A 228,922-nucleotide genomic window follows, 5' to 3' on the forward strand; every position below is an offset into this window, starting at 1 on the left:
AAGTCCAGCGACCGTAAACAGCAAAGCCCGCGCTGACTGACGCGTTCGTTACGAATTCAAATTTTGCCGCTTCAAGCGACAGGTTTTATGGCAGGGTAATCGAACGCTTATTGTATGGAAGCAGAATAATGACAATAGTTTTTGAAACATAAAGCATGCTGAATTCCACAAATCAAAAAAAAAAAAGATGCATTGCAATTAACAGTGCTTGCATTTTAATGCCTTGTATTTCCAGGGCTTGCATTTTTAGGTCCTGAAATTTAACACAGTTGTTTATTTAAGCTGTGAATATTTCAATTCAAAATATTTCACACACATTTTCATAATTAAAAATTCAATAATTCATATTCACCTTCCAGAATTCACTTCCAAAATATTCAATCTGTTTAAAAATACGATGTATAATATTCGACAGGCAAATTTCGGTCACTTTATTTTACTTTCCAGATTCGCTGCCACAAATTCAGTGGTTAAAATTTGGCAGAAAATTCAGCGTTGCACATCCGGGAACCGCAGGTTAGCAGTAGAGCACCGATGCATGATCTCCAGCTGCTGTCAGCCGCTCACCAGCAGGTGGCGCAAGCGGCTGTTGATGAAGCAGGCCATATGTGGATCAAGTCATTCATTTACAAAAACTGATTTGCAGCTAAGTAGAAGTTTAGATTATCGGGGCCAGTATAAACATGTGGAAACGCTGATTGTGTGTATGTTTAATTCAACATCTTCGCTGATTCCCGTAGCCTACATGCAAGCAGCTTTCTCTACCACAAAGGAGATAATAATGCTTTTTTACCCAACGCTGAAGTACAGAACTAACATTACATCACTGTATGGCCTGCTTCATCAACAGCCGAACACACCAGTGACCACATCTCACTCGATTTCTGTACTGATGTTGTAACAACCACAAATAACTCAAATGTACATTTGAGTTATTTGTGGTTGTTACAACATCAGTACAGAAATCGAGTGAGATGTGGTCACTGGTGTGTGTGTAGCTGCTGCTTTACAATAGCTTTGATAGTTCATCAATTCAGAATTTAGGCAGGCTGAGCTATTCTTTTCATTGTGTTATTTTGACTGTTTTATTTTTAACCCAATATAAGACTCATTATTCCTTTGTTATGAATAGTGAAATCTGAAACTCATACGTTTACAGCAGAATGCTGCCATACATTTTCAAAAAAAAACACTTGAAATGGACTGACCCATTTAACACACATGCTGGTACTGTGATTAATAATTCTCATAGTAAGATTTTGGCAGTACTGCCCACCTCTATTTCATATAATGTTTTATACAAATAGGAGTATGTACAGTGCTGGGTAGATTACTTACAATTTGTAGTCTGTTACTGATTACAGATTACATGATGAAAACTGTAATTAGTAACATAGTAATGTAATCTGGGTTACTCATTTTAGGTGATGTATTCTGACTACTTTTTAGATTACTTGCTTTAAATTTACCATTAAGCATACCATATAGATATAGTAAAAGCCAAGAGAAGAAAATGTATTACATTTTTCATATCAACATTACACTAGGGTTTCCCAAACTGGGCTTACTCCGATAGAAAATCAGGAAATTCTTTAATAAAGTCTGTATGGTGCCCTGGTGGCCTGTATACAGTAGCCAGTACAAACATCACAGGGGATTTATCATTAACACTTGTTTCTTTGGATAACGTTATATGAAGCACCATTATTTCGAACGAATTATACTTGAAACCCGACCTCTGAGAAATACTGAAAATATTGCTATAAATTGTAGCAACACCTCCTTCTTTACCTTTTGGACGCGGTTCATGTTTGTAACAGTAATCTTGGGGTGTAGACTCGTTTAAAGTAATGTAATCATCTGGTTTTAGCCAGGTTTCTGTCAGACAAAGCACATCTAGATTATGGTCAGTGAACATATCATTTACAAAAAGTGCTTTTGAAGAAAGGGATCTAATATTTAATAAGCCAAGCTTTATCATGTGTTTATCTGTATTATATCTGTTTTTTATATGTTTTATTAATTAAATTGTTACTATTACTTTGGTTTGGAGGTTTTTTGTATTTTCTAGTTCGGGGAACAGACACAGTCTCTATAGTGTGATATCTAGGTGAAAGAGTCTCTATGTCCTGAAAATGAACTGACTTCTGTGATGTGAGGTGGCTAGCAGACGGTCAGTTTAGCCAGTCTGTCTGCTTCCTGACCTGGGCTCCAGTTAGTCAAGTACGAACTCTAAGACTATGTGCCATATTTCTAGAGAGAAGAGCGGCACCACCCCAGGAGGGATGAACACCATCTCTTTTCAACAGGTCAGGTCTGCCCCAAAAACTCGTCCAATTGTCTATAAAGCCTATGTTAGGTATGTCGCCTCAGGCTTATATATTTGTGCACATTTATCGCAACTTACGAAGTTTAACTCTTTCGCATTTTTTTCAGTGACAATTGAGAATTGTTTCCAGATGTCTGACTTGCCTTGCCTTGCTTTCCTTTTGTCAAGTAAACAGCCGCTTTAATTTTCTTCTCATAATGTGTTGTATGTTCTTCACTTATACAGCAGCTTTGTAATTTGTATAAGGTGGAGAAGTCTCGAACCACACCGTACCATCCTGCAGTGCGAGAGGTTCAACAGAACCTTGCACAACCTTTTGCGCACTCTGCCTCCTTCAAGTAAGCGGGATTGGGCTTCATGTCTGCTGCAGGTACTGTTTAGCTACAATACCACTCCCCATCAATCAACTGGTGAGTCACCATACTATTTGATGTTTGGTCAAGAGCCCCGTTTACCAGTTCATTGTCTGTTAGGTAGAGTGGAGGAGATGGTTGCAGGAAATGTACATGAGTGGGTTATAGAGCATCAAACTCAATTGCAGGTGGCTTTTGAGGGGGCACGGGAGCACCTGAGGGTCGCTGCAGAACGGCGTAAGGCGCAACATGACTCACATGTGCGAGATCCACCACTGGGGGAGGGTCAGCTGGTTTATCTCCGCGATGTTGGCGTGAGAGGACAGTCTAGGTGAGCTACAGCTGGTCAACATTCCGATAGCCACCATCTCCCACGGTCTGCAGGGGTGGTGGGTAATGACGGGGTACTGTCTGAGGGGACATCTATGACAATTTCAACATGGTTTAGGCCCTGGACTTGAGTGGTGACTGTTTTGTTCATCGTCGGGGGAACGATGCAGAAGTGGGGGTAGATTGTGGCAAGACTAGTGAATTTACAATCCTACTTACAATTGATTGGCTGGTTTGCTCATCAATGGCCCTATCATTGGGCAGTAAGGGAATATATAAATTCGTGGGCGAGGTAGTATGGCGTCACGAGCCAAGTTAAGTCAAGTCACCTTTATTTATATAGCGCTTTTAAAAATACAGATTGTGTCAAAGCACTTAACAGTATCAAATTGGAGGATAGAGTGTCGGTAATGTATAATGATAAGATTAAACACTCAATTTTCAGTTAAAGGCATTTCATTATTGAATTCAGAGATGTCATGCCCCCTTGCTTCGTGCATTACATTTAGTCGCCATCCAGGTATGTTGGATAATGTTGGCTGGGTTGTTAGTTGCACACTGAAGCTCATGAAAGCGTACTTTCTTATAGAATGGCATGTTGAAGGAAACTCCGTGGCTGGCATTTGGGTGAGGTTGCCCCTCTGCAGGAAAGGGAGTCGGTCGCGATGTGTCCTTTATTTAATAATTTGCTCTATGTAGCGGTGTTTTTTTGTTGTACTCATTTATAGTTAGAGGTTTGAGTGAGACTGAATTCAGCACAACGGGTACGAGTGTTCACCTGACATTACAGATGCTTTCTGTCCCTCCGTCAAACCCATTGTTTCCCAGATAGACTGATGGAGCTCTCAGCTTCCCAGCACCTTGTTTGTCTGCCTGACTGATTGGATTTCAGAACTTACTTGTACGGTATGTATTTTTAAATTTATTATGCGTTGATATTCTGATTTTTATTACTATTTGGCATTCGCTGAGGGTTGTCTGGTTGGCTATGTGTGATTAGCTTCCCTGTTGTTGGGGCTACACTGTAAAGTTGACTTAAATTAAAAAAATTGAGGAAACCCGTTCCCTTAAAATTATTAAGTACATAATAATTTTAAAAAAAAAAAGTTAAGTGAACTTGACAATTCTTAACTTAAATTCAAAACTTATTTTTTTAATTATTATTTACTTAAAAATTTTAAGGCAACGGGTTTCCTAAATTTTTTTTTAAGTTAAGTCAACTCATCATTTTTTACAGTGTACGTGGGAACTATCATCTGGAGATGCTGTTGCTTTTTTTTTTGGTTAAATTTGTTTTGTAATTCCCGTTTTCATTGTGTTTATTGTAGCCTTGTTGTGTGTGTGTGTTCCTTGGTTTACAAACATCTCATCTCTTCTTCCTTTCTTGATTTATGTGTTTGCTTGGACGCCCTTATTGTGAAATGTGTGTTTGATAGTTGTGAGTGTGCTCAACTTGAGTTTGGTTTCATTGCACTCAATTAACTTTTGTTGTTGTACTGTGTTTGTTATAGTTTATTATGCAAGTAATAATTGTGCTTCTTGGATTCCTGGTGTTAGTGTTTCTTTGGAGTGGTCGTGTGTGTCTGTGTCTGTGTGTGTGTGTGTGTGTTTGTGTGTGTCTCAGGTATAAGTGAAGGGTGTTTTGCTGTGTAGGCCGATTGTGCCCTTATGCCCTGCTGTCAAGCCTCGGTTCCTGTACTTTGATCCTTGGATGTCTTGATGACCCAGGTCGCCCATTGTTGTGTTTTGTGAAGTGTGTAATTGAGTCTGTTATAAGTGAACTGTTGCGCTCAGTGATTGCTCTTCTACCTCCCTCTGTTTTTGTAATAAACCCCTTTTTAATTGTAATAAAAGTTATCTTTTATATATCTACGTCTCCTGCCAATTTATCGTAAGCTGACCTGTGTTGCCTAAAAAGGCCCTGGGCTAGACCCAGGTTGGCGTAGTCATGCTAAATCTCTAATCCTTTACTGCTCTGCCACATGAGTAAAAAAGCATTAAAATAAATCACACTACCAATGGTGATTAAATCTAACGATCGATTAGCTCATATCACATCAAACCGTGCCAATTATTATTATTGTTATACTTTGTTCTCAAATTGTTAATGTTAACAACATTAGCATTGCGTGACTATGTGTATGTAGTGTGTATTAGCGTATAGATTTCAAGTCTAATCTCTAATTGACATACTATTCTAATTTCATGTTAAGAAATTCTTTTAACCAAAAAAGCAAATTATTCTTCCTTCGAACTGGTTCTCTTTAAAAATAAAAATCCTGCGTAATTCCAGGCTATCTGTAATCAGATGCACATTTAAAACTGGAATAATTTAATTTCAGTCACGTGTTTCATAAACTCATAATCCTCATAATAACAGACAGATGCAGCCTTTAAGGGGTGGGTGTTGGGAATGTGGTTAAAACCAGCAACTCAGGAGAGACTGCCTTTATGTGCAGGGAAACGGGAGGAGGCAGCCTCTATAGGCCAAATGCCTGCCTCATAGCATTTCTACCATTTGGCCTTATAGTTACAAAGTAACCCAGGTATTTATTTTGGGGGTAAAAATAGGTGGGTATGATGTTAAACTTCTTGAAGATACAGGTGCTATATTAGCAAATTATGCCATATTAATTTGAAGGTTAAGCCATATAAATGTGCATTTTTTGCCACCCAGATTCATTATCTGGGACATGTTATATCAGCTGATGGAGTACGAGCAAACCAAGTGGATTCAGTGAGAGAATGGCCCCTACCAAGAAATCAAACTGAGGTGCACAGTTTTGTAGGTTAAGCATCTTATTACCAACGGTTTATTAAGGGGTTTGCTGAGATCACCCAACCATTACATCGTCTTTCAGATAAAGGTCAAAAATTTAAGTTGGATGGTGTGTGTCAGTGGGAATTTGTACAGCGTAACACAGCCCTTGTTACCACTCCGGTTCTTGTATACCCTGACCTGCACAAGCCATTCATTTTGGAAATTGATGCGAGTGACACAGGCATCAGCACAGTTTTGTCACAGGAGGTGGATGGTCTGGAGTGGGTTTAGGTGTATGCTAGCCAAGCTTCAACAAAATGAGCATTATGCCACCATGATAAAGGAGTTGCTTAGTTTGGTTGTGTTTGCTAAATACTTAAACAATTGCTTGGGAAGAAATTTATATTGCGGACATATCATAGTTCTCTTAGGTGGCTGCACAATTTTCAGGGAGTGGATGGGCAGTTGGCTAGATGGGTTGAACAGTTGGTCAGTTTCCAGTTTAAAATTATGCATTGTTTGGGGAAAAAGCATGTTAACACCAATGTGCATTCGTGATTGCCATTGTTTGGCATGAAGCAGCAAGAGCCTTCTGGTGCGACTGTTTTTGCTGTGCTTGGAGTGGCTCCAACTGCGGAGACAGAGATTGAGGATGAATTGGCAGAGGTGCAGAAGAGGGATGCTGTCTTACAATCAGTAGTGCAGATGAGGTTGCAGGGGAAGGAGGGGTGTCTGGGATCAGTTGAAGTTTAAAAGAGGTGGTTTAGTGCATAAACTAATATTCTTTGTGCACAAAAAGTATTCTCGTAGCTTCATAAAATTAAGGTTGAACCACTGATGTCACATGGACTATTTTAACGATGCTCTTACTACCTTTCTTGTACTTCTGTCCATTGAAGTCAGAGAGTTCTCAGATTTCATCAGAAATATCTTAATTTGTGTTCTGAAGACGAACAAAGATCTTACTGGTTTGGAACGACATAAGGGTGAGTAATTAACAGTGTTGGGCTAGTTACTCAAAGCATGTAATATTTTACTCATTACTAGTTACTCCTTTCAAAAGTAATATTGTTACTTTACTTATTTCTTTCTGGCAACAGTAATTAGTTACACTACTAAGTTACATTACTTTTTCTTCACGTCCCACAGAAGTTGTAACTGTGTATCTTCCAGATAAAATTCTTCTAGAATGTTACTAACAACATATTTCTGCCTCATCATTTGACCAAAATCCACATTGGATCACAGTCAGAAGTTATTACAAACACTCGATAGTGATTGATTGTGACATTCAAGTGTTGTATTCATCTCATTAATTGTCATGTGTAGCTTGAAGTAAGTTTTCCGTTACCCATATGCGATTAAATTTTGTTATGTATTTTATCAAATCACATGAGTTTGTAAAAAACTGTTTAATTGTCCAACAATATTTTTAATTATATTAATGTACCACATGCTGATCAGAGAGATGTAATGCCAGAGTAAAGTAAAGCCAAAACTTACACAACAGATCTTTTTTTCCTGACAAAATCAATATAATTCAGTATTTCTATCTGCTGAATGTTAGCTTTTCCATATTTCAAGCTTGCCTGCTGCACCGGGGACATCACATGCATGTGCGAGTTATGAAAATAAATCTAGGAATTATTTGATTGTTAGATTTTAAATCAGCGGGCTTGAGGTATCAAAAGTAACTAAGCTGTTTTATGGATGGTAACTGTAATATTATTACTGAAATCTTATTAGTAATTAGTTACACTACTAGTTACTGCAAAAAGTAATATTATTACAGTAACTAAATTACTAGTTAACTGCCCAACACTGGTAATTAATGATAGAATTTCCATTTTTTGGGTGAACTCTCCCTTTAATGCCTTCAAGGACAACACCAACTTCTGGTTTTAAGTGCGTTTAATGATTTCTGATCATCTGAAAATTTATTTAGAGTTATGACCTGACGTCCTGTAAAACTCCTCCTTGACTGGTTTTGCCCAGAAAACAACACAAAGATTCTCAGAAGGAGCATCAGAGCGAGGCACACTTTCCTTAACGCCTTAATGTGCTCTGCATCCTTGATGTTGGGGTTACAGCTTAAAGGTCCCATGGCATTAAAAGTTCACTTTATGAGGTTTTTTAACATTAATATGAGTTCCCCCAGCCTGCCTATGGCCCCCCAGTGGCTAGAAATGGCGATAGGTGTAAACCGAGCCCTGGGTATCCTGCTTTGCCTTTGAGAAAATGAAAGCTCAGATGGCCCAATCTGGAATCTTTCCTTTATGTCGTCATACGGGGAAAGGTTACCTCCCCTTTCTCTGCTTTGCCCGCCCATGAGAAAATGAGCTACTACCGTGCGATGCGAGCGCAATATTTTTTTTATATCGAGAGACATCATGGCTTGCAAACGAGCGAAGCATGGCAGTTGCTCAGTGTTTGGATGAACAAATGAACACCAAAGTATTTTTTTAGTTCCTTCATCCGAGCCTATGGCTAGCATTAGCTACATGATGATAACTGTAACAGCATACATAAACAAACCAACTAAAGTACCGTATCCAGACACAATATTTTAAACTAACCATTCGGAGACGTCCTGCTGCAGCCGCTGAGTTGCAACTTCTTCATCCAGTGCTTCTCCATCCGGATCAGATTCTGGGTCAAACTGAAAAGCTTGAATGACTGCGTGTCTATGAGCCATTGCGATAACACTGTCAACATTAGCGGATGGTAGCGCAAGCTGGTTAAGGCCACACACCCACCCTCCACCTTGCCCCGCCTCTCTCGTCCTTAAAGCTACAGACACAGAATGGCACGTCCTAAGGAAAGCTCATTGTGGGACTGGCTCATAGAGGCTGAAATTCTGCACCAAGGCTGAATTTCGGGAAACAGACCTCAGATACAGTACTAGGGACCACTTAGGCCTATATAAAAGCATCCAAAAAGCAGCATGTCATGGGACCTTTAAATAAATATGCATGTGGATATGGCCAAAAAAAAATTAACTCTAGGCTGCAGTGACTTGCCACCATCTACTGGCGGTTTTAGTTTCATTTTTAAAGTGTAATTTCAGTTATTTAATATTTCTACATTCAAAACTTTATATTTAAAACATTAATAGCCTAACACTGTCATTATGAATTTAAATGCATTCATGCCACCTCCGAGCCGCGTTAAACAGTCAGTAAATATACCTAAATGCCACTTTTGTGCTGTTCTGTGCAAAATTTTTTTGTAGTGCAAATATGAATTTTGTTGATACTGATTTTATTTGATTGGTAGCTCATTCTTCCTGATTGTCTTATTATTCTAATTTAATTTATTGTTTTAATTTAAATATAAAGTTATATTTAGAACTAAGTTATAATCAAATTAGAAAAAAATGCCATTACAAGTGTAAAAATGGAGTCCTAAACTGTGCTCCTTTTAAATTTTTAATTTAATTTAATTTTTTAATTACACTCTAAAAAGGCTGGGTTAAAAAATAACCCAACCTTAACCCAGCCGCTGGCTAACTATGGGACAGAACACGCGCTGGGTTGTTTTGACCCAAGTGCTGGGTTGAGCCATTTAACCCAACCAGTGGGTCAGGTTAACTGTGTTTCTGGGTTAAACATTACCCAAACATTGGGTTATTTGTTGTCTCATTGCCTTGCTACGTTTATATTTACCAATATTACTAATAATAATAATAATAATAAATAACAATCACAAAGAAATGTAAAATTATAATTTTTCTGTAATACAATTACACAACACAAAAAAATGCAACTGTAAATATAAATTTAATGAGTTTTCACATTTCTTTTTAAAAACTTTTTTGAATGGGTGCTATACTGTTACACATTACACCCAATCCCTACAGACACAAATAAAATGTTTTTTGTAGATCAGTTTCTTTAAAAAACAAAACTTTGTAAACTAGGTACTGTAGATTCCTATTCTTTGTCAACATTGCAGCATCATAACACTATGAAATTGATTATTGCCACATGAGAATCAGTCCAAACATTGTGCCATTAAACCTAAGCCAAACAAAGAGACCTACAACAGACAATACGTGACAATTAAAACGTTACAAGTGGCCAGAAAAAAACTGTTGACCTCAAATACTTCACACATGAAGACTCATGTCCATCGATATGAAATACTGCATGCTGGAGAAATTCCCAGGAAGGAAGATGTTAGTGTAGCTAACATCAAGGACAAAAAAAGGACTTGAAAAAGATAAACATCCTCAAGCAACAAGTCTGTTTCAATGGCATGGCCTGAAACAATGGTGAAGGTGTGGGAGGTCGTTGACTCAGCACCAAGGCACAAAATGTACAGGAATGCATCACCATGTTGGTCCCCGCCTGTTAATTACACGACACTTAGTCTTGCAACATAACTTACATTTTTACAAGTTGTAACATTTAAGTTGACTTAAATAACGTTTAAGTGTATTTTATGGAAATCAGCCAGTTTTCTGTGAACTGGGTCTGGTAAAGGTTGCTCAAAATAATATTTATTGTGTTACTGATTTAGGTTTCTTTCTGCTTACTGGCACTTCTTGGTTGTCTACCTAAATTTCATCCAACCAACATGGCATAAATTATGGGGTATTTAAAGCCCCAGTATATATATATATATATATATATATATATATATATGTGTGTGTGTGTGTGTGTGTGTGTGTGTATATTTATATATATATATATATATATATATATAGTACTGTGCAAAAGTTTTAGGCCACTAGTATTCCAGCTAAATAAAAAATGGTTTTAAGTCAGTTATTTCTATCTTTTGCTGTAATGTGTCTGTAGGACATATCAGTTTACGTTTCCAAACATTCATTTTGCAATTAATTGTAATAATCCAGTGACATTTTTGTTTGATCTGATCTGGTCATCATCCAGTCTGTCTGGAATGACATGAAGAAACAGAATAAACTGAGACAGACTAAATCCAGAACAACTGTGGCAACATCTCCAAAATGCTTCAAGAAACCTCCTGCAAAGCTCCTGAGAAACTCTGCTCAAGTGCACCGAGGGAAAAAGCTGCTTTAAATTTAAAGGATGATCACACCAAATGTTGATTTAATTTAGTTAATAGAAGTTAATTGATAAAGAAAATCTATTTATGACATTATTTTTGACAGCATCCTCATTTTACAGTATTTTTTCACAAGTGTCTAAAACTTTTAACAGTACTGTAGGTTTGCAGGTAGGTTTCTTGAAGCGTCTTGGAGATGTTGCCATAGTTCTTTTGGATTTAGTTTGTCTCAGTTTCTTCATGTCATTCCAGACAGACTCGATGATGATCAGATCCGATCTGTGTGGAGCACTGGCTGTTGTCAGACATCCACTGGATTATTACAATTAATGACAAAATGAATGTTTGGAAATGTAAACTGATATTTCCTACTGACACACTACAGCAAAAGATAGAAATAACTGACTTAAAACCATTTTTAACTGTTGAAAATACTAGTGGCCTAAAACTTTTGCACAATAGGGTACAACGGGGCTAAAGGCGCCCCGGGGTAAAAGGCACCTTTGATATTATTTTCATCTAAACCACTAGATGGCACAAAAACGTGGCGTAGCACTTTGCAAAACATTCAGTGAAAAGTTGATTCTGTGCTTACTTGATCTTATATTTTATGTTTTTTAAAATGTTGTAGATTTAAGTAGCAAATGAGAATCGCTAAAAATAATGCATATATTTTGAGACAAAGGCCTTCTTTATGATTTTCAGTTTTGCTTAAGATAATTAAAGCAACAGTTTTTAAATAAAGAAAGAATATGTAAAAGTATGTATTTGGGGTAAAAAGCGCCTCTGCTGTTGGGGCTAAAGGCGCAGTAATTAACATGATAATTAATAGATGGCTGACTTTTCCATTTGTTCACATGACTTGGTTAGATTCAGATGGTAAATATAATTTATTATGTTGTTATAAAAATCATATATATTATGTATGTGTCCATATTAAAGATAATCACAATGTTTAAAATTAAACCATCATATTTAAAAACATGATATTTATCATATAATAAAATATAATTTGTTGTTAGCCTACTACTGTAAATATATTTTAAATTATTATTGAATCTCCTTCAATACTTTCAGAATCTTTACTTATTAAAATGACTTTATTTCTGTATTTTAAAATATATTTTTATATTAACATTTTAATGACAGTAGGTACGACGGCGTTTTAGTGCCTCGTAAAAAAAAAAAATCTAAAATTACAAGATTAAAGTCGTAATATTTTGAGAATAAAGTCGAAACACTACGAGAATAACGTCGAAGTTACGAGAATAAAGTCGAAACACTACGGGAATAAAGTCGAAATATTACGAGAATAAAATCGAAATATTACGAGAATAAAGATTATAGTTATAATATTTTGAGATGGCTATTCTAGCCTTTTGCTCATGCAAATGGCCCGGATTTGGAGCACCGGGATATTCCAAATATCAGTTTTCAAAATCTGTCAGTTTTATAGTGAAATACAAACAATATGTAGGCTATATTGCAATAATGTGCTTGTTAAGCGGCATGTGAGTCAATCATCTTTCCGATTACAATAACGAACAACGAGACATTTTCATTATAAATTAGGCTAAACTTTTTTTTTTATGCCTTATGATGTTCCTTCAATTTATATCTTGCTATAAACTTGAAATAAAAAGCAAAACACATTTATAATTTGTGTTTTGTTATAAAACTGATTTTGAAAGCTGAGACTTTGTTTTATATTAAAAGCACTAAAAGCACAAAGCATGGGTGGCTGGCGCACTACAAATAATGAATGCAATGGAAGACATGAAATATTATTTCCAAGCATACTGTCCCCGCGAGCATGACACATGGTATGATTTCTGCTAATAATCCCACATATATTTGTTGTGTATTAAAAAAGGGTTAAATAAGAGAGCTACAGCGCCCCCCAAAGGAATGTCGATTGAGTGTGTGAGCTGATGTTAAGATAAACAGTTGTTCCTGTTCAGTCTGTTAATAAATATCATATTCTTGATATTAAGCTGTTTCTGCGAGTCCTTAAAATTAACATCCCAGTAAGATGATACGGCCGCTTGGAAGCAATAGTACTCAGATCAATTCCGGTGGCCCGGCAACTTCTCTCGGTGCTCTCAATGCGGGGCCGTTTGCATGTGCAATATAGGCTATACTCTCAAAATATTATAACTTTAATTTCTACGATTTAAATGATCGAAACATTTCGACTTTATTCATGTAATATTTCGACTTTATTCTCGTAATGTTTCGACTTTATTCTCGTAATGTTTCGACTTTATTCTCGAAATATTATGACTTTAATCTCGTAATCTTAGATTTTTTTAAATTTTTTAACGAGGCACTAAAACGCCGTCGTACAGTAGGCCTATATTTATTGAACACCTTTTTTTTTTCTTTTTGTTTTTAAAATTAAGCAGAAAACAGAACAAACTTTGCTAAAGTGATTGTTTTTAACAAGTATTAACTTAGACATAAAAAAAAAAAAAACATTATTTTAGCTGAAGTATTTGTATCAATACTGTGTGCCCCATGTGTGGGGTAAAAGGCCCCCTTTGTCACCTCATACATTTATAAGATTTTTAAACAAAATAAACAACTTGAATGATTTATTTTCACACAAAATCTGTTGCTCCATTAATGTTCAATACAACGTATATATTTTTTCGGCAATTATACATTTTAATTGCGCAGCGCAGTGAATACCACATTTTTTGTTAAGGTGGGCCTTTAGCCCTGTTGTACCCTACTGTGTATAGAGTAGAAAAAGTAAAAGAAACTTACAGGTTGTACGTCAAATGAATGACTTCCAGGATTCTGTGGTTGTGGGTCTGAAGACCTGTCCTCCGTTCTTGAATATTGATTGGGGAAGCAGAGCGGGCAGGACTTTGAAAGCACTCTCCCTTTCAGCATCTAAACCATAAGAATAATACAGTGCAAGCTGTGAAACTGATCTCACAATCAAAGATGTTAGTGATGTTAGTGACGTTCTGGCAGAGGTGCTGCTGCTGTGTACACTCACAGAAAACAATGTGCTCAAATTTTAAAGATGTGGGGCAGCTCCTGTAATATCGCTTTGACTGTCGACATCAGCTCTCAGCGATATCTCTGACTGTCGTCAGTACAAAGCCCTTTTGTCGGTCACGCCGTTTAGACTTTTTTAGGGCAAGTCGTTTTGAAGTTATTGGCGTTTATCGCTGAATGTGTCACGAATATCGAAAACAAAACCAACTTAACCCCGCTCGTCAGTACACTATATCGTCTATCTGCACAACCCCACTAACAATTTAACCATTTCAAATTTCTGTAAACGAAACCATAAAATAAAAATTATTTCTTACCATGCCAAGTTTTTCTAGAAGCCTGGGGAACTCCTTCAAGATTTCTGTGTAGACCCATTGCTGCGAATCCACCATCTCAAATTTTTTTGGGAGGCAAAACAAATTCTGTAAAATAAGGATGAAAAACTGGGTTAAAAGCTAGCAAAACCATACAGTATGCCAGCCTGGAAATCTGCCTATTATTCATCAATCTCAAATACAAATTGTTATTTCTAACAGTAACATATAAAGAACACATTACATGCCCTGCGTCCCAATGTGCATACTATCCACCCTATCTGCCCTAAATAGTATTGAAAATTACTACTATCACATTTAGGATGGATAGTATGCACATTGGGACGCAGGCATAGCCTCTCTAACTTACTGTTCACCTGGATAAACTTGTGTTCTGATTAAAGCAACAAAAGCATTCACTAAAACAGAGGAAGGACCTCAAACACCACGAGAGATTAAGTCTAACTTTAGACAACATTTTAAGTAAAATATTTAAGAATATTACATACCATTTAAGAATAATATTACATACCTACAATATTGTGGTTTAACGTTAAGGGCAGCTAATGCAGCTAACGTTACCTGAGGAAAAAAGAGCGCGAAAATAAGTTATTGTTGGATTCGGCACGTCGCAGACATTTACTTGGGGGAAAAAAAGACCTTAAAAGATCAATTTTAGTACGAAAAGATCTAATTATGACAAAACATTACAAAGCCACACAGAAACGTTACACAGACAGTAAGTTAACTGAACTTACCCCTGTATTTCTGACCTAACGGTTCAATACCTTTTCCATGAGGCGTTAAAATATAAAACTTTGCGCTAATATACTAATATATAGCCTATATTTATAACTTTTATATAACGATAAAGAGATTGCTGAGGCCTTTTTTGTCAAAAAATGTAGGCGGCTACTTCATTCACAGAATAACGCTAACTTGAACCTGCACAGCGACAGATACAATACCACATTAACCGTGAAATCAGTGTGCTCTCATCACAGCTTATAAAAATAGAGGTAAATAATCATCCCTGATAGCACACGTACATCTAGGAGACGTCTATTTGATGTCTGCATTTACATCTGCAAGACGTATTTTTTAGAGTGTTTGCTCATCTGCAATACGTCTATTGAACGTCTCCTTTTAGATGTCAGATAGACGTCTATTAGATGTCTTTAAGATGTTTATGATTCAGAATGTATGTAAAACTTACATCTGAAAGACATCTGTCAGACGTTTGTAGACAGCAGATGCTTTCCAGATCAAGAGATCTTTAACAGACATCTTGCAGACGTACGTGTGCTATCTGGGATATTAATTTACCTTATAATCCTGCTTGCTGCGAGTTGCTTGACCGTCTGACGAGACCAGTGAAGAACCCAGAAAATTCGATGAAGAGGAAAAATAAACAAACCGGATGGGTCAAAATAACCCAACCCAGGTGTTCAGTGGTGAAAGAACCCCTTACAGTCATTTGACCCAGCACTAACAACCCAACTATGTGTTTACAGTACCGCAAACAACCCAGAATTATGACCCAGCACAATTAACCCAACAATGTGTTTACAGAAATAACCCAGCACTTTTAAGAGTGTAGGAGCACAAGTGTCTGTATGTGTTTTTTTATTGTTGTTTAAATGGAGGGCTTAACTAATCAGGAAAATTATTACTAATCATTTTTCTTTTTTATTAAAAATTTTAATACGCCCCGCCCCCGAGTCCGGCTGTGGCGGAACACTTGGAATATTTGGCAATCCAACCCTGTCAGATCGGCTCCAGTAGAAGCGAGTGCGCTTGGAGACGAGAACACAGAGCCCGCTCAGGAAATGCTGTCTGGCTTTAGGAAAGAAAAAACAGATTTATGGCAATGTGGAGGGATCCTGTAGTCCAGTTTGGTGTGTTTTACGCCTTACTGTTCCCAGGTGTCTTTGGTTTTGGTGAGTATCGTTTTGCTGAAGCCTCTCGTGCTAAAGTTGGCACATCGTTGTATTATACGGTTGTATCTTTTTATTTGTCCTATTGTGAGCGTCCATGAAATATGAAGCATGCTTTCTCGTAATATTAAAATAAATAACAACTTAAACAGTATATTATTATAAAATCGCTGCTTTTGTCTTATTTAAATGCGTGAATGCTGATGATAGCATGGTTCCCTGGTACGAATAAAGTTTGCAAATATAAGCACGTTTTACAATTATGATTTCCCTGCCTGGAAATGACTCAAATCTTGAAGTTATCTCTATAGAGAATATGCTGTTACATGAATGGGCTATTTTATCATCTAGTTTGTTTTTTAATTTAAATCTACAATTACATAAATTTGAAATCCCTTGAAATTCAAACTAGTTCTCATTTAATTGTACAAAAAGACTTAAGTTGTTATAAAAAGAGAGAGAGAGAGAGAGAGAGAAAAAAAAGTGTGCAATAGGAGCGAGCATGTAAGTTTTTGACTGTGCGCTAATATTTAAACTTCCCCCTTCATTTTTGGTGTTGTTGACTTAATTTGTAACAGCATTTTTGTTGTTGTTAAATTAAATGTTAAAGAGGCTTTACTAGCAGGACAAACAAGGGTTTATTTACATCATCATGTTACAGTGATAATAGTAACCTACCAAAAATTACCATGGTACTACAGCGTTTTTGGGTGGTGTGTTCTTTGTTTTACTAAATACCATAATCAATAATGGTAATCATTCAATACCAGTGAATATAAAAATACTTTAATTAGCATACTTTAATTAATTTTACAAAGTCATTTGTAAAAGACATGCATTTCTGCTAAAAAGTCCAAATATAATGTGAACAAGAAAGTAAAATTGACTAAAACTGGTTCTCGAACCTGTCCTGGAGGACCCCGGCCCAGCCCTGCACATTTTGTATGTCTCCCTCATGATTAGTGGAGACTGCGACCTGCAGTGGGTGTGTCAGATACAGGGAGACAAGCAAAAATAAGTAAAGAAAAAAAGTAATAATACTGAAGTGAAGTTCGCTATATGATTAATGACTGAGGCACAAGATGGTGACAGAAATGAGAGCGAGTTTGTGGTAGTAGGGCCAGTACAGTTATCAGAATGAGCGGTCTGATATAAAGCATATTACAGAATATTAGGGCATATCTGTCAGCTGAATGCCATGACTGACCAGTCAAAATCAAGTATTCCAGATAGCTGTGTGATAAGCGAGGATATGTGCTGCTGTAGGAAAAAATGTATTTAATTGCCGAATTTGGTCCATCAGTCAAAAAGGTTGTTGTTACCATGGGAGCGAAAATTACGGCAGCAGAGGTCAGCGAAGGCCGTCTAGCCGGTGAGATCATCCCCACCCCCACTCCGTCTCTTCAGACAGGGTATTCCCGAAACAAGGTGTATGGTCAAGTGTTGCTGTCTTTATGCAGTCCATCAGCATCGATTTATGAGCGTCTGGAAGAGAGTTGTTTTTCATCTGTCGTTAGTGGAGTTAGTGTTGGTTATCGCATTGATTCTATGTACAGTAAAGCACGTTTTATTTATGTTTACACATTATACAAGGTTTTTTTGTTTGTTTTGGAATAAATAAAGAAAGGTCATTAACTTTATGCTTAACAGATCTATGACATATAGGCTACATTACAATATGTATATGATAAAAATCTTAGTATTTCTATTTATTTCTGTGTCTGAAGATAAAATGCTCTGTTAGATATTATATAACTTAATGACGTTTAACTCGCAGGATCTTCATTTTTCTCGCTCTAACGGCAGATCATCACATGGCTTCCAGCTAGATTCCCACTCACTTTAGGTTTGACTTTAGCAGGTGTCATATCTCTGTTGAAGTCATTAATGTCAGTTTGCAGTGTGTCTCTATAATGAATGAATGAATGTTTGGGTCTAGATTTCTGATTCTCGTTCATAGGGTTGTATGTTTTTATCTTCTTCTGTGTTGCGTTAAACCTCTTATCATTTCTCCTTTGCACTTTCACTTCCTTTCTGTTGTTCTTTTCATTCCTTCACGTCTTTCTTTTATGTTTTCTTTCTCTATTCTTGTGTTCAGCCAGCAATACATTGAAATATTCAGGCCCAGTTTTGAGTTGTTTATTTAAAGTACAGTATGGGTTCTAGAACGTGATGTGTAGCCTTTGGTTTTATTTTCACACTTGTATCACAGGAAAACCACAGTTAGGTCTGATCTGAGCGGGTGTGAATACATCACACGTGGTTACAGCTGCATATCCGCGTGGCCTTAAACCTTGTTTGACAGTGTACATGGAGGTGTTACTCTGTCACTCTCGAGTTGGAATCTTAATCAATAATCAAACAAAGCAACAGTGTGTGTATAAGCATAGGCAGTATTTTGTATTTCAAATACATATTTTCAATACATGTATCTGAAATACTGCCCATCCAGGGCTCGCAAAACTTCAAAATCCATGGTACCCCTTCGGGCAGGTACTCTTCAGATTTTGGTAGCCCGAAAATTAATTTAACTAGCCCGAATTAAAAAATTACTATTTTATTTTATTATTTATTTATTTTTTTTTAAATATAGAAAATCGGATAGGAGTTTAAATGTCAATCAAAAATATTTCCAATACACAAATATCAACAAATATGAAGGAAGGAATTTTATTTCACTATTTACAGGGTATCTGCAGAATTTTTAAAAATATATTTAAGGCAATTTATGACCCATTTTAAGAGCTGCACAAGTAAAATGAACACAGAATGAGTGGGGTTGGACAATGTCTATGGTAACATACAGTTTTGAGCCATAAAATTACATGATTTACAGTTCAGATACAGGTTTTCACAAAAACAAAAATCCTATACAACAGTGTTTCAGGCTATACACTGTTTTTATGAAAAGGGATCAATCAAGCATATAAATTATTATGTTAATTTAAAACGTATAAATATTACTGTCTTAATTGTTTAGATTTTTAGAAGGCACATCAACTTCTTTCTCATTTACAACTCTATGTGTTTGCTGCGTAAAAACATGAGTTGATATTTGCATTCATCTGACCATAAACAGCAAGAAAGTCTTATTGGAAATGCAAATTCATTCTCTGCCAGGAGGTGGCGCTTCAGGAGTGCTGAAATACTGCTGAAATACTGCTGAATACTATACTCATAAACGCTACTTTATCAGGAATTATGCCATGGTCTGTCTGAATACTGGATTCTGATTGGCTGGCAGGTGTTGATTAAATTCGTTGAACCGCACAGGTAGTTCCAGGTCAGTTTAATCACGTTCTATATTAATGCGCTTCCTATAAACATTGGTAACCATAGTAACATACAGTTACAGTTAAATAGTAATACAGACGAAAATAACTGTCATTTTTATCGTTCCGGTCAAATATTGCAGCGCAAATATTATTAACATCTTTAATATGTGAATGCTGGGAAATGACCATGGCATAAACGGGATAATCAACGGCTAGCTGTGCATTAAACGATTTGAATGCACTTCGCGGAGGCTCTGCTGCGCGTCGGGTGGTTCTTTGCCTCCACGTCGTGCATTCAAATCGTTTAATGCGCAGCTAGCCATTGATTATCCCTTACTTATAGGTAAAATGAAATTAAAATGCCAATGACACGTTTCTGAGGACAGTCGGTTACCTTCAGATACATTCACATAAAGACATCCGCGCCGTGTTTTGACTTGAAACTTGCAGCGCTCATTATTTATTCAATGACATCATTGCCTTTTGAAGTTTAATCCAGCTGTATCGCGACTCTTGTCTTTCCGTCCCCAACTGTAAAACCTCTTGAAATTATAATCAAGACATTTCTTATACCATTTAACGTATTTAAAACTTTTTATGGCCTTAATTTTGATAACTCACTTTCAGAGTTTTTAAGGACCCGCGGGAGACCTGTATTTAAGGAGCCCGTAGGGCAGGCAGTGATACATTTTGGTAGCCCGACTGGAAAACACAATAGCCCCAGGACGTCGGGCTAGCGATTTTGCGAGCCCTGCCATCCCTGGCTACGATGTGTGTGTAGACTGTACGATGATCACATCTATTGACTCGTAGGCTACGACGAACGTTTCTATAGAAGAATAAAACGTCATAAGCATGTGCTAACAATAAACAAAAAGAGCATGATAAATCACACTTTATCGGTTGTATTTTTATGTGTGCTGAAAAAATGTGGAAGCAGCAAAAGAGGAAGAGATAAGACCTTGATGTAAACAGTTTTATGTTTTAGTGCCATGTCATGTTGCATTTTATCGTACGCTATCTTTGGTCGCAAGACTGTGACAAGGGCCGTCTTTGAACCGTTCTCACTGTACGACACTAGACCACCGATTAGGAGCCACGATCACAGAAATCACCACGATTCTTTCACAAAGCCAATCTGGGACAGACAGAAATCATGCAGTGTGTCTCAGGCTGAAGGGCCATCTGAAATGTTCTTCTAAAACGAGCATTTTTATCAGGCGCCTATATTTATGTTCAGTTATTTCACTTTAATGGCAATGACCTATTCGTTGCCATAAAGTAAAATTACAGAACCCAAAACATTGGAGTCTGATGAAAATGCTCATTTTAGAAGACAATTTAGACGGCACATACAGGCTTTTGCAAGTCTTCATACATGCTGGACATATATTTCCTTCATACATCAAAACTGAACTGTTAGTAAGCACTCTGTTAGCAGCACTAAACTTCCTCTTACAGGCAGAAAGTGATTTCTGCTTTCTAAATTTCACTTCTCTACAACAAAATGTTCTCAAACATATTTGCAAGTCTTTGATTTTTTTTTTTTTCATTGCTAATTTCTCCTCAGAGTTCCTATGCAGAAACTGCATTATGGGCTTTATGTGTTAAACACTGTTTTTGTGTTTGTGTGGTGTAACATTTTACAATCTAACACCAATAACCAAAAATTCCCAGTAAGGGCCATTATAAAGCTGTAAAATCATTTGTGTCTGCTCTGATGGCTGAATTTAAAAGGTTAATTTTGTTTTGCTTATATCCCACAATTATAGTAATCATAATCATAACCAACATAGACACCCAGTACAGTAAAAACCTTCCCCTATTGTTTTTCCCCCTAATTTATTTTAATAATAATAATAATATATTGATATCAAAGCATTTTATATGTACCGAAGTAGCAATGCATACCAATATATGTCTATATTTTACAACATTAAATTCCATGAACATGGTTAAACAAATCCCTTAATCAGTGTTTTGAAATGTATTCTCTGTTATAAGTGATAATGTTGAATGTAGTGATTCAGAGTGCACACACACACACACACACACACAGACTTTCTAGATCCTCATCCACCACAAGTCTGAATGTTTTTCAAGTCTTTATATTGAGTAAGACCTGCATTTCCTGTGATGGCACATGCTATCAGCTACTTCCTCCGTTCAGAAGGACCTGAAATTACAGGCTGTTATGATGGCTGGTCATTCAAAAACACTTTAATTGTATTTATCTAAGATCTGTTTTTTTAAAAGTACTGTGACTCACAAATAGGTTAGTCTCAGATTATACATTACCAATCAAACAATCGAATAATACAAATGCAAGTATGAAAATTACCATTTTTTTCCTTGCTGAAATATATATAAAAAAAATGTTATATTTGTTTTCCACTCTCATTTTAAACATTTATATTTGGATAATACGATTCAGTTGTGTGTCCAAAATTCAGTGATCATGTCTGAGCAAAACTCAAAATCTAGTCCAAGATTGTGACATCTCTGAAGAAGATGACATCCGTCATGACAAGAATAACTCTGCATTTCAGTAGCTGTTGAGCAATACTGGAAGGATTCGTTGTTCTCATGAGCTTTGAGTTTGTATAATAGACTAATAAACTGAACCTGAATCAAACTTTTTTTTCTCTACAGTTCCTTCTCCAACAAACGTCAGCGTTGTTTGTCACAACTTTGTGAATGTCCTCTATTGGAACTACAGTAACCCAACTGAACAGCTGAAATTCAGTGTAATGGTCAAACCTTATGAAAGGTATGTGTGTGTCAGAAGCAGCTGATCAAGAAAAAAATTAAAATACAATTTCAGAAAATGTGACATTACTTAATCACAATCACATTCCCATTTATCTCTAGTGATCCCCAAACAGTTGACACCTCTCAGACGCACCTCGATATCAGCAGCTCCAGCAGAGATGTGGGGGATGATTACTTTGTGTTCGTGACGGCACATGATGGGCAAGACAAATCAGAAAGTGTCTTCATTAGATTCACCTACAGCAAAGACTATTTTGATGAGAACCGACATAAATATAAATGTAAGTTTTCTGTGTATAACTTAATCGTATGGATACAGTAATTTCTGTAACTGCTTACTTTATATGCACAGGTCACACATGTGCATTGACTTGGTTTTGCACTAATCAGTTGACCCAACAAGCTACTGTTTCACAGTAGAAAATGAAACTAATGGGACGGAAAAACAGCAGAGACTGCAACAACAGATGCTTGAGGGGGTTATGAGATGTAGTGCACAGGAATACAATAAGATATTTTTATTGCTCATAATTTCTGGAGAAAAATAGAGCAGATGCTGGACAAAGAAGATCAGCTGCCTGTGTCCGTGCACGCTATCAAATGGAGAATATTTTGAAAGGCTATGTGTTACACGCTAGCGTACACATACAAAAACCAAGTATACTCGGGGCATATACGGCAGCATTTCAATTACCCAGAACCAAAGCCTAAAAGAAAATGAACTTCACTAAAACTTTAACTCTCATTCTGCTGCCTTGCAAACACTGCTGCTGTTTCCTTCAGGAAATGCAAATCTATTTGGATATTTGAGTTTTAGTGTTGGAATTAATTTCCTTTAGTCTCTTCCCAGGTGACTTTTCTTGTTATTTTGACTTTCTTAATGTAATATTGGCTTTTGCTTTTTTCCAGGCTCTTTGGACTTTCCAGCTGTGAATACATCTGTCCACAAAAATATGATTGAAGTGTCCTTTCAGCACCCTTTCATGCTTCATAAGCAAGACATAATGAATGAAGAATTTGAGTACACAATCACACATGATGAGGTCGCACAGACTCCCCAATGTCCTTCTTCAAATGTTAGTCATGTTAGGATGTTAAATTGTTAAAATCACTCTGTTCTTTTCTCCTTCCACAGCAAAAGGTTTTATACTCATGTTTTGAGGATGAGGAACTGTGCACTGCAGAAATCCACTTTAACCAAAGCATTGCTGGACAGTGTGTTGAGCTGAAGCTTGAAGGGAAGATTGCTGGTATCCCTTCATATACCTACAGAAACATTTGTGTCCCTCAGCAGACGCCTGAGACCGGTAAAAGCATTATCAGTTGTCTTAAGTTTTCTTATCATGCTATTAACTGAAGGCAGTGTGTGAGAACTTGTATTTATTTCTCTGATGTATCCATCATGATGCTAAACAGTGAGCTCATGTGAGAGCCCTTGTTCGCACATGTTCCCCTGTGTTTGAAATCAGTACCATCCCCTCGCTGACTATTCCCTATACACTCAATGTCATATAGTCCACTACATGAGAAAAAATCGTGCACCAGAGAGGGCTGTGGAGCTGTCGCTTAAACAGTTTAATTCCACGAGACCCTAACAGTGAGGCATTTCTGTGCCACAAGCTGAACCAGACAGAACTGCAATCTCTTTATTATTGTTATTAATTTATTTTTATGCAATGTATACTACTGAAATATGATTAAAAGTATGCTGATTCCAAAAATACATTGTTTTGCCTAATTTGAGCATCTTCTGTATTGAGAAGAGAATGCAATCCCATAATACATTGTAACAAACTTGTTGCAACAAGCCAATCCAAGGCGGCTGCTAAAGCAAGAGAAATGTTGCTAAAAACATTTTTTATGAACTTTATCTCTACCTTAAATAGTCATTATTATTTGTGAGTACTAGAGTAGACGCTTCATTGAATTGTTCTTGCCTTTTCTGTAGACAAAACGGGAATAATCGCAGCTTTGCTTGGTGGAGGGACCATTGTGCTCTTCATTATCATTGGCTTTGTGTGGCTGCTCTGGAGGAAGTGGTCCAAAATGCCCAAAATGCCTCCAGCTTTGGTATGTGTCTTTCAGTTCTTCTTCATAATTCTAGAACTGTTCCTTAAGGAGTTTTTTGTTATTGAGCAGTGTTTTGTATTTGTGATGTGTCTGGTGATCTGCTGTTGAATCCTAGCAGTGCCAAGACTAAAGGTTTGCTTCTTTCCATATACAGTGGAACACTCTCTCTGGGCAATCTCATACAATCCTTGTTTCCCACCCTGAGCAGACAGACATTTCTCCAGTGACAACACTGGGACTCCTGACTGAGGAAGACTGCAAAACAATCTCAACACTTGATGACACCGTAGTGGATCTCCTTGAGGTTTATGAAGAGGACATGGATTGTGAAGAGTCTGAAGGCTTCGGATGGTCGTCTGACAACGACAGTCCCAAATTCCTGCAGGAGATGAGTCCGGGGGACAGTACTGAGGGATATGGCCCTCGACCACCAGTGCTTTAGGTCTGAACATGTGTAAGAACGACACTGGAAAGTGTTTGCATTTCTTGTGGAAAGATGGCCTGTTCACACCAAGTCATTGTAATCATTTTTTGGTCCATTAACAATTCCCCACACTGATCAGCAGGCTTGTGTTGTGTGCACTGTGACAAAACTACATTGCACCCATTAAAATCAAAGCTGTGTACAATGCAGGCAGTGACGTCTGGTTCTCACAGTGCCATGGTGAGCTTCCCACTAACCTGCATTAAATGTGTAAATAAAATCATTTTGCTAGCGAAACAAACAAGTAAAAACAACAAAAGAGCAGATAAAAATATTAAGGGCATCTACCCAGTAGTAAAAAAGTAATAGAAAAATGTAAAAAATATATATATAATAATACAGACAATTAACACACATTTCCCGTACATTGGGAACTTTAGAAAGTCATGTGAATCAATTGATGTGAAATGTGAAAACGATCATTTTTACTGAAACGCACTCTGATGTAGGCATCCGTTAACCAATGGAAATTTCAGCTACTGTAACTTTCACATTGGAGAACTTTGCCAAGCTGAATATATGACTTGATCATGTCACTATATGCACATATGGGCAGTGGTTTATTGTTACATTTGTGAAGCGTTTGCTGTGATAACACTATTCTCCTCTACTGTCTACTAAAAGCTACTGTTAATATCTGTCACTTTTCTGTAATTGTACATTTCTCTGGCAGAAAAGATGTTATACATTGTCGGTTATGGGTACATAAATACAAACCAGAACAGCATTACTCTGAATGCCTCATGAGCAAGCATGTCATAATATAGTCATGATGTTACTACTTAGTGTTTAGAAAAATGCCAAGATCTGAGTCCAAGGGGGAAAATATATGTGGCAAGACATTAATGTGGCTTTTTTTTTTTTTACTTAATGCACTTTTATTAAAATGCTTCTATTTTTGCTAAAATTCTTCTAATCTTAAAGATGTGTGCTCTTTGAAAAATCAAGCAAATTTGCACTTAATCAAATTTGATCAAGAATGAGGAACATAGGATAGTCTACACTGATTAGAAAAGGTGACTGTAAAGAAGGCTCCCTCAATTACAAAATTAGCTTGGGGCCCCAAAAGAACAATCCCATGATTTACTAATCGTATAAAGTATTCTCATTTACACTTGGCAGAAGCTTTTATCAAAAAAAAAAAAAACATTAAATATGTTCGATGCATACATTAGATCAGTATGGGTATTTCCAGGAAATTGCACTCATGGCCTCGCTGTTGCAGTTGCCATAGTTTACCAGTTGAGTTTGTTGAGTTTTATGTATGTCTGTCAAATCTCTGCACTTTGCACTATTTTTTCTTTTTTAATGGAGTTAAAAAAAAAAAATGTATATCTGTATATTATGTCTATTTGAAGTTGTAAGACATTTTAATCACAATAAATGTATTGACTGGCTGCTTCATTACGCTAGCTGTTGATTAAAACTAGTTTGGAGGAGAAGATATATAGACTATCTAGATAGACTTTAAGTTAACAAATCAAGCAGTGACTAGTTGAGTGGAGTAAGGAGACAGTTGTCCTCCAAACTATGCATTCATATATATATATATATATATTTGTCACTGCTTATGCTGCTCAAAAAAAAAAAAAAATCAAAGGAACACTTTTTAATCAGAGTATAGCATGAAGTCAATCAAACTCCTGGGATATTGATCCGGTCAGTTAAATAGCAGAGGGGGTTGTTAATCAGTTTCAGCTGCTTTGGTGTTAATGAAATTAACAACAGGTGCACTAAATGGGCAACAATGAGACGACCCCCAAAACAGGAATGGTTTTACAGGTGGAGGCCACTGACATTTTTTTTTTCCTACTCATCTTTTCTGACTGTTTTTCACTAGCTTTGCATTTGGCTAGGGTCAGTGTCACTACTTGTAGCCTCACTACTGGACCCTACAGAGGTTGCACAGGCAGTCCAACTCCTCCAGGATGGCACATCAATACGTGCCATTGCCAGAAGGTTTGCCGTGTCTCCCAGCTCAGTCTCAAGAACATGCAGGAGATTCCAGGAGACGGGCAGTTACACCAGGAGAGCTGGACAGGGCTGTAGAAGGTCCTTAACCCATCAGCAGGACCGGTATCTGCTCTTTTGTGCAAGAAGGAACAGGAGGAGCACTGCCAGAGCCCTACAAAATGACCTCCAGCAGGTCACTGGTGTGAATGTCTCTGACCAAACAATCAGAAACCGACTTCATGAGGGTGGCCTGAGGGACCGATGTCCTCTAGTGGGCCCTGTAGTCACTGCCCGGCACCGTGGAATTGATACTACTGAATGGCCCCCACGCCAACCTGACCTAAATCCAACAGAACACCTCTGGGACATTATATTTTGGTCCATCCGACGCTGCCAGGATGCACCTCAGACTGTCCAGGAGCTCTGTGATGCCCTGCTCCAGATCTGGGAGGAAATACCCCAGGACACCGTCCGTCATCTCATTAGGAGCATGCATGCATGCATACAAGTGTGTGGGGGCCATACAAACTACTGAGTACCATTTTGAGTTGCTGCAATGAAATTTCAGCAAAATGGACTAGCCTGCTGTATCAGTTTTTGGGGGTGTCTTTGAATTCAGCCTTCTGTAGGTTGATCATTTTAATTTACATCAAACGATGTGGCATCCTTTCGTTCCTAACACATTACCAGGTCCATATCAGTATAGATATCCAGCATGATATTTTCCCCCTTTGATATCTGATGTGCTTTTAAAGTGTTCCTTTAATTTTTTTTTTTTTTTTGAGCGGTGTATATATGTGACACCCTAAAAATGCAATTTTATCATTTTGATGATACTATTTTCTTAACATGGTAAAAATTATAAAAAGGGATAGCTGCGAAATATCCTAGTTGGATGAGGCATCACATGTTTGAAGCTGTTGATGAATCAAAGTGTGCTAGACATTTCTTACTGTTTTTCCATCATTGACACTGAACCTTCCATATATGCAATTTGAAATCTGTCATGTTTTCTTATGGAAACAGCTCTTCTTTGTGCTGACTGATTTCTCGTTTTGCATTGTTCCAGCTGTGCTGAAGTTCTGAGAAGTCAAGACAGGCTTTTATTTTGAAAGGGTGTTTGGTGGTCTCCTCGCTTCAGTGCCGCGGCCCCGGCGCTCCGCGCATCAGACGCACAGTCGCGAATCACCCAAAGCGCGTTGAGACGCTGCTGTATCTGCGTACATCGGCGTCCTCAGAGCCCGTTTGACTCTGGAGTATCCAAGCGGGGTTGCTAGTCTGTGAAAGAGACCCACAGAGAGCGAGGAAGAGCAGTAAAGGAGGAGGAGGAGGCCACTCCTTTGATAAACTGTGCAAACGCAAAAAAGCTCGCTCCGTACAGCTGCTACTGTCTTATATTTACATTCAGCAGATGTGTTTGGACCGATAAATCACTAGAGCTGTGTGTTTGGATCTTCTGGACAGTCCGCGTTCATGATTATTCCCGAGTCGGATCTTCAGAGGAAACAATGTAACCTGGTAACACGCGCATGCAGGTGAGACGCCGTCCGCGACGAGATTACAAACAACTCTTTGAGTACCATGGTATTATTCGAAGTATCCGCTAAATATCACGGTAATCACGTCTGTATAACAAGATATCATGCTCTTACTCTCGGATAAATAAGTAACATCACAGTATTGTTCTCAGTATTGTTACAGTGCGCTTGTTACACGTTACATCTACTTATTGTTGTAAAAACAACTGCGCATAATTACCACCAAATAACCCTAAACCAAACCCTAGCCTTATGAAAGTTACTACATGCTTTTAATACTGTATTTTTTATATAATTGAGTTATTTTTAAAAGAAATATGGTGGTTCCTTGGGATTATTTTTAGTAACTTGGAGTAGCATCTAAATTAATTTGGTAAACTGTACTTTTTGCAATAGCAATTACCCTTACAAAAAGTATGGTGATAGATATTGATGGTACCATGGTACTTTGATATCTGAAACTTACCCTCTGTTATTTTTGTGAACTTTTTTTATGGCGTCCCTGTTACAGGTTGCATGTACTTACTATTATAATAACAATAAATCATGCATAATTGCATACAAGTAACACTAAACCTAATCCTAACCATATAGTAAGCACATGTAGTTAATCAATGTATAGTCAATGTATAATTACACTGTAACAACTTTTTTTTTTTTTTTTTGATAGTGTAATAAGCAAAGTATTGAAGATCTCTTAAACAGACCGAGTGCAACGCATGAAATCCTGTGCGAGAGGTTGTGTGATGTGTGTAATTTGACCATGAACAGATGAACTTCTTTGAAGTTTTGGTGCTCAGAGAGAGTTTTGCACATTTGTCTTGTAGGGATCCGTGTGTGTTTTCTGTCCAGCCGCTGTATATAGCCCCACTGAGAGACCGCGCTCTGTATATCACAGACTTCCTTGGTTACGTGGATCTCCTTCAGACAGCCAGACCTCATAAACACCTGTCAAGAAACAACGCTGGGATCCGGCTTTTGTTCTAAAAGTGGAACCAAACAGAAGGAAGGAAATCTAATCTTGTCAGTGAAATGCTTTCTTAACACATTTTAAAATATCTGTTTGGTTTAAGTTGATCTGTAAATGTAGAAGTCAGATTAAATAAAATGTTAAATGATGAAAATATTTATGATTTAAAAAGTTATGCATTAAAACATTAATACTATAGAAGGAATTAAATAGCATCAAGAACATAATTGGAAAGATCTGATGTGGGATTGAATGTTAATTTTAGCCATATAAGGCCATAATTTTGCGAGTATATTTTATTAAGGCTGATCCTGTGGAGATTCTGCGTGTTATTGTCGTCTCCGGTTGGCTGCTGTATTTGGTTACCCAGCAGAAACGCGGGAGGCCTCGGTAATGTAACCTAATATGTAAGCGCTACTGTCTCGCTGGTATCTATCCAGCATTCTTGGATTGCATTTTTGCGTTCATGTTCAAGACTCCTGCTGCAGACAAAACTGTCATCTTCTGTATAGCTACTTGTTTCCAAACTGGATTGAATTGAACTGAATCAATCTCTGAACTGACTGGAGCTGAGTCACTGTCACCTGCTTTAGAGTTGAGCTGAGTTCACTTCAAAACTAATGACGTTTGCAACATTCGCTCTGTTGCTGAACTGAATTGAGCTGCATAATGGCACTATTATCTTCTGTAGAGCTGCTTTACAGCTAAAATTGAATTTTTTGTTTCATAAGTGAATTTGGCCAGATTAACACTGTTGTTTTCCTGTTTAGTACTGTGACTGCATTAACAGCAGTTGTTCTAGCAAATTTATCCAGTTTGCATTGTTATAATTGTTGAATGCAATGTTGATTTGCAACCAGGTTATTTTAAGGGTGAAATCTGGGCCTTTATGGGTGAATCTCATGAGATCTGTCAAAAACATGTCTGGTTATATTTTGCCCCAAAAGAAAGAGAGAACTTCCACTTCGCTTATGAAAAAAGGAATTTTTTTTTTTTGTTTCCTTGTGAATTTCTTTTCATGACGGTTAAACACACGTTCTCCCAAATTCTCATTGCTAAAAAATAAACAAATAACTTTTTAATATTTAATATATAATTATCGTTATGGTAGTATTTGTTGTACGTCCTTCAGCGTAAGCTGATTTAAATGATGCATCTTTGCATTATATAACTCGTGGTCACCATTCAGAACAATAGAAAATCAAAGACTTTTCAAATTTAAAGTCTGGATGCATTACAGTAAAAAGAATTAGGAGACAAATGGCCTTATTTGTTACAAAAATAAAGTTTCAATGCAATAAATAAATTGACCATGCAAGATGCATCATGAAGTGGGAAGTCACAACCCAGAGCCACCGCAGGCTCTTACTTAATGGAAACGGACCCAAAACACTCAGAGACTAATAGGTCAAAGGTCATGTCTACTCATGATGCAGGAATCGACAATGATGTCATTTTTTTGCAAAGGTGGTGAAAATGTGCTGATGTGTCATCGTGTGGGATTATATGACTCATCTGTCTACTGCTTTCCTAAAACAGGCTAGAGTTGAGAAGATCCTAGAGCAGTAAGTGAGGTGAAAGCGCAGGCTGCCCACACACACCGCAGCCATGCTGGAGGAGGACATGGAAGTGGCCATCAAGGTGGTGGTGGTGGGGAACGGAGCGGTCGGGAAGTCCAGTATGATCCAGCGATACTGCAAGGGCATCTTCACCAAGGACTACAAAAAGACCATCGGGGTTGACTTTCTGGAGAGGCAGATCATGTAAGCATGCTTTTACGCTTCAGTCAGGTCGCTTTGAAATGCTTTTATGGGTTTTCTTTTGTCTGCGCGCTTTGGTTTCTATGTTTGAGCCTTATTACTCGGCAGTCATTTGCAGATGGACCGCATTAAGGCTGGCTGCATTAAAATGCCATTTTTGCCTATGAAGAAAACCATTCCTTTAGAAACCGAATAATCCAAGATGATGTGTGGAATAGCATGTTGTCATTAATAATGCAAAGCATTTTTGCACACTTTCTATGTCAGATACTAGAATGATCTACTGCATTTGTGCAATGTGTAGTATAGAAGCAGAGAACATCACATGGGTTATGTTATGTTATGTATCCCACAATGCAATGCATTCACTTTGACCTTCCTTTTACAGATTTACAAATTAATTATTATTATTATTTTTAAATCTCTGACTGTCAATCGAGACATTTTATTTAAGCCGGTAGGCAATCTTGAATTAAATAATTAACAAATTTAAAGGGATTTAAAGAAATAAAGAAGAAGAGTACAAAATAATTTTATTTGAACTATTTGTAAATAATACTTTTTATTTTAAAATATGCACACATTCAGTGCTTATCTTAGCTTATGCATAATATACCAAATCGGCTCCATTAATGTTTTTTTGTTGTCACATTCAGTTATGAATTACATAAATCAAGTCAAGTCACCTTTATTTATATAGCGCTTTTAACAATACAGATTGTGTCAAAGCACTTAACAGTATCAAATTATGATTGTGTAAAGGGCTTATCTGATTCCCGTGGTCTAATTTAATGTTTTTATAATTTGTTTTATTCATTATTTGAAGTTTTTCATTATTTGATTTATTCATTTGCTATAATTGTAATGTATAGTTTAATGCATTTTTATAATATATATTTTTTTGTTTATGATCATTTAAATTCATAGTTTAATTAATATAATATATTTCTGTTGTACACATACATACACACACATATATATATATATATATATATATATTACACAAACATCACAGGGGATTTATCATTAACACTTGTTTCTTTGGATAACGTTATATGAAGCACCATTATTTCGAACGAATTATACTTGAAACCCGACCTCTGAGAAATACTGAAAATATTGCTATAAACTGTAGCAACACCTCCTTCTTTACCTTTTGGACGCGGTTCATGTTTGTAACAGTAATCTTGGGGTGTAGACTCGTTTAAAGTAATGTAATCATCTGGTTTTAGCCAGGTTTCTGTCAGACAAAGCACATCTAGATTATGGTCAGTGAACATATCATTTACAAAAAGTGCTTTTGAAGAAACTAAGGGATCTAATATTCAATAAGCCAAGCTTTATCATGTGTATTATATCCATTTTTTATGTTTTGAACATCAATTAAATTGTTACAATTACTTTGGTTTGGATGTTTTCTGTATTTTCTAGTAAATGATAGCCCTTTTTTTTTTTTTTTTTACAAAGAAATACTATGAGTCGTTTAACATTTCTATCCTAAAACAGTAGTCAAATATTAAATGTTTAGCTTCCTTACATATTACATTTCACCGTTAAAACTGAAGCATCATCTTGGAATTTTTATTCAGTCTCTGTTTACAGTAAACCCCACCTTCTTTGATTTGATTGGACCATTGGCAGACCAGACTAAAATGTGACTGTTAATCACCCTGTGACAGCAAATATAGCGCTGCGTAATGGAGTGCAGCAGAGCGGCGTCAAGAAGACAATCTAATAACATGGGAGCAGCTTGCTAAATCTGACGCAATGTCTGTGGTAGTAATGGATGGCCTGTAGAGATATGGCTATGCTGTTTATAGTGCAGTACATTTAGTGGACCGGACTGATTTACATTATTGACATGTGAGGGTGACAAAGAAACATAACTGTGAAAATGGAGAGCAGGACAAACAGGGCAAGATAAGGAAAAAGTGTCAGGCGAAGCACATTTGAGTTATTTGTGGTTGTTACAACATCAGTACAGAAATCGAGTGAGATGTGGTCACTGGTGTGTGTGTAGCTGCTGCTTTACAATAGCTTTGATAGTTCATCAATTCAGAATTTAGGCAGGCTGAGCTATTCTTTTCATTGTGTTATTTTGACTGTTTTATTTTTAACCCAATATAAGACTCATTATTCCTTTGTTATGAATAGTGAAATCTGAAACTCATACGTTTACAGCAGAATGCTGCCATACATTTTCAAAAAAAAACACTTGAAATGGACTGACCCATTTAACACACATGCTGGTACTGTGATTAATAATTCTCATAGTAAGATTTTGGCAGTACTGCCCACCTCTATTTCATATAATGTTTTATACAAATAGGAGTATGTACAGTGCTGGGTAGATTACTTACAATTTGTAGTCTGTTACTGATTACAGATTACATGATGAAAACTGTAATTAGTAACGTAGTAATGTAATCTGGGTTACTCATTTTAGGTGATGTATTCTGACTACTTTTTAGATTACTTGCTTTAAATTTACCATTAAGCATACCATATAGATATAGTAAAAGCCAAGAGAAGAAAATGTATTCCATTTTTCATATCAACATTACACTAGGGTTTCTGGGCTTAATGTAAGAACTGCAGCCAGTGAGTTGATATAAATCAGAATTATTGAAATATTAGCTAAACTATTTTATTTTAAGGAGTTTGGCCCACAAAAAAGGGAATGTTCACTGCATGAACAAACATTGATAAACAATGAAAACAACAATGACACACCCAAAGTCTCCCAGGTTTTTGTCCAGAACAATATGGAATCCTTATAAAAAGTAACTCTAATCCGATTATGAGCATTTTAAAATGTAATATTCTATAATTACAAGTACTTAATTTTTGGAATCTGATTACATAATCAGCTCTGACTACACAGTAGGTACAGTATTCCACTCATACATACAAACAAAGCCTGAATCACTCACAACTTTAAACAAAAAGAAATAAATGAATGCCAGTAAATCTGGCTCATGTTTGTCCAGGCATATATGACAAAAACCTTTAAAGCAAGCAAACTTCCTGTTTTCATTTAAGTATGGAGTATGACAAAAAGCATGTGGTGAAGATCAGGCAACCCCTTGGGAAAGAAGATCCTGTTGCTTTTTTAGCAGTAGTTCCTGGATCACAGTCTCTTTCAAATAAAACGCGAGACGTGTTATCGGCAGTGAATGCCTGAGAAAATCTGTGCGGTTTACTGTTTGTACACTTAAAACGAAAAGAGGAACAAATGAGCTGTCAGTGGCTTCATCTGTTTCAATGCTTAGTCAAACTGAGAATGAAAGCAGATGTGAATTGCAGCTCTAAGCCTGCGTGACCTGTCAGGTGGCCCCAGCAGCTGTTAAAAAATGGTTTTATTTGAGATTCGCCCAATTATTTCACGTAATTGTTGTGTTTTTAATAAATTTAAACGGTCTGTTAGATATTAGGCCAATGCATAGATCAGTTTTCCATTTGTTTGCATGTGTTTCAGAGTTAATGGCGAGGACGTCAGGCTGATGTTGTGGGACACAGCGGGACAGGAGGAGTTTGATGCCATCACCAAGGCCTACTACAGAGGTGAGACTGTTAGAAACGCCGTGGACGTGTGTTTGGCTGAGGTTGAGCGGGTGTGTGACGCATGTTTGGTCCTGCAGGCGCTCAGGCCTGTGTGCTGGTCTTCTCCACCACCGACAGAGACTCCTTTGAGGCCATCAGCAGCTGGAGGGAGAAAGTGGAGATGGAAGTCGGGGACATACCCACTGTCCTGGTGCAGAACAAAATCGATCTGCTGGATGACACGGTTATCAAAAAGTAAGACAAAAAGAATCGTTAATGCACAGTATCAGAGACTGTAGAGATTGATGTGACTCACCTTCTTCAGTCGCAAAGACTTGAGGAAAACATTCCAGGATTTTTCTCCATATAGTGGACTTCAATGGTGGCCAACGATTTCAAGGTCAAACATGCAGCTTCAAAGAGCTCTACACGATCCCAGCCGAGGAACAAGGGTCTTATCTAGTGAAACGATCGGTCACTTTCTGGAAAAAAAAATATTTATACACTTTTTAACCACAAATGCTCTGCTTGCTCTAGCTCTGCGATGCGCATGCACGATTAGTAATCCTTTTGGAAAGGTCACGCACTGTTAGTTCTTCATCTTTGTACTTCGTTTAAAAACTCCATCACTTTTTAAGAAAATGACCGATCGTTTCACTAGATAAGACCCTTGTTCCTCGGCTGGGATCGTGTAGAGCTCTTTGAAGCTGCATTGAAACTGCATGTTTGACCTTGAAATCATTGGCCACCACTGAAGTCCACTATATGGAGAAGAATCCTGGAATGTTTTCCTCAAAAAAACATCATTTCCTAGCGACTGAAAAAAGACATGAACATCTTGGATGACATGTTGGTGAGTAAATTATCAGGAAATGTTTATTCTGGAAGTGGATGTATCCTCTAATGAAAATCCCTCTGTGTCGCTGCTTCAGTGAAGAGGCTGAAGGTCTCGCTAAGAAGCTGAAGTTGAGATTCTATCGGACGTCAGTGAAAGAAGATCTCAACGTCAATGAAGGTGTGCGATAAAGCATTTGGGTTCATGAAACTGATTTGTGCTCAACTGTAAAATAACTCTTTTTTTTTTTTTATGTTGTAGTTTTTAAGTATCTAGCTGATAAATATCTGCAACGACTCAAGCAGCAGTCAGCAGAGGAGACCGAGGTTGTTCACACATCCAGCAATAAAATAGGTAAGGTTTTTTTTTTTTAAGAAATCAATACTTTTATTTAGGGATGGGAATATTTAGACATTGCATGATCCGATCTGATCTCCATTCTTGGAATCACGATTCCAAAGCGATTCTTGATCTTATTATTAATTAATTCGTTTACCGACTTTAACAAATTTATTTGTTCATTTTTATTAAATTACCATAAGTGGGATACTTTGTTAAAGTAATTACAAATAATAAATAAATCAAAACAATTGTATGTTTAGAATTATAAACCACTAAATGTAGCTTCAAGCAAATATAAAGGGGAACAAAGAAGCACATCACAAGCAATAAACAAAAAGTGCTTTCGGTATCTGAGAGTGTTTGAAGTATCTGAAAGTTTCCAGACAGCCACCGTTATGGACTTTTCTCCTTTTCTCAGCATTGATGCTATTTGATGGTTACTGATGACATCACAGATGCATATTATATTTATTTTTTGCTTTAGCATGCCTTTTTTTAGATTCTCGTGACACATTTCTTGCTGTTTTCAGGCGTTTTCAACACTACCGGAGGCGGTCATGCCAACCAGACCGCCGGCGATCTGAACGGCCGTGAGGTCATAAACCTGCGACCAAACAAGCAGAGGACCAAGAAAACGAAAAACCCCTTCGGTAGCTGCAGACTGCTCTGATTCACGGTATGCCTGGCAGGGAATCGACGAGCCACAGGTGATGCGAGCGCTAATTAGAGTTGAAGAAAAGCCCCGCGTCCGCTCTGAAGGTGTATAATCCAGAGCAGATCTGTCATAATGTGTGTGTCGTCATGTCATGGGCCCCTGCAGGCTGCTGGCGCCCTCTGCTGGCGGACACTGCTTACAACACTAGTGTTTCTGCCATTAGCGGCATCACACAGAATCGCAAAACAGTAAATTGGAGGTCTGTTGAGCTATTTTTGTACGAGCATTGATGAGTAGGCCTAAATCTTTTGGACACTGCCCTTCCTCACATTTTAACAATGATTGTGGCTCAAAATTTGAATGAAAAGCGAATATATTTTCTCACAGTCAAATATTTGGTGAGCTATTTCATGTGGTACACAGCAGGGTAATTTTCTCTAATGAGAATACTTAAAGCAGAAAAAAACTAACACACCATTTGTGCATTTGGACTGTTCATCGTTAGTGCAATATGTTTGTATTGATGGAGATGCATCACTTGCTATCACAATCTTCCCTTAAAAGTTATGTTCATTTGTTGTTTCTTATATGAACGTCGTCACAAGTTTCAATCCGTATGTTCTTATAGGTATTTTTGTATGAAAAATGTAGTAAAGTAAATTCATAACATTTAACACAGTGCCAAAATGTTTCTAAACTCTACGTACTTGTAAGAAATGTAAATAGTGTTTAGTAAATGGTTGAAAGAGTCAGATTTTTAAACATTTCAGATGAACTCGACGTCGTTGATATGCATCAGCATCCTCTTCTGAAGCTCTGTCATATTCTAACACTATACCAAATGCAAGAGATGGGATTATATAGAAAGGTTTTTGGTTGCTGACAACTGGCAACTCCGCCAGATATTACAGTATAAAACGGCACACACTTACTGCTAGGGCTGGGCGATATTGCTACTAGAAGTTACTTGATATAATTAAGCCTTTATGAAGATGACATTGCAATGGCATAAAACAGTCATCATAACCAAAACGCTGTTGTAGCAAATTGTGCATCAAAATGTTAAAATTAAAATGCAGCAAAAATCAAGGCATGTTTTCACACTGTTCACTAAATGAACAGCAAGAATATGTAATAATTTTCATTCATACACACTGGCAATAAACATTAATACTTATTTACGCATTTCCCCCCTATTTTTACTAAAGCATTTGAACTCTTAAATGTGCAGGAACTTTAAGTGTATTTATTGCTAGTTTTAAAATAAATAATTAAAACTATTCTTCAAAGCATTGCTTTGTTTTTTTTTCTTTCAATTTAACAGTTTGTGTATCTTACCAGCTGTAATACAGTTATAGCAACTGAAGTTTAAATCTGATGCTATTAAAACATCTCTCATAACACTCTTGTACTCTGATGATATTGTGACCAGAGTAAAACTAAACTGAAGTCATCATAAGTGTACAGTGAATATTCAGTATATCGCCCCACCCTTCTCACTGCTACACATTTACATGTGCACCAATTATTATTATGTTGCGTATATATTTTTGCATTTGTGAAAAATTAAACGCTCAGCTTGAAGTTCTGCATCCACATGACGTCTGTTATATGTGAATTACTGGAATCGATTGGAAAGTAAATACACATTCAAAATCCACTCAGACCCATGAATTTACAATCAATATATAAAACTCACTTTAAAGTTTTCCGAATATATTTGAGTAACGGTTCGAGATGACCAAGATTACCAATGATACGCCACCCATCTCCTGTTTAATCTTGGACTAAATTGCACTGATATTAACATGACCTTCAGCACAGTATTGGGCTTTATATATGTACAGGAATCCACCAAGGAAGATTTCAGAACTGTGTGTGAAACTAAAATGTACGTTTCTAGAGGATCTATGATGAAAACTAGCCTCCCAAAGTCCCAGAGCCTTAACCACTAAAGTCATTAGAAACGCACAAGAGTCACAACCGAGCTTGTTTGACGTTACTGAAAATTGATGTGCTAAATGTTTTACTCGATTTGGGTGCATAAACCCAATGTTCCCTCTCTGAGTTTTATATTGTAATCAATCAGAGGATGTTACAGATATTGTTCAAGATTTGATCTGATTTGATTTTCTCTTGCCATACTCTGTTCACTTGTTTCATGTGGCTTAACTCTTGATTGATTGTATTTATTCATGGATCGCATGCCTTGCATTTATGTTTGAATGTGGAATCATGGTACTTCGCCACAACAGCCTTCATGTTTACAGTGCTCATCAGCTTATGTTAACTGGCTCGATGTGATGATTGTTGGTTTTCTCATTTGCTGCAGTGAAATGATGGCGACACTACAATGAACTAAAGGCACTTTATTTAGCTGATATAATTCCTGATCATGTTATTGCTTGGTTATCTTAAATATACAGTGAATATACAGTTTCTAATACAAGAACTGCTTAATTTCTTTTTTTCCCATGATTTCCTTGTAGACGTTGAGAATATGCCAGCAGCACCTGTTACTACCTGCATATTTTTTTAGTCGGCAGAAGTGTCATTTGAAGTGATTTGTTTGTTTTTGACTGTCTGATTAAAGGTCTGGTGGGATCATTCTGTGACTGATGTGTCTTGTCTGTGCGGCACACAACTCCACAGGTCACACTCGGCTCTGTTCTGCTTTTGGTTCGTTGGGTGGCTGTCAGAAAAGGACAAAATAAAGAGTCTATTGTAGTTGTTTTATTTTCATTGTACTTTTTTATCATACAGTGACAACCATATACATGCATGATTACAAAACAATGTTGTGAATATTTTAAATACTTAAAAAAAAAAAAAAAAAATCCATAAATGACTATCCACATTGCCAAAGAAAACCTAGGCCATAACTTTGGATAGTTCTGATTTTAAATTCTGGTTGGAAGATTGGCACACTGACTGGCCAACTGTAAACAGCCTACTCACACTCTTAAACCTATTATTATTATTATTAATAAATATTTATTTTTTAATATTGGCATCTTTTGTCATAAAGCTTTTGTGACCATTTTACAAAAGCAATAATCTGACTTGTGTTGTGCCCAACAACAGCCCTTCATTATCACATAATCACTGCAACACAAGGTTTACTTTTTAATGAAATTATGAATTGGCTTATAGTTATAAACTTCACATTGTCTTAAAATGGAGAATTCATAGACTGTAGGAAACCTGTGATTTGACTGTGACCGTAGAAAACCTGTAAATTTCTATTGAACATATTTTGCACTTATTACTGGCTTTAATATAATTAATTAGGCAGAAATGGCCTAATCTTTCTCTCTCTCCGTTTTTAATCATTCCAAACAACTGAAAATGTGTAAACCCTGGCTAAATGTGTTAAAAGGTATTATTTCTTATTTTCAAGAGCCATTAAAAAGTGATTACAAATCCAAACTCAAGTATTATCAAAGGCAGTTTGTGTTTCGCTGTAATGTTTTCTCCTGTGTTGTTTTTCACTGTAAAGACTAACCTGACGGCCGATTGTGAAATTCCCAGCAAGCTGAGAGCCAAATCTCATTAGAATGTAGAGAGCAAGCGAGAAAACCACGTGCATCTGCTCTAAAAATAAACAATCACAAGCCAGGAAAATCACATTCATGGGGCTTCCAGCGGGAATGTTAGTAGATCCCAACAGAATTACAGTGATTTTGCATTGTTTCATATTAGTTAATAAATCAAAAACACAAGAAAACATGTCAGTGGTCAATATAATTTAAATGTTTATGATCAGTATTTTTTTCTGTAAGTGAAAAGCATAGAAGTAAAAGCTAAATAAATATGCATAAGACCAAGACACCATCAGTGGTAATAAAACCTGCAAATCTATTTGTGACCCTGGACCACAAAACCAGTTTTAAGTCGCATGGGTTTATTTGTAGCAATAGCCAAAAATACATTATATGGGTCAAAATTATTTTTCTTTTATGCCAAAAATCATTAGGATATAAAGTAAAGATCATGTTCCATGAAGATATTTTGTAAATTTCCTACCGTAAATATATCAAAACTTAATTTTTGATTAGTAATATGCATTGCTAAGGACTTCATTTAGACAACTTTAACGGTGATTTTCTCAATATTTAGATTTTTTTGCACCCTCAGATTCCAGATGATCAAATAGTTGTATCTCGGCCAAATATTGTCCGATCCTAACAAACCATAAGCTCATTTATTCAGCTTTCAGATGATGTATAAATCTTAATTAAAAAAAAAAAAAAAGACCCTTATGACTGGTTTTGTGGTCCAGGGTCACATTTATCAGTTGGGTCCCTGATAGCACACGCACATCACAGAGGCATCTATTTGATTTATAACTGCAAGACGTATTTTGCTCATCTGCAATATGTCTATAGGACATTTCCTATCAGATGTCAAATAGATGTCTTTAAGATGTTTATGAGTTAGAATGTATGCAAAACTGCCATCTTATAGACGTCTGTCAGATGTCTGTACAGATCAAGTGATCTTTAACAGACATCTGCTAAAGATCGCTTGATCTGGAAAGCATCTGCTGTGTACAAACATCTGAGAGACGTCTGTAAGATGTCAGTTTTACATACATTCTAAATCTTAAACATTTATTTGACATCTAAAAGGAAACGTCCTATAGACGTATTGCAGATGAGCAAGCAAGACAAAAAATATGTCTTGCAGACATCAAATAGACGTCTCCGTGATGTACGTGTGCTATCAGGGAAAGGCACGTTTGGCGCTCATCAGTCCCCTCAGCCTCTATTTGCCATTGGTAAGACTGGAATGATCAACTTTCTGGTTATCCATAATTTTAATGGTTTTCTCTGCATTGTCCATGTTCCTGATGAGGGTCTCGAGGCGCCTCTTGATCTTCTTCTGGTCCTCCAGGGCGCAGCTGATCACGACGCTCTGAAACTTCTGATCCACAGGCATAGGAGGCACGTCCGTCACACACGCGGCGTGAAGGGCCTGCAGATGCTTTCTGGCCCCCTCCATGTCCTCCAGCACTTTACCAGCGATCTCATCGATAATGGCTGTGGCTTTCTTCAAGGCCTCTTCCTGCTGGTCGTTTCGGATCGTATCCACAGAAATGCTCACCGTTAACGTCCTGCCCAGGAGTCTATTGGCGGTCAGAGAGAGCTCTTCCCTTTCCCCTGAAAAAAAAGTTGAAATGATGTTTATATGTCATCCATTAAAGGCCACAAACGGTCGTCAGGCAGCACGGAAGGCGTACCGTCACAAACGCTCCTCATTTCCTGACTGTTTTGTATGGACTGGATCATCTCAATTAAGCTCTCTCTCTCCTGCTCCATAGCAGTGGCTTCCTCGCGAAGAGCCTCCACCCTGAGAGAGATTTACTGAGATCATTTCATACCAGATACAACCCTGAAACTCGCTTACATAGTTGATTATGAAACACAAGGCAATGAAAAACACCCAGCAACAAAAATGTACAAGGTACCATGCAAATAAACAAGTTTTGGCTGTAATTTGCTATTACAGCTGTCCTAAAACAAGTCAAAATCCACCTTCACAATATAATCTTGTGTATGCTAGTGTGGTTTTATGATTCTTATATTTTAGTTTGGAGGGCATAATCCAAAAATAAAATTTAAGAAGTGTTTGAATTTATATAGTTCTTATAGACGTGCATGTGAGAACAATCCTATTTATATTCATAGTTTACAGACGGAACGTTGTCATGTTTTGCATTTATTAAAATTCATTACAAGAAATTTGAGAAACACGGTGAAATAATGACAAAACCTATTTTTTTCTTCGACAAATGCACATTTAGGCACTGATACTATGTACGTGTTACAAACAGAAATGTTTGTACGATGAAAACTTTTACTTACAGTATTCTAAAAACTTCAGATATGAATCCACACTATACTCGTATTCAGTGGCAACGATAAGCAAATGCATTCACTTTGAACGAGTCAAGACTTAATGGATCTTCCTGGATTTAGTCTGTACCGATCAGACAATCAATATTTTACCTCGTCTCAATCTGATCCAGATTTTCCAGTAACCGTCCGGACCGGTCCGCCATCGAAAGCGTTCGGGTGAATTTGCCTTTAGATGCATCGTTCATTTTAGCGTTAATTTTCGCTTGTGCCATAGCTGCTGCTAGTCGCGTTAATGAACGGTTTGACGGGTGCAGTGACCTATTGGATAAACTGCAGCGGACCACCCGAGCAATATGTCCGGTCCGCCAATGAATCGTTCTCTTTGAATGATTCGGTCGAATCGATTCACACAACGTTTGCAAATCACCGAACTGTAAAGTTGGTGACACGTTGAGTTATAAACATTCAACACAATCATTTTCAAATTTATCTGGCACAAAACATAGCCAGTGTTATAGTTAAGCCAGTGACAGCGTCAAAATGGCACTATTTACACGTAGCCTAGTTGTAGCCGAATCCTTTGAAATTTTAAAGTGATAGTACTATACAGTATATGACTCATTTAATAATTTATCTAATACCAAACTAAATATTTATGCAGCTGAACTCAGCATGACCCACATGGACAACTTTGTGTGATGACTCAAAAATTCTGTGAATGGAACCTGTTCGTTTAAATGAATCGTCCAAAAGAACCGATTCGTTTAAATGAATCGGACTTCTCGGCGCTTATAGACCACGTTCTAGCGGTTTCCAGCGGTCTTGAGTAACATCTCCAAACATGGGCTGGAACGTCCCTTGGTAATACACTCATACACTCCTTCAGACATGAGTGGAGGAGTTCATCTCGGAGATTTCAAAGGAGGGTGGGATTCATTTCTAGGGTCAAGGGCCAAGATGACATCATAGAAAAGACAATAACCAGAACACAATGAGATTTCTCAGACAGGAACAGGCAAGATATGCTTTAATTACTTTCCTTTATTTAAACTTAAGAAAAACACAGAATGAAAAGAAATACGTTTAATCACGCCAGTGCACGAACGACATGGGAAAATAAACACATGAATTGTGTCTTCACTTATCAAAACTCCTGCAAGCTTCTTTTCAAGGCTTCTTCCAACTCTGCAAAATGAGAATGCAAAAATTTGTAAAAATTATTTTTAACAAAACTCATTTAAATAAAAGTAAAGTTCAAATTATATATATAAAAGCCAGTGATTACTCAAAATACTGTGATGCAGTGACAACATTCAACATCTGTGAGGTTACACCCAGAACATAAAAAAAGCCAAAACACTGCACCAAACGTGCTCAAGAACCCTGCCTAAAATCCCATATATTACAATAAATATCACACTGAGCCTAAGCTCCACAAAATGAAACATACCTACAATGATAATACTCGTCATGCATGTAAAGCTGGCAAAATAATCATCTGATTAATGAATGAATGGCATACTCTCAATGAGCTCTGACATACTATAAAAATACAATAGAGCCCCAACACTGTACAGAAATAACAGAAATATAAGATCTTTGTAGCAATATTAAAAAAATGTCAAGATTATAAACTTATTACCAATATCCAGCTCTTTTGATTTCCTGGCCTCTTCTGCACTCAAAGCCAAAGCCAGGTTTATGTCCTGATCAAATGTATCTAAGGAGAAATATATTTATATTATATTTATAGGCAGGCACTTCAATGTTACGTTTCCATGTACTTAGTTGATTTGCTAATGTTTATTTGAATCACAGCACTAAATTGAAACATAACATTGCAAATCTAAATTGAAATATTACTGAAATACCACTTCTAGACAAAATAAGTAAAAAACAGTGGACAACCTACCATCACCATCTTGTGAAACGGTCACCTCTTTTTTAACACCAAGAATACTTGAGGTAATGGCATTCTTTACATCTTGAAACTTTGCCACTGAAAAAAAAAAAAAATGTAATTACATTTTTATGTATGTGTGCATTTATGTATAGTTTTATCATTCCCACACTACCTTCTATGGTATTTCATAGCTTTCATGACTTTCCTTGGCCTATGTGTGATAAATACACACATGTATGTATGTATGTATGTATGTATACAAGCATACATATTTGTATGTGTATATGATATTTATGACACATAGGCCAAGAAAAGTCATGAAAGCTATGAAATACCATAAAAGGAAGTATGGGAATGATAAAACTCATTAAAATCATGAGACACATGATTTTGTCCAGAGTAGTAGTGTACATGTTAGTTTATTGCTGGGATTTGAAGGGATAATTGATCTATAATTCAGCTGGAGCCATCATTAAGGAGGAAAACAAGCCAGTAACTTGATATCCACCCAGACACTAAATGGAAACCTCACCATTACTCTGAGGGAAGATCTCCTCTGCATTTATTATGCTGGTGGAGGCCGCCGGTTTCTCGTCTGCAGCGCTGGGTCGGGAAGAAGCGCAAGGTTTTGACTGGCAGTGATGCTTATGGTAATGCCAATGAAAACTGGGTATATCTTTGTGACTCTGTGAGCAAACCGTGCACAGAACATCAAAACTCTTCTCATTGCCCTGGGTCTTGTGTGTCAGGAGGATGTGCGTCTTCATCTCAGCATAGGTGGGCGTGTTTTTGTCGCACTGGCGACAGCAGTAACTGCATTTATTTTCTGTGGCCAACTGTTTCATGCACTTTGTGAATACAGGTTTCCTTTCCACCTTGGATTTCTCAGAGCCCATGCAAGGACAAAGTTGCTCAGGGCTTGTACTCGCTATTGGGCTCTCAACGGTGTTTTCCGTGGATGCTTGGGAATTATTCTGAGCCGCTTCCAAGCAGCAGAAATCTTGGCTGTGCAGACTGTTGTAGTGCTCCTGAAACTCTGCCTCGGTGTCGTACAGCATGCTATCGCACAGCCCACAGAAGTAACGCAGGACTATGTCGCCGCCGTGCTCATTGGCACAATGCCGCCGCAGGGTGGAGTCCTTGAAAAACTTCTGCGGACAGTGGCCACAGGCAAACCTCTGGAAACTGTGGCTGCTCAAATCGCCGCAGTGTTTCCGCACCGCCGCCTCAGAGTCGAAGAGGTCTTCACACATGCGACAAAGCCAAGACTCTGCTTTGGGAGGCGGGATGCAAGAGGAAACGGTTTCCGTTTCGGTGCTAGTGGATGGTTTGGGGGACATACTAGACGAGACGCAGTCGTCTGCTATGTCTTCTCTTTCCTGGTAGTAGCTGTGCCCTCTGTGGCTTACGCCAACATGGGCCATGATGTCTTCCATCCTCGGCATTTCCACCTTGCACTGTCTGCAGTGGAAGAGGAAGTTGGACAAATGAGCGCCACCGTGGAACCGGCTCATGTGCAAGCGCGCTATGGACGACTCGCCCATTATCTTGCCACAGACTGCACATTTGTGAAAGATCTGATTGGCGGCTTGGAGGTGTTTTCTTGCTTGATCCTCCTCTGTGAAGCGTAGGCCGCACTCACAGAACCAGGCGAGCTGTGACCATTTTCTTGGTTCAGCTTGGGAATCTATGCTGGCCAGTCTTTTTCGTTTAACTGAAGGCCCGTCTGAATCACTCCCACATGCCGTGGCCTTCTGAGCGAGTTGGATTTCACTGTAGTTGCTGTAGTACAGAAGGGCCCTGTCCATGCTGCGGACCCTTTTCACCTCATGTTTCAGGAGCTCTTTGTGCTCCTCCATCTCACTCAAGCTAAAAAAAGGTTTGGGGCATGAGGAGCAATGACCCATGACCGCCATCGTCCTCATGATGTCAGCCACGCTTTGATCAGCACTGACAATAGCGCAGCCGTAATTGCAGTGCACACTGGGAAACAAAAAAAAGAACAATAGTTAGCTACTGTGGTCCATTTTTTTAAATCGTGCACTATGTATCCAACCATGTGTTTTTATGTGATGAGAAAACACGTATAAATCACAACAGAAATACATTTACTTAAAATGTTCTTCGACGCAAACAAACAAACAAAAAACGTGATTGGATAACTGGACGAACCAGTGAAATGATCTCATTGCACACCATCTCAAATAATTCTAGTTTCCTTAGTGAAAGTATGTCATCAAAATATTTGGTATAATTTGCATATTAAGATGGCGTTCCCAAACATCATCTGCCTCCAAATGCAAGATGACGTGACAGTTTACTCTGTTTCTTCTGCATGCTCTGAGGCGCAAATAATTTATTGTGTATGAAAAACTTTCATTTTTATTGTTAATTTATGCCAGTTTGACCATTTTGTTCTTGAACATATGATGGAAATGGTATTTTTTCTCAGTCTGTTCTGTTGTATTGAGCTTATTTTGGAATTGAATAGGTCATCAAAACATGCATAAAAATGTGCATACTGTGCATACTACCGAAATGGCAAGAGTACGACCAGTGTTGCCAGCTTGTGGAATAACTGATTAGTGCAAAAAATTAAAATAAATAATAGTGTGCATGCATGACCTTCACGTACAAAATATGCAGGTTACAAAACGGTCCGTGCACGTACTATTATGATGATGGATTTTGAGTCACATATGCACTGTGTGCAGACCCTCGTGCAAGTATATTTCGGGCTTTAAAGAAAGTGGGTCGCCCCCACATGATGGCTGCCATGTTGACATCACATGACCTGAAATATACTACACAGCAGTCCTCAATGATTCTCACTAACAATATAGGGCTATTCCCACTTCTAGTCTGTTAAAGGTGCCATAGAATGGAAAACTGTATTTACCTTGGCATAGTTAAATAATAACAGTTCTGTACATGGAAATGACATGCCGTGAGCCTCAAACACCATAGTTTCCTCCTCATGTAAATCTCGTGAATAAAAAAGACCACTGAAAAATAGGTGAATCAGAACATAACACCGACTGTGATGTAACGGTCGGGATCACTAATAGTTACGCGCCCAACATTTGCATATACCCGCCCATGTTCTAGGCCAGCTGCCAGCCGGACCATCAGAAGTTCTGCAGGTATTGTGAAGAAACAAGCGAGGACAACAGCGAAAATGGCAGATCATGGAAATAAATATTCTGTTCCAGGCTGTGCAGGGGATGTGAAGTGCAGGGATGGGTTGGTGTCTGTATTAAGAAAGGCACGGAAAACAAATAACGCGTTCTAATAAAATAACGAGAGCCACTAAAGGGACATGGTTAGCTGCTTGCTAGCGGTAGCCTGTTACATTACAGTACATAAGATTTCACTTACCACATAAATAGAGTAAGGAGAGATGACTGAGGATGATGGCGAATGATTTACAGATCCTGAGCACCACTGACAAGCATCTGATCTTGTAAAATGTGTGGTAAGTACTGCCGCTCCACAGTATCGCGAATCTCGAAAGTGAAACTATAACGCGATCGACCGATCGTTCAAAAGCCCTGCGTATTAATAGCGGCTCCCTGATGCCCGCATTTTATATACAGTATAATTACCCAACGATATAACTGCGAGAGAAAGTATTGAAATATATATTTTCCTTACGGTGTTTCCTTCCTGCGGTGAGCTACTGAAATGAGCCGCACTGTGAAACAGCCAATCAGAGCAGAGCTCATTATTATTTATGCCAATAACAAACCAGAAAGAAATCCTAGGGTTAAAACCGTTTCTGGAGATATTTTGCCCTTTCCTAAGCCACATATATTCTATGTAGATATCAGAGAACAAATTTAAAATACTGTATCAATGCATTCTATGGCACCTTTAAACAAGGATTGTTCTTTATTTTTTATACAAGAAAACACATACAATAACCAAGGCAGGCATTATTTCTTCAATAAAACAAGAGCATTAATGTTAATATGGTTAAAAATTGTTAACAGATATACGTTTCATCAATCCTGGAAACAATGTCTTTCCCCCTTTTTTCAACTACATACAATAAAACATAGGGAACTACACTGCAGACTAAGTTGTAAACATTGTAAACCCTGGGTTAACAGTATCCTTGGTTATCAATTTGCTTAAAGGGATCCCTGGGTATTAAGAATTGTATGGCTTAATATAACGTAAATGATGTCTCTTACTGAAATGTATAGTCAAAAACCCATGAAAGATTCACATTGTTTAATACATATTTTGGACTATGGGGGGGGGGGGGGCACAATTATTTTGATGACGTAAAATGGTTTCATTAAGTGAGCTACTGCCACTACCTGTAGCTATTTTTTTTTTATACCACAAAACAGCTTGGAAAATAAAATACTGATATGATGACCACATAGCGCAGGGGTAGGCAACGTTGGTCCTGGAGTACCGATGTCCTGCAGAGTTTAGCTTCAACCCTGAAAAAAAACTCACCTGCCTGTAGCCCTAGTAATTCTGATGACCTTGATTAGCTTGTTCAGGTGTGTTTGATTTAAATTCTGCAGGACAGCGGCACTCCAGGACCGACGTTGCCTAAACCCTGTCATAGGGTGACCTTACGGGCCATTTTTATGGGACGCCTCCTTGCCAGGATTTCTATATTGCCTAAAATATTCAGGTTTTGGCTGTTTGCACTGTGCAGGTAGATCGTTGTGTGACATTCATGAGAGCTATAGAGAGCAGAGCAGATGGCTCCTTATGCTTTCGAATCGCTCTTGCGCCTACTTTGATGTTTTTTTTGATTGGTGCACAGCGACACTTCAAGTCGTATGAACAAACACGTGCGCATATTTGCATCGCTTTGATCGTTCTCTGTAGAACTCACCTTCTCACGCGCAGCACCACCACGATTGGTTGATTATGTACAATATCTACATGTTATTGGTCAAACTACTTGGGATGTTTTAGGCAATACTAAAATCCTGGCCAGGATGTGTCCCGTATGAACGGCACATATGGCCACCCTATGACCACAACTACTGAAAGAGCTTACAGGTGGAGATGGATATAATCATAGGCTTAAACTAAATGCCATACCATCGATTTTTCCCCACAAGGTGTCTAAACGCCCCTGGATATCGAGTGAAATCCACGCTGAGCGTGGCGTCGTGACAAACGTCGGCATGTTTAAATCCTAACAGCATAGCATCTAGCGTTTCTTGTCTCAGCTGTTTGTAAGCTCTTTCAGTAGCTGTGGTCTACTAAACGCCTCAAAAGCATCAGGGCTAAAGTGGAGAGAACAAGAAGCAGGTCTTTAGGAAGTTTTATTAATTCTTATATCGCTTCTCTTGTTGCCCTTCGACTGAAAATTACAACCAAAAGCCACACAATGTGGCATCGTATCAGTATTTTATTTTCTGAGCTGTGTCGCGGTAAAAAGCGCCAGTAGCTCACCGAGTGCAACCATTTGACGTCATCGATGCAGAATGTACTGTGCACATAAAATAATGGCGCCCTCCATAGTCCAAAAACAATGTTGATTTTTTTAAATAACAAATCTTTCATGGGTTTTCTACTACACATTTCAGTAAGACATAATTTATGTTATATTAAGCTATACATGTCTTAATACCCGGGGATCCCTTTAAGGCTTTTGGGATCTTAAAATAAACAGAGCCGTTCCAAAAGGGTCCTCGCACCATTGGTGCTTCAGCCATAAAAATGAGTGCACATTTAACATGCATACACATGCATCATGTCAGATGGACTGAGAAAAGTAAAACTTAAATCTGAAAAACACCAATATAAACTTACTTGAAGTGTGCTCTCGCCTCCATATGCGAGGGGAGCACCTTAGCGCAGGCTGTGCATTTGACGGTGAAGGCAACGTCCTTACAGAGAGCGATTAAACGGTTCTTTGCGTACCGAGGAACTGGTATGGGTGCGCTTGATGGTTTTGTCTCTGAAAGTCAAAACATGACATTAATTGTTAAAGAAAAGCAAACAAACAGGATTTGTCCAGAGACACAGGATGAAAAGGTTTTAATATGTATCAGCCAGCCCTCCTAACAATACCACAAAACAGCTGGAAACATTCTGATGAATGTGCAATTTGGATTTGATTGTTGAAGACCACACACCCCAGAGAATGATGGACTGAGTGAAGTGTTTTTTTGCAGACATGTGCTCAAGGCATTCGTCCTTGATGTTGAAGAGGAGGTAACAGGCAGGACATGCAAAGCATACAATCAGCTGATAGCTCTGGAAACGGCTGTGACCATCAGTTTCAGGGACAAACACCTACAGATGACATCAAACACAAGAGACAAAAGCATGGCTTACATGCCACTTCTTTTTTTCATATCATTTCCATAATAAGACAATGAAGTAAACACCTGCCCACACTGCCAAAGGTACCAAAAGCTGGTTCAATGACCATAGTGTTACTGTGCTTGATTGGCCAGCAAACTCGCCTGACCTGAACCCCATAGAGAATCTATGGGGTATTGTCAAGAGGAAGATGAGAGACACCAGACCCAACAATGCAGATGAGCTGAAGGCCACTATCAGAGCAACCTGGGCTCTCATAACACCTGAGCAGTGCCACAGACTGATCGACTCCATGCCACGCCGCATTGCTGCAGTAATTCAGGCAAAAGGAGCCCCAACTAAGTATTGAGTGCTGTACATGCTCATACTTTTCATTTTTATACTTTTCAGTTGGCCGAGATTTCTAAAAATCCTTTCTTTGTATTGGTCTTAAGTAATATTCTAATATTTTGAGATACTGATTTTTGACTTTCATGAGCTGTAAACTCTAATCATCAAAATTAAAAGAAATAAACATTTGAAATATATCAGTCTGTGTGTAATGAATGAATATAATATACAAGTTTCACTTTTTGAATGGAATTATTGAAATAAATAAACTTTTTGATGATATTCTAATTATATGACCAGCACCTGTAAAGTGCTTTAACTTCATTATCAAAATATCAGTATATAATCTGTAATAACACTAAGTCCAGAAAAAGTCCATCCCCTGTTGTTCTCTCGCATAAAAATCCACCCACATATTTGTTAGGAGTCAGGCACCTATTGTATCCCTTAGGTTTCTTCTTCTGGTCTGGAAGTCTATGGCAGCCTATAGAACCCTTTGTGGGAAGGTTATGAATTTGGAGCATCCACCCCAAACTCTTTAGCGCCACCAATGGGTCAAATTTGCACTCACATTTCCGCTAATAACTTTTGAACCTGAAGGTCTAGAAGTAAAATTATGTTTGCCCTCTGATTCCTTGGCTCATGCCGAGTTGAATGCACACCAAAATGTATATTTCTATGGGTCAAGTTTTTTGCAATCTTGAATTTTGAAAAAAAATTTACTTTTTCGAACTCGTTCAGAGGGTTTGTCCGATTTTCACCAAAATTGGCACAGATCGTCTTCAGACAATGTTTGCAAAAAGTTATCAAACAATGTCCAATAGACCAAACTGTTCTCGTAAGCATGTTAAAAAATTTGACTGTTTGTGCAAAAATGGATATGAAGCTATATTTCTGCAACGCTTTAGCAGATTCTGACCAACCTTGGTGTGTGTTATAATAAGCATGACCTGAGACACACAACTGGTCAAAAGATATAAAAATGACATTTCTGCATGTAACTTCTGACCAGTTTAGCCAAAATCGAATCGGCATACCGAATCGAACGAGACCTAATTTTCCTATGCTTGCCTTTTTGGCTGTTGACCATTTTGATTCTAGTAGTAAATACTGTATCAACAGATGTCTCCAGCCCTCCTCCTGGAGAGCTACCATACTTCAGAGTTCAGCTTCAACCCTGAACACCTGAACCAGCTAATCAAGGTGTTCAGGGCTACTTAATTATAGACAGATGTGTAGAAGAAGGGTTGGAATTTAGGCTGCAGGAATTTAGCTCTTCAGGAGCAGGGTTGGAGAACCCTGGTCTTTACGGAGTCATTACAGACAGCTCCTTAGCTCTTCATTTTACCTCTGTTGTGTTTGGCCCCTTAGTTGCTGTTTGCAACTACATTTTAGAACTGTTTTTGCTTGTAAATGGTGCTTAATCAATGCATGTTTCTCTCCTATATAGGGGAGTTGACTTTCACAGAAGAAAGCATTATTATGGATATAGGACTCTTTGGTAAGCAAGTGATATATAATGCTAATGTAATGAAGAAACTAACTCATCTTTTTTGGATGGCCTAAGGGTGAGTAAACTTTCAGCAAATTTTAATTTCTGGGTGAACTATTCCTTTAACAATTTGTGTGGCAGTGCATTCAGACAACAACTGGCCCATTTAATAGTCAGGGTCAGAGAGGGCAGAAAAACAGGTGTACTACTGCAACACTGCTCTTTACTCATCTCACTTGCACAAAACACAGCTCTGTACTTCTAAAACTGCATCAAAACACACGTAAACAAATGCACATTCGTCCTCCACACTAACATTTCTATGAATAATGCTCTCGTCACTCAGGGGTGATATTTAACTTGTAGAGCTTCAATGATAATTAGGCCTACATTAAATCACACAAACAATGCAAATGGGTTTTGCTAAACATCACGTCTGGGTTTGACTTATGAATAAATTATCCATACAGAATGTCAGGTTTCAGAATGAAAGGTTTTGGTTATATCATCATCATTGAATAAATGTATTAATATTTTTTCAAAAAAGAACCTGATTAAACATTTAATTAAAGAATTATATGACCCCTTTATAACATCAACAATCATAAAGATGAAAATATTGATAAAAATGAAAACCTTAGATTCCACGTGGTCCTTCCACGCCCGTTTGGAATGAAAGCAGCGGCCACAGTCCACACAGGCATAGAAAGCAGAGGGGCTGCCTCTCAGGGTAACCGTGGGATCACTGGGTGAATGATCAAACCTGAAAATAAAAAGTTACATTTGATCAAACAGAAAAATTCTGAGCAATTTTTGAACTTGTAGCAAGTACCTTTTAAGATGACCCTCGAGCAAAGGAACATTGTCATAGACTCTGCCGCAGTTGATGACCGGGCAGGTTTGAGGAGAACATTTTGCTGCAACGGGAGCCAGTCTGCGTCTCCACAGTGAGTTGGCTGAGTTAACGGTGCCGGGCTGTAACTCTGAGCAATCCAGAGAAAGTGAGCAGAAGAACCAGCCATATACACATATGCAAATATTTAAGTTAGAACAACATTACAGACCTGGCATTTTTAGCCAAATATCCACACAGCGCTTAGCATCGCTACTGCCACTATTACTATGGCTGGCCGACAGTTCGTGCCTCCCATGTGCTTGCTGTGAAATTATTTTCTCCTACAAAACAAATCACAAAATCAATGTAATTTATCCTAAACATGCACTGCAAGTCACCTTCATTTCTATAGCGCTTTAAACAATGCATACTGTTACCAAGAATCTTTACAGTGAAGAATAGTTCACCCAAAAATGAAATTATAAAACGGATAGTTCCGGTCCTTGATTCTGATTGGTTGAGCCACGTTCGAAGCCGTTGTAAATTACACTACAAACTTACACCTTTGTTTACTTTGTGTGTTGCTTGTTTTTATTAATATCATTGCACTTATTTGCTCTGTTTTATTTTGTGAAACCTTACTAATTATATGGAATAGCCGTTTTATAAAAGCAATAAGCCCCGTGAAGCCGTGGTTTACAGTGAATTTATAACAGCTAAGGGGGTTTTAGGCACTCCGCAGCTTCTTGGGGCTTATTGCTTTAATTTGCTGAACATTTACATCCAAGATGTTAATGTCTTTCTTAATGGGAACAGATTTGTAAAAATGTATCATTCCATCACTTGCTCACCAATGGATCCTCTGCAGTGTAGAGCCCTTTGAAGCTGCATTGAATCTGCAATTTGGACCTTCAACCCCTTGGCCGCCACTGAAGTCCACTATATGGAGAAAAATCTTGTCATGTTTTCCTTAAAAACCTTAATTTCTTTTCGACTAAAGAAAGACATGAATATCTTGGATGACGTGGGGGTGAGTAAATCATCAGGAAATTTTTATTCTGCAAGTGAACTAATCCTTTAAAGGGGTCATCGGATGCGACATGCACTTTTACAAGTTGTTAGAACTGAAATGTGTGTTGGCAGTGTGTGTACACAACCACCCTATAATGATAAAGATCCACCCAGTGTTTTTTTTTTAATCTCGTTAAATCATTTCCCCTTTCTCAAATTGAGCCGATCTCAGATGCCTATCTGTGTGACATCACACTGACAAGGCCCCTCCCACGATTGTTTGATTGACAGTAGCGTTTTACCTTAGACCCGCCCTGAGTGAGCTGTCATCAGTCCGCCATCGTTTTGATGCCGGAGCAGCTGTAGTCCAGAATGTCTCCTGAGTGATTGAGGTGTTTTGTTGGATGTAATAACAGCAGTCGTCATTTACTCCCGACATCTGAGCCGCTGAAGATGCAGTGGATTACATTTGTTTTTGAAGGGAATGCACCCCCGATCTACCTACATGTGTCAATCTTTGCGTGAATCATTCGTGATCCAGCTTCACCTCCCGAAGAAGTGAGTGTAAGGTATTTTCTTAATGAATCTTTGCAAATAATGTGCTTGTTAGCAAGTTTCATGATGAATGTAGCTAAAGTTTACGTCTCTCAGAGAGCGACTCGGAAGAGAGGGGCGGGGTCAGCAGAGCTCATTTGCATTTAAACCAACATGCAATAAAACAGCTTGCTGTAGACAGAGCTGTTTTTGACAGGGTAAAAACGGAGTTGTTTTACACTACCATTGAGAAATTTTAACCAAACTATGTTACAGACTTTTCATTAAGACCCTAAAGAATCATATCAACTTGTGGAAAATGGGCATCCGATGACCCCTTTAAACTGTTGCTTTTAGATGTGAGAGGACCACAGAGGATGGACTTTTTCACTGGAGGAAGCGTTATTATGGATATTGGACTCATATTTTGGCCAGAAGCGACAGATTAAAATTAAAACACCTGAATGCTGAATTTGTTTCTTACAAACATGCAGCTTTTGGCTTCTCAAGATGACGTTAAGTGATGGACTGGAGTGGATTACTGTGATGTTTTTATCAGCTGTTTGGACTCTCATTCTGACGGCACCCATTCACTGCAGGGCATCCATTGCTGAGACACTGATGGAATGCTACATTTCTACAAATCTGCTCCCATGAAGAAACAAATTTTTAGCAAATTTTCATTTTTGGATGAACAGTTTCTTTAATCTTGAGTGATGCTGTATGCAACTGCATTCTTTTTTTTTCACTTCTATAAAGGACTAAGAAAAGTCAAACCTTGAAAGCTTTGCACTTTTCAAGCCTCTCCAGTTTTTCCACAGCGACTTGCCGTGCCAGTCTGTCCAGTGTGGACAAAGCATGAGCCCTCTGCTGGTCAACCTGCTCCTCAATCTGAGCGTTGCATTTAAAGCACAACAAGGACATAACAAGAGCATTAAAAATAAAAAATCTGATGCAGCTTATGCATGTAAATAATATACAATGAATAGTTCACCCCAAAATTATATATATAAAATTCAGAATATATTTGAAGATCGTCAAAGCTTCTTTTTTTCCATTCAATGAAGCAGGACAGTGCTTGACTCCAAAGCCCCTATTTGCAGACATCAGTCACACAAGGCGTTTCTATCGGGTGGGGGAGGTGTGTCTTATGGAGCGCAGTAAGTAAGTGGGAGGAGCGAGAGAGTGAGAACTGGTTTGTTTTTCAACACCCTTTCTAACCCGAGGCTTCCCTTTTGTCCTTCTCATATGCCTCCCAATAAACACTACAGCATCATAAAAGGTGTCTATATGAGCCATGCACTATAAGTTATTCGCTATTAAACGAGACAAGTTTGACATGACTGATGCCAAATATCATTTGATCTTCCATAGGATTATGACTAACTGCGATAAGACCACCACTTACATGGCATTCATTCATTTGGTAGATGCTTTTATCCAAAGCGACTTACAGTGCATTTAGGATGGTCTTGGAGCTGTTTTGTTTGTACACTACAGTTTAAGTTAAAAAAAGCACTGCAATACAAACCAGAAAAGAGTTACTTCAATATTAGCCTGTTCCTCACATAAAGCTATCGTACGGACTCATAAAACTTGGTATATAGCACATTTTTGGAGTTTGGCTGTGTGAATCATGATGGAAAAGAGCAGCTTGGACATTCTGCAAAAACATCTTCTTTTGTGTTTCACAAAAAAAAGGTTACACGTTTGGAACAACGTGATGGTGAGTAAATGATGACAGAACGACCTACACTTTTAATTTTATACTCTAAACAGTGTTTAAGGAAACTCACGGTGTGTGTGGCAGACATGCCACCCTCGTCTTCTCCGTCACTCAGCAGGTCTATGCATTCCAGCACCGGTCTGAGAGGACCCTCCTAAACACAGTGTTTTAATGTGAATTAATCAGTTCTGCTATATTATACAGGCTCAATCCAGTTCCCAAGTGTGAAGTCCTAGATCCATACAACTGTCCTAATAACTCAAATTAGAAATCAAGGCTGTGACATTTTAGGCACACTTACAGACACAAACTCCACATCATCCTCCACATCCTCAGTGACTGTAGAGGCAGACATCACATGTGTCCTCCGTGGAGCACCACATTAATCACTGCCAATTAAAACACAAATAAAGTACTGCATGCAGAAACGATTTTAAAACTAAATGCACAAGCTTTAACATTTTAACTAGCATTTAAATGTTATTTTACGCCATTAAATGTGGATAGTGATCGCATTTTAGAGTAAATCAAAGGAGGTAACGTTATTTGCAAAACAGCTTGCATGAATGTCAACTACTCGTCGACAGGAAAATGAGAGAAAGTCACACCCGACAAACTGTCTTGAAAGCCGCTCTGTAACGATAACGCATGCAAACAATCCACCGCCGAGACAAAATCGCAAAATATAATGCTAATTCGAGTAAAAGTTAGCAAACCATTACCAAAACTGAGCACGCAGGAAGCGAGCATCAAATCTAACCTCACAGGAAGTGAGCTCATCAAAATAAAAGTCATCCACCGCCAACTACCAACCACGTTATTATTATTATTATTATTTTACCGTTATTTAAATAATAATAATGAAACTACTGTTTTTTTTATTTTTATTTTATACAAAATACTAAAATTATCTAGATTTTTAATTTTTGCATAACTCATGCTTGACTTACACTGCACACGGTAGGCTATGCAAGCAATTTTAATTTAAAAACATTTTATTATTAATTGTTAATCTATGATTATCAAGACAACAGGTCCAATTTTTACACATAAAAACTGTATAGCCTACTTTTATAACTAAAAAATGTGATTTACCTTATAATATTAATCATATACGTTTACAGTAAAACATTATTGGCAAAAGTATCCTTTATACAACGTAAATCGCTTTATAATTCGTAGAAAAGGGCATTCCCAGAAATGTTTGTTTATATTTATTATTATGGTATTTATTTATTTATGCCATTCAGTTTTATTTGTGTTACCTTCCATTGCGTCTGTGTAAATTTTAACAGATGGCTCACAAATCGTATTACACTGTAGGCCTAAATGTAAAATAGGCTCACCGTACTATTTCTTACAGCAAGGTTCTGGCATTATTGATATAGCAAGTCAACTGTAAATAACCCATATGCATATTTGCTAAGTCTAGTGGGCTCTGCATCTGCAATCAAAATCTGATTCTGATTATAAGGCGTCCCAGAAATGAATGCAATTACATCCACGTAGAGCGCTTCATAAAAGAGCTCGCGCCAGAAACACACGGTCAGTGTTTATGCTTAGAAACGCGTCACGTGGCCGTGTTTTAAAGCGCACGCAGACGAGCGCAGAGGCGCTATAGATGCTCTGCTCGCTCGCCGCAGCTTTGCTGAGCTCAGATGAGATGCTGCTGATGCTGGCGCTGCCCTGCACGAGCTCTAAAAAACAGGGGCTCCTGCTGAGTCATGGCTTGTTGTGGTCCATTACTGAAGTACAGACACCATGAGATAGATTATATGTCGGGGACCTACAAGTGAGGCATTACAGCATGAAATAGCCGCTCATAGTATTTTTACATAAGGAGAGGAAGCATACGTGTAGGAGTGGCTGTCCTACATCGCAATGATTGCTGCGGCTTTTTTGGTCTTATTGAGACCCTTAAGTATTCAGTGTGTATTATTGCTATTATTGCTTTTGGTAGGAACTGTCGCCACGATCCTGTTTCTCAGCTGCTGGCATCGGAAGCTCCGTAATGAGAAAATTCCCATAAAATCCGTGCTTACGAGGCGCTCGAGGAGTCGTGGTGAGTAGGCAGACGCGTCGCATTATGTCCACCCTATATATGTGTGTTTCTGTAGGATGTCATTGCGATAACACGCATGCTGCACAGTGTTTATTAGACATTTTCATTCATTCTTCTCTAAAAACGACACGGTCATCATCAAAGCGCGAGAGCGATGCTTCATTTTCCATCGTCTGTTCTCGTTGTGTGTTTAATAAAGTGTTCTTTATTTCAAGACCAGACAAAGTTATTTGAAGAGCATCTCTAAGACACAATATGACTGAATGCATGTGGGGTTTGTTCCAATCATTCCCATTTGTTCTAGAAGCTGGTTTCCGGCCGCATCATTTTCGCTCTGAGGTAAATCTCTTTCTCTTGCTCTGTCTGTCAAGGTCATAGAAAAGTAGAGCAAATCGTCCAAAATAATGACATTCTCGAGAAATGTTTGCGCAATGTTTGACAGAGTTACTTTCATCTTGATGAAGAAATAGGCTAGTATCCTAAGCAACTGCGTGAAATGCGCATTGCGCATGTGTGGCTGATAAATAATTCAGAAAAGACTACTTTTAGATAAATATTGTATGCTACCAAGAAGTACATTTTTGAAAACTAATAAACAACGAAAGATAGACGGAGGTGGCAAATGTTATTATTGTGGGATAGGGAAAATTGCAATATTTGTGGCATTTCGCAGTTTCTGTTCTGCGATGATATTGTGGTCATTGTTTGACAGGTATGTCGTCACAGTCCGCGTCACGCGAGGAGAAGCGCACGCGCGCGCGTTTCTGAAGAGAAGCCGCTCATCGAGAGCGAGCCGGACTCGAGCCTGAGGAAGCGCAGAGTGAAGAAGAGAGTCCAGCCAGACTTCTATCACTCCGTGCAGCTCACGCCAACACGCAAACCAGTAGGTATATCCTCATCCATGAGGCATGCACTCGCAGTACACTCTTAGAACAAATAAAGCATCTATATAATAAGAAGAAAGCATAAATATTGGCATCTATGGTTCCACGAAGAGTCTTCATTGCACAAAACGGTTCTTCATAGTGGAAAATGTTTCAGAACGTTCGTCAATGTTCTGAAAAACAATGGTTCTTTTAACCCCCTGAGACCTGAAAAAAGTTAATGTAGTATTTTTTTTCATGTCATTACATTGTTAGAGCATAAGAAAAAATTAAAAAATAAAAATTTTTTTAGGTTTCAGAATTTTTTATAGCCTACCTAACTTATACTTAATAATTGTCAAGATTTTCATAATAATATCTAATATTTCATATAGGAATATTGATACATAATTGTTTCCTGTTCATTTGTTGTGTCTCCCAAAATGCGTAATAAACATGCCTTTAATCCCGTTGTCCTCTACAGTCGACATGTATGCAATCTATGTGCTGTTTCATAACAGAAAGTCATATTTTGATTTGAAACCCCATAACAAAATATGATCATATTTCCATAAGAGTGTTACATTTGATCTCTAAATTAATGTCAGCCATTTTTGAAGACCAAGGAGAGGGAGTGGTCACGGTGAAACATCCAATCATTTGGTATCTCTGAGAAGCCCTGAATGTGCTCTTTACAGGACATCCAGACTTAAAACTGTGGCATGTACAGTCTCAGAGAAATTCACTAAAATATAATGTCCTCTACAGAGCACTCAGGGTCTCGGGAGGCTACGAACTGTTTACTGAAAGGTTCTTTGGGGAACCAAAAATGGTTCTTCAGTGGCATTGCTGTGAAATCCCACCTTTATTTGTAAGAGTGTATGTGTACCGTGACCTGAAAGTATAGACCACTAACTTCTTACAGCGCTAATGCTAAAGATATCTGAGGTTATCTTAAGCCACATCACTCTCTGTTGAGCGACATTGCCCAAAATAACTTCAGATATATTTACCATTAGTGCTGTAATAAGTTAAAAAGCATATTTTAGGTCTAATAAAAAAACTAAAACAAATTGTAAAATGTAATAAATAATTTACTAATTTTCTTAATACACAGCCATCTTTGTATGATTTATCTGTGAATATTAAAAAAACAAAAAAAACAAACTTGCACCAAAGTCCTGGCTGTGCCTCTGCACCATTTCTGTATCAACTTTAATTTTTGGTTGCCATTAAAAAGCCCAACTAATTTTCAATCCCTCCCTCCAATCACTTCTAGACCACTTTTTGCCATCTAAAAACTACAGAAAACCAATACCATACTACATTTCTTTTGCTCACAAATACATGACATTGCAGAAGTGGGTTGGTAATGTTGACTTTAAGTCGCTAAGTCAGTTTGTGTTTCTCAGTTATTGATAAAACACAATGATTGAGCAAGAGTTGCAATGGTTAAAACCTGAGAATGTGAAAGTGCATGCTAAATTCAGTCTTACTGATGGTGTGGTGATCCTCTTTTTGAACTCTTTTTCTTCTCTGAACATATGTAGGTTATAAAGACCCAAAGGTCATTTTTGTGTTGTCATAATGTTTATTTTAGAATTCTCCTTTTTAACCAAAAAACAAACAAAACAAAAAAATCAATGCAATGCATGATCTTTTAGTGCAGACACATAATGTTTAGGATATAATACAGATTTTAAACCACTTTGTCATTTGTGGACATTATAGGAACATAATGCAGGACAAAAAAAGACACTTATTTGATTCAAACAGTAGAAACATGGGCGCTGTTAACTTTAGACTGACCGGACTCTTATGAAAGGCAGGAAGGTGATCAAAGGCCCTTTGTAAGTGATATTTATACCCAGAATAACAGGATGTGGATGAGAATGATTTTGCATATGTGGAGTCGTCATGCTGCTCATTTCTTCTTCCTTCCTTCGAAATAGCCCCTCCCTTTTAAACCGCTATCCATACTGTATAATTGCTAGTGAACCGTGCAGTGCCCATCTCAACTTTGTTGTGCACTCTTGGTTTGATCGATAACGGCATCTCACTGCAGTGGTGAGAGAGGCACTGAGAGTGCCTAGCATTTTCTAAAAATATCCCAGAAATAATACTGTAAAGCTGCTTATACCTGCTGATACCTTACAACAGAACTCGATCTTTGTTGTCGGAGGCATTATCGATAATACTACATCAGAATGCTCGGTATTACAATGTATCGCACTGCATACTGTGTAGTACATGAGAATTTTTTAGGTTTCTTCTCGTACATCAGATTCTTGCTCTTTGAAACATTTTGAAATCATGCTGGAGAGCACGATGTTCAGGTCTTGCATGAACTTGTGGAGCTCATGGCAGCTCTAGTCTATTCACCAGACTTCATGTGTTCAGCAAAGTCATAATTAATTAGCATTTGAGTATGTTAAATCTTTGTAATGTCCTACAGCCTGCCCCGAATGCAGATTCTGCTGATTATTGTAAAACCCAGATAGTAAGTTTGGGCAGATTCAGTGTGTTATGTGCTGAAAAACACATTATGTGTATTACATTTTTCTTTGGTAGTGAAAGTAGACTTTATGCTACTTTGATGTGAATGTCACGTACAGCAGTGGTTCCCAACCACGTTCCTGGAGGCCTCCCAACACTCCTTTGTCTGACACGCCCAATTCAAGTCTTGGAGTCTCTACTAATGAGCTGATGATCTGAATCAGGTGTGTTTGATTTAAGGAGACATGGAAAACATGCAGTGCTGGGGGGCCTCCAGGAACGTGGTTGGGAACCACTGACGTACAGTATCTGACAGATTATGAAAGTCCTCTGCAAGAACATATCTACTCAATTTTCCCTATCCTATATCATTTACTCAGATGATAGACACAAGCCTTACATGAATATCATATGCTGTGTTTTTTATTGAATCCAGAACATAATGGGTATGTGTGGACACATCGTTTTGCTGAAACCGATGATGCAGAAATGAGTTGTCATATAACTATTGCAATGCTTCAACCAATTTTGTAAATCTGGAAACATGTAAACAAGCATATCAGTATTGTATTGTTTTGAATATTTTGTTTCTTTTTCCAATCCCTGCTGGAGCACATGCTATCTGGCTAACAGACCTACAGCCCAGTGACCGCTTGCCTCACAGCTGTTAACTCACATTCATGCTTTGACATGGTTGTCATACTTAAAGTTTGAAGGGAGCAGGGAGAGTCGGCAGACTTTTGACTTCCATGAATGTGTTTAAGTGTAGGGTTATTTTTTAAATTAAATTATCATTTTTTTTAAATTTATTTTTATTTTTTTAAACAAAACATGTTTTGGCTACACAGCAAAAAGATACAGCGCAACACATTACATTTAACAAGATATATTTACCACGCACAAACACAATGACTTTAGCCAGACATTTTGCAATACGAATAGTAAGTTGCCACATTTGGAACCTTCTTTTTATTCACAGTGACTTCAGAAGAAATCTTTACTCCTTTATTAATGTGAAATGCTTTTTAAATGCCTTTTTTTTTAAGTTATAAAAAAACTATAATAAAAAACACACTATGTATGTTTAAAATGCATTTCATGAACATAACAATTCACCAAGATAAAAATGGAGAAGGGCTGCATACAAAACTATAAACTGCTGTAGGATAAACATAGAAAATGATGGCCTACACTCTTTCAAAGAGTTATGACAGTTATTTATTGCCTTTGATGGTTCCATGAAGAACCTTTAACATCCATAGACCTTTCCAAATGGATGAGTTTCTATAAAGTGGAAAAAAAGGTTCTTCAGATTATTATACATTTATTTTAAGAACTGTTCACAGAAAGCTTCTGTGGGGAACCAAAAATTGTTCGTCTATGCCACTGCAGTGAAGACTCCCTTTTGAAAACTTTAGTTTAAGAGCAGTGTTGAAGTAGCCTAACTAATTACATGTAACTAAATTACGTCATTTAATTGCAAAATAAATGTTACTGTAATCGGTTACTGAGAAAAAATGTGTAATTAAATTACAGTTACTTATGAAAATGTTAATGATTACAAAGGGGAACACATCTGAATGTTTTTCACACCCACCCACATACAGATTTAATTGATTTCTTTCATAAATTGCAGTGACTGCTCTAAAATATGAAACACCAATGTTTCAGGAGTTTGGGACACATGCTTCTTCAATAACTGTTTTATTTCCTATTTGTTTATGTATATGTATTATTTAATATTAACTGTTTTGGTAACACTTTATTTTAAGGTGTCCTTACACATGTTACATGTACTTACTGTTATAATAACAATAAATTATGCAGAGTTACATGCAAGTAACCCATGACAAACCCTAAAACTATAGTACGTACATGTAGTTAATTAATATTACTCTAAATATAAAATTACACTGTAACAAGGACATCTTAAAATAAATTGTAACCACTGTTTTTTTTTTCAAGGCATTGTTAGATGCCAGTGTTTCCTGTCATAACTATGCAAATATATGATTTCAAAAACAGTATCATAACTACTAAACTATTTCTTGTTATGGTTTTAAATCTAAATTTAAGTCTCTTAATTTAATTTAAATCTAAATCCTCAAAGTAAGTCTGATTTTTGTTGAAAACATTAGAAATTTAGAAAAGTAATCACAAAGCAATGAAATGAAATCAGTTACATTACTTTAATAAAGAAATAGTTACACTACTTATTACATTTTAGACAGGGTAACTTATAATCTGTAACCTAGTACATTTCCAAAGTAACCTTCACTGTTTAAGAGTTTATACAACATACAACAACTTGCCCTAGTCTCAGAATATATTATTTCAGACACCAATATATTGAAGTTTTTTTTTTTTTTTTTTTACATTTTCATTAAAGGTCTATAGTTGTTGCATGCAACAGACAATTTTAAATTGCTTCAGAATTTCTCCTTTTGTGTTCCATGGGAAAACTCTTGATATTTCTAATGAAATAGGGGTGACAGAATTAAGTTTTTTTGGTATAGCTATACCTGGAGCACAAAACCAGTCATCAGTAGCACGTGTACATTTGTAGCAATAGCCAACAATACATTGTATGGCTCAAAATGATAGATTTTTCTTTTATGCAAAAAATCATTAGAATATTAAGTAAAGATCATGTTCCATGAAGATATTTTGTAAATATATCAAAACTTACTTTTTGATTAGTAATAGCCTATGCATTTCTAAGGACTTCATTTGGACAACTTTAAAGGCGATTTTTTTTGCACCCTCAGATTCCAGATTTTCAAATAGTTGTATCTCAGCCAAATATTGTCCTATCAAACCGTACATCAATGGAAAGCTTATTTATTCAGCTTTCAGATGATCAGATTGACCCTTATGACTGGTTTTGTGGTCCAGGGTCAGATATAAGGTGTTCAGCTGCTGAGAAAGTGAAAGAGCAGTAAGTCATGTCGCTGCTGCTGAGGGTGATGGCGCTGTAGCACCGCAGCAGACGGAGTTCTCAGCGAAGCTTTGGCTTCTGTCCGTGGTTCTAGTCTGCGCGTGTCAGTGGATGGTGACGCCGTGGGTTTGTATGCTCTCTCTGCTCTCTCTCTCTCTCTGTCTCTGGGGATTTCGCACCATTTCATGCTTTGGATCAAACCGGGCGACACGCGACGGAATTACCGCCACAAGGGTGTGGTTCTATCCAAAATGACATCGCCGTATGTAAATGACAAGTGGAAGTAGGATCCCTGCTCATCATTTAGAGATGTTCACCGCGGTGAGTGTTGCCTTGTCCTGGCGGGGGAGCTACATGCAATTCATCCTGATGGGGGTTTTGTTTTATTGTCGATCTCTGATCATTTGAGTCTTATTTGCAAAGAGCAGATGCGCATTTAATCTCGGTCTGTTGTTAGCGCAGCGATGGTGAGATAACTGTGTCGCTTTCGCTCGCGCTGTTTTTATCTGCGCTCCTGTGCTGAATACGCGATTTATTGCCTTTCTATTGTCTCTTCACACAGAGCTCCGGGTCTGGGAACGCGTCCCTGCGCTGTTCTATGTCTTCATCGGCAGATTTCTCCGATGATGAAGAGTACAGTGTGAAATCTGGGTCGGTGTCGCCGGCACCCGGGGACACGTTACCGTGGAATTTACCCAGACATGAGCGCTCGAAGCGGAAGATCCAGGGAGGATCCGTGCTGGATCCCGCCGAGAGAGCGGTGCTCAGAATCGCAGGTAGGAATCCAAAATATATCCCAGTCTCACTGCAGCCATGCACGTCCATTCATTAGGCTCTTACAGAGAAAGCGATGAGGCCTGTTGTTTGCTATTTGATCAAGCAGCAGTCAGTGCACTACACGTGTAAATGCAGAGTTGGATAAATAACAAACGATGAAGAATTAACTTAGTTTGGGATTTAAGAAATGGTTAAGCAGCCTATTAAAAAAGGCATTGGAACTTAAGTTGTCTGGGTGGTCCTGATCATGTGCTTTAAATGTCTTGCACTGAAACCACCGGGTCATCATCATCTTTGTCATCATCATAAGAAAAAGAGTAAGCTTTAAGTTGCCTCTGATGCATTGTGAAACTGTTTTGGTAGCTGGATGTCAGGGTTGTTTTTAAAAGCTCAAGGCTGAAAGATGAATCAGCAGTCTGTGATGTGCATGTTTCCCTGCTCTGGAATGAGAGGACATTCCCTCTTAGGCTTCTGTAGCATTATGACCTATTCAACATGAGAACCAGACGGCAGTATGACATGTCATAATAATATGGAAAAATATTTGTTATTCTGTCATCTATCTACCTATCTGTCCTAATAGCCTATGTACACACTCTCAGAAAAAAAAGGTACACACCCTGTGACTGGGGTGGTATCATTTCAAAAGGTAGACTTTTGTACCATATTTACCTCTAAAAGATGCATACTAGTATCTTATAGGTACATGTTAATTCATAGCATACAAATGATATCTAAATGGTACATGTTAGTATGGGGTCCCGGCCCACTGACAGATTTTGTACCCTTGTTCCCCTGAGTGCACAAACAGTCTGCAGTTCATCATTTGGCAGTTATTGGCATTATATTTATTTCTATGATGAATTTTTTTTTCTTTTAATGGTTTTATAGAATGATAATAACACATTAGGCTTTACCCTACAAAGAAAACAACTTGTGAAGCATTGTAAAAAAAGAAACATTAATATAAGGCAGAGCTGCATGGTGTTTAGTCCATTATAAAAGTTGAGATTGGTCGGCATCTGCTTGGGAAGATGTTGTCCTGTAATAGAGAGTTGAGTCGGTGGAGCGCAGCGCCATCATGTTCCCGTTGCAAACGCGAGGACGGCAATCCTCCGGTTTTAGGACCTTGGAGAGCACGCTTGCAGACACATGGCAGCAGTGACCACCAGCGTGTGCCTCTAAAATAGAGGATGACTGTGCATGACACATTATCCCCTTCATGTACTCTGACATTTGATAGATATATATATATATATAGCATTCCAGATGAATGCTCACCACACATGAACAGTGTCAGGAAGAGTAGCCGCGTAAAATAAGCACGCAAAACGGCATATCGTGAAAACTGGTATTATTTTGAAGATCCTATTGGGCGTTTGCTGGGAGACAGTGAAGGACAGTCGCGGACCACCTCTCACCGGCGCACGGCTGAGATGCGCGGCTGAAGCGGCAGAGGAAGTCGCGCTCATTGGCCGGTTGGCGGATCTGGGAGGGGACGCAGGGCGTCGCCGGTAACGGAGCAGCGGCGCTGGTCGGTCAGGCTTCAGTTCGCCAGTGCGGCCGGTAAATGACCAGCCTTGACCGCTCCGCCAATGGCCCGCTACGGACCGGCTCCGTATATGCTCGCAGACGAATTGGAGTATCTCCAGGCGTACGAGGACGTGCTTGAGAAATATAAAGGTAAAGAATGAATCCGGTTTGGCCGCTTGTTGAATTCATGTTTGCTTCGGCAGAGAGACGGTTAACGGTGTCAGCATCAGCGTGATTCATGCTTGCATTAATACACACATCGTTTCATTGTTTACTGAACAGACACCGTTTAGCCTAATTGGTAGCAGATTTGCCGACCTGATGTGACCAATTTAATAAACTTGTTACAGTTAGACAAAACCCCTTTATTTTTGTCTATTTGACAGATCGAGTAGAAATATTGGTAGATAATATGGGTTCAGGTATGACAATGTGTACAACACAGTTATCTGTATATATATATATATATATATATATATATATGTTTATTTGTACTCGTTTTGTTTCTTGTGATGATTGTGCTTGTTTTTTATTTGCTTGTTTTGATTTTATGTAAAAGCCTAACCAGGGATGAGGGATGCAAACTAGCTTTATGCTATATGCCCTATGTACACGGCATGGGTTGTTTGTGTGTAACAACGCCTAGTGTATTGTCCCTGTTAAATAAATAAACAAATAAAATTGTTCTGTTTGTGTGTTCAGATGATTGTATTAGATGTTTGTTAATTGTGAAATTCTGATTTGATTGGTAGTCTACATCTGTCTGTGGTGTTGTCCCATCCATCGTGACTGCTCTAAATGCATCTCCCCTCATGCACTTACAGTGGCTTCCAGCCATTTGGATCATTAGTCCTGGCTTAGGGATGCTATTTTCTTCTCAGCATCATCCTGCCAGTCAGCCTCTGTGTCTGCAACATGCATGTCTAGGGAAATATATAAATGCACGGAAATACATTTTTCTCCATTGAATGAGTGTTGAGTATTCAGGTGAAGCTGATGTGTGGTTTTTGGTGATTTGTAGCTCAAGAAGAGCAGCAGATCGTCTATCAGCTGTTGAGTATCATAAGCTAACAGTCAGCTGTGGAAAAGCTCAACAGTGTGTGTGTGTGTGTGTGTGTGTGTGTGTGTGTGAAGCTGCTGCAGTCATATGATGAAGGGACACTCTGATTCTTTTTTTTTTCTTTCTCAAGGCAATATGCTTGATAAATAAGTTCTTATATTTATTATCTTAGATTTGTTTATTTTCTACAGAGCATACTACACTTTTGTTAACATTTAACATTGCATAAAACCCTGGTGGCAAAACAGTTATTATTAATCAGAAGCCATGATTGTTTTGAAAAAATGAAGTTTAAATTGCTTTAGTGGATTGATGCAAACAGTTGAAAACACCCAAACATTCCTGATTTTCTGGAATATATCTAGGTGTAGGCCACGTCTCGTTAAAAACGCTTTTGTTCTGGCTGTCAGGAGTGTTTGACTTGAGGCCAGAGGTTATCAGAGCTAGTTTATTGGTCACTATAAACATGTCCGGGTGCCAACAAGCACAGTTAGAAAATAATTAAGGTGTAAAGAATACACCTCAGTGTTTTTCACCCTTTTGGCACTAGTTGAGTATGTAATTACAAATGACTTTAAAATAATTAATGATTTCACAGTCAGTTGCACAAAACAAAAACCCAAGAATGACATTTAATCATTTTGTTTATATGCAGCATTTTAACAATGCTTAGTTATATATAGTATAACATATAGTTTTACTAAGACATTGAAATGCATGAAAAATACTCTGTGGGAATGTTTTTTTGAGTTATGATGGGAATAAATCGCGTTTTGAATTGGTTCATTAAAATTGACAGATCGAATTGATTCACAGAAAGGAATCATTTTTCAAGTTTAAAACCTCATATTTCTCTCACTGTGAGTCCCAACACAAGTCATCACATCCGAACCAGTGTGATATTCTCAATGTATTGTGTATGTACTCAGTATATAGTGTCATGCGCTTTAGTTTATGTTACATCTACAATGAGGTTGTCATTGAAGTATGTGTTTTCAACACTGTCTGGAAGGAATCTTTCATAAGCAGTCTTTTTGCTTTAAGGGAGATTAACAAGGAATCTACATGAAGTCTTGAGTTTAGAGAACAGTTTAGTCAAGAAAAGTATAAACTTTAGATATATATTAAAGATATATGAATAAGCTAATGACACATTCTGCCTCATTGAATCCGGTTTTAGTTCTTCCTGTAAGAATGACTTTTTAACATGTGACAATGCCTTTAAAAGCACTGGAAACTGTGATGCTCTGAATGTCCTTCCTCTAGAATCATCACCAGAATATTCCATGTTTAAAAATGTGAAGCGAGCTGCACTTTTTATGAAGTACAGATCCATAAAATTCAAAGCAATACTAAAAGCCATCCATGTCTGTTGTGCTCTTTACTGCGCTTGTCAGTAGTCTATTCAGGCAGTCTAGAGAGTGGGAACTATGGACAATGATAAAATTGATGTTTAGTGGAAACATTCCTGGAAGTGACGTCCAGCTCTGTAGAGTTATACAGTAACACTGCTGGAGCTGTTCTCAGAACAAAAGATCTCACATAGACTGTCTGCCTCTTGTTTCTCTCATGCTAAATGTCTCTCTTTAGCCCTATAGTGAACGCTCATGCTGAATGTATGTTATGCAGGACTGAGTGGGTTGGAAGGGCTCAGTGCTGGGGAAGATATATTGAAACTGTTGATTGTCAAACTATGAGTTACTCATAATTCAAAGCACTCAATGTACCTTTATATAAGGAGGGGAACAATATATTTTAAATACATCAAAATGATTTGTTTTTTAATATAAATCTATAGCAGAAATAAAACAATCATTTAAAAATCGCTTAATGTGTAAGTCATCAGACAAATAATTTTTTTTATTAATATGGGGCAATTAAAACAAATATTGGATAATAATAATAATAATAATGAATAATTTTTTCCATAAAGCATGTTATGTTTTCATTGTTGCAGTAATGATTTATTTACTGTATACATTTGTTATAAAAATATAAATCTAAAATCTAGAAATCACTTGTCAGGCGCTTAAACAAACAGCTAATGGTTGACGTCTAGGTTAGTGTCTAGTTACTTTGTGGAATTTAGTTTGTTTTGGGTTTCGAGGTAAGAAGCACTGAGAACGTGTGGCACAATACTTGGCTAATTGGGTATTAAAGGTAATAACACACAAGCAGAAGGGTTTTTTGTAGTGGTGTTCTTGTAAACCAGAGCGTTTCATCTTAGATCAGATTAAATCGGTTCCTTTCAAAATGTCTTAATCTTGTACTTTTGAACGGGACCCTAATGCGCATGTTTAAATAGGCCTGTGAATGTGAGACTGGAACATGCAACCTGCTTCGGGGTCGTGCACAGTTCCATCGCGTACAGGACCGCAGTGTACTAACAGGTGAAGGCCAGAAATGACATAAGCCCTTGTGTTGTTTTAACATTGTGCGGCTAAGAAAGCTCAAGATTTACTCAGGAGTGGGTGTGTCTCTCATTTGTCTTTTGAGCTCAAGTGTCCTTTCTATTAAGATAAGAAGCTCTTTCATGAAATTCTAAAGATGCTGTAGTGTACACAGAACCGACACGCTTTACATCCGCTTGTCACTGTGGACTGTTTTTATAAGGCTTTTGTTATTACTTGATTGAGTTTATATGTGAGTGAACACCAGAGAAGAAAAGTAACCAGAGGATTTGAAATATTAGCCCTTTTTGGTGATTACATGCTGTTTTGTCTGGGTAAACCATATTATTGTGATGATTAGAGTATTGTAGAATTTCAGAGTACTGCTTTGCTCAAAAGAGCCAATAGTTCTTGCTCTTATTATCTGTAGTATCCCGTCACGCCGTAGAAAATTACAGAGCCGTGATATATTTAGTTCATTCGCTCAATACCAGGACACACTGTGTTTAATGAGGTCAGATGGATTTACTTCTTGTGCCAGTGCACATCAAATAAATTGATAGGTCATATAGTGACTGCAGAGTTTCATGCACAGCTTTCTCAGGTTTTCAGACTTGCTTTTGGGAAGTAGTGTGGGGGTCGAAGGTGTCGTGTTGCAGCACACCTGCAGCTATTGTGTGTTAAGTGCCTCTTTCTGAGACACAACAGTGTCCAAAACCTGAACAATTCTTGCTTCGAAGGTAGGAGGAAGACATCAAATTACGTCTGAATCCAGTTTTGCATAACGTCCTGTCGATGAAGATTTCTTCATCTGGCTGATTTTTGAAGGCAGCATAGATGTATTCTTGGCTACGTTTGATATCTCACACTCTTTTGCATCGAAAGAATACAATAATGTCTACTTATTGAAAGAGCATTTCATTTCTAACAAGAATTGAGGTCCTTTGCTTGGACTTGTGCTTCTTGCTGGGACTTGCTATCCTCTGTATGAGGCCAGCTTCTTCTACTGTCCTGAGCAAAACAGACTAATGGTTACTTGTGCAGCAAACCCCTGAGGTATTGCATATTCTGTAGCATATGTTGCTTTTCCCCTGCCTTTTTGATTTAGACTATAGCCCTTATAGCACATTGGCCTTGTGAAGAATACACTGTCTGTACTTACTACACTATCATTTGAGCAGAATATCTCAGTGGAGATCAAGAAACTCTAACTCACATGTTTGTCTGTGTTTTCAGACCATCGGTGCAGAGAGAGCTTGAGGATGCTTGCCAGGTTGGGAAAATTAAGCAAAACACTGGGCAGAAAATAGATCTATGTCTGATTGGGGCATTTACAGTATTGACATCTGGCAACCCTGAGCATGAAAGCTGGTGGAGGCGTGTGACCAGTGCAAGATAATGCAAATATCAAATAATAATAAAAAAAATAAATGGCAATAAAAATCTGAATAATTTCATAACACTAGATTTTATTATGAATAAACTATTTTTATTGATAACTTTTAGTACTGAATTACTGAGTTATTCTGTCTGCTGTTTTAGAGGATTTTTATGCCCACTAAGCTTGGCACAATAGATTTTGGGATCAACAAATCTGCAGAGGATACGTGTAATATTTGAAATAGAATTGGCCCAAAATATAATGCCATAGAGGGGAGAATAATATTGCATCCCACCATGTGGATCAGCCCTAATGTTATATATAATATAAATGTGATGATGTCTAGATAGATGTCTCTCTAGGTTTTAGAAGAGAGCCTGAGTAAGCCATTCATAGTTTGATTTTCCAGAAAAGCGTAAATTTGTGGCACTGTGGCATTCTCGGCTTTTTGAAAGCAATCAAATGCCACAACATTGCACACTTGACTTCACCTTTAAGTGTAATGGTGTCTGTAGCGCTTTTCTTATCAAAACCAACACAAAGTGAAAAGTAAATCAATTTTCAGAGTTGCTTCATAGCCATGCTTCCTCTGTTTGTGTGTGAAAGCATGAAAGTGTGTCTTTCCACATGGCGAGTGCACACTTTTGAAGTAACGTCCATAAATAGCTGGCTAGCATGGAATGTGTAATGTCACACCTGTGATGAGGCTCGGGGTCACAGATACTCTGACAGGCTCTCTGGCACAGCAAATGCCAAAGGCTGCATGGTCACATGACCCAACATCACACAACACTGACGTGACGATTGCCATCTCTGTATGACACAATGAAACCTTATTTAGAGTTTTTGAAGTTATGGTTTTGTCAGGTTATCAGCTCCTTGATTTATTTTCGGATTTAAAGAGGATTCTGTACTCTTTAAAACATCATATATTTTTAGCTCCAATATGACTTGAGCACAACACCTTGAAGATTTTATTAGAGTATTAGAAGTGCTACAGCATTTTCAACTCTGTAAAGCCTGACATATGAAATAATAGTCACATTTTTTTCATGCAGTTTAACAGTTTAGTGAACTTTTAGACAAAATATTTAAAAAAAGCAACAAAAATTAAAAAATAATAAATAAATAAAAAGCAGATGTGTTTATTGTTGAATGTCATATTTGGCACATCAGGCTTTTATGGCTTACACAGTATGATGTTTTGCATATAAAACACCCCTTACTTAAAATTATTGTAATGTAAACCAATGAGATCTTTTATAACAAATATCATATTGCGTATCACATATGATAAAGTAGCATCAGAGGGTTAAAGTTGCTGTGTATTGCTAAGTGCACTAATTCACCTTCTGAATAAATATCAGTGGATGCCTGTTTGGAAGCAGTTGCCAGGGCATCACTATGCGGTTGCTAGGGTGTTCTGGGTGGTTGCTTACTGGCCCCAATCAAAAGAGGCCACCTCACAATCTGCGTTATATTCTTCTCTGTAGAGTTAGGGTCGCTCAGTCATTGTAAGTCTGTGGGCTTTTTTCACCAATTTTATCATCTGCGGTCAAAAATCTGATCGCTTAGAAAAGTACTAACAACCTGCACGATTGAATTGAAATAAAATCCAAATCACAACATGGCCTGGTGCGATCGTTAAACCACAGAAGACTGATGAAATAAAAGCCTGCGGTTAATCACACAATGTTTTCAGTCGTCTTGGAGGTGTTTGCTTGTTAGTTTGCAATTTTTGTGCACCCTGTTTAACATGAGAGTTGTTGTTTCAGTATGATTTCTGTTTTATATCTCAGCAGCAGCAGCAATATGAGATGGTTTCAGATCACAGTCTCACTTTTTCAACTCATGCAGCCATATTTTGAGCACAAATGTCAGATTGAATAGGCAGGGTTATGGGTTTGTTCTCTAACCTCATGTATGAGCGATAGTAATAGTGTTGCTTGCCTTAAGAAACATCCCTAATGATTTTCATCCTCATATTTTTGGATTTCTTTTGACTTAACAGGATATTTTTAAGACCCTCGCTGTTTACTTGTTTATGAGACGGTCTCTAAGAGTCTGTTTGTTCACATCGCCTTTGGTAATATTCATGTCATAGTCCTCAGATGATCTCATTTCACAAACATGATGAAAAGAGGCTTTAATGGTGATCAGCTGTGTGTAGATCATTTAGTTCTCTTAGCTGTTTCATTAATTGATTTCTGTTTCTTTGGATAAAAAGCCATTTGTGCACATAGGCTGTGTCTGTATCTGGATAACCTGCCTCACCCAATTCGCCAAAATGCAGTATATAACAGAGCACTATTATATCCCACAATGCAATGCGCTTGACTTGACCTTCAATCTCCAGTGTGATGAATTGAACCACAAGTCATTATAGTCATAAAAGACTGCCAGATGTTAAGATATATTGATAATCAAAATTAAATAGCTTATCATCTTGAAATTAAAAAGAATTATGTTGCATTTTTATTAACTCATCTCTGCATATTGATTTCAGGTTTCTTATGACAAGGCTTTGGGAGCACAATAAGCGCCAACCATCTTCCCAAACTTGTACCTATAAACCAAATTAGGGAAAGCTTTAACAGCTCCCTGCGGTTTTCCGACAATTTTTTTTCAGCATTTTTTATTTTTCCCCAAATCGTGCAACCCTAGTTGATTTTATGCAGTGTACTTCACAGTATTTTGTAAGCAGTGTTATTGTTCCACTCCAGACACAGACAGAAGTTCTTATGAGAGACACTCAACCCACAATAACCACCACTTCACCTGCACTTCAACACACACCTAGGGGTGAGCGATATACCGGTAGACATGATTAACCGGGAAATTTGTCAGCCGGTAGAGACTTTGGACTATCGTCTCAATCGCGGTTAAATGCTCACATGATATTGCTGTGCTACAGTTTGCACTGGTTTTTAAAGGGGTCACTGGATGCCCATTTTCCACAAGTTGATATGATTTTTTAGGGTCTTAATAAAAAAGTCTATAACATACTTTGGTTAAAATTACTCAATGGTAGTGTAAAACAACACCTTTTTAACATGTCAAAAACAGCTCTGTTTACAGCAAGCCGTTTTGGTGCATTTCCCTTTAAATGCTAATGAGCTCTGCTGGCCCCACCCCTCTCTTCCATGGAGTGAAGAGCTGTTCTCTGAGAGACTGTAAACTTTAGCCGCATTCATCGTGAAACTTTCTAACTAGCACATTATTAGGAAAGGCGATTTGCAAAATTCATAAAAAAAAAAAAGAATCCTTCTTCTGGAGGTGAAACTGGATCACAAATGATTTGCGCGAACATAGACGCATTTAGGTAGATTGGGGGCCCATTCCCTTCAAAAACAAAGGTAATCCAAAAAATTCTGCTCCAGCATCAAAACAATGGCGGACTATCGAAATAAAGTGTTACCCACATTTCAGTTCAAACAACATCTAAAAGTGAATTCTGCATCTGATGACCCCTTTAAGCATTATGATTTTAAGTCTTTGAAACACAATCAGCAGTGAAAGAGAACTCATTTCCAGAGGTGGAGAGTAACGAATTACATTTACTCGCGTTTTTGAGTAGCTTTTTTGTGTACTTCTATTTTTTAAAGTAATTTTTAAAATCTGTAATTTTACTTTTACTTAAGTATATTTTGTTTGAAGTATACTTCGCTACATTTTAAAACACATTAATTACTGAGTAAAAAAAAATCGCTCCCTGGAAACTACTGCAGTAAATAATGGGCAGGAGAACAAACTGGCGCTAAAATCAGAAGAAAGATGCAGACGGACAAGACAGGCGTTAATGGTGCAGACGCAGCTGAAAACCAAACCCCGTCGTATTCTGCTGAAGTTGAACTCGAAAGAAATGAAGTGAACCCCTGGCCATGTTTATACACTATTATGCAGCGTAAGCTGTGTTTGCCTAGGGAGACCAAACTAGCAGTTTATAAATATCGACATCAACCCTTCGCAAGCATGTAGAGGTAAGTATAAATACTTGCATTATTGCATTGGTCGTTAAAGTGAAGCTTTAGCAGTTTAGCAAAAGGTTTTGCACAAATTAGCCAAAAAGACAGTGGTGCAAGGGTGTGCGATATATGTCGTCTGCGATTAATATCGTAATTGTTGTTTTAACGATATGCGATTTAACATTATCAGTATTTAGCCAAAACCCAAATAAAACACTCCTACAGAGTGCCGTGAAGTCTAGCACGCATTTAGAGTGCGTTCTTTCACTGCGTGATTCAGTCTGTTAAAATGCATTTAAAATGATCACAAAATTGAAGATATAGGGGCAAAAATATATCACTGGGGCAGAATATATATATATATATATATATATATATATATATATATTATATATATATATATATATATATATAGTAAATCAATATCACACAAAGAGTGCCATTTTTCTCCAAAAATCAGCATGATTACATATAGATTTTTTTTTTTTTTACAACAGTTCAATAAACAAGAAGTTAATTAAGAGACTTGCGTTTTAGACACCATATTGCCTTTTTTGTTCTATTTCGACAACAAAGATAATCCCAAACACAGCCACAGCACTGTTTTGCGTCACTGAGCAACATGACTGTGTTTCATTCCTGAATGAATCAACTGTTTAAATGATTTGGTTCAGTCTAAATGACTCACTTATTAACAGGGACTTGGTGACACCTACTGGCGGTTTTAATTTCACATTTAAAGTATCTTTTTTATTTTTATTTTTTTATAATTTCAAATGAGTATTCAACATTTTATGTCTTATATATCAAAACATTATTTCTGCATTTGTAACTGCAGGTTAAATGCATTCATGTCCTGCATTAAACAGTGTGTAAATACATCTAAATGCCACTTCAGATGAAGCTTCTGTGTTTCCTCCGCATTGGAAAGATACATTTTGTTGATATTGATTTAATTTGCCTGGTAACAGCCCAAATGTCTTATTATTCTAAATAACTGATTCCTTTTAATTAAAAACAACTAGTTTGAGATTTCTAGGCCTATCCCAGGGGTGTCAAACTCAGTTCATGGAGGGCCGCAGCCCTGCTGAGTTTAGTTCCAACCCTGCTCCAACACACATACCATGTACCCAGGGGTTAAATTGAGATTTGTTATGTGGGGGCTCTATGGTATCGAGCTTGTGTATATATATATATATTTACATTTAGTAATTTAGCAGACACTTTTATCCAAAGCGACTTACAAATGAGGACAATGGAAATATATATGTATTATGTGTGTGCGTGTTTTGTTTTTTTGAAAATATGATTTATTCTAATGCAATATTCTCATCGGTTTTCTATCAGCTGTGACATAGGCTATAAATCTGCATGTTTTTTTATATTTTATCCAAGGGCAATATTTTTTTTTTTACCTTTATAGAGGCCATTTTCCCACTAATCTCATTAACTTTCATTTCAAATTCTTACATTTGATCTATAAATTCAATTATAATAATGTGATTGTTATTATCTATATCAAATTATCAAATTAAATAATTTACACTGAAAAATACAACTACATTAAATTATGAGATTCTTAAAAAAAAAATGTTTGAATATACAAACAAGAAATGGTGGAAATTATACTTTTAAACAAAATTAAAACGCCAGTAGGTGCCAGTAGTGAGCGTTTAATGAGGGAGTCATTGAGATGTTCATTCGTCAGATTCATCAGATGTTAATGCATGAGCTAATGATACTTTGACTCAACCGATTCGTTCAAAACACTGAATCATTCAGCAATGAATCGGATGGTTGCTTTGAGATGCGCTGTGGTTCCACCAAAAAAGTGAGCTAATATTATTGTATTTGCTCATTGAACTGTTTATAGAACTATTAAACAGTCGTAATGGTGAGTGATGTTGCCTAACTAACTGTATTTTAAATATAAAAACTTTCCATTTTGAATTTTTACGTTTTGCTTTCTCCTGGAGAGGCTGCGTGAACCTCGTGTCAGCAGCGCAACATTATACTGTCAACAGATGCATTATATACAGTAGCTATATCCACTATTCGCCACTTACTCTAAATGTAATAAAATCAGAATAATACTTGCGTTTTGGTGTTTACATAGTTATTTTTGGTTAGTGATGTTTTAATCATGTTACTTGTCTGGCATTAATGAAGCGTTAATGTCGAGCCCTGGAGTCTATGTGCCGGGGCTTAGCCCCGGACGGCCCCGGCCCAATTTAAACCCTGCATGTACCATGTACCAAATAAGCCTAAATGATTAGATTAGCTGGATCATATGTATTTAATTAGGGTTATATCTATACTGTGTAGGGCTGTGGCCCTCCAGGAACTGACAGGGCCTTTAATGACACCCTTGGCCTATTCCACTTTTGCGTCCCTCCCACTGTTAAAAAGTAACTAATTAATTTTTACTCTGAGTAAATTTTCAATGAACTACTTTTTTACTTTTACTTGAATACATTTTTAGACTGGTACTTTTACTTGTACTTAAGTCAAATTTCATTAATGTAATGGTACTTTTACTTGAGTAAAATACTCTTTCCACCTCTGCTCATTTCGATATATGTGCATGCTGAGAGACTTTTTCTGAGCGGGAGTATTAGATGGAGTTATTTTTGCTGCTTTATAGGCCTTGAACGGTTACATACACAAACTTTTATGTGTCAAAATGCCTGTCTTTGCAAGTGTCCGTGTAAACACAGTTGTTCCTATGTGAAAGGAAACAGCTGAGAAAGGAAACGCGTGTAACAGTATATTAGATCAGGGCAGCTCTTAAAGTGACAGCAGTGTCTGTCACTCATGTTAATCAAACAACAAAAGAGAGAAAATCTCTGACTAAATCACTTTAATAAGAAGAAATTTATGCAGGGTTTTATACATTTGATTACTTTATACAATGTATGTAGCATTTCTTATTTATTTGTTTTACTGTAGATTGTCCTATTACTTGTAATTAGTATCTTATTCTTATTTAATCGCTGTTTACTTGTCCTCAGTGAGTTTGAGGTTTTTTTTTTTACTTTACTTTTATTTATTTTTATTTTTATTTATTTTTTACTTTTATAATTTTTTTTTATAATTTAGGATAATATAATTTTTTTGTGATATTGACACTGGTGACAAGAATTATGACATTTCTATGGTATCAAAAAAGACCTTACCTAAGCAAAAATAACTATATTGTGATATATATCATTACCGTGAAATAAAATTACGGTAGTCATATGGTGATATAAGGTTTTGGTCATATCGCCCATCCCTATAGCCACCACATATAAAATATAAAACAATTATAATATTATTATATCTATTCTTAACTGTTTTAAATTCTTTTTAAATCAATTTTAATTGTTTTTATTGTTGTGATTATTATTATTTTTAATGACTATTTCACATCCTTTTATGTAAAGCACTTTGAATTACCACTGTGTATGAAATGTGCTATGTAAATAAACTTGCCTTGCCTATGATACAAATATAAAACAAATTCAACCATTTTATTTAGATTCATAATAAAAAAGAGTAGAAGAGAAAAAGAGTGGAGTAACATTGCCCTTCATTCCTGTCAGAGAGTGTAAGCATTGGTCATAGCAGGCTGAGTCATTATGGTATTGTGATTTTATACTCGCTTCATCACATCCATGACTCCTGTGTTTGTGCACAGTCATTGTCTTTGTGTTCATCCTCCCATCAGCCCCTCCTCCTCCTCTTTCTCCCAGGTTCAGCTATGTCTTGTGTGAAACGGTTGTCTGTGTGTCCGGCAGCAGCAGACAGACGTGTGTATATTGTCTAGTGTGCAAGCTTTGAATGTGGCTCATCCAATCATATGTATTTATTACTTTTTTTAGTCTTCCATAATGAGAAGCTGTTTCTGCATCCATGTCAGTTATATCATTCATTTGTTATAAATAACCAAATCTTTAAGTTTGCATCCAACATCCATCCATCTACAGTATCTATCCATTCAATTTATATAGCCAATAATCCATTGTTGGGTTACAGAGTTCTGGAGCCCATCATTGTCAAATTTCAACTTTATTATGTTATATTATATTATATTTACACCCCTCCCATTTATTTGTGAGAGAGTCTAGTCCTCACTACCACTTCCTGGAAAATAATTATTTATTATTTTTATATTATTATTATTATTATTATTATTGACTTAAAATGTCCATATTCAAATGCAATAATTGTGATGGTCCTAGCTGTGGATGCTGGTGGTTCACATGTCCACAGCAGAGTGCATTACTCTTAACCCAGCGAATGCATTCCTCACATGCAGCCACAGTCAAGGCTCTTTCTCTGCGTGATGAAAAGAGAAGAATTCAGCTTCACTGGAGCAGCGACAAATCTTTGCTGTCAGCTCAACCAATTCCCCCAGAGAGACGTTATGTAAGAGTTGTGAGGAGATTGAGAGATCGTGGCATGACAAGGCCGTGATGAGATCACTGGCATGATTCAGATAGGAGATCGTCATGGTCCTACAGCTGAAGTGTCCAGTATTTTGGGTCTGAAAATACTTTGTCTCATCTCAGCTTAATATTGCAGACACAACTATAATACTGTGACTCAGCTCTGTTTTCATCAAGCCGTTTTTTAGTCCATGTTGCTTTAAATGCTAATGAGCTCTGCTGACCCCGCCCCTCTCTTCTGTGGGGTGACTTACTGTTGACTTTAGTCGCGAAACTAGCTAACTAGAACAGTATTAGGAAAGGCGATTTGCAAAGATTCATAAAAAACCCTTATACTCACTTCTTCTGTAGGTGAAGCTGGATCATGAATGATTCGCCAACATAAATGCATTTATGTAGATCGGGATCGGCGCATTCCCTTCAAAACGAAAGTAACGTTAATCCTCTGCTTCTTCAGCGGCTCAGATGTCGGGAGTAACTGACGACTGCTATATTCATTACTACATCCAACAACAAAACACCTCAATCACTTAATTGGAGACATCTTGTCTTCCCCTGCTCTCGGCTCACTCAGGGCGGGTCTAAGGTAAGACGGTCTTGTCAATCAACTATCGTGGGAGAAGCCTGCGCAAATCTACGTCATTCTGACAGGAATCTCAGAACAGCCTGATTTGAGAAAGAGGATTTTAAAATAGGGATTTAAAAAAAAAAAAAAACACTGGGTGGATTTTTATCATTATAGGATGGATGTGTACACACACTTTCAACACACATTTATGTTCAAACAACTTGAAAAGTGAATTTTGCCTCCGATGACCCCTTTAAAATATATTCAAATAGACACTGGCTGTCATAGTGTCAGTCAGTGGCGTGCACAAGGGGGGGGCCAGGGGGGCTCGAGCCCCTGCCCCTTTGAGGTCCGACGGTAAAGTGCCCTTGCGGTCCGGTGCCCCTAGTCTGCGATTTCTGCCGAGAGTAGAGGTGTTCGATATGACGATTTTTGATCGTGGACTATAAAAATGTCTCCACGATTTGCTTTTTTGAAGAAATATCGTAGTATCGTACTTCAGCACGCATTCTATCAGCTGCAGTTCTGACGCCGCTGTCTCTATATACTGTACAACGCCACATACATTCACATCAGTGTTAACTCAGCGGTGGAGTTGCTCTAAAAATTTGCTCTAAAAGTGCTCTAAAAAGCCCGTCAAACAGCGCCTGATTACTGAACTAAGTTATGTTTTGTGCTAATACTGTCAAAACACACCAGGTTTATGTATAGACTCAGTTGGTTATGTGTAAAATGAAGGTAAACAGCTGAGAGAAACGCATGCGTGTCTGTATATTAGATGCGTGCAGGTCTTAAAGGGGCAGTACTAAACATGCTGCCGACTGTAATTAAAGGGATAGTTCACCCTAAAATTGTAATTCTGTCATTATTTACTCACTCACATGTTGTCCCAAACCTGTATTAATTTCTTAACATTGACTTTAACAGTAGAAAAAAAAATAAAAATACTGTGGAAGTCACTGTAGACCAGCAACTGTTTGGTTTTCCACATTCTTCAAAATAGCATTTATTTTCAGCAGAAGACACTCGTTCAGGTTTAAAACAACTTTTGAGTGAGTAAATGAAGGAATAAAAATCAAACACTAGTCTATTTTAATTTTGGGGTGAATTATTCCTTTAATGTTAATAAAACACCAAACACAAAGAGAAAAATCACTCACTACTCTTGACTGAAAAACTTTAATACAGTTGCTTTAATAGGAATCAATCTATATAGTGTTTTATTTTTATATTTGTTCATTCAATTTCTTGAATGCTCCTGCTAAATACACCTATTGTAGACTACAATAAAACACTGTTTATTTTATTTGTATATTATGTGTATTTGTAATGTGTATCTTTGCTCTCATTTTTTAATAACAAAGATAAAATAATGACAACGATTTTTATCTTCACCCACTTTGGCCTAAATATCCGCCATACTTTTTAATATTTTGTTACCTTGAAAGGCTTTGTCTTTATAATAGGGAAATTAGTTTGTCTGTACTGCTCAAACAGCTTGCAAAATAGAAAATCCAACATGACAAAGAATTGTGATAATATTGTGAATCGTGATATTTCTAAAAAAAAAAATTGTGATATTTTTGCCATATCGGCCCCCATTTTGCCCCTGCCCCTCTGGAGGTCTGTGCACGCCACTGGTGTCAGTCCTCTGTTGTGTGTGTCTTGTGTTCCCGCCTCTTGTGTCCTTATTTGGTCATGTTCCTGTCCTTGTTAAGTGTGATTATCAGTTAATTCTTGTCCAGCTGTGTTTGTCTAATTATCTATGATTATCCTGTGTATTTATAGTCCCGTCTGTTCAGTTAGTGTTTGTCTAGTCTACTCGTTACTCCCCGGTGTTCCTGTGTGTCCCAGCCTTGCCTTGTCTTGCCCTGCCCTGTCTGTTTTGGATTTATTAAAGACTGTATTTGAGTTATCCTCGTCTTCTCGTTCGTCCCTGCTGTGTGTACTGTGACACATAGCATGTTTCATAACAGGTTAATTTAAACATACATTAAATAATTAAGACTAACAGGTTTAGTAAAATATAATGAGTATATGCACAGTGTTGCCAACTTGGCGACATTGCAGACACCTTTAGCGACTTTTTTTCCCTTCCCTTTTTAACCTTATTTAGTTTCTTTAGACTCGCAGTATGCGGCACAGAGAGGCAAACAAATGTAAAAATAAATAATAAATGTACATTTTGCATGTTCAGAAGAAGTGAGCTGCCCTGTGATGCAAAAATGTAAACAGGTTTGTGTAAGTAAATTGCTCAGTGCAAAGAAAGAGAAGTAATGGGAACCTGGTATTTCTTTTTTCATGTGTCTAGACATGAACAAGTTCTTTGAAAAACATTTATGACCTTTGATACATGTCTAGTCCTTATGCTCTATGTTGACTGTAGTTTCAATAATAATAAACATACATTTGCATAAAGCATCCATATTTGTCCATGCCCATGTTGATTAGAGTATTAAAAAGTTGAAAAGTATTAATTTAAGGTATATTTAGAACAAATAAAAATGTGCGATTAATCACGAGTTAAATATTTGAATCGAATGACAGCCCTAATATATATATATACAGTGGGGCAAAAAAGTATTTAGTCAGCCACCAATTGTGCAAGTTCTCCCACTTAAAAAGATGAGAGAGGCCTGTAATTTTCATCATAGGTATACCTCAACTATGAGAGACAAAATGAGAAAAAAAATAAAAAATAATCCAGAAAGTCACATTGTAGGATTTTTAAAGAATTTATTTGCAAATTATGGTGGAAAATAAATATTTGGTCAATAAAGTTTAATCTCAATACTTTGTTATATACCCTTTGTTGGCAATGACAGAGATCAAACGTTTTCTGTAAGTCTTCACACACTGTTGCTGGTATTTTGGCCCATTCCTCCATGCAGATCTCCTCTAGAGCAGTAATGTTTTGGGGCTGTCGCTGGGCAACACGGACTTTCAACTCCCTCCAAAGATTTTCGATGGGGTTGAGATCTGGAGACTGGCTAGGCCACTCCAGGACCTTGAAATGCTTCTTACGAAGCCACTCCTTCGTTGCCAGGCGGTGTGTTTGGGATCATTGTCATGCTGAAAGACCCAGCCACGTTTCATCTTCAATGCCCTTGCTGATGGAAGGAGGTTTTCACTCAAAATCTCACGATACATGGCCCCATTCATTCTTTCGTTTACACGGATCAGTCGTCCTGGTCCCTTTGCAGAAAAACAGCCCCAAAGCATGATGTTTCCACCCCCATGCTTCACAGTAGGTATGGTGTTCTTTAGATGCAACTCAGCATTCTTTCTCCTCCAAACACGACAAGTTGAGTTTTTACCAAAAAGTTCTATTTTGGTTTCATCTGACCATATGACATTCTCCCAATCCTCTGCTGGATCATCCAAATGCTCTCTAGCAAACTTCAGACGGGCCGGACATGTACTGGCTTAAGCAGGGGGACACATCTGGCACTGCAGGATTTGAGTCCCTGGCGGCACAGTGTGTTACTGATGGTAGCCTTTGTTATTTTGGTCCCAGCTCTCTGCAGGTCATTCACTAGGTCCCTCGTGTGGTTCTGGGATTTTTCTCACAGTTCTTGTGATCATTTTGACCCCACGGGTGAGATCTTCGTGGAGCCCCAGATCGAGGGAGATTATCAGTGGTCTTGTATGTCTTCCATTTTCTAATAATTGCTCCCACAGTTGATTTCTTCACACCAAGCTGCTTACCTATTGCAGATTCAGTCTTCCCAGCCTGGTGCAGGTCTACAATTTTGTTTCTGGTGTCCTTTGACAGCTCTTTGGTCTTGGCCATGCTGGAGTTTGGAGTTGAACTGTTTGAGGTTGTGGACAGGTGTCTTTTATACTGATAACGGGTTCAAACAGATGCCATTAATACAGGTAACGAGTGGAGGACAGAGGAGCCTCTTAAAGAAGAAGTTACAGGTCTGTGAGAGCCAGAAATCTTGCTTGTTTGTAGGTGACCAAATACTTATTTTACCGAGGAATTTACCAATTAATTCTTTAAAAATCCTACAATGTGATTTTCTGGATTTTTTTTCTCATTTTGTCTCTCATAGTTGAGGTATACCTATGATGAAAATTACAGGCCTCTCTCATCTTTTTAAGTGGGAGAACTTGCACAATTGGTGGCTGACTAAATACTTTTTTGCCCCACTGTATATATACACACACACAATATAGGCTAATACAGTTCAGTTTTAGCAACTGATATGTATTCTTCTGTGCAGATTTTGTACTTTATTTACGTATTCTATTGACTGTACGATAAGTGAATTAAAACAGCTCCAAACGGAAACTGTTATAGGCTGCTGTTAGAATTTCAGCTGACAGCAGAAAAATCTAATGCTACTGTTATTGTGTAAAGTGCCATAATCTCACAATGGTGAAATATCATCTGATTTACTGGCCTGTTTTATATATCAGTCTATCACTAATGCTGTGATTCTGTTCATCTCATTTAATGCTCAATAAGTATCTTTAATTATCACGTTGATTTGTTTTGTTTGATATACTGCACATGTGAAACACTATTTTATTGCAAAATAATTTAATTTTATTTATATTTTGCCTTCATATCATTAATAATAATTTATTTTATACAGATTAACAGTGTGATAGCACCTCAATACATATTTATGATGCAGTGTATGTCATGCATGCTGGGGAAAAAAAAATAGGATGACATTATTTAACTTCAATGTAATTATTAAAATAATCTTAAACATAGGGAGGTAAAAAAAAAAAAGCCTTCTCATTTTGAAGCCGTTTCCTGAGTCTGATGTCATTTCCCAGAGGAGCGGCCGGCAGCTGTGCACGACATGATGTCATCGACGGAACTGCAGATGCTCTTCCCGGCAAAGCAGCACGCTTTCAAAAATCAGATACAAACCGACACTCACATTTAAAACAAACCAAACAAGATTAATGTTCGTGCAAGCATAATTTATTCTGACACCGAAACTCATCATTATGAGTTCAATAGCTAGTGCAGGTTCTTCTTTGTTATTTTATTTAAATCTTAGTTTGTAACATAACTTTTATATATTCATCAACACTAAAAACAATGATCAGCAGACTTGCTATCTTTGAGAGCAAACGGTTTGTGCTAAGAATGCATTGGCTATTGATCAAGACTGGCTTGCTGATGAATTTCCCAGCTGTTTCTGCTTATAAATGGAAAACAGTTGCAGCAGGACAGAAAGTAGGTGGGCAGTGATTCAAATGAGGATAACGCTCACTGGCTGCTTGATGAAGTAACAGTTTCTTGTTAGTGTGTGTTAGTGAATGTGCTGTCCGGTTGTCATGGGGACTTTGTTCAGTCTGCGGGCCGCTCCCTGCTCCTGCTCCAGACAGCTCAGCTTTGTGTGAGTGAGGTCATGTGGTTAGTCATGGCTCCGCCCCCTCGACTCTCATGCAGGAAACACACCCAATGCAGCAGATGCTCTGCTGGGACCTGCTACAGCCTCAGGATGGTGTACTTGATCAAGAACACACTAATTATGACTATGATCATTAATATCTTTCCAAAACAGCACCCTTTCCCATGCTCTTGTTAGTAGACAAAAACAGTGCACACACATTTATTTATTTATTTATTTTTTAAATTGATTAAATGGAAACCCGTTGTTAAATTTTCATTTGATTTATCGACAATTTTTGATAAAACATTTTTATGAAATCATAAATCTATATAAAATAAAAATAATAAAACAGATAGCACTGAATTTCTGAAAAAAAAAAAAAACATTTCATAGGACCCAAATTATTGATGATAAGATGAATTTACGAATTCAATTGATTAGACATGCTTTTTGATTTTTAATATTAAATTATCTGAAATCTGTTGTACAAAAATATTAAAATGGAAGAAAATAGTGTGGGGGAAAATAATTTGAATAAAAAAAATACATTTTTGTTAAACTTTAACAATAAATAATTGTTAAATTGTATAAGTTTAATCATATCAATTAATTAGACATGCTTTTTGATTAATACAATTTTATTTAACCATTCAAATTGAATCTAGAAATATTACAATGGGGAAAAAAATAAAAAATGTTTTGGGGCCCTAGAGTATGTACTGGTAATAATCAAGTTCAGTTTCTTAACATTAGTTAATGCAATAGCTTGCATGAAATAACAATATACACTACTTTTACAGCATTTATTAAACGATCAATTTAGTAATGATTATTTTCATCAATTTTAATCTCTATATATATTAATACATTTTTAACTTTTTTACATTTTGAACACTATAAATAAATGTATCACGAACTAACATGACAGAAATTCCTTAATGCAATACATTTTCATTTTAAGACAATTACTATATTCAGAAAGAAATATTATCACAGCACTTGTTGATTTGGTAAAGTAAACACTGAATACTGATCACTGTTTTTATATCAGTTTGTAAAACAGACTGCAGTATGCAATATTGTTATCAGTGATCACATTATCAGCGAGTCAGTTATAAACAATTAGGTGCAATTTTGTGTAGAATTATCTGAACTCTCAATGATCTGAGTTTTAGTTTATTTGCTATGCTGGAAACGAAAGGTGAAGTTGTGCACGTTGTGCAGCATTTCAAGCAGCGTGATACTGCACATTTTGGGAAATGTAGTAGGTCATCTGGGTTATTCTGTGCACACCGACATTTCTCATATAATGCACAATATACAGCAAAAATAGTAATAGTAGTTTGCTATTATGCCATTCTGATATGGCCTTAGCCAGCAGAATAGAGGGATTTCTGATCAGGCAACACCTAAAATCACTTTGGGCTGTAATAGGGGGTAGAACAGGCTTCTGCATAATGCCATCTCTTTAAGGTCAGAGGAAGAAAACCGAACAGGATTTTTCTTTAGTCATCGAGAGCAGTGACTCAGCAGTACAGCATGATTCTCCTGAACAAGTAGATACAGAAAGATTTCTTGTCTTTTTGAAAGCCTCTCCTCCAATACGGTGACCCATTTAGCAATTTCAAATCTGCGTTTAGACTCTTCTGTCCTCTGCAAATGAAAGATCCTTTAATCAAATGAGGATTTCAGCTTTTAATAGAGCTCTGTTTATTTGCGTTTCTTCTTTTCTGTGACAGTAATGCACAGGAAGATCTATCGTCATAGCCGATCTCTCCAGAGAGTTTAATTACAACATCTAAGCCTAAATGCTCGGGTCCTAATGGTGGTAATCAATACACATCACAGTCGCGTGATCCGAACTCTCTTCTGACCATGCAGCTTTATCACACAATTATCCTCTAAATCATGCCTGAGAGGAGGTTTGGTCCGAGAACATCCTGGAGCTAATGTATCTCTCCAGTCTGAGCTCTGATGGCTGCTTGAGACGTCCAACCTGATTAAGATAAAGCTCTTATAATGGCATAGACATGGGCGGTTTAGCTAGCTGATGTTTAGCTTAGCCTCTGCTGGTACGTCCGGACCCAAAAAGCATCTTTCTCATTGACAGACATTCAGCATATTTGTGTTCTCTGATAAAAGACTAAACATTTTGTTACTATACCGTGGTAGCATGTGGCATGTAAGTCCAATGTAGTAACTTTGCAAAATTCTTAGTGAGCGTTTGTTAAGTCTGTCCTGCGGTATTTGTCCTGCCTGTGGAATACATGCCAATACATCTGACATTTCCCATGATACTGAACAATTACCATAATTATGTACTAATATTTACAGCGTACTTAAAGGGATAGCTGTTGACATTCCCATTCTCATTAGCAGTTGCTTAGCATGTTTCTGAACTAACAAGGTAATACTATGGTAAACACAACAATATATTGCAAATAAATACTGGGTGAAAGTATGGATTTATTACATGGAACTATGAAACAGTTCAGAAATACAGTTAAATACAACCTACTGTAAACTGAAATGCAATGCAACAAAACTAGATCTCTCCTATTATAAGCAATAATGTAGGGCGTGTCACGGTGCACACAGCAGGGAGGAACGAGGAACACGGAGACGAGGAGTAACTTCAAAATAATAGTCTTTAATGGTGACATCAGGACAGGGCAAGACAAGGCAAGGTTCACACAGACAGGAACACCGGGGAATAACGAGTAGACCAGACGAAAACTAACTAAACAGGCAGGAACTAAATACACATGACAATCACTGATAATAACTAAAACACAGCTGGACAACACTTAACTAATAAATCACACTAAACAAGGACAGGAACATGACCAAATATGGAAACAAGAGGCAGGAACACATGACACACACGACAGAGGACTGACAGGGCGCTTGCAGTGTAGACAGCACATTCGGTTATAAAAGGTACTAGTTTGCTGCTGCGTGCTTAGATTTGGTGGTTTGTTTAAAACTAACATCGCACTGAAATGCATTATCATATTGCTTTAGCTGCGTTGGATATAGGATGTGAATGCTGCAGAAGTGATTGTGCATCTTGTAACACTGTAGCTGTCAGGTCTTTAGGCTGTTTGTTTGGCCCATATGAAGGCGTTTAGGCCCTGTCTCATGAATATGTTTCACATGCTGGCCTTGCCTGAGGGACACATTCTGATTTTCTCACAGCTGTGGAATGAGAAGAACGTCAATTGCTGTTTATCTCCAATGGCCTTTTGTGTATTTTTCTTTGTTTTTAAAGTCTTGCTGCATTCTGTTTCATTCAAATCAAAGGCAAATGTGCAACGTAGCCATACAGGCGTTCGATTGCCAGACATCCAACTCTCCTGTTAGCTTTGCAGTTGTTCAGTTGTCAACAAACATGTCTTCTGGCAAGCAAATGTCCAAAGATAATCATGAAATGCAAACATTTGTTCTGCTGCTGTACACCTGCAGTGTCATTTACTGTCTTATTAACATCAAATATCAAAACTGACCATGAGCTACTGTTCATAAGGTTATTTTTTATTATTATTTTTTTTTCTGAAAGAAGTCTCTTCTGCGCATCAAGGCTGCATTTATTTGATTAAAAATACAGTAAAAACTGTAACATCGTGAAATATTATTGCAATTCAAAATAGCTGTTTTCTATGTGAATATATGATAAAATTTAATTGATTGCTGTGATCAAAGCTGAATTTTCAGCATCATTACTCCAGTCACATGATCTTTCCGAAATCATTCTAATATGCTGATTTGCTGCTCAAAAAACATTCATTATTATTATCAATGAGGAAAACAGTTGTGCTGCTTAATATTTTTGTGGAATCTGTGATCCATTTTTTTCAGGATTCTTTGATGAATAGAAAGTTCAAAAGAACAGCATTTATTTGAAATAGAAATATTTTGCAATATCATGTCTTTACTGTCACTTTTGAGCAATTTTATGCGTCTTTGATGAATAAAAGCATAATTTTTTTTCTAAAAATAAACACTGACCCCAAACTTTTGAACATCAGTGTACATTATAGATTTCATAAGCTGTGTTTTAATATTTTGTATATTGTTCAGTTTAGTTTGCAGGTTGCAAACTAATGATACACACCTGTCTCTCTAAACCTTTGCTAAACTGATTTGATCATTGTTCTTTTATTGTTGTCCATCCACTGAAAGTCCATCGACCCACATTTTCAAGCTTCAAAAAGTTCATAAAGACATGATAAAAGGGAACCACATAAGAGACCCAATTGATTTATATGATAAACAGATTTAATTTAGGATTTCATTCACGTAATATATCAAATGCTATCAAATGCAATCAAATCAAATACAACAGAAGCTCAAAATTGCTTGCTTGAAACGCGAGATAAGCAAGCAGGTTTGAGCCGCATCTCAAAACCATTGAGGTTTTGGATTTCCATTCTCGTTTACTAGTTGGAAGTCTGAGTTAAAGTGAGATTCTTTTTCTAAACCTCACTTGTTCAAATCGGAAGCTGTCAGGAATGCAGTGTTAATCTTCGGAAAGGTGTAACACGTCAACCCATAATTATGAGTAAACGCCGGCAAGTTTGCTCATATGGGTTTGGTGTGGGAACTTTTACTAGCTCAGAGGTTCCTAGTTCTGGGTGCTTGCTAGTGCAATCTGGGTGGTAGATTCTGTCCTGGGTCAAAATACCCCACCCCAGGCAGGAGACAGAAGTGATAAAGAGCACTAGACCCTGGATTGCTTCAGTGAGATGATCCCTACAATTAGTATCGTGCAAGTTGCTCTTAATAAGCTTTGAATATGAAACGTTTGGTGAATGACCAGTAACAGGCTGTTGCATGCTGGGAGTGCAGAGGTCATAGTTATAATCCACACCGTTCCTGCTCATCAGTCATGATAATGCAGCAGAACATTACTGTAAATGTTGAATACATGTGAACTTTGATCATGTGATGAGGTTTATCTCACGGAAGCCCTTATGAGCTCAGATGAATATTGGCACAAATAGCACACAGCCGGTGATGACAGGAGATCTGTATTGTGTTGTGCATGACAGCACTTCCTCCTCAGTCCACTGGATGCTCTGTACACAGTACTGTACTGTATGCAAAGTCCTTTGCTCGCTGACTGAGGAAAGAACATTGTGCTTAATGAGGCGAAAAAACCTTGAGGTTACATATTAAACCTGAAGAAGCAATGTATAACAAGCTGAGAAAAACAAGAAAACACATAATACAGTTCTATGCTTAATATTACTGCATGGGATTGTTATCAAGCTTTGTAACGGACCCAAATTTCTAATGAAAAGCTGAAAGTACTGAAATTGTTTTAACAAGTTAACCAAAAGTACCAACCAGACAAAAAAGTATGCATTTTTTGAAACCTAAAATATTTGTGCTCGCCCTAAATACATTTGATAAATAAATTAAATCTAATCATCTTTTTCTCATTTTTCTTTTTTGCATCGTGACCTTATTTTTAAAGTTATCATTATTAAATATATTTTTTTCAGCTTTAATCATGAGAATTTCAGAGGAGAGTTTTCTCAAATGCCATAAACGTGATAATTACCTTAATGGTCCTTAAAAAATCTTAATTTTCTTTATGCAAAATATAGAATTTAGACTTTGCAGGATTGCTGACAAATTTCTAAAGTTAGTGAAGATAATGTAAGGTTGTGCCATTCAGTTCTGGGGTTTTGTCGTGGTTAACACCTCAGCTTTTTTTCTTTAGGACTTCTGTGCTCTTCTGTATTGTGTATTACTGTCATCATATACCATCATATCAACTTATTATTTTCCTTGAAGAGGAAAGGTCACCTGGGGTCAAGTGAATATTATGTTCTTGTAGTGTTTTTTTCAGCTATATACTTTTTTTGTTTGTTTTTTTGTTTTTACCTCAGACAAGTTGTGTCCTGAAGCTGTTTATCGTTTTTAAAAGCTTTTCTGGATATTGTAACTTGAATTCTCAAGGTCTTTGTTCTGGCCAGATAAAATGTGATGAATATCTCCTTCGATGTGGGATGCGTGTCAGGCATTTCAAACACACGCTATCACTCAGACACGCTATCGCTTGTGCGAACATCTCTGTAAAAGTGAAACGTTTCATTTCTGCACCACTGGTGGCAGCACATGGTAATGGCATTGGAGCATTTTTTTATTTACTTAAAAAAAGCACTTCTAAAGAGACGTGTTTGAAACAGTTTAGCTATTCAGGACATTTTTTTGTCCACTCATGTTCAAACATCAGTCACCTCACGCCTCTTCAGCTTCCTGTGATTTATGGACCGTAATGTGTTTATAAGTGATCTGTGTGCAGTGAGATATAGTGAGTGGCAATAAAACAGCTTTAGTCATCATTCTCTGATTATTACGTGCTGTCAGGCATGGGCTTGTTTACTTTCCCAAAGACTAAGACTAGTTAATGTAAAATAAACTATCAAGAGTCACTGTGGCCCCAATGAAGTCTTGAGCTGTAAAATTAGCTATTTATGAGAGTTAGTGACCTTTAACGCCAATTTACTTTCATAATAGCCTAGTTATTGTCTCCTGAAGTCTTTTCAGCAAGTTTATCTGAGTTTTATGGACAGTTGACTCATTGGTTCAGTATGTGGAAGAATGCTATGATCAAAAAAGCCAGAATTCATGCATTTTTGTATCCTGAAGGGGGCGCCGTTCTCTTATTATTATCACATCATTACCTCATTCTTCAGGAAAGCTTCTGCCTCAAGATATTTGCTACTTATCTTATTTAAATGCAAGACCCACGAATATGCATTTGAATCATTTTAGACCACAACAAGAATATATTAAGTGAATAGCTTTTATTGTTTGAAGCTGATTATTTTTGTTAAAAATGCTTTCTCATCGTGGATAGCAGATCGCAGTGTTAGAGAATCCACAATCACTTTTAATGAGTACATTTCCTACAATATAATTTTATGTGTGCAGGAATGCAGGATTATATCCTAAATTTGCAGTGGTTGACATCTCATGGCTGTAACCAAGAAAAAAAAGATACCAACAGCTTTTTATGTTAGATATTTTTTGGCAAAAGATTAGAGACCTATTATTTTCCATTACGTTTTTAATAAACAGCCATTGACAGAAGCGGCTGTTTTTTTTTGTCTGTGTTGGACAGAACAGTAGAGAAGCAACAGTGGGGACAGAACTGGGACGTGACCCAGACTGAACCTGAACACAACAGCTCTTTATATGCTGGACGCAAAGCATTGTTTTTGTGGCACGGCTCTGAGAGAAGCACTATGTTTTGTGTATGTTTTTTAAGCTGGTGCTTTTGAACGGCATGCAGTCTCTGGACTGTAATGTATGGACAGACCGCAGGCACGGTGAAGAAACTACAGTGAAGAAAGGCAGTGTTAACATTTTTGTTTATGTCTTAATGTTTTTTTTTTTTTTTTGGCCATACAATGAAAGTCATTGGGGCTCAGTATTGTTTTGGACCCATTTGAGTTTCATTGTATGGACAAAAACAGTAGAAACATCTTTCAAAATACCTTGTTTTGTGTTCCACAAAAGAAGCGAAGTCATATGTTTGGATTGACATGATGGTGAATAAATAATGACAGAATGACCTTTTTTTTTTCAACAAAACAACATCCATTCAAACAAACAACAGGGAGGGGGGAGCAACAGACTAGAATGACCATTTTTGAATGAACTATCCCTTTAATGCCTTGTTCTCAACCAGGGGGCCGGGGTCCACTAGGGGGCCTGGATGATTAATAAATTATTGTTATTTAAACGATTATTTAAATGTCATAAATTATTATTATTATATTAATATATGAAAAAAAACAAAAACACTCTAATCAAAATAAAATGCAAAAAAAAAAAATTTTTTTAGAATATTCATAATATTGCTTTTTATTTATTTATTTGAAAACATTATGTTGGACAGTGAGGGGCCCTGGAGTCAAAAACACAGATCAGATCCTTGTGGCACTCCATACTTTACTGGATTGCCACAAGGATCTGTCCTAGGCCCTCTGCTATTTTCAATATACATGTTGCCCCTTGGTAATATTATTAGAAAATACGGGATTAGTTTCCATTGCTGATGATACTCAACTATATATTTCAACAAGACCAGATGAAACTTCTAAATTATCTTAGCTAACAGTGTGTTAAAAATGTAACGCACTGTAAATGCTGTAATGTAAATGCTACTGTAACTGAATTTTTGGGAGTGAATTTGATTGTACAATTTGGTTGTCATTTCTATAAATTACTGAAGTCTGTGTGTACAGAATGGGATTGAACACTCAGAAATGGAGTGGCAAGTTTTAGCTGCGGTGTGTCTGTGTATAAAGTAATGGAATCGATCATTATTTCCTCAAAGAACCGTGCCTGTTCATTGCTGCTTCACAAAGGAGCGCTGTGCAGAACGTGTCACTGAATGTATTGCTCAGCAGAATCATATCCTCAGAGCTTCAGCCAGTAGCCTTAGTAACTCACTGCAGTGAAGACTCCAGCACGCTGTTCTTATGTAAACATTCACCATGTGGTGGAGCCTGTTACTCACTGCGTGCTGCTGGAAAACCTGATGGGACTCGTTCGAGACGGTTGCGAGGGAATATTGAGAAGAAAAGCAAGGGAGTAGCTGCTGCCTCGCGGGGAAGCCAGCAGAGTCCCACCCTCAGCGGCGGATCGCACACTCGCGTAGCGGTCAGACATGCACAACGCTCTGCTGCAGGCACCTGAGCTGGGATCGGCCCGTCTGATGAGGGGGGACGCTCTGCTGGTGGCGCTCATGTGCTGCATGGGTCAGTAGCTTTCCTCAGCTTCCTGCCAGATTGCCTGTTTTGCTGCAGTGTGCCAAGCTTTTAGATTGATTTTGGTTTTCTGTCCGCTTCCCAGATCTTGTGTTGTAATGCTCTTAGGGGCAGAATTTATCTCTGTCAGTGCTGAAGGGGTCAAAGTACAGCGAGATTTGCAATGTTTGGCTGTTCCTGTCAGGTTGAGGTGACTGCAGTGACAGTGGCTCACATCAGCACATTCATGCTCTGCGCTATTAATTAGCGGTGTTGCTAAGGCAAGCTGTGGATCATATTGGGATTAAAGATTAGAAAAAAATGCCAAACAATGTGTCCTCACCACACATGATGTGACAACTAATCAGGCAGTGTCTTTCATGATGTCAAGTTTTTTTTAAGTATGCATGATAGTACTGTTTTAGTTTATACCAATTAATTACACACACACATTCATGTATATATAATTGGTATATAATTAATTAATTGGTATCAAAATATTTTTGGATGTATATTGGCATAAGCTGGGTTTCTATCCAAAGTTGTGGATGTAAAAAAAATTGGAATATCGCATAAAACATTTACGAATAAGCACCGTTTGCATCCAACGAGCCAAAGAGAACACAATCGTCAATTCCTGATAAACTGGCACTAAATATCACTAAGAAAAGTAGGAGAAGCCACCGAGTACAATAATTCTCGTATATAATAAATTACTTGCGCCACAAAGCGAGCAGACGAAACACGGTAAATCCGGTCATTGCTTTCGGAGGTAGATGCTGCTGTTTGGGAACATAGTCTTGTAAGACAATAATACAGAAATACTTTGACGACAGACTTTGCTTAGGCATTTCAGAATGACCATAACAACATTTCAGATGCTGTGCAATGAGATCGGTTCCCTGGTTAGTCAGGTTATGTCGTCACATCGCGCAAAGTCACATAAATGTTTTGATGCGTGTGGCACAAATGCATTTCCATCTCCCATTATTCACATTAACCCTGTTTTTTACAAGTCAAAAACCACCTCAAGCAAGCGTAAAAGTTTGGGAAAATGTTGCATAAAAAGCGTAAAATGTTGTCTTGTGGCATTTAAAATAATTTTTAATTTTTTTTAGTTAGTATATTTAGTTAACTAAAACGAAAACTATTAAAGATGTTTTTTGTTAATTAAAATAAAGCTGAAGTAAAATAAAACAAAATATAAATATTTGCTGAAACATTTTTAACTTAAAACAACTTGGGAAATTAGAAATTAGTTTAAAATCATCATACAATCAGTATGGACAATTCACATTTTTATGGAATTGTGCAGTGTTTATTATAAATGAGGGCTCTGTGCACATCATTATTTTGTTTTAATTAATGTGCCCACGTGATCTTTAATCAAAATAAGTTCCCCTCCCTGTCAGTGTCATGCGGACGGGACAATCATCGCTCCCCTCCAGCAAACTGTCACTCACATGTTGTTGCAATTAGCAAATGACAACCATCTTTTCAATTCCTAATGAATGAATGAAGCATACTGTACAACATTGTACAGTACAGCAGTTTAATTTTTCTTGTCATCAAAGTACCTCAAATCATGCGGTTTGTTAGGCATGCTGTTACTTTTTGAAATGGATGGGGTTTTCACCTGAGGGTGAATCAAATATTTGGCAATGGGCACCAAATCTCAGTTTACAGCTGCTCATTAAACATGGCATGTGTCACATCACACCGCATTTTCAAATCTTTTATGCTAATCTTTGCGATATCTTAAATCACGTTTCTTGTTGAGGCGACGTGTGCTGTTACTTTACTAAGTGATCATACATTTCATCTAATGGATGATAAAATAAGACAAAAAGGATCCAAACAACTACATTTGAAGGAGAAAACCATAACTATAGACCGGAATATCATAGAGAGTTGACTGGGGACTGTTAGCAAACACCCAGAACACACTAGCAGATGCATAGCAACACAAGTTTGCACACACATTTCCTCAGAGACTGTCAACATGCAGTTTTCAGATTAGTTTGAGGTCGTGTCTCTGTTTTAATTGACAGACAGTGATTCAGTTCTCAGCCGGTTTTCTGCACTGCAGGGTCTCTGTTAGAGAACAGTTACAGGGTCTTTCCAAATATTTATGTGCAACATTGAACAAAGTCAAGTGATGATAATGATGATGATGATAATGATGACCGTGATCGTGTCTGATTTGCATGATGCTAAGCACACGTTACTTTCTTTTTTATATGAAAATGACTGTTCATTGATGGGTTTTGAAATATGTACTACTTATATTTCCATTATGCTGCTGTTTTATTAAAAGTCTCGCGGCTCAGCTGTGTGACGCAGGCACGTCTGTTGTCATGGACACGGGAAACAAAATACTGTGGTTGGGAGCGCTGTGTAATGGAAGCAAGACTTGACTGGGATTCAGTCTTTTTCTGTAATTAGCTTTCACATCCTGTCCAAAAATAGAAACATAGCATTATAACATTACAGAAACCCGCCATGCGTTAGTATTTTTACATCAGCTATCAAGGCTGTAGCTCTCCTAAAACTGAAGGCAGGATGGGTACAGACATCATGTTTTCATCTAAAGCCGTTTACGTATAAGACATTTTCATGCATTTTCTCCACAATGAACAGATGTATATACTCAGAGATCACTTCATTCACAATTCTTGTTCTTTTGAAAAAAACTAAACAAAAATAAAAATAAATAATAATAATAATAATAATAATGTTGGGATGTACCAGAATGATTTTTTTTTTTACTGAAACACCAAAACCAATTAAAGTTTTTAGCCCAAAATTGAAACCAAAAATAAACTTTATTTAATAATCTATTAATTAATAAAACTTATTTACGATTTATTTTATAACTTAACACTCAAACAATAACTGGGTTGTATACAAACTTGTAAATTACACGTAAGGCAGTTTTTGTTTGCACTCCAATTTGTTGTTGAAATATGAACATTTAAATACAACTTTAAAAAAATAAATCAAACTTAAGCTTTCACAACATTTATTCAATTACACATTAAATAATGAAAACAACAGGTCAAGTATAATGAATATGTAATGCATGTATTGGAAATACAGTGTGTATATTTATATAAAAAAATAGTTTTTTTTTTTTTCTAGTTGACTAGCTATAGACATTTGATGGTTTTGGTGGAATTATTATTATTTTAAGAAAAGAGATTACTAGATATGATGTCAATGCTAGAAACAGTCTGAAAGCAGTTCTAACATCAATCTCTCTTGTTTTTCAGATGAAAGAGACCGAGTTCAGAAAAAGACTTTTACAAAATGGATAAATCAGCACCTCTTAAAGGTAGGTTTGTTTTAGTTTTTGTGTATCAGTGCACATTAGTGAAGCGCTTGTTGGTGGTAGAAAGAGAACTTACCCAGTATGCTCTGATCTAAATTATAGATATCTAAATATACGAACAATCAACTCAGAAATGGAGGGTATTACCATATGCTTTGGCTCTGTTTGGAAGGGATCTGGCAACTCCACACATGCTTCATTAATTCTCCAGGTGTATAGTGTCTTGAGGGCATTTGCAGTCACCTTTGGTTTAGAGAGCTCTTATAATAAATGATAGAACATATGATTGGTTTATTAACCGTGAAGCACATGCAAATGCGCTTGAGAATTACTTGAATATACTGTTTCCTGGATAAAATTAAGTGATCTCCAAGACAGATGTAACACAGACCTCAGTCTCACAGCTCACTGTAATGTGAATAACAGGTTCTATTTTTAATATTTTCAAAATTAGGTCCAGCTACCTTTTCAAGTTTGTGCAAATGTTTTGTTTTCATTTACACTTCAGTTTCAGGTTTTCCTAGGCAACAAACTTATCCAAGATGGCAAGTAACAGCGTGTCCGGCATAAACACTTCACCTTGATTTTCTGTTTATTTAAGACACATTTATTCCAATCAGATAAATTACTTCATAAATTGATTTTGTTGTGATTACTGTGAATAAGGAAGCAAAATATTTCACCATAAAGAAAAAAGGCAAGTAACAACATGCTGGATAATTTGATATGGATGATTATTATAGTTAACTCTGGAGTGGAATGTTCAACATGACTTCAATAAAGGATTCAGAGAGGATTATATTAGAGGTCTGCGCGGGACTGTTTTTTAAGTCCCGCTCCCGCCCGCTCCCGCGAGGTTATATCCCACACCCACCCGCTCCCGCGATATATTCACTCTTTGTTCACCCGCTGTCCGCTTTGAATAATTTTCTTCCCGACCCGACCGTTCCCGCTAAATTTAGATCTCGTTTCCAGAATCACACATTTAAATTTCCTCTACTGAAAGAAAGACAGATAGGCTAACAAATAAAAGTGTAGTCTGCACAAAATTGTATTTGTTATTTTATTCGTCTTGTCAAGAGTCTTTTATTGACAGCAAAATGTTAAACGAATTTTGTGTCTTAAGAACACAGTAGGAAAAAAAAAGTGTCAGAGAAAATAAAAATGTACAAAAATTGTATTCCTTATTTTTATTCGTTTTGTCAGGATACAATTCGTTTAACCTTTACAACACAATAGGAACAAGTGTCGCAGAGGGAAACAAAATGTAGGTTGTACAAAAACGGCCTGTTATAATTTTATTCGTCTTGTCAAAATACTAAATTCGTTTAACATCTTGCTGTAAACACAGTAGCCTAGGAAAAGTGTCGCGGAAGAAAAATAAATAAATAAATAAATTGGACATCTGTCATTTAAAATTATAGGCTAAGCAAAATATAAACAAAACCGAGTTGAGCGTTCTTCAAGGACTTTATTCTGCTCTGTCACTCATCGACAACCTGCCTGTTCTGTCTGCGGGCCGTATATTCACCACTTGTAGGCAAGCCTGCTCTGAGCATCGTTATGCACATGCTGCGCACAGACCTCGCAAATAAAACGAAGCACTGGTTCATGTGTGCAGTGCGTGCATAACAGTCCAGTGCAGGCTGTACCGGTGCTTGAATAAAGTGCAGATATGCTGTTCTGAAAAGATGTCGGGAACGGGATATTGTTAGACCGCCCGCTCCCGTTCAAACTGCACCAGAGTTACCGACCGCAACCGCGTTTTATTCGGGAATTTAATCCCGCGTCGCAAGAAATCTGATCGGGTCCCACGGTTCCCGCGGGACAGCCGCGGGAATGCAGACCTCTAGATTATATATCAGTAATATTGTATATTTTTATTGCTCTAAAATGGTTTAAAAGGGTGATTTCTTTTTTTTAAATAAATAAATAAATAGGCTTCTTTGTGTTTAACTAAATGAAAGGATGATACAATTACTATCAATTTTTAACACTAATATCAAGACATGTTAGTTTTATTTCATGCATTATCAATATACTATATGATTATATAACATTATTAGTGCTGTCAATCGATTATAAAATAGCTAATTGATCACACATCTTTTTAAAAATTAATCGCAATTAATCCCACCTAACATTAAAGTTTTTAAATATACTTTTATATTTCAATTATTTCACATTCAATCTTAAAATTAATGTAGAAACAACATAAAGAAATTTATGTTTCTAGGAAAATAAACATAAATATTCCTAATATTTAACCACTGACTTTTGCCATTCAACATTACAGTATAATTGAGAGCTATCAATTTTAACATTTATTAGACTTAAAAAAATATATATATTTTAATTTAAGTGAACTTAAAACAATCTGCACATAAACCCATTATAATAAATGTCATATTTAGATACCCGTGTCCTTCAGCAAGTACTAAATATACACAAATTGAATAAAGTTATCAAACACTAAATTCTAAATTAAATATAAATGAATCCTTAAAGCTACAAAAGTTATTGATGTCCTGTTTTTTCTTTTGTTCTTTGATGAACAGACATCACAGCAGCTGGGTTATTAGGTTTTTTGACTGCTGTTACTTTAAGAGCTACCACTGCTGAATATGACGCGGACCTGACACTCATTCTCGTAGTTCCCTTTCAGTCGGTCACTCCGAGTCACGTCGGTGACTGACGAATTGGGATCTCGCTTAGAGAGACCAATCCACTTCGAGTGTAAACTAATCGAGCCAATGCACATTGGCATGCGATGATTGCATCCAGCTGAGCATAACTAGGCAGCAGGTGCAACACATACTCAGCTTTTCGCTTCGGAGCCGAGCGGTCATATCATTCTGCTCCTGACTTTCCTGCTTGAGGAAGACTCAACGAGTTCAGTGCGCTCTTTGGAGCTCTGGTGTTGGCAGTACAGCACTTCAGCGGTGGTGGTTTTCCCGTGTCGAGTGGGTTGCACACATCATGCTGCCCTACCCCCTGTTTGTTTTGCAAGCTGCCATCTCCCCTGTGCGCTTCAGCACATTAAAAGTGCAATTTCTAAAACAGCATTCACGGGTGGACGTCTTTTTAAAGATGCCCTTCCACCCGTGCGTTTATGGATGCGATCGTTACCTGGCACTGGGCAATGGACACGATCACTGCCTCACGTGTCTGGGTGTTAAGCAGACACTGAGGCAGTGTTTATGGACGAGTCATGCTCTCATTGTGGGAGTATGACCTTCGCAGAGTTGTGGACTAGGCTCCGTTTCCTGCGAAGGGGTGGGGTTCCAGTGCTTCTGCCTAGATCTAGTGTTCCCCCTGGCAAAAGCCGGGGGGCGCTGCTTCTGGCAGTCGCCTGGCTGGTCTTATGGTGACAGTGAGGAATTCCCCTCTGAGGAACCAACCTCCGTGGGCTCCTCCTTCCGCCGGCACTTCGCAGCCAGTGGAGCTGCCCAAGGAATGGGCTGGACCCTCCTGAAGGGTACCACTCGTATCCTTCGGCATGCCCCCCGACGATTGGATGTCGATCTCTGCATCGATTATGATGATCTGGCGGCGCTGCTGCCTTCTGGGCGGCCAGCAATGCCGGATACGGATCCAGAAATGGTGGCTATGCTTGCCCGGGCCACCGAGAGGGTCAGGCTCGAATGGAAGCCTCTGTGTCCCAAACCCTCGAAGTCTGGACGATTGGTTTCTCGGGGTGGCTTGCACTGGTTCTCAGGGCACGATGAGCTCACTGGGTCGTGGACGGAAACCGCCCCAGTGGCTCATCCTCCCTCACCACCCTCGACGGTGGGGCAGGGCGGGGGTATACGGAAGTCCCTCCGGTGGAGTGGTCGGTTGCGATGCAATTGTGTCCAAATACCGCTGCCACCAGGTGGGGCAAGCTGTCGCTCCCCTCCCAGGCCTATAGGTACTCGTCGGCCCTGACCGGCAGTGCTTATGTGGCCGCGGAGAAGCTGCACAGACGCAATAGCACACAGCTGGCTGCGGGGCCTGCTCAAGTATGCATTTCCCCACAGACGCTGTGCAAGATGAGGGAGGACGAGGAGCAGGTTCTGCTTGTGGCGCCTTACTGGCCCACTTGCACCTGGTTCCCTGAACTAATGCTCCTCGTGACAGCCCCAACCTGGCAGGTTCCTCTGAGGAAGGATCTACTGACTACACCCTGTGGCACCCGCGCCCAGACCTCTGGAAACTTCATTTCCGGTCCCTGGACGGGACGTGGAGGTTGTAGGTGACCTACCCCAGGAGGTAGTTGACACTATCACTTCGGAGAGAGCACCATCTATGAGACACGCTTACGCCTTGAAGTGGAACCTGTTTGTCAAGTGGTGTCTTTCTCACTGAGAAGACCCCCGAAGATGCTCGATCAGAGTCATGTTGTCCTTTTTGCAGCAGGGGTTGGAGCGAAGGCTGTCTCCCTCTGCCCTTTGCTGCTAACCACGACCCTGTGGAAGGGAAGTCGTTAGGGAAGCATCACCTGGTCATCAGGGTCCTTAGGGGGCGAGAAGGTTAAATCCTTCCGGCCCCCCTCTATACCCTCTTGGGACCTGTCTCTAGTGCTCAAAGCACTTCAGCAGGGCCCATTTGAGCCTTTGCAGTCAGTTGAGCTGAAGTTTCTATCAATGAAATCTCTGCTCCTGTTTGCACTGGCCTCCATCAAAATGCATGCATTTTCGGTCAACAAATTGTGCCTAGAGTTTGGGCCGGCTAACTCCCAGGTAATCCTGAGGCCCCGGCCCGGGCTATGTGCCCAAGGTTCCCACTACTCCCTTCAGGGATCAGGTGGAGAGCCTGCAAGCGCTGCCCTCGTAGGAGGCAGACCCAGCCCTAGTTTTGCTTTGTCCCGTCCGAGCCTTGAGATGGTACGTGGACTGGACACAAAGCTTCAGGACCTCAGATCAGCTCTTTGTCTGTTACGGAGGCCGGCAGAAGGGGAATTCTGTCTCTAAGCAGAGGATGGCCCACTGCAAAGTGTCTACCGTCACCCTGGCTTGTGCCCTACCCATTCAGGTTGCGAGTTCACTCTACTAGAAGTGTTGTATCCTCCTGGGCGCTGGCTCGTGGCGTCTCACTGACAGATATTTGTAGAGCTGCGGGCTGGGTGACCCCCAACATGCTCGCTAGATTCTATAGCCTTCGTGTGGAACCGGTATTCTCCTGTGTTCTCACCTCAAACGGGTAGAAGCACTGAGGGGCGGAATGTCCGCCAGGCCCTGAATCGATGAATCCGTGAGAACTGGTAGAGGACTGGGTTCCATATGTAGAGACCTAAGTGGATCCCATATGTGGAGTGGAACATTTTCCCAGTGTTATCCAATCCCACTGAGTGGGTAGTGCTACGACAACAGTGACAGGCCTTCTTGTTGCGAGCCCCGGCCTACATCAAAAAGGGAAACACCGAAAACCTGAGTACGCAATGCACCTGCTGCCTAGTTATACTCGCGCTGGCAGCTGGATGCAATCATTGCATGCCAATGTGCATTGGCTCGTTTAGTTTACGCTCAAAGTGGATTGGTCTCTCTAAGTGAGATCCCAATTCGTCGGTCACAGATGTGACATCTCCGTTCCACTTTAATGTGAAATTATACAGGCTACAGCGCGCACCGCTGTATTTGTGCATGCAATTGAAGAGCATGTGTTACAAGCACAGTATAACGTCTGACAGGAAAGGAAAATTAGTTTTTACTAAAATATGGCCTGACAACATCTCAACTGACTGCAGATTACTGTTGTTCTACTGAAGCTCTTCATCACCTGTATGTTTGCTGCTCTTGTTTGACTTGCGCCTGTCGCTGAGATGAAGTGGAGTGCGCGTCTGAAAAGTCTCCCATTTGATGTGGTCATAAAGACGATGGTTTGGAGCCTGCGATAACTGCTTTAAATATTTTAAAGCAAACTGGAAATCATTGCCCATCTGTTAAACTGAAAAAAATATTCGTCTGCGTCAACGTGCTAATTTTGACAACACAAAATTTTTGATAATATAATATTGTATGATAAATGATTATAAACAGTCACAAATGAGTAGTTTAAATTATTAATTGAAAAAAAAAAAATGATAGAACTGATTTGTTGTAATGAACAAAATGGCAGCACAGCAATGACTGAGTTTGTAACATTAATTTTAAACAATATTTTTTGCTATTTCTGCTATTTCTTATGCAAGATGCTGACTAGCAGCACATAGTAAAGTGTAACGGACTGGACTGACCCAGAAGCTGAGTTAAACATCTATTTTAGTCATGCAGCTGTGCTTGCTGAGGATTATGAACAAGAGGACCTGGGTTAAAGCAGGTCAGTAAGGCAGAGAGGTGACTTCAGTGGTGCGGTATTCAGGACGTTCACTCTGCTGGAGCTGCAGAGGTGAAAGGCCTTCAGATGAGATGTCTGACATTGGCCAGCGTCTCATGGGAGCGTTAATGTTTACAATGCTACGTGTGTGTGAGGGATAAAAAGGCTTTCAACACAGCATGAGGGATAATTCATTGTGAAATGAAGTCTCAAAAACATCCTCTCACAATGTCAAACATCATTCCTGAGTGCTTTTTTGCAAGAGGCAGTGACTGACGGTTTCCTGAGCACTGTGATGATGAGCAATATGGTGTCATCGTTGAGACAGGAACTGTGATACTGAACTTGGAGAACTTTAGCAACATTAATCAAAGCCTCTGTGCTTTTGGAGTACAGATATGAACTGGTTTGGCATTGGTCAAAACTGCGGATGTGTTTAAACAGGCCTTCTGCAAAGTGAATCATAGTCACTGTCATACAATGGGTGGATCTTGTCCTTTGTCTTCTGAAGGATAGAAACCCCAGTGATGGGAGTGTCACATCTGTATGCTACTTCTGATATTTAATTTTTGACAGGAATGTAAATAAGGCTGTGAGGACTGAAGAACAGTGTGCTTAATAGATTATACTGTTGTTTAACCACAGACTGATTGCTTGGGTGACAAACAAAACCTGAAAATCAAAACAAAACAAAAAACGTTAATAGACAAAAACTCCAAAAAACATTTTTGAAAGTTTTGAGTTGCCAAATTACTGTCCCTCCTTTTTAACGTCATTTATTTTGTTTTCTAATGAAAAAGTACAAATTCAGAATCCTTTTATGGATATTTATTTTATTCAGACCATTTGCGTACTACTTCTGTATTACTTCCGTTTACTTAATTGTAAAATTAAATTAAAAAATAAAATAAAATAAAACAAATAAAATAAAGTAAATCCCAAAAATAACTATCTTTTTAGGGAAAATTTGTTGTGTTCTCAGAAACAGATAGACCGATAGATAGACGGACTGACAGACAGACAGACCAGATAGATGATAGATAGATAGATTCTTTTCTCATATATATTTTTCTCTTATATACGTGTTTTTTTCTTTCTCTTCTCACTTTGTTTCAGGTCCGAAAGCATGTTAACGACCTGTATGAGGATTTGCGAGATGGACATAACCTGATCTCCCTGCTGGAGGTGCTGTCTGGTGACACACTGGTGAGTATCGCTCTGATTGAGCTGCTCAATGATCACTTCTTACCATCTGTCAGCTGTTTGTGTCTGAAACATACTGAGAAGTATGTTAAACGTTTAAGCAGTCTTGAAGCGGAATACTTGAACATGTGTGCAGTCACTCACTGTAACATCACAGTGTTTTTGAAGGGGGCCATCCACACCAGTCCACATCTGTGTGTGTGTGTGTGTGTGTTACTAATCCAGCAGCCACTCACACACTGATCAGCTTTGCTAAAAGTGACTTAACCAGTACCTGCACATTCATGCTTTACATCAGCTAAAACACCTGTGCTAATAGTGTAATCTGTGAAAATGCATTTGCTTATTAACACACTAGTGTACAATGAGCTTTTCATATGCACACTATTATAGGAGTTTTGCATTATGAAAATATTTAAAATTATAGTCTAGTTGTGTACTGTGCTATGATGCATTGGCTGTGAGCTGTGGAGGAATTCTCATTCAGTATCAGAGGTGCTGTAGTTCCCAGTAACTCATGCCAGCAGATTACAGTATGCAACTCACGTTTTAGACGTCACTGAGATTTTGGTGAATCTGTGTTCTAATATATAAAAAAATTACTCTTCATTTAATAAGGCTCTGAAAAATAAGTGCACTTTAGCATACTTTAGTGTGAACTCAGTGTGCTTTCTGACACTTAATTGCATGATCGTTTTAGTTTGGGATGCACCGATACCTCTTTTTCCAGTACTCGCCCGATACCGATACTTTTATTTTTGGTTCTTGCCGATACAGAGTACCGATACCAATATTTTCAATGCATTTGTAAATTTTTTAAATATTGGGTACAGAAACCAAAAGAGTATGTATAATATTAGCTGGTTAACTTCATTTATCAAATAGATACAGTCAAACTAAAGTTTATTCAGACACCTTCAACATTTCTCACATTATCACAGTTTATTCGCTATAGTTTAGAAAATGGTAATAAAATATGACAAGAACTCAGAGTTAAACTGTGTCAGAACAAATTCAGCTTGATAATGTCAAATAACTTTGATGTAATGTAATGGATTACAATCAACCAAAAATTCAGACAGTTGATAGTATGACAATATTTACACAACTATCAATACTCTGTCGGGCCACCCTTATCCTTAATGACAGCCTGTAGTCTCCTGGGCATGCTGTCAACCAGGTTCATGAAAACCTGAACTTCAATTTTTTCCCAGACTCGGTCTGAATAATGTTTGGTCCCAAATTTGTATCAGTTTTATTGGTAGTCCACTGTATGAAGAATGTTTGGGTATAATATGTCACAGTTTACTTTTATTTTGCTATCCTCACTTACATAAATGAACTATACTGTAGTGTCCTGCACCCACTAGTAAAAAAATATCAACAATTATATCTGGTCTCTGAATAATTTTTGGTTTGACTGTATATTCTTTGGTTATTTTCACACTTAATTATGCCCATTAAAATGTATTTTACAAGTTTGTGTTACTTTCACTGCTCATTTTTTTTGTTGCTCTATACTACATCATCTTTAATTTAATAGCATTAGAGCTGCTCCGTTGCAGCGGCTTAGTACTGTAATCACACATTTTGCTGTAATAATGCAGGGAACCACTCGTTATAAATCTCCTAACAGTGATATTTTCAGAAATAGCGTTTTTTTCCCATCTGAAACGTGCTGTGATTTTATATTCCAAAGCCACTCATATAATGCAGAAACACTCATAAAGCAAGCAAAACAAACACAACGCGTACGTAACTGTGCTGGTGCAGAATGAGAGGGACAAGTGCAGTACAGCACTTGTCGTCTATGCTTAAGGTTGAAAATAAATGATGTTTATAGTGAAGGCCCCTATAAATTGTCTTATATTTACAATTTAGTTTTAAACCAAATGATGCGTGCTAAGTGAGCGAACATCAATAAAGATCACACAACAGAAGTGCACGCTCTCGCTCTCTCCCTCCCTACCGTTAAGTAACTTGTGCATTGTTTTACTTACTTGTTTTTAACATATCCGACCGAACTACAAATTTTCCAGTGATGTCTGTGAGAAAGGGATATTCACTCGACAAGCTCGCCGCGCGCTCAATCCACTCACCGTGCTTTGCTTATCAGCTCGCGCACATCAGCTATACAGCTATACTGAATGTTTAACATTATATTCATTGTATACATATACTTCGTAGACATCCTTAATCTCTAATAACTCCATTCTGCTGTCTGTTGTTCTATTGTCTGTGTTTCTTTGTCTGAATATGGCACTTATCACATGCTGTGTGGTATCAGCATTTGGTATCGAGGCATTTTAACGAGTATGAGTACAGGAGCTCAGTATTGGGCCCGATACCAATACCAGTATTGGTGCATCCCTAATTTTAGTTAAATGAAAATAGTTTATGCAATTTATTTAAAAACTTTATTAAAAAGTAGATTTTTACATAATCAGTACGTAATTTCATAATCATGTCAGTTGTCTTTTAAATATGGTTAAAATTAGGGATGCATCGATCCGATACTCAGTATCGGCTCCAATTCGGTCATTTTCTGCCGGATCGGGTATCGGTCAGACGAGACCGATCCAAATCTGATATTGTGCGTATACTATTCTGTGTTAATGTTAAGCCCCACGAAAGGAACAAAAACATTATAAAGCATCATGAAGTGTTCGTGCACTATATTTCAAGTGTTCTGAAGCTGTTTCATAGTTAAATGTGAGGTACAGATGAATGTTTAAGTCGTTAAATTCAAGTTCACGTAAACTCTTCTCTCTGCCGCGGCTGTCTGTCATCCTCCATTCAGCATTCAAACTGCGTGTTGTGTTCAGTCACAAGAGCACTCAGTAAAGGAGATTTAAAACTGTTAAAAGAAAAGGCTCAAACTATTGCATAGATATAATACTCTACGCATCAATATCTCTTTCCTTTGTGCTTTGAACTTTTCTGTGCTGCGCGCTGTGACTCTGTGTTGTTTCAAGTGCATCATTCTGCACACGGGATGCGTAACGCTTTGTGCCGCTCTGTATTGGAGCCATACCCTTTCGTATTATAATAATTTTGCGCAATGAAAGATTATTAATAGACTTTCTTGTTCTGTCCTATCTATCATATGTTGCTGCCTTCATTACTGTGCTATACATTTGAAAGAAATGTCTTTTAATTTATAGTATGAATTTATGTAAATATATTTACTATATTTACTAATAAATAACATTTTACCAGATTTAGTCCTACACTTTTATTTGTTCCTCCACTAACCTAGTTTATAATAGTATTTTTTGTCATGGATTATGATTACATATTTTTTCATTTGTTATTTTTCATTAAAATGAAGTTGTCTATATTTAGTATATTGTGTTTAACACTCAAAAGAGTGATGATCAGGTTACCACACAGAGGTAAAGAAATTCTACATTGATTTAAAGAAAACTGCGCTGGTATCGAATGAGATCGGTATCATTTTCGGTATCGGATCGGATCGGTTCTGAAAAAATGGTATCGTTGCATCCCTAGTTAAAATGTACTGCTGAATGTACCGTACTGACAAGCGTTTATGTTAAGCTAAAATACACTTTAATTGCATTTCTATTGAAAATTGTTTATCATGCATTTGAATATTTATAATTACATATTTGTTATATAGTCACAATTTAGTAAAAAAAAAAAACTTTAAAGGAGTCATGAACTTAGAAACCAGAATACCCTTGATCTTTTGACATATAAGAGGTCATTGTACTATAAAAACATCCTGTAAGTTAGTCCAAAAACAGCTTATATTGAAGTCAGTCTGCCTAAACCACAGCTTGTGCAGTGTTCCACTTTATGACATAATAGTGCAGATAAGCACCACCAAAAAGAAGATCATCAACGCCTGCTTCTACATCACTGCCTGTTTAGCCCTGCCCACCGATTCGCGCATCTAGTGTTTACGAGAAAGGAAAACGTGCAGGTCTACGCAGAAATCAAATGATAAAGATGGCTCTGAATACAGGAAGATGCTGTGCAGTGCCAAGTTGTGGAAAAAAAAAAACAGTCTTTGCATTGCCTTTCTTCTGATGCCAACATTAGGAAAGAGTGGATAAACTTTATTTTTAATTAAGTTCCAGACCACGTCACGTCAGTAAGTAAGTAATATTTATTTATATAGCACCTTTCCCAGACAAGGAGGAGTCACAAAGTGCTTTACAGTAAGAAAATAAAACCAAAACAAATTAAGTACCAGCTGTACAAATACCACAAAATTCAATAACAGCCAAACCATATTGTTAATTAAAAGCTTGTCCAAAAAGATGTATTGTTTGGTGTTTTTTAAAAGATTCTACAGAACTCATAGTTATCAATGTTAAAGGAAGCGAGTTCCAGAGCCTTGGAGCCACAACACAAAAGGAACGGTCACCTCTTGTCTTAAGACGTGTTCTAGGAGTAATTAAAAGGTCTAGGGCCAGAAGACCTCAGAGACCAGCCAGGGGAGTGTGCATGTAGTAGATTCTGGATGTAAGCAGGTGCCTGACCATGCAGAGGTCTATAAGTTACAACCAAAATTTTAAAATGCACTCTAAAACCAATAGGAAGCCAATAGGAAGCCTTAAGCACGGGAGTAATATGAGACCTCCTGCTGGTCCTAGGAAAAAGCCTAATGTTGTCAGGGGCAATAATCATCGCCTCAGTTTTATCAGTATTAAGTTTAAAAAAAATTTCTGCCATCCATTTGTTAATGGAGACTATACAATTTTGCAATTGGGACAGTTTGTCTAGTCTATCAGGACTAAAATAAACATACAATTGGATGTGATCGGCATAACAATGAATAAGATATTATTTTAAAACTATTAACAATCTTGCCAAGAGGAAGCATATACAGACTAAACAGCGGAGGGCCAAGCACAGAACCTTGTGGTACACCACAGGACAAAGGAGCAGAGTCTGACATGTAAGATCCTGAGGACACAGAAAAACTCCTGTCAGACAAGTAAGAACTTGATCCTTTGTTCACTTCATTTTACCACGGATTCGTTTACAAACAAGGCGTAATTCGACGCGGGATTTTCAGAAAGATTGAAACTAAAAGACGATGCTATGCCATCTATATTGGATCTGACAGTAATGTTACAACACACAAGTGTGAGTAAATGTTTTTATAACGTGATCACTATTGCTTTGTCTGTTAAACAGATCGTTTGATATGAGTATTTATGTGGGTTTAACCTAAATCACAGCAGCATCTATCTGTGAAGGACATAGCCTGTCAAACGGCTTTGTGTCAAACATACACAACTGTTAGCCAATCATAGCAGTGGACGTTTACTTCCGAGTCTACAATCCTCCATGCCTATTCAAACAGAGAGTTCAGATGAGGGGCGTCAAAAACAGGACAGAAAATAACATTACTTCTAAATGATGATGTTTTTTTGTAACAGCTTACAGCTCTGAGTGACTGAGGTTGATTTGACTGAGGATTCCTCCAGGAGCTGTCACTGATATATCCGCTCATTTCCGTGATGTGAGCGCTTTAGCTCGGCTGCTGATTGCACTGATCTGGGGTGCGTTTCCCAAAAGCATTGTTAGATTACTATGGTCGTTAGTTCCATCGAACTCTATTTGTGACAACAGAACTTGCGACCATAGTTGTTATGGGGAAACGCACAGATCAGAGAAAAGTGCCCCCTTTGTTTTGGTGACACCCTGTTTCTTTTCCTCCTTGTCTCCTGTCCTTCTCATGTTCTTCTTCTGTCCATCTCTCATGTGTCCACCTGTCTCTGTCTCTGTGTCTGTGTGTGTGTCTCTCTCTCGTGCTCACGTTCCCGCCGGTAAGCCAAGGGAGCGTGATTTTCTGAAGACGTTGCGGTTGGTGAGTGCGGCTGACGCATGCACGGTTGAGCGGCATGGACGTGACCACGATGATGAGGATGATGATGATGAGGATAAGGGGGTAGGTGTGGACACGTGTCCTCCTGCCCCCTCATAACAGGACTAATGTAGAGTTTGCTGTGTGTATTAACTGGAGTGCCAAACCCAGAGAAGCCTGGCTTCTCCTCAGTGGACTGTAGGCTCCTGGGACTTTCTGCAGACAGTGAGGTTGAGGTTACAGGGATGGGTAAACAGCATCCGCCTCATCGCTGAATATTGCCTTCTGGGGTTGCTGTGGAGTGCTCTTGAATGCCAGCTTGGTCATTTCTCAAGACACAGAAGCTTGAGCTGTGAACTAAAGGCCTGATTCAAGTTCCTTTCGCTTCAAGAGTGTGTTAAAGACCCCATGAAATCAAGGTTTTGTGGATTTTACTTAATTTTTATTCTGTTAGGTTTAAGGCATAAAATTGATGACAACATCTCTGGCTCATCGGCATATACTTTTTTTTTCCTCGACTAAACAAAATTCAAAATATTGTTTTAAGTGATAATATGTGCATATATGCCTGATATGTAGTTATTAAGCAATGATAATGTCAGTGTGATTTTAACACGTTATTGAATAATTTGTAAGTCCTTAGAGAGAAAAGGAATGGCAATAATACATAAATAATACAGTGAAAAAATAGGTGGTATACTGAGAATTTTTTTTTTATAATAGGTACAAAATTTGAATCCGTTTGAATTTGTATAAGGTGTTCATACAGCAGTTAACCTGCTTGTCATAAAATGCGGTCTACCATTGCTAAACTGCAGGACGTGCTTGATATTAAAAAGATATTAAAAGTTCAAAATCCAATACAGAGTGACGGGAGCTCTCAGCACTTCAAAATTGAAGTTAGTGATCCACTGGAGCCAAACATTGTCCATAACTCGTTAGTTCGCTTCAACATAAAGCATTGTTTATTCTGTTTTGTTGTATTGTACAGTATTTGTCTGTGCTATAGCATGCTGCATGGATGACATATTGTAGGCTAAAACCCGGAAACAAATTAGCATTTAAGCACCTCAGGTTCCATTGTCCTGAAGTTAAAAGGCTTTATTTTTGAATGAGTTTTGGATAAATGTTTGAATTGATGATTTTATAAAATTCAAATGTTTGAATTTTTGTTAGTTTTTATTAATTAATTTTTGTAAATAACGACTGAAAGAGTTGTTGGCAGCCTAATGGTTGAATGCTTAACACTGAAGTCATGTGACTGTGGTGTAATTTGTGTATAGCCTATGTATAGCTTTTTGTGTTAGTTCTAGTTGTGTTAATTTGTAAAGATTATCATGATAAACAAAACCTGTAAGAATCATAAACATTTTTCTGCAATAATCCAAAAGCCAATGGAAAAGTCCTGTTGGTTTTTGTCGAGGGAATCAGGTTGATTGTGAACTTCTGGGTTGGCCTTCAAAATCGGTCATCACTGCAGCACTCTATTGCTTTTAATTTGTTTCTTTTTTTATTGCTGACTGTTTACTTGTCTTTTCTAAGATGACTTTTTATTTATATTAATTAGTCTAGTATTAGTTTTTGCTGTATCCGTCGAAGAATTTCATGGGGTCTTTTAATGTTCAGTATGAATTTATATATAAGTTTACACATACTTGACTTTCATGAAAAGTGCTATTTCGTGTTATACAAACCTCTTGTTTTTGATTGATAGAACATTTTTTACTATTCTGTGAACAAAACCCATGGAACTCATGTCAGTCCTTTACTTCCAGCCTTAAAGGGCGACACGATTCTTCACAAGTCATCCATCATCTGCTCAATCGTTCTCATTTCTCTTTAAGTCTGCCCACACTATACTGTACATCAAGTTTGACAGGCACCTTTGAGAAACTCCATCCGAGCTGGACAGTGGAGATTTTCAGATCTTTCCATCTGCTTTATTCCCGTTTCACTGCTTCCAGTCTCAGCCCACTCTACATCTTTGACCTTGCGTTTGGCTTGAGTTCAAGGCATCATGTAATATAGCGTTAACCTGTGGGAAGGTAGCAAGACAGCTGATGTACCTCAGTCAGGCCAGCTAGGCATTGATGTGCAGTAGTTGAGCTCTCCAGGCATGAGCGCAGTGAGTTTCTCCTCCTCTGCTGACGGTACGGTGAGTGTCTGGTGCCGAGAGCTCGGCCGTGTCTGATGACGCATGCGCTGATGTCTTGTCTCTCTCTCTCTCTCCTCACAGCCGCGGGAGAAGGGCCGCATGCGCTTCCACAGACTCCAGAATGTACAGATTGCACTGGACTACTTAAAAAGACGGCAGGTAAGACAGTGAGAAAAATAACCAACAAAGACAGTCATTCTATTTTTTTATGCTCCTATTCCAGTTTTTACACTGGTGTGTGAGCATTTAAATCTCAAAAATTTGACATTACATCAGTTTCTGTTCTGTGTGATTTCTAAATCAACTCTAAATCAATTCTCTAATAAATTTCTAAATCATTTGAAGAAAAATAGCACTTGTTACAGAAATACAGAATACAGGTCGAACATTTTAATATCAAAAATCATTTGCAGTCAGGGGCGTGTTTAGAGTTTTGGGGGCCCTAAGCAAGCGGTCCCTTGAGGGGCCTCCTCGGTAGAAACCACACAGTTGTGGTACCTAAACACGCTACTGTTTGCAGTAATGCTACTGTAAGTCACGTTTGCAGTTCAAAACAAAACTGACTAGTTGTCATAGAGATCAGCTTAAATTTAATTAGTTTCAACTAAATGATTGTAAATTCCACTTACGTTGTGCTCTGCTTTGACATGGACAAAAGATTCCTGAGGGATCTAATATTGCATGATCTGCTTTTTGAATATTATTTGAATTATAATATTGTAGTATTTTTTGATAAACGATGCATTGCACACTTCTAGTGCACTTTTAAGGAAGTGAATATATTGTATTCCATTTACAAAATGGCCAGAAACTCTTATTTTTTCTCTACCAATGAAAATTGATACAGTGCATTTATATTCATATGTTGAAGGCAGGGTTTAGTTGGTTAATCCTGTGTACTAGTTAACCATTCATTTCAGTTGGGGGGAAAGAAACATCTGATCTGGCTATCTGTAAAAAGACAAATACAAGCAGTTCTGCTCAAGATGATACGTGACACATGAGGAAGCAAACTTTGACCTCTGAATTCACAAATGACCCGATGCATGACCTCTCATTTGTACTTGCTTAAGTAGACCATAAGTTTAAATGCCTTTTCCAAGAATAAACATGGGTTCAGTTTGTTGGTAAGCTGAGAAATAGTCATCACTGAAGATGAATTATGATAAACTTCTCATAACCCACATTCTTTGTTTTATTTTGATTGTTAGCATTCAAATCTATTATAAGCCGGTCTGTGTGAAACAGTGATTTTATCACGGATTTTGTATGACTCAAAACAATGGCAAACTCAATACGGTTACAGACACCAGTGTTCAAAAAAGGTTGCAATTAAAAATAAAAATAAAAATTGTAATCAGCAATTCACCAGATCATACTGTAGTTAACATGCCTCCAGTCTGTGCAGCATTGCCAAGAAGCCTAGAAACCTGACACTTTGTTATAAAAAAGGTCACAGTGGCTTCAAACATGGCTCCTTCAATCAGAAATTATAAATGGAGCTGTTCATTTCTTAGGTAAGCAGTTAGTCTCCATGCCCTAAATAAACATCCTGTCCTCTAGTGCCCTCTTGTGGTGAGACAGTGTTGGTTATAGATTTATTGCTCTTAGAATTGTTTATAGTCTAGAAGTAGATTGCTGCATAGATTATGTTTGGAAAACAAATGCATTTCTAATAGCAGCCTTATAAATGACTTTTTGCCATGATGCACTTTAATGTAAAATATTTTTATTCAGTTCAGTTCTAGTTTATTTGAGCAGCACTCTTCACAATATTTATATATATATATATATATATATATATATATATGTCTGTGTGTGTAAACAATATTAAAACATAGTATATTAAGTGTAAAGTATAAATACACTGTTGCATGTGCTGTATTATCTGCCTTCAAATACTTATTTCTCATCTCATTTACAAATGAATTAGAATGAATGAATGAATTAACTGAATCAGATGTAAATAGCCATGTAATTGAATCCAAAACAATAGCCTTGCTTGTTGTAATATTAATGTGTTTTGGCATTGGAGATGTTATTTAAATTTCATTACATATGGTTTTGTATGTTTATCGGTGTATACACATACATTAATATAAAATAAATACATGAAGCTAAAAATGTCATTATATAAGCAGTCATTTTTTAGGACTTTATGGAAAAATTGCAGTGCGCTGTATGATTGTGTTATCATCTCACTCATCATATAACTGTATAACGCTTGTGTTCTCAGGTGAAGCTGGTGAACATCAGGAACGACGACATAACAGACGGAAACCCCAAACTGACATTGGGATTAATATGGACCATAATTCTGCACTTTCAGGTGAGCCAATCAAGTCTCATAACATATTTGTATTGTTTATTTATTGGCTTTGATGCTTGATGTAGGTATTTCCAACTGCTTATTCCTCATTATGTGAAACAGCGGTCATATGTCGATTCTGCAGTTCATTCTCTGACCACAAGAGGTCATACATGTGTGTGTGCAAACCCACATTAGCTCAAGGGTGTGCAGATATTTATTGAAAAGAGCTTATGAGACGACACATTATCTATTGCCCTAGAAACAAGCCAAAACACCTTAGCAGCCGTCAAATAAATATTTGAAATATTTTTCAAATAAAACCACATTGTTTTAAAACTATAAATATAGCTCTAATATAGTCCATAAATAAAACTATGAATAATCCATAAATAAACTTCAGGTTTCAAGGCTTCCTCAAGCCAGCATTCAGAGTTTGTCTTCATTTTCCCGTTCTAGTATGAGGATTGTTTAGTTGTAGGTGGAGCGCGGTGAGCTGTATCTGTCAGTCTGCAGAGCATGTTCACTCACATACTCACGCCCGCTTCGGTGTTTATTCATTTTCTGTAAGGCGCCTTCAAGCAGGAACATTTCCCTGTTTTAATGAAACTCTGTGATGTGCCAGAATCTTCAATTATGTGATTTTCCTCAGTAGCTACATTGTGAGATTGATTTATTAAGGTTATTATTTTAGCATCAACATGTAGTAGCTAAACATGGAAAATATTTGTGTCATTACATACACGAGATCTGTCTTGTATGTTTTACTCAATTATTCAGATTTTGTATGCTTTCTAATAATGGGGGGGATCCATGCTTTTCACAATGAAAGAGCTTCTATTGCAAAAATTGTCCAAAAAAGTGCTGATGCAAGATGAATCATCCTGAGCAAATTATGAACACTGCAGAGAATGTCTTTTGCGTTTTAAGTTTGCGACAGGCTTTTTAAAAGTATTTCTGCAGAATCTGTGCTTCAGCTGCCTCACGCAGAGGTCACACACAGGTTCTGCTGCAGCTGCGCATGTCTGAGCCTGTGAAACTGCATCAAATGTACAGTATATAAGACTGAGGCGGAGAGGAGTGCAGTCATACGTTCCTGCTTTCCGTCTGCGCTGCTTTGTAATTGTTAGAGTCTGTGCACCTGCATCAGATGGAGGTTTTTGCTCATTATATCCCTTTGCCCTTTTTAATATCACATTTTCTTTACTGTGTAAACAAGACAGTTCAAATGTGCAAAATGCATCCAGTTCAAGTATTCCCTTGGAGAGATCTACTGATTTCGGACACACTGTCCCACCTTCACTGCAGTATGATATTAATATCCTTGGCTCGGCTGCGTGTTTGGTTTGAGTTGATGTTATGATTGAAACATTTTAGCAGGAGCCTGTCGCAGAAGTCAACCCGAGTCCAGAGCGTCACAGCTCTTTCTGATTCACTTCTCTGGGAATGCAGGAACGGCAGGCTGTAACAACTTCACCGCACCTCGATCTCGCAAACCACGCTGACCCAGCCTCCCTGACGGCCCACAATGGGCTGAAGGCTTACAAAACACCTCAAAAATTGATATCTGGGGCTTAGCCGAAGAATGTGTTAAATAATGCTTGGCTTCATAAAACTTGCTGTCAGGTAGCGTGGGGCCGTGCAGGAGCACCTGCCGCTGTCACTCTCACGCGAGCCGTTGGGCATGCGGCGCTAGTGGGCCTGTTCCCTCATGAATCCGCAGTTAGATGGCACATAGAGTTGTTTTTGAGACTTCAGTCTCTCAGGGATGATTTTTGAACCGTGTTCATGTTTTTTTAGCCCTCCGGTCTCTTCTTTTGGAGTATTGAGTTTTCAGTCTGTTTCCAACAAATGAAGTTTCGCTGCATGCAAATTTACATCTATTGTTTGCAGCTCTTTAGGCGACTAATGTAATCAAAGATTTTGGAGAATGCATTTATTCATTAAAATGCATTATACAATATCCACAGCTGCCGTCTGAATACTGTCTGTTTGAACATGCGATCAAAGACATGAATCAAGCTGGCATTAGCCATTATGTTGTTTTAGTAGTTTGCTTGTCTTTTTTGCCTTATAAGCATGCTTTGAAGTTGAGGGGTGTGTTGAGGGTGTATTAACAACGCCTCCAGCAATAATATGCAACAATGTGATGTTTGATCTCTCCTTTTTTCTTTAATGTTTTTAAAACTACACTACGGAATATTTTTTTGTGCAAAAATGAACAAAATTGTGTTAGTATATAAAAACTTGAAATAAAAAAGCTGAAGTATTGATTTGAATTTTGTATTGTCGGGTCAGATTTGGCGGGAAATTCCAGGAAAAGTCATTAATTTGTCTGTGTTTACATCATGTCCACACAGAAGGCCTGGCTAGCATGTCGTATGTGGATGCTGAGGAGTAGTTGTGCAGTAGCATGGGAATGCAATAAATAGTGCTGTTGCATCCAATTTGAACTAATCAGCTAGTTGCCGTTTAACAAGGTCAGTTTTAAACAGCAGCCCTCGCTGACTTCTGGGGAATCACCCACTATGGAGTGAAAACAGTATCAAAACCTCCTACAAATGCACGCGAGAGATCCACACGCGTGCACACGAATCTACAATGCACGCGAGAGATCCACATGCGCGTACACAAATCCACAAATGCACGCGCGAGAGATCCATACACACACGAATCCACACACGCGCGCGCGAAAGATCCACACACACACACACACACACATACCAATCCACACACACACACACACGAATCCACAAATGAAAGCAAGATCCACACAGGGCAATCCAGACAAAGGCAATATGTGCATTGCTTCTTTGCTCACAGTATACACAACAAATGGCAAGTCCTTTGCAGTAGTGTTCTGCCTTAAGAATGTCCGTGAATATGCGGTTTTGTATTTGTGGATTCTTTTGAGACTGTCATTCCGCAGCTTAAACTCACAAATGCACACAGGCCTATCTGTACCGGGTGTGTCTCACTCGTCTTTACAAGTGAAGCTGCTGGCTCTTTGATCGCCCCCTGGTGGCTGGCTGCAGTTCAGGTCATAAACCTCTCCATGTAAACGAATGGGACTTCAGTCAAAATAAAAAAATGAATTACACTTCCAATACAATTTTCCGAAATATGGTTTTGGTCATATAAGGTAGTTGTTATCACACTGATATATGTTCAATTGTTCGTTTTTGTGATAAGTTTGATTTTAGCTAGTAATTTGATGCTATAAAAACGGGGCATGTCGTTATGGTTGATTGGGTCTGCGGGAGTTTGATTCCAGCGAGGTGATGTATGTAGAACGTTCGGTGAGGTCGCATAACTGCCAAATTCAAACTACATTTTCGCGCTTTGTCTGACGCTGAGATGCCGCTGCACTTGTCATATAATCACACCTATGAAGTGTTTTTAACCACATAATGTTTATTTTGTGCTTTAGACATTTAAATACACATAAGTACTAGTAAAACAATACATTTAGAGTTCGTAAAATATCAGATGTTTATGGAAGCAGCAATAACAATCCATTCAAATATAATTTTCAGACGTGTTTTATTAATATCAAATACACATCGTGTAAGTAACTATAAAGTTCACTCTATTCTTCTCCTATTTCACCCGCCACTTACTTACATGTATTTTGCGAGAAATTGATGAATTTACGTGATGTAAATCCGACTCACAGGACTCTCTGAACTGCAGCAGGAACAAACATGGCGGCGCCCATCTCACATTACAAATCACCATGAAGATCATTTAGAACTGTTTTTAAACGATAAAACACACTCATTTGTACATATTTGTGAATCGGAATATCAGATAGTTGATTATATGGTAAGCAAGTTTATGAATATTTTGAATAAAAAAGGAAAAAGGAAATAAAAGCGATCCATCTGTCATTCAGTGTTATTGTGGCAGCGGTATGTCATGTGATAAGCATGACGCGTCGCCATGGAAACATTAAGGGGAAGCGTTCTAAAATAACGGTCGCCTAAAAAAAACTCACTCTGGGGGGACCGCTGGAATATTTTAAACTCACCAATGAAAAGGTTAAATGACCAAAATCATATTTCGGAAAATTGTATTGGAAGTGTAATTTATTTTTTTATTTTGACTGAAGTCCCATTCGTTTACATGGAGAGGGCGGGGTTTATGACCTGAACTGCAACCAGCCACCAGGGGGCGATCAAAGAGCCAGCAGCTTCACTTGTAAAGACGAGTGAGACACACCCGGTACAGATAGGCCTGTGTGCATTTGTGAGTTTAAGCTGCGGAATGACAGTCTCAAAAGAATCCACAAATACAAAACCGCATATTCACGGACATTCTTAAGGCAGAACACTACTGCAAAGGACTTGCCATTTGTTGTGTATACTGTGAGCAAAGAAGCAATGCACATATTTGCTTTGTCTGGATTGCCCTGTGTGGATCTTGCTTACATTTGTGGATTCATGTGCGCGTGTATGGATCTCTGGCGCGCATGTGTGGATCGGTATGTGTGTGTATGGATCTCTCGCGTGCGTGTGTGGATTCCTGTGTTTGTGGATCGCCATGTGTTTGGATCTCTCGCGTGTGCATTTGTGGATTCGTGTGTGTGTATGGCTCTCTCGCGCGCATGTGTGGATTCGTGTGCACGCGTGTGGATCTCTCGCGTGCATTTGTAGGAGGTTTTGATACTGTTTTCACTCCATAACCCACGGTCAAAACAAACAACCTGAAAAGAGTCTGCAACCATAAAGGGAAACTGACAGAGCTTATGCCAAAACAAGATCCAACCCACAGCAGATGTGATGCTTACATGCTCAGATGCCATTTTTTTCTGTTACCTGGTTTGTTGGAAGCACAGTGGGTCTGGGCACACTGAACGAACGCAGCGTTGTTTTAACCCACTGCACGTGCAGTACTCCTCTGTGCGGATATCAACATAACATACTTTGATGTTGTCATCTGAAATGCAAATGAAAGTTAATGGGAAAAGTATTTTACAGTAAGCACTTACAAGCATACAGTTTAATGGCTTGCCCTCCTATCCCATGTGTGTGCTGCCTAAAATGCATTTGAGCTCTGTTTTCCTGTTTTTTTGTACTACTACACCCCTATTGCTAAGATTTAAGCAGTCTGCAGCATGTTCTTGTGTTGTTTCTAGAATTTTCTAGATAGCTTCTAAGGGATCCATGCTGAAGTCTCTGTGATATTATAGTGGTAAGATGTGGCTAAAGGATTAGCACATATTGGGCCAGATTTACGAAATAGGGCAAATTAGCGGGAGAGCGCATTCTCATAAAATCACAGATGGGAGTGGAAAGTTCTGCAGTTCATCTACTGACAATGAGCACATTAAAGAACACAGACGCAGACAGAGCATTTCCTTACAGATGCAATCTACCAAGAGCAGCACAAATTAGTGCAAGGTCACAAACAAGCAGAACCGATGATAACGTGTGGATAAACTACCAACAACATAGATGCAAAATGGTTTAAGACATGATTTTTTGAGGAGACAAATAATGGTGCAAATACCAGTAAACTGACGACTGCAAACCTTAGTAAATCACCTTGCATGATTCATTGAAATACTCTCCTCCCATTAATGTTGCATCTTAAAGAGAAACTCCAACAAATGCATATTCAGCAGAAATAACTATGTCCACGCATTTTCATGTCTTCAGTAAAGTTTTTTAATGCCAAAACACTGGAACGAGCTGTTAGTAAGTCTGGCCCCTTGAGATCCCTCAAACATATTAGCCTGATTAGTAATTCTTGCCTTAGCAAACACTACTAATTAACTTTAAATGAATGTTTGGACAATAACTTGCTGTATAAGTGAATTATATTTTACAACTATGACTCCAAATGAGTTTATGTAGCCAATATAAGTTATTATCTTCCATATCTATGACCACTGGTTATGTTTGTTTGTTTTACGTGCTGGATGTGATCCTTTTGAAAGCTTTGCCCTTGTTTCGAGCCAGATTGAAGAGCAAACAGAGAGTTTTGTTGTCTGGCGCAGCACAGTTTGCCACGTTGTCCTGTTATTTTTAAAGGCTACATGACAGGCCATGACTCTTTCTCTCAGCCCGGTGCGTCCTAATCGAATGGCTCAACTTGCTGAGCAGAGATCTCACACGCGGCACACAGTTACCATCAGGGAACGGACGAGAGTCTGTCCCGCTCCCCTCCCTTTTCCCTCTCTCTCTCTCTCCAGCCTCCGACCGCTGAGGACATAGAGCCGGAGTCAGCCTGGGGAAACTCAACACCAGCAGGGCTCCGGGGGTGGCTGTGTTTACACATCACATGAGGACAGTGACGTTTCCTCAGCTGTGACAGCAGTGTTAGTTTCTGTTGCTTGCCGGGCGCCTCGATCTCTATAGTGTTTGTTCTGGAGGATCAGGGCAAAGGGTGCCGTTTCAAAGGTCACTGAGATTTCAGTGTGTTGGCAGCGTGAGAAGAAAGGGACGGGCTGTGAAGCGAGGCCAGTGCAATACAGGAAGCAGAAGTTTGTTTGGAGTCTCAGAGGGATTCATATCATCTGCTCCACTTTGGATATTGGGACTATTCGTCTGACATCACCTCCGTAACCGAAACACTCACAGGGAAAAGATGGCTGTTTCCTGGGATAAGAAACTCTTGAACTTGCTGAACTTGTTTACAGCTGACAGGAAAAAGTGAATCTTTCTTGATGGGCAGCCTTGTTAGTATGAGCAAGTGCCATGGGTAATATGTGTGGATGTGTGCGAGGCTCTAAAGAGGAGTGTTATGTTGATCCCACGAAAGCCCCAATCAGCCCTGCACCAAAGGAGCTCAGTGGACGCCGATACTTTCAAAGGAGGAAGAAGAGGAAATCTGCAGAGTTCAGTGCTACTGACTCTTTGAGAAGCCATGGAGTCGAGAGCTGTAGGAGTGATGACCTGGAGGATGTCACATCTGGTAGTAATTCCCTAAATCAGGTTGGTACGTTGAACTCGGAGCAAGACGAGATTCCAAGACCCAGGCAGCCCAGTATCAGCCATGGGGTCTATGTTGGAGAAGTCCCAGTTCTCCGAGGTAAAACCGGCAGAAGACCGGGTGTACATCAGATGGATAAGGACAAAAGCAGGCCCACTGCGGAGCATAATCTACATGGGGTCACCAAGAGCTCCAGAAGCATCGCTTCAAAGGACGGGCTCTTGGAAAAGAAACTCTTGCGGAGGCAGTTGAGGAGGGCGGTGAGTTTTGGTGCGGTGGAACATATGCTCCAGACACTGAGAGGAAAAAGCTCCTCGAGGAGCAGTGTGAATCATCAGCTGGAAAACATGGAGGGCTTCTCCAAAATTATATGGGACACTCAAGTGCACAGGAAACGGAGGAGGGCCCATACTTGCTCGGGAGGTTTAGTTTCCCAGGCTACTTTGGAGACTGTCCAACAAGATCTAAAACATGCTTCTACTGAACACCAGGAGGTAATAGCAGCATCTGTCAACATATGAGATGCAATTTATGGTGCAACGCTTCAATTTGTGTAACATTACTTAAGAAATAATGTCTGCTAAACATCATACACCCTTTACTCATGATACACACCAGGTTTACTCCATGTTGTAATTGCCATAATTGCTAGATGGCAACACTACTTTGTAGTGGTCAGGCTGTGCAAGTCGGGGCTCTCAGAAAAGTCAGAGTTTACAAGTTGTTATTTTGAGTTCTACAAGGACGTAAATGATTTTTACAAGTTTAAATATCGTATTTATGGTAATTCTGACATGATGTGAATATAGCTATACAACAGCCTTGATTGGCTTGTTGTTTTTATAAAATAGTTACTACGTAATAGACATATTTAGGCCAAGTATAATTACTTTTACTTTTATGCATTTGGTAGACTCTTTTATCCCAAGTGTCTGCATGCATTTGATCAGTTCTTGCATTCCTTGGGAATCAGGTATCATGACACTGTTAGTGCCATGCTCTCTACTAGTGTTGGGCGATATGCTCAATTTTCATATCGTAATATCGTCAGCCTGTGAAATCGCGATACATGATATCATCGTGCTAATTTATTTAATTATATACTGAAAGTGAACCAACTCCAGCATAAGGCTAAAAGCAGCCAAATGTTTTTAATATGACTGAATTTGTATTTAACATGATAAGAATTTAATAGAAACATTGTAGGTTACTAATTATAATGCTTAAATTTCCTCAGTTATTCAAACAGCAGCTACAGAAAATGAGCAAAGAACTTTTACATTACCGAAAAACATCACTTCATCACATAGACTTCAGTCTAGTGCGAGTTTATGCGCTTTAAAAACACTCCCGTTATAATCAGTGAGGCTATCTACACTGAATGATTAATACATCTTTTACATCGCACACACATCTGCACTTTGTTATTATGAGAGAATTTGCAAGAGAGCTAAATTCAGTCAGCGAGTGTGCAACTAAACGCCACTGTTTGAGTGATGACTCATCTGAACGCATCTGATTGGCCATTGTGTTCATAAACTCATTGGAATTGTGTGTGATGGGTTAAAACACGCAACACTGTAAAAATGCGGAAAAAGAAATATGATGGACAAAATAAGCCCTAATGATTAATTAGATAGTATTACTAGCCTGATAATAATAATAATGATAATAATAATAATCGTCTTGCTATCATCCGTGGCATCAGCCACAGGCGACATCTCTGACTATCATCGATACACAATACTATCATCTATCGGCACAACCCTACGCTCTACTGTTTGAGACACATTCAAATGAATTTAGTCGGTCTTTCCACTAGAAGATACTAAGGGGAATATTTGACTACTGTGTTGCCTTGTGATGTAACTAGTAACAGGTACTTTGTGTCATAGCTGTGACTGTATTCTTTATTTTAGCTATATTGACCCATCAGCATCTAGATACTCCCAGAGTTTCCGTAATGTTGTTGTTCATCTTGAGGGTCATGGCAGAGGTTAGTCAGGGCTGACATGTTTTGGTGTGTTTGATTCTTGGTTTAATAGCTCAGTCTTTCCACACCCACAGTCTACACACCATGTGCTCTGCTGCCTTCTGAGAAGCTATAATTACACCAGCCAGCAGATTCTTTTGAGTTGACTTGAATGTCAGCACGTACATGTATTGTACACTTAGCAAGCTGTGAATGATTATTAAGCTGTTGGTTTTAATATGTGGTGGTATAATGTGTTTTCTTAAATCAGTAGGTGTTGGCTTAGCTTTTGCTCCAGGCATTTGATTTTAGAGCTGCAAATCCTTTTTAGCAGCGTGAAGTCATGTGAGATCTGTAATGGTCAGTGGAAACGTGTGTGTGTGTGTGTTATCGGTCACTGTTCATTAGTCATCATCAGCATATTTCACTGCTATATTCAAAATACATTTAATATGATTTATTGCTTTGATGGAGACTACTATAAATAGCTCTAAATGAAGAAACAGAGCAAGCAACCTGTGCTGGTAAATCACTGATCAAATGTCACATGAATCAGCCTTTCTATGTGCACCAGCTGAGCTTCATTGCTGAAACAGCAGAAAACAGACATTTGGAAAAGGCCAAAATACAGATATTTGCTAATATTAGATTAGTAAGTCAGAAACTGATTCCTTTGGCTATAATTTAACAGTATCTATGCGTGGGGAAATGCATTACATAGTGTAGTGCATTTTTGTGCAGTGCTAGCCTACAAGTGATTAGGGCTGGGCGATATGGGCAAAAATTCATATCTCTGTATTTTTGGGCCGATTTGAGATATACAGTATATATTCGGTATTTTTTATTTATTTAGTTTTTTTCTGAATTTTTTTTAAATCTATATTTAATATATATATTTTACATACTGCTATTGTCCAACAAAACAATAGGCTACATATTAAAGGCTATGAAAGCTAATAAAGTGAATGTAACAATGTAAGCCTATATATTATGTGCAAAAAGGGGTCAATATCACATTTTATTCTAACATTGTAACATTACAATCTAAAAACAGAAATAATGCTTTTAAAGCAGAAGTTAAAGTCACTAAACTAAAAATGAAAATAAATAAGAACAAAAGCTCAGACTTGTATTTGGCTATTTTGATTTCCACATTACAGTCACTTTACAGTTATTGGAGGCGAGCCGCTTTAAATTATACGAAACTATAAACGATACTATCTTACGAGCTTTTTTTTTTTAAAGCCCTTAATATAAAGCTTGTCACATGTTTAGAACAAATTGGATTATGCATTTTATCCACAGCGGCTGAGTCTGTCCTCTATATTTTTCAGATGCCCTCGTATCAAACTACTGTATATCGATATAAACGGTATTGCCTCATTCCGTATCACTTATAAAGAATATATCGATATATCCTACAAACTCGAATTACAAGTGATCACATTTTCATGATGGAGTGGCTGTCGGCACCCAGGTGTAAATACTTGCATTTAAATAGTCTTTTTGACCTGCAGTGGGTGTAGCAGATAAGGAAGACATCCAAAATGTGCAGTATAATAAATACTATAGCTTTTATAATATTTATATGCAATGTTATTATACTATAGACAGCATTCGTTACTACACAGGATGTATATCTGCTACCTGCTACTCTGGAGTGCAGAAAGTCTTTATATTACTGCTGTGATGATTTCACAGCAATTTTCACATGTATTTACATAGAGGTGAAATGATTAATATAAACAGTTAATGCATTTTCTGTATGTACTGTACATGATATATGTATTTTTATTCATTCTTTATTCTAAACTCTTGAATTTACATTATGACAAAAACTACATTCATTTCAAAAAAGCGCAATTCTGCTATATTTATAATATATAAATGCTATATAAATAAGACAAGGTTTGAAAAGAAGACTCTTAGCTATGTTATAACAGATGTTCTTAACAAAAACATGCCTGCAGATCTCGGACATCCACGTGACAGGAGAGTCCGAGGACATGACAGCCAAGGAAAGACTTCTGCTGTGGTCCAAGCAGATGACCGAAGGCTATGTAGGCGTCCGCTGTGACAACTTCACTACCTCGTGGAGGGATGGACGACTGTTCAATGCTATTATTCATAAGTACAGGTAACAGCTCAGCAATATTCATTTCCCAAAAAAATATCCATGTCCAAATATGCATGACTGTTTTTATCTGGTTTCATGTGTTAAAGGGCATGTAAATAATGACTGAATTTTCAGGAGTTTTTTTTTTTTGCTGTTGTTGGTAAACTATGTTAAGCCGTCTTTTGTATTTGTATGTATCTAAACACATAGGCTCTGTTTAAAAACTTGGCGAGTTGTCTTGCTGTCTACTGTCTTCACAGGCACATTTACCACATTCCTTGTCTTACAGTTTACAGTTCATCAGTTCACGCTATCTCAAAGAAATACAAATCATTTAAATTTCATAGAAAATGTAAAAACTTCATTTTATGTTTTGTCATATAGCCCTCCCCTTTAATCACTTTTCATATAGGGCCTACTTACATTTCATGTATAGGGCCACTTCATGCATTTTCTCTGATCGGATAGCTATCAGATCGCAGAAAGACCAGGTATAAATGCCCTATGAAATACATTTGAGACAGATTGCAATCTGGTGCATCTCAAACGCCTTCAGGAGATTCCAGACCAGTGTAAATGCATGTGGTTTTACGGTTCACAAAATGTTCAAGAAATAATGGTGCGAGTGAGTGTTATAGCTATAACTGTATATCTGATTTGAGAAAGTACATGCAGTGACAAATGTAAATAGGTACTTTTCACCATCCAGTCAATTACAGATGGAGAAAACTAAGTCTTTGCCTAATTTCTTGAAAATGCCGTTTCACTCCGAAATAAATTGTTACATCATGGAAGTGACATGGGTTACGAGTGATGTTTCAGAGATTTACTGTACATGCACATATACATTTATTTCTCATCTCTGTTCTCAGAATGATCTGTTGTGCTATTATAGTCATAACCTGCTCTTTATAGTTTGGTGAAATGTTGTTTTTCCTAACAGACACATGCACAGACAGTTTTCAGATGACCTCGATTCTAAATAGTTACTTTTTTGTGCAAAGATATTTCTAGCCGTGACTATTCCTGTCAGTCGGGGGTTTAGTAACGAGTTAATAATGATCCTTATGCGTGAATCTCACGAAACCTGTCAAGAACATGCCTGGCTCATTTTCCACCCCAGAAAGAAATCCAATTTTTCCTGAAGAAAACGAAGCCTGTTTTTGAGGCTGGTAAGATAGCTGTACTAAAGTAGACTTCATTTCCTCAATGCTAAATGTAATTGTTCCTTATATGCTCTTTATATAAATGATGTCTTTGACACAGTCTGACATTGATTTCTTCTGGGGATTTACACAGACCCAGTGTTACTCCAGAGTCAGTTTGAGTAAATGAAAATGTCTGTCATCATCAATCAAATACTTTTTGATTAAAGCAAGATCTCGGTGTGTAATATAAAAACATATCTGACACTGAAAGATATCAGACATGCAGAGACTGTGGAATAAGATTGTATTGTCATGGTTCTGTCTTAATTCAGGCCCGACCTGGTCGATATGAGCAGAGTATCAACACAAAGTAGCAGATCCAACCTAGAGCAAGCGTTTGGTGTGGCCGAGCAGCTTGGTGTGGCCCGACTGCTGGACCCAGAGGGTGAGTTTCAGCGCCAGACTCATGTCCTCATGCATGTTACGTCATTAGGTATTAGTATACTGTCACAAACAAAGTTTATTGGTGGCACATGTGTAAACTGCATTTAAAAAATATTTATCAGTTATTTATTTTATTAGTTATTTATTTATTTATTTTTTAAAGTGGCAACATAATCTGCCATTCATCCTGCATTCATTGATTGGCTAACCCTGTTGAAAAATCCAGCATATGCTGGTTACGTATGTTCTGAAGCATGGCTGCTAGTTTGAGTTGGTCCTGAGCTGGTCATGTGCTGGTTATGAGCTGGTTTAAGCTGGTTTAAGCCTAGTTGCTTAGGACCATCTTAGAACCAGCTCATGACCAACTAAGGACCAGCTTAGAACCAGCTAAGGACCAGCTTAAACCAGCTCATGACCAGCACATGACCAGCTAAGGACCAGCTTAAACCAGCAGCCATGCTTCAAAACATACCTAACCAGCATATGCTGGATTTTTCAACAGGGACCTCAGCTGCCCATACTCTTCTTTACTTTAGAAATCCTCTTCTTTTTCACCTCTGCTCTACTTTGTTTCAAATATCATTAGAAAACAAATTCATCATCATTATGCCACCGTTTTCTCATTAAACACAATTAGGTTACCAACCATTTCACAAAAATGACACCATAGAGTATCTTTGTTTCTTTTGGTGATGTGCGAGACTCTTGAGATGCGATTGTTGTCTCAGAGTGAGAATGAGCTGCTTCTTAACACGACTCTACTAAATGTCTGAAGTGACCCGTCATTGATTCAGCTTTGACGTGTTGTTTTGTGGTGCAGCACAACTGATTCAGTCACCAGAGCTGAGGTCTGAATGTCAGATATTTCGCCCTGCAGTTTCACAGTATTTCATGGTCATTTGTAAAACAACACTGGGATCTAAGAATAGTATTCAATGCCCAACACTATCCTCAGCAGACTAAACAGTGAATTCAACACTTAATAAAACTGTAAACTGTCTGTGATGGATTTTTCCTGGAGGAAAGGTTATTTGTTGCAAAACTGTTCAATGTTTTATAATTTTGCATTCTAACTAATCAAATGCTTGTCCATTCGAGCAGATGTGGACGTGTCGTCTCCCGATGAGAAGTCTGTTATTACTTATGTATCAACGTTATACGACGTCTTCCCGAAAGTACCAGATGGTATGGAGGGCATCAGTGCAAATGTAAGTACAATCACATGTAGCTATAATGTCACTAACCCTGTGAAAAAGAAGTACTCTTTAGCATAGTTTTGAAAAGAGTATGGTTACCGAAAAAATACTTTAACAGAATATACTGAAGTGCAAACTTAATGTAATGTTTTCAGACTTAGTTTAAACTAATATTAAATGCAATTAACTGAACTTCAGAGTTATTTTTGTAACCATGCATCTGTACAACTTTATATGTACTTTCATAATTACTGCCAAATGGCCTGGCAAGCATGACAATGGTAAAAAAATATATATTGATAAACTAAAATATACTATGGCATCTTTATTCTGAAATTTGTCATTTATTTAAAGACATTTGTAATTTGTAATGAAGGTACAATTTAGTACATTTAAAATGTAATATCGAATAACACACTTACTGTTATAATTATAATATTAAAATGATAATAAAAGTGCTTTACACATGCTTTAGCATGTTAGTCAAAACATTAAAATAAGTGTACTTTAACACAACAAAAAAAAAATCAATGTACTTTAAACCTCAATTTGACATTTTGAGGTCAAAAAACAAAGTGCACTTTCTGAAATTGTACTCTCTTTAAGTTCACTCAAGTGGCATTTTATTAGTACTATATTATATTTAAGTACACTACAAATGCATATGTAATACAATTAAGCACACTTCTTTTTCACAAGTGTTGCACTGAAAATCAATTAAAGGGATCTGTGTTAAATGTAAGCTCTAGTAAAGCATGTCGAGTTATTTTCCTCTGTCTCTTTCACCTGTCTGTGACTGAAACACAAAAATACTCTGATTTCAGCCATTACTCTTCTCTGAGGATACTCAGGCTGATAGTACATAAACATCTCAAGGATGATATTAGCTACCGGACTTGCTGTAGTCAGGCTTTAGCTCGGTGGGCTGGTGAATTTGCTTGGTCTATGCAAATAAACGTTGTGTCTAAATTTTCACATTACATAAGCATTCCATGTTTCTTGGAAGAGTTGGAGGCTTGTTATGCAGGAAATGAAGTGAAGTTGGAAGCTCCTAAGGAATCTGTTGATTCTTTGGAGTCATTCCCAGAACATTGGATGATTCTGCTTGAGGAAGAGTATGAAGTGTACAGTGAGGAAAATAAGTATTTGAACACCCTGCTATTTTGCAAGTTCTCCCACTTAGAAATCATGGAGGGGTCTGAAATTGTCATTGTAGGTGCATGTCCACTGTGAGAGACATAATCTAAAAAAAAAATCCAGAAATCACAATGTATGATTTTTTTTACTATTTATTTGCAGCTGTATCATACAAATAAATAGTTAAAAAATCATACATTGTGATTTCTGGATTTTTTTTTTTTAGATTATGTCTATCACAGTGGACATGCACCTACGATGACAATTTCAGACCCCTCCATGATTTCTAAGTGGGAGAACTTGCAAAATAGCAGGGTGTTCAAATACTTATTTTCCTCACTGTATATGCTGGTTTCCATTTAAGACACACTGACCTTGAATCCAACATGCTTGCAATTCTTGAATAAATTAACAAATGAATACGGTATGAAGGAAATACTTTTAGAAAGCCAAGAAGTGACACGTCCTGTAAATTTATCCCATATTGTGTTTACATTTTTCTTAGAATTAAAGTGAAATGTATAGATTTTAAACACAAGTTGATTGGTGTTGTTCCTGAAACAGGATGTGGACATTAAATGGGTTGAATACCAGAACATGGTGAAGTACCTCAGCCAGTGGATCAAACACAATGTGACTGTTATGGCAGACAGAAATTTCCCCAGCAATCCTGTGGAACTTAAGGTGAGATGCCTCACACTTTCATATTGCTGTTAAGAATGTAAGTACATATTTTTAAAACTGTCTACTCGGTGGGTCTCCTGAATGGCTAGTTCATTTTTATTTTCTTTCATGAAATTATGTAAATAATGTAAATTGAACGTGTATGTAAACATACATTTTTTTAAACATAAAAAAGAAATCCATAAACCAGACCATATATTTATTTATGCAAAACATTATGTTCTTTTTTTATTATTTGGAAGTAAGATAATATAATATAATAAGACATTGAGGTGAACCAGTTTTACATTTTGATTTATGAAAGGGCAGATATATCTTAAATAATAATTTGTCAAATATCAGACATTTACAGATGTGCTTTTTCAGCGATCAGCAGCTGCTGAGACTCTCTGATAATCCCGAACATTAAGCATTGCTTAGTCTATTGTAGCCTGAGGCAGATTAGCGGTACTGGCTCAGAGGATTTCCATGGCAAATAGGTAGCGTCCCACTTGTAAAAACTACTAAAGCCTCTTTAAAGACCTGAAGAGCAGCTCCATCTTTCTCCTTGAGCAGAAGCACAGCGTACAGGTGTTCTGCGCTCATAACTCGACTGGCTATGTTGTCTTTTTCTCTGTCTGATGGATAGAAATCTCTTTTTTGTCAGAACTAACCCTTTTTAACTTTACAGGCACTTTATACACAGTATCTACAGTTTAAAGAGAATGAGATACCACCAAAAGAAAATGAAAAGGCCAAAATCAAGCATCTCTACAAAATGCTAGAGGTTTGTATCTTTCGTTTCTTTTTTTTATCATTCATATGTTTTTACATGTACTTGACACATGTAGGGGTGTCTTAACTCTGCTGTATGTTGGGATCTAGGTGTGGATAGAGTTTGGTCGCATCCAGCTCCCTCAAGGGTACCATCCTAATGACGTGGAGAAGGAATGGGGCAAGCTGATCGTGGCCATGCTGGAGAGAGAGAAGAGCCTGAGGCCTGAAGTGGACAGGTATGAGATGATTTACACACGCTATCTCTCCATCGCTATTTCTTAATGAAAGAATATGGGTGTGGATTACATGCATTCCATTGAGGAATTCAGTTGACATTTTTGACATTTACATTTATTTATATATATACAGGTGCTGGTCATATAATTAGAATATCATCAAAAAGTTCATTTATTTCACTAATTCCATTCAAAAAGTGAAACTTGTATATTATATTCATTCATTACACACAGACTGATATATTTCAAATGTTTATTTCTTTTAATTTTGATGATTAGAGCTTACAGCTCATGAAAGTCAAAAATCAGTATCTCAAAATATTAGAATATTACTTAAGACCAATACAAAGAAAGGATTTTTAGAAATCTTGGCCAACTGAAAAGTATGAAAATGAAAAGTATGAGCATGTACAGCACTCAATACTTAGTTGAGGCTCCTTTTGCCTGAATTACTGCAGCAATGCGGCGTGGCATGGAGTCGATCAGTCTGTGGCACTGCTCAGGTGTTATGAGAGCCCAGGTTGCTCTGATAGTGGCCTTCAGCTCATCTGCATTGTTGGGTCTGGTGTCTCTCATCTTCCTCTTGACAATACCCACAGATTCTCTATGGGGTTCAGGTCAGGCGAGTTTGCTGGCCAATCAAGCACAGTAACACTATGGTCATTGAACCAGCTTTTGGTACCTTTGGCAGTGTGGGCAGGTGCCAAGTCCTGCTGGAAAATGAAATCAGCATCTCCATAAAGCTTGTCAACAGAAGGAAGCATGAAGTGCTCTAAAATTTCCTGGTAGATGGCTGCGTTGACTGTGGACATCAGAAAACACAGTGGACCAACACCAGCAGATGACATGGCAGCCCAAATCATCACTGACTGTGGAAACTTCACACTGGACTTCAAGCAACATGGATTCTGTGCCTCTCTTCCTTCAGACTCTGGGACCTTGATTTCCAAATGAAATGTAAAATTTACTTTCATCTGAAAAGAGGACTTTGGACCACTGAGCAACAGTCCAGTTCTTTTCTCCACAGCCCAGGTAAGATGCTTCTGACGTTGTCTCTGGTTCAGAAGTGGCTTGGTAGCCCTTTTCCTGAAGACGCCTGAGCGTGGTGACTCTTGATGCACTGACTCCAGCTTCAGTTCTCTCCTTGTGAAGCTCTCCCAAGTGTTTGAATCGGCTTTGCTTGACTGTATTCTCAAGCTTGCGGTCATCCCTGTTGCTTGTGCACCTTTTCCTACCCAAATTCTTCCTTCCAGTCAACTTTGCATTTAATATGCTTTGATACAGCACTCTGTAAACAGCCACACCTTTCAGTAATGACCTTCTGTGACTTACCCTCTTTGTGGAGGGTGTCAATATTCGTCTTCTGGATCATTGCCAAGTCAGCAGTCTTCTCCATTATTGTGGTTTCAAAGAACAAGAGATACCCAGAATTTATACTGTAGGGATAGTCATTTATTAAAACTCAAATGTAAATATTCTAATATTTTGAGATACTGATTTTTGACTTTCATGAGCTGTAAGCTCTAATCATCAAAATTAAAAGAAATAAACATTTGAAATATATCAGTCTGTGTGTAATGAATGAATATAATATACAAGTTTCACTTTTTGAATGGAATTAGTCAAATATATCAACTTTTTGATGATATTCTAATTATATGACCAGCACCTGTATATATATATATATATATATATATATATATATATATTGGTATCATATCAAACTAGCAACAATACAACATTTTTAATTTTGAGGTTTTTAGAACTAGAATATTTTTTAGAAAGGTATGTTTGTAATTTATAAGGGTCAACTGAACTCTTGTGAGGTTGATCTGATTTTAAAGTGATTTTTTAATATGTCATATGTAGGGCTGGACGATCGATACATTCCCATTAAAAACATACTACCACGTCTGCGCTAGACGGATGTGTGACCGTTGCGCTCGCATGTTTTGCTGCGTCTCACACGTGAGTGGTGCGTTAAAAGATTTAAAAGATACACGCAGCGCTGCTCATCATTGTCAGTTCCAAAACAGTGGACAAATCAGAAGACCCGGGAGGCGGGGCAAGCGTTTGTTTACAGTAGCATTCTTGAGCGCTGCGTCTCGCAGTTTTAGACACAAAGACGTGTTCTGTGTGAACGGCCAGTGAGAACCTAGAGTGTATGCATATAGAGTGACAGGACCAGATCAATGAGATTGTGCCATGCTCTTTCTCTTAATCAGCAGTGTTCTATTTGCATACATACAGATTTTCGGTCAAATCGCCCAGCCCTACTTATATGTCTGACTTGATTAGCTGGATCAGGTGTGTTTTAATTAGGGTTGAAGCTAAACTCTATTAATGAGGTTTTTATTGAGCTGTTAAGCTTCCTCAAGTCTTTAGAAAGTCCATAGATTAGTTTTACAATCATTAATTGTGTTGTCACTTGTGGCATTAAGAAATAAGAGCATGAGTGCGTTATGGTGTTTGAGGTGTTTTTAAAATTCAGTTGCAAAAATGAAAGTTTGAATCATTTTCATAAAGAAGTTCAAACTGTCCATGGCAGTGATTTAATTAAAGGTGTTTTCACTTAAAAATGTCCACTAAAGTACTTCTGCATATCTCAGCCAAATGTTCAGTGACACATTATATGTGACCTTGGAGCACAAAACCAGTCATAAGTAGCACAGGTATATTTGTAGCAATTGACAACAATACATTGTATGGGACAAAATTATCCATTTTTCTTTTATGCAAAAAATCATTAGGATATTAAGTAAAGATCATGTTCCATGAAGATATTTTGTAAATTTCCTACTGTAAATATATCAAAACTTAATTTTTGATTAGTAATTTGAATTGCTAAGGCGATTCAACTTTAAAGTTGAATCAACTTTAAAGGCGATTTTCTCAGTATTTGGATTTTTTTTTTTTTTGTAACCTCAGATTCCAGATGTATCTCGGCCAAATATTGTCCTATCCTAACAAACAATACATTAATGGAAAGCTTTCAGATGATGTATAAATCTCAATTTAAAAAAATGGACCCTTATGACTGGTTTTGTGATCCAGGGTCACATATAAGGAATATAAGGATATAAGGAATCAAATTTGCCATGTTAGCATGTTCCAGTTAGCTCCTGCTGGTATTTTGTTTCTCCTTTGACTGCAATTGCAAAATTTGCTGTATATTCCTCAAGCAATATTTATAATACCAATATTTATTTTTTTAGTTTAGTAGGTGTTTAATCAGTGCAGAGTTCTTAAAAGAGGTTCTTATTTTTGGAGGGTTCTTGAAAGAGTGAAATTAGCTTAAAAAAACAACAAATCTGGTCAGTCCTGCACCAGCCAAGCAACTGCCATTGAGATGAACATGAATGCTATTGATGGCTTACTCTATGGAGCAGCTTGCTATATGCCATTCTCCTGAAAAGTGTAAACACTGCACTGCTGTCAAAACACTGCTTTGTTTGTTTGAGCATCCCGACCAATTCAATATAGCAACCAATGGGGTGCAACTAATGGTGCGAGTTTGGTGGTGGGATATCTGCTCAATATATCTGATATCTGATCAGTTGGATATGAGGAAGTGTTCTGTAAATCTAAAAACAGTCATTGGACTCAACTATTGTGTCAAAGATTTATAAATCCATTCTTATGTAAACTGTCAAATAATGTATTGAAATGACTGTTTTGAATGTACAATTTACACTGAAATTAGTTCTGTACATGCTTCATGAATTGGGGCCATTATGTTCATGAGCTCTGTTTGATGACGCTTGTTCACACATTTCTCCTTCAGTGTCTTAGTAAAAATGTATGTAGGTAACTATTTAGGGTTAAAATTACCCTTCTATGCATTTCAAATATATGTCAAAGATATATATTTGAAAAAGATTGATATATAATATTTTTGTTATATTGCCAGGAGAGATTAGTTTTGTTTCCTGCACAGAAATGACTGTCACACCTGTGCAGTTCGCAGTTGTGTTACTCATAATGTTTAGGTGAAAACACGGTGTTGGAAATTACCTGGAAATATATGGAAATCACTCATGCTTTTGATATTGATTAGCAGTTTTATGTACACATGATTATATGTGATCCTGGACCACAAAACCAGTCATAAGGGTAAATTTTTTGTTAGGACAGGACAATATTTGGCCGAGATACAACTATTTGAAAATCTGGAATCTGAGGGTGCCAAAAAATCAAAGTTGCCTTTAAAGTTGTCCAAATGAAGTTCTTAGCAATGCATATTACTAATCAAAAATTAAGTTTTTATATATTTACGGCAGGAAATGTAAAAAATATCTTCATGGAACATGATCTTTACTTAATGATTTTTGGCATAAAAGAAAAATCTATAATTTTGACCCATGCAATGTATTGTTGGCTATTGCTACCATCAATGCTGTGAAATGGTGAAACGGTGAAATGGCTGTTAAGGAGGGAGAGGAATCTGTTGTGTGGTGTGACACACCCCCGTCTCTCAGCCTAACTGTCTGAACCTGTGCTGGATCATCTGTCTCACATGAAAAGCAACGCTCAGTGTTTTACCTGGGGCTGGTGCTGCTGTGGGCTGGCTTTTCTGCCACCGCTGCGAGCCTATAAATAGCAGCGGCTGGAAGCAGGTGCGGTCAGAAGGGCTGTGTGCGTGGATCCTGGATTGTAGATGGCCGCTGGGCTCTCTGCTGCTGATGGAGGGGTGGTAAACGTTAGTCTGTTATGATGAACAGCAACCTGGTGTACTGCAGTAGCACCTCATCAGTGAGTGACAGCACTCTGACCAGCCTGGGCTCGGCTGAAAACCTGCTCTCTGGAGCACTCGAGCCTCTGTCCAGCACACCGCTTTATTTCAATAACTACTCTGTGTATGGACCCAGGTGAGGGAGCCAAACACGCTTCAGGGAGGTTGTGCTTTCCTCTGCAAAATTCTGTATGAAACGTGTCCTGATGTTTGATTGTACCTGTCTTTTGTTTTCGTAGACTTGAGATGCTGCAGCAGATTGCAAACAGAGTTCAGCGAGACTGTGTGGCCGGAGAGGACAAATTAGCATTAGCACGGACAGCTCTGCAGTCGGTGAGTTCCTTACCAATATTTTGTCTTAATTTCCATAAGATTTCATTTTAATTATCAGAAATTTTATTTATTTGATAAGTAAAACTGCATACCATGTAAAGGTCTTATCAGAAAATTTGCATATGTATATACACACACACACACATTTGTTTCTGTGAATTGTGGGGACTTTCCATAGACTTATATTACTTTTATACCGACCAAACGATATTTTCTATCCCCTAACTCAACCCTAAACCTACCCCTTACAGAAAACCTGTTTGCATTGTTACACTTACAGATAAACATAATTTATTGTTTTTAATATTTTTTCCCCCTTTTTCCCACAATGTAAAAATATCAGGTTTTACTATCCTTGTTGGCAACATTTGGTTCCCACAATGTAGCATAAACAAGTACACACACGTACACACACGCACACACACACACACACACATATATATATATATATATATATATATATATATATATATATATATATATATATGGATGTTTAGATATTTTACTGGAAAACAATACAATATCGTTTTATACAATATACAATTCTTTTTGAAGTTTTGAAGCTGCAAATGTTTTTTTTTTGAAACACTGAAAATATTAATGAAAATTAATATATCCTCTAGGATGCAAAAAGGTTGGAATCAGGAATCCAGTTTCAGAATGAAGCAGAAATCGCTGGTTACCTTCTGGAGTGTGAGAATTTATTGAGGCAGCAAGTGGTGGATATTCAGCTTTTACTGGACGGGAAATTCTACTTGGCTGATCAACTCGTTCAAAGGTCAGACAGTCATTGACTGAACTTCATTATTAAAGAGAAAAAAATCATTGAGGCATTCTCAAAATGAGCAATAGAAATAGTTTATCTTCACTGTTTTTGAACGCTAAAAACTCCTCGATCTCTTTGGTCCTCAGGGTATCTAAGCTCCGTGACGATCTGCTGGCTTTGAGAACAGAGTGTTCAGCCGTTTACAGCAAAGGACGCACGCTGACCTCAGAACAGACCAAGATGATGATCTCTGGCATCACGCAGAGTTTGAACTCAAACTTTTCCCAAAACTTCAGTGCCGGACTGTCTCCTGCGCTCACTCACGGAGGCCTGGTCACAGCGGGCAGCAGCCCTGCGATGAGTCCTGCCATGACGCCCAGCATGCAGCCTGCCTCGGTCCAGACTTACCTCAGCGGCAGAGGCGGAGGAGGAGGAGGAGGAGGAGGAGGCATGGAGCCCGGGGTCCTTCAGCAGCTCAAACACACGCAGATCCGCAAGCCCATGCTCAAATCCTCATTCCTGGATCCGAACTTGACTGAGGATGAGGTTAATGTGAAGTTTGTGCAGGATCTGCTTAACTGGGTGGAGGAAATGCAGGTATGTTTAAGACTTCAGATTATTTTAATCCTTCATTCTGCAACTAGCACTGCAAAATTCATTCTTTATTAGTATTTTTGTTCATTGTGAACAAACAATCTTGTTGTCTACATTATTTTAATTATTAAAAATATGTGATGGTTTGAGTGATGATGCAGGTTTATGCTTAAAATAAAAAAAGAAAGTAACCTATTTTTCAATAGAGTCAGACAAATAAATGTAACATTTAATTCAAGTTTTTTTTTTTTTTTTGAGGCGATGTTATCTGATGCTTTTTACCCTGATCTTTTTGTCTCTGAAAGGTTCAGCTTGATCAAGCAGAATGGGGATCTGATCTGCCAAGTGTTGAATTAAATTTAGGGAATCATAAAGATTTTCATAAAGCCATCGAAGAATTCCAGATGAGCATTAAAGAAGCCAAAATGAGTGAGGTAATACACATCATTACATATTTTTAAATAAATAAAAAAATATCATTATAAACCCAGAATATGTTTAGAGTGCTAAATACAGTTTTGTTTATACACAACTTAAAAATCCAAAATTTGAGGCTAAATCGAAGTTGTTATTTGCTGAAAATCTGTGAGCAATCAAAACTCAAAATTTGTTCCTTTAAATGACATGTATTCCAACAAATAATTGTCTTAAAACGTGTCTGACTTCCCCGTGTCACTCCCACAGATTCAGATGACCCAGCCATTGAAGCAGAGCTACTCTGAGAAGCTGAATAAGTTAGAAAGCCAGTACGGGAGGCTGCTGGTAAAGGAGCTTTGTAGAGATCTGCTTTAAACCTCACATTCAGTAAGAACTGTGCATCTCAGTTTCTTGTTCTCTTGTGTTTTCAGAAATGCTCTAGTGAGAGGCAGAAACACCTGGACAGCCTGCATGATTTTGTGTCCCGCGCCACTCAGGAGCTGATCTGGCTCAATGAGAAGGAGGAAGAGGAAGTGGCTTTCGACTGGAGTGATCGAAACAGTAACATTTCAAGGAAGAGGGATTATCATGCAGTAAGTCCATTCAGCCACATCAAACCAATGTTGTGCTCGGTCTAAAAGAGCTAGTGATTTATTCATGTTTATCTTATATTGATTTTTTTCTTTTTTGGAACATTGCAGATAACCCAGTGATTTATTTATTTTTATTACTTGTGCATCTATTGTGATTATTTAATGTTTATTTTATTCCTTTTATGTAAAGCAGTTTGAATTACCTGAATTACGTGTATGAAATGTGCTATATAAATTATATAATTATATATAATATATATATATATATGTGTGTGTGGCCAAAACTGTGAGAAATATTGAGATGGATTTATCACTCAGCTCTAGTTGGTCATCAGATGGGTTAGCTGTGATAAATAGTGTTTTGCTTTAAGGCTTCATTCTAGCAATATGAATATCCACCCATACGGTAATTATAGTGAATCCACAAGAGCCACTAGAAATGAACTTAAACACATCCTCTTCTGTTGGAGAGGTAATGGCACCGTCAACATCCGTCATGATCAAGATTTTGTGTTCATCACAAGAGTCTCGCATTGCCTTCACTTGCCTTTGCATGTTGAGGTTCAGGTTTTTGAAAGGAAGCTAGATATCTGTGCCTGGAGCGTCTTCATATGCCCACGTCTTTCCACAGGATCTCATGAGAGAACTGGATGACAAGGAGGAGGTGATCAAGTCAGTACAGGAGAAGGCAGAGAGCCTCCTACTGGAGAACCATCCTGCCAGATTGACCATCGAGGTACAGCCTGGAATAACATTAATACATTAGACTCCAAACTTGAAAACACCATCATTTTCTTGAATAAAACAAAAGGTCATGAAACTAGAATTTAAGAAATAATGCAGCTAAGCATTCTATCATCATTAACGTTGCTCCAAACTTGTATGCTTTTTTTTTTTCTTAAGTAAAACACAAATGGAGAAGTTTAGCAGAATGTTCAAGCTGTTCATTTCCTCATTTCCATACAATGAAAATGTTTCATAAATGTATTAGGAAAGTAGGTAGGGTTGGGCAATCATCTTATTCATTGCTTTCTAAATCTTCTGAAGTTCTGAACTTTAGTTTACTAATAATCTTACCCTAATTCTCATCCATTTAAACTTGTCATCATCATATTAAAATACGCAAAAGCAACTTCTCCATTTTTGTTCCATGGGAGAAAGGAAGATAAAATAGTAAAATAAAATAAAATAAAAATTTGCTGTTTAATCTAACTGTATGTTTCCATCTGTGCACTACTCAGGCATACAGAGCAGCCATGCAGACTCAGTGGAGCTGGATACTGCAGCTCTGTCACTGTGTGGAGCAACATCTGAAAGAGAACGCTGTCTACTTTGACGTGAGTTACGCAGCTGTTTTTAGCGGAACTGATTTTTATGACTCGTGTCAGACTTACAGGTATGCTGTTACTCTCTGTACAGTTTTTCAGCGATGCCAAAGAGTCATTGGATTACCTTAAGAGCCTCCAAGATGCCATCCACAGAAAGTACAGCTGCGACCGAAGCAGCAGTTTACATCGGCTGGAGGATCTCATTCAAGAGTCCATGGTTAGTTTGCTACCACACGATAAATTCATGCAATTATTCGGGTTCGGAGCATTGGGGACTTAAAGACTAAAAAAATGAAGTACAACTTCTGTTTCTTAAGATTCTCATCCATGAATGTTTTAAGGTGTAGATGTATTTGCATGACTGATGTTTCTTCACAGGATGAGAAAGAACAGCTCCTGAAATACAGCAGCACAGTGGGTGGGTTAGTGGGACGGGCAAAGTCCGTTGTTCAGCTCAAGGCCCGCAACCCAGAGAACCCCATCAGGACCTCCATATCGGTCAAAGCCATCTGTGACTACCGCCAGATAGAGGTACGTTCAGCACGCTGGAACTGTTGCCTGTGTGTTTACAGCAGTGTTTGCCATAATGCATTCTGTGACCCCTCTCTCCTCAGATCACCATTAGCAAAGAAGATGAGTGCGTTCTAGTGAGCAATTCTCACAGGGCAAAGTGGAAAGTGATCAGTCCATCTGGAAATGAGGCCATGGTACCTTCAGTCTGCTTTAGTGTACCTCCACCCAACAAGGAGGCCACTGAAATGGCAAGCAGGTGAAGACAATCTGAGATTTTATTTTATTGTTTTGTTTTTTTTTTGGTTGTTTTTTTAAATGTAGAGCTAGGACTTGCTTCTATGCATTGGTTGTTGGTTGGATGTTGAGATGTGTTGCAAAAATGGAGGCAGATGAACATGAGCCTGCAGGGTTTCAATTTTATAATAGTATGCTTGATTTTCCTTCTCTCACTCCACCAGGATCGAGCAGCTGTATCAGAATGTTCTGGCTCTGTGGCATCACTCTCATATTAACATGAAGAGCGTCGTGTCCTGGCACTATCTGATGACTGACATCCGCACCATCCGCAAAAGCACTGTAGCCTCGGTACGAATCTTCTTTTTGCATACCCTGAGATGAAAGTTGAAACTGTGGAGCTTATAGTATAATGTTAATTTCCCTCCCTAGATCAAGACCCTATTGCCAGGTGATCACGAGCAGGTGCTGAGCAGCCTGCAGTCCCACTTTGAGGACTTCCTGAGGGACAGCGATGAATCTGAGGTTTTCACAGTGGCTGATTGTGCCCAGCTGGAAAAGGAGGTTCTGGCTTGTAAGGAGTACTACGAGGAACTCCTCAAATCTGCAGAGAGAGGCGAGTTACTGTACACAAGTAACGCAAGTTATGTAATCAGATTACTTTTTTGAGTAACTAGTAAAGTAAGGCATTACTTTTAAATTGACAACAAAATATATTTTTAAGTATACTTTTTCAAATAAGTAACGCAAGTTACTTTGTCTTCCCGTTTATTCACCTACGCCTCTCACTTTTGGTGTGAATGGGCCTTTACACTTGCCAAAAACACTTTTGTGTGTTTTGTTATAGAAAAACAAATGCAAGCCCATCCCAGGCAACAAAAAGTAATGCAAAAATAACACAATGCCTTACAGTCCATAAAAAGTAACTAATGCAATTAGTTACATTTTCTTGGATCAACACAATATTGTAATGCATTACTTAGTAACTTTCCCCAACACTGACAGCGGTCATATCAGGCAACAGAGAATTGTTTAACTATATTCAAATTTGCAGTGACTGGCGCCACCAGAAATACAGCACACATGCTCAAGAAACACGTGTTCTCCTAAGCCTATTAAGTAGAAAGTTAATACTATAAGGAATGATGTTTTATCCATTCACAGATCTCCTCATCAACATTAGAGAAATTAGAGAGCAAGTGTTTGTGGATATGCATTTAAATTTCATCTAGAAGTTTGACAATTGATCATTTGTAATGCACCTAATTCTATTATTTCATTACTATGTACACTTTAAATATATTTAGTTTTTGTTCCTCAAATAAATGTTGTTCTCGTTGTGAGATTTCACGAGTTCACTATCTGCCGCCTGTAATCTAATAATAGAGTCCTGAAGTATTGCCTGCAAGATTAATTGTCAAAAAAACTAATTACAATTATATGCACATCAAGGCTTATTTGTGTTGCCACTAGCTACATTTTCAGTATATTTTCACCAAGAAACTGGCAAACAAATGTATAGACTGCAGATTATTGTTTGGACATGGAGTCTCATTGATGTACTCATCTTGAATGTATTGCCCTCTGGTGGTCAACAGAAGAACATGAGGAGTCTGTGTACAACCACTTCATATCTGAGGTGCGTAACTTCCGCATGCGGGTGGAGGGTCACGAAGAACAGCTGATCCGGAAAATCCGCACTCCTCTAGACAGAGATGACCTGCAGGAGTGTGTGCTGCGCATCACCGAACAAGAGGTTTGATCCTCTGCTTCATTTATGTTCTCCTCCTTTTTTTTTTTTTTTTTTTGAATAAAAATAAGAATGAATGAATGAATGAATGAATGAATATAATATAATACAGTTTAGTACAAAAAACTATTTTTGGTACCAAGTTGGATCACCACATCATGTTTAATGTAAAATCTGGATCCCGAAGCAAAACCAGTTACGCCTGGCCTCTCTTCTCATACTCATCCAGAAGAAGAAGGTAGAGCTGGATAGGTTGAAGGATGACCTGGAGACCCTGAGAGAGAAGTGTGAAGTTTTCCTCAGGCAAGCAGCTGCCTCTCCATCCGTCCCTACGCTCTCCTCTGAGCTCAACATCCTCACTCAGAGCACAAACCAGGTCTACTCCATGTGCTGCATCTACCTGGAGAAGTGAGTCTTTACTTTGTCCTCGAATGAGGTGTGTTTGAAAGAGTTAAGGAGAGTTTATCGAATAATTAGCTGGAGACGTGACCTAGTGTTTAGAAAGTGTGCTGAGGCGCTCATGCAAGTATTGTGAGTTTGAATCTGACTTCTGGCACTTCCTAGTCATTCCCTTTTCTCCACATGATCTAATTCCTGCTCTCTGTTGTCCTTGCAAAAAGTTCCCAACATTATCCAAACTTCAGATTGCTATTACCAGGCTAATGTAAATTTATCTTTAAATGAAAATTTTGTCTTTATTTCTTGTTATGGTCAGCACTAAAATATTTAATCAGCTAGAAATTGCTGCTATATGATTTCTATCTGACTTGATGTGATCATCTTTTTCACTCAGGCTGAAGACAGTGAGTTTGGTGGTGAAACACAGTCAGAGTGCTGAAGCTCTGGTAAAGCTTTATGAAGCTAAGTTGTGCGAGGAGGATACAATCAATGCTAATATCAAATCTATTGATGGTGTCATGAGCACTCTTAAGGTAACAAAATCTCATTGTAACTTTGAAAATGCTGTCTCGATGATGGCTTAGTCATAAAATATCTTCGACTTAACACTTTTGTTCGTAATTTTTAGCAATGGAGGTCTGAAATTGATGAAAGGCGCGAGGTATTCCATGACTTGGAAGACGAGCTGCAGAAGGCACGAGTGGTCAGTGAGCGCATGTTCAAAACGCACAACGAGAGAGACTTTGATTTGGATTGGCACAAGGAGAAGGCCGACCAGCTCAAAGAACGATGGCAAAACATCCACTCTCAGATTGAAAACAGGTCATTAAGATGATTCATTTGCCCCCAGCTAATGCTGTCCTGCAGCGATAAGTGTGTTTCTCATTTATTTACCTGCATAATGTGTGATGCATTTGATTTTTTGTGGTGTTTAGGCTCCGGGACCTGGAAGGCATCAGCAAATCACTTAAGTACTACAAAGACACGTACAACAGCCTGGATGAATGGAGCAAAGAAATGGAAGCCAAGCAGCTCAAGGCCCAAGAGAATCAACCCGAGGACAGCAAGGCGTTGGCCGAGTTCCTTAACCAGCAGAAAGTACGAAAAAAGTTAAATTGCATTTATTTATATAAGTTATTTGCATCAAATCCTAACATTGGATTTGTTTCTAGGTTTTGGTCGCAGAAATTGAGCAAAAACAAAGCAAAATTGAGGAATGCCAGAAGTATTCAGAGCAGTATGCAGTTGGAGTGAAAGTAAGACAAAATGATCACTTTGAAATATTATGACATATATGGTACCATGGTAGACTGTGGTATGTGAATATTACAATCATGCAGTAACATAATTTTTCCATAGTACCATTATAGTACTTTTGTGGTAATGTGGCCCATTAGTGATACTTCATCCCCAAAGCAAACAATAAAATAGACACTAAAATAGTAAAATGGCTATTAAGTATATGGTAAAAGAAAGTTATTTAACTTCATAATGTTCATTTGTCTTTAAGGACTATGAACTGCAGCTGATGACTTATAGAGCCATGGTTGACTCTCAGCATAAGTCTCCTGTGAAGAGAAGGAAGATGCAGAGTTCCTCTGACGTCATCCAACAAGAGGTACGAGAGGAAACAGTTAAGGAAATATAATATTTTCTTACATTGGCCTTCTTTTGAGTTTGTATGAGTATTTTTTTGTTTGTTTGCCTCCTCAGTTTATGGACCTTCGTACACGTTACACGGCCCTGGTTACTCTGATGACACAGTATGTGAAATTCGCAGGTGAAACACTGAAGAGGGCGGAAGAGGATGAGGTAGGACATTTATTGACTTTTTCCTGTCTTTAATGCTTCATCCAGTAGAGTTGATTAGCGTTAGTATAGTAGGTAAAATGCTATTGCTAGCTTTATTGCATGCTATTTGGCAAGACTATGCTTCCAGCCATATTTCATTCACCAGAACAATGACATACAACATATTTTGGTGTTTCCTGCCATACAAAATGTTCCTCGGTGCTTGGACATTTTATTTTGATACAAAATAGGCTGTATTTTGTATCATTCCTGGTGACCTTGTCTCTTGGGAAAGCATGTCCTGGAAACATGCTGAAGACTAAATGCAAATATGGTGGTGGTTTTTAAACCTTCCGTTGGTAAGTGGGCAAGAACCGCCTCTTCTCTTCCAGGCGGTTGGCTGGAAGATGACTGTGTCATTTCATTTCAGAGGAGGAAGTCGTTGGAAAATGCAGAGTACTTGAGCTGGACTGAGAGCATGGAGCTGCAGAAATCTGCGAGCGAAGAGGAGATCGCCAGGCTTCGGCACCAGGTACTGGAACTCGAGGCTTCGCTGTCCAACAGGCAGCAGCAGCTGGACATCCTGGGAGCAGACCTCGAAATGCAGAAAAAGTCAATTGAGGATTTGACCTTACAGAAGTCAAAGGCTGAGTATGAGGCCCAGAAATATCGTGTTGAACTAGAAGGTGTGATCAAAAGCAAGGGTTCCATCGAGCAAGAGTTGAATCGTGCTCGACAACTGGTTCAGCAGTCAGAGGCCAAACAGGCCTCCCTGGAAGAGAGCCTCCGCAATCTTAAAAAGAGCATAGAGGAGAGCACATTAGCCCGTAAGAAGCTGGAAGATCATTTACGTCGCAAGGACAGTGACGTACAGGGCCTGGAGGAACACAGTCGTACGTTAGAGCGAGAACTTAGGGCTAAGGAAGACGCTGAGGCAGAGCTTCTTAGCCATGTGAGAATCATGGAAATGGATCTGGCCCACCAGTCAGAAGTCAGGATGATGCAAGGTGAATCCGTGTTGGGTTTCTCCAAAGATGGCGGCCAACTGGCAACTTTTAAAACTAGTTCTTCAATAATCCACTCTGAATCTGAGGCAGAAGTCCTGCAACGCAAAATGGAGGAGCTCATTAAGAGCAAGAAGCGAGCTGAGACTGAAATCAAGTCCTTGAAGTCTGAATTGAACTCAATTATTGTGCACAAAACGGTGGCTGAGGAGAAAGCTCAACGTTTCAAAGAACTCTTAGATGAAGCGAACAACAGGCTTTTGAAGCTACAAGTGGAAATGGATGCAGATAGGTCCAACATGAGACAGAAATCAGAGGAGTTGAGACAAGAAACTTCTGAACTAAAAAAGTCTGTGTATGTGTATCAAGAACAAATCAAGTCTCTCCAAAGAGACAAATCTGCTCTGGAGCAAAGAGTGCTGTTCCAGAAGACAGAGGTTGATGGCCTAAAAGACCAGCTCAAGGTCAACCAAGGAAAACTTCTACAGTGGACCTCTTTGGAACAGGAGAGCACTCATAAGTTGAGGTGCTTGGAAGACGAGTTGTCTTCCAAACAATCTGAGGTAGAGCAGACGACATTCAAGGTGAATGAACTTAATAGAAAAAATCAGTTATTGGAAAGTGATACCCGGCATCTTAAGGTAAGTATTGAGTCAATCCAGCAGGACAAATCACATGCTGACCAAAAGATTAAAACCCTAAAAGGTGAGGCAGAGGTTTTAAAGGAGCAACTGCAGAGAGCCAAAGAGGAAATCAATCTGAAGACAAGAACAGAGAAAGAAGCTCAACTCAAAATCAAAAACCTTGAACTAGAGCTTCAGAAAAGTTCCTTGCAAGGGACACAGCTTACCAAGAAAGTAGAAGAACTCAAGAAGATTAACATGGAGACTGAACGTTCTATTAAAAATGTCAAAGCAGAACTTGACAGAGCGTCCATCGAGATTGACAGTAAGGAACAGCAAATTAATATACTCAGATCCCAGGCAGAAAGTGCAAAATCTCAGGTAAAAATTGTTGAAGAGGAACTTCTGAATAAAACACAGGTATCCCATGAGCTTCAAATCAGACTTAAAGATTACAACGAAGAAGCCAAAAAAACCACCGAGCTACAGCAGAAGATCAAGTCTCTCACGTTGACCCTCACCAACTATGAAAAAGATATTTCAAGTCTCAGAGCAGAGCTGAGTTCTATAACATCAGAGAGGAATCTGGCTAATCAGAAGGTTCAGGAACATAAAGTCGAGATAAATAACCTGAACATGGCTTTAAAAAAAGCCGTAGGAGAATCTCAAAGGGAGTCATCTGAAGGTAAAAAGAACTTGTCAAAAGTTCGAGAACTTGAAAATGAGCTTTTGAAATGTAAGCAGACAATTAGTAGGATCAGTGGAAGTTCAGAGAAGGCCACGGTAAGCCTGAAACAGGACATTTCATCCCTTCAGAGGGATAAGCAAACAGCTGACCAGAAGTTACAGGTTTTAAAATGTGAATTTGATGATCTTAGTTCCACTCTAAAAAGAACAAAAGATGAGCTACAGCGAGTGACTGAAGAAAACAGGTTAAGTCAGTCCAAACTAAAAGAGCTAGAGGCGGAGCTCCAAAGGAAAAGTTCTGTTATGCGAGAATTGAGCTCAAGCGCAGATAAATCTGTGCTGAATTTAAAACAAGAGCTAGTCACTTTTCAGAAGAATAAGAATGCAGTGGAAGACAAAGTCACAAGTTTAACCCTGCAAACATCAGAGTTGAAGCAGAAGTTGAGACAAACCCAGGAAGAGCTTAAACAGAAGCAAAATCAAACAGCAGCTGCTGAGATGAGGTCGCAAAAGCTTGGTGAACAATTGGACAACTGTAAAAAGATGCTTGACGATCTCAAAGGTAAGCTCGACATACAAAAGAAAGGCTATGAGACTCAACTGCAGCTAGTGCAGGCTGAAATGGAGCAAAAGCTTTCGCTGCAACAATCACGCTTAAAGTTGGAGCATGAGAGGAAATTAAAGGAGCGCTCGCATACTGTGGAAACTGCTGAGAGAGACAACAAGCACCTGTCTCAAGAAGTGGAGAAGCTGAAAACATTAATTGCTAATGCAACAAAAGCAAAACAAGAGGCTGAGGAGCAACTCTGCAACGTACGCACACAGATGGATGAATCTGACAGGCAGAGGGGGATACTTGACCTTGAACTTCTCAAAGCAAAATCAAAGATTTCTGAGTTAGAAACTGAGAAAATCAGAGTAAAATCCAGCATTTTTCAACTTGACAGTATTCACAAAGACAGCTCAAACGAGATATCAAAGTTAAAGCAAATGCTGACAGAGACTAAGCAAAAATTAGACATCTCAGAAAGGGAAGCAAGATCTCTAAAGGAAAAGATTGTTTCATACATCAGTGAAATGAAGTCTCTACAGGAGAAGAATCTGAAGCTTGAGGTAGCAGTCAGTTCTGAGAAGAAGCATCTAAAAGAATTGGAGGCACTCGGACAAGCCAGTCATCAGTGTGCTAAAGATGAAGAGCTGATTATGCTAAAGACTGAACTTCAGCTGACTCAGAAAATCGTTGCGTCATACGAAGAAGCGAAACGGAACTTGAAGGAGGAAGAGCTCAAGAAAATGAAAATGAGCTCTGAGGTACGACTTCAAGTGCATTCACAGTTTTGTAAAACTTTCATTAAAGGTGAAGCGTGTCATTTCTTGATGTGTTTTAACAATGTGCAGAGACAGCTATGAGTAAGGGTGCTCTCACACTTGGTTCCATTGCTTGGCCCGAAGCAGAGTTCAGTTACTCTCCCTGTATTCTATTCGCACCTGTATTTTGTGGGTCAGAATCATGTGGGTCTGGTAATCGTGGTCATCAAAGCGGCAACTCTTTTTTGTTGTTAGGTAATGGCAACGCTGGACAAAGCAGAACAATAGATAGGGTTGCTTGCCTCACTTTTGTACTTATGTCTATCTACCATTAATGCTCTGCAAAAGTTCTAGAGAAGTCAGTTTATGCTGGAGGCGAGCAAATTAATCAATCTTAGCTCATCAATAGCAGTTTATTTCTGAGACTGAGGACAGCTGCATTCATATCAACAACAAACCGTACTGGATTCCACATGAACCATACCACAGTCCAATCTATTTTTTTTTAAGTGGACTCAGCCACACTTTCACAGGTGCAAACCTGAGTTTGAAAAACAGTGTTCACATCATCCAAATGAAGCACATTCTGACAAGCAAACCCAAGTGTCATTTGATAGTTGACTGTTCTTTTGCAGAATTTGATCATCAGCTGCAAATTTATTACTGCCATGATCACTATAAATCTTAATTAATTCTGTTTACCACCTGCTTACCACAGACAGAAATAGTGCCATGTTAATTGCAGCAACCATATATTTCTCACTTGTGTGATTAAAAGCATTAGAAGATGGGGGAGAAGGGCAGAAACTATTATTAATTATTTGTTGCAGTTCTGTTGATGCAGAAATGACACACTTCACCTTATTTCTTACATAAATATTTTTTAAATATATGAATGTAAAAGAGTAATGTATTTATTATATAATAAAATATATTTATTAAAAATTTAATTATATAATTGTACAGAAGTGACATTACACTTATTTTGACATATTTTCATGCTTTAATAGCATAAATGATCTCATGCTTGCAGGTAGCTACACTGGAAAAAGAAAAAGTGCTGGAGGAGCTACGAAAAGTAAAGCAAAGCCAAATGCAAGTGATCAACGAGAGAACCCTGGAATATGCTACTAAGAAACCAGAAAATTCAGTTTCACTCCAGAATGCAAATGTTTTTGAAATACACACAAACCAAGTGATGGTTGGTAACAGTCAGAGTGAGATCACTGACACTATACTTAGAAAAAGCTCAGTGTCTGATAAAGGCAGGTCTGGTAAAAGCCAGATTGTCTCATTCAATATCACTGATTCCGATTCCTCCATCGATCTTGCTTCTGACTCGCCTATAACAAGTAAATCAAAAGGGCTAAAAATGGAGTCGTCTTCCAATAAAATTCAAGGTCTCAGAGGAAGGATAAGTATTAAAAAGTTGGTAAAAACTAAAATAATTACTCAGGAAATTGCACTCAAGTTGCAAAAAGGCCTCATTACTATAGAGGAGATAGAAGTATCACTTGCTCAATTCACTGGTAAACCGTCCTCAATTGCAGGTGTTTACATGGAGTCTAGCAAGAAAAAGCTGAACTTCCTAGACGCTGCAGCAGGAGGATTTATCTCTAAAACTTATGCCATTGAGTTTCTGGAAGCGCAAGCTGCCACAGGATGCATCATTGATCCTATGACAGGTGAAGCTTACTCACCGTCAGATGCTTTTGAGAAAGGTATCATTACTGGGGATCTCAAGGACAAAATAAATGAAGCGTACAAAGCAGTCAGCGGTTATACTCATGCTGGGAAAATTCTTTCAGTGTTTCAAGCTATGGAGGAGAGAATTCTAGACAGGCATCGAGGTAAAGCATTAATAGAAACACAGATCTCTACTGGAGGGTTGATTCACCCATTGATTGGATGTAGGGTGCCCATGGATGGTGCACTAGAGCAGGGGCTCATAAATCAAGCCACACTTCAAAGTCTCTATGATCCAGTCAGCAACCCAAAAGATTTTCACTTCCTAGAAACAGGGCAAAAGGCGTACTATAGCGAACTGCTCAAAATCTGTGTGTATGATGTCAACGGTGGAGTGTATCTTCTTCCTTTTGGTGATCAGCATCTGTACACCCTCTCACCATCCAGCAAACACAGAATATCGGTCATCAACACTTCTAATGGTGCGAAAATGTCAGCCTACGAAGCATACAAGGCCGGCCACATTGACAAGAGAACCTACCTGTTTCTCTCACAAAAAGAGAGCGAATGGCAGGAGATAACAATCATGGACTCAAGTAGGAACCTTCTACACATCCTAACAGACCATAAGAGTGGGCGGCAGCTTTGCGTTGAAAATGCTCTTAGTCTGAAAATTCTCCAAATGGAGGAGCTCAACAGCTACCGGAGTGGTCAGCTCAGTATTTCTGAGCTCGCTGATCTTTTGATTTCCAGAAGAGTTGTCTTTAAAGTCCCAAACAGTCCTGTTGCAGGACTCTGGGATGTTTCTTTGAAGAAAAGACTCCCGGTTTTCAAAGGACACCAGCAGAACCTTGTGGACCGACTCACCGCACTGAGGTTGCTAGAAGCCCAGGCTTGCACTGGAGGCATCTGTGATCCAGCATCTGGAGAAAGGGTTCTGATTAAAGAAGCACAACATCGAGGACTCTTGGACGAAGGTTTTGCTAGACAGCTTCAGCAATGTGAGCAAGCCTACTATGGTATCATTCACCCTCAGAATGGAAAGACTTTGACTGTGGCTCAGGCGATGCAAGAGAACCTTTTTCCAAAAGAAGTTGGAGTGAAGTGTCTTGAGTTTCAACTGGCGACTGGTGGGCTCATTAACCCAGACAGCCAAGAGAGAGTCTCTTTGGAGGATGCGATACAGAATTGCTTGATCGACAAAGCAACTGCTGCGCATCTTCAACATGACAACTCTCATACGAAATGCATCACCTGCCCCAAAACCAAGCGAAAAATGTCTTTCAAGGAAGCTCTAGAAAAGTGTGTCTTTGACAGCCACACTGGGTTCGTCATTCTTGAAGCAACAAAACCCCATAGTACTGGCAATACTTCATCCTTCCAATACTTCTGGACCTATCGGCACTTCTGATATGGTTGTGGACAGTGTCTAAAATCTAAAATCAGGTCATTTTTGGTGAATGTTTTACGAATGGTGGAAAAAGTAATTGATATGGCTAGTTTATTTGCTACCCTTCTAAAAGTCGTAATGGTGAAAATGGGAGTCTTTAAATATGGGATTTTTTCTACTGTAAGATATTATTTAAAAAATGTCTCATATCTTGTGATCCATTTATTTCTTTTCAATGGCATCTTTTAATTTATTGCCAAGCATGCTTCCACATAAAATGGCTGGGAGCTTAAGACCTGCTGATTTCTTGTTGTACATTGTATTCAAACATAGAATTTATTAAGCTAATTATGAATGTTTTACGTTGTTTTCTAATCCACCCTACAATTTTTCCCCAATGATTTTAGAGGTCTGTTGAGGATGAGAAGAAAGAGCATGGCGATAAGGTTAACAAGTTGTTAAATTGGATGTCCAGTATGAAAACGAATCTGAACAAAGATGGAAAGGCTCAAAGTGATGGCAAACCCAGCACTGAGAGCACTAGTAAGCCCCAGGTAAACAAGCCAAACTACCTGATTGTTTTTTCGTTTTTTTCATTGTTTTGTTCAACAGGTCTTCAGCTTTGGATCTTACAGGTTAATTCATCTGTAGCTGTTTTAATGTCAGCATCTTGTTAACATAGTGAGCATTTTAAGGAATTGCTTTCATCATTTCCAAACTTTGCTAATGTCAAACACATCAGAACATACACATTTCCACTGTTATGTTTCTGAATAAAGATTATTTTGTATCTCTTCATATTTTTTTGTGTTGTTCACATACTTGTTACCTTCTTCTGTGATCCACCCACATTTCACAGAAAATATTTACCCATAAAGTATCTTTCCATTTATTGCAAGTAGTAATCACAATAATCACTATTTTGTTAAATCACATCTGAACCAGTCACAGGTCACTTCCTATTTTTCACTTTTACACAAGGGACAACAATGATAATCCAATAAATTGTATCCACAAGCACATACATGGCTCAATCAAATGCATCTACAGCATACATTACATGTACAGTGTGATAAACTGTACAAATTACACTGGACATTAAATCACTGCATTCTTTGGTGGTTACAGAATTCCCTGCTTTAGTGATGCTGTTATATCTCTACATTGAATCAAACACAGTCCTGCACACTACTCATTTTGGAGTGCTGCTTTGTTGTCAAAGCCAAGTAATTTAGGTGGTAAATGTTCTGCCGACTGACCCAAAGCAGAGAACGATTTACAAGCCATGTTAAATAAACTGTTTCCCAAATTAGAAAGTTTTGTCTGAGCAAATTATCCATCTACAATGTCCCTAATGACAGACCTTCTTCCATATACTTCTCCAAACAAAAGCTTTATAACTCAATCCTGATGTTCATATAAACATGGCAACATGTCTTTAAAAATACAGTGGGATCCAAAAGTCTGAGGCCACTCATGGAAATGCTTGAATTTTGTATTTTCTGTTCATTACAAATATATTATCAAAACTAACAATTTGACTGGAAAATATAACAGAAAAAATGACATGAATTTCAGAATCTGTATTAAGTGTACCACATCCTTTTTTTTTGCTTTAATATTACAAACTCTATGAGTTTGTGTTGAACCTGATGATCATGTCATCCAGCATGATTTCCTAAGAGCATTTTATGCTTCAGTGGGACCAGTAACTTTTGTACAAGGCAGTTCACATGGTCACAAACTTGATTACCGTAGTTATCTATACATGATTACATAATAATTTAGAATATCGAGGTGGTTTAGTGGGTAGCACTGTCATCTCACAGCAAGAAGGTCCTGGGTTCTAGTCCTGGCTGAGTCAGGAGGCCTTTCTGTGTGGAGTTTGCATGTTCTCCTTTTGACTGGGTGCTCTGGTTTCTCCTACAACACAGAGGCATGCAGAATAAGTGAATTGGAGACACTAAATTTTCTGTTTGTGAACTCTGTGATGGAGTGACCATATTTCCCCAATTTTCTCCCACCTGTGGCCTGAGATGCTGGGATAGGCTTCAGCATCCCACTAACCCTACAGAGGATAAGTCGGTTTGGAAAATGGATGGATGTATAGATGCCAGTTACAATATCTTCTTGTTTTAGCTTTGTTTCTTTTACTGTTTTAGTTTAAGTGCGGTCTTGGACCTTTGGATCCCAAAAATATATAAGATCAGATCATGGAATTAGTTTTCCGATGTTCAAAAGTATCATATGCCCACATTTTCTACAAATTGTATGGCTAATGGTTGTTTAGCAAACATTTATCCGAGTTCAAATGGTTAAATGGCCTACAGTAGATGTTGGATTAAGTGGTTTTCGAAGGGCAGTTAAAGTCATCTCAACCGAATTGTGATTTACTTAACACTGTGCTTGTAAAGCTTTATTGACTTCCTATGTTTTATTATAGATGTCACTGGAGGAGATGGTGACAAAGAAGGAACAAATTGGAGAAGCATTGAGAACTACCCAGCTGATGCTAACCAAACACAGTGACAAGTATGTTATGCCAACGGAAGGGAAAGCATTCACTGAGAATGAATGGCGGCTGTAATAGCATTGTTTATTTGCATGTCTTGTAAATTGATTTTGTGAAATGTTTTCTTTCACTAGAATGACTGAAGAAGAAAAGCAAGAAGCAAAAGAACAGCTGAAATCTCTTCATCAAGCCTACAGCGAGCTCTCTCAACAGTGTGCAGATGCAGCTTCCTCAGCCGATCAGGTGAGATAAAGTTATTCTGCCACTGCCAACCCAATGCTGGTTATATATGGTGGTTATTGTGTGTGAAGTGTAAACACTTTCTCCAACGGCATGACTAACCTTTGTTTTGACAGCTTGAAATATATAGCATGGTAAGACTTAAGTTTCCAAAAGCCTCAGCCACTTTAACCCTTTAATTCCACCACTGCGAAGACGAAGAAAGACTTTGTGTGTAACTGAAAACTTCATAGTCAACTGAGTATGCTGTAAACATACATTGCATGCCAGCCACTCTCACTCTTTCTTCACAGCAAACCCTGAGGACATTCTTTTTGTCTACATGGGGTTCAGCACACTGCACATAATAACATAATGCTCAGCGTGTTTTCTCTAACTGTGTTGTTCTACAAAATACTAAGAGTTCTGTTCACAGATGCATGTAAGCTTTTTTTGTGTGCCATTTCTCTTGCTGATGACTTGCACTGTTGCACACGAGCTAGTACAATCCATGGACTGGGTGAGTATGTTTGATCATTTTTATAACCAATATTGCAATGAAAATGTATCTAGTGATCATGTTTGAACATACATTTAGAAACATCCTGATTTCTTTAATCTCTTTCCAGGCACTGCAGGTCATCCAAGGGATTCTGGATGTTGAAAGTGGAGCTGTCATGTCTGTGTGTTGCTCAGTGAACAACGGCCTCATCGACCAGAACACAGGACTTGGTCTTCTAGAGGCCCAGCTTATAACCACTGGACTCATTTGGCCTGAACAGCACTTGTACATGGACTTGGAGGATGCATTCAAGAACAAACTTGTGGATGACTCGATGTGCAAGCAACTGCAAGAGTTGAATGAAGCTAAAAAATGTCTTAAAATCTCCAATTTGCTTTAGAACCCTTGCCGGTTATAACAGCCCTGGAAAATGGGGTTATATCTGAGCAAACAGCTATAAAGATCATTGAAATCCAGCTAGCGACTGGAGGGTTAAGACCGGCATACACTGGTGATATTCTACATCTGGAAAGGGCTTTTCAACTTGGCCTGATACCCGAGTCACTCTTTATCCAGATATTTGAGAGGAAGGATACTTGGAAGAACTTTATTGACCCTAACACTGCAGAAAAAGTCACACTTAGTCAGCTTGTGCAGAGAAGCATCGTGCACAAGCTGACAGGACTTCGCCTGCTTCCAGTGAAACGTGGAAAAGATGGAAATATATCCCTGACGTCTGGGAGAGAGATTAGCATTCTGAAAGCCATGCACGAGGGCATCATTGATAGAGAGACCATGTTTCGGTTGCTGAGCACCCAGTTGTTTGCAGGAGGCATAGTTGACCCCAAAACTGGCCAAAAGCTGACTGTTGAGGAGGCCTTATCCGAGGGTCTGATCGATCAGGACACTGCAAGTGAGATACTGAGCCATCAGGCCCAAAATGGTGGCATTGTTAATCCTTGCAACAGGTCGAGACTTACTGTCGATGAGGCTGTCCAGTGTGATTTAATAAGCTCCAGCAGTGCATTGTTAGTCCTGGAGAGACAGAAGGCCTTCATGGGTCTTCTTTGGCCTAACGCTGGTGAAATTCTCTCTTTCTCCACCTCTCTTCAACAAAACATAATCACAGACAAACTGGCGTCTGAGCTGCTGTGCAACCGGCACAAAATAACAGCCTTGTACATACCTGAAACCTCTGAGGTAGTTGACATTGACTCTGCGGTGAAGAATAACTTAATTGAGACATTTACAAAAGAGTTGTTGAAGACAATAGAAATCCCAGATGTGTTCCCTGATATAGATGAACTGAATAACAGGTTTTCATCCTGGCTGGTAATGAAGGAGCTTCAAATCGATGGATCTTGTTCAACCGGTGAAGAAATCAGTGATGAAAACAGCACAGATGCACCATCTCCCTCTGCGGCGAAACAGTTATTTGTGTCCTACCTCATGATGAATAGCTATATGGATCCAAAGTCAGGCCAAAGACTGTTAATCTTTGATTGGCAGTTAAATAAAATGGCTAAATTACTCTTTGAAACATCAGAATCAGAACATGTAGATGAGATTAGCAGACTTCATATGAATGTTTCAGAAGAGTCTCAACTGAATAACAACATTTCTGACAATGACAATGCTTGTCTGAATGCCGATTATAGTGCTTTGGAAGAATTGCAAATATGTGAACCAACAGAAGAAGAAGAGCATGAAGTGGTGAATTCTAAAGCATTACAAAATTGCCTGAAACCTACTCTACCCTCTGAATCTGTTGAAAATACCATAGAAACAGATCGCAAATGTGATATTTTCCTAGGCGGTATTGAAGATATGACTGTAACTGAAACCAACAATCTCCCTAAGGACAAGTGCCAATCAGACATAAGTGACATAGCTTCCCCTCAACCGTCGAAAGCAATGCAGTTACCACAAACAACCGTTTCTATAGCAGCAACTGCCTCAAGTTTGTGCTCGATGGAAGTGAATCCCGAATATCATGATGACAATAAAGACAAGGAAAAACATTCAAAAGACTCCACACTATTGTCCAGTGAAACAACCAGTTATACAGAAATGCCCTCTGAATTTCCACATACAGAGGTTGTGTGGGATGACAAACTTGAGAGAGATTATGCCATCCATCTTCTTAGGACACAAGTAGAGGAAGGTGGGATTTTAGATGTCACCTCTGGAAAACGGTATGACCTTGAAGCTGCTCTCGGTAAAGGCCTTATTGATGAAGAGACTGTCTTGGAAGTACTCGCACTGCAGCTTCAAGAAGATGGTTTGAAAGAGAATGAAAATGCTACATTGTCAGTTCTGAACATTTCTGTCAGTAAAGGCTGCATCTCAAGTAAGGTAGCACTACAGATCATGGAAAAGCAGAACCTTCTGGGTGGTTTCTATGATGCAGCAGCTGGAAAAACTATTAGCATTTGTCATGCTTTAGAGACGGGTCTGATTACTGATGATCTCAGCAGAAGTGTTCTCTCTTCAGAGGCAATCAGGAAGGCCATCATTGATCCAGAGGGAAAGTGTGTGCTCAGTGTAAATGATGCACTTCAGTCTGGGATGGTGGATGATGAAGAGGCTGAGAGGATGCTACATTCACAACAGGATGAAAGGGAAAACATTATGGTTCCTGACTTAGCAAAAAGAGGCCAGATAAGCTTGAGATCAGATGAAGCCATGCAGGTATCTACAGACATAGCATGTGTGAGCAGTAGTCAGGGTTCTCTGTTACCCACCATTATTGACACACCATCTAAAGGTCTTTCAACAAAAGACAATATGTTTGATAAAGTTTCTGAGACTAATGGAACAGGGGAGGATTGTGATGAACAATGTGGTAGTTTCAAGACTAGAGATTCCAAAAACGACATAGACACTACAGATGAAAGAGAAATAGGTTTCACTTTGGAAGGAAATGAGACCGAAAGACCACATAACAGCGTGGACACTTGTGTTGTTGATGATTCTTGTAAAACTCTAAGTCCTTCACCATGTGTCAGGCAGGTGGCATATCTTGAGACAACGGTGAGTCAGGTTGTTAGCCCAGTACAGAGTGACTCTGGGATATCATGTTCATCACAAAGTGATATTTGCTCTGAAGAAAGGAAATCAGAGAGTGTACTTAATCCTGAACAGGGATTCAACAGGTCCAATGTGGAGTTTGAAACAAATGCATATTTTGACAAAGGGCCTTCTGAGGGCTTAAGCACTTCACTACCAATGGTAGAAGATGTTGCACAAGTTAGAACACTTGCTGGACCACAGTCAAACTCATCTTTATGTTGCGCAAGTGCCACTATAGCAGAGGTGAATTTAAGTACTGATGATCAGCACACATTAGCTCAGAATTTGCTGAATGAGAAAGAGGAGGTGTCATCTCAGACCAATGCATCATGCAAAGCTAAATACTCCAATAATGTAAGCGAGAACCTAGATCATGAGCATTCTGTTGAGGATTCAGGTGTGTTTAGTTCTGAAAATAGAGTAAAGGAGATGGTTAAATATGAGGACATGACAGAAATGTTCAAAAATGCACCACAAACAGAAGTTGAGCCCAGTGCGGTCTATGCAGAAAGCAGTATTGACTGTAAGGTAGAACAGAATGATGGCATTGAAAACTCTGTAGGTTTCAAAGAATCTGAGAACACATGTCAGCTCAATTTGATGGATTTAGTTGGATCAACAGTAAATTCCGAGCAGTTACCACTTGAAATTGTTACTAATTCTAGTCAAGGTGATTCAAGTGCAGGTAACCATAACATACAGCACCCAAGTGAGCAAGGCATATCTTGTAATCACGTAGCCCCAAAGGCCACTACAAAAGATGAGTTAGCCAGATCATCTGAATCAGACTTTACAAGTGACAATGATACACAAGTAAAAGACTTGGTAGAAACGCTAGAGTCATCCTCGGGTCATTGTTCACAGGATATAATCGCAGAATTCAATGCTTTGCAGTCTGCCCCCCAAATTCCAAGTCCTTCAGTCAAAATCATGCTTGATCAGAATAACGAACAAAGTGGAGTCATCATCAACCAGTGTCAAGCTGGAGATACAGTGGTTGCTGAAGGTGTACACCAAGACGATCTTTATTTACCTCACATGGCAATGGCCGAAGATGAAAGTTTACCAAAATCAATGGGAGGCAGTGATTTAAAGTCTTTTTTAAATGAGTTAATCCAAATGAAGATGGATGGAGCAAGTATGGATGAGACTCGCAAACAAAAATGCCAAGCCATCGATAGCATTCTTGAAATTATTCAGCACCACTCTGGAATCTTACCAAACAATCATCCCAACTCAAATGAGAGAAGTGGGGATCCTGATATCCTCTTGGATTTGAAAAAACATGAAGAACCAAGAGAAGCTCAGAACTGGCCATCTGATGAGAGTAATGATGAACCAAAGCATCAGACTGATCTACTGGAGATGATTCAGGGGATCTCCACAGATAGAGATAAAGGAATGCTCGAGGAAGTGGATGGAAAGCCAAGCAGCCCTTTGGGAGACACTGCTCTGAGAGAAGAAAGCATGGAAGCCAAAAGCATTCCTGTTCCAACCACAGATGATGCTGCTGCGGATGACGTCTTCCACCCAACTGACTCTAACCACCTGGTCTCTATAGCAGAGGATCCATGCTTACAGCAAACAGACGGAGTCAAACCTAGAGTGAGTACTGATATTACTCTCAACTGAGTTAGATGCTGATTTGCAAAGTATTATCAGCTCTGCATCATCCAGATGCATGTTTTGGATGAAGGTGTAAGTATAATGGTGTACTTCTTGCAGAGATATTCCACCCAGAATTACTTGGAATGTGTTGGGAGGCTTCAGGATCATTGTGATACTCTTGAAGATATAAGAAGCGACTTGCAGACTAAGGGTCCGTTAGCAGAAGACATTGATGGGTTGCATTGTCAGTTAGAGGAAGTTCAGGTTTGTCACTTATAAAATATAAATCCTCTCTCTCAACTTCACAGAAATCCCCTTGACTCACAGACCCTATATACTCCAGTTGTTTGCCGGTGCCTTCTTTCTGCATGGTTATCTGTGCTGTAATCTATTGCTTATTCCTTTTATTCTGTCGCTCTTCTTCACAATTCCTTCCTTTTGTTCCCCACCTACTCCCACACTGTTTCTAGTCTCTGGAAGCACAGATTGCTGCTCTCCCTGACTTGCTTACAGCAGATTTGAGTGTAGCAGAGCAACTTCTGAATTCCTCTGATCAACTCGTTCCCACACAAATCCACCAAGATTTGGCCACAGTCTATGTAGATTTACAGAATGCTTTCACAGATGTTTGCCACTTGTCAGCTGAGCGAAATAATGCTATTCTGCTAGCCATTGAGACAGTAAAGGTTAGTAAAGACTTATGAAAAGAAAGCAAGAGTAAATAGAGAATGATGAAAATTAGATTCTCACACTTGTTCAAATATGGCTTACAGATCCATTTGGAAACCTTGTATCAAGATTTGCTAAGCTCTCTTGATAAGGTCTCAGCTTGTATGCAAGACAATTCTGAGATTGCGTCTAAGCTTGATATCATGGATGCTGACAACACAGGAATAATTAAGAACAAGATTCAGCAAAATAAGGTAAGATGACTTGTGTTATTTGAAAATATTGATAAAGTTGGCAAGGCAAAAAATGTAAAAATACAAGGCTTTTCATACAGTTAAAAAGTGATATTTATCTCCCACATCAAATGAAGTCACTATCTGTGTAACAGTTTTACTTAGTGTTTTTCATTGTTCCTGATTCAGGACATAGAGAAAGACTTAACCGGAACCCGACAGCTCCTGGAAGATGCTGCTTTTGATATCCAAAACTTCATTTCTGAGCATGCTCACTTCCTGAGTCCCACTCACAGCAGACACCTTCTAAGGGCTCTCAGCACTACCCAGAGATCCTTCAAAGAGCTCATGGACAGAGTCTTCACTCAGAGACAAAGTCTAGAGGTCCAGTTGGAGGTCCATGAGGATGAGACTCAGCAGCAGGTCTGAGAGAGATCGAAGAGATCACACTGACCGTTGACCTTTACCTAATCATGTGAAAATGCATGGTTACATATGTTGTTATTTTTATGTGTGACATATTTTGATATGAAGCATTGGAAAACTCATTGCCCTTAAAGAGGAAACCCAAAAGACCCCATGAAGTAGCTTCTGTGCAGTTTCCTTTCCTTTGCATTAACATACTTCCTTCTGAAACAAGAAACTGGTGCAGAACGTATTGAACAATCTGCTAATCTTGTTTAAAAACAGACAATAGTGCTGTGTTTAAGCCAGAGTCATTAACTTAATTTGCTACTTGCTGGTGGATATGCCCAAGGGTAATCGCTATTTTTAGTTATTTTTATCAAGTTTAGGAGCCTGTAGTGTAAATTTCAGCCTCAAAGCTGAAAAACAACAACTAAATTTTTTACTTTGTGGGGTCTTTAAAAACAGTTTTATAATGTTTTTTAAGACCAAATTGACTATTCATGAATGTATTATTTGTGTGTGATGTTCATTGCTGTGCTCTGTGTTTTGCTGAGTTTAATCACATGACTTTTTTCTATTTACAACACAGAAAAGCCATGGCTTGATCACTGCCACCAACTTACCTTCTTCTGATCATGTTTGCATTTTTCAGGCTGCCTGAACCAATACAGCTCTTACTACCAAAGGACCAACGTTTTATTCTATGTGGATATGCTTTCCAGCAGTAAAGGCAGCACTAACTCACCTTTCTTTACCATTGCCAAAATCCCTTTGAATGGCTGGCATGTTTACAGTATACTCAGTCACTACTAATGGTTAAATGCTCAGTATTTGGTGTGCTGCTGTGTTTTAGCTCTGTGGAGAAGGTTTTAGTTTTTCTTTCTAACTGAGTGTTTATGTGGTAGGCTGCTGTGGACAAGCAGAGGGAGTTTTCAGAAAAGCTGCAGGAGCTGTTTGATGATCTGACACAGACAGAAAACCGCCTCATTGGACACCAGCAGCAGGCTGCCAGTGCAAAGACTGTGGGAGACCTCCAGCAATACCAACAAGAGCATCAGGTACAACCTGGTAACATTTTCTACCATGCTTGTACACATAATACATACATTTGTGAGGTTATGGTGGTCTATGTTAAGCATCACTACCTGTGCTGCTGCTTTTTCTTCTGCTCAAGAAATCGACACATAACTGATCCCACACATTTATATAACAACCATGAAAAATATAAGGTCTGCTGTTAAACTTAAATGACCCAACACCAGTTTTTTAAACATCCTAGCAACACTCAGCCACAACACTCTAGCAAGACTCTAGCAACTCTTTAGTAAATGCTTAGCCATGCAACAACACAAATCAACCTAGCAATGCCCCAGCGATACACCCGGACAACTGTACCAACACCTTCACTAGTGCCTAGCAATGTGTTGGCAATTGTTGGGAATAGGTAACCCTTACCTGTGGTAAAATCACTGTAACACATGGCCTTGTGTGGCTTGTTGTGATGAATTTTGTTTGTGTGTCTATGTTGGTCTCTCAGGCTCTACAGAAAGACCTCCAGGCTAATGCCAGTGCGCTCAATGAAGTCATCAGTAGCACAAAGAAGTTTTTGGAGGAGAATCGCAGTAAACTCACTCCAGAGCAGGTATCGGCTCTTGAGAACAAGCTGGAGGAATTGAAGAGCAAAGCGAATATGCTTAACCAGAAGGCAGAAGAGTCAAGGAAGGATCTAGAGAAGGTTTTGACCAGTGCTATCAAGCAGGAGACTGAGAAGGTTAGAGGGGAAAAACACTTTCCCAAACACTATTCAACCAAATGGTTTCAAAAGATTGAATTTAGTCACTTCCTCCATTGCATTTAGTTTGTGCTGGCTCTAAAATGTATGTTTGTATACTTTCTTTGATTATTTTCTGTAAACCAAAGCTATTTTTCCTCTCTGTACAGGAGGCAGCTGTTGAACAACTTGAAGAGAGCAAAACTAAGATTGAAGGTCTTCTAGGCTGGATCTCCAACATTGGGAAAGAGAAAGAAATGGGTGGAATACAAAAGGACCAGATGGTTAAACAGAATGGAAACATGCCTGAGTACACATCAATGAAGGGAGTAATTGGAAAGGAAGATGATCCTAATGGAAATGCATTAGATACTACAGATAACACAAGTCTAAATGCTGGCGAAAAACAAGACGGTAAAGACCTGGATCTGGACCAGCAGTTTAACAGAGTTCAAGTAAGTACTTGATTATACTCAGTGGTGATTGAAAGTTTGTGAACCCTATAGAATTTTCTATATTTCTGCAAAAATATAACCCAAAAAAACAGTTTCAGGTCCTTCCACAACATCTTAATTGGGTTAAGGTCTGGACTTTGATTTGGGCTTTCCAAAACATTACCTTTAACCATGCTTTGTTAGAACGACTTGTTGCATGACCCACTTTCTCTTGAGATTCAGTTCATGGACAGATGTCCTGATATTTTCCTTTAGAACTTGCTGGTATAATTCAGAATTCATTGTTCCATCAATGATGGCAAGCCGTCCTGGCCCAGATGCAGCAAAACAGGCCCTGCAATCACCATGTTTCACAGATGGGGCAAGTTTCTTATGTTGGAATGCAATGTTTTCCTTTCTCCAAACACAACACTTCTCATTTAAACCAAAAAGATCTATTTTGGTCTCATCCATCCACAAAACATTTCTCAAATAGCCCTCTGGCTTGTTCACATGATCTTTAGCAAACTGCAGACGGGCAGCAATGTTACTTTTGGAGAGCAGTGCCTTTCTCCTTGCAACTCTGCCATGACACAATGGTTGTTCAGTGTTTTCTTGATGGTGAACTCATGAATATGAACATCAGCCAAAGTGAGAAAGGCCTTCATTTGCCGAGAAGTTACCCTGGGTTCCTTTGCAGCCTCGTGTACTATTACACTTCTCATGCAAAATGGAATGGAAACCAGGCATAAGACAATGATCTCATGTAATTTTCTGCACTAGATGGGAATTAAGTAATTTGGACATCTTCTTGCGTCACTTCTTTCTTTTGGAGGGATCTTTGTTGGTCTTGAATTAGTCTTGAATTTCCTTCAATATTTTGGTATCATTTGTTTCAGTTTTTTGGGGGTCATACTTATGCAGAAATATAGAAAATTCTAAACTTTCAATCACCACTGTAGCTGTAAATATCATGATTGATATCACACTATTAGTTCGACTTGAAACATTTCACTTACTGAGATTTTTCTTAAGAAAATGTCGTAGAAACAAGGGCTAAGCAATTATATTCACCATAAGATCATTTATTTATATTGGTGCATTCATAATCTGTAGACCCAGAATATTTAACTAAATGGTTGTTAACAGCCTAAATGAGAGTCAAGTGAAAAAGGGCAAAACAATTCGACAACACTGAATAATTATTAATAATGCTTAACACTGAATAAAACGCATTCGATTTGAAAATTCAAAGGAAATTGAATGGCAATAAAATGCTTTGACTCACTAGCTCTTGATTCTCGATTCACAGGCCCACCACCAGGAGATCTTGTCCCAACAGCAGGATCTGATCATCGCCACACAGTCAGCACAGGCGTTACTCGACAAACAGGCTCAGGTCCTGTCACCGGCTGAAAAAGACAAGTTACAGAGGGACATTAAAGAGCTGAAGGGTCGCTACGAGGCGTCTCTCACGCAGGCCGAGCAGCAGATGAAGCAGGTCCAGACTGTCCAGGAGGAGCTTCAGAAGTTCAAGGGGGACTGTGAGGAGTTTGAGACGTGGCTACAGCAGGCCCACGGGCAGACGGAGGAGCTCAGGGCGCCCGCCGCCGGTCTGGACACTTTGAGTAATAATCTACAGAGACAGAAGAGTTTCTCTGAAGACGTCATCTCTCATAAAGGAGACCTGCGCTTCATAACCATCTCTGGTCAGAAGGTGCTGGACGCAGCGAAGGCCTGCGATCACAGTGAATCGGACGGCCTGCCGATGGTTGATATGTCCGGGACTTGTGCTGCAGTGAAAGAAAGGCTGGACTCTGCCGCCAGTCACTACAAAGCCTTGCATACGCAGGTATTTCTGCTCTTTTTGGTCTTTATGTAGAGAATCGTCAAATCCTAGAGGTCACTGCAAATTAAAAAGAGAGAAATCAGAAATTCAGTTTTGCTTTAGAAAAAAATAAGCCTAACTGAATTCTCGGTCAAACTTTATTTTAAGGTCCAATTAACTCCTAATTTGGTGCTCATTAATAGTTAGTTAGCTAGTTGTTAAGTTTAGGCATTGAATAGGATTAGGGATGTAGAATATGGTCATGCAGAATATGTGCTTAATAAGTACTAATAAACAGCCAAATATGTTAATAATAGGCATGCTAATAAGCAGCTAGTTAATAGTGAGAATTGCTCCCTATACTAAAGTTTTAAGAGTAGCTTTGAATCATTTTGCTGGATGGGAAATGAAGCACTTTTTGATTAAAACCAACAGATGGCAGCATTTGCCTCTAAATTCTGCAAACGTTCAAACAGTATTCAGCAGTCTGTTATGACATTATTAAACCCTTCAGTCTTTCATATAAATAATAAAAACCTAAACTAATTATTTTAAATGATGCACTGAAAAAACATACGTCTGATGCATTTCAGTGTAATCAGCTTGGAAACAACCTGAAAGACGTGGTGGACAAGTACAAGAAGTATGACGATGCCAGTGGTGCTCTGGTGAAGTGGCTGAATGTCTCTGAGGAGGAGTCCAGAAGGCAGCAGTCGGAGCCTATTGCTGGAGATCCACAAACCCTACAGAGACAGCTGGAGGAGACCAAGGCAAGAGCATTATATCAGTATATTCAGTTCACAGAATTATGTCCAAGCAGCAGAGATCTGCCAGAGATCCTTGTTTTTTTTTTCTGTTTATTTCCTGGTTAAAATGTACCAAATGGTGAACATTGTATAGGTCATTCTCATAAATCACATTTTTTGTATTTTATTTGAATATTATATAATCATATATATCAATGCTACTACATCCACCTGAAACTCATGACAGCATAAACTCTCAGTGCTGAGTGCCAGAAAGAGTTCAAGATGTCATTACAGTCTAGTCATCATACAGGTGACATCTCCAGCTGCATATCCATTACTCTCTTTGAAACAATAGAGCTACAGTGGAGAAAAACAAAACTAAATATTTATTTTCCCAAAGATAAAAAAAATTCATACAAATTAAAAATAATATTTATTATAAAGAGCAATATGCCTAATCAATATATTTTCTTTAGACATAAGCCAGAAAGTTACCTAATGTTTTTTTTTTTTTTTCAATTTAATTTCACCATAAACAAAAGCTGAACTAGCTATGAAAGTATTATTTTCACTTAAGATAGAACTAAAAACAGCACTCTGGTTTTTAAAGCAAAACTACTATTTAAACAAAATTGTTTCTTTATTTTTTTTCTAAGGAGACTGTTATTCGCTTTCAGAAAAACTGAACATACCAATATAAAAATGCACTTTAAATAAATGACACAGTCATTTCACCCTTTATTCAGTGTATTTATAGCCTTTAAAACATGACACAACACAAATAACTTGCAGTAGCTCAGATTTAATTTGCTCGTGGTGTATTATAGCTCGCTGTTCTTGCAAAAGTGGATACAGAAGCAGACAATGCTAATCACACTTAAATAGATTACTTCTCCCATGATGCACTCAGACCAGATTCGGCTGAGCAGCAGCGAGATCAGATACACACAGAAAATGTATTCATGTTGCATTTCTGTTCTCTAGGGATGTACTGTATAGTACAACTGTCTTCTGACCTTGTATGCATACAGTATGTCCTTATGCTAAACATAAACTGTGTTGTATGGCCTGTTGAGATGGATATAGAGCACACACAATTGATGTTGTGCTTTTAACGTAATCAGTCCATCGACTGCAGTCCTATTAGTGGAGTGTAATAAGCATTGGTCTGTTCCAGAATCTTCAAGGGCAAACAACGTCCCGTCAGGCTGCGGTGGATACGCTGAGAAAAACAGCTGATGCCTTGATCAGCGCAGAGGGAGACCTGCTGTCCAATCCAGAGGAGATTCAGGAGACAGTGGGTGAGCCAAAAAACTCACTAAAACATGTCTGGGTCCCATTTCACACCAGAAGTATAGGGCTTCTACCAAAGAAAAAAAAAAAGCTTTTTGAATGAAGAAAATAAAGCCTATTTTAAGATCATGAAGAATTTAAAGCAGTATAACATATACAAAGATATTTAAAAATGGAAGTTTAAATTATGTATGATTAGATGCTAAAATACTGTGATCAGTAGTTTCTTTTCATAAAAGATTTTTGGGAAGAAAATCATCCATTAAATAGGTTTCTGTTTGTAGATGACATCGTAGAGAGATATGACAACCTGTCGAAGTCAGTGAGTGACCGCAACGAGAAGCTGCAGGTGACCCTGACGCGCTCCCTGAGTGTGCAGGACGGCCTGGACGAGATGATGTCCTGGATGGAGAAGGTGGAAGAGAGCGTGAAGGAGACGCCAAAAGTGCCGCTGGACTCCAGCGCCATTGCAGATTCACTTAGCAAGGAGGCAGTATGTGACCTTTGACCTGTCATTCAAAGATACTATGTATATTACAAAGCGAATACGTAACCACACAGAAAAAACTTTTATGCACAATTACAGGGATAGTCCATCCAAAAATGAAAATACCGCCTCATGTTTTTCCAAACCTGTTTGCATTTCATTCTTCTGTGGAACATAAAAGAGTTTATGAAGAGTATTGGTAACCAAACAGTTTTGGATCCCATTCACTCCCATTGTATCAGTTTGAAGAAGAACTTCAAGATTGACCAGTGCCAGTCAGAGATAGTGTCTGGGAAATTATTTGTATTATTTCTAACATTCCATTTAGTGCTGAACTTACAGACTTCACCTTTAATAAACACAGTAATGGCATGACCGCAAAAAAAAAAAAAAAAACAGTGGTTAAAAACATTGTTAAAAAATGGGAGGAAAAACACATGTCCATTTATTTCAGGCTCTGGAGCAGGACATGTCCAGCAGGCAGAGCAGCATCTTGGCCATGAAGGCAAAGGTGAAGAAGTTTGTGGAGAACGCTGAGCCGGCCACTGCCGCCCTGCTCCGGACTAAGATGGAGGGCTTGTCCCAGCGGTTTACTGACGCCTCTGAGCGACACAAGCAGAAGGTGGCTCAGATGGAGGAGCTCCGAGACAAGGTGGAGCAGTTTGAGAAGACATCTGAGAAGGTGCAGCAGTTTGTGCTGAAGAGCTCACAAGCTCTCTCCGAGACAGACGGACCAGGAAAGAACGTCACTGAGCTCTCACAGCTCCTCAAGGTGTGCTGCTCACTCAGTGAACACGACTGCACTGCTCCTAAACCCAGTGAACTACATATTTTGATCGGACTTTTATACTTTTGGTTCATGTCTGTTAGCTTTGAGGTCCAAATATATACTGAATGCCCTATGTGTCGTCCATAAAGCTGAAAAAATTGACCTATAGTGATATGAACACTAAAAAGTACAGTCGTTTTCTTCTAAGAATGCAGACTAAAGAAACTGATGACTAATTTCAGGGTGATTTTTTTTTGTTTTTGTTTTTTAACCAATAAATAGCAATAGCAAATACATTAAAAACATGGCTGTGAAGCTATTATTAAAAACGGGATGGACAGCGAGACAGCTCTCTATATTTTGGAACAGAGACAACCTGTCTATGATCAGTTATCTCTTCATGTTCCACATGCTGAAGTTCTAATAAAACCTTTATTTGTAGGACACAAATGCAGAGTTAGCCGAGCACGCAAAGGATGTGGAAACGCTCCAGAAACTGACTGAGGAACTCAGCAAGCTGGGTCCAGAAGGAAGCGCAGCTCTTCTTCAGAGCAAGATGCAGAACATCTCTGACAGCTTTAATGCTTTGAAGGAGACAATTACTGATAAGTACGTGATTATTAAGTAACAGCACTTAGCAAAAAAACAATACTTAGGATAAAAAAACTCAAATTATGATATTGTCTTATTCCAGTGGGTCCCATTATTTTTTATATACTTCTCTTGGCTCTGGCATATGTCTCTGTTATTCATTTAATTGGATAAAGTGACGCTAGAACTGTTATAGAATTAAAACCACGTGCTGTCATAATGGAACAGTATTACAAGAAATATTAGTTACGCTTTTGCCAGATGTCAGAGTATTTAATAAAACTCTATATGCATATGTATCCTATGTATTGCAGAAAAGAGGAGGTTTCATCCTGCCAGAAGCAGCTGCAGGAGTTCAAAGCTGCCGCAGGGGTGTTAATGAAATGGCTGGAGGAGACAAAAGAGCAAGTGCCAGTGCTTCAGCCCAACTGCAGTGAACAGGGCCTGGGAACAGACCTGCAGAAAGTCAATGTGAGTGATGGATTTAACTTTTCACCTCTTATTGTTGGACCACAAAACCTTCGGCATAGACCGATGGTGTAAATGAACAGAAAATAGCTAGAAGAACACGCACATCTCACTGTGTATGGCTGATTCTTCAGTTAGGGGCACTTTAAACTACTTAAAATCTGTTTGTCAATTTTTGTTGACACATTTACCACATGTCCTGGAATGGAATGGAATAGATTTTGGGAAAGGAATGTGAGCTGACATGAATTTTTGATTTATTGTGTGTAAGATGAACATTTCTTCCTATTTTTGGATGAGCTAGGTAAGCTGTGGACCTGCTAATAAGCTCGTTAGCAGTCAGTTAATTATCAATGTATTTAAATAAATATTTTTTATTACTTTTTAATACATTTTTGTCTCTAAATTGCAATTCTCAGATACTAACGGGCTTTGTAATGACACAGTGTAAACATGCTATCAAATTAAAGCCATTTCTTTTGTTCAAACAGAGACTTGTCATTTCCATTGTTACCAGATTTTTGGTTATAAATGTTATACAAATTGTTTTGTAATATGATAGTACCAACAGCATTATTTATAGTATTACAACATATTTGGTTAAAAAAATTGCAAATTGCATTGCATTTTAGTACTTTTTATGAAATTACAATAGAAGAAATGTTTGTCTGGGAAAGAACCCCAAAATAGAATCATTCTAGCAAACATTCTATCACACTGATCAGTACTCGTAAAACTTGGGAAAAAGTAATCAAAAACTCCAAAAGAAAAAAAAAAGAAAAAGGTTTCCAGATTTTTAAATCTTTTTCCATCCCTCAGAATAATTTTGTGCCTCGTAAAATCCTGTTAAGGAACTGACAGGTTTATTTGAAGAAGGATAAACAGTAGATCATGTATTTGCGCACATTTCTGTTTTAAAGTGTTTCTCCCAGGAAGTGTTTCTCCAGCGTACTAAATCTCACTGCTCACCATTCAAGAATGTGTGTGTCATGTTCCAAAGGTCAACAGAAAATGATGAAAATGTCAAATTGTCTCTTAACTCTAAATAAATGTTAAAGTTTTCAAATGACATTTTCTGGTCTTTTTATGTTGTCTGCAGGGCTTACTGGACGAATGGACCTCCAAAGCTCCTGCAGTCCAGGATATAAATAGCAAAGGATCTGCTCTATGTAGCCTAATCAGTGTTTTGACATCACCGGCCAAAGCCAAGATACATCACAACTCAGGTATTGCCAAGGAATATTTTAAGATTTTACATGTCTCAGTTCTATATGATCACTCATTAATTCCATCTAGCTTAAAAGCAAACAGATGGAATGTCTTTTCTCTCTCTTTCTCTTTAGGATCAGCTGTGAGTAACGGTTCTGGGCCAGGCAGCCATTCCTATCTGACAAACCAAGGTGAAAGTTCATACTAGTTCATACTAGTCATGCTTTTTTTTTTTTTTTTTTGCTGCTGCTGTGACCAATAACTAACACTGTGGTCAGTTTAAATTTATGCTATACTGCCTATTTGTATAAAACTATAAGCATATACTTTATTTTCCATTAGAGCTGATGCTGGTTCAGCAGAACATGTCCTGCATTAACAACGATTATGAACATCTGGGGGAGCTCCTGAAGGCCAGGTCCTCTGAGCTCAGCGATTTGTTGAAGAGAGTTCAAGGCATCCATGAACAGGCTGAGTCTTTACGTCACTGGATGGAAGACACAAAGAAGACAGCAGCATCATTGAGTAACCATCCATCTGGGAAAGATGCAGTAAAATCACAGATAGAGCAACAGAAGGTAAATTCAATGCATGACTGCGGATTATTTGAAGGTGGTTGCCAGGCTGTTCTGGGAATGCATTCCCATATTTCAGGCTATTCTACATAATTTCACAGATTTTCCTCAACAATAATTACTGAAAATCTGAAAAGACTGCACAAATACTGTGTCAGCCTTCCCATAAATTATACATGGAAACCTTGACAGTATGTCATCATAAGATGATTCCTTAAGCTATAAGCATTGAAATAGCTGATTATTATGTCTGTCTTGCAGGTCTTTGAAGATAATATGAAACAAAAGCAAGTGCAGCTCCAGCAGCTCAGGGAGAATCTGCTCCGCTTAATCGAGGAACACCCTGATTCACCCGAGGCAGAAAAGTGGAAGCACATGCTGGCACAGATAGGTATGCATCCATCACATCCAAAACCAATCATCTACTTTTATCTGCTCATCTGTGTGCATGGCCAGGTGCAGATTCACACACTTTTCTTCTGCACCAACTGTGAGCTGAAGTGAAACTCCTATGAAAGCTCAAGCTCTGAATCAATGCTCGACTGAAGTGAAGCTGGGAGTGATAAAATGATGTGCGTTATGCTCCACACACAGATGCAGGATGGGAGGAGGTCAAGGGCACAATGGAGATCCGGAAACAGCACCTGGAGGAGTCGTCTCGCATGCTGGAGCTCTTCCAGACGACCCAACCTCAGCTCTCGCAGTGGCTGCAGGAGAAGGAGTTGATGATGGGCGTCCTGGGGCCTTTGTCTGTGGACCCAAACATGCTTAACACACAAAAGCAGCAAGTCCAGGTACTGGCAGTCAAACTGTAAACATACACTGAAAGAATTAATGCCATATATTATAAAAATTTTGAGTTCATTTGCAAAAACAGATTACTCAAAAATCGTGTTTTTACATTGTGCATTCCAATTAATCGCAATCAAACTGCAGTTGGGTTATTTTGATTAGGTTAAAAAATAACTAAAAATACAGCTAACTAACACAATAAAACACAATAATAACATGATAGCATAAAAAAAATTATCTGTTTTTGCAAATAAACTCTTCATATAACTTCATATAACTTTGTTATTTTATCAATGTTATTAAAGGGATAGTTCACCCAAAAATGAAAATTTGATGTTTATCTGCTTACCCCCAGGGCATCCAAGATGTAGGTGACTTTGTTTCTTCAGTAGAACACAAACGAAGATTTTTAACTCAATCTGTTGCAGTCTGTTAGTCCTATAATGCAAGTCAATGGGCACACAATCTTTGAGAGAAAAAAAAAAACATGCACACACAAAAACAAAGTCACCTACATCTTGGATGCCCTGGGGGTAAGCAGATAAACATCAAATTTTCATTTTTGGGTGAACTATCCCTTTAAAAATACGATGTATATTACAAATAATTGGACAAATACAATAAAGAAAGACAAATGAAATAAGCTATAAATAAACTATGAATTTTTCTGGTACAGTAATTTAAATACTTAAATGTAAAAAAACAACAACTGCCTAGTCTTCTGTATTAAATGTATGTTGATCACTGTTAAAGCTGCTGAAGTTATTCAGTCAAGAGCAGTGAGGGAATTTCTCTGTCTTTTTGTTTTTCAAGGGTTTTTGCACTTAATAACTCCTAAGCGTTTTCTCATTCATGCACGTTTCATTATCTCTCTAACATGTCAATAACATTAAGCGTTCTTGTGTTATTTACATATTACACAATACAGCAAAGTCTCTATATACAGTATGTATATATTAAATTAAATTTGTCATAATTTTCTCATCTTCATGTTGTTCCAAATCCATGTGACTTTCTTTCGGAGAAGAGAAAAGATGTTTTGGAGAATGTTCTTGCTGGGCTTTTTCTGTTCTAAACAACAAATGTGATCAAAGGCTGCCAAGCTTTAAAAAAAGACAGGAAAAAAACAACATTAAAAGCGCCATAAGAGTAATTCATATGAACAGTCTTTTGTCTTGAGAGGACTTGGAATATAGTACACTGGTCATATGGACATATGTATCTTTTGGTCACACTTTATTTTAAGGTCTGATTCTCACTATTAACTAACTATTAGCTATGACCTCTGCCTCAATTAACTCCTAATTACCGCTTATTAAAAGTTAGCAAGGTAGTTGTTAAGTTTAGGTATAGGGTAGGATTAAGGGATGTAGAATATGGTCATGAAGAACAAGGCATTGATACGTGCTTTAGAAGTGCTGATAAACAGCCAATATACTAGTAATATGCATGCTAAGCAACTTGTTAATAGTGAGAAATGGACCCTAAACTAAAGTTTTACGATGCTTTTGTGTTGTATTTAGAGCTTTATAGACCTTGGTACAATGAAAACCTGTATGTAACATTTTTTGTGTTTCATGGAAGAAAGCCAAACCAGTTTGGAATGATGACAGTATTTTCCTTTTTGAGTGAACTGTACTATTATGTTACAAAGATGTGACATACTGTACTATTTCTAATGCAACTGAAGATTAGTAATCCCTTAATGCCTATTACTTAATGTCAAATGTTGTTTCTTTGATTAGATTCTCCTCAAGGAGTTTGACAGCCGCAAGCCTCAGTACGAGAAGTTAACCGAAGCCGCCACAGCAATCGCTTGTGCGTCAGAGCAGCAAGATCCTGCTGTAGAGCAGGTTAAAGAACAGCTGGCATCTATTTCCCAGAAGTGGCAGGCCCTGACAGGTCAGCTGTCTCAGAGACATGCTCTCATTGAGCAGGCTGTCGGTAAGACCACTCAATTCCAGGAGCTCTTGCAAAGCCTCAGTAAAAGTGCCATTTGCCTGGAGACTGAACTTAATAACCAGCAGGCCCTCAGCACACAACCTGATGAAGTCAAGAAGCAGATTGAAGCCACTAATGCAATCCTGGCTCAGCTACGAGAGGAGAAGAAGAGGCTGAAGGAGGCAGAAAGCGTCTGCTCTGAGCTCTCTGCCATGGTGACTGAAGAGTATCTCAGAGCAGACTTGACAAAACAACTTGAGGGCATCACTAAACCATTTAGACAACTTGAGGACAAAGCAGGTATTGTAGTTTACTTCAGATACTCTTGTCGTCTTTCTGTAACATCACAGAATATGCTAATTTTCTATTTGCGCATAGCTGAAAGCTGAGCAGATGTCCTCAGACTTTGAATGCCCCTTTTTTATATAAAGTCACATGCATCCTCTGACCTGTGTGTGTTCATTTATCCAGTATTTAAGTATCAAACTAAACTGAATACAGTTTAGTAAGATTGATTCAATTCCACTGATCCCCCCAAAATCAGTGTGAAAAATGCAAAAAAAAAAAAGAAAAGGCAGATTCCATCTGTGCCTCAAGTGTCAAATATTATCCATCTATGACAACCAACTCATGACAAGACATGCTTGGTTTTTATTTCTGTTGTATAGTGTTTAGTGTCCCCACAAACTGCACATACTGTAGCTCTATAGCAAACATTAGCCATGTTCCAGTTGGTTGTGATTTTTGCTTGCTTGGCGCTTGAGACTTGCCAAGTTATGCCCTGCTCAGACACAGTATTACATAATTGTGATAACTGTTGAGACTTCTTATCTAACATTCTTATATTTTACCTTGTGTCCACCAGGAAAGAGGATTGAGCAGCTCAACTCAGCCTTCGCCAGCTCCCAGCAGTTCCATCAGACATCGAAGGACTTCCAAGCCTGGCTGAATCAAACTCTGCAGGAGCAGTGCAAGCCACAGCCCATCTCTGCTAATGCAGAGAAGTTAAAACAGAGTCTCAAGGAGAACAGTACTGTCCAAAAGGCCATTAGTGAGCATGAAGAACTTTATAACACCATCATTAAAGAGGGAGAAGCTCTCCTCCAGAGCACAGAGGGGGCAGAAAAAGTGGCCCTTCAGGGACAGCTCTCTGCTCTAAGGTCCAACTGGGACGATGTGAAGAAAAGTAATGCTGAACAAGCAGGAAAGCTTCAGGGGGCCTTGCAGAGGGCACTGACGTACAAGGAACATTCTGAGAAACTGAGCTCATGGTTGCAAGAGTGTGAAGATAGCGAGAAGAACGTGAAGCTCAGCGTGAACTCGGTGGAGATCGAGGGGTCCCTCTCACAGTTGAAGGTCATCCAGAAAGACGTTGACAAGCACAGAGGGCAAGTTGTGATGATGAACACAGATGCAGACAGCCTCCTGGAGGTAGTCACATCAGATGGCGATTCGGTTAGGGAGGAGAAGGCAACCATTGGTAAAAGAGTGGATAAGCTGACAGAAGATTTAACGCTCAAAAGAGAATCATTAGAAAATATCTCACAGAAGCTGAAAGAGTTCAACGACTTACAGAAGGAAGCCAAAGGCCAACTGGAGGCTGCCAGAAAGCAGCTCGATTCTCACTCGGCTTTGGGTGTCCAGGCCTACAGCAACAAGAACTTGACCAACATGAAAGCTCAGCAGAACAGCTTAGAGGGTGTCCACAATCAGATTGAGCATCTCAAAAATCTGGCACAAAGTCTTGTGGTAGATGCCTCAGAGGTGGAAGGTGTGACAGACCTTCTTCTTCAGGCAGACAGCTTGGAAAAAGACCACATGTCAATTACCAATAAGGTAGAGGATGCTTGCTCCACCTTGGAGAACAAACTCCAGGGCATTGGACTATTCCAGAACAGCATTCGTGAAATGTTTACGAACTTCACAGACCTGGACGATGAGTTAGATAGTATGGCTCCAGTAAGCAGGGATCTTGACACCTTACGGGATCAGCAAAGCACTATCAAAGACTTTGTTGCTAAACTTCAGGATCTGATGACCAACACAGCCAACGGCAGAGACAGTTGCAAGAAGATGCTGGAGTCAGAGGCCTCACCAGATCTCCTGGGTCTGAAGAGAGACTTGGAAACCCTGGGCAAGCAGTGTGGAAAGCTGATGGACCGAGCCACGGGTAGAAGAGAACAGGTTGAGGAGACCCTCAGTCATCTGGAGGAGTTCTGCGGCAAGGCGCAAGAGTTAACCCACAAACTGAGCAGTGCCGAAAAACAAGAGGAGTCCCAAGGGTCTGTTGGATTGGAAACAGAAGTCATTAACCAACAACTGGAGGCCTTCAAGGTAAAATTAAGATTCATTACATGTCTTGCCTTGTTCTGTTCACATTCTAGAAGATCCATAGCAGTCACTGACATTTTAAAGGACTGATATACTGCGAGTAAGAACTGTGAAAATTGTCTATCTCATGTTTAATGGAAAAAGTAATAGGATAGCCTTAGTGTAAATTAATATACTTTTTATTCCCAGATGACATAATTCTCAAAAGGCTTCACTAAAAATAGTAAAACTACCTTTAGTTAATATGAAGTAGTCTCACACATTAAAGGTCAAGGAAAAAATGCTAGCTTTGCATTTTAATATGAAAAAGATCTGTTTCTAGTACAGTGGCTCCCAAAATTATTTGGACAGGTGAAGTGTATAATTTATGCACTACTTGTCGGACCAAAAAGAGTTTCAAAAATATTGTATCATGAACAAAATGTCAAATCAAGTGCCACTTTTTAAATGTAAAACATTTTACAAAAAAAAATCTGAAATGTATTATATGTGAGTTATAAAAAAAAGGGGCCAACTGTTTTAGGGGCAACTTTTTATTGAAATATCAGCAGAGTTTTACAGGAGGATCTTGCTCATGATTTATGTTATATTTTGGTCTGTTAGCCACGTGTTAGACCCTTCAGTTCAGTATGTCCGTGGGCATCTGGTGCTAACAAAAGAGTGTCAGCTGATGGGGCATTGTTGCGAATATTGCGGTGAGTCAGCTGGGGGCCAGTGGGGTGCCGTGTATCGTAGCGGCCCAGTGAAAGGTAGTGGGGTCTTACTTCTGCTCCTTGCCCTGTTAGCTATGCTAGAGCAGGCTTCTCCATTCAACTGCAAACAATAGGCTTTTTAAGCTCTCTTATTTTTAGCTGCTAATTCAATTTTTTTCTGAATTTGGACCTGCTATATTAAAGATTCCATTGTGCAAAATATTAGAAAACTGATTATGCTATATTTAAGTTAGAGCATGTGGTTGCATGTACTGCATATTTATGATGTTTCTTTCAGAATCTTTAAATGAATGTTCTGGGTTTAATAAAACATGCCTTTATTGTTAGTTACCACAGTTAAGTTACCACAGAAAATCATTTCTTTTTGATAAAAAAAAGAAAAGAAAAAAAAGAACTGTTGACAGTTATACACTCACAGCAGAAGTGTATATTGCACAACAATTTCTGTTCGTCTCACTGTAGTGATTTTTATTTTGACAAACTGAGAGGTGAATTGAAATGATTTTCTGCGCCACAGATGCAAACGATAGAGATTAACCTGTAATTAACCAGCAATATTTTTAGAGAAGTTGACCTCATCTCTCAAAAATTACATCTTTGTCTTGGTCAGTTTGGATTCTTGGACCTTTTTTACTCAATATTTCAAGTGGTACATCATTTGGAAAAGTATGCAGCTGCAGGAATTTCTGAATTGTTCAGATGCTCAAACATGTAGCTTATTCACCCAAATACTGGAGCAATGTGTTCTTTCTTTTCTTTTGCTATGGCAACACAGTGTGTTTCTTATCATAAACAAAAGACCTGGAGTAGATTTCTCTGTACTTGTTATAGTTTAATTACTACTAAAGGAAATCAAAGCAAATACTAGGATGGATAATATTTTGGTGTTATTACAACAGTGATAGACAACAATGTGATATTTACAATATCAGTCCTGGTTAAAACCATTGTCAAGACTTAAAGTGGGATAAAACATCATTCAGAGAGCCTTTAAACCTATATTCGGACATTCATATGAATCAAACATGGACACCCATGCGCTGTGATAAAGCATCAGCTGCCGCTGTTCGTTCGATCATGTGGCCCCTTGTTGTTCGGGCTCCCCCATTCTTTTTGTTCTTTTCAATGTCTGGATGGATGATCACTGCTACATCAGCTGCTGCTGGAAAATCAGCTTTGTTCTCACTGATACGGCCATTAAACTCAGGAAAATGACCCAGATCGTGAAACACAAAGACAGGCATAGATTTTTCTGTCATTTAAGAATATACGTGTGTGAAGTTGCTTGTTTATCCATATCTCTTTTTTTCTTCAATTCAGTGGATTCATTTGTTAGTAAATCTAATATGTAAGGACTTAGGCTGTATGTCGGAAATCGACCCACAACACACTGCCATAGTGACGGTGAGGGTTACACTTGCAGGAGATGTTTGGAAATTGAAAAATCTTCTTTTCCACTACTTAGACATGACATGAATGTCTTCTGTGAACCTGTGGGAATTTCTGGCTCTTGAATCATAGCTATTTGTAATTCCATAGGTGATGATGGGAAAAGGGTCTTTGTGAGCCCCCAGTGTTGAGCTGACTCATCAGCCTGACTCACCGTACAAACGCCCGAGAGGGAACCTGAAACCCTCCACCAGCACAGCACTAGAACTTACGCACATTGTTGCATTATGATGAAGTTGTTATTTCACTGCTATCGTGTTGCCTGGGACGTTGACAAAGAGAGAGAGATAACGTTTTTGGCCCAACGGATCTCAGCCCTCAAGTGCCGGAGGAATTTACTCTGAGATTTTTTTTTTTTCAACAAAACCTTTGTTCTCATCTTAATAATAGTTCTGCGTTTCAGTGCCTGTGGGTATTGTTCGTGTGAATGGTGAGAGATTTTGTTGACAGAGTTTTTTTTTTTTTTTTGGATGCCCTGTTTCTGTGCACAGACAGGCATTGTTTCCCATCATGTCTGGTTTTAAATGAATGGTTTTATGCATTTAACATCAGGTCAGATAATTTGTTCATCCACATTTAAAAGGCTGCCTTGCAAGTTTTTGCCATGTGCAAATGGTTGGTCAAAACTCCAAGGGCTACAGACTTCTGTGTAAATTGTTTGTAAAGTCATGCTTACGTAAATTGTCACTTTTAACATAAGAATTGATTTATAAACAAATTGCACAGAAATTCTGCTCGTTTTTATAAATAAAGCCACTAAATCAAGCAGCTGTAAAGCACAGCAAATGGTCAAGTTCATCCAAATAAATGGCGTCATAGAAAGATAAATCCCTTTTATTTGCTTCATGAGACGTCTATGTGGCGTCAACAGCAGTAAACACGTCTCGGAGACATTAGAGACTTGGACCTTGGAACTATAAAAGCAAATGTTCTGCCTTTCTTAATTCTCGGCCTGGATTATTTCAAAACACCCGTCTTCGAATCCCACACATATCTTTAACCTCTTTACCTCTTCCAGCTTCCTGATTTCCTCTTTTTGCTAACACAAAAAGTTTGTGTATGATTCCCAGACACCTACACGCTGTTCACTAGTCCCTACACTCTCGGCAGCAATGCTAAAATGTCACAGAAGATGACACATGAATCACCTAGATTAGGGGTTTCACATATGATAGTATCACATAAATATGTCCTGATAAATACATTTAAATATATCAATTACCATACTTCACATAATTCATGTAATTATAAGAACTTAATTGCAATGTAATTATTTTATTTTGTGTAAATACATTTTATATATATATATATATATGTATATAAAACAGACTCAAAATTAAATTTTTACTTATGCACAATTGCCTATGAACTACTCCTGAGTTAATTAAGCTGAAGGTTTAACTGGGTTATTTTGGCTAAACTTCACGTATTACTGAGCTGGTGCTCAATGACTGACAAAACTTCTTGGTCCCTATGTAGGGCTCTGCAAAAATGAGCATATATACTGTGAGGTTCACTTTTAAGGGGATTAGAATGTATCCAGAGATTATCTGACAAGTACCAGAAACCAAACTGCATTCTTTATTCATTCTACCCTTCAATCCATTGCTTCTCCCACCTTGTCCACTTGCCATGAAAAAAGACCTGTCATGCACTTGGCACAGGTCACGGTGTTTCATTACCCCCATCCAGTTCCTCCCTCAGCATTCTTCTGTAATTATGAGACACTACAGGCTCTTCCATGTCTCCAAAACACCAGGCAGAGAGGAGGAGAAACAAGGGACGAAGAGGGCAAGAGAGCAGAAAGCATATCTATTTCTGCCTTGTGTGATGTCATCTGAGAGGGTGCCGTGTGCTTTTGTAGCTTTGCTTTTTTCCTCTCTCTGCCCTCCCCTGACAAGAGGAGGAGAGCTGCTGTCAGAGCACAAGCACACTAAGAAGTTAAGTCAAATGGGACACGGAGACAGAAGGGGAGAATTAAAAGAGGGTCAAGCGTCTACCAATCAGCATGAGCCGGCCACCGCACAAATGGAGCTGTGGCAGATGTTGCCTGAATAATGTGAGGGGGGCGGGGCCTTGAGCCCTGTGCCAGGAGGGTGTCTGTCATTGCCGGTTGGACCACAAGAGAAGCAGGAGCGGCTTTTTGTTTCTCCTGAAGCTTATGGCTTTGTTTTCCCAGATTTGAGGATTTGTATCGGGATATGCCACCATTATGCATACGGGATACCTCTGTGTGGATAACTGTACGGGAGTTCTCAGGAAATTCTAAAATTCCAAGCACTGGATGACGTCCCTGATGGAGTTATAAAGAACTAAGGAAACAAGCAACAATGACAAGTTGTGACAATGGGGAGAAATGCAAACCAGCAGGATTGTCATTTTGGAAAAGGATGTATAAGAGGAAGAAGTGATGTATATTAGAAATAACAAAAAATTTATTTCATTAACTTTATTTTCACCACCTCTATAAAAGAAATGTTATAAAATGTATAGTATTTTTGTGGTATTGTAATTTTAGGTTTTAAATAGTATATTCATGCACATATTCTTAAAAAAAAATCTATGATTTACGTTACGGCTGTATTTATTATTTCCTTACACCTTCTTTGGGGTAAAGTGTTTCCTAGTGATTTGCAAAAGTAAAGACTCCCCTATGGCTTTTTAAAAGTTTCTTGATGTTTTCATGTCTGTTAAGGATCGTTGCACTGAAAAGCTTTACCTCATTGTTACAAGTCATTTGTAAGTGATTGTCATAATGGGCAAACCTCTGAGTAGACCAGACTGTCTGCGGCAGAACCCTTCTTGTGTGGGCAAAGGAGAGGAGGAGGACCTCAACATCGATGACTGTTACGTTCCCCAGAGGTCCATTTATGACACAGTGCGTCTGAATGAGCAAATTGACTCAGGCTCTAAGGGCAGCCTGGCCTCAAGGCACTTAGTCGGCACTTTACCATATAGCCATCGCACCCTGGACATGAGCGCACTCTGTGGGAACGGCGTCTTGGCCTCCTCCAGCGCCTTTGAGCTCCGCAGCAGGGAGGCGGTGCGTTTGGACGAGCGGGTCGTGTTCGACGGCTTGAAGCTTAATGGAGATATTATCCGGGGTGCAGACACCATGCTGTGTAAGCCTCGGCCAGCGGGCGAAAAAAGGGAGCCGGCTCAGCACCGCCGTTCCTGGAGGACCTTCGCCCCCGCAAACCTCAGCGAATACGGCAGCTGCAGCGGAACACTGTGCAATGATGGAACGGGCCAACACGGGTTGGGTCGAGGGGGAAGAGGAAGCAGTATGACGAACTCTCTCACCTCAGAAGGCGACTCGGGTCTGTGTAGTCCCACTGTGGAGAGAGAACAGCGAAACGCACGAGCCCAGAGGCGACCTGGGCCTGGCACAAGAAGCCTTTCTTCTACTGAGGGGGTGCACGTATCTGGGGACCTCAAGCCAGGGCGATCCCTCAGCTCCGGTCAGGAAGAGTTCCCCATCTCCCCAATGAAAGACAGATTACCCACTCCGCTGTATTACACGGACGCATCGATGCTTGGAAGCCAACAACGTAACCATACATACAACTCAGACCTCATTGTGGGTCAGCGCGCTGTTTCCAATAGCGATTGTCCAGATATAAATGTCAGGACGCTGGCAGAGTCAAGTAGTAAAACGCATAACTCCACGACATTCTCAGGATATGAGGAATTACCCACAGCTGAACTTCTTGAAGACACTTGTTCGCAGGTCGACTGTGAGCTCCTCAGTGTAGTGGTGACAGAACCAAAGACTCTTTCACACTGCCGGAAGAATCTAGAACAACATGTAACCAAGGACGAAAAGTGTTATGAATGCGAGCAAAGAGCTACGGACTCCAAAATGGCAGATTTGGAGGATTTCTTGTTGTTAGTTGAAAGAGAGGCAGGTTTCTCCAATGGAATAAAACACGTGGACGATGAAGACATAGAGAGTCTATTAACATCAATAGCTGAATGTTCGCAGATGGAACTTGTGGCCTTGCCTTCCACCCAGGTACCCCAAAATAGTCAGCGAATGTTGATAGTTTGATTAGTGTTTCCTGGGAGGCTGGCTAGTGCCATTCGGCCTTTATCAGATTAGGAGAAAGCTGAATTAGGTTTATCGTGATTGCTGGTCAGTGACTCAGATGTTGTGATTGTGCACAGCTGACTGTAACCGAGTAGCAGCCTCTCGCAACAACCAGTTGACTGGCGTTAGAGTGCACATAGTGCCCATTTCAGTGGAAGAACCTCACCTTATAAGGCTGCTGGCTACGACATATCTAGTTACCCCCCCTGAAAAGACCAACAAAGCTGGCCTCTAGGATATGTTTTGGATGTTGGTCCCCTGAATAGGATTGTAGTAGGAGCTAATGTTTGCTAAACACATTTATTTTGTAGTTTGGTCCTCTTACTGGATCTCAGCAAGCCTTTTTTTGTTTCATAGTTTTTATCTGCTAATGGATTTTAAGAGAAACATCTAAGACAAATTTGATTCTTAACTGAGAACCATAACTGAGAACTAAATGAAGTGTTCTTAGCTTTGAAAGAGTGACTTTAATGATTGCTTGAATTTTATGAAGATTGAATAGCTTACATTTTCTTCTGTGGGTTTTAGTGTTCTTCTGTATTTATCACATACAGGTTTTCCAAAAGGACGTCATTGAGTCACTGCAGAGCCAATTGCAGGAGTTGAACACTCTGGGCCAGGCACTGATCCAAAATGCCGCCAAAAGCACCAGCACCAAAAAACTTGATCAGGATCTAGAGGAGGTCAACACCAGATGGAACACCCTCAACAAAAAAGTAAGACCCACTGTTAATCTAATTTCAAAAACGGTTTACATTTCAGTTGAAGAGGTGCAATATCATGCATGAATCGTTTGATTTCTTTGTCCACTGCACTCTGGAATGCTCATAATTTTTTGATAACAATCATAATGTTTGCCAGTGTTGGTGAGTAACTACCAAATAGTGATGTTATTACCTTTTCAGTAGTTAAGGAATAGTCTGTAAAATAGTGTAGCGTTTCCAATATCAAGCTTTTATTACAAAAAGCGGTTTAGTGTGAGATGCTGCACTAACAAATTGAGTCATTTCTAGCATGCCAAGCTATAGTTTTAAGGTAGTTTCCTTGTAACGGCTGTATTTCTCTATTTGTGATCTCCTCAGGTTGCAGAGCGATCTGCACAGCTTCATGAAGCCCTGCTGCACTGTGGCAGGTTCCAGGATGCACTGGAGTCCCTTCTCAGCTGGCTTACGGACACGGAGGAGCTGGTGGCCAATCAGAAGCCTCCATCAGCAGAATTCAAAGTGGTGAAAGCACAGATACAAGAGCAGAAGGTATGATGGCCGAAATGCTGAGACTTTATCCACTGATGTGAAATCTATCTTTTGGTTTCACACACCTCTGTATTGTTTCTGCTGGCTTTGTCTAGCTTCTGCAGAGACTGCTGGATGACCGGAGAGCTACGGTGGAGCTGATTAAGACGGAGGGACGGAAAATGACCGACTTAGCGGATACTGTTGATAAGGAGAAGATTGCGAGAGAGATTGAATGCCTGGGGCAAAGGTGGGACGACCTACTTAAGAAAGCTGAAAACAGGTAAAACTTACTGCAAATCTGTTGCTACATTTTGGAAATTACATGTCCATTGTTGGCAAGTCAAATAGGAATAGGCTATTTTCATTTTGATTGAGAAAAAAAAAAAAAAAACTTTGGTAGACAAATCTTATTTTCCAGCTCTGCTCATAAGATATCATTTGTCTTTTTCATGGGTAAAGGACTGTGTTTTAGCATATGCCGATACAGTATAATTAAACCCAATTATGTCCAGCAATAAAGCTCACTGCGATGTTCTTGGCAGGCAAAAGCAGTTGGAGAATATTTTGGTGGTGGCACAGCAATTCCATGAGACCCTTGAGCCTTTGACGGAGTGGCTAACAGCTACCGAAAAAAGACTAGCCAACTCAGAGCCCATCGGCACCCAGACGTCCAAGTTGGAGGAGCAAATTTCTCAGCATAAGGTACAGAACCGTCTGTAGCGACGGCAAAGTCCCATGACCACGTTTAGTTTGTTTTCCATCGCGTTTTACTTTTTTGATCCATTGCCCATTTTCCCTGCATTTCTGTTGTTCTTCCTTGTGTTCTCATTTGACCCATTCTTTTTCTGTTATTATGGTTTCTGCACCCTGGTCATGTGACTTCCATGGTAATCAGGCTTTAGAGGAGGAGGTTTTGGGTCGTGGTAAGATCTTATACCAGGCCATGAGTCTGGGCCAGTCTCTACGGACGGTCAGCTGTGTGGATGACAAGGAACTGGTGCAGGCGAAGCTCGACAACACGCACAGCAGCTATATCGAGCTGCAGGAGCATTGCCGCCAGAAGGCCGACTTATTGCGGCAGGCCCTGGCTAATGCACAGCTCTTTGGGGAGGATGAAGTGGCCCTAATGACCTGGCTTGATGAGGTGCACGGCAAACTGAGCGAAGTCTCGATCCAAGACTACACGACGGCCGTGCTCGCTAAACAGCATGCTGAGCAGCTGGTACTTTACACGCTCCTCCTCTTAAGGCTTCCTTCCCCTGTTTTGTTCATTGAATTTCTTTGTCTTCAGTGGTGTGGTATGATTTTATCACTCTCAGAAGATGCTTGTGACTGATGTATGTTTCAATGCCCAGGCTCTTCATGAAGACATTGAGTTGAGGAAACAAAATATTGAACAGGCCATCCTTAATGGGTTAGAACTGCTAAAGCAGACCACAGGTGAGATTTAAAAAAAAACAAAAAAAAACATAGCTAACTGATTAATATTTGTATAGTTGCAATTTGGTTATGTAACAAATGCAATAACAATTATTTAAAGATTTTTGCATAACCTGGGTCAACATTTAGAAGGTTTCCTGTTAAAAGAAATGTTTTCTATGCTCTGAAACTGTATGAATGTCTGTATTGTGTGTGTGCACTTTCATTCAGGCGATGAGGTTGTTGTCATCCAAGGTAAACTAGATGGAATAAAGACGAGGTATTCAGAGATCAGCACAATGAGCAACAATGTTTCAAAGACTCTGGACAAAGGCCTGTCTCTTGCCACAAAACTGCAAAACACACATGAGGAGCTGAACTCCTGGTTGGAGAAGGTAGAGTCTGAGCTGGCCATGTTTAAAGCTCAAGAGCCGGTCGGAGAGCAGCTCACTTGCGTACAAGAGAGGCAGAAAGTAAGTGTCAGTGCTGCTGCATTTGAACCCATAGAGATCTCAAGTGTTTCTGCTAGGTATCTAAAGTACCAAACAAACAAGAGTTTTGTAAGTCTCCCCCTCATTGTGTCTAGATTTGCCAGACCAGATTATTTGAAATCCAATTTTATAGCTCTATAAAAATGCATTTTAGGAGAAACAGATGAGGCAAAGCTGATTTTGAATCAAACATAATTGAAAATTAAAATCCAGTGTAACTCCAATGAAGTGGTTGCAAAAATGTTTCTTCTTTGGCTGATGTTGATTAGGGTGTTACATTTCTATAGCACCAAAAAGGGTGACACTTCGCATGATTTGCTGAAGCCAGAATAAAAACTGAAAAAAAAAAAAATTATATTTTTAATTTAAAAGACAACTTTTCTTACCATTTTAAATGCATGTTCTCTTTATTACCTGAACATTCCTAAATATGTAAAAAAAAAAATACAGTTAGAATAGGGCTTTTTTTTTATTTTGTCTAAAATGTATGTCACCTAATATTAACTTAAACATAGTCTATTTATTTATTTACTTACTCATTTAGTATAAGTGTCTGACTGTGCTGGTAGGCCGACATGGTGTCACGCCCCTGGACTGTTTTGTTGTGTTTTCATTCCCCATGTGCTCGGTGTGACCTAATTTCTGCCATTGTCCAATTATGAGTTAATCACCTTCATTGTGTTCACCTGTCTGCCCCTCGTCATCTGCCCTATATTAGTTGCTGTCCTTTGAGTTCTAGTTTGTCGGTTATTGTTGATGTTACCCTGTGTGTGTACCTCCTCGTTTCCAGTTATATTAAATCTATTGTCCCCTTTGAACCTTCGTCTTCGTACTTTGCGTCTGCACTCCACAGAACCGTGACAGAATAACCGACCACACAGAAAGTAAAGTATAGCCGCGAGTTTCCCTCATTTTGTTTTCCGTTTTCGTCAGTTTTTATTTTCTGTTTTGTCATGAATGACCCTGCCTGCCTCCTCCTCATGCTGGAGCAGAGGAGCCTTTCCCTCGAGGACCATACAAGACTATTCGTGGAAATCTCCAACTATACCCACTACCCGGACTACTGCCTCTGCACATTCTACCAAACAAGCCTGAATGATGAGTGCAGAGCGCAGTTGTCCGGAGATGGTCCTCGGGGAGATTTTGCCACCTTTGTGGAGTGGGTGCTGGTGTCTTGTGGATCCCCACTGACCGTGGACTACAAGGACGATGACACCAGTCCCACTCCTGACCCAGAGCCCAGCCCACCATCACCCCGAGCCGCAGGCGTCAGCCCGAGCCCACCGCGGACGGAGAGCCAGAGCCCATAGCAACCCACGAGCCGTCGCAAGAAGGAGCGACTGAGCTGGAGTTTGCCCCGGAGCCAGAGCCTCATGGACCGTCCGATCAGGTGCGAGAGCCGGCTACATCGCATGCGACAGTGGATGTTACAGTGGAGCGTGAGGGTGCTGAAGGAAGCCCCGCCCACTGCACCGCCGCTGAGGGTGAGCAGTTGCAAGACTCTGGGGACTTAATAGACTGGGAAACTCATGCAGACATGCCCTCTCTGCTTCCACCTTTATCTGAAGTCTCTGACTACCCTGAACTGCCTACCTACCCGGATTTCCCACCCACCCTCCCTCTCCTGCCTCCTCCTATCATCCCGGCTACTTCAGCCCCACCTCCGCTGCATCCTGGCAGCCCCTCTGCTCACCCTCAGCCCACCATCTGTGCGGTGGGATCGCTGGTCTGCCTGTCTCCATCGGCGTCGTGGCTGGGGATCCTCGTCTCCGCTTCCAGCCTCTGAGTCCTGGACTCCACCTCGGCCCTCCGACCCAGCGGCTCCACCTCAGCTCCTAGCTCCCTCATCTCCACCGTCGCCCGTCGATCCTCCAGCTCCACCGGGCTCCCTCGTCCCTCCGGCTCCGCCTTGGTCGGGCGTCGACCCGCCATCGCCTCAGGACTCCGCTCCTCCGGCTACACCTCGTCGCTCCGTCCCACCGGCTCAGTTGGGCTCCTTCCTCCCGCCAGCTCCACCTTGGTCCTCAGTCGCTCCGGCTCCACCGCGGATCTCCGGAGCTCCGTCTCCGCCTCGGTCGCCGGAGCACTCGGCTCCACCTTGGCCCTCCGGATCCTCGGCTTCGCCCGGGCTCATCTGCTCTCCAGCTCCGGCTCGGGCTCCTCCTCCACCTGCTCTGCCGCCGTCGGTCGGCTCCTTGGAGTCGGCGGCCATTCCTCCTCCATGGCTCCTCCCTCCGTCGGCTCCACCGTGGGCCATCAACATGGCTGTGGCCTGGGTCCTCTGAGGCTCCTCCTGCTCCAGGTCCCTCCTGTCTCCTCCCTGGCTCCTCCCTCCTTCGTCACCTCCCTGGTCTCTGTCTGCCGGCCCCCTCCCGGTGGTCCGTCCTCCTCCTGAGCCTCCGCCTTTGTTCCCACCCGTTTCCCCCCCCTCTGTTGTTCCACGGTGCGAGGACGCACCTTCCGGGAGGGGGGAGTAATGTCACGCCCCTGGACTGTTTTGTTGTGTTTTCATTCCCCATGTGCTCGGTGTGACCTAATTTCTGCCATTGTCCAATTATGAGTTAATCACCTTCATTGTGTTCACCTGTCTGCCCCTCGTCATCTGCCCTATATTAGTTGCTGTCCTTTGAGTTCTAGTTTGTCGGTTATTGTTGATGTTACCCTGTGTGTGTACCTCCTCGTTTCCAGTTATATTAAATCTATTGTCCCCTTTGAACCTTCGTCTTCGTACTTTGCGTCTGCACTCCACAGAACCGTGACACATGGTAATTCAGAACTGGACTGTCCAATCTAAAACTACACAGATGACCACCCTAATGTAGATGTTGGTGTTTAATAAGTAATCCCGTTTAATTTTGGAAAATGATACACTGGCTTAAAAAAATTATTAGTTTACAGTGCACTGTATTTTAAGGTGTCATTGTTACAGTGTAATTACACAAAGAAGTACTGAGTTATATTAATTAATATCACATACTTAATTGGGGTTGGGTTTTTTTTTTTTAGGGGTTTAGTTGCTTGATATTAGGCACAGTTTACTGTTATTACTCTAGTAAGTATATAACAAGGAAACTGTAAAGTGCTACCAAAAATAAATATTTAATTAAAATAAAAACACACAAAAGAAACATCAGTTTTTAAAGAATATTTGATTTCAATATTCAAATATTGTCAAATTTGGTTGATGTGTAACTACTTCTTTACTTGTCACATCCAGACACTGATGAAGGAGGTTAAGGATCAGAAGCCACTGGTAGACTCTCTCAACGAAGTAAGCAGCGCTCTGCTGCAGCTCGTTCCATGGCGAGCAAGAGAAGGTTTGGACAGGATGGTCACAGATGACAACGAGCGCTACAGAACGGCCAGCGATGCCATTACACAGCATGTAGACCAGACTGGAGCTGCCATCTTAAAATCCCAGCAGGTACAGTGGTTCTGAGCTGCTTGAGAAAATAACACCACCCTTCTATTAGGAAGATTCATAATGAAGTTTGTTGAAGCGCCCAAACAATGCAACGCCTGTGATTGCTGCCAAGGGTGATTGGCCTCATTGTGGTGCTAATTCTTAGTGCTTTATAGTCATTCAAACTTAATTTATCCTCTTGAGCTGCCTTGATGGTATTTACATAATATACTAATGGAGTGTGACCCAGATTGATTACATTTGCATCACATTAGTCTGTTTGTGCTGTGAGAAGACTTAATGAATTCATGCATAGCTGACTTGCCTAGGTTGATAAAATAATATGTAAGGTAACATTTGAATAATAATAATAATTATTATTATTATTATTAAGTTTGGTTCTTTGGTTATTATAAAGAGGAACAGTATGCATTTTTGTGAGTCCAATTATAATGTTAGTCAATGTTTGTTGAGCCAAAATCTTAATTTAATTTCTTCATGAACATTTTGCGCTCTTGGAATTAAACATGCTGTTTTTAGACTTATATATGCAAATTACCCGATTGGCTAATTTCTTAGCTTGTAAAACAAGTAACAATCTGTCTTCATTTGCCTGGATATTCAATATGTTTTGTTATGTAAATGTAGGGAATTATGTTAATGAGCTCAAAGATGTGTGAATTTCCTAATGGCATGATTTCGCAGCTTTGTTACCATTAATTTTCTGGGTGAAAGAAGCCGTTCATTATGAATATTAAAATAATATGTCTACATAGTAATTCTTAGTACTCACTGTAATGGTTTATTTTAATTTAATATTAAGTTCTGTATCTTAAATTATATGACATGAATCTAAGCTGAACTGCATGAAATACTGTATGGTGTATAGAAATGTGATATGCACAGTGCTTGAATGCTTTTTCCCTGATGTGCAGTTTGAGCAGGCAGCCACCACTGAGCTCGAGTGGCTGACGGAGGCAGAGAGGAAGCTGTCTTGCGTTGGGGACATCAGGCTTGAGCCGGAGCAGACCACAGCTCAACTACAGGCTCAGAAGGTCAGTCGTGTGTTCATGTGGTCGTCTCTAACCTGCGCTGTCACAGAATCACAGAAACACACAGTACGTTAAAAAGTGCACATTCAAGTGCAATCTTTCTCCTCCAGAGCTTCTCCATGGACATTATGAGACATAAAGATGCCGTGGATGATATCGTGAAGACCGGCGAGGCCATTATGAACAACAAAGATGAGGCAGAGAAGCAGGCATTGAGGGTAAATAAAAGAAAATGTATAAAAAAAAAAAAAACTGAGCCTAATCTGTGTGCAGTAGAGTTTTAGGACTAAAATCACTGTGGTGTCATACAGGTGAAGCTCCAGGCGCTGTCAGAGAAATACAGCGTGGTTAGTCAGCTGAATTCGGAGCGCTGTCTGCAGCTGGAGAGAGCTCATTCTCTAGCCTGCCAGTTCTGGGAGACGTACGATGAACTCTGGCCATGGCTGCAGGAGACCAGGACTACCTTCACTCAGCTGTCCCAGCCGGCTATCGAGTACGAAGCACTTCGACAGCAACAAGAGGAACTGAGGGTAAGACTGAAAACTCTTCATGAAAGCACCTCAATTGATGCTTGAGGTGCTTGAGGTGAGAAATATACATCCATATCTATATCTATATATATATATATATATACAGTATATATATATATATATATATATATATATGTGTGTGTGTGTGTGTGTGTATATAGATGTATATGTATATATAGTTGCTGATCGTGACTATGAATTCAAATGTAATGGTTTACGGTTTTGCCTTGTGCGAAGATCACGGTAATGCAGCTTAGTGCTTCATTAGAATGGCTAAGAGGATAAAGTATTATGTACATCAGTGGCCAGACAGATGCTATTTGAGATCTGCGTGATATGATGTCGGATTGTGTTTGACCTTTAACAGTTTTTTTTTAATGTTATGAAAAATCCACTGCTTTTTATTCTGATGATATTAAACTTTTCAATCTTCAGCAAATGAGGGAGCTGATAGCAGAGCACAAACCCCACATTGACAAGATGAATAAAACTGGACCACAGCTGGTGGAGTTGAGTCCCACTGAGGGAGCGCCAATCAGAGAGAAATACGAGGCCACAGACAAACTGTACAGCCAGCTTAAAGTCGACGTCAAGCACAGAGCTGCTACCTTGGACGAGGCCATCTCCAAATCCACTCAGGTGCATTGCAGTATTTCATTGGGGTTGTATTCTGCCCTTTTGTAGCACTGTTTAAAGGCACAGTTTACCCCAAAAATGAACTTCAAATTTTGTCATCATTTACTCACCCTCAAGTTGTTCCAAACTTGTATGATTTTTTTTCTTCTGTTCAATACAAAAAAAGATATTTTGAAGAATGTTGGTAACCATAGAGTTGCTGGTAGGCATTGACTTCCATAGTATTATTATGTTCCCAGCAACTCTTTGGATACCAACATTCTTCAAATTAACATAATTTATGTTCTACACAAGAAAAAAGCTTATACAACTTGAGCATCAGTAAATTATGACATAATTTACATTTTTTAGGTGAACGATCCCTTTAATGTTCCTCTCTCTCACCATTAGAAGAAGAAAGCAGGCTGTTGCTACCATACCTTCAAAAACCAAAGCATGTAAATAATGTCTTTTGCAACATTTCTGCTTGTCAATGATCTCCACAGTTCCACGATAAGATATACCCCATGCTGGAGTCTCTGGAGCGCATCGCCGAACGCCTGCGCCAGCCTCCATCCATCTCTGTCGAGGTGGAGAAAATCCGTGAGCAGATATCAGAGAACAAAGCTGTGAATGTAGACTTGGAGAAACTTCAGCCGTCGTATGAGACCCTCAAGCAGCGAGGAGAGGAGATGATCGCTCGCTCCGAAGGAGCAGACAAGGACCTTTCGGCCAAAGGTAACTGTGCTTTTGTCATCTGAGCGAATGGGATCTGGGCTTGAGTGACTACTTGGTTTTAAAGCAGTGTGATAAAATGCGTTCTTCTGTTTTGTTTGAAGCTGTTCAAGATAAGCTGGACCAGATGGTGTTTCTATGGAATGACATCCAAGCTCTTCTGGAGGAAAGAGAAGCCAAGCTCCTGGATGTCATGGACTTAGCCGAGAAGTTCTGGTGTGATCACTGCGCTCTCATTGTCACCATCAAAGACACGCTTGATCTGCTGAAAGAGCAGGAGGAGGCTGGAGTCGATCCTTCAGTGGTCAAGCAACAGCAAGAGTCTGTGGAGGTCTGGAGGCTTCAGAACCAGATGTTTGATATTGATTCAGCTTTGCGAAACATCTTCATTGTTGCCGTTTTGCTTCACAGTGCTTTAGAGAAGAGATCGACGGGCTGCAGGAGGAACTGAATGTGGTCCAGAATCTGGGGGCGGAGCTCATGACAGCGTGCGGAGAACCTGATAAACCAGTGATCAAGAAAAGTATAGATGAGGTAATGACGTCATAGGAGAATAAATGCTTCCCTCAGAAAATCGCAATCATAGTTTATGCCGAAATACTATTCTAGTAAATTATGGTTAACATGGTAGATTTTTGTAAGCATTGCTACAGTCTGCACTGGTTCTTCAGTGTGAGATATTTTCCATTCAGTTTAAAAAAGAATGAATACAATAATTATAAAACAAAATGAAGGCATCCTGCAGAAGATAAGTTATGATGGTAATTTTGTTAAATTGTTAATTTTAGACCCAGGCTGTAAGTGTTCCTGGTGTAACTGAAGTGCTGGATGAGTCAGTTGGCGTCACACTGTATAATGTCTGACCACATCTCGTATGTCCCTCAGGTGAACTCGGCTTGGGAAACCCTGAATAAGACATGGAAAGAGAGAGTAGAGACTCTAGAGGAAGCCATGCAGGCTGCGGTGCAGTTCCAGGACAGTCTCCAGGTAAATATGACACACACAGACCACTACCCTCCTGACGAATCTGACCGCAGATCTGTCTGCTCGTTCAGTCATGGGAAACGTCCGGAGCTAGTTTGTAGTCAGCATAGTCTGATCTGCTATCATGCTGTATGTGCTCATGAGGGAAAAAAACTGTTAAATGAATGATTCATGTGACGTGATTCAGCCCAGGCTGGTACCAAGAGGGTACGTGGAGACTTTGAAAGAGAGAGAGAAAAAAGTGCTTTTTGTCATTGTCATAGCGTAACCAGATCAAGAACATAGGGTATCTTTAATCATGCTGAGCATGATTAATCATCGTTAATCATGCTATTCTTTAATCATGCTAGGCAAATGATTCACCCTGGTTGCTGAATAAGTTTTATTTCTCATTTATTCTCATGAAGGCTTTTTCTAAGGGATCATTGTGAATATTAACCAGTTGCACTTGTTTGCCCAAAACTCCAGATTTGAGTAGAATTGGTTTAGGTGTGGCTTAGTTTTGTTCATTTTCACTGTCACCTGAGACACATTTGTATCAGGGCTTTAAGTGAAACTCGACTCGATGCAAAGTGCGGATGTTGTGCAGCCCGTGACAATAGTTTTCTCCTCCCTGACAGAACATGTTTGACTCAGTGGATATTATGGAAGGCAAACTGGATTCGATGTCGCCCGTGGGCACGGACCTGGAGACTGTGAAACAGCAGATCGAGGAGCTGAAGGTATTGATTTCCTGCTTGTGTGTGGGAGATTTTCTCATAGCCATGACGCATTGCTCTTTGTCAAAATCATAGTGGATCCAGATCAAAGTTTAGAGCTATTTGTCTCCAGCCTCTTTCATTTTTGATTGTTTTGTGAGTACAATTGAGCTGATAGACCACACAGCAGCTGTGTTTACACGGAGCCATTCATTTGCTTCATCTTACACAGTTGGCTTAAGCTTGCACAATTGTAAATGTTTAACCATTCATGTTTTTAAAATGGCTTACAGGTGAAATAACATGCTTTTAGCCCAATATTTTATTTGTACGTGATTCCTACAAGAATTTATTAGTGGCACACACAATAGCCTGCGGTATGTTATTGTAAAGACAGTCAGATATGTCTTTAGTGAATGTTAAGAGGAAGAACAAAAATCAAAATATCGGATCATTGCATTAATCCTTGCTGTGTAAATGCAGCCATAGTGAAACAGCAGTCTCATGTAACATGTACCGTCGTGTGAAGGGGTTCAAAGGTGGTGCGTACCAGCTACAGATCGAGATGGAAAGGCTGAACCATCATGCCGGGCTGCTGCTGAAGAAGGTGGTGGACGAAGCCGACCGCGCTCCCATCCTGGAACCAATGAATGAGCTGAAAATGCTCTGGGAAAACCTGGATAAAAAGATTATCAACAGACAGGTTAGGCACTGAGAAGGACCCATTTTGTGTCTGTAATGTGATCTATCCCAGAGATCAAAATAAAAAAAGTAGCAGATACTATACACTGGGAATTGATTGGCTTGTTAAAAATTAGGTGTGACCAGAAAGACTATAAATGTGTATGAAAACAAATAGGAACAATTGATTTCATGTCTATTGATTAATTATTTTTTAGATAATTGCACTAATTGTTCAGTTTAAATTTCATTGATCCTAATAAGGGAAATTTAAGCATTTAAAGAAATGTCATCAAATGCACAAGTAGTAAAGAATAAAGAGGGAGTAAATAATAAAGAATAAAAAACACACTGCTGTAAAGTACACAAAGATAGTCAAAGGTCTTCCTTCACACAAAATGAAGGCTTTTGGGTTTAATCAGTCTGTACATTATATTATATTATACATTCATTTTCACAGCACTAAAATTAATCATATGGGCCTATTTTATTATAACACATTAGGTTTGCATTGTGACATGAACAGAACATAATTAAATCATTAAATAACTTGACATTGAAATGCATTTGTGACCCTGGAGCACAAAACCAGTCTTAAGTCGCTGGGGTATATTTGTAGCAATAGCCAACAATACATTGTATGGGTCAAAATTATCCATTTTTCTTTTATGCCAAAAATCATTAGAATATTATTTAAAGATCATGTTCCATTAAGATATCTTGTAAATTTCCTACCGTAAACATATCAACACGTAATTTTTCAAAACTTCATTTGGACAACTTTTGTTTTTTTTGCACCCACAGATTTTCAAATATTTGTATCTCAGCCAAATATTGTCCTATCCTAACAAACCATACATCAATCATCAAAGCTTATTTTTTTCAGCTTTCAGATCATTGATCATTGAATTTAAAAAAATTGACCCTTATGACTGGTCTTGTGGTCCAGAGTCACATTTGACATATTTTCGAGTAATGCAGACTGTTCTTAAAGAACTTTAGACTATCAAAAAGAAGTCCAGCCCCAAACTCACACCACTGGTTGACTCACATGTCCAGCACAGAAATAACAATACTTGATTTTTCACTGCACTATGCATTCATAGCATTATTGTAATGACTGCTGTGTGTCCTGATCTCTTGTAGCACAAGCTGGAGGGAGCGCTGTTGGCTCTAGGGCAGTTCCAGCATGCTTTAGATGAACTTCTGGCTTGGCTTACTCATACCGAAGAGCTGCTTAGTGAACAGAGGAAGGCCTGCGGCGACCCCAAAGCCATCGAGATCGAGCTCGCAAAGCACCACGTACGTAACAGTGAAAACGAGCTCATAATGCGGTCACTGAGCCACAGAACCACTCAGACAGTACATCTCATGTATTGTCGTTTCTTTCCATAGGTGTTGCAGAACGATGTGCTGGCCCATAAGACCACAGTGGAGGCGGTGAATAAGGCCGGCAGTGACCTCATTGATTCCAGTGCTGGAGAGGAGGCGCGAGGTCTGCAGAACAAGCTGGAGAACCTCGACCAGCGCTGGAGAACTATCCTGGAGAAGACTGAGCAGAGAAGACAGCTTCTGGACAGTGCCCTGCTGCAGGTCAGGAGCCAACATGAGCCAGCCAGAGACCTGGCAACCCTCTGGAATCTCAGAGGCTGAGCGTTTCCTAAAATGGAGATATGATTGATGATGTTCTCAACGTGAGGCCAAAAATGTCCTCTCTTAATCTTAAAGAATGTGAAGGAGAAGCAGTAAAGAGTTGGATGTCCATACACACACATGCTCTCACTCAAAGAGTTTGCTTTGATGTGTGAACACTGAAAGGTTGACGGTGAATGATTTGACTATACAAATTAAGAAGTAGGAACAATTACAAAAAAAAAAAAAATTCTTAACATTTTTATTTACATTTAAAAAATGAATTTTTTAACAAGTTGACTCAATAACAACTTTATTTGTATATATAAAATATACACATAGGGTCAGTTTTACTAAACAGGGCAAATTAGCGCGAGAGCACAATTCCAAAACTTTCTGCGGGTGATTTACTAACAATGCGCAAATTAAAGAACACAGACGCAACATCTCATTTACATATCAACCAACGCAATATACCAAGTGCAGCGCAAATTAGCGTAGTCGCAAATAAAGAATGAAGAAATAAAGAAGCCACAGTACGTGGAATAAAGTAAAATGAAGGTTTGCTAGAAGTTTTGATAGAGCTGGTATTCCAAGTCGTCTTTTATATCCTGAAGCAAATTAAAACCTTCATTTGAATACTCTCCTCCCATAACTTTTGTGTCTGAAAGGGAAACTCCTAAAAATTCAATAAGGTCAGGCGCAAAAATAACTGTCCACGCCTTTTCAGCGCTAATTCATCACTGTGCGTCTTTAGTAAAACCTGACAGTACAATTTCAATGGTTTGCGCTGGCGCAAGCTGTTAGTAAAACTGGCCCTTAATATAAATAATGTTATCTATGTCAAACCTTTTCAACAGTTTTTTTAATTAATTAAAAATGGAAAAAGCACAATTGTTTTGTAGACCTGAAACATTTTGTTAAAAAAAAATAAAAACGATGAACTTTATTTTCCACATTAAAACAGGGAGCAGGGAAGTACCTAGTTGTTTATTGACAATGCTAACTCATTTTGAATCCAGACAGCATTGTTCTCAGAACTGAGAGATTTCCTACAAACTTGCCATTTTTAGGACTAATAATCTGCTCATTACTCAAGCCTCTCACCCCTCCGGCCGGCGGTAATGAATGTGTGACTCTATTGTTGTGACGCTGGCGGATCTGTTTTCAGGCTCAAGGTTTCCATGGTGAGATTGAAGACATGCAGCAGTGGCTGAAAGACACAGAGCGTCAGCTGTTAGCATCAAAGGCCCTCGGAGGCTTACCAGACACGGCCCGAGAGCAGCTTAACACCCATCTGGTATGTGTTTAATACGACAACAGATCTGCCACCGATGGCCAGCTTGTAACAACTAACAAACACAATATTTATTTTACATTTCAACGTTTGTAATTAAAAGATTTATGCATTTGTAATTGAGAACAGTTTTGTATGTTTTATCTGAGTATTTTATTAAATAATGTTAATCACGACAGTCTTGTTTAGAGGAATAATTCACCCAAAAATTTAACAATTTGTCATCATGTACTCGCCCTCGTTTGAAGATGATTCAAACCCATATGACTTTCTTTCCTCCTTAATACGACATAAAAAATCTCCAAGTGGATCTTTTCATGCAAAATATAAGCACAGTGATCAGAATCAGAATCAAGCTCCAGAAAAAGCACAATATAGAAATATAGTGTGTGAGTTTTATGAACTACATTCACTGTTCCTTTTGAAGCCTGACAGACCCTGGTCTATAATTTCATTTCGTGGAAAAGAGCAGCTTGGATATTCTGCAAATCTCATTTTGTGTTCCATAGGAGGAAAAAGTCATTTTTGGTTGAACTTGCACCGGGATGAAAAACACAACACTAGTTAGACTTTGGCTTTATCTAATTGTATGAATGTGCAATCAAAAAAAAAAAAAAGTCCCAATTTTTATGAAACATTTGATAGACTTCTGATTTCTGCTGATCTATCCACCTTTTTCTTCAACGCGGAAGTAAGCCTATGGGTGAGATCCAGTTCATTAGCCGTTATAGATTTGCACTACAAACCAGTGTGTTCATAATTAAGATAATACATTAAAATAAAATCGTAAGACACATAAATTTAACGAACTGTTTTGTACAGCTAAAAATAGCTGGACGTGGATGAGACTGGAAGCTTGACCCATAGAATTTACAAATTTACAGCAAGAAAAAGGTGGTTAAAGAAAATATTTACACTCAAACATCAGAAGTAACTCTTTGAATAGTCAACATATCCAAGTGGATGCTGCACACTGGTGGTGGTTGAGGAGAGACCCCCCCACATGATTGTAAAGCGCTTTGGATGTGTTGCAATACACAATAAAGCGCTATATAAATGCCTCATTCATTCATATGTCAGGTTGTCAGTGAACATGATGTCTGTGTGTTTGTAGGAGCTCTGCAGTACACAGGAAGCCAAGGAGGAAATATACAAGCAGCTTCTTGATCGAGGACAGCAGATTTTGGCCATGACCCCTGAGGGTCAAGACAGCACCACCGAACTGGACCTGGGCAACCTGCAGGAGAAGTGGGAATGTGTTCAGGCCAAAGTGACAGAGAGGAAGGTGAGAGTCTGATTTACTCACTCTGCTCTATTAGGCTTCTCTGTGTTCTTCCTGTCAGTTTGACTCATTCTCATCAGCATCACTGGGCTGCTGGTTTGGATCCCAGAGCTAAAGTCCTGATTATGTTCATGTAGCTGTGATATCAGATCTGTCAGCTGTCGTGCTTTGATGCGGTCAGATGAATGATTCATTTTCGCTCGAGCACAAGCCCAAAGTGAGTTATAAATCACTACAGAACAAAGTAGAGCTGTCTGCGGTCTCCCAAAAAGTTGCTGAAGTGGAGTAAACCACTAGTTCAGCCAGAAGCAAAACTACTTCTGTCATCATTAACCACCTTTATCGTCGTTCCAAATCTGTTTTTTTCTTCTGTGCCACTCAAAAGGAGAACATTTTAAGATGAAGATATATGGTATAGAATAGACCAAAACACACTGAAGATAAGATTTGAGTGCTGTATTCTTAAAAATATATAGGTGAGCGACTGATGACCACATATCCAGTTCTGGGTGAACTACTTATAAACGTCCAAAATTAGCATATATTCAGTGAAGAAAAAGTCCAAATCAGATCTGTCTGTTGTCAAGAGTAATGCATTTTTGATTTAGGTCAGTGCTGTGTTGAGTCTGGGGCTTGGCAAAGACGTTTGTTTACAACAGGAATTTGACCACACAAGCTGTCGTCAGAACCTCTTCTGTGGTAGTCAAGTCATCCTTTAACATCTGCAGCTTTTACAAATATACCTCCTCACATGTGATGCTAAGCAGACATCACGTTACATGCGGTGAGTCACATGCTGCTGGATGAGCTCACTGAGTGATTATGATCCAGCGGTGCAAGGGAAGTTCCTGTGTCTCATATCCTCCTCTGCCTATCAGTGACATGAGGAAAATGCTCCAAAATAACAAAGATATCATCATATTTCGCAAAGGAACAACACGTGTCTTGCCTTGTCTTGTTACTAACTAGCCTAAGGATTGATTTCAGACTCGTTTCCCAAACATTCCTCCATCCCCATCTTCCTTTGTCAAACTAGTTTATTCTCTACAATAAGCCAAACAGCTTGTTTTAGGTAGTTCCATCCCGAACCCCAAGGGCTGAGGCAGACGTTTACATGTCAGGCCGCTCAAACAAACATGCTATGAAAGTCAACCTACCAATGACTTACAGTTGTCCCTGTGCATGAATCTGAGATGAAAGGATGTGTTTGATTGGCTATAGGTGAAACTGGAGGAGGCCCTGGCGATGGCCACAGACTTCCATAACTCACTACAGGATTTCATTAACTGGCTGACCCAGGCCGAACAGACCCTCACTATGGGCTCGCCTGCCTCCCTCATCCTGGAGACCATCATGTTCCAGATAGATGAGCATAAGGTCAGTGCTCTTTGACATGATATGAAACATAAGTCTAACATAAGCTTTCATGCAGCTAACCCGCCTTATTGCTGAAACTCAGCATGCAATGAAAATTCACCCCATCTATTTTTTTTTTAAATATATGTTATAGATCTTATTGTGAACAGTTCATCTATGCTTGTGCTTTGCATGAAAATTGCAGCAACTTATGTAATAACAAATAGTATTGTAATAACTACACATAAGTATATTATTAATGTAATAAAATGTTCATAATGTAATACATTTCTTAAAATGTAATAAAATCCTAAGCTAATAATGTAGTAAAAGTGTTCACATTATACATTATAAAGCCACTAAAACATATTGTTATAATTGTAATAGTTTTTAAAAGTAAATGAAATGCACCAGATATAAATATTCATGCAATTATTATCGTTATTGAATATCGCATTACTTCTTATAAATACATAAGCATATGAAATATATGACATATATTTAATTTGACAACAAAAAGTATACATACTGTTGTATGGTAAAAAGTGTACAATACAAAGTATAGCTTATTTTGTAAAAACAAAACAAAAAAAATCTTCAGAATCAGTATAGAAAAAGAAAAAAATCTCTTTTTAAAAACTGTAACTTTAAAACAACAATGCTAATGTTATATTGTTGAAATAATGTTAATATTATTAAATGTGTTATATTGAAAGATACTTAGATATATTGCATGTTTTTACTATAATAATAATGGGAAATTATGCATAATTACCTGCAATAACCCTAAACCAAAGCCAAATCCTAATCATGTTGTTAATTAATATTACTCTGTACTTAGGACTCCATAAAATACATTGTTACTGATAATTATTATATTATAACATCGTTTCTGCTGTACACTATGTGCTTCCTTTACCTTATCAACTGTGATTATATTGTATGATCATAATGTTATACATTTTTCATACAATAACATAACTACATTATGTGAAAAATCATCATCTGTTGCTATTTTGCTATGCTATTTCAGTCCTTTTCCATAATTTTTTTTTTTCTAAAATGGATCTGCTGGATTTGCAGGTGTTTGTGACTGAGGTGAACTCACATCGGGATCAGATCATCGAGCTGGATAAGACAGGAACACACCTCAAGTACTTCAGTCAGAAACAGGATGTGGTGTTGATCAAGAACCTCCTGCTGAGCGTTCAAGGCCGCTGGGAGAAGGTCGTGCAGCGGTCAGTGGAGAGAGGACGCCTGCTGGACGATGCCAGGAAACGTGCCAAACAGGTGGGAAAAATCCCGTGGGATAAAACTCATTTAAAAGCCATGCTTTTTTAATCACACATCCTTGCTAGATATAGTCACTGTAGGAATGATTGAATCACAGAGAACGTAATTGGACCTCTTTTGCAACTTAACGAGACTCTTTAATGTCAAAGTGAATTTACAATTCAGATTTCTTTTTTTTTCAACAGGTGAAAAATTGCCTTTCAACTAATTTCTGGCAAATTTACAGTAATTTTCATAAATGTGCATTGCTCCTGTAAACAGATAAACTTAAGTCATAGTATAAGAGGATATGAAGATCACTCGTGTGCAGTCTTTCATATTGTGGGGATTCTTCTTGACCATGAACGGGTCTGAATAAGGGGTATAGGATAAAATAAATGTAGGAAAAAACAGGGAAATCCCTGTATTTTCCCTGCAAGACAAGACACAAGATTTGTTATTCCCATGCATAAAGCCAGAGCTTCACAGGAATGGCTTAAAACAACAATGCTGATGTCCTGGATTAGCCAAGTTAAAGTCCAGATCTCAGTCCAATTGAAAATTTATGAGGGAACTTGAAAAATGCTGTCCACGCACAGGCTCCATGCAGCCAGACTGAGCTGGAGCTGCAAATAAGAATGAGAAACACTGCAGTGGCCAGATGTGCAGAGCTGATAATAAAGACCTAAAGTATCAACACAGTCTCCTTTGGAATCGCTTTCAAAGCGCATCTAATAAACACTGACCTGAGAGGTTTAATATGTACTGTATGCAAACAATTATGTAATAACTGCAATCGATTTTTAAGCAAAATAATATTTTGTTGTTCAGTGTGAAAAAAAGCCAAAAGAAATTATCTGTGGTTTAGTGATGTAAAATATTGTTTGGTTCTGATCTAAGATGAGAAAAAAGAAAATGCTATAATACACAGATGGATTCTCATGCTCTTGTCTTCTGCAGTTCCATGAGTCCTGGAACAAACTGATGGAGTGGCTGGAGGAGTCAGAGAGAGCGCTGGACACTGAGCTGGAGATCGCCAATGATCCAGACAAGATCAAGACGCAGTTAACCCAGCACAAGGTGAGCGACACCAGTCTATTCCTCTGTCCAACACACGTCTGCTATTAAGAGGCGTTCTCAGTGATCCGATCGCAAGTGATCAGCCGAGACACATGACCATTTCAACCTGGTGCCAGATGCATAAACTAGGCTAAGAACTGGCCTAAGTCTGGCCAAGTAGCAGTTAATCAAGGGGTGATAAGTATTACTTTTTGGATTAAATCAGACCAGCTAACTTTTTACTTAACTGATTTAAAAAGCTAAAAGATGACTAACTTTTAATATTAGTCTAAATCAGTTTTAAAATGGTAATAAAATGCATTTCAAATGCCTCTCCTGTGACCAATTGTGTTTGGATTTCATCAAGACGCTCCTCTCTTATTTTGACACACTCTACATCACTTTAATGGAAATGAAAATTGAACAAACAAACCCATGTTACGTAGCTTATAAGTAAGAGGGAATGGAAGCAAACAAAAAGGGTAAGGAGTGCAGCTGTAATTTTCGATTGTAATCCATGTGAATCGCTTGTGCTGTGCTTTCACATCCTAGAATAATCACGTGTTAGAGGAATAGGCTACGTTTCACCACGCTCACATTCAGGACAGATGAGCATTTAAACTACACAATACACTGAACAGTTTACTCGTTTGCACCTATATTTGGCGCTGACCACTTGTGATCCGGTCACAAAAAATGGATTTAAACGAGGTCATCCAGACTTCCTGTTCACACCATTAGCACCTATGTTTTTATCCCCCATCTGTGTAAGAGGAACATCTGACGTGCTGCTGAATGGACAGTGTGAATCACAATACCAGGTGATTTTTCACTCACGGCTATTGTGTTTTTCACTGACTGTGGGTCAGAAGTGTCATCCTGTTAAACTCCTGTATAATTAATCCCCCACTTTTTGGGAGATGTTTTTATATATATATATATATATATATATATATATATATATATATATATATATATATATATATATATATATATATATATATATATATATATATATATATATATATATATATATATATATATATATATATATATATATATATATATATATATATATATATATATATATATATATTTTTTTTTTTTTTTTTTTTTAAAGGTTTACATTAGTGCTGTCAAACGATTAATCGCGATTAATCGAAATAAAAGTTTGTTATGTATATATAAATACACACACATACAGTATATATTTTGAAAATATTTCCATGTATATATTTATATTCACATAATGGATATTATAAGTATTTTAAATGTATAAACTTAACATATTTTTCTTAAATATATACATGCACATACAGTACACTCACATATATTATGTAAACAAAAACTTTTATTTTGGATCCGATTAATCTCGATTTATCGTTTGACAGCACTAGTTTTTTTTTACACTGCATGCGACTTCGTTTGTCTTTTGTCACGTTGCATCATGTCGCTTGCGTCTGGTGTGGACACGAAGTTAGAAGTTTAAAGAGGTCATGATTTCAGGCCACAAAAAATGAAGTAAACAGACTGAGATGTTAGATGTTTTTCAATTCTTTAAAACTGAAGTCAGGCTCCTCAGTCACAGATGATGTGCAGCATCAGTGGTTTTAAAGCGGGATACGAGTGGGCGGCACTCAGAGCAGAGGATTGTGTGATCCTGATCCTAGTGCTGCGTGGTGGTATGTAATTAACAGCTCAGCAGTGCTTCAGATGTTCTGATGAGTCAGTCACAAATACAACTGGCAGGATTTGATGACATCGGGCTTCCCGTAAGGCCTCACAGGATGGCTTGCGGGACATGTGCCCTTGAGCTCCATTCGATTGACCCTTCGCCTCTGTTTGTCTTGTGTGGGGGATTGTAGGATTTCCAGAAAGCTCTGGGCAGCAAGCATTCAGTGTATGACACCACCAGTCGCACGGGCCGAGCTCTGAAGGACAAGACCTCCTTGCAAGATGACAACCAGAAACTGGACGACATGCTCAGTGAGCTCAGGGACAAATGGGACACAGTCTGCGGGAAATCTGTGGAGAGGTACATGCGCATTTGGGTGGATTTCAGGAAAACACACTGAAAGGAGTATTATAGAATTTGATTTTTTATTACAATTTATGCACATTTGCACCCAAACTCATGTTACTGTAATGTTCCCAAATGTTTTGTTTTACTTTTTAGAATTCCCATTATTCCCAAAAGCAATTCTCTTCACTTTAATGAAACATTAATTTAAATCATTGCGAATTAAATGCAGCAAAACATAGAGTAAATGAACTCAATTAAATAAATTCAATTAAAAATCCCTCAAGAACTATCAGAACACATCAAATATGTATTTTCTGGGAACACTTTACAGTGAGGTCCTATTAGTAAATGCATCAACTAACAATGAGCAATGCATTTGTTGCAGTATTTATTTCTTAATATTAGCTCATAAAAATACAACTGTTCATTGTTAGTTCATGTTAGCTCAGATCTATTCAATAATATTAACAGATACAACTTTTAATTTTAATGCAATAGTAAATGTTAAAATGAACTAACAAACTAAAATTAAACATGCTTTAGAAGTATTTTTCATTGTTAATGTTAACTAATGTATTTAACTAATGATAACAAATGAAAACTAAGTGTCACCCGTTTTCATTTATGCATTCATATGAATTCAAACATATTGTACTCAATATTAATGTCTGTGTTAACTGTATGATTCATGGTCAGACAAAATGATATGCTGTCATAACTGTGTATTTGACATCATATGGGCTATATTTTCTACAGGCAGAATAAGTTGGAGGAGGCTCTGCTGTTCTCAGGTCAGTTCACAGATGCACTGCAGGCTCTCATCGACTGGCTCTATAAAGTGGAACCACAGCTAGCTGAAGACCAGCCTGTGCATGGAGACATAGACCTCGTCCTGAACCTCATCGACAGCCATAAGGTACCCGTATGAGTTTGACTGATTTACACAACCTGCTTCTTCATTACTGAACTGTAGACGAATGAATGATAATGACACTGATACAGATAACTAAACTAACGATACAATATCATGAAAAAGCTATCACAATATATTGCATGATTGTTTTGGCACAGCCCTAGACATTTTTAATATTCCCTTATAATTTTTGTCCATCCATTGAAAGTCCAGGTAAAAATTTAAAAAAAAAGTTCATAAAGACAATGTGAAAAAAATGCATGTAAATTGAATGGTGTAATCCGAGTCTTCTGTACAGACATGATTTGCTTTACATGACAGATTTAATTTAGGCTTTTATTAACATATGCACATACATAGAGCACATCAAATACTGTACTGTACTCAAATTCAACGAGCCAGAGCAAACCCCACCTAAAATAAAAAAAAAAAAAAATGACGATGATAAAATATGGTGATGACACAAATGAAGAAAGTACCCTAGGATATACCGTGATGGGTACTGCACATGATGGGACGTCCAGTCTCCCTCACGCCATGCTCTGATCTGATCTCAGTGCTGCTGCTGTGTGCGTGTGCATTTTTCAAGCCTTGAGCAGCTTTCTTAAAATATCCATCCCTGTGATTTTAACGTCTGTTTAAGTTCTGTTCTTGGAGTTTATGGCAGGAATATAATTATGCTGTAGTATCATCAGTGGGAGTGTAATATGATTTGAATTAGAAGTGACAGGAGTGCTGGCAAGCCCAAACTCAAACACATCTCCAGAGCGGACATCAGCACACACTCGAGCTGATGAGCTAAGTGATGACCTCATTCATGTTCGGAACTGAGAACCTAAGAAAAAGGTCACCAGGAATCTTCTGACTATGTTTGGTGCTGTTTACACTTGATTTCTATGGATGCAATCTAGAACTGGGTGATCTAGCTCAAAGAAATGCCAGCTTTTTGACAGCATTCTATAAATATCTCAACACTGACGTAGTCGCAAGACACGGAAGGATCGCTTAATGTGATTCATATTTCATACACCACATAATCAAAGTCACAGAGCCAACATAATATATATATATATTTTTTTGTAATGACTAGTGCTGATGGAAAGTCATAGGGTACATAATTAAAACCTGGTGATGACATGACTGCTGTTATGTGCAAATGTGGTAAAGCCTGTCTTTTAGGAAATAATAGCGTTAGGAGTGTGATTGATAGCAGTGGACAAGTACCTCCTAATTGGTCCCTAATGTGATGACATCAGAGGTGGACACGGGCTCTGGCATGACATAGACGTACAACCTCACAAAATGTGCATGGAATGTTGATGATAAAAATAATTCATTAGGTACTAATAATAGTTCTAATAAAACTGCTGTCTTGAAATCTAATTACAAATTGACTATTTAACCCAACAAGTATCCATGCTATATACATTTTATGACTATTAGTGCATTATTACAGAGTTGCGACACTCCCATAGGCTTCCATAGGAACTGAGGAATGTAGGAGGATTTCAGTGTTTCTCAAGCACACTCGCCAGAAAGTTGAGGAAATTACAGCAGTTTTTGGCATTTTAATGCATTAGTTTATCTCTCAGAAATCTGGCCAGTAGTTGTATTTTATGAAATGCATTTATTTTTAGATAATAGGCAGTTTTTTTTAAACGTTATTTAAATTTTTTTTATTGGGTTAAATTCCATATTTGCTGGCCTTTTTTTAACATTCACTTATATTGTCTTCTTACATATATGTCATAAAATAATACTGGGATGTGAGTAATTAATCTTTTTAAATTCAACATTAAAAAAAAAGCAAAACGTGTAAACATTGAGCGTTTGATAATGTCTAAATCAGGGATGGGCAACTTTGGTCCTGGAGGGCCACTGTCCTGCAGAGTTTATCTCCAACCCTAATCAAACACACCCGCCTGTAGCTTTCTAGTGGTCCTGAAGACACTGATTAGATGGTTCGGGTGTGTTTGATTAGGGTTGGAGCTAAACTCTGCAGGACAGTGGCCCTCCAGGACATTTACATTTAGTCATTTTGCAGACGCTTTTATCCAAAGCGACTTACAATTTGGGAATACATAAAGCGATTCATCTTGAATCAGGACCAAAGTTGCCCATCATCTCTGGTCTAAATATACAATGCAAAACATAAAATAAATAAATAAGCTATTATAACCGGTAAAACTCTTTACAGCAACTAGAGTAGAGCTAAATATATGTAGCCTATATTTATTAAACAGCCATATGGGCATCTAGTGGTCAAACCATGGCATAGGAATATTATTTTTCTGGCCACCAAATGCCTCTAATTTGCCTCTTTGCACCGGAATTGAAAAACATTTGCTCTATTTTAACCCTAAATACTACGCTAATTGTAATATAAATAATAAGAATATTAGAAAAAATATTAATGCTGTCTCTTCATCACTCCCCAGAATAAAATGCGATTGTTAAATGTAACTCTACACATCTACCTTTCACAAATATAGTGAAACTGCTGTCTATCCTACTTAAACCCATTCAAACATACTGACAGCGTGGAGCTGTTTGGAACTATTGAGAGCTCCATGAACCACGAGATCCAAGCGTGTCGCAACTCTGTTTCTCAACGGCTCTGTTGCTGCCTATGCAGATCATTTCTAATCACTCATTCATGAGGTTCTATTTCAGTTAGACTGCTGCCTTTGAAGGCTGCTGAATGCGGATTGGTTGAATGTATTTCTCCATGTGTACTGCAGGTGTTCCAGAAAGAGTTGGGCAAAAGGACTGGCAGCGTGCAGGCTTTGAAGCGGTCGGCCCGTGAGCTTACTGAGAGCAGCCACGATGACTCGTCCTGGGTCAAAGTTCAGATGCAAGAGCTGAGCACGCGCTGGGAGACGGTCTGCAGCCTCTCTGTGTCCAAACAGACACGACTCGAGCAGGCACTCTGTCAGGTAAGACATGCTGTCTGTCATCAGCAGTCACGCTGCCAGATGTTACACTCGTGACCTGAAAACATCGTTTCGTTTTTAATAACAATTTTCCACATTCTTTTTGACGGTTAGAATAAAACAAGCTGCTGTAGCTACTGTAAAAACTTCTATGTAAAATACCAGGGTTATGATTGGCTAACCCTGCATGTAAAATGAGTAACAAAACTAACTTACAAGTGTCAGAATTGCTGTCAGATCCAGTAGAGTTTGTGCTGCTCCAGCCTTCAATAACCAGACCACTCACTGTTAGGCCTAATGCTGGGATTCTTCTGAAGGAAATGCAGAGCGACATTAGTTCTACTAGAGTTCAGGAATAGCATCTTTTCTAGTTCATTACGTCACTGTGATGGGATTGACATATCACCACCACAAGGATTTCTGAACAAGATACTTTTTTTTTTTTTTTTGCAAATTGATTCTGATGTGAAGGAAGTAAGTAACAGCATATAGTATAATGAACTCCAAAACATAGGGTGTCAGAAGATTTATAGGCATGGTAAAGTCATTAAAAATCATATCATATGTGTATATATATTAAGATTTTTAATGATTTTTATATATATATATATATTTACATTAGATTTACATTTAGTCATTTAGCAGACGTTTTTATCCAAAGCGACTTACAAATGAGGACAGTGGAAGCAATCAAAATCAACAAAAAATCAATGATATGCAAGTGCTATGACACGTCTCAGTTAGCCTAACGCAGTACTTTTTTAAAATTATATGATTAAATAAAAAGAAAACAGATAGAACAGAAAAAAGAATAGTGCAAACTAGTGTTAGAGGCCATTTTTGCTTTTTGTTAATTGTATAATACATATAAGAAAACAACTACTGTAGATAGAATATAAAAAGAATAGAGAAGCTTAGTAAATGAATAGTGCAAGTCTAAAAGGTTTTTTTTTTTTTTTTTAAAGAATAGAATTAGAATAGAGAGTGCTAGAGTTAGAGGGTCAAATAAAGATGGAAGAGATGTGTTTTTAGCTGATTCTTGAAGATGGATTGAGTTGGGCAGGTCATTCCACCAGGAGGGAACAGTTAATGTTAAAGTCCGTGAAAGTGATTTTGTGCCTCTTTGGGATGAACAATAAAGCGATGTTCACTTGCAGAACGCAAGCTTCTAGAGGCACATAAGTCTGAAGTAATGAATTTAGTTAAAGGGGTGCGCAGAGCCAGTGGTGGTTTTGTAGGCAAACATTAATGCCTTGAATTTTATGCGAGCAGCTATTGATGCCAGTGCAAATTGATGAACAGAGGTGTGACGTGCATTCCTTTCAGCTCATTAAAATATTATATTATTATTAAATAATATATTCAATATATATATAAAATCTGTAAAAAAAAAAAAAAATGATTTGGGGAAAAAAATGAAAAAAAATCCTGTCACCTTTAAATTGCTCTTTGTGAATGCACACTTTTAACACATCTGTATACTGTTCCTCAGGCTGAGGAGTTCCACTCCACTGTTCATATCTTACTGGAGTGGCTTGCCGAGGCCGAGCAGAGCCTTCGCTTCCACGGTGCCCTGCCTGACGATGAAGAAGCCCTCCGCGCTCTCATTGAACAGCACAAGGCAAGTTTCCCACAACAATAACAAAGAATCCACACGAGACAAATTAATCAGTGTGACGTTCCCCTTGTAAAACATTTCAGTGACAATAGCATATCAGTATTTACTGGCAACAATGATGAGCCACAGTAAACGCAAAAAATGAAATTGTATCTGTTCTACATTACAGCATTGAGTTTAAATGCAAGTGTGTGCCAGAAGGATCGTAATCTTTCCAAGACAGAACGTGTGTGTGTGTGTGTGTGTTTTCCACAACCCTGACATTCTTTTTTTATTAGCTCCACTCATAATGTGAGGTAGTGATCCGTGGCCCGGTCTCTCTCCATGTCCAACTGAGTAACAAAAGCCATACATGGCTTCAAATCTTTATTAACTACTGCTTGCCAGGAAAGAGTTCCCATATTTCATCTCATATAGTGTGATCTCATATTCAATATCCATAATAGTTTGTTCCCGGGACATTATTCACGTTCACAGTTTGAGAATGCAGACATCCTGGGTGATGATAGTCCTCCTTGCGTTAGTCCTCAGTCTTATTTAAACCGTGTGTTTCTCTGATCTTGTCACTGTGTAAATTTGTTTAACTGCACAGGTAGTTCCAGGTCAGTTTAATCACGTTCTATATTAATGCGCTTCCTATAAACATTGGTAACCATAGTAAGATACAGTTACAGTTGAATAGTAATAAAGACGAAAATAACCGTCATTTTTATCGTTCCGGTCAAATATTGCAGCGCAATATCACTGTTTTATCACTGAGGTGATGTGTAAATTTATTCTTACAGACACAATTACCGTCCGAATCGGGCTTTTGTTTGCTATTCTGTGGATTTATTAAAGACTCTCTGAACTGTCATCTTCATCCTTGTGCATGTGGTTTACAGCCAAGTTGTGACAATACTCCTCTTTTCATCAGGATCCTGATCACCCTGTCTGACTTTATTTATATATGCTGTATCGTTTATAATAGCTGACTGTGCATTAGTCCTTATTTATTTATTTGACTGACAAATACAGTTAAAACCCTTTCCTTTCCCCATAACTTATTCTTACAGGCATCACTTGCATTGTAGATGATTTAGCTGAAATATGTTATTCGATTGTAATGGAAATAGTCTGGTTTGGCACATTGAGTCACAGTGCTTCTGAATTGTGGACAATGTCTGAGCTTTCTCTTGTAATGGTGAGCCAAATGCGTTTCACACGTCTAACTTTGCCCAACACTCATCCTGAGGCATTATTCGTGTCCTCGGATCATGAAGATGGGCTACTCTTTGTGTAAACATGGCTATTTGATAATGGAAGAACTTTTGATGCATGCAGGAGTTTATTAAGAAGCTGGAGGAGAAGCGACTGGCCCTGAATAAAGCCACGAGCATGGGAGAAGCCATCCTGTCCATCTGCCACCCAGACTCCATCACCACCATCAAACACTGGAACACCATCATTAAAGCACGCTTTGAGGAGGTTCGTCTGTTTCTCCCAATCATTTTTAGAAAAGTAGATTACTAAAAGTAGAGCATTAAGTTCTGCTCACTTAGTCAAAAATAGACCATCTGAGGGACATGTAAAATGTCCAAATGCATTAATTCACATAGATTTTACCACAATAATTGAAAGGGTGAGGGGGAAAAAAAAAACATTTGGTTGCCCAAAAAATATAGAAAAAAGCAGAAAACATGTATCTGCCTCAAACAACACTTTTAAGTGTTTTTCTGAGATTTGACACCACTCTCATCTGGATCAATGAATCCAGAAACTAGTTATTTTTCAAAAGTGCTCATTTTACTAACTTTACAAGTTCCAGGCAGACTTATAAAACTGTTTTTCTATTATTTCCGAAAGTTGTGTGAAGGCAGCCAGTCAGATCTTGCCAGATCAAGGAAGTATTTTCCTGTTTTGTGTGCTACTTCAAATATCTGGGCTGGTAACCGAAAGGTTGTAGGTCAGATTCCACAGTGGATGATCCATAACTGTTAGCGCTGTGTACGTTATGATCAGATTTGTGTGTGATGGTCAGGTAACAGCCTGGGCCCGACAGCACCAGCAGAGACTCTCCAGTGCTCTGACCGAACTGCTGGCCACTCAAGAACTGCTGGAGAACCTGCTGAACTGGCTGCAGTGGGCTGAAACCACGCTCGGCGAGAAAGACAAGGAACCCCTTCCTCAAGAGCTAGAGGAAGTCAAAACGCTCATCGCTGAGCACCAGGTACCGTCAAGAGCTGTAACGGCATTTCATACTACTAAACCTTAAAACTAATTATGTATTGTAGGAACAAGCTGTTTGTGTCTCTGTTGTGCACCAGGCATTCATGGAAGAGATGACCAGAAAACAACCAGATGTGGACAAAATCACCAAAACTCATAAGAGAAAAGCCACAGCGGATCCTCCGGTTCAGTCTCAAATCCCTGTTCTAGAGAAAGGACGCACAGCCAGTGAGTACCAGCATCCAATCTGAGCCGTGTTTTCATTCAATTTGGCACCGAAAAAAATAACAGCCCACATAGAACAAAATATTGTTTTTTGGTGTTTTTTTTTTTTTTTTTGTTAGTACTTAACAGAAAAGATAAATAACATTTTAATTAAATAGACATCACAATAAACATTAAGGTCTTTTGAAGTTGACTTTATAGTAAGTGAACTAAAATAAACATTAACGAAATCTTAATTTAAAACTCTGCTTTAATATGATAGCTTATTTAGCTTTTGTTTATGGTGAAATCAAGTTGTAAAAAATGAACAAACAAAAAATATTGACTTACAGTAAGATTTTAGCTTATATCAAAAAAAAATAAATATGGTGTTTTGTATGCTATAAAGCATGGTGTGGTCTTTAAAATAAATCTTTTGACTTTGTTTTTGCCTTTGGGATCAATATTCTTGATTTAATGTTAATATTAAATTTTGAACCAAACCATAAATATAATTTGAGGACTATATTTGGCTGTAACACATCAGTATTTTTGTTTGTTTTTAGTCCAAAATAAAATCTTTTTCAGTGTACTTTTATGAGTTCTGTGAATCCAGACATACTACTCCTTTCACAAACTGATTTTCACCTACTAAAGTAGCAACGTATGCAATTTGGACACAGCCCTAAAGTAGACTAGTTGGTAAAGTTTTGGGCTCATAACCAAAAAGCTCTAGGTTCAGATCCTGCAAAGAGTGACCCATGAACTCTTAAGCAACACCACAGCTGGATTTACTGTGTGTCATCTTCATCTCTGTCGTAGCTTGTGCTTTTCTCAATGAGGTTGTTCCAATGTGATTACCTCCTTAGGATGAGCCACTTATGGTGTAGCTGTCCTCATTTAAATAACAGCATCTGTTATTAAATGAATAAATGAAAATGTGTGCCCTTGAGCTAGACACTAAATGACTAATTAAGTCGTAGACAAAAACATCAGCAACTTTTGTAATACAGTCCAACAATCAGAAGTGCACTCACTGGTTGTTTAGGTTTGGCTGATGAAGCCATTTGTTTGTTTGGTCATCAGGAAAGAGATCTCCTACACAGTCCATGTACACCGCAGCATCACAGGCACAAATCGAGACTAAGAACCCCAGGGTGAACCTGCTGGTTAGTAAGTGGCAGCAGGTGTGGCTGCTTGCGCTGGACAGGAGGAGGAAGCTCAACGATGCTCTGGACAGACTAGAGGAGGTCAGACAGACATGCACACCTGACCTCACACCTGTCTCAGATTCATGTCTGTTGCCTTCACACTCATTTTTTTACTCTTATCTGCCCTCAGCTGAAAGAGTTTGCCAACTTTGACTTTGACGTATGGAGGAAGCGCTACATGCGCTGGATGAACCACAAGAAATCCCGCGTCATGGACTTCTTCCGGCGTATTGATAAAGACCAGGATGGCAAAGTCACAAGGCAGGAATTCATCGATGGCATCCTGTCCTCAAGTAAGGGAAGATTTCAAACTGTGTGCTGTTTAGGTCTAAAGTTTTTCAGGCTTTGCCCTCAACGCCTCTCTGGTCCTGTAGAGTTCCCCACCAGTCGTCTGGAGATGAGCGCTGTGGCAGACATCTTTGATCGGGACGGCGACGGCTACATCGACTACTATGAGTTTGTGGCTGCTCTACATCCCAACAAAGATGCTTACAAACCATTAACCGATGCTGACAAAATTGAAGATGAGGTAAATGTTATCATGTTATCACTTTCTGGAAAATTCTACACAATCATTGGAAGCATTACAGATGGCGTTTCTTGTAGTCGTTTTCTGTCTGATTTATGACTTCATGTGTTAAGGTGACTCGCCAAGTTGCAAAGTGCAAGTGTCCAAAACGGTTCCAAGTGGAGCAGATTGGCGCCAACAAATATCGGGTAAGTGACAGATTTTTCATGCTTTCTGGGTGAGTCAAGAAACAGATTGAGTATGGAACCCTTGGCCAAGGACCCTAAGATTTTCAAAATAAAGAGACAAAAATAAAGACCCTCAAAACAATCAAGTACTATGGTTGTGGAAACAAGGTGATGAATAAAATAAATAAATAGTTTATTAACCTAAATTTGCCATTTTACAACAAAGGTTATCTAGTTTTCTCAGAAAATATGATGTAAAATCAGCATTTACCTTAATGCTAGAAAAAAATCTGATTTTATTTCAAAATATGTTGTTTTTGTGGTGATAACTTAATTGTATGTAAACAGTCTAGCAAAGTTCAGTCAAACATTGGTTGTATCCAAATGAAAAGGCCCTGATTCCTTGTATCAAAGCCGAAACAAGGAATGTTTTGAGGACAAGATGGAAACATGAAGTCTGGAAAGTTGGCAGTGTTCCACAGACCCCTGTTAAACTGCTCCTCTACCCAGACCTCTTTGCCCCCGACACTGCTGTTGTCAAAGAGAATGACTTCATTACATTTTTACGTGCCATTGCATTTTTCAGTCTCTCAAATTTGAAAGTTTTAGGGTTTTCCCCCGGTCCACTTCTCTCCAATACTCCTAATAAACTGATCCTGTAACATTTGGTCACGGTCAGTCATTCTACTGCTGCCAGTAATCTGAGGGAATAATAAAGGTGATCATTAATACATATTTCTTCTGACTGGCTGGAGGCCTGTAACTGTGCCACTCTGAAGAAAAGTTGTATAGAACTTCTTTTGTTTTTTTCCTTATTGTAAAAACCAAAAAAAGTGAACTGATATTTACTAATGTTTGTCTTTTTGCTGTCCCCCCCCCACCCACATCAGTTCTACCTTGGAAATCAGGTATATATGCATAGTGCTTTTGAAAGATTTTCTTTTTTTTATCTGATTCACTGTCACTGTGTCTTTGAATGCCCAATATTTAAGGCTGTCTTAAACTCACAAGCGGATAAGCATATTTAAAGAAGTTTTTAACTCTCTTCCCAAAGCCAGCCATATAGTTTGTAGAAATCTCCACTGGCATTGAAACACGCTGGCATGAGAAAGTTACTAGTGCAGGTGAAGCTATAAATAGAGATGAACATTTCTACATTCTTAATACTAAATGACACCAAAAATGGTTTAGTGCTGATATGCCCTTAATATCTCATGTTGTGAAACAGTGCCCCGAGTAATTTTAAGGCAGATTAAATTAAGTCTGAGTTAAACAAGCACAAATATTTGGGAAATAGTTTCTAGTCAACATGAAATCAACATTGAGCATTAAAAATAATAATAATACTTTAAAGTGTTATAACTTGTCCCCCATCTTAAACAGCTTATCAGCTGAAAGCCAAATAAACAATCAATGATTGCATTTATTAATAATAAACTATTCTGTTTCTACTTTAACTCATTAATGCAGTTTTTCTAAAATCTTGCTAGTAGTTAATACAGTAATTTAATGACTGTAAATACTGTACATGCAGTGATAGCAATCAATTAGTAAAAGGGGTTGTGAATGTTTCATGTTGACTTGTTCTACAGATGCTCAGCTTTTTAGGGCATTTTAGGATGTTTTTATTTTTTAAAATCATTTTTAGATTCAACTATCTGCTTTTGAGTTCAAATGCATTTTTCCCCGCAGCACTGCATTCTGCTTTTTTATTATAATTTGCGACAGCTTTTGCAGCATAACACAGTACGCTTGCCTTCTGCTACCTGCTTAATTTACTTGATCTTATTTGAGTTCTGCTTTATGAGAGCCTCGCTTTTTCTTTTAACCACAGTTTGTGGCTAATGTTCAAACAAGCCAAAGCTTCAGGAGAAATTTCGAGCTGAAAGCTGCATGATTCTCCCTATATAAATCACATAAAATCATGAGCTACATGCTTTCTCAGGGTGGTGTTTTGGGAAGATCCTTGACTCTTTTATCGGGCAGACCATGCAAACCTCATGTTTTTTTTTCTTCCTTTGTATTGAGAACTTTATATCACATCAACTGAAACCGTTCTTTTGACAGTTTGGTCTCGTTCACTGCTTACATGACCCCTTAATCGCCGACGAGAATATAACAAACAGGGACAATCAAAATCTAACCCCCCATCTACACGTTGCCGTTTTGGAAAGCTGTATCCTGGTAAATGGTCGTTCTTAAAGCCGTTTGTTGTGATTCTCTTGACTATTTCTCTTGATCATGCTTCAAAATTCATCTCCTCCCCCCCAATCACCAAATTCACCAATGGTATCGATTCATCCTGGGTATCACTTCGAGAATAAAGGGCGTGCAGGCCAGAGAGATGCTCAGCGGGTGGCCATCAGTGTGTCGGTCATATTGAGTTTCAGCGAGTCAATCTCAGCCATTCTTCCATATTGTTCCTATTGTGTGTGTGGTTGGAGTCGAGCATCAGTGTCAACACACGCATCCTCTATGAGAATGGTAGTTTGTAGTTCTAGACGGTGCAACTTCTGTATGTATTGTTGGTTTGTGGAAAAACTTTGGTATATGGTATGATTTCTTTTTTTGAACAGAAAGCATGAGGCCATAATTTTCTGTGCTGTGAAATCCGTATGCCTTGGCCACATCCAACTGGCAGCAATCATTTGGACTCAACTCATTTGGCTTGTTGTTTTCTTTAGCTCCTATCTTTGGCATGGAGGATGTAGGAGAATGTAGCAGAGTTATGCTCATGTGTTCCCCTATGTCTCCGTGCCAGTGCCCATATTTGTATGAAAATGGAGCCTCAGCCAGAGGGTGTAGAATGCACTTATAGCACACCCTAGTGGACACACTGATCACAGTCCTGTCCACCTTGTCTTAAAGTGCACTAAGTAACTTTTTTCTATTATAATAAAGTTTCACACATAAAGAAATTGGTATATCTGACAAATGTTTAACATGAGGAGTTACTATGAACCTAGTTGTTTATTTTGCTATGAAGAGTAATTGTTCATGCATATATAGGACATTTTTAAATGTGGAATAAAGTCATGGGTGACGGATATGCCAGCAGATTGAATATTTCTGTAGTGGTGTTTTATTATGAAAATCTTTTGCTTTTGCTTCATCCACACCCACAGGTGGCAGCATAAGGCCTAGAACCACTGTCTAATCAGCCAGTAATACAAATTCTGAAATAACTTTGTGCACCTTTAATGACATATAATGAACCACACCACCACACAAAGCCACAAATGAAACCAGTTGGATTGACCACTCATTTCATCTTCTGGAATGAAACCAATGTTGTGTCTCAATCAAAATTTGTTTTGATCAAATGGCTCAGCAGAGCAACAAGAGGAAGCCAGAGATAAACAGAACAGAAATAGCATCTAACTGGGACTAATAATGTTGTGATTTGACTCCCTGCTTCCACCACATGTTTGGAGGCTAGTTTTTATTCTTTTGAAAAGTGTTACAGGGCCCAGGTTTCTGATGTTGCTCTGCTGCTGTGTGCCTGTCACTGACAAATATGACTGTATTTCGGAGGAATGACTGTGTTCTCTGTTCGTGTTCAGTTTGGAGATTCGCAGCAGCTGCGGCTGGTGCGGATCCTGCGCAGTACGGTGATGGTGCGGGTGGGTGGTGGTTGGATGGCCCTGGATGAGTTCCTGGTGAAAAATGACCCATGCAGAGGTAATGTCCACTTTATGTTGTACTCGGCTTCAGCTTACAGTGTTCAGACAGGTCTTTTAAATCCATTGATACTGTGTATAAGAAAATTGTTCAACTTGTTCCTAAACTGTTTTGTTCCCACCAAGACATTATGTTGCAGACACAAATGTTCTGTTCCAAAAACCTAGTTGAGTTGCCTATGTAGACAACATTTGAACAGTTTCATTATTATGCTGCCTTCTAAGATACCTTGTTTTGGCCAAATTCAAAAGCAGTGAGTCCTTTTGTGGTAAAGGCAATGTCATATAGCACTGACATCAGCTTTGTTCAATACTGAAAAGTATAGTCAAGTCTAATTTAAAAATGAACTACTGTGTCACTTGTGAGGTTCCACTTCAGTTCAGATGCTGCTTTATAGGAGGCACCTGCCAATGTAGAAAGTAGAAAGCAATGCAGCTCACTAGGTTTTGGAACAGAATCTAAAATTCCCAATAATTAAAGCAGTTTAAAATTTTAGAGAGTTGAGAATGTTACTGATGGATACTCTTATGTAGGCTGTAATCATTTTGTTGTGGCTGAATCTTTTCTTCCTGCACTCTAATTGGCTGTTTATGGGATTCTTAAAGCTTGCCGGTCTCTTCCCATGAAGCCTTTCTTTCAAAATTTCCCTTCTCCTGCTGTTTTGTTTGTAAACCCAATTATCGTTTCTTCTAGTTCACCACCACGGGAGTAAAATGTTGCGCTCGGAATCAAATTCTTCAATTACTCAGTCTCCTATAGGTTGGCAACTCTCACACTTTCTCTCCTTGCTCCATCCCAGTGGTATGTGTGCATCCCAGTGTGTGTGTGTGTGTGTGTGTGTGTGTGTGTGTGTGTGCTGCAGTGATCTCTGAATGGTATTCTCATTAACATTAATCTCATGCTTCCCTTTCCATCGTGCTGTCTGGGACAGTTTAGCATGCGGTTTTGTGTTGCGTCATGTGTCCTCTCTTGCTTTCTCTGCATGTGCTTATTGTAGCTCTGTTGCAGTGCAGTGAAACTTGCTCGACAATCTCATCTATGCAAGATATCAATAATAAATCACATTAAATGCAACTATACACAACAAATCAAATATTTCTTGCTAAATTGTTTTTCTGAACTGCAGTCTCTGAAGGTTAATCCTGTTCTACTATATATTTTTGTGCAGCATCAATGTATTATTTATTTATTATTATTTTTTTCACAGTATATATTTTTGCCTGTGACGTGAAATGCATGCAAATCATTCCCTACATCAAACCAAAGCACACAACTCTGCACCATGTTTTGCTCATTTGAGTGGGTGCCCATCATTCCCCAGCCTGGTTAAAAAAAAAAAAAATCAAAGATCAGAACCTTTCAAATGGCTTTCTGAAATAAGTTCCTGAAACTTGTTTTAAAGGAATGTTTTAGGTTCAAAACAAGTTGAGCTCTGTGAACAGCATCTGTAGTTTGCTGTTGATTACCACAAAAAAAAATGGCCTTTCCCCTCAATTTCAATCAAACTTGTGAACAAATTTGTTAGCAGTAATTACTTTGGGGTGATTAAATTGATATAGACAACTTCACAGATCAAATAATAAAGAGTTGAAGTAAATCGACTTATAATCGTTGGTGCCACAGATGTTGGGCATAGACCTCAAGCTGAACTAAAGCCATAGGATTCCTTTGAATTTCAGAGGCTTATTTTTGAACCCGTATTAAAGGTTTTGCTGTGGTCTTGGCTCCAGGCTCATTGCACTGTTTAATGTTCTTCCTCCAGCTAAGGGCAGAACCAATGTGGAGCTGCGCGAGAAGTTTATTCTCCCAGAAGGCACCACCCAGGTGATGGCCAGTTTCCGCTACAGAGGTCGAAGGTCACGGCCGTCCTCAAGAGGCGCCTCCCCTAACAGATCCAACTCTAGCCACAGCTGTCCCGCACAACCCAACCCACCTGGCTCCAACACACCCAAGGTATGGATATTGTTGATTAGGGTGTACAGAAATGTGTAACTTCTGTGTTTTTGTCACATTTTCCTGCCACCGATCATGAAGCTTGGTTCCAAAACCTAGTGAGCTGCCTTGCTGTCCACTGCCTACATAAGCCGCTTTTCCACCGAAATTACCTGGAACAATTTGTCCCAGGAACTTTTTTCCCTGGAACTTTTTTTTTCCCCCCAGACCTGTTGCTGTCTGCATTTCCATCGCAGCCTAAAGTACCGTGAAGATTAGGCAAATAGTCTGTTAACGTAGGACTGTGCGCGACTTCTCCCAGTCCAGAGCCGTTTCTCAATACCAAGTACGCAAATTTCGGACGTGCGTCCTTGGTAGTTCGGACTTCGAAAGTTCAATTTGGGAGTGTGAACTACCAGGGATGGGACAAAGCAAGTCCGGTAATTCTGCAAATGGAACAGCAGCGTACTTGACAACGTCAGTCAGCTCGCCTTGTCTACTGCAGTTTTCCTCACTGTATTTACAATATATGATATCAAACGTCACTGCCTATTTTAGTTTTCATTTAAATATATTAATAGCTGCAGAACTGTAGTTCAGGGAAAGTACAGTACATATATTACAGTGAAACAAAATATTATATCAAACAGTATTGCCTCTTTTCATTTTCATTTTAATAAAGTTATAAATACATAAATATATATATATACATTTGTATATAAATATATTAATTTATGAAACAAAACTTTGTGCTCAGCCAAAACGATATGACCTGCAACAAATAATAGATTCATGAGACCAAATATTATCTGTTAGATTTACCCAAAACAAATTATATCTCATGTTTAAGCACTACAGAGACATCAGAGCCAGCTGCAAATGTCAGAAGGACTAGCCGAGTTGAGGCTGCTCTCAGCGGGATACATGAGCACTGAGCGCCCGCTGATCGCCTGGAGCTCACATCTCCGAAATTAGCGAAGCACATTTTTAAATAAGCGCTGTCTTTATAAATAAACCGCAGATTTGAGTTTTAAACAACTACATTCTCACCTGAAATACTCTTAAAACTACATTTCATGACACAATAACCGTAATATTTTGAAAATTATGCAAGTAAATGGTGGTTGAAATACAATATTGCATGAACTCAACCAATCAGCATGTTCAGTGCCCAAGTCCCGCCCCCGAAAGTTCTGGACCTTTGAAAAAGTACTCCCCCGCAAGCAGGGACTTTCTGAGTTTATTTAACTTATTTAACTAACTATCTAACTTTATTTAGATCCTGGTTCCTGCGGTGGAAACGGGGCTCATAGGCAGCTGCTTTGTAAGGCAACAATCTGACTGAATATAGCATATAGCATAGCGCTTTATTGCTAATCTATCAGAATAAAATGCATAGCACACATGAAAACTGTGCAAAAAAGTCACTTTTTTTATTCAGACTAAACAGTTTTTTATATATATTTTTTTTAGCAATATCTAGTAGTAGTCATTCAGTATTGAATGAATCATGTTTATCATTTAAATCCATCTCATTGTTTGCATCGAATGGCCAAAAAAGTTGTTTTGGAAGGCAGCATAAACATGTTTTGTCAGGAGTTTATCTGTGACATCTCCCTTACATAGGGTGCTCACTAAGATTTGGAACAGAGTCATACATAGCCCCATTATTATTTGTTGATATATAATTGTTTCCTGTATTGTCTGTCTTTTTTTTTTCTTTTTCTATTGCTACCCTTCGTATGTGGTTGATCCACAATTATTTCTCACAGACACCCCAACATTTAACCCGCAATTATGATAAACCCTGGCTGACAAACAGCAAATCAGCTACTCCTCTTAAATCATCTGACTCCTTTGACAGCCAAGGGTCATCCAATGAGGTATAGTGCTTAAGAAATGAGTGACAAATCCCCATCTAATCTCCGTCTTCTGCTCCTGACCTCTGTCTCTGCCTTGTTACTGATCTAATTGCTTCCTGTGTGGATTTGGGATTGAGTTCAATCTCTTTCTCTGGCTTTGCAATGATGCATGGAAGTGGTCCGTTATTAAGGTGGATGTGTTTGCTTCGGTCCTCTAATTCTGATCTTTAAACCTCTCTTTCGCAAAGGCGATGGTGTGATTGTCTTGAATCAAATCAGCTTGATATACAAAGACAGTCTGGGCCTTTTCTAAAAATCACCCTCTTTTTCATTCTTCAAGCACTAACTGAATAATGAACAGTTTTCTGTCCTCTTGCCACTAAAACTCGATGCTTATAAGATCTGTTCTACATACAGAACTCTAAATGGTTTCTTTCTTCTGATGTGTATGGCTGAATTTGATTCAGTGTAAGCAGTATACTGTAATTTTCTTGTCTGTCATGCATTTATTTCATCATTCTGGCCATGTACTGTACACGCTACAAAAATTTGGGATTAACAAACACATTCAGTTGTGGGAGTGATATGAAATACAAGTTAATGTTTCAGTCTGGATTTCTGTGTTCTGTTATGTCAAATGATATGTTTGAGTGCAGTTTCATTGCTAGCATGTTAGAGAAGAAACCCACTGGGTACATCTGCATCTTAGAATGCTCTTCTTAGCCAAAGGTTGCTGTCAGCAAACAGTCAATGATCTGCCTCTTCATTGTCCTGTTCTAACTGGCCTATTCATTTCTGAATCATGACATCTTTCAGAGCACCCCTATTCAGGGCAGCAAGCTTCGTCTTCCAGGCTATTTGTCGGGAAAAGGTTTTCAGTCGGGAGAGGATGGATCGTTGATAAACGCTGCAGTCATGAAGGCCAGAGGTCAAGCCCTGGGTGAGTCGGACACATCTTCTGTTCTCCATAATGAAAAGACCTTTTTTTTCTTTTCTTTTTTTTAAATATAGAAAATCAGATAGGAGTCTAAATGTCAATCAAAAATATTTTCAATACACAAATATCAACAAATATGAAGGAAGGAATTTTATTTCACTATTTACAGGGTATCTTCAAAATTGTAAATAATAAATTTAAGGCAATTTATGACCCATTTTAAGAGTTGCACAAGTAAAATGAACACAGAATAAGCGGGGTTGGACAATGTCTGTTATAACATACAGTATTAAGCCATAAAATGACATGATTTACAGTTCAGATACAGGTTTTCACAAAAACAAAAATCTTATACAACAGCATTTCAGCCTTTAGACCATTTTTATGAAAAGGGATAAATCAAGCATATAAATTGTTATATTAATTTAAAACGAATAAATATTACTGTCTTAATTGTTTAGATTTTTAGAAGGCACATTAACTTCTTTCTCATTTACATTCTCATTTGCTGCGTAAAAACATGGGTCGATATTTGCATTCATCTGACCATAAACAGCAAGAAAGACTTATTGGAAATGCAAATTCATTCTCTGCCACTAGGTGGCGCTTTAGCGGTTTACCTCAGGGAAATTCCCTGTTAGCGGCTGTACACAAAGCAGCACCGTCCAACGATATGTCAAAATGCCAACGACACATTTCTGAGGACAGTCGGTTCCCCTCAGATACATTCACATTAAGACATCTGCGCCGCGTTTTGACTTGAAACGTGCAGCGCTCATATTTATTCAATTGCATCATTGCCTTTTGAAGTTTAATCCAGCTGTATTGCTATTCTTGTCTTTCCGTCCCCAACTGCAAGACCTTTTGAAATGATAGTTAAGACATTTCTAATACCATTTAATGTATTTAAAACGTTTTATGGCCGTAAGTTTGATACAACTAAATTGTAGAGTTTTTAAGGACCCTGATTATAGATCAGTTTTGTTGGATCAAATCTGTCAACTATTCAACTATGCATCACCCACTTGTTCTATTTTATTCTTTTATTATCTGTGTTTTTGTTCTGTCGCTGTCATTCTGTTGCACTGTGGAAGCTTCTGTCACGAAAACAAATTCCTCATATGTGTAAACATACCTGGCAATAAAGCTCATTCTGATTCTGGTTCTGATTCCAAAAAAGAATACAGAACAAAATGTTTTAAGTATGTTATGTAGGCTAAAAAAAACATTTAGTTAAATATTGCTGTCCAGTATGAATAATAATATGTGACTATAATAGGGCTGCTCGACTAAAGATTTTTCTAGTTGAGTAGTAGGTTGTCCATTTAAGCCAATAGTCCACTAATCGCATGTTAATTAAATTAATTTAGTTATGTAATTGCTTGCATTCAAGCACACTCATGAAGCTTGCTGAAAGTACCCACAAAAGTAATGACTAATTTGTTGGGAAATAGCCAGGAGATATAATTATTTATTAATAAACTGGTGTTTATCACTGTATCAGCTGCAAAGATGCTGACTTCCCAGCTCTGCAGCACAGTAACATGCCTTTTAGAAAGAAACGCACTTTCCATACTGATTACATAATCACAGAATTTGTGTTTTTGATTTGAATTGGTTCATTTTAAAGTAGACATGTCAAGCTTTATTTATATATATATATATATATATATATATATATATATCGTTTTTGTGACACGCTCCAGTGCATGGAGACCGAGACGGCACAAAATCTAAACACACATCAAACATCCTCAAGAGGCTGAAAAAATATAAATTGTTATCTTAGTCTTGTGCCTTTTATGTGGATGTCAGTATCATAGTACTGAGATGTAACTGGCTTTGAAATCTCTCCTCAGGGTTGAGTAAGATCCCAAGCAGACCTGGCAGCAAAGCAGGAAGCCGAGGGAGCAGCCGCCGTGGCAGCGACGCCTCAGACTTCGATATTTCAGACATCCAGTCGGTTTGCTCGGATATGTCGGAGACAGTGACAGACTCAGGACGACCGACGCCACGCTCAGCCTCACGCCAGCACGGAGGCAAACCCTCCAAAATCCCAACTCCCCAACGGAGGAGCACCCCTACTAGCAAACTGGCTAAGACCACCAAGAGATAGTCAACAGTCCAGTCGGCAGAAACGGCCTCGTTCCAGGCCTCCGTTCTGACAGCACTGGGTTAGCGCACACTAAAGCGAGACTGGACAGACGTAGATTGACACTAAAGACTGCAAAGTGTTATCGTTTTTAAAAAGCGTAGCAAGATGTAAATTATTCTGTTGTGAACGTGAAAAAGGAAGTTCATGTGTGTGTGTGTGTGTGTGTGTGTGTGTGTGTGATTGTGTGTGTGTGTGGAATGCAATGGCTTTGTGTATTTGTCCTGTACTTTACGTGAATGTTGCGTCAATAATATTTAGTTTGATCGCTGGGAAAGGTCAGCGAACACAAGAAGACTGTATGTTGTTAGGTAAACTAACACTTTTCCACATGTTTGCGTTGAGGGAGAAGCTGAATGTACAGTCGTTTCCTCCAGCGGACATGCTTGTTGGCGATAATATGCCCTTGTATTCTGCCAGGACACCACAATTATTTATTCATCTATTTAAAGTGCAATGACAAGCTGCTGTTATGCATTTAAAGGGCAATACAATACCACTGCTACACTACAACTGTAACCCCTGCTATCATACACTACAGTTAATCCTGATCATGGCCTTTAAACTTACATATAAAACAACCGTCTGTAGCACCCGCAGTAATGTTCGTTTCTATCAAATCACAGATTGCGTGCCACCTTACTGTGACTAGAACTTTCTGACTAAAAACATTCATAAGTGCAATCATGCCTGTGTACTCTATGGTTCCTTTTTGCCTGAGTGATGCAAATTACTCAACTTTTTGTAATAAATATGCTTGCAGAAAGCTCAATAATATATACAACCTTCAAAGTCTCTGTTTCCATCTGTCCAAGGTCTCTGACTTCTGTAAAACATCCAAACGAAGACGCATTTTGACTGAGGCACGTTTACGCAACAGTGTCTCAGGCCTGCGATTAACAAGTCTTTAGAAGACAATAAAACATTTTATGAGACTAAAGTGCATTGCCAGCCTCGTAGCCTGTGGCAGTCACTTTGCCAGTAAATAGGACCAAAAACATCTTGTGTAAAGATGCCAGATGGCCTTTAATGTTGGTTGGATTAATGTTAGTGTGTCGGAGTGTAATCAGATAAGATGACGTGAAGTCAGTGATGCTGTGGCGTTAATCCTCAACATCCTTCTATAGGATATGGCAGCCTAGTCCTGCACAACACCTGACAGCAGGGGGGTAATTTTCATTAGGTTTTTGTCAAAGTCTATCACAATCACTAGCTATTCGATAAGCTAATCCTTGTCAACATGTACATATTTTTTCAAAAGTTTTTGAGTTATCGCAGTAGGATCTGCTCATTATAAAGTGCACGTTTTGGCATAGATTCAGTGTGTTGCATCAAACTATATAGAAAAGTAATTTTTTCCCCCTGTTTTCCAAGTATGTCCTTTTAATTTCAGTTTCAAGAGTTTCTTTATTTTTCATTATAAAACACATTTTTCTTGAAGCCATTAGATTTATTTTTAACATTACTTACTGTAGTGTTACAGATTTATGTATAAACCAAGCAACTAAAATTGTGGTTAGGTCACTTTATTGCTTTTATAAACAGTCACCAGCTGCAGTATGTTAAGAAACATGTTCAATAAATAGAATTAGAATAATCAATTCTTCCACCCACTGATGTACAATACTTCATTATTCTAAGTGTAGGTGGAGGTAGTCTCTTCTATTATGAAATAAGTTCCCGACTGGCTGGTTTCTACGCAATTTCCGAAAGCTGGAGTGCAAGGTACTTGGGTTGATATAATGAGTACTTTTGAGCAGGAACTAATCAGTGAATTTGTTAAAGTTGGCCAGGTTAGTTACATCAGTCTGACTGCAAACGAATGTAGCTCTAGGCTGGAAGCTGCCCTTCTTAAAAGAGACATTGGATGCTCAATTTCCACAAGCTGGTATGATTCTTTAGGATCTTCATGAAATGTACCCAACATACTTTGGTTAAAATTCCTCAATGGTCTTACCCTGGTTTTACCTTGTCGACCCGTTTCGGTGTGTCTCTTTAAATGATAACGAACTACTGCTCACCCCACCCCTCTCTGCCGTTTTTTAAATTTTTTATGTATTTGGTGGCGCGTTAACATCAAAAACAAAACTAGTGAAGTTATTAATGTAATTTCAGGGAGGAGTACGCCCATCTAATCTTCCAATTAATATCTAAGTATAAAAGACAGCCTCTTACCACTTCCGTTGTTAGTTCTTTCGGCATTCCTCCTCCTCCGCATCTCATTTTTACGCATATTTATTTATCTTTCTGTCTATAAGGGGACTATCGGAGCTCGAGTGGAATAGTCTCTCTGAGCCCTCCATTGCAGACATCAAGCCAAATCTGTTTACCACTAATGCTAAGATTATATGGCTAGACGAACTTGTGAAATCCACTGCGTCCTCAGTGGCTCTGATGTCAGGAGAAAATGAAGACTCTGTGTTCACTTTTACATCCAAATACAAAACGCCTGGGGCCTCATTTATAAAGCGTGCGTACGCACAGATTTGATCTTAGAGTGTGCGTACGCTTAAATCCACGCCAGCGCTCATATTTGTAAAAACTGTCTTTGACGTGGAAAAGTGCTTAGCGTCACGTCAGGGTCTGAGCAGACGTACGCACTTTTTCTTGTCAGAGTATTGCAGGTTTTTGAAAATGTAAGCTGTTCTTGCAGCTCGCTGTTCTAAATTATGATGATTGGTGATATTTTAGATGTTAATGACATTAATTAGGAGTCCTTTACAAGCAGAGAGCTGAAACCATTCATTTGTGCGCAAGTTTAAGATCATTTGCGATTGATAGATTTCACATCTGAAAGAGAGGCGTACTGATTTCTAACACGATTTCTGTTCGTACGTTCATTCTATGAATCACACGTACGCATATCTAAGAAATGATCGTAAGATCAAATTTAGGATGGTTTCTGCGCAACATTTTATAAATGAGGCCCCTGCATTGCTTACGAGCGCTGAGTAAATGGCGGACAGCGTACAACTGGCTGAGGGCGGAAATATGAAAATACGAGACAGTCCATCAGTGGTTGTGGGTGGGGCCTGAGCATTATGACGTCATACTGCTCAAAAAATCTAAACGGCTTGATAACTGAGATTGTTTAGGTTTTTTGTGGATTTAAAAAAAATGAGTGAATGGATTTTTATCATTGTAGGAGCCTGTCCTCCAACAAAAAACGACCCTATAGGTCGTTTGTGCAAGCGCCTTATTACGACCTATATTTACGTTTTAAAGTTAAGCACCCTCTAGCGCACGTAAAAATAATGACATTTGCATTGGCAATGCACAATGGCATCTGTCATCATGAAATGGCGTATGACTGTCATTACCAATCAAAATGCGTGTTTA

The 228,922-nt window shown here is 38.6% G+C and overlaps 6 protein-coding genes and 1 long non-coding RNA gene across 15 annotated transcripts; 4 read left to right on the forward strand and 3 right to left on the reverse strand.

The window, feature by feature from the left end:
• Positions 1-10,036: 10,036 nt before the first annotated feature.
• LOC131551727 (uncharacterized) lies at positions 10,037-15,513 on the reverse strand. The gene is made up of 5 exons (XR_009273816.1): positions 15,454-15,513; positions 14,660-14,709; positions 14,131-14,235; positions 13,574-13,702; positions 10,037-10,122 (listed from the first exon to the last, which is right to left on the reverse strand). It is a non-coding gene; the product is annotated as an uncharacterized LOC131551727 (long non-coding RNA).
• Positions 15,514-15,914: 401 nt separating this feature from the next.
• LOC131551719 (interferon gamma receptor 1-like) lies at positions 15,915-26,069 on the forward strand. 2 transcript variants are annotated; one of them, XM_058794799.1, is made up of 7 exons: positions 15,915-16,067; positions 21,992-22,109; positions 22,211-22,392; positions 23,021-23,154; positions 23,247-23,418; positions 24,060-24,181; positions 24,336-26,069. In XM_058794799.1, exons 1-7 carry the CDS (start codon positions 15,992-15,994, stop codon positions 24,621-24,623), a joined length of 1,092 nt encoding a protein of 363 aa, XP_058650782.1. In that variant the 5' UTR covers positions 15,915-15,991; the 3' UTR covers positions 24,624-26,069. The 2 variants fall into 2 exon arrangements, with proteins under 2 accessions (XP_058650782.1, XP_058650783.1); XM_058794800.1 differs by having other exon boundaries at positions 24,390-26,069.
• A 1,636-nt stretch (positions 26,070-27,705) lies between these two features.
• On the forward strand, positions 27,706-38,868 carry rab23 (RAB23, member RAS oncogene family). 2 transcript variants are annotated; one of them, XM_058795621.1, is made up of 8 exons: positions 27,706-28,153; positions 28,984-29,179; positions 30,666-30,889; positions 34,365-34,450; positions 34,528-34,684; positions 35,362-35,444; positions 35,526-35,618; positions 36,137-38,868. In XM_058795621.1, the coding sequence occupies exons 3-8, from the start codon at positions 30,735-30,737 to the stop codon at positions 36,274-36,276; spliced, it is 714 nt and encodes a 237-aa protein (XP_058651604.1). In that variant the 5' UTR covers positions 27,706-28,153; positions 28,984-29,179; positions 30,666-30,734; the 3' UTR covers positions 36,277-38,868. The 2 variants fall into 2 exon arrangements, with proteins under 2 accessions (XP_058651604.1, XP_058651605.1); XM_058795622.1 differs by lacking the exon at positions 28,984-29,179.
• On the reverse strand, positions 38,722-42,684 carry bag2 (BCL2 associated athanogene 2). 2 transcript variants are annotated; one of them, XR_009273892.1, is made up of 4 exons: positions 42,273-42,684; positions 41,504-41,613; positions 39,767-41,423; positions 38,722-38,953 (listed from the first exon to the last, which is right to left on the reverse strand). XR_009273892.1 is itself a non-coding variant. In XM_058795623.1 (3 exons), the coding sequence occupies exons 1-3, from the start codon at positions 42,392-42,394 to the stop codon at positions 41,029-41,031; spliced, it is 627 nt and encodes a 208-aa protein (XP_058651606.1). In that variant the 5' UTR covers positions 42,395-42,684; the 3' UTR covers positions 38,963-41,028. The 2 variants fall into 2 exon arrangements, 1 of the variants encoding a protein (XP_058651606.1); XM_058795623.1 differs by lacking the exon at positions 38,722-38,953 and having other exon boundaries at positions 38,963-41,423.
• A 461-nt stretch (positions 42,685-43,145) lies between these two features.
• znf451 (zinc finger protein 451) lies at positions 43,146-57,045 on the reverse strand. Of its 5 annotated transcripts, XM_058795618.1 has the most exons (14): positions 56,868-57,037; positions 56,561-56,648; positions 56,330-56,413; positions 55,311-55,424; positions 53,218-53,329; positions 52,986-53,136; positions 52,790-52,916; positions 50,142-50,301; positions 49,816-49,963; positions 44,558-46,008; positions 44,035-44,121; positions 43,765-43,842; positions 43,573-43,604; positions 43,146-43,307 (listed from the first exon to the last, which is right to left on the reverse strand). In XM_058795618.1, exons 2-13 carry the CDS (start codon positions 56,612-56,614, stop codon positions 43,591-43,593), a joined length of 2,580 nt encoding a protein of 859 aa, XP_058651601.1. In that variant the 5' UTR covers positions 56,615-56,648; positions 56,868-57,037; the 3' UTR covers positions 43,146-43,307; positions 43,573-43,590. The 5 variants fall into 5 exon arrangements, with proteins under 5 accessions (XP_058651601.1, XP_058651600.1, XP_058651599.1 ...); XM_058795617.1 differs by lacking the exon at positions 43,573-43,604 and having other exon boundaries at positions 56,982-57,045; XM_058795616.1 differs by lacking the exon at positions 43,573-43,604 and having other exon boundaries at positions 56,868-57,038.
• Positions 57,046-57,954: 909 nt separating this feature from the next.
• dst (dystonin) lies at positions 57,955-226,360 on the forward strand. Its single transcript, XM_058795815.1, is given in 104 exon segments — positions 57,955-58,321; positions 58,626-58,660; positions 59,034-59,204; positions 65,181-65,394; positions 98,126-98,187; positions 105,595-105,684; positions 111,491-111,607; positions 113,760-113,837; positions 115,915-116,007; positions 126,865-127,031; positions 128,491-128,603; positions 129,704-129,810; positions 131,500-131,619; positions 132,290-132,385; positions 132,484-132,611; positions 137,583-137,676; positions 138,300-138,454; positions 138,589-139,039; positions 139,342-139,470; positions 139,721-139,798; positions 139,885-140,046; positions 140,678-140,782; positions 141,288-141,383; positions 141,466-141,591; positions 141,753-141,905; positions 141,989-142,143; positions 142,346-142,472; positions 142,554-142,737; positions 143,720-143,877; positions 144,101-144,279; positions 144,665-144,803; positions 144,899-145,092; positions 145,206-145,368; positions 145,443-145,526; positions 145,781-145,888; positions 145,984-146,082; positions 153,167-153,313; positions 155,203-155,291; positions 155,406-155,514; positions 156,120-156,369; positions 156,372-160,669; positions 160,790-160,936; positions 161,143-161,358; positions 161,446-161,595; positions 161,764-161,997; positions 162,888-163,040; positions 163,520-163,753; positions 163,924-164,208; positions 165,500-166,039; positions 166,609-166,785; positions 167,942-168,065; positions 168,342-168,550; positions 168,999-169,316; positions 169,756-169,922; positions 170,219-170,375; positions 171,472-171,598; positions 171,716-171,772; positions 171,924-172,159; positions 172,418-172,547; positions 172,751-172,950; positions 174,694-175,189; positions 175,755-177,223; positions 184,027-184,188; positions 184,555-184,725; positions 184,821-184,987; positions 185,250-185,409; positions 185,603-185,929; positions 186,063-186,147; positions 186,358-186,599; positions 189,835-190,041; positions 190,956-191,075; positions 191,183-191,290; positions 191,384-191,602; positions 192,038-192,241; positions 192,724-192,955; positions 193,057-193,283; positions 193,364-193,486; positions 193,838-193,939; positions 194,557-194,658; positions 195,164-195,337; positions 196,462-196,617; positions 196,711-196,908; positions 198,119-198,247; positions 199,359-199,529; positions 200,748-200,903; positions 201,966-202,172; positions 203,115-203,234; positions 205,079-205,248; positions 205,993-206,152; positions 208,891-209,085; positions 210,575-210,703; positions 212,024-212,167; positions 212,721-212,909; positions 213,007-213,136; positions 214,199-214,362; positions 214,454-214,616; positions 214,698-214,852; positions 214,966-215,040; positions 215,910-215,927; positions 218,583-218,700; positions 220,463-220,653; positions 222,405-222,515; positions 223,311-223,434; positions 225,291-226,360. Coding segments are annotated over 104 exon segments (22,392 nt in total). The 5' UTR covers positions 57,955-58,140; the 3' UTR covers positions 225,548-226,360.
• On the forward strand, positions 146,119-153,160 carry LOC131552204 (desmoplakin-like). 2 transcript variants are annotated; one of them, XM_058795817.1, is made up of 3 exons: positions 146,119-146,420; positions 146,492-149,686; positions 150,717-153,160. In XM_058795817.1, the coding sequence occupies exons 1-3, from the start codon at positions 146,385-146,387 to the stop codon at positions 152,778-152,780; spliced, it is 5,295 nt and encodes a 1,764-aa protein (XP_058651800.1). In that variant the 5' UTR covers positions 146,119-146,384; the 3' UTR covers positions 152,781-153,160. The 2 variants fall into 2 exon arrangements, with proteins under 2 accessions (XP_058651800.1, XP_058651799.1); XM_058795816.1 differs by having other exon boundaries at positions 146,119-149,686.
• Positions 226,361-228,922: the final 2,562 nt, after the last annotated feature.

Source organism: Onychostoma macrolepis, chromosome 13 (genome assembly GCF_012432095.1).
Source record: "Onychostoma macrolepis isolate SWU-2019 chromosome 13, ASM1243209v1, whole genome shotgun sequence".
Classification (NCBI taxonomy): Eukaryota; Metazoa; Chordata; class Actinopteri; order Cypriniformes; family Cyprinidae; genus Onychostoma; species Onychostoma macrolepis.

Coding starts and splice junctions, on each gene's coding strand:
- LOC131551719 (XM_058794799.1), top strand. CDS start 15,992: ATGGCAATGTGGAGGGATCCTGTAGTCCAGTTTGGTGTGTTTTACGCC. Junction 22,110..22,210: donor ATGGTCAAACCTTATGAAAG/GTATGTGTGTGT, acceptor ATTTATCTCTAG/TGATCCCCAAACAGTTGACA. Junction 22,393..23,020: donor GAACCGACATAAATATAAAT/GTAAGTTTTCTG, acceptor GCTTTTTTCCAG/GCTCTTTGGACTTTCCAGCT.
- bag2 (XM_058795623.1), bottom strand. CDS start 42,394: ATGGCACAAGCGAAAATTAACGCTAAAATGAACGATGCATCTAAAGGC. Junction 41,614..42,272: donor CTGGATCAGATTGAGACGAG/GTAAAATATTGA, acceptor AATCTCTCTCAG/GGTGGAGGCTCTTCGCGAGG. Junction 41,424..41,503: donor AATGAGGAGCGTTTGTGACG/GTACGCCTTCCG, acceptor CTTTTTTTTCAG/GGGAAAGGGAAGAGCTCTCT.
- LOC131552204 (XM_058795816.1), top strand. CDS start 146,393: ATGGTGGTGGTTTTTAAACCTTCCGTTGGTAAGTGGGCAAGAACCGCC. Junction 149,687..150,716: donor AAATGAAAATGAGCTCTGAG/GTACGACTTCAA, acceptor TCATGCTTGCAG/GTAGCTACACTGGAAAAAGA.
- znf451 (XM_058795617.1), bottom strand. CDS start 56,614: ATGTCTGCCTCTACAGTCACTGAGGATGTGGAGGATGATGTGGAGTTT. Junction 56,414..56,560: donor ATGATGTGGAGTTTGTGTCT/GTAAGTGTGCCT, acceptor CACTGTGTTTAG/GAGGGTCCTCTCAGACCGGT. Junction 52,917..52,985: donor CTCGAGGGTCATCTTAAAAG/GTACTTGCTACA, acceptor TTTTATTTTCAG/GTTTGATCATTCACCCAGTG.
- rab23 (XM_058795621.1), top strand. CDS start 30,735: ATGCTGGAGGAGGACATGGAAGTGGCCATCAAGGTGGTGGTGGTGGGG. Junction 34,685..35,361: donor GATGACACGGTTATCAAAAA/GTAAGACAAAAA, acceptor TCGCTGCTTCAG/TGAAGAGGCTGAAGGTCTCG. Junction 35,619..36,136: donor CACATCCAGCAATAAAATAG/GTAAGGTTTTTT, acceptor TGCTGTTTTCAG/GCGTTTTCAACACTACCGGA.